We start from the raw sequence: 288,358 nt of genomic DNA on the forward strand, positions 1-288,358 counted from the left end.
CCCCATTCAGAGAAGCAATTCCCCCCTTTAAATATAGTCTCCCTCCTTTTGCCATGCACCCAGGCTGAGAAGCTGCAGTTCTACCAGTCAGACTGGCACCACTATGTAGAAAATCTAATGTTTCCTGAAACTGTGCCAGCAGTTGAGGCCGTCAGAGTTGATGTTCCTAGATTGGTGTATGATGGCTCCTCAGTCAAAGACCTTCAACAAGACTTCAAGCAACTTTGTGGGCACAATGGCTGTCTGGAATACATCATAATACACCTGCCTTGGGCAAGATTAGATGTGTTCAGCACATAGCACAAAATGGAGATCACACTACAAAATGGAGGTTTGCAATACAAACTAGAAGTCACAATTTGGTGTGAACATATCCCACTCTGTCACACTTGCCACTCCACCATTTTTCAGATGAGACATGAAATTGAAGAGCTGATTACTAGTAGTCACTAAAGACTCCATGGAACTTTTCACAAGTTTAGAGAGTTTTATCACTAATGTCCTGTCAAATTTCTAATCAAGATTATTACATTGTTCCTTCCTAAATTCCCTGGACAATTTGGATTTGACAGTCTTTTGTTCACTTTGTGTCCTAAACTGTTGTGCATTTTTAAACAGCTTGCATTTCACTGCATTTAAGTCATGCATGAAGTAATTCCTGTAAATTATAAAGCTTTTTAGGTCATTTCTTCCCAAAAAGCATATGTACATGTATGCTATTTTAGGTCTATGGATGAGTGTAAAAGGGCAGACCTGCCCTGTAGCATACACCTGCTGGCCAAGCATGACTTTATGGAGGTCCTGCCTCATGTTACTCTGTCCAGGGCTCCTTAAATAAACTCCACCAATACAGAGTCCTCAAAACATTCCCCTTCTGAGTTTTTAATTTATTTTATATACAGATCACAAGTAATCCTGGGGCTTCTCCTTTCTGCCCAGAAGAGAATCCCCCCCCCCCCTTGCCACTTCCCAGCCCTTCCACCTGGAGTCTTTTCCCATGGTGTCTCATCTCAATTCTGGGGCTTCTCCCCTTTTCCCCCAGAGAGGATCCAAGTCTTTCAGCTTCACCTTGGTTCTTCTCTGCCTTTGGCAGGTTACTTCCAGCCCTACCTGGCTGGAGTCCTTTGGTCCCTGCAGTAAGTCTCCACAGCTTCACTCTGCTCCTGCTCTCCCTCCCACCACTTCCTCTTCTCATTTCCCTCTTCATAATACTCAGGGTACCCTTCCTAAAGTCCAGCTGGGCAGCAGGTAATCAGTCACTGGTGCACTGGGCTCTTAAAGGGGCCAGTCACCCTGTGACAATGAGCAGGTATAAAAAAAGAAAAAAGGTATCTACAGATAAATGGAAGACAGTTTGCAAATTTTATACTCTAGGAACGGCAGTATGTAAATGTTGCCTCTCTTTACTAAATCTTATTTTATTTATTTGTCTAGATATTTATAACAGTCACAGTCAGTTTTACCAACTGACACTCGCTGAGGTTGGAGCAAAAGCTTAACTACCCAATATCTTTAAGTAAATTTGTCCAGAAGAAACATTTATTAAATTGAATTGGGTAGCAAAGGAATTAGCCTGTAGTGAAACTAATTAAATAGCATAAGCTTAATTTTACTGTACTAGCTACAGAGATGATATCATTGACATAGGATGAGGGACCCACCTTGTAATACCCTCAAAGAACTAAGTGGAGCACGTCTCTCACTAAATCAAAACCAAAGAACAGATTGGAAAAGGATTTGAGACCATGATTTTTGCTGAGGACTGAGATAAAATAACCAGTAATTCTCTTCTCTTACCTGTCATGGACGATAACCACACTGGATTCCATATGTATCTTATTTCATTCCCGGCACAAATGGGACCTTTCTGTGTCCCCACCATGGCATTCCCAGTCTTCATGAAAACATTCTGAACTTAAAAGTGAACGGCCAAAGATTTCCTCAATTTGGAGGAGCCATAGTCTAAGATTTCAACATCAATGTCCTTCAAAGTGTAAGAGACTACTGGGCTATCTAGAATGACCCTGGAAGTAAAGGGGTTTGATGAGACGTTCAGGAAATCTGTGAATAAAAACATATAGCCCTAATCCAGATAGAGCTCTCAGAACTATCAGATTTTAAACTGGAATATGGGTGAACTAGTGATGGGTAAAACTCTAATCTTATTTGCCTAGGACTCTGTAATTCTCAATGGATTGTGGTCAGATCCACTTTAGACAGAATAGCTCAAAGGGTTTTGTTACTCTCATTGCAAATGGGAGCGATGAGAGAGACACATATTAATTATCTAGTTTTACATTATTTCACTGACTAAGGCCCTGCTCCTGCATACACTGAATAACTTTATGCACATGAGCAATTTTCCAGGGACTACTCAGCTGAGTAAATTTACACACATAATTAAGTGATTGCGGGGCTGAGATCTTCAGTAGCTCATGTAATAATCATTGAATTTCTATAGTTATAAAAACTAGCATGTGTGTGCATAATGGCCCCAACAGTAATAATGACAGACCAGTTATCGGAGGTAAATTTTTATGTTGCTCCAGTGACTTCAGTGAAGTTTTGCTAATTTCCCCCAGTTCAGGATCTGGCCTAAGGCCCACTGATACTCAATTATCTAGAGAATAGAGGTCAGTTTATTCATCACATTTGGTTAAAAAAAGAAATGAAGATTTGAATGGAGAGATCTTACTGGACTCAAATGAACTGAAATGACAGATTGGTGTGTTGAGAAACTGATCAGTTTTTCATTGTATTTGAAATGAAGACATATTTACATCCTATGTGACCATGTCAATTACTCGAGGGTGAATATCTGGTTTGACATGGTTCAGGCATAACATAAATTCAGACCTGTGCCAAAATAGAAACAAAAATAAGGGTTGATTTTTTTTTTTTTTTTTTTTAAAGAGAGAGTAGTTTTCAAATCTTTTTGATAGAAGACTTTGCAAGTGTTCTGAGAATGGCGCTGTAATGTGCAAGTATTAAAGAAGAAGCAACAGGAAGAAGGCTGAAGTCGGAAATGTTCCTGAAGAGAGTGAAGAATGAAATTATGAAAAGATGTGACCTGAATAGCATGGCAGGAAGAGAGCTCAGTAAAAGAAATGGCAACTTTTTAAAAGCCTACAAATGGGTTTTTAAGAGTAGTAGGTGACATACCTTTTGTAAAATTGTAAGTTTAAAATGAAGTAGCTGGATATAATAGGACTTGTTATAAGATTAACCCAAGGGCATCTTTTTTCATTTCACTCAGTGGATAGTCTCATCTTGGCCCCTGCTTTTCACATGTCACAATTAATGATTCCTGAAGACAGCCTGGTTGTCAGCTAAACCATATACGTTATATGTGGCATTAGAGATAAAACTCAGGTTCTTCTGCTCTAAATATACAGGCCTACTGCACTACTTGTGCTAAAGGGGAATCTTCTTCAGCTACTAGTAGTATTAAGGCTTAGACTGAGGAGCACAGCAAAGTAATTTTATTTTTGCAGGGAAGGGGTAGACATTCAGTTATAAAAATCAAATCAGTGTTTCTATTCAATAGTCATTGTACTGATTTCCTGGACATGGCTGGTGCAGCACCTCACACATGGGATAAATCAGAGAGAGGCTGCAGAGAAATACCTTCAAATATTAATATTTAAAAAGCAGAAGTCTGATACTGCTGCCATTTTTCTTCTGTCTCCCTCCCCTTCTCTCCTCTGCTTCTATCATTTCCCTCCCTTTATGTTTTCCTATTTATTTATTTTTTCTTCTTTCACTATGGCTCTGCTGATCTTTCCTGGGAAAAACTTTCCTCCACACTGGAGCAGCTTCTGATTTACGCTTTTATTTGTTTTTTTTTTTTCTCTTCCCCATCTCTCCTTGCATTCTTTACACTTCCCTTTGCTTTGCCTGCTCATTCCTTCTGTTAATATCTCTCTGCCTTCCTCCCTTACTCCTGCCAGTTCTATCCAGATCACTACTGCTTGCCACCAGTCTTTAGGAGTTCAACACACTGCTCAGATCTGAATGTCTCCAAGGCTCCCTGCTCTAGCTAATAACCACAGGGTGACTCCAATCATCAAGCACCACTTGAATTTGGAAACACCATTAACTGTAAAACAGCTGCCTTTAAAATATTTCCAATCTTCCCTAGTACAGGGAATATCTAGGGCATACTGTGTATTCTTTGGCCTGGTCTACCAGAATACCAATTTGGGTTAGGGGTGTGATTTTTTTTTAAAATCCTGTAGTTAGAATCATAGAACCATGGGGTTAAAAGGGACTGCAAGGGTCATCTAGTCTAACCCCCTGCCAAGATGCAGGATTTGTTGAGTCTGAACCATCCAAGACAGATGGCTATCCAGCATCTTTTTGAAAACCTCCAATGAAGGAGCTTCTATAACTTCCCTTAGGCAACCTGGTCCATTGTCCTACTGTGCTTACAGTTAGGAAGCTTTTCCTGAGATTTAATCTAAATACCACTACAGCTCCTTGTGTGGACATCTATAGACACCTTTACATATAGAGCACCTTTTCCATATGGGAAGGGGAATAGGCTGTACCAATATAGGGCATTTTTATATTGGTATAACTATGTCCACACTAGGGGTGTTGGACCATTTTAATTATACCAGTTAAAGCGGTACAACTATCGTGGCCAGAAAAGACCTTAGATATTTTAGATATTTATATAGCTTCTAAGGGTGACCTCTGTAACTGAATTTATTCCTCAGAATGATGCATAGTATTTTCATATATCTTTGTAAAAGACATCAGGATTATTTATTTGTTGAATAGATTATTGCTGGAAGTATTAATACATTTCTCCCCTAGGTTTCTAGTTTTGATGGCAGTAGTTAATGACTTGGTAACAGCATCTGTTTACATATATTTTTCCAGTTTAAAAAAAAAATCTTCCATTATTTTTAAGGGACAGACATAACAGGGAATATATGACTTATGTTCTAGACACAGACTGTTTTTCTGCCATTTGTAGTTGATTCTAAACATAAATTGCTTTTAAATCCCATATTCTGATCACTTTCAGCACTGTCATTAAGACCTCCCAGCTCTACTTGTGTGTGTTTGGATATAAATTTCTTTGTTATGTACAGTAGAAAAGTTCTAAATAACTTGTTCTAAAATCTGTCAATATGAAAACCAATATAGAATCCTAGAGTATTATTCCTGCTCTCTTCCAACGGGAGCTCTGTGGAAATCCAGAAACTGTTTTATCGTCTGCTATCCTTTAGGTACCAGTAAGATTTCCTATCTGATTAGGACGTAGACTCAACTGTTATCACAGGACTGCGAGCTGTTGGGATTCACTCACTTATCTGTTCTGTTTGCTGACAAGGCAGAAGTACTGGGATGTGAACTGAAAGATACACCATTTAATTTCCTTGTGCTAGACAACTGAAGAGTTCAGGTTACACAAACTTCATTTTCTGACACAATAGGTTAGAACTTGTTTCACTGATTTCTTTGGCTACTGACTACTATTTATGGAAATGCACCCATTCTTACTGGTACCATGACTCATCCAACCCCCATTTGTATGCATATTACCATAATCTAGTTTTTGACAAAAGGGATTGTCTCCATTTTACTTGTTTCTACAGTGCCTAAAACAGTGGGGCAGTGATCCCTGATTGGGGCCTCTAAGCACTACTAAAATAGCCATAATTTATCTAAGGTGGCCCCTGTTAGGGTAATTGAGCACCTCACAATCTTTAATACATTAGCCTCATAACAGCCCTATGAAATATTATCCTCATTTTACAGATGGGAACTGAGTCAGAGGGACTTGACAGAGGGTACCCAGGAAGCAGGGAACTGAACCCAGCTCGCTAAAGTCCTAAGCCAGGACCCTAATGACTATCCCATCCTTCTTCTCTTATAATACAGAAAGTATGTATGCTCAAATAAAGGAGTATGTTATGCAGGCACGCCAAATTGTGACACAATGGTTACAAACCATTCTTTTATTCTATTAATTTGCATGTGCAGTTTGTAAGTCAGACTCCAGGTCTGGTTTAACAAATACATGATGCAATAACAGTTGGTGGTTGAATGATTCCTAACCTTACTGTTACTTACAAAATAGCCATTTACTCCAAAATCAGCATTACAATTCCTTATGTAATAAAGAAGCCATTTTTTTTCTGCTTCTCAGTCCTTCCACAAGGACTTTGTTCATTCTACTGAATGGAATGTGTCAGATCTGCTCTACTTTATGTGATCATGTTGCCTTTTACTGGCAGCTTCAGCTTATACAGGATGTAGGCACAAATTCTGCTCACTTTACTGCTACAAGCAGTTCTACTGACTTCAGTGGGACTATTTGGGTGGGTAAGGTAATTTGACCTATAAGCCCTAACAGAGTACAACTATACAAGCTACACTAGCAATATTGCTAATGCAAGAAAGTCATTGATGGCTGCAGCCTATGTTGTGTCCATTTGCCCCATGGATGCACAAGAAGGCTAAGGGAAGTTGAAATCTTTGTGCTCCCCAGAGCAGAGAATTCATTTTTTCATCACAATCCTTGAGCACAAGGCACCTCAAAGCGGTGGTAAGAAAGATGGTACAGCCATGGCCCTATGCCATGTATGCACCAGAACTAGTCAGCCATGCAATGGAACATGCTGCACCCCCTGACTAGATCTAGCAGTGGACATGTTCATCCCATCCAATGGGAGTCCCAGGAAGTACTATGCATCTTGTACACTAAGATTGAATAATAACCAAAGAAAAAATACAGTCATCTAACCGCCATAAAATTTGTCTTTCAAACCTAATTACTGAAGTAATGAACCATTGTTACTTCATAAAATGTCACTGATTATCTAATTATTAATACTTAGGGATGTGTCTGAGTATAACATTAATCAAAACCTAATACAAAGTATATAGTTTTTAAAAAATCAAATACTTTCACATATCTTTTTACAATAAAAGTTATATTTCCCGTTCACTCTGCTTTCATTTCCATTTTTTATTTCACTAGCACTGTACCAGTATTATTTGGCACTGAAATATCAAAGTAAGAATACATTGAAAGACAAATAGACTATGGTCCAAATTCATCCTTGCTATGAATTCACTAGATGAATTCAGACCATTACATTTATAGGGCCACATTCACAGATTCATAAATTCCAAGGTCAGCAGGAATCATTGTGATCTAATCTGACTTCCAATATAGCATGGGTCAAAATAGTTCCCCAAAATAATTCCTAGAGCATCTTTTTTAGAAAAACATCCAATCTTCAGTTAAAAATTGTCAGTGATGAAGAATCCACCACAACCCTTGGTAAATTGTTCCAATGATTAATTACTCCCATCATTAAAAACTTACATCCTATTTCCAGTCTGAATTTGTCTACCTTCAACTTCCAGCCATTGGACTGTGTTATACCTTCCTCTGCTAGACTGAAGAACCCATTGTTAAATATTTATTCCCCATATAGGGATTTACAGACTGTGATCAAGTCACCCCTTAACCTTCTCTTTGTTAAGCTAAATAGATGGAGCTCGAGTCTAATCACTGTGTATCCTTTCTGCCAGATGGAGTCAGCAACAAGGGCCAGGTTCAATATCTAGGGGTTCCTCTTAATACAAAACAGAACTGGCTCAAGCCCCTTCCCAGTAATCAGGGAAAACTAAACACCACCCTGAGCACCTCTAAGAGGCAATACTGCAAGTGCTGAGTCTGTGTATAACAAAAGAAAATGTAATAACAAGGGAAAGGGAACCCAGCATTAATTGGGGGAAAACACCACAACCACAATTTTAAAATATTACACCCACCCCACATTATCTCAGACAGTGTCCTTTGCCTCAGTTTCCCGCTTTGAGGTGTGAAAGTCTAATGAACCAATATCCCTTCAACACACCACTCACTCCCTGTCCCCCTCTGCTGCAGCCCACTCACCTTTGGTTGTCCTGGTGAGTGAGGACTCTGAGTTTGGAATGGTGCATTCATGTGGGTTCACCTCCCACCCCCGGTCTGTTGCAACTGACTCATTGCTGCTGCTATCTCTCCCACTGTTGCTGTTATCTCTGCCCACTGCCAGCTGCTCACTGCCACCTCTGTTGCTGTTGTCTCTGCTGCTCAACTCTGTCACTTATCACGTCTGCTGCTTGCCACTCACTGGCACTTCAGTGGTGTTACATGCTGAGCATCCACCACTTGGCCAAGCTCTAAGTGATTTCAGCTCTTAATGATTTCACTGGTTAGTAGGGACCTCTCAGCTGTTGCCTCTTTGTTGTCTTCTAATGCAACACTATCCCCACACCTACTCATCTGTAATGTCAGCTCTAGTAATCACTGAGCGGAAACAAGGGCTCTCAGTTCAGTCCAATCAGCTCTGTCTATAAACACTGGAGAAGGGAGGATCAAATGGTGTCTAGAACTCTTTAGACAGCATCCATCCCATCAGTAGCAACACCTGTTCCAACTCCCCCTCCTCTTATTTTCACTAGAAATTGGCATCCCTATGGACCCCTGTATGCCTGGTGTGATCAAGTCATGAATACTTGTGTTTAAGTTACCATTATTTTTTTCTTCACTGATGAGTTGCTCTTTATCTGTCAAGACAAGATGTAATATAGAATTCCCCTGTGCTGGCTCCAACACTTTTTGAGTTAGGAAATTGTCATCTATAATATTTAGAAATTCCAGAGCTGTTTTAGAACTGGCAGCATGACACCTGCAGCATATGCCATTCACATTGAAGTCCCCCATGATCACAAACTTATTTTTTCCCCCTACACTCTACATATAGGTGTGTTAGGAGCCAGTCATCCTGTTCCCTAGTGTGATTTGGTGGTCTGTAGCAGACACCAACCAATATTGTGCTCTGTCTGTTAGGACACTGATCCATAAGCACTGAAGATCATTTTCTTCCAAATTGTTAGTGAATCAGAAATAGGTAGTGCCATTTTTGACAGAGTGCCCCTTCCCCTCTGCCTACTCGATCCTTCCTAAATACATTTAACTATTGATTTTAACATTCCAGTCATGGGAATCATCCAAACAGGTTTCAGTAAAACCAATTAGATCAAATTTATTCCCATAAATGAGCAATTCCAATTCCTCTTGTTTGTTATCCTGGCGGCTAGCACTAGCCTATGAACTAAAGAATTTCTTCTCTTCATGTCCTTTGGTTCCTTGATTAATTTTATTCTCAACATCTCAGTTTTGTGCTGAGTGCTCATATCTGTCCCCCAACCCCGTTTTGCTTTTAGTTTAAGACCCTCCTGATTACTCTAGTCCTAAATCTAAGTAGCGTGACAGACCCAGACCAGTGGGGTACAGGAGTCTGGTAGAGGACAAATATACTGGTCACTGGATGAGTAGTTTTCTGTTCCCTGAGTGACCAGAGAAGGGGCTGCATTAGAGTAGTCAGGAACCTGCTAGAACCAGTTAAGGGAGGCAGGCTAATTAGGACACCTGGAGCCAATTAAGAAGAAGCTGCTAGAATCAATTAAGGCAGGCTAATCAGGGCACCTGGGTTTTAAAAGGAGCTCACTTCAGTTTGGGGTGCAAGTGTGAGGAGTTGGGAGCAAGAGGTGTGAGTTGCTGGAGGACTGAGGAGCACAAGTGTTATCAGACACCAGGAGGAAGGTCCTGTGGTGAGAATAAGGAAGTTGTTTGGAGGAGGCCATGGGGATGTAGCCCAAGGAGTTGTAACTGTTGTGCAGCTGTTACAGGAAGCATTATAGACAGCTGCAGTCCATAGGGCCCTGGGCTGGAACCTGGAGTAGAGGGCAGGCATGGGTTCCCTCCAAACCTCCCAATTGATCTGGACTGTGGGATCTTCCAGAGGGGAAGGTCTCTGGGATGTTCCCCAACCTACATGGTGAATCTCTGAGGCAAGAAAATCCACCAATAAGCGCAGGACCCACCAAGATACCAGGAACTTTGTCACAGTAGATGTAATTTACATCTTCTTCCAGTCCTCTTAATATGCAAGTTACACCTAGTTAGGATCCTTTAGACTCAGATCCACTTATAAATGTATAACTTGCATCACCACTGCATTCGTTCTACAGAATATCATTCAGCCCAAAGTACATTAGATATGGCTATATTAGGGTCACATCTGCTGCCATTTAAATGCCACCCATTCTGCTTTACTAACAAACAACAGCACAACCTGTTATTGTGCCAGTAAGCAACTAACCAGTCTCAGGCAGGAAATGAAGAAGAATAAAAAAGATTTAACTGCAAGGAAAATTTAGGTAGGCAGAATGTAACTACACAAACAAGGACACAGCCAGGTGCTCATATTGCTTTTAAACACACCCTTTGAAAGGAAGCCATGGGATCCTTAAGAGCTTAGAGTCTCTGGAACACTGGACTTTCACACAACAAAATTCCTTCTTTCACTATACTGCCCTGGGTTTTCTTTGGAAGTTTTCCATTCAGACACTGACTGGACCCAACCTCACTTGTATGGTCTGTGACAGTTGTATAAACTACAGTTAACTGGTCATGAAACAACCATTTTCCTTCCAAAATAATTGTTGTTAATAAGTATATGCAGAGTAGCTTGGATGAATAATTCTCAGTCTGGTTTAAACAGTTTGCTTCAGCTACACTCTTTACTATTTATTAGCATTGTAACATGATAGGCTAAATTGCACGATGCTGTTTCTAATCCCTGATTGGACGACAAACATTTTAATAGAACAACCAATCAAGTGCAACTCATTTCTGATACAAATTTTTGGAAGAATAATAATTTGTGCTAAAATTAAAATTTGGGGATTTGCAAATATTTTCACAACTGCCCAACAGTCTTCCAAATATTCATGAATAATAATGGAGTGGTACCCCATTATCCACTCAGCACTTTTATTTTATGATGGTAGTATCAAATAATTTAATTATTCAGTCAGATCTACTTTTGAATATGTTTCAAAAAACCATGTAATTACTTTGGGCCAGATTCTGCTGCCCTTACTAAGTCTCTCTCATGCTGAGTAGTTCCTAGTAGTGCCAATGGGGATTAGGCACATTTGAGGATCTGGTCCTTACTTTCCAAGTAATCCCATTGATTTCAATAAGCTACTAGTCAGTGCAATTAAGGGTGGCAGAGGTTGGCCCTTTATTTTTAACTAATTGCTAATAATTAATGGCCAGACTGTGCATTGATGCACAAACCTGAGCAAGGTATAAATGGCACCTCCCCCACAGTAGCCCCAGGAGGCATTGTATATGAGGGACACCCCTTTGAGGCCCATTTCGTTTCCTGTTTTTGTCTAGCTCCATGGGGTATTAATTTGCTGTTGGCCTGCACAGCCACAAATTACAACATTCCCTGCAGCAGCCTAGCTGCACGCGGCAGCCTGAGGATCAGAAGCAAGATTCCACTCACTGCTAGCCCATCCCTGACCATTGCTCCCGGGAAAGCGAGAATGAGTGAAGAGGAATCAGAGGGCATACAGTGCGCACTTATTTCTGTATGCCTAGACCAGCATCTGGTAGCCTGTGCAGAGTTATAAAGGGAATCCTCACCTCTCCCTACACATTGGGCAGGCATATAGTCCAAGTCAGGATCTAGCTCTAAAAGCCAAAATCAGTCAGGCAAAAAGAATTTAGTCTCTCTTGGAATAAACTGATATTTATGATATTCTATACAGTTTTGCAAATTATTTTCTTGTTAGTTTTCAGCATGATCGCTCTACAGATTTGCTTTATCACTTAATGAGTGTAAATAGCCATCTAGCACAATAATAGTAAAAGTCAAGATACAGAAATACCATAGAACTAATGAACAGAAGCATCATGTCTCAGACACCTCTCTTCAGACTTTTTAGTTAACTGCAATACTGCACAATTTATGCTGAAAGGGTTAGAAGAATCTATTAAAAAAATTAACCACCGTTAAAAGGTTCACCCGACACTTATCAGATGAACAGAATATGGCATTTTTGAATGAATTTATTCTGGGCGACATAAGAAATTGTATCAATTAAAATGTAATGAACACAAAAGCTGCACTTATCTGTTATGTTCCCAGTGATTCCTTGCCAGGTATAGTATGTAACCCAAGATGAAATGGGAATTACTCAGTTTCTAGACTACAGCCTACAACTTCTTTTTATCTATACTACATGCATCACCACAGCATCCATGAGTTGTTTGCTTCTCTCCCCTTTTTCCCCACACACAGAAAGATGTTTTTCACCCCATAATTATTTATTTTGTTGTCATGGGGAAACTGGTAAAGAGGCAGGTCTTCCTTTGACCAAAGGCAGTCTTCTCCTCATAGAAGGAAGTTCCTGAACACATGCTCCATCAAGAAGGCTCTTTCTCCCATTTCCACTAGATTCACTCATTGGAGATAGTTTTGATTTTTCCTGAGCACTAGAAATGTCATGGTCACAGAGGGCCAGCTGGTTCTTGAAATAGCCCAGGTTTAACCCATTAAGCTCAATAGGATCAATGGGCAACGAAGATCAAGACCTTACATTTAATCTGGAACTTGATAGGGAGTCATTGAAATTATCAGAACACCTACAACATATACTTACAACAACCTGTGTTGTTCCGGTGGACTGCTCTGTATTGCACCATCTGGAGATATTTCTTTGATTGTAGTTTCATTCTCAGGTTGGAATGCATAGATCATTATGACCAAGTCTATATTAGTCAGGTTGGGACATAGCCTTCCAGAGAGAATACATGGAAGAAGGCATTCTTGTAGACATTGCTATTGAGTATCCAGTACCTGTGAGAAGTCTAAAAGGAGAACAGAGGCTATGTACTATTTTAGAGCGAGGGTGATTATATAGTGTGTGTTAGCGCTTCACATTTTCCTCTTTTCCCACCGGAATCACCACTATTATGGCTGGATTTAGTTTCAGGCGGTTGTTCTTCATCCATGTGCTGATTTCTTCAGGCACTAGGATAGCTGGGAAATGGTTCTATTTGTATTTGATGTGAAGAAGATGTAAAGTGTAGTACTGTCTCTGCATTGCGGGCACCCAAGACCATAATGTCTTACACAGAGCCGGCTCCAGCTTTTTTGCCGCCCCAAGCAGCGGGGAAAAAAAACACACACACACAAAAAAACAGCCGATCGGTGGCACTTTGACGGCAGCTCAATTGCACCTCTTCATTCTTCGGCAGCAATTCAGCAGCGGGTCCTTCACTCCCTCTCTTCCTCTTCGGCAGCCCTTCGGCAGCAGCTCAGAGGAAGAGAGGGACTGAGGGACCCGCCGCCAAATTGCTGCCGAAAACCCAGACGTGCCACCCCTTTCTATTGGCCACCCCAAACACCTGCTTCCTTCACTGGTGCCTGTAGCTGGTCCTCGTCTTACAAACTGCCCCCAGTGGATTATCCTATATATTTACTATGATGGAAAAGGAAATGGAGCCTTGTGAAATTCCACAGTTGAGAGCTCTGAAAGTGGAGCTGCAATCCAATTGCTGCAATTGTTCAGTATCAAAGAACAAGTTTACAACTGAACATTGACTTATACAGCTTTGAAACTTTACTAAGCAGAAGAAAAATGCTGCTTTTAACCATCTTAATTTATCTGAAACAAGCACAGAAACAGTTTCCTTACCTTGTCAAATCTTCTTTTATTAAACTATCCTTTTATTTTTTAGTAATTTACATTTAACACAGTATTGTACTCTATTTGCTTTTTGTTGTTGTCATCTAGGTGGCTGCCTGATTGCATACTTCCAGTTCCAAATGAGGTGTGTGGTTGTTGACTGGTCCATTTGTAACTCTGGTTTTCATAGCTCTGAGGTTCTACTCTATGTTGTAACAGCATTGGTCCCATTACAGATCTCTGGGAGACCTCACTATTTACCATTCTCCATTCTGAAAACTGACCACTTATTTCTTCCCTTTGTTTCCAGTCGTTTAACCAGTTACTGATCAAGGAGAGGGCCTTCCTTCTTATCTCCTGACTGGCATCACTACCTCTAGGTCTGGCTTGTGAGTGAGGGTTAGGCTCACCACAGCATAGTGACTTTCATCTCTACTAAATCTATGAGACAACCCAGCTGGATTTCATGATTATTAGTACCTTACCCTGTAGAGACGTCCAGTGACATTAAGCACGGCTGTACAAAACTCAGCCATTTCACTTCACAAGGTTTCATTTCATTCAATATTTGTAGAATTGCACCTCTCAACTTTTGCTTTGAGTTCTAGGTTCAAATTAACCCTAAACTTGTTTGAAGTAGATGAATTTCTCCTGGCTTCACACTGAAACCATAACACAATCATGGAGCCCTGCTCGAGAGCCCTAAAGGTTGGAGTTTCAAGTTTATAGCAAATCGAACTAGGTGAATTCCTAATGTTTCTGTTTCCACTGTACAGTTACATGGATGAAGCATGCACAGGTTTTGTGGGGGAAAGGGCCAATCCAACATCCCTAATTGGGGTAAAGTTACAGGGCTGCAATACAGACCTCCTCTTGTAATTGCTGTTCCAGCCAGTGAGCTCAACAGCCAAATCCCCTCTCCATGCTAGTTGCACAGGTTAATCCCAGATAGCATTGGCCCCTCCTGTCCCCTGCACCAGCATTGCCCTCTACATTGGACGATGTGGGGCTGACATGGAAAACTCCAGTGTGGTGTGCAGAAGGTGACAAAGCCATGTGATTGCTCCATCTGCTGCCTCCCATATAGCCCACCTCCTGCCCAGCGTAGGCACAGAGAACTTTGCATGAGCCCTCTGTGCTTGGGTGAAATCTGTTTGTGAACATTTCACACAACCTTCTTCCATAGTCTTCCTACATAATAAACAAATATTATAGATGCTAATCACGGACATTTATTTACATTCCTGATCATTTTTTTTCCTCTTTGTATACTGGGTTTCACTTCTAGGAACAACACTTTATCTGTCAATCTAATTAGCTGATGGTATGTTTTCTGCAGTAATACTGCTTAGGAAGCAGGCTGTTTAAGGAATTAATGTAAAATGCCAGATATCAAATGTTCAGAGGAAGGTCAATAATTCAAATATCTGACCTCTAACCATCCTGTAGTACCCAAATATTTCCAGATATTTTTTAAGAAGTATTTTACTTTTATCTTACCAGGATATATATTTATATCAGTGTTTTAACATCGTTAGGAAACATGAGGAAGATTCAGAGCATGGTGCTGGTGCTAGAACTAGAGCCTGCAGTTTGGTGGCCAAATGTCTTGCCTGCCTCACACCACATAGTTACTAGAATCAGGCTGTTTCTCTTGCCAGCTAGCTAGTAGCATGCTCAGTGTATGGCTTCTTCATTATTCTGGACATAGCTAATACATAGGGTTAACTGTGTTTACAGTTGAATAGTCTGAGCTGCTATATTTGAACCAGGAGGTTGTTTCCAGGTCCTGGGCATCGAGTGAGAAGTTTGGAGATAGAAGGGGCAGGACACGCAGGCCTAGGGGATTGTGGGATAGTGTTGGCAGACCCTCCACACACAAGCCTGACGATCAAGGCTTCAGCTGCGTCCATCTTGCAAAATGAATGGGCTTGGACCTGCACCACATGAGTCAGAAGACTTTGTGCTTGGACGGTCAGTGGGTCAACAGCACAGGAGCCCCAGCGAAGGGAACAATAGTATATAGGACTCTTGAACAGACTCCTTACAACCAGGAATGCACACCTCAGTTCAGTTCCAGCACCCAACCAATTCTGAGTTTGGGTACAGTTATGGTGGCTCACAAAGTGTCACTAGAGGAATTCAGGGTAGAAAGCTTATGCAAACAAAGCCCTCTCTGTAGCTGTATTTCACCTGGTTCATCAACAGAGGAGGGCAGAGAGTTCTCATAGACTTTAAGGTCAAAAGGGACCATTAGGATCATCTGGTCTGACCTCCTGCATGATGCAGGCCACAAAGCCGTCTCTACCCTTTCCCTTGACTCTGCTGTTGAAGTCCCCAAATCCTGTGGTTTAGAGACTTCAATTAGCAGAGACTCCTCCAGCTAGCGATCCCTGCCCCATGCTGCGGAGGAAGGCGAAAAACCTCCAGGGCCTCTGCCAATCTACCCTGGAGGAAAATTCCTTCCCGACCCCAAATATGGCAATCAGTAAAACTCCGAGCACGTAGGCAAGATTCTCCAGCCTGACCCTCATTAGCCATTATACTATTTACCTGCCATGGCACGCTGTTCCTTTGACTAAAATCATGTTATCCCATTAAACCATTCCCTCCATAAACTTATCTAGCTTAATCTTAAAACCAGACAGGTCCTTCGCCCCCACCGTTTCCCTTGGAAGGCTGTTCCAATATTTCACCCCTCTGACAGTCAGAAACCTTCGTCTAATTTCAAGCCTAAACTTCCCCACGGCCAGTTTATATCCATTCGTTCTCGTGTCCACATTAGTACTGAGCTGGAATAATTCCTCTCCCTCCCTGGTATTTATCCCTCTGATATATTTAAAGAGAGCAATCATATCCCCCCTCAGCCTTCGTTTGGTCAGGCTAAACAACCCGAGCTCCTCGAGTCTCCTTTCATACCACATGTTTTCCATTCCTCTGATCATCCTAGTGGCCCTTCTCTGTACCCGTTCCAGTTTGAGTTCATCTTTTTTAAACATGGGAGACCAGAACTGCACACAGTACTCCAAATGAGGTCTCACCAGTGCCTTGTACAACGGAAGCAGCACCTCCTTATCCCTACTAGATATACCTCGCCTAATGCATCCCAAGACCGCATTGGCTTTTTTCACCGCCATGTCACATTGTCGACTCATAGTCATCCTGCAGTCTACAAGGACCCCGAGATCTTTCTCCTCCTCCGTTAGTTCTAACCGATGCGTCCCCAGCTTGTAACTAAAATTGTTGTTAGTCATCCCTAAATGCATCACCTTACACTTTTCACTAATAAATTTCATCCTATTTCTGTTACTCCAATTCACAAGGTCATTCAAGTCTCCCTGCAGAATATCCCAATCCTCCTCCAAATTGGCAATACCTCCCAGCTTTGTGTCATCCGCAAACTTTATCAGCCCACTCCTACAATTGGTTCCGAGGTCAGTAATAAATAGATTAAATAAAATGGGTCCCAAAACCGAACCTTGAGGAACTCCACTGGTGACCTCCCTCCAACTGACAGTTCACCCTTCAATACGACCCGCTGCAGTCTCCCCATTAACCAGTTCCTTATCCACCTCTGGATTTTCATATCGCTCCCCATCTTTTCCAGTTTAACCAATAATTCCTCGTGCGGTACAGTATCAAACGCTTTACTGAAATCAAGGTATATTAGGTCCACCGCATTTCCCTTATCTAATAAGTCCGTTACTTTCTCAAAGAAGGAGATCAGATTGGTTTGGCACGATCTGCCTTTGGTAAAAGTTCCTTACCCTTAGGAGCTTCTGTCCATCTGGAATTCTGGGGAACTAGTTAAGGCAGGTGAAGCTGTTCTTCCCCCTATTTACCAACAGATGGGAGCAGAGAGCACCTTACCCTCGAGAGCATCAAGCCATTTATTCAATTTTTTCCCTTTTTGACACATCAAAGCTCTCAAGGTGCAGAGCAACTGCTAAAATTACACACATTTATCAAAACCCTTTTTTAAAAAAAATGGCAAGAGACAACAGACCTCCTGAAAAGAAATCTCAGCCTTAAGCAAGTTCCAGAGTCCCAGACTAATCTCCACTGTTATGTTAAAATGTGTCAATATTTGTATTGGGGCAGAACTTGCTCATGTCAGCTAATGATAGGAAATATCTCTAATAAATGAACAGCTGAAATAAACAGCAGGACAAATCTTTCTACCTTGTACTACCAGGTACTAACAGAAAGGATTTGAAGATCTAGCCAGAAACTCATCACTATACAGAACACACACACACACACACACACACACACACCCTGAAAGAAGAGACAGAAACTTGGTAAAAAGTTCCACTTTCCTCAGCTTATTACTACTATTTCATGGCACTTCCACATGATAAAATAAGAAATGATAGGCACACTATAGCAGGTACATCCATTTCCAGAGGCATCACACCTCATTATTCTTACTGCAGAGGTGGTTTCTGAAACAAATGATATCATGTTAAATATTATCTCCAGCCAGCCAGGCATGCACTTTGTGATCTCTAATCAATGTTGCTGAGTAAAAGCAACTGGAAAATGCTTTCCAAAAATTGCAAGTATTTTGCAGCACAGCTCATACAGGATGATCATTTCTTAGTGTTTCATTTATGTCCGCTAAGGCATATTCATGAAACAAATCAATGACTACTTTGCAGTTAAATTATTATAGAAACAATTTTCCTGATAAGGGAAGATACATTTAAGAAGTGTCCTATTTCCTGGTAAAGATAAATATCACTTTGTAATAAATGACACTTTGACACTACAGAAAAATTCAGCTGCTGAAATAAATTACCATTGGAAATAACATGCTGGGTACAAAGCACTGATGTGAAATTTGAATATCAAGACTTAGGCACTTATCCTGCAAGGAGTTCTGTACAGAACCCTGTGCCTTCGTGGAGCACACTGAGGCCCAGGGATCCACCCACAGTTCTTCCATGATCGTGGAGCTGGAAAAATGTAACAGTAGAAAAGAATAAGCACATGTAAGTTACAGAGAGAAAGGAGAGCTGTGTCACAGCAATCAAATATTTTGGAGAAACGTGTCTCTGAATTTGTTCAACAAACAATTTAGTTTTGGAAGATTTTGTGCCACCTGAAATGTAGCAATTCTGCCAAGTTTCAAGACTGGTGCACTTTTTTGAAGAAGATGTTGAAAATAAACCTTTCCTGCTCCACATACCCAAACTACTACAGCGGCTAGTTACTCCATTAGCTAGTGTGGTAGAGATCTGTACTATGAATCTAAAGGTTCAAACCATGCTGATGAACCAAGTTGAGGGTCAACAACATGGTTTCACAGATTAGAATTTCTGTTTTGTTTTGTTTGTTGTCTTAATTAGGAATTACATACTATAAACCTCCAATAACGTAACATTAAGGTTGAATTGTCAAACGCTCAAAAGTTAAGAAATGCCATAATTAAATCCTTACCTCTGTCACAGAGTTCCTGTAAGAAGCTGGGCAAGCCACTTAAACCAAACTATTCACAGGTGACCATTAATTACGTGTTCCTTATTTTCTGGGTGCCCAATATGAGACGTGTGGGGCCAGATTTACAGAAGTGCTGAGTGCTTACAACGGCAACTGAAATCAATTGGGGCTGTGTTTCAAATGTATAAAAATGCTAGGTACGCAGGAAAATCAGGTCCCCTAGATACCTCAAGTTAGACACCCAATGTTAGTGGACACTTTTGATGATTTTAATCTTAGTCCCTCTGTGCCTCAATTCACCAGGGTATAGTGAAGATAAATGTCTGTGGAGCAGTCAGATACAGTGACGAAAGCACCATAGAAATGCCCAGGAGGAAATAATTAATTTTGTGTTTGGTTCAGGTTTTGAATGGTGTGCAGTAAATAACACTCAAGGCCCACACCTTGAGTAAAAGAGGATAAAAATAAATATTAAGGCAGGAGTCCTAGGAAAAAATTAGTATGTGAACATGCAATTAAAGACTCATAATTCTGGCATTTCCAAACTTCTGAGTGCTTTACTTTGGGACCTAAACATTATTTTTAATGTAGGTTTTTGGATGTAGCAGATATATATTTATTGCACACATATGCATGCTCACACGCACGCACACACCTCAGACTGTGAGTCAACCATTCAATGAACAAGCAGATCAGGCCCCAGAAATTTTCACTGGGCACTGAGGTACACAAATGCCAGGAGGTCTGCAGGATTGAGAACGAGATTTCTAACAGCTTCTTGGCACCTCTGCAACTTGCTGGCAACACCCTCGGGCCCATAGGTAACACTGTTGACACCACCTCCATAAGGGGAGATTCTGTTAGATACTATCCCAGTTACCTCACCCAGTTTGTGCTTACTGCGGTTTCTATGGTTTTCTAACATGAGAGGCACACTTGGTCCTATATTTTCTGGGCTCACTACTGGTTCTGCAGCAGTATTTATCTGGAAATCACAATTTCAGAGCTGTGCTGACATCACTGATGAAGCAGGTGCACTGCACAAGCAAATGTGCTTTGGCAAGATAAAGTGTTATTTCAGCTGAAGTTGAGGTCCTGAAACAAAATCAGTTATGTTAATTCCAATTTAACTGCGGGGAGGAGGGGAATCAACAAAGTTTGTCAAATGGAAAATTATTTGCAATCTTCTCGTAGAGTATTACATACAGGAAAATATTACTGAGGTCTTCACTCCATTGTTGCCTCAGGATGGAATTTAGTGAAAGACCTAAGGACTAAGTAAGGCCTCAACTTTTCAACCCACCAACATTGCTTTATAATACTGCATAAATGATATGACAGCAACAGGTGATTAATTAAAGAGAGAGTATTGTGCATTGGAGAAAGCAATATATATTGGCCTGGATCCTTCACTCCAAAGGATTTGAACCTCAGGTTGAATTCCTAATGACTCCTCGTCTTGTTTAATTCACAGATAACATGGCTTCTGAACTAGCTGATCCCTACTTCCCATCTTTTAAAGGGAGAGAAAAAAGGTCTACATTTGTTAACCGATTTCAGCAACGTGATTATATGACCAGATTTTCAAAAAACAGAAGCCCATATGTTTACATGCATACCATTACTGAATACACCATTACTGGACTTGTTCTTACCACTGGGGTATTTGCCTTTACCAATTGGACACACCGTGAGCATGTCTGTCATTCTTTGCCTAAACTGTTTACCCAGCCAATATGCTTCAACTGCTGTTTGTCATGCTGATCATACTCATGTCACCCTTACCTCATGATTCCAACATCAGTTTATTGAATACACGTCCTGTCTCTCATCTTATTCTTAGATGGCAATCAATTTGGGGGCAGGGACCATCTTTTGTGATATATAGGTACAGTGCCTAACACACTATGGCTGGTGCCTTATGGCACTACTGCAGTACAAATAATAAATAACAACAATACATTGCTTGGAAAGCCTGCCCATAATATTCTTTTCTCCAGTTGTCTTACGCAGCCTTTAGCAAATATTTACAATTAGCCACATAAAAATTGGATTTATAAATTCAGAGGTGATATTTGATGGTGTCTATTGCATATCAGTACTTCAGATCAGTGTAAGCAACTGTGTGTTCGTGCAAATTGATGTAAGGGATTGTCTTAGGGTTGCCAACTTTGTAATATATAAAAACCGGACACTCCAGCAGGAGTGCCGGAACCTCCCCTGCCCTGCCCCTTTCTCCTGAGACCCTGCCCCTGCCCCACCTTGTGCTCCCCAGTCCCCACCCCTGTCCCTAGGCCTCACCCCTGCCCTGCCTCTTCTCCGAGGCCCCACTCCTGCCCCTTCCTCCAGAGGCCCCACCTCCCATTAGCTCCTCTTTACCCCTCCCCTCATCACTCACTGCTCTTCCCCTCTCCATCCCAGCCCTGCGTAGGTCGGGAGGGACTCGCATGCAGAGCTAGGGCTGGAAGCTGCAGCCACCCAATGCAGGTAGGAGGCAGCCCCAGCTGAGTAGGGGCTAGCAAGGGTGATGACTCAGTGCCTCCCCAACCTGCAATAACTGGACTGTGGGTGTCTGGTTGAAAAGGGCTTTTTGACTTGATTTTGCAGTCGAAAACCGGGCACCTGGCAACTCTAGAGTGTCTACACATAAAAGTTATTCTGGAACAAGGTAGGGTATGAACTGAAAGTGGAATAGCTATTCCTGAATAGTTCCAAGTGTGAACACCTTATTCTGAAATAAGACTGCCTTTGTTGATTTCACTTAATCCACTTCCACAAATTAAATAAATTCAGAAAGAGGCACTCCAATTCTGGAATAAGAGTGCCCACATATGGAGTTATTCTGGAATAGCTATTCCCAATTCCATGTGTTGACAAGAACCTTAATCTGAACCTGATATTCTCTTACAAACCAGCCACAATCATACTGTTCTGCCCCCGTGGGGGGTAAATTAAACAATCTTATGCTCTTACCCCATTTATGTCACTATTTAATATGGGCCAAAAAATAGTGTGGTTGAGAAGGTAGAGTTCAACAAAATCCTAACACATTCAATATTGGAGAGGCACAAAGCAGCTAGGGAGCCATGAATCTGGCTCCCTATACTTACAAGGTATAATACTGTGGATAAAATATCTTCAGGACAGCAGAGAAACATTATCAGTTTTGAAAATAATCATGTGCTTAAAAAGAGCAATTCATCCATAGAGTATCATATATGATAATGGCTGCTTTAACAATCCCTCAGTGAGAGTGTATGGTGGGTTGCCCTGCAAAATAAGTCAGTGTAAAAGACAGTGAGGTCATTAACTCTTTGCACTGACAAATATATTTGTAATTCCAGTATGCTTAGTAGACTTTCTGTATTGCTTTCCTGCACTGCTATTCACATAACTTACTCTGTTAATGAAATGAATGGTTTTTTGAACTGTGAGACTAGTGATATAGAATAATTTTAAAGAAGAGCACGAGTAATAGGTTTGGATCTCTGGTTGTAGCATCCACCTGCAAAATCTGCATTCTGTGCTACAGAGAGAAAAATGCAGTATTTTATAATTTGGGTAGATTATACAAGCAACTCCGATGTTGGGTGCACATTGCATTCTTTTACTTTAGAAAGACCTGATAGAATTACAGTTTGTATGAAGCAGAAATCAAGAAGAAATCTTTGCATATTTATTGGCACCATTTTCAGAACATCAAAACTATGTAAAGTAAGACTACACATTTTTTTAGTGATTGCTTTTCATCTGAGAATCTATAAATTCCAATGACTACGTACACAGTACAATACACATTACTAAAGGCCAATCCTGCACCCATAGAAACAAACTGAACTGTGTCATTTACTTCCAGGGGAACAACATCAAGTCTTAAATACCCAGATGGAAAGTCTTTTGTTAGCTTTGGATTGCTAGACTGCTGTCCACCCAAGGTAAACTGTGAAAACCAGGGAAATAAACAAATGAGTCATTCATTATCCCTCTACACTCATCTGTACTTCTCAAATCACCTCACTTCTCATGGCCCATATATTTCCATCTTTCTCTTACACAACCAAATTGCAGCCATGTCTACTAAAATATTTTTTATTAGTAATATATTCATATGTTTTGCTTATTAGTACAGGATTTTATAATTTGTGCATGTGAATATCATTCCAGATAATAACTGCAGTAGATGAATAATGATTCCTATGAGCCATCTGTCTGATAGAATGGGCTTGGGCATGGTATTTAGTGCAGAGGTAGCTACTGTCTAAATATATGGAATTATTTCTTTATCGAAAAGAATAAAAGCTCGGGAATCTGGACCCAACTTCGTTGTCTCTTTTCACCAGCAAATCTCAGCACTCAGAATTGCAGGCCAATTTCTTAAAAGAAAACAGCACTGCTCACAGGCAGTGCTTTTATTTTGCTTCATATCATATTCTCAGTATCTCCCCTAATCTGAAAGCACACTTTCAGTACACTTGTGACTACAAACAAGTTATCCTCTGCTTGGCTGAGGCGATATTCCTGAGAACTTGATTTTTTATGGTTGGCCACTTGTGTTGTGCACTCCTTGGCTCTCACAAGCTGAGATGCTGCACTTTCCTTGGGAAGGGGGCAGTCAAGGAAAACTCATGTTGCTGCATAAAATGCTCTTGTTGATTCAGTGGGACAGACTCTTCCCTCTGTAATAGGAATAAGCCAACATGGCACTAAGGGGCACTCCACTGTTCGATGTGCTGTTGAATTTGGGAAAATACATCATCATAAGCTACTTTTGTGGTCATTAAACATCCTGTTATGAATGCATAGGGGGTGCTATAGTTTTATCTAGGGGAACATGATCACCAGGGGTGCTATTGTGAGTACCCGTGAGGAGTTGTCTACAGAGGAAGGGATTTGCGCAAGGTTCACTTCAGCTTCCTCCTTGCTAGCAGGCAGTTCATCTGTACTTTTTCTGTTTTGGACAAAACAAAAGAGTTCATTGTTGCTGTTGACTGTGGGTGATTATGGGGTCCTCACTACACAAATACAACAGATCCCATGGTTTTTTTTGTTGTTGCAAAAGTAAGGGTGGTGACCTGGCCAAATTATGCTTATTTACATTTCCCCAGTAAATGTTCTGGATGCAGTATTCTTCATTTCACAATTTTACAGCAGCTGAGCACCTGGCTTATTAATGTACTTCAATTTCCCAGCTGTCAAATAAAAGGAAAATCATGTATGTTTTTTATATTTCTTGTATCAATAAGTGTTTGAACTGAGTGTAGGGCTCAAGAAAGATGCGGCACTAGCAGTCTTGAGGGCTAAAGCCCTCCATTAGTTGACATAATAGGTTTGTCATAAGCAGCAGCAATCCAAATTGTGCACCTGCCTCCTGTCAACCCTGACCATAAAATAAGATTCATAGATTCTAGGACTGGAAGAGACCTCGAGAGGTCATCGAGTCCAGTCCCCTGCCCTCATGGCAGGACCAAATACTGTCTAGACCATCCCTGATAGACATTTATCTAACCTACTCTTAAATATGATCTGAAGTACTAAGATGGAGATTCCACAACCTCCCTAGGCAATTTATTCCAGTGTTTAACCACCTTGACAGTTAGGAACTTTTTCCTAATGTCCAACCTAAACCTCCCTTGCTGCAGTTTAAGCCCATTGCTTCTTGTTCTATCCTTGGAGGCTAAGGTGAACAAGTTTTCTCCCTCCTCCTTATGACACCCTTTTAGATACCTGAAAACTACTATCATGTCCCCTCTCAATCTTCTCTTTTCCAAACTAAACAAACCCAATTCGTTCAGCCTTCCTTTATAGGTCATGTTCTCAAGACCTTTAATCATTCTTGTTGCTCTTCTCTGGACTCTCTCCAATTTCTCCACATCTTTCTTGAAATGCGGTGCCCAGAACTGCACACAATACTCCAGTTGAGGCCTAACCAGTGCAGAGTGGAGCGGAAGAATGACTTCTTGTGTCTTGCTCACAACACACCTGTTAATGCATCCCAGAATCACATTTGATTTTTTTGCAACAGCATCACACTGTTGACTCATATTTAGCTTGTGGTCAACTATAACCCCTAGATTCCTTTCTGCCATACTCCTTCCTAGACAGTCTCTTCCCATTCTTTATGTGTGAAACTGATTGTTCCTTCCTAAGTGGAGCACTTTGCATTTGTCTTTGTTAAATTTCATCCTGTTTACCTCAGACCATTTCTCCAATTTGTCCAGATCATTTTGAATTATGACCCTGTCCTCCAAAGCAGTTGCAATCCCTCCCAGTTTGGTATCATCTGCAAACTTAATAAGCGTACTTTCTATGCCAATATCTAAGTCATTAATGAAGATATTGAACAGAGCTGGTCCCAAAACAGAACCCTGTGGGACTCCATTTGTTATGCCTTTCCAGCAGGATTGGGAACCATTAATAACAACTGAGTATGGTTATCCAGCCAGTTATGCACCCACCTGATAGTAGCCCCATCTAAATTGTATTTGCCTAGTTTATCGATAAGAATATCATGCGAGACCGTATCAAATGCCTTACTAAAGTCTAGGTATAGCACATCCACGGCTTCTCCCTTATCCACAAGGCTTGTTATCCTATCAAAGAAAGCTATCAGATTGGTTTGACATGATTTGTTCTTTACAAATCCATGCTGGCTATTCCCTATCACCTTACCATCTTCCAAGTGTTTGCAGATGATTTCCTTAATTACTTGCTCCATTATCTTCCCTGGCACAGAAGTTAAACTAACTGGTCTGTAGTTTCCTGGGTTGTTTTTATTTCCCTTTTTATAGAGGGGCACTATATTTGCCCTTTTCCAATCTTATGGAATCTCTCCCGTCTCCCATGAGTTTTAATTGTCCTTGGTGTCTCCCCACCCAGCCCTGGGCAACAGTAGTGCCACCCCCAGGCAGTGACAGCCCATTGGCACCAACCATCACCATCACCTAGCGACAGCCCATTATGTAATTGCAAATGTATACATACTATTAAAGCATTTAATGTTTTTAAATAATGTATTTAGTGTATTTTCAAATTACTAAAAATTAATTTTTGAATGTATTTCACTGGTTATTTTTTACATTTCTAAATACATGTTACTATAGTATTGCAACTTTTTTTATGGAAGGGGCCCCCGAAATTGCTTTGCCCCAGGCCCCCTGAATCCTCTGGGTGGCCTTGCTCAAGGACAATTGGCAACAATTTATGTTAGTACCAGTTGTATTCATGACAGGTTTGTGGCACACTAGGAATTTTTTTTCCTTTTTAAATTTTGGAAAATATTGTAGCATCAGGCATACCCAAGTGAAAGAGGCAAAAATCACATGGTCTTAAAAATTCAGTAATTATTTGATGCAAAGTTTGAAATAGCAGTTGACTCTGAATAAGTCTTCTGAATATCATCAAATCCCCTATCACTGAAAATCAAGAATAGGAATATTCTGGTATGGATAAAAGGCAGGTGTAAGTATTTCAAAAATGGGGGGAACGAATTAATAAATAAATATTCAGGTGGGACAAAATTTAAATACCTAAATGCTCCAGATTTACATTAAAACCTGGGTCTTCATAGTTCATTACTTCAGTGTGATTCAGCTAAAATGACCTATAAAAAACCCTTAAACATTTTTAGTTAATTTCTAATGCTATTCCTTATTCCCTACACAAATATTAATCCACTCTGATTGTTCTTAAATCTCTGAATAAATACAGATACCTTTAATCCTGCATATATAGCTGAATTTCACATTTTTTGAAGAATGACAACACAATGAATCCTGCTCCTAATTAAAATTAACACAATTAAAAATAGAACAAAATGAATACATGTTTTAGAAAGTGATGATATACTCTGGATAAACATACTCATCACAAGTCTTACACAGCCAGCTGTTCCAGAAGCCTCTTGTGTCACATCTTCACTGCAGAGTTAACTCAAGCTCTTACTCGGTGTTGCTCCTAATGTCCCTTCTGGTCACATACAAAAACCTCTCATCTGAGTTCAGTGGTGCTTTCAACCCAGACTAATCCAGCCTGTATGGGGCTGCAGGCTAAAGCTCATTTACTTCTTTCACCGAGGTGGCTAATACATCGCACTTTGCAGCGAGCGCACAGACTAAACCAATCCAATGCTCAAAGTCCTCGAATGCCTTCCCACAACTCCATCTATGTGCCCAGAAGGACAGATAAGTTGTCCCATAATTCATTGGGAAAGAATCAGAGCAGCTCAGCTTACCACAGCACAAAGAACACAGACTATGCCCCGAGAAGTTTTAGCATCACACATGGGTAAGAGCAGCACCAGTGAGGACAGTAACTTGGGTATGGCTATGCATTGTGGCTGCTCCACCTGGGCTAGGCAAATAAAGATGGTCAGGCCCTGGTGCTAAGCACCTGAGTTAACTCAGTAGTAAAGATATCCCAGTGCCAAGAAATTCAGGATAGGTGATAACTGGTGAACCACTTTTGTAAACCATTCATGTGATGACACAATTATTACAGTGTAATAGTGAAAGGTGCAAATGGTTTGCCTCTGAGCAGTCACTGAAGCATAAGCACCACTGAAATACCTCACAGAGGGAGTTAAAGAAGCCATGAAGACATCACACCCAGAGAGTCATTAAGAGGTAGTGTGTGGTTTAAAGCCTGCTCATTTTAAATCGATTATAAATCTATTAAAATCGTTCTGATGTTCCTTTGGCTTGGTCTACAATGAAAATGTAGGTTGAGATAGCGTGTGAAAAATCCACAATGCTGAGTGCTATAGCTATGCCAACCTAAACCCTGGCATAGATGCAGCTAGCTCAATGGAAGAATGATTCCGTCGATCTCGTGCCATCACTCGGGGAAGTGGAGTTCCTACAGTGATGGAAAAACCCCTCTGTTGCTGGAGTCTGAGTCTGCATTACCAGCTTACAGTGGTATAGCTACAGTGCTGAAGCTATGCCACTGTAGTGCCCTAGTGTAAACATGGCCTTTGTATTGCAGAGCAGCTGCACAAAAGGAAGCTGGATGCGCTGGCTCAATTTTCCAGCCTATGCGGTCTCCAAAAGCAGCCTTGGATTAGGGGTTTCCCTGAAGAAAAGTGCAGGGGCTGACAAGGAAAAGGGGCACAGAGTTTGTTAAGCATTGAAACTATTGTGGGGTGCTGTTGAAAAACCTGGGACACAACTGGGGAACCATTGAAAGACTTACCAGAAACAGACAGGAGTGGAGGAGCTTTGTCGCTGCCCTAAATGCCAGAGGCGTAATGGGAACATGATAATGATGATGAGAAGCAGTAGCACCCTACTAGGCAGCATATCCCTGCAGAGCCCCCAACTGGGCTATAGAGCCCCCAGAATTCTCACTTACACCATCAAAACCCCCTTTTCCTGCTTCTGTTCTTCAATTTCAAAGGACGGTGTTACTAAGCCCTTCTCCTTTACTCTCTCCCATCCCAAACCAAATGCCTTGAGCAGCTTCAGAGGTGGAGTTCTGTGTTGATGCTGCTTAGATTCTTTAGGTGCATCTCTTTGCAGTCAAATTGGCCCTGTAGCACTTGACTACTGCATCCAGATATGAACCATACTCATATACAGATGCAACATTTGAGTTGCATCAATAGGCTCAATAGAATATTTGGTCAGCTATGCGGTCAAGGATGCAAGCCCATGGCTGGATCACCCTCATGTGGAAACACCTGTCCAAGGGAGATTTTGGGGAGGAAATCTACACAAGGATCCTCTGAAGAGTTCCTTCCTGATCCAGCCAGACAGACAGACTGAAAGCTGTTTTCACTGCATTGCAAGAAATAAGAAGAGCAGAAATAGAGGGTTGTAAAGCGAGGCAATAAACTGACTTTTTAGTGGATTCCATCACACATTAGTGTATACGGGAGTGAGGTAGCAGATGATCTAGCCAAAATTGGAAGATCGACAGCTCAGATTGGAATGACAATAGTTGATGTATTAACATCCTATCATGGGAAATATCAGCTGAAATAAATAGACAAAAGGTTAAAGATCTTTTTATATCAAAGCTTCTCAGAAAACAACATCCACTATCACAAGACCATGAATGGGACACACTGCAGAAATGAAAATCAATAGAGATAGACTCAGATATATCCACTGGGCAAGATGTGTGGGAAGCAGTCACCTCCCCATGCTTTTGAATGTAGCATTGTAAGGAAAGTGAAGTTTTTCAGATTGGACCCCTTATATCATGCCCTTACAAAAGACCCTGTACAGGTTGCTGAATTCACTCTCAAACTTTATGGCCTCGTATGATTATCATAGGACAAAACAACAGCAGCAGCATCCTTTGGAATGGGGTTGGGGCAGGGCCCATGTCCTTAAAGAATAGTCCATGAGGCTCACTCCCATACCAGGTGAATCCCAAGAGATCTGTGGGATTCCAGAGTCACCTATGCGTAGGGCCCAGGTGCCCTCCCCCTAATTGATATAGATCTGGTCTTTAAAAATTTTCCAATATTTTGACAACCTTGTTTAATACTGTACCTTGGGTTTTTACTTTTTACTAATGCCAGCTTGCTAATGGAAATAATACAAGCCTTATGGTTTTTGCTGGTCAGTGTTTAGAGCATTAAAGGACTATCAATCACCCAAGTTTTCTTAAGACCAGCTTTTAAAAAAAGAAAATAGCCAACACTGGCACAGTATTTCCACCCATATAATGTTATGTTTGCATCCAAATTTGTGGTTGCTTTACAAGTCCCATCCATAAACTATTACATCTTTCACTGAAAATGATGTGGCAAGGATCAACATGTTCTAGGCCAGGGGTCGGCAACCTTTCAAAAGTGGTGTGCCGAGTCTTCATTTATTCACTCTAATTTAAGGTTCACATGCCAGTAATACATTTTAACATTTTTAGAAGGTCTCTTTCTATAAGTCTATAATATATAACTAAACTATTGTTGTATGTAAAGTAAATAAGGTTTTTAAAATGTTTAAGAAGCTTCATTTAAAATTAAATTAAAATGCAGAGTCCCTTGGACTGGTGGCCAGGACCCGGGCAGTGTGAGTGCCACTAACAATCAGCTTACGTGCCGCCTTTGGCACGCGTGCCATAGGTTGCCTACCCCTGTTCTAGGGGCTTTGGGAACCCAGTCTTCCAAGATTAGAGGCAGCGATTAAACAACAAATGGAGTTTATGATAAACCAAAGTAACTATCATGATGATAAAAATTTATAGTTTAAGATATTTGGTGAAAAGGACATTCAAAGGAGAGGAATGAATGGAAAAGGATTATTGTCACTTAAACACTACCTCACTGTGATATAAAAAAGCATAAAAAAGGTTTTGCTTCCAGGGAATGAATGCCCAACTGGAAAACAAGCTATCTTGTAAAATTTTAAGAGCTTTTAATTACATAGGACAAGAGGAGATATTTTTTCCCCCTCTGGATTTACAGCTTCCAGATGTTTTGTGCCCATAGCGGTACAGCCATCAACACTAGCCAACAGTCTGATTTGCCACCAAAACAACACTCTGTTTCAACATGAGAACTGGACTGAATATGGAAAAGTTTGCTCTGGAAAGGTTTCCAGGAGATTTTGTTTTAAAGGGGAATTTGATTATAAAAAGATGTCAGGCTGACATTGTGACAAGTCTAAATCCTTGCCTGGTGGCAGCACTGTCTAGCAGTCAGAGTGGAAGTCAGGACTCTCAGGCTCTATTCCCACACTTTCCCATTGAGTCACTGTGTGACTTTGAGCAAATGATTTGGTTTCTTTGTACCTCCGTTTACCCATTTGTATGACTCATGAGTTAGACTTTCCAGCCACAACCCCATCTGTACCTTACTTGTCCTATAGCAAAAAAACAGAAAACTCAAACTTACAGTGAACAAAAAAATAAGGTATCTTTAATAATCAATATGTTACTCACCCACTCTCTCTGGATTATACAATATGCATAACTGACCTTTTTAAAGTATTTACTTTCCCTTAAAATAAGTTATTTGTTATTGTCAGATTTCTTTAAAGATACAGGAATTTTTAAAGTCCTTTTTACCCCAATATCTTTTCGTTCTTGGTTCAACCTGCATATATCAAGATTATCCTATGCCACACCAAAACAAAAGGCAGTTATTGAAGATGAGTTAAAGCAACACTATAAAGCTCAAAGAGAAAAAAACAGGCTGGGAGTTGCAGTCAACCATGCCTCCCAGGAAATGGTTAATACACTCATTTCACTTTCCTACAGCTTGTCTGTGGATCATAATTTTAGGGAACAGTATAATTAAATAGAGAACACAGGAAGCGTCTGTCACCAGCTTTGAAACACTGTAGTGTATCATACCAGAGAGTCATCGGAGTAAAATCTTCACCCTGAGCTTTATATTTCAACAAAATAAAGGTGAATTGGTTCTGTTATCATACATTTCAGTTACCATTAGTAATTATTGTTAACATGTGGTATTTTCATTTATTTTGATCATTCCCTATGTCATATCCCCTATCCCATATAAGACATAAATATCTGGTCTATAGACAGTGGGTTAAATTTCAGAAGTATCTAAGTGATTTAGGAGTAGAGCTATGCAAATAATAGATTTTTCAGTTTGCTGGCAATTCAAAAAAATTGGGGTTTAACCAACAACAATATTTTTAAAAAATTTGGCAAATCAAAAAGTCAAAAGCGATTAGTTTGGGTTGAATGAAACATTTTGATCAACCCAAAATAAAATGCTTCATTTAGATTTTGAGCATGTTTTAATTATTTATTTTTAAAATTAAATTAAAGGAAATTTCAAAATGAGAAGTCATTTCAAATTAAAAAAATGAAACTTTTTATTCAAAAAATGCTGAAATTAAACATTTCAAATTTTTGGAATTTAAGTTTTTATCCAACTGAAACAATTCACCAAAATCAACATATATCCATGAAATGTTTCAGTGTCACCAAATCTGCATTTTTCATCAACAAAATTTTCAGTAAAAAATTTTTGCCCACCTCTAATTATGCTCATAATTATAATTGAAAGTCAATGGAACTTAGGCTTCTGTGTGCCAAAGTCACTTTTGAAAAATAGGAGTTAGGCCTTTTGAAAAATTTACCCATTTTCTCTAAGTGTGTTCTCTTAATCATAACATTAATGAAGAGATTTATATAGAAAAAAATCTGACTGACCAGGGGAGATACTGTTCTAACTTTCGGCAGTGAGCATCCAGTGTCACCACCTGATGTAAATGGTGTTACCCTGGATATATGCAGATTTAATTGAGGTAAGATTGTGGACGCTTGTCTCTAGAACATACTTCCCTCATCCTGCAAACTGCCTGCATTTTTACTACATCGTAAACAAATAGAAAGGGAAAAAAAGTAATGGTAGAGGTGGTTAGCAACCAGAATTTCCATTCTGTGTGAAATCAAAATCAAAACATTCTTGCAAAACTGCATGTTCCGATGGAAAACTGTTCTGTGGGAATTTTTTTGACCAGCTCTAAGTAACAATGTGATTTCATATAAAAAAAAAATGAAACCCTCTTTGCATTTCAAATCTCTCCTAAGGACCCACTGCTGCTCTTCCCTGTTTTCATCTAGTTCCCCTCCTATTGTCATCTTGAAGTCCATAGAAAAGGAGCCCTGTTCCAACAGGCCTAAAGGAAGCTGTAGCATTGGAGAGAGGCTGCAGGGGTTAGGACTGGGGAATGGGGATCAGGAAGTATCTTCCTGAGGGCCTTCTGAGAGCTGTGGGATACAAGAATCCCCCAATTGACCTTAGCTGGCTCATTGGGGATCCCTTTCCCACCTATGAACTTTTAAACTGTTTGGGGCCTGAGTCACCAGAAGTTTTTTATTTGTCAATAAAACTAATTTAGTTTGTCAGGGAGAAGCCCGAAGAGCCCAGCAAGGCTCTGGGTACACTTCCAAATGAGCCTAACTAGGCTTTTGAGCCATATGCCTCCAAGGCTCACAGAGGGGACTATGAGCTTTACAGGGGAAGTCAATGAACCATGTTTGGTGGTGCACAGGGGCCTTGATGAGCATCCTAAGGCTTTTGGGGAAGTCCTGATAAACCAGCTACAACTTGCAATATGGGAGCCTCGGTGTTCTTTTAGGTTTAACCTTAATTTGGAATTTCCTGTTCTAATATTTGATTTTTATTTTAACTATCATTCTCCTAGAGATAACACTTTAGAGAGGAAGCAGCATGGTCCATGGATAGGGTACTGACCTGGGAATCAGGAGACCTATGTTCTATTTCCAGCTCAACTCCTGGGTAATTTGGGCAAGTCACTTCACCTCTGTTTCTGCTCCCACCATTTCTTTGTCTTTTCTCTTTAGATTTTAAGACCTTTGGAGCAGAAAGTGACTCTTCATATGCATTTGTACAAAGGGATCCCAATCTTGCTGCTGTAATAAATATAATACAATATAATTAGTTCTTCAAAAATGACATGGATTCAAAACATTGATAAGCTACTGCAATCTTAACCTCACCTTAAAGGTTTTTTGGTGTAGTAATAACTTAAATAAATTATACGATGCTATAGGGGCATCAACCAGAGTTGGCAACATATGGGACTTGAAAGAAGTTTAGGAAATTTTAGAAGCAGCAAAGTACTTTAGTAGCAGTTAGCTTTTCAACATCTTGGATCAGAGAATCTGCAGTGGTTTGAGCATTGGCCTGCTAAATCCAGGGTTGTGAGTTCAACCCTTGAGGGGGCCACTTAGGGATCTGGGGCAAAATCAGTACTTGGTCCTGCTAGTGGAGGCAGGGGGCTGGACTCGATGACCTTTCAAGGTCCCTTCCAGTTCTAGGAGATAGGATATCTCCATTAATTTATTATAATTTATAAAGTTGGTAAAAATGTTGACAGAAAGGCTGGAAAGGCTGTCATTGAGTTCATCTCATAACACTAGTTCCAAATTATCCTCAACACTAACTCTATACTGAATATGCCTTTTAATAGTCTGAAGTCATATCCCCTTTGGTTGTGATCTTATCAGCTCTCACAATAAAATGCAGATGCAAACCTTGAAAGGGTGTCACTTCAAAGATCATTCCTACTGAGTTCACAGCAAGTCTATTATTAATTATTATTATTATTATATATTTGTATTGCTGTAGCACCTAGGGGGCATAATAATAGACAGGGCTGGCTCTAGGATTTTTGCCGCCCCAAGCAAAAACAATTTTGGTGCTCCCCCCCTTTTTTCTTACCCCACCCCTGGCCCCGCCTCAACTCCGCCCCTTCCCCAAATCCCCAGCCCTGCCTCCTCCCCCCAGGCTCTCAAGCCTAGGAGGGAGGGAGGGGGAGGGAGGGAGAAGCAGTGCATGCGCTGCGGCCACTCGGGGTCTCCCCCTCCCTCCCAGGCTCTCAAACCTGGGGGGGGGGAGATCCCGAGCGGCCGTGGCGCGCGAAACAGCTGTTTCGCGGGCCGTGGCCGCTCGGGATCTCCCCCTCCCTCCAGTTTGAGAGCCTGGAAGGGAGGGCGAGCAGTGGCGCGCGAGCGGCAGCAGCGGAGGTGAGTTAGGGCGGCCGGGGCACATTTTTAGGGGCGGCATGGCCGGCGCCAGAATGCTGCCCCTAAAAATGTGCAGCCCCAAGCACCAGCTTGTTTTGCTGGTGCCTAGAGCCGGCCCTGATAATAGACTATGACCACATAGAGCTAAATGCTGTACAAACACAGAACAGACAGATGGTCCCTGCGCCAAGAGGCTTAAAAAACTGGCTTTAGATAGTGCCGGGTGTGCACAAGAGGTCACACCATTTGTGCCATTCATAGAATTGCAATGGGGTAATCCGTAGAGTGAAATTTGAGGGAAAATGGCTGGTGAAGAGAAGGTGCATGGGAAGTTAGAATAGCCAATAAAAGTTGTCTCAACAAACAGAAGCCTTGCAGAAAGACTGGTCCTACCCCATGGTCCTTAGCTGCTGAATTTAGCATCTGCTCTGCAGGGGATAATATAGGAAACTTGGTATTTGAAAATAAATCACAAAAGAAAATTGATTTTTACCAGAAAAAAAACAAACACTGACAATAGAAAATCAATGCTCAACTACTAGAAAACATTTGGAGCCCATCATGAGGTTGAAAATGGGGCTGGGGGAGCTGAAATTTACTGGATGTTGACAAAAATAAAGGGGCGGGGGCTTTTTTTGCTAATTTATTTTCCTGTTTTTCTATCAGCCTTAAAAATAATATTACCTTTGTTCAAAATTTTATGAGGGAAAAAAGTGACACTTGTTTCCCCAGACAACCCATAACTGTATGTGTATACAAAAACCCTGCTGGCAAACCAAATCATGAGGGAAACTTGGCTATTATTGTATAATTTTGTTTTAATTTCAGAGGAAAGGAAACGGACTTAAAGCTGCCCAAAGGCCACACAGACATCAAGCATAGTACAAACACTACTAGATTTACTTCTTCCAAGATTTTAGGAACAAACTAGCAAAGAGGAGACAGAAGTTTGGCAAAGTTAAGTCCCTGGCAAGTTGCGGCACAAAATATGCTTTATTGTATCTAGCCAAACAGTACGTTTTCAGGAACAATGAAATAATTATCCTCAGTTTCCCAGAAGAAAATGAAGATTTTAGTAGCTTTGCAGGCCATACATTTAAAAATTGTTCTAAAGGAACCTTCTAAAAATGCTTCCAAATAATTGAGGCACATGCCCATCTCTCATCAAGACTCTACATTTCTAGGACCTCGATTAAGCTCTGTGTTCCTACCCAGCAAAGCATTTCAGTACCTGCTCGACCTTAAGTACACATGTAAAGCTTATTCACTTAAGTATATCCTTACTGCCTGGCTCAGTTGGGGCCTATCAGATTAGACAAATTATTAACTGGCTTGTACAATGTCAACAGTTTCATTTCCCAAACAATAGACCCTTATGCCACTGCACAGAGACCCATCAACGTCAGAAGAGTCTGCTCAAGCAGAGCTGATTTCAGGATTGGGATCTTAGATCGTAAACCCTTCAGAACAGGGACTGTGAATGTGGACAGCCCTTAGCACATTGTGGGCCCTACACAAATGCAGATAATAAAAATATTAAACTTTTATACTATATCTTATTTCCTGATTTCTCCTCCCACCCCCTGAAATTTCTCTCTGTCTCTCATTTTTGCAGGGAACAGTTAATTTCCATCACTGTTATTCACTTCATAGGCACTTAAGTAACATTTCAGTACCAATAGATTCTCTGTACCACAGTATTTAAAACTTCTGCTATTTCACTTTTACAATTCCATGCACTTCCTTTCCTTATTTTTCTCTTCTATTAGATATTCTCCTCAATTCAGCTTCCCACCGAGAAACGATTCCAGGCAGAATTACAAACAGAATTTTTAGCCCCAGGAACACTGAGCTCACTTCCATGGTTGGCTCAACAATGCCTCATTATTTTTCTAAAATTCCTTAGGTACTGTTGTTTAGAAAACACTGTGAAGTAGGTTGCATTTAAAAATACAGAGCCAGCTGTAAATGCAAATTATCCAATTCCTCCAGCTCCTACCACCAGGCTCCAACCATTCCTGGAGTAGAAGGTTTATTTATCTACATATTGAAATCATTTTAAAAACAGGTTTCGTGGGTTTTTTTGTTTGTTTATTTGATGACTGTGACCTGGCCACACCCACAGGTAACAGGCAAAACAAAAAACTAGAGGAGGGGAGAAAAAAAAATCTATATACTATGTCTTGCCCCCTGAAGGCACACTCCTCTCTGCACAGTGTTTTTCCTCTCTAGCCCAGTGCACAGAGCAATTGGGACCAACATCTTCCTTGGCCTGTTCCCAGACATGGAACATTTTAGAAGCTGTGGGGGATTATTTTTAAAGAAAAACATTAATGTGAAATATTAATAAATAAAGGATTGTGGGTTCAAACACATGCTTCTTGTCATATAAACAAGCTGTTACATGATCACAGTTCAAAACAATAATGTTTCATCATCTGTAATATAGGCCTAAGGAACTTCTGAGACACTGGGAGATAGATATACTCTACCTACCTATAGGTCTGTCAATTTATTACTTTATTTTAGTGCCTAACAACATGGTACCTCAATGCTACACAAAATTAAGAAGAATAAAATCCCATAATGCAAAGTAGTTTCTCTCCATTCTTCCAAGGAAGAGTGGTAGAAAGTGTGACTGTGCAGTAATATTGTGGTATAGTATATAGCAGCCATCCACATGGGGTCTGATCAAAAGCCATATAAGCCAATGAGAGTCTTTCCGTGACTTCAATGGGCTTTGGGTCAGGTCCTAAATCAGAATTTCAGAAAAATGTCTTGTGATGTTTGAAACCATTTGTGTATGTTCTTTTAGAAGTTCTAACCACCCAAGAAAGGAACAAAGTTACAATGCCTAAGTTACAATACCCAGAAGCTCTAATAATTGTTTGAAATATATATTAAAGAAATGGGTATCATCCACATTAGGCCGGTGCACATTGTGGTGAAATGAGCTTTTTACTTGTATTTGGCCTATGATCACCCTCCCTCCAGTAACATTGTTCATTGTATCAAATCAGAGATTCTCCTTCTGCAGGCTCCTTCTTGAAAGACAGCCGCTCACAGAGTCATCTTCCTTTCAAACACCCCAGTCCTTCCATTGTTTAGCTCTCAAACAACTTCATTCTATGGGCCACCAGGAATGATTCCATGGACTTTACTCTGAAAAGCAGTGTTTGAAATAATGGGTTGCATTACACTTACTTCTTATGCTGTTGCAACCCAATGGATAGCATGTGTTTCAGGTCCCCACCTTGGTGCCTGATACACAGAGGTTATGAGTTTGTTATAGTACCTGCAAGGGAGCTTTAGTTCAAGCTTGAGCAGTTCATGCTTTTAACAGTGGAATCCCCTAGTTCAGTCTCTGGTGTGTCAGCCAAGCTGGCAGCCATCACACCCTAATTAGCACCATGTGTTATATCCTACCCTCCATGGTAAAACACACTAGAGAAAAACAAATGTTTCCATGAAAGGAGAGGTCTCTGGGGACAACGGAGGGGTCACCTGGTGCAGCTTCCATGCTCTGAAGACCGATCCATGGAGGAAGAAAGTTCTATCCTCATAGTGTGCTGCCCCTACACAGTGTTGTCTCATCTTCCTTTCTCCTCTGGCAACATCTCTCTCTTAGGAAGAGGTGTTCTCACATCATTACCCTTCATGTAAATCCAAATGCAGGTTCCCCATGAGAAAGTACAGCAGAGGGAGGTTGCAAGAATTGAAAGTGGACACAACTCCCCCTTAAGAGACACCTTGTAATGGGGCCTACCTGCAGTGTGCTGCTGACTTCAAAATGTCTCACCAGAGCTGTGTGTGCATTGAGAATCAAGGGCTATGAGAATAATACAACAGGTGCCTCAAGGTAGAATTTGGCCCAGCTAGTGAAAAGTCCCTTGATTTCATAAGCTCTAAGTTTGCTCACAACATTTTAAAGAGAAAAATCACCCTACTTTAAAAAAAAACAAAAAACTAAACAACCAAATATTAAAGTTCAAACCACTACTGTGTCCCACACACAAGATGCTGACCTAAATTACCATGTTGGGTTTTACTGCTGAAGAGTTTGGCGTCAGCTGTTTTGTTGAGCGCTTTTGTTAAGACAGCCATTTACAGCTCTTCATACTAGTAAATCTTCAAAAATTTGAACTCACCTCTAGCTGACTAAGAATGTAGACTCAGACTATTATCACCTGTTAGTTTTAATTTTGATCTTTGTAGTTGTCTGTGTAAAACTGAAATCACCATGTGCACAGCTAATACAGGGTTATAATATGCTGAATCAGCAGTAGGAGAAGTGACAGGAGGTATTATTTAAAAATATTGCGGACTTTACAGAGGACCCAGAAAGTCTATAGGAGTTAGGGATGCTTAGCACCTCATGGGATGGTGTCCATCAGGCAAAATTCCCACAGATATCAATGGGAGACTTGCCTGAGTGAGGACGGAAGGAATTTGCCCAGTGGCTAATGTGATTTTTTTTAACAGAAGTAAATTAGTAAATATGCTAAGGAATCCAAACTAAATTATTATCTGAGCCTTTTGAATGTTTTTATTTCTAATGGAACAAAATGTAACAAGGTTTTTGCACATGCCATTGCTGGGCTTTTGTGCTTTATTTATTATTATTATTATTATTATTTATTTCTATTGTATTCTAAAAGCTAACAATCTAAATATAAAACAAGAAATGACCTGTGGCTACAGACAGACAGATGGAGGAGCACAAGGAAATAATATTGGTCAGATTCCATGCTTATTCCAACCTCAGCAGGGTGCAGGTTAGGGTGTCACAGGGAGCAGAAACTGGCACCATGTGATTACTCTGCAGTATGGGATTTAATTAGCTGAAAAAGGAAAAAACGAAAGAAGGTTAGCTGCTGAGATGTCTCCTTATAGTTTTCATGGGAGGCAATGTTAACTTTGTTCAGTTCTTTAAAAGTTTCCAAAACATCTTTTATCTGAATTATTGCTGTGGACCAACTTCTAGGCTCATTGAAATCTATGGGAGTTTTGGATCCTGTAAGAAATGCTATTTCTGAATACCACATTTTGACTAGCTTGTTTCCTACAGCCTACATCAATAATTACCTGACAATAATAAACAGCTCTGTACAAATCAAGATTTAATGTATTTTGGATGTGACTTTGAATTAGGGAGCTGAGATTTGCTTGTACTCACATATAGGTGCTTATATACTGAAATAGGGGGCCTGCATCTCACAAAACAAGACAGCTCCAGGATCCAGACAGATATCACTGGAAGCCAGGGCCATCTTTAGCATCTCGTAATCCCACTCACCCTTCCACCAGTCACACTATCCAGATACCCCTTTAAGGAGATGGATTCAACAGCATGGAAGATTCAACAGCCTGTAGGAGAAAGGTGAGTATGCTAATGCTGAATAAGTTAGCATTATCTTACTCCCATGAAGTTCCATGCAGCAAGTGGGAGGTGATGCTGGCACACCCCTAACGTGATTCCTTCTCACATATGAATCCTTAAACCCCACAGAAGGGTATCAGTGAGATTGGTAGAAAAGGAGAATGATGCCATAGAAGTAGATCACTTTCTATGATCAAGATCTGATGAAGCCCTACACCCTCCGTTTGTGGAAACTGAAGTTACAATGTGAGGCCTCATAGCATTCACCACAACCAGATTACAGCTAAACTGTAAGACAGTAGACCCTTCTGAGATGTTAGCAGCTAAAATCTCAGCAGATTCCATCCTCTCATAGTTCCTAATGCTGACAAGTCGGTGCATGCACCAGCTCCACCGAGCAACTGAGTATAATCCATCCCCTCACAACTCATGTGTTCTTGGACTGTGCATGTGCCATCCCTCAGAAAAACTAAGTATGCTCTCTCCAGCTCAATGCTAAAAGGATGAATTTGGACTTTCTCTGTAATAGTTGTTCCTGGCCAGGGTGGGACCAGGCACCAGAAATCAGAGCAGGATACACTCAAAGATCCCTTTGCTGGCAGCTTGGAGAAGGAAGTAATCTGTTCAAATGCAGAGGGGACAAACCCTGTGCAGGAGATGGGACAAGAAGTTTGGTGAGTCTGGGACAGGATGGTGGGTTGAGAAAGAAACTGACTGGCAAGGCAAAGAGACTGGCACTTGAGGCGGGAGCAGGGAGAGGAAAGGCTGGAACTGTTTGGTTAAAGAGAGTGGGATCAGAAGCCAGGGGTGGGGGATTTGATCCAGGAAGGGAAACAGTGTTGGTGGTGGACTTGGAGCCACTTGACTGGTGGGGAACACAGACTGGAAGAAGAGATGGGGAGTTGAGGGGGAGAGAAGGGAGACAGATCTGACAAGAAGGAGAACTGGGACTGACTGGCAAAAGAGAGTGGGGAGGTTGTGGCAAGCAGCCAGGAAGGGTGTGCGGGGGGAAGGAAATTGATACTGGATGAGAAGACCTGGGAAGAAGACAAGGACTGGAAGCTAGTGGGTCATGGGGAAGGAAGAGACAAACCTGACAAGAATCCTAAAAGGGGAAACTGGAGCTGACTGGGCAAGGAGACTGAGGAAAAGAAGTTGGAGAGCGAACTGGGGTTGGCTGGGAAAGGAGACTGGGACTGGAATTGGAAGGTTGAAGAGTACAGAGTGGGATTGGATAGGCAAGGAGAATGGGCCAAGGAGCCATAGGTGGGGAAGAGAGACAGGTCAGGGACAGGACCAGGGGCAGATTGGGCAAACAGGACAGAAGGGGTCTATCTGGGGGGAGGGGCATGAATAAGCAGAAATGACCGTACCATTAGAGTACACCCCGCTCCAGAGTCTGGAATGGAAGCGGGGATGCGTCTAAGTTTCATGCTTCTTTCGGTGGCATGTACCAGTGTAGCCCCCCACCCCCTGAGCACATATATAAATAGCAATGGAGATAGTGAGACACTGCTTAGGCGAGTAGAGTAAAGACATGCCTGAAGGTTGTGGGTATGTACTCAAGCACATACTCTACATGACTCTCTATTTACCTAAACTGTGTCTCCCTGTCTACGCTGCTATTTTTAGCTGGAAAAGTCTCCGACAGCGGGGAAAGGCTTTGTCCTGTCCCTGATTCAAGGAAAGATCCCAGCAACAGGGAAAGGCTGGCAGAGCCGCCCCCTTGCTCATAGAGCCATTCCCCTGCTGTAGGGAAAGACTCTGGCAGCGGGAAAGTCTCAACCTTGCTGCAGGGGAAGGATCCAGCAGTGGGGAGCTGCTGAAGTCTTTCACCACTGTCTGGCCTCTGCCAGAGCCTTTTGCTGATGCTTATAACTGCACACCTCAGTGTGGACATGGTGTGCTTTTCACAGAAGTGTCTAGTATATAGACACACAATATACACCGCCAAAAGTGGTGTGCAATTCCTGAGTCTCACCATTCTTCTGCTGTCAGCAAATATCAGTCAAACCTACTGACAAAGAGTCTCATATTCCTCTTCAGTGCTAGTCCACATAGAGGACAATAGCCTACTACTGCTATCAGTTAGTCCATTCACTTAAATGGCAGAAGTCTGTATGGTGGAGCTGGCACACGATGGAATTTGTTTTTTCACTTTGCTTTTTTTTTAAAAAACTAGAAAATTACACACAAAAACTACATTAAAAGGAACATAATTAAGGTTGTGGAATTAAGCACTCAAAATTTGGGAAACTTAATTCAGGCATTTCCTATCTGTAATGAGGTAATACTGCTCCCTCCCTACATGGGGGTGTTCTAAAGATCAAAGAATTAATTGTGAAGCACTCAGTGACTAGAAAGATGAGCCCCTTAATAAAATCCATGAGGAAAATTAGTTCTGTCTTCGGGTGAGTAAATAAGGCCTGGGCCACAAGTTGAGCAATGAGGAGAAAATATATTGAATAGCTGTTCATTAAGTGAGCACCATCCATCCCGTGCATTGAATGAAGCAGGGGTTTTGTGGAAAAATAATGTGATAATTGAAGATCAGATCATAATGCATATGCACAAAGAGGCCAAATGAATGTTACACAGGCAACCTTAATTCTGGCATGTCCTAATTTTTGAGGGTATTTGTGTGTGTGTGTGTGATATATCTTTATATATTGTTTTCGATAAATTATGACCGAGGAACAAGATTGTAGCTGGCTGACCATTCAAAAGGCAGTTTCATTAACCAAAAAGTTTTTTCAGATGTGTTTCAGGAAGTATGTCCAACCTCAGATATGAAGCTTAAATTAGAAACAGTGCACTTAAGCATAAAATATTGGTGTCCCTATGGTCACAGGTATGTAACATTTTACATTATATTTTATATTATGTATTTACAGTACAATATGTTGTTGTTTTTTTTAAAAAACTGGGCTATTTTATTTTTGTCTGAATTGCTTTTGATTAATCCTGTGAAACTGGTCAAGACCGATGTAACCACTTTGGATTGTGCTCTCGTTTCTGGATAAATTGCCACAAGTCCAGTGTGCAAATACTGTCAATTTATATGGTTTATTTAGCAATTAAAGCTCTTAAGATTAAAACTTCTGAAAAGAAATCACAGTTATTCGTACTACATAGTGTTATATGTGTTTAATAAGATGGCCAGCGTAGCTACACAAACCTATGATGTTTAAGGTGACTTAAAGGATGTTAAGAAATAAAATGTACTTTGAACTTTTAAAACTTCTTTCTGAGGACTGAAAGTCAAGACATTTGAAAATATCTAATCAGGCTAAAATGTGTGCCCTTGTCTCAAAAACACATAAAAAACCCCAAGAAGAATTTAAAAGTGGACTAGCACATAGAAGCAGGTATTAAACCATTTAGACTGGTTGGAGCCCCAGAGTGGGAAACTATTTGTATGCACATGCCAATAACCATTTGATCTTTGGGAATTGGTGTGCAGGGGGACTTTATGGGAAGGAACTGCAAAGGCTGGAAAGGGAATATACATATATTGCAAAGCAGGGAGGATGAGAGCTTGAAAGGTAGAGAGGACCTGAAGGTAGAAAGCAGTTGGAATTGCTGATATAATTTTTGTCTTTTCTTCTGGTTGTTGCCCCATTATCTCAGTCTTACTGGTAAAGTGTTTCAACCAGCCCACCCTCATATATGCCCTAGTCTTCATTAGGCACTGGATAAATTGTCTCACCAAATCAGATGGATTGGAAGAGACAGAAATATAGATCTAGTTTTCATCAGCATAGTAAAGGCACTGCAGCCAATATTCTGCACTGATCCTCTTAGCACTGAACAGGAGTGTGACAGAATATAACCCTGCAACACGGCACCTGCTTCTGAGAGAAAATCTGGGGCTAATGAGCAATTAATTGCTTGATGCTTCTCTCCAGGATCGCGCTGCATGTACTTGAAATGATCATTAAACTTTTACAGTTTCTATTTTCCCCAGTATCTAAGGTGTTGTCCCACTGCCTTCTTATTAAAATAAGCCAAGTGTGGTTTTGATTTTCACCAATCCTAGTCTGGGCAAAGATGGCACTTTTAGTCATTAACAGTGAGTTAGAGTCTACGGCAGCGGTTCTTAAACTGTGGGTCGCGAGTTTCTTTTAATGGGGTCTCCTGGGCTGGTGTTAGACTCCCTGCTGCCAGGGGCGGAAGCTGAAGACTGTGCCCCGCTGCCAGGGACTGAAGCCAACACATGAGCAACTTGGCCCCCCGTGGAATGGGGCCACGGGCAATTGCCCTGCTTACAACCCCCTAATGCCAGCCCTGATTCTAGACTCTAGAATCCAGAGTAATACAGGACACGGGGGTTGTGTAGTAATTTGTGTTGTCAGAAGTAGGTCACAGTGCAATGAAGTTTGAGAACCCCTGATCTATGGGACTAGTCCAAACTTCCTTCATGTGAATGGGAGTTTCCATTGAGTTCAATGGGCTTGCCTAAGTCCGAACTGTCAGCACACAAACACATATTCCCCTGTGCACAGTGTCTATGCCATTTAATAACATGAATTAGGTAGGGATGATCATATAACATACAAGGGGTTAACCCATAAATGACTTGTACTGTAATATATCAAACCTAATAATCAGAAAGGCATGTTTCGCTCATGCAAGGTATATTCTGTTTTGTATTATTCTTGGTTCGCAAACATATGGGTCACATTTTCAAACATTTTCCAGACCTAGCTGAATTAAAATAAAATATCATTATTATTATTATTGCTGTTCACCCAGCTCTAAGATTTCCTTTCTTAATCAGTATTAGAAACTTTCATCTGATTCAAGTCAGATTTCCTGGCAGCAAACTGTGCCGATCGCAAGTGCAGCCTCTCTAAGAATCCCATTGTTGAGTTAATTGGTTTGATATCAGTGGTATCTTGGTAAGCTTCCAGTTAAAATTATGGCTTTTGTGTTTGAGTAGATTTTTGTATCTCACATAGTTTTGAGCACTTTTGAGGAGTATGCCAGCTCTAATGCCATTAGGTAATTTTAAAATATGCATGTACTATGTGTGCAATACTTTGTGTGTTCATAATAACTATGAAATACATTCCTTAATTTATGTAATCATAAATAAATTAAGGATAGTGCATACTGTTCTCACATACCAGAAATTAAGCATCAAAGACTCACACTGTGACCTTTGGAAAAAAATATCTGAAAATGTATCATCTAACGGAGAATACCTCTCTAGATTGTAAGGGTGGTTCTGATCTCACTTCCACTGGTGTCAATTAGAATTCGAATTGACACCAGTATACCAGACATCAGGATTTGACCCTAGATAACCTATTTTTTAAAAAAATCCATCATGCTATTGGATAGAATATGCACGAAAACACTGTTTGCCCTTATGCTGCCTGTGCTAGCTCTGTAGAAGCACTTCATGCATATAATTGCCAGAGCTGTGTTGACCTCATAACAGATGCTGAGGAACAAACAAAAATCTAAACTGAGACAAAATAAATAAATTCCAAAGTTCATTAGGATTGATGTTTGTCAACGTAGGGAAATAAATGCTACTTTTTGGCTTCCAAGGGGGTATTACAAATAATAGGAGTGAAAAAAATATAAATAATCAAACTATCCGTGGAAATACACTTCATAAAAAGTCAACCTTCTAAATGTAACACTGTAATGCTAAAGACCATCTATTATCCACTCAATGAACAGATCATGTATATAGATGACTCCCTTTGGCGTTAACTGGAATAGTTGGTAAAACGTATGTCCGCCATACAAAACCTGAATAGTAACAGCACAGGGGATGGCGGATGGAGTAGTTTTCACAGAGTATAACAGACTGGCGATCTGAGCAGTAGTACATAGGGCCTGTAGTGCATGAAAAAATGCAATTCACGAATACACTGGACATGGCCCTGCCTTTTCCTCATCCCACTCACCCTTTTGTACTACCACAAAGCAGACCAACATGGAGCTAATATGTACTACAGACAGGAGATGTCTCAACCTGCTCCTACGTCCATATTTTACTACATAGTTTACTGTATTTCGGCCCTTTCACAGCTCTGGAAAGGGAGGCCAGGATTTCACTCCATGTGCCAAATAAGGTTAAGTTTATTCTATAGTTCAGTTTATCTCCACCCCATAGTGGACTGTGTTATAAAAATGGTCTTATCATATTTAACTTTCTGTTGAATTTATCTAGTACTCACATACTAAAATAATTAAGTTGTTAGAAATTTGGATTTGTGATTTTGACATTTCATTCAGTGTTGCTGTATGACGTGTGAGTAATTTCCCTGTATTGTCATGACTAGTAACTGAATTGAGCATTATAAAGAAAGATAAGAGGTGTGGAAATGAAAGGTAAATAAAAAATACATTTGAACATGGGAGCTTTAGCTCTTTATCCCAAAATTAAAGAGAATAATTAAAAGCTGCAAGGACTCAATCTTAAATGACATCCTCTCAAAATAGAAAAAACTAGTATGCGATCCAGTTGTGGAGCCTTAAAATCCCCCTGTCTGGCAGTGAGTAATATTGATTCCCTGTTGAAATGATATTCCCCTCTTCAGAATAGCTTGAATTTTATGGCAGTACTGATCAGCTTAATAAAATCCAAGTAAGACTTACGCGGGTCCCATTGCTGCAGGGACATTTTCCTCTTAAAATTTACTTTGGAGATATTAAGAGCTGAATCCTACAAGGTGCTGAGCAATTCCTGTGAAGAAATGAGTGCTCTCAATTCTTGTTACTTTAAATGGGAGCTTAGCACGTTGCAAGATCAAGCCATATAGTTAATATACATTGCTTCGAGATGCAGACTGCTTAGAGGAATTTTAATACTGTACTAGCAAGGCTCCACAGATTTACACAACTGTTGAATGTACAGTAGAACCTCAGAATTATGAACTCCTCTGGAATGGAGGTTGTTTGTAACTCCGAAATGTTTGTAACACTGAACAAAACATTATGGTTGTTCTTCCAAAAGTTTACAACTGGACATTGACTTAATACAGCTTTGAAACTTTACTATGCAGAAGAAAAATGGTGCTTTTAACCATCTTAATTTATCTGAAACAAGCACAGAAACAGTTTCCTTACCTTGTCAAATTTTTTTAAACTTTCCCTTTGTTTTTTTTTTTTAGTAGTTTACATTTAACACAGTACTGTACAGTATTTGCTTTTTTTTGTCTTTGCTAATTGATTGTGTACTTCCAGTTCCAAATGAGGTGTGTGGTTGACTGGTCAGTTCGTAACTCTGGTGTTCGTAACTCTGAGGTTCTACTGTATCAGCTACTTATTTTAAGAACTTGTCTTCACTACCATGCTACATCAGAGCCACTGCATTGACGCAGAGGCACTGACATAGCGCGGCTGATGAGGATGTGCTACGTTAACAAGACAACACTCTCCCTTTGACGTAATTACTTCACCTCAAAAAGAGGTGAAAGCTATGTCAACAGGAGAGTGATGCAGACACTGCTTTAAGTGGATGTAACTTATGTCAGTGACGGGAGTGATTTTTTCACACCCCGAGCAACGTAAGTTACATCAACTTAAGCGATAGTGTAGACAAGCCTTAAGATACTTGACTACCTATTGTGCTATATTCATTTCACTTACTGGAGACTTCTATATGCAATGTATATCTGTGTGTAGTCACATCACATTCATCAGTGTGTATTTATTCCCCATGCTGGAGAACATGCATGTTACATATTGGTGTAGGGGGGAAATCAGTAGCCAGACCAACATCCTAAAAAGATTCTTTATACAAAATAAAGAGAGTCTTGGCAATTGTTACTTGTTTGGCATTCTGTGCACATTCTCATATCAACACAGGAAACTGTTCCTTTGAATGGAAAGTTCCCTTTGGCTTTAGACGGGAGATAAACATCCGTGCTCATACCTTTAGATTTGTCAGCAGTTTCTGACACAGCTGAACATGTGGGGTTACTGATTCAGCTGAGCCTTAGCAGGAGTGGAGAGACTGACACTTAGGTGATGCTAATACTTCCTTTCAGAAAGATTCACAGAAGAATGAATGCTTTTCTGCCTCATGAGCACTCTTTTTGGAGCCCTTCAAGGATTCCCCATCCTTGTCAACATTTATACGAGACTTCTGGTTCTACTAGTCTTGTATACTATAAATACTCAAGGGATGCCGCAGGTTACGTCATCTTCACACTGAACACTTACTCAGTGCCCCAGTGAAATCAGCAACTGGCTGAAACTACATTGAGGCAAGTTGGAGCTAATGTTGGAGAGTAGGAGATATGCTTTGAAGAACTGACCTATACCACATCACTTTCATTCAAAGGCATCTACTCTCTGATCACAGTCTTGGGACCACTCTGGGCTCTTCATTGCTTTTGGATAGTCAAATGGTTCTAGTAGCCAAAAATACAACCATCTTTGGCGGGGCAGGAGGCTTCACCCCTTCCACTCCAATGCAGATATGGCCACCTGTGCATCATCTCAAGAATCAATGACTGGAATGCTCTATACCTATTTGAGAATGCTATTATGGAGATCCAGATGGTACAAGATGCAGGACCTGTCATTTAGCTAACACAGGGCAATGAGAAGTCATCACCCAGTGTTCCTCTCTTCACTGCCCCCCTAGCCCAATGCAAGATCCAATTTAAGGCCCTAATCTTAATCTTCAAACCATTTGGGCCCAGCTATGCAAACTTTACACAAGCCAATGAGGAAAAGCCAAACAAGGTGAATAATAGTGACACAGCTCAGTTCTGAATTCACTGGGCTTGACTATCTCAGAAACCATCCCTCTGTCCACGAACTTGACCTAGCACAACAGTTCCCTTCCACAGAAGCACGAGAGTTCATCGTGCCTCGGGTGTGTCACAAGTACAAGGGACTTCTTAGCAACTACCTAACAGTTATGGAACCCTCTTCTGCAAAATGTTAGAACACTCTCACATCTGACCACTTTTGGAACAAATTGTGAGACTCATCTCTTCATGTTAGCATTCCCACAACTTCCCAGGAATGGTAAGAAGGAGGGGCAGGAGGAGGATGGAGAAAAGGAAGAAAAAAATCAGTATCTATTTACTTGGGCAAGGAAGAAAATACAGTCTTCATACTTAGGGCCCCTAACTAAAGCCCATTGAAGTCAATGGCAAAATTCCCACTGACTTCAATGACTTTTGGTTCAGGCCTCAATTTTTTTTTATTTTTTTTTTTGTAATTACAATTCTGTCCAGATACCACAGTGATGGGCATGATTTTCTATGTCACACACATTGCACTATGTATAATATGACTTCCAACTAGTTACATGAAATAACTACAATAAAGCACCTGTTTGAGAGCCATAAATAGGGCTGGCTGACAATTATGGTTTTGATTAAATTAATTTTTAGCAAAGTATTTGCTAGCCATGGACAATTTTGATTTTTCATAAAAAAAATGAATACCTCAATACCAAAAACTTCATTTTTGGGGGCCAAAACCATTAATATTTCAATTTAGAAATGCACTCATGGTGACATATGCCCTCATTCTCCTCTATTCTAATCTATATAGATTTTACAGTGTTCATCAGCGTAATATCGGAGTGTCTTCCCGTAGTGCATTAACCAGCGTGACTACACAATCTGTCACATATTGTTTGTTCTCTTGTCCTCACCCACAAGAAGCATGTGCAGTGAAGAGTGTTCTTTTGGTAGAGTTTTGTTTTGTTTTTTTATATCTATACCTGTTCCTGTTGTTTATATTGGAGAAGGCAATGCAGTGGCATTACCCAACTGGACTGCATATCTTCTATGACAGGGGTGGGCAAACTATGGCCCGGGCCCACATCTGGCCTTTCAGATGTTTTAATCTAGCCCTCGAGCTCCCGCTGGGGTGCAGGGTCCAGGGCTTGCCCCACTCCACGTGTGCCATGGCTTCCAGAAGCAGCGGCATGTCCCCGCTCCAGCTCCTACGTGTAGGGGCAGCCAGGGGGCTCCGCATGTTGCCCCCACCCCAAGTGCTGCCCCCGCAGCTCCATTGGCCGGGAACTGTGGCCAATGGGAGCTACAGGAACAGTGCCTGTGGACGGGGCAACATGCAGAGCAGCCTGGCCGTACCTCCACGTAGGAGCCAAAGGGGGGACATGCCGCTGCTTCCGGGAGCTGTTTGAGGTAAGTGCCGCCTGGAGACTGCACCTCTGGCCCCCTCCCGAGCCCCAACCCCCAGCCCTGATCCCCCTTCCACCCTCTGAACCCCTCATCCCCAACCCCACCCCAGAGCCCACATCCCCATCTGGAGCCCCCACCCCACCCACCCTAACCCGCTGCTCCAGCCCAGAGCCTCCTCCTGCACCCTGAACTCCTCATTTCTGGCCCCACCCCAGAGTCTGCACCCCCAGCTGGAGCCCTCACCCCTTCCTACACCCCAACCCCCAATTTTGTGAGCATTCATGAATGCCCACCATACAATTTCCATACCCACATGTGGCCCTTGGGCCAAAAAGTTTGCTCACCCCTGTTCTATGAGGTACTGTAGCCAGGGACTCTCATGATGAACTGCCTTCTCTCCCCAAAAAGCCCAAATTTTCTATGGAAAAAATTTTTTTTCAAGCAGCTCTGGATAAAAACAATATCTGTTTTTCCCCTATATTGGTTTTAAAACATCTGTGAAGATAAGGCAAAATATTTCCTAGTTAAGCACATGCAGACAAATTCTCCTCTCACACACTGCTAGAGAAATCTATTGAGATCCCATGTCACTTGAGAGCAGAATTAATTCATTTTTCCCCCAGTGTAGTCATTTCTTTTGAGAACAAAGTGATTAAAATATTTAGACATATCTTAAAACAATTCTATAAAGCCTTTGATCAGGCAGAGAAGGTAGGAGAAAGTTTAAGTTCAGCGGATAATCATTTTTTTTTCTTAAACTGAAAAAGATATCTGGCAAAAGAAGTTCATCCCTTTCATGCTAAGACTTATAGCTGCTCTTTGAACAGCAGACACTGGCGTAGAATCGTTAAATGCAACACAAAGGAGGTAAGAGCTCTGTGCTTACTTTTCTCTCTATTCAAGGGAGACTCAGAGAAGGGAAATAATGGGTATTCACTGGTCAAAGCTCATACTGCTGATTGGTGGCTGGGCCTGTGGCAACACTTTACAGGAAATCAGACAACATTCTCCAAAGGAGATTTCTCAGTATTGCTTATACTGAAGAAATAACACTGAAACCCATTCAGCTCTGTAAAGCATCTAGCAATGGTGCACAGAATTTGCTTCATAGGAAACAGCATCTCAGCGCTTTGCTGCGTCAGATCACACACATCTTAAGGTAAACCTAAATGAATAACACTTGCTTCTGCCTAAACTCACTTGCTTTTGAACAAGCTTCTACTCCAAACATGCATTTTAAACATGGGAATGATTTATGGTACCTGGCCTGTTCCTTCCCTGACAAACTTCTCATGCCATTTGAGGCAAAAAAGATTGTACGGTGTGTAAATGCTAGCTGTGCTTAGTCTGCCATAGTCAAAAACCGCCAGGCTTCAGCATTTTAAAATCATTCTCAGTCCCTTCTTCAACTGGACAATCAATGTAACCACTTCCAATCAATTGAAATATTAGACCGTTTTTGTTAAGTTCTCTGCGTATGTCGTTTTTCATTGCTAATTTATATTTCTTTGCAAAGCGATGTGTTAAAAGAGGACTGTATTGTAAAGTTAAATTGAGCTACCCCACATAAGGATTTTATTAAATCAACAAACGGCTTTACTTAAAAATGTTGGTGGGAGGCTCCTATCAGTTATATAGTAATATATTCATATTGTTAATACGTTGCTTCTGGTTGCATTGCTAGCAAGTGGAAGAATTAAATGAACATGTTACTAAAATAAATTAAGCATTGTGCTAATTATGCCAGAAACAAATTAGAAACAGATCGGGTTCATTTCAGTCAGAGAAACAAGTTCTACAGCTTGTCTCTCCTGCATGTGACTATTTTCTGTTGTTGTGAGAAGAAATTTCTACACCATGTGGCAATTGATAGTGGAAAAAACATATATATTCTATCTAAAAGTAATCCTTCTCCTACTACATACTACCATCTGTGACTTGATACGGTAGAACTTTCCTATATGAGATATAAAAGGGCAATAGTGGCTGGGTCAAATACTATGCTGACTTATATTCAATGCACCTTGATCGGACTCAAGGCCTGTGAAAGATTTTCTGTGTCAGGCATATAGTACTGCTTAATACAACTTCCAACTCTTTTCATTAAAAAAATATATATGCCAGGCAATGGAGCTGAATGGGTCCATATAAAATTTTACCCACTGCCTCTACGCTGTTGTCAACTCTAATTAATAGTCAGGCTGCTTTTAGGCATGTTATTTTAGTTGTTACTGTGGGCTCTGATGTTAAAAACAGGGTTGAAGATAGTTATTTGAAGGCAACTGAGGGACAGATTATTTAGTCTGTCCGTGGCCAGACTTCTCATTGAGGTCACTGGGAGTGGGTATGAATAAGGATTCCTTGAGGATTTGGCACTGCTGTGTACTGGAGTTGCAAGAGAGTGGTTTATCTGGCAAAGAGTAAGGATATTTGAGATTATCCCTCCAATCAAATTTCAAGGGCATTAAAACAAAGATTAAAAATTAACATGCATATCGGTGGGAAATGTGCTCACCAAGCTGTACAATGCAACACCTGTGCCTGCGCTTTAATAGAGCAGTTCAATCCATGGAGACTGCAGGTCCAAGTGTAATGCTCCATCTTGATCCAGGCAGCCAGACAACTGAGGGAAAATTCATTATGCTTCAGGTTTGAAATTTTCTTGAGCTGCCACTCCACATTATAGAGGAGAGCCACTACTAGCTGCTCCATTTTATGTAATGTAGTTATTAGTTCAGGCTGGTCAAAGGAAAGGGAGAATAATTGAACATTTTTGCAACTTTTCCCCCATTGTTTTTTTAATTTGAAATGTCAAAGTATCTAGCTTTGAAAAAAATTTGATTAGTTCTGCTTTGAGTTCCTGGCAAGTTGCTAATTGCAACTCGGCTGGTATATTTGGACAGTGCTTTAGAGGCTGGCTATAGGTGTTTCCCCACCAATACATAAAAGTGAGCTGTGGCCCAATTCCTGACCATTCCCTAGTGACACTTCAGTTCACTTTTTCAAAATTGTTTACACAGTTTAATTTAAAGATCCATACGTCACTCAAGGAGAATAAGATTTTGCTGATTATTAAGATGTGCAGGGTCGCTTCAGGGCAGGGTCTCTCTCTCTCACTATGTGTTTATACAGCACCTAGCACAATGGGACTTCTCTTGGTTGAGGCTCCTAACGCTACTGCAATAGTAATAATAAGAGCAATTATTATTGCAGTGTTTTTTATTAAAGAAGGTTTTTCTCTGTCTTATTGGAGGCTTATCCTGCTTTTCAGCTCCAGTTGAATGTGGTGCTCTACTGTTGTGACTCCTGTTCATTCCCATAGGATCAACATCTTAGGAAATGAAATTTCAGCTAGGTGACTCATCCCTAAAACAATAAGGGAGAAGAAACCAACTAGAAATTAGATTCCAGGCTCGAATCACAACAGTGCAATAAAACCATCTTTGGATTTATCTAGTACTCAGAAAACAAGAAGGTGTGCAAGGACAAGGACAAAAGTTGTAATAATTTTTTTTTCTTTTGAAAAATTTCCTGACAAAGCATTTTTCCAACACTGGATCTTTCCATTTTCATTAACATAAGCAAGCTGAATAGCTATCTACACTGTTGTCTTCCTTGTAATCTGTCCTCTTCGTTCTCTTTCTCTCTAGCAAGCAAAGGTGGGCAGGGCTACTTGGTGCAGCGGGTTATTCCACTAGATTGAGAACCAAAATTGTAAATTTAGATCAAGTCACTAGTAAAAATCATCCAATGGTCTCTTCCTAGTTCCTAACAGATGTGTCTCCACATTACAAAATCACTAGCTAAAGGACAACAAGTCAAATTATTTCTTCTATGTAGTTTCAAAAGACATCACCATAGTTTCTAAGCATCTGCTATGATGCAGCAAAAGGTAGGAGTCTGAACTCAGTGGGACTGGAATGCCATAAGTGTGGTTTATTAGAGCACTGGGGAATTTTGCATCATGCCAGTTCTCCACTATAGGCCAATTCTTGCTTGGCTTATTCTCATGAGTAATTCTTTTAACTTCAGCGGCACCATTTCTACGAATAAGTTGAGTATGCAGCCAAATCCTATCTCAGCTCAGTTCCACTTAATTATCTGTTCAGCTCTCACTCTCATTCTCATTGGAGTTCTACTGGGTTTCCATATCTTTCTCCCTTTCTCATCTATCATATCCCATACTACCAAACACCAAGCATTCAAATTCAGGACCCTCCCTCCCCAAAAATCATGAGATTTGGGGGTCCTTTGATTTCTCCTCTGCCTTTTGAGCTTTTACAGTTCACATTTTCAAGTAATTTTTCTGCAACCATGAGGTCTAGAAACAGAAAAGAAAGGAAATGAATTCATGTAATTACATGGCTCCAGAAGCTGCAGCTTTAAGAACACCTAATACCATGAGACATGTGATAAGTCAGAGTTTGCAAAACTATATGTCTATATGACAGGTTTCAGAGTAGCAGCCGTGTTAATCTGTATCCGCAAAATGAACAGGAGTACTTGTGGCACCTTAGAGACTAACAAATTTATTAGAGCATAAGCTTTCGTGGGCTACTGCCCACTTCTTCGGATGCATATAGAGTGGAACATATATTGAGGATATATATATATACACACATACAGAGAGCATGAACAGGTGGGAGTTGTCTTACCAACTCTGAGAGGCCAATTAAGTAAGAGGAAAAAAAACTTCTGAAGTGATAATCAAGCTAGCCCAGTACAGACAGCTCTAAGATATAACCGCATATGCATCAGAGATCTACAACCTATCCTGAAAGATGATCCTTTACTCTCACAGATCTTGGGAGACAGACCTGTCCTCGCTTACAGACAACCCCCCAACCTAAAGCAAATACTCACCAGCAACCACACATCATTGAACAAAAACACTGACCCAGGAACCTATCCTTGTAACAAAGCCCGATGCCAACTCTAGCCTAATATCTATTCAAGTGACATCATCATAGGACCTAATCACATCAGCCATACCATCAGGGGCTCGTTCACCTGCACATCTATCAATGGGATATATGTCATCATGTGCCAGCAATGCCCCTCTGCCATGTACATTGGCCAAACCGGACAGTTTCTAAGCAAAAGAATTAATGGACACAAATCTGACATCAGGAATCATAATACTCAAAAACCAGTGGGAGAACACTTTAACTTGTCTGGCCATTCAATGACAGACCTGCGGGTGGCTATTTTACAACAGAAAAACTTCAAAAACAGACTCCAATGAGAGACTGCTGAGCTGGAATTGATATGCAAACTAGATACAATCAACTCAGGATTGAATAAGGACTGGGAATGGCTGAGCCATTACAAACATTGAATCTATCTCCCCTTGTAAGTATTCTCACACTTCTTATCAAACTGTCTGTACTGGGCTAGCTTGATTATCACTTCAAAAGTTTTTTTTCTCTTACTTAATTGGCCTCTCAGAGTTGGTAAGACAACTCCCACCTGTTCATGCTCTCTGTATGTGTGTATATATATATCTCCTCAATATATGTTCCACTCTATATGCATCCGAAGAAGTGGGCAGTAGCCCACGAAAGCTTATGCTCTAATAAATTTGTTAGTCTCTAAGGTGCCACAAGTACTCCTGTTCTTTATATGTGTATATGTTGCCTATACAGTATGAGTTCCTCCATCCTTTCTGTTATCCCTTTAATATTCTCAGCATCAGATGAATAGTGAAAACAAATCTTTCACAGAAGAACTATAGGCCTACATTTTTAAAAGTGACTAATGATTTTGGGCCCCTCGTATGTGACTTGATGGGGCCTGATTTTCAGAAAATGCTGAGCAGCTGCCCTCTCAAAATCAGGCCCCTTTAAGGTGTTTCAAATTGAGACACCAAAAAACAATTTTTTTTTGAAAATGTAGATCTTGCTGAATTATTATTAGAGAGAAACTGACACCTCATGAGGAAATTTTGAAAAACATTTCATTTATACATAAATATGTTGGTATATTATATATTTCCTGGGTTAATTCTTCTTCATTCTGTCTTCATTATAAGAGATGTATATGAAACCATGATCTTTCATAATTAAAGGTTCATCTGCTCCTGATGCACCTCCAATGAATCACAAGCCACAGCCAACTAGTTGTGCTGTCACAAACAGATGGCTGTGACTTCAGGTGAGGAATAATAATAATGCTTTAAATCAATCAAGAACTGTACAAACATTAACTAAATTAATCTGCACACAGCAAGAGTGGGTGGATTTTACAGAATCAAAACTCTTGTTTCCATACGAATATCAATGGGCTATAATTAAAATTAGGAAAAGAAAAGTATATGAACAATTTTCTCTTTGAATAGAAAGCTTAGTAATTTTTTATGGGGCGGTACCAGAATGTCTTCAATGCAGATTTAAAATGAAAAGGTCAAGAAATTGTACAATAAAGGCAGACAACTCAGAGATAGCCCATAAATATGTACACGACTGACAGATTCCTCCTCCTACTCATTCATGACTCTGCCCATTGGCCCCATAGCATAAACAATGCAGTATCACGCATATGCAATATGTCTCTAACTGTATGAAGAAGTGAGGCATGTTTCTTGTGGAAACTTAAAGGGGTTATGTAGCCAAAGGATAGCAATACCCAATATCCATTCAGGTACTTCTGTGGCCTTATTGTTGTCACAACCTGGGATGCAGACTGTCAGGTCTAGTGGTTGGTGCAGGAGCCAGGAAGTCAGTAGGAAAGCAGGGCTGGAGCAGACTGGGCATGACAGGAGGAAGGCCGAGAACAAGGCAGGCACTGGAAATATTCCACCTGTGGGCATGTACATTGAGAAGTCAGAGATCAGTTATTGCTGTTGGGCTAAGAGCAGGCTACACCTCAGTTGTGCTACTCAGCTGGCTGGAGGTTGTGCAGGCCCAGCTGCAAATCCTCATTCCTGACAATCCTAATCCAAAAATTTAACTCTGACTCATGTTATATAGTGCGTGGAAGTCCATGATAGAAAACAAGCATACTTTGAGGAGGGAAATGGAGAAGAATAGGGATGCTTTGTAACGGGAAGAGGAATGTCATTCCAGGCATTAGGAGAAAGTTATGTTCATGGCATACACACAGAGAAGTCAGATAAAAACAAATACTCTTGATGGAAGATTGCAACATAACACTATTTTTTAGAATTCAGAATGATAACACCCAAGAACCCCCAAAACAGAGACACACCCAGCAGACTGCTCCCCAACACAGAGAGGCACAACTCACCCCAACTTACCACAGACTGACTTTTTCCCAGAATGACTCTGATTGCATACTTCCTTACACAGGCACCCAGCATGGCAGCAGGATCAGGAAACCATGCACTCTTACAGCGCTTACTTGCAATTTCAACAGAGTCCTCAATACACCACAGTGAAAAGAGTGAAAAAAAGCCATGAAGGAGACAATGGGAGGAGGAAAGACTGAGTGCAGTGCAGACATGGAGTGATTAGAGATGAGAACCGGCAAGGGTAGAGTTCCTCAGAGCTTTAAAGATATTCTGTGGAAAGAGACAGTGAGCTACCCCAAATTAGACTTCTGTACTCCTCCCCGACGAGGGGAGTAGCTCTAAAATCAACTTTGCTGGGTCGAATTTGGGGTAGTGCGGACGTAAATCGACGGTATTGGCCTCCAGGAGCTATCCCAGAGTGCTCCATTGTGACCGCTCTGGAGAGCACTTTGAACTCCGATGCACTAGCCAGGTACACAGGAAAAGCCCCAGGAACTTTTGAATTTCATTTCCTGTTTGGTCAGCATGGCGAGCTCAGCAGCACAGGTGACCATGCTCCCCAGAATCGTAGAGCATAGAATGTTTCTACGCTCCCCCTATAATCTCCGTCTCGGAGGTTATCGCAGATTGGAAGGCGAAAAAAAACCCACTCGCGATGACATGTTTTCCAAGCTCATGCAGTCCTCCCGCACTGATAGGGCAGAGGGGAGTAGCTCTAAAATCAACTTTGCTGGGTCGAATTTGATAGGGCAGAGCTTAATGCATGGAGGCATTCAGTGGCAGAGGCCAGGAAAGAATTAAATGAGCGCAAAGAACGGAGGCAGGACGCGATGCTGAGGCTAATAGGGGGGCAAACGGACATGATGAAGTGTCTGTTGGAGCTGCAGGAAAGCCAACAAGAGCACATCCTCTGCATCCACTGTATAACCGCCTCCCCTCCTCCCCATGTTCCATAGCCTTCTCACCCAAGAATGCGGGGGGGAGGGAGCCAGGAGGCTCCGGGCACCCAGCCACTCCACTCTAGAGGATAGCCCAAGCAACAGAAGGCTGTCATTCAAACAGTTTGATTTTTAGTGTGGCTACAATAAGCAATGTGGCCTTGTCCTTCCCTCCTCCCCCACCTGCGACAATGTTTTTGCCCCATCAGGCATTGGGAGCTTAACCCAGAATTCCAATGGGCGGCAAAGACTGTGGGATAGCTACCCACAGTGCACCGCTCTGTAAGTCAGTGCTAGCCACGGTAGTGAGGACATACTCCGCCGACTTAATGTGCTTAGTGTGGACACACGCAATCGACTGTATAAAATCGATTTCTAAAAATTGACGTCTATAAAATCGACCTAATTTCATAGTGTAGACATACCCTGAGAGCCATCAGCATAAAGGAGATTGCAGTTTAAAAGCTGACAGACAACTTCCAAGTGGTTTTTAGAATCAGCAAGTTTAACAGCCAAAAATGCAGCCAGTATTTGGAGCCAAATGTAAATAAATAATAATAATAATAATAATAAAATAAAAGAGCCTCCCCTTTATGAATGAGCAACTTCATAGACACATACACCTGCACGTGTTGTTTGGCAGCAACTGTACCTCTGTACAGTTTTGAAAGATACTTATAAACTTCAAACACAGTTGATAAGATTTACACCTCTTCCCCGCTTACCAAAAATCCATGTGGACCCATAGGGAATTGTACATGTGATTCCCATCACCTGTGTACACAGATGGTAATGCTAGCACAGTATGTACATTGGTGCTAAGCTGCAAAAGCACAAATGGAGAACTTATTAAGGCCACTTTTGAAAACGTGGCCCTTAATGTCCACCTGCTGCTCCCTGCAGTAATGATTAAAACATCCCAGAAACAGATGCTCCCTGAAAAACAAAACAATTCCTTCTGCTTTAAAAATAACTACATTTTGAATTAAGTCCCGGTCCAGTTTAATGAAAAGCTTTATTCTAGCATCATGCTGAATCAGGCCCAGTGCTGCAGCCCTTTCTTACACTAAACTCCCACTGATTTCAATGGGAGTTCTGCTCACAAGAGAGCTGTAGGATTGGTTCCTTGATCAAGTTAAAACAACATGCAATTGTAATATGTCAGCTAACATGTTATTTTTAAAGACCTAGATAAATAATTTCCTCATGTTCACACTGCAATCTCTCTTCACAGGCTGACCTGAAGATTTTGTATTAAACGGGTACCAAGAATCATGAATAGAGAGTAAGTACTGTAATGTTACATTTTCATCCTGCCATTGTCATTGCATTCATTATTTCATGGTACTAACTGCGTCAGGTAAGGAGACTTGGGATCTCCCTAGAAGAGCTTACAATCAAAGGCCCCCTTCCTGCAAACCCTTAAGCATGTGAGTAAGGCTATGGCCACATCTACACTACCCGCCGGATCGGCGGGTAGTAATCGATCCCTGAATCAACACCCGTACTCCACCTCAGAAGGGAGAGTAAGCGGAGTCGACGGGGGAGCTGTGGCGGTTGACTTGCCGCTGTGAGGACGGCCAGGTAAGTTGAACTAAGATACTTGGACTTCAGCTATACAAGTTTCTGCGCCACAAGTTATACCACTTTTATAAAAATGCTGGAATTAAACCCCTGTTGTGTGCCCACACTGTGCTCCTTGTGATGCTGGAGCGCATCCACATTAGCAGCTCTTGCATTGACACAGAGAGCTGTGCATTGTGGTAGCTATCCCACTGTGCAACTGGCCACCAGGTGTTTTGGGAACAGTTTGCAATGCCTCATGGGGCAGGCACAGCGTCACATGATGCAGGTTTCCCCAATTTCATTGTTCCCTGGGCATCCTACTACATTGCCAGCTTTTCAACTGAAGTGGGGGTGGAGAGAGAGGGAGTGGGTGTGTGTGTGTGGAGGGGTGGGAAGAGAGACAGTGTGTTATGGGGGACAGAGAGTGTGTCAGCACGCTGTCTTGTAAGTTCAGACAGCGGCAGGAAGCAGCCAGTCCTGAGGCGGGGGAGGGGGAAATCCCGCCATCAGCCCTCGCCTCCCTGCCTGGGCTCTCTGCACAGCAATCTCTCTCTCTCCCTCCCTCTCTCTCTCACACACACACCTGCCTCTGTGTTCAACAGCACAAGCATTCCACATTAATGGTTTGCTTTGTGTCCCAGAGCAGATCAGCACAGCACACAAGGACTGTCAGAAACGGTGCTTTGAAAGGGGAGGGGTGCATGTCTCCAGGGCAGTCGAGTTCAAAACAATGAGCAGAGTGGTCACTTGAGGCATTGTGGGACAGCTCCGGAGGCCAATTACAGCGCAGAAAGCAATCAAGTGTCTATAGAGCACTGGAGCCTCTGCGCAAATAGCCTCACGACTCTCGTCGAGGTGGTTTTTTTGCAGCACTGCAACTGAGGAGTTTCTGCGCACAAAGTGGCTTGGCAGTGTGTGCTCGGCTGCAGTTTGAGTGCAAAAAGCTGCTTTACTGCACAGAAACTTGCCAGTGTAGACAAGCCCTCAGTGTCCTCAGTAGAACATGTGTTACAGGACTAGAGCCTAATGAAACAACAAAGCAGTACGGCGTAGTTAGGGGAAGAGAAACGCCAGGGCTACAATAGTAAGATTATGTGGTTATTCAGCAAAGACACGTGTGCATCGTGGTGAAGAAGGATTTTTTTTTTTTTACATAAATAAATGTCTTTGACTCACTTTTCGTGGGAATCATAATAGAAGGCAATGGCTCCATGGACTAGCTGAGGAAGAGTGTTCCATGAACAGGGGATGAAGTGGAAAAAAGCTTAAGTATTTGCAGGACCAGTCCTTAAGAGAAGAGCTTGCTTTTCTGCTGACTGCTGCTCTCACCCTACTGCTTAGACATGTGGGGGGAGAAGCTCCACCCTCACATGATTCTGGAGATGGAGGCCACTGCGGATCTAGAGCCAATCAAGTGGGAAATGGGTGGGGAGGACCCAGCCCGGACTGCTCTTGCAGTCACTGCTACTTTCTCTCTGCCTCCTGGGGGGTCTGGAGGAAGCCAGAATTATATATTCTCCATTCTATTCTTCCTGCCCCTGCAATCGCTCATCCTAATGTTTGTGTTGTCTTTATTCCATCTGTGTAGTGATAATAAAGTGATTGTACATCAGCATCACTCCCCTTTTCTTACTTTATTGGAAGAGATAGATTGTTTCTGTAGCCAAAGCTTGCAAAGTAATTAATAGTTTTATTTTGGTTGGTAGGTTTATTCCCCCCACTAACAAAGAACTTTTTAAATAGTAAAAATCTCCTGTAAACGAGTAGCATTCATGGTAGTCCTACATTTCCAGTTTTCTCCAAACTCTCATTCACTTCAGCAGGAGGCTCTTTGTGAACAAAAAGTGCTGGATTTATCCCTGTAAGATTACTTCTCTTTACAAATCATCCCAGCTTTTATTTATTGTGTGGGATGCTACTGGGCTCTAAAGTCCAAAATAAATTTTGCCATATGCTTTCTAAAACATTATACAAAATGCATGAAATGATAATTGTATGAAAGTATACAAAACAATATTTTTCTCATTGTAAATTTATGACCTGATCTAATTTCCATTGATATTGATGACAAAACTTCCACTGCCTCAGAAAAAGGGATTGTTTGTATAGTTCTTTCTACTTATCCAGCAGACTTCCTGGTCTCGTTGTGCCATTCTGTGATGTTGCATTATTGACTTTATGTAATTCATGATAGGCACTCAGGTACCATGGTGATGAGCATGATACAAAGAGGAAGACAGCTATAATGTGAACACTTGAAACAAATATGTTAGATAAAAGCAATTGAAATCTGAAGTTTATAATTAGGGGATGTTTTTGCTTAGGAAAAAACAGTTTTGGTCTGAATCTTTGTTAGTAGTAGTATTTATTTGTATTATGGTAGCATGTAAAGGCCCTAACCCAGGTCAGGGTGCCATTGTGCTAGGCACCGTGCACATACATAGCAGGATACAGTCTCTCCCGATGAGCTTACACTCTAAATAGACAAGATAGACAAAGAGTCGGAGGGAAAACAGAGGCATAAGTGATTTGCCCAAGGTCATAGCGCAAATCAGTGACAGAGCCAGAAATAGAAACCCAAGTCTCCTGAGTGCTAATCCACTGATCTGCACTGCCTCTTGTGTTTGTTTTTCATTTGGGGAAGGGAAAGGTTAAACATGCTTAGAGAATTGTTTTCACTCTGCATTGGGGTACCAATAACACACACTGGTGCACAGCTCTAAAAATATAACAAACTGAAGCCAGCTGTAAACTCAATTTTGCACCAACAAACTTAAAAAAAAATCTTGACAACATGTCTCTACTCTCAGCTGAGACACCTAGGCCCTGGTTTTCAGCAGTCCTGAGTACACCTTTCTTCTTAATGGAGGTGGCTCAATTAGGACACCCAAAATTAGCAGAGAATCTGGAAATAGGAGTTATGATCATAGAATCATAGAATATTAGGGTTGGAAGGGACCTCAGGAGGTCATCTAGTCCAACCCCTTGCTCAAAGCAGGACCAATCCCCAACTAAATCATCCCAGACAGGGCTTTTTGTCAAGCCTGACTTTCAAAACCTCTAACGAAGGAGATTCCACCACCTCCCTAGGTAACCCATTCCAGTGCTTCACCACCCTCCTAGTGAAAAAGTTTTTCCTAATATCCAACCTAAACCTCCCCCACTGCAACTTGAGACCATTACTCCTTGTTCTGTCATCTGGTACCACTGAGAACAGTCTAGATCCATCCTCTTCGGAAACCCCTTTCAGGTAGTTGAAGGCTGCTATCAAATCCCCCCTCACTCTTCTCTTCTGCAGACTAAATAACCCCATTTCCCTCAGCCTTTCTTCGTAAGTCATGTGCCCTAGCCCCCTACTTATTTTCATTGCCCTTTGATGGACTCTTTCCAATTTGTCCACATCCTTCTTGTAGTGTGGGACCCAAAACTGGACACAGTACTCCAGATGTGGCCTCACCAGTGCCAAATAGAGGGAAATAATCACTTACCTCAATCAGCTGGAAATGCTTCTACTAATACAGCCCAATATGCCATTAGCCTTCTTGGCAACGAGGGCACACTGTTGACTCATATCCAGCTTCTCGGCCATTGTAATCCCCAGGTCCTTTTCTGCAGAATTACCACTTAGCCAGTCGGTCCCTAGCCTGTAGCAGTGCATGGGATTCTTCCGTCCTAAGTGCAGGACTCTGCATTTGTCCTTGTTGAACCTCATCAGATTTCTTTTGGCCCAATCCTCCAATTTGTCTAGGTCACTCTGAACCCTATCCCTACGCTCCAACGTATCTACCTCTCCCCCCAGCGTAGTGTCATTTGCGAACTTGCTGAGGGTGCAATTAGTCCCATCATCCAGATCATTAATAAAGATGTTGAACAAAACCGGCCCCAGGACCGACCCCTGGAGCACTCCGCTTGATACCGGCTGCATTAAGGGCAGTATGAACAGAGGGATGAAGGGAAAAGTGGGAGAAGGAAGCACCACTAGGAGGGTGGTGAAGCACTGGAATGGGTTACCTAGGGAGGTGGTGGAATCTCCATCCTTAGAGGTTTTTAAGGCCCGGCTTGACAAAGCCTTGGCTGGGATGATTTAGTTGGGATTGGTCCTGCTTTGAGCAGGGGATTGAACTAGATGACCTCCTGGGGTCTCTTCCAACCCTGATATATTTAATGACTTCCCATCTCCCCTGGTGCATCCATGTGTTGGGAGCATTACAGACACCAAGACACGCCTACACACTGTTGCTGTTCTAGAAAGAAAAACTGCTGCTACTACAAGCCTATAAATGTTGTTTTAAAGCTTTTGAATGTTTTTCAGTATATTCTATGGGTATATTGTTTGTGTGTAGGGCCTAACTCTTTTACACTGAGGCAGTGTAAAGGGGTGAAAATGTACATTCATTCACTATGAGGCACTTTTACGCTACCAGAGTGGGCTGGGTGGGGGGAGGGGTTAATTCACCGACGGTAGCAGCAACCAACCATTGGCTAGTTTGCTTGAAGATTTGAGTTAAACTTCAAAGGGAACACCCCATAGCCAACTCCTCCTACCCAGGAAACACCAAACTCCCACTTATTGAATTCATGGCTTCCTGGTTCTCCTGGTATTCACTGGGGAAGTGAAGGAAGCCAAATAATTCAGGGCAGGGTTGTCTTTTTGTTAGTTGTTTGTGCAGCCTACTGGTGGGTGTGTTACAGTAACACATTCACCAGAGGCAGTGAGTCTGTTACAGCCCCAGTTAGGGAGCCCTGGTTTTAGTTCAAACTATAGCACCTGATGCTTTTCACTCGAGAGCAGAGCTGAGGAAATAGTGGAGCTTTCTGTTCAGGGGCCACACAGAAAAATAAAATTAAAAATAGTCCAGTTCAATTGCATATTTTTTGCATATTTTTGTCAAATTCAAAAATGGAAAAAATGGTTACAAATTAACCAAAATGTTTCGAGTTAGCCTGAAATTAATTTTTTCCCCACAAGTTTTAAAGCTGTTTTGGGTGGTTTTGCCCATTGTGTGTTTAAATACAATAAAGGCCAAATTTAATATCAAAATATCATTTAGAATTGAAAAGTTGAAACAAAGTGTTTCTAAATGAAACAGTTAAAATGAAGCCTGTTGAAATGGTCAAAATGACCATTTTTGACTCTTTTGAAATTTCTTTTAGCCAACTGAAACAATTTGTCAAATTTGACCTAAATTTGGCAAACAGTTTGGACCCTGAAAAAAAAAGAAAAAAAAGGACCACCCAACACTGCTCTGGGGATTCCTTGATCCAAATCACAGTATGCCAGTCATCCCATTTGTTCCTAGCACAGTGGGACTGGTGCCTCTGAGTACCACTAGAGTACAAATAATAACCACCTGAAGAAAGAAGGTTTTCTGCGGAAAAGCTCAGCTTGTATTTCACCAAACTTTTGTAAGCAGGGGCTAAAGTTCACAATCCCACTGAATTTCTTGACCAAATATTCCATGCAAATGGATTTGATGTTTAGTGCAAATATTTTGCAGATCTCTCAAGTTAGCTTCAATTTAATTTGGGTGCATTACCATTACTACAACATTTGCATTGTGTAATTTTTATTTAATAGTATAAACTTGCAAGCTTTTATTTTATTTTTGTTTTGGAACTTTAAAACTAAAATGCACCAAGAACACCCAGCAAAATTCACATCAGATGCCTCACATAGATTGTGTGTGTGTGTGTGTGTGTGTGTGTGTGTGTGTGTGTGTAACAGAAACATGTATGCCAGGAGGTACCTTTGAATTTTCATTGAATTCTGTAGTACATGAGGAAAAAAATGATTAATAATAGGCATTTACTGGTCCACTCTGTCTGAAAAGTGATCCTCTTTACTGTTGATATTTTTCATGGGGAAAAGAGATGTTGCCAATTCTCATGGTGTAATCCTAGCTTAATCAAAAGGATACAAAATATTCATTTTCTGAGCTATCACTAAAATAAAATCCCTACTCTAGACAGTAAGATCTGCTCAGGTCACTGTACCTAAGGGCATAATGAGGGGAAAATATGATTTCAGGAAGTTGCGAAAAGCTGTCAAGACCTATGCTAGGGTATGGGTAGGCTTGGCAGAATTCTTTTTTCTTTCTTTAAATAGTCTCTGCGAATAATATTGAAGTTTAATTTTAAGCTTTTTGTTTGTTTCTATCAATTTAAATTTTCACAGTTGTGCAAAATTGTGGGTTTTAAGCATTTTTCTACCTTTGTTGATTTTAAATTTTCATAGTTTTAGGAAATTATGGGGATATCAGACAACTATTTAGTGACAGTAGACATTGTGATTCAAAAAGTTAAAACTTTCGAACCATTAAACATCACATGTCAAAATATACAAAGTAAATATCTTTAAATTAAACTCTAATAAGTTCTCATGAAGCATTTTTCTTACTTTGCCTATTGATTATTTCAATTATCATTGATGGAAAGATTTTTTCGACGGTTTGTGCATATACTGTGAAATCAACATTTACCGATTAAAATCTAATCTTTCCGAGACTAGTTATGGGGTGTATAAGCAGCTATTGGTCTGTGTGTTTCTGATAAAATCTCAGTTCTGCTTAACTAGCAATGTCTGAGGTTGACAGTTCCCTGGTTGATCCTACACTTGTATTTTTCTAATTTTGCTTTTCAGTAAAAATTCTCATTTCTGAATATTTCTGCACCTCAAATATTAAATTGGGGCCATTATGCACACACATGCTAGTTTTTATAACTATAGAAATTCAATGATTATTACATGAGCTACTGAAGATCTCAGCCCTGCAATCACGTAATTATGTGTGTAAATTTACTCAGCTGAGTAGTCCCTGGAAAATTGCTCATGTGCATAAAGTTATTCAGTGTATGCAGGAGCAGGGCCTTAGTCAGTGAAATAATGTAAAACTAGATAATTAATATGTGTCTCTCTCATCGCTCCCATTTGCAATGAGAGTAACAAAACCCTTTGAGCTATTCTGTCTAAAGTGGATCTGACCACAATCCATTGAGAATGAGCTTGTTTGATCTAGCAATAGTTTTCCTGTTTGGTTTTGCTTACAGGACATAGTATGAAAATTAAAAAAAACATCCTCTTCATTGTTGAATTAATATTTAAGGGGAAGATCTTGAAAAAACACAAATGAGAGTTAGGCACCAAATTTAAATTGACTTTTAATGAGTGCTAAGTGTGTGGCTGCCCCTTTTGCCTTTGAAAATCTTCCCTCTCCCACCTTCTGGCCTTCAAACAACGCCCCCAAACTCAATCAGCAGCAAACTCCCCATGGAGCAGGACACACCAACCCAAAGTGGCACCAGACCCCATCAGAACAACACATGCAAAACCTGCAGACATCCCCCACAACACACCTTTCAAGATCTATAGGTCTTACACATGCCTATCACAACATGTGGCATACCTCATCCAGTGCACTAAATGCCTCAATAAAAGCTATGTGAGTGAAGCCAGACAACTACTATGCTCTCAAATGAATTCACACAGAAAAATGATAAAAGACAAAACACCACATCACCTAAGGGTGAACACTTTTCACAAATTGTTCACTCTATATCTGACCTATCAGTCCTCATCCTGCACAACACCACTTTCAAAAGACAAACCTGGGACTGGGAGCTTAAATTTGTAATTTTGCTAGACACTAAAAATCATGGTCTTAATATAGACACTGTTGTAATAAGCCATACATCTAATCTGTAAACCACTACACCCCCCCTTTTTTTGTCCTATGACTACAGGGGTGTTAACAGGGCACCACACCATGAATGGTCCATTAGAATATGTGCTAGCTACTTATGGCAAACTATCTGTTTCATCTTGTATTTACCTGTGACACTTTTGAGTACCTTTCCCAGAGCTTAGGAACAGCTCTGTATAGCTCGAAAGCTTGTCGGTTGCACCAGCAGAATTTGGTCCAATAAAAGATATTCCCTCACCCACCTTGTCTCCCTTAAAGTGGTAAATCAATGCAAAAATAGTAATAACAATTAATAAAATCCTGTTTGCACCTTTTACTAATCTATTATTATGTATAAATATGGACTCCACTTTTTTAAAAACAAGTGTATAGGTTTTTTCTTTTCCTGTTTGTGTTTGATTTTAGAACTGTCAGGCTCTGGCTGCTCTCTGTATGTTCGAGGACTTGGGCAATATTTGAAAGCTTGGAATGGGCCATCACGAGACTGAAACCCAAGTTCCATCTTTCCTAGTTCTCATTTGTGTGGGGTGGGAATGTTGAGTCTATGACTCTAATCCTGCAATTAATAGAGTGTAGGCAGAGTGGTGCAGAACTCCGGTCAAGTCAGTGGGACTCCATGCGGGCCCAGCAGTCAGTTGTAGAACTGGGAACTAAGGTATGTAGGCACCTAGTGGGATTTTCAAAAGTCAGTGAGTATTAGGCATGTAGATACTTTTTAAAATCCCACTAGGCACCTAAACCTTTAAAAATCTGCCCCTAAGTGACTCAGAAGTCTAAGGCCATGTCTGCACTATGGTGGCTACAATGGCACTGCAGCTACACCATAGTAATACAGACGCTTCCTACAGAGACAGAGGAGATTTTTCAATCATTGTAGGTAATCCATCTCTCCAAGCAAGAGTAGCTGGATTGATGGAAGAATTCTTCCACTGACCTAACTGTGTCTACACTGGGTTTTAGATTCATAGATTCCAAAGCCAGAAGGGACTGTTGTGATAATCTAGTCTGACTTCCTCTAAAACACAGGCAATAGAACTTCCTAAACAAATTCCTCGAGTATATCTTTTAGAAAAACATCCAATCTTGGTATAAAAATTGTTAATCATGGAGAATCCACCACAACCCTTGGTAAATTGTTCCAGAGGTCAATTACTTTCACCATGTTGGCATAGCTCCGTTGCCCTGATTACGATAGCTATGTCAATCTTACTTGTAAGTTCATTCCCTCTGAAGCATCTGTCAGTGGCCGCTGTCAGAGATAGGATACAGAGTTAGATACACTATTGGTCTGACCCAGTATGACCATTCTTATGTTCTTAAGTGTAGACCAGGCCTAAGTCTGATTGATTTTCAATCAGACTTACGTGCCTAAGTCAGCTTTGAAAATGAGAATTAAACTCTTAAATCACTTAGGCCTTGCAATGCTGAATGGAGCCATACCTAAATTACCTTTTAGAATTGGGGACTAAATAGCATAAAATTCAATATTCCCTCCCACCCTCTACCAAAAATATTGTTAATGTCCCTGTAAACGTTGCTAGAATCAGCCCTCCAGCACAAAGATTGGAGGCAGAACCTGCTATTCTTGACATTTCTAACATAAAATTGAAAACCAAACATAAAAAATATTATAGGCTTCTTTTTACACCATAAAAGAGATCAAAGAGACCATCCAATCTTTTCAATTTACCTTTCAGTATTATGACACTTGCTGGGTGTAGTGTAGAAATGTGGTCGATACACAGTTCCCACAATAGTACATTTTGCTTTTTTTTTTTTTTTTTCTGTTCCATTTTGTAATAAAGTTGACCATGGGAAAACAGGGACATGGATCAGAATTGTAGCCAATAGCTTGCCAGTGTCCCTATAACACCCAACAAATATAATATTTCTTGTAAAAAATGCATTCCAAATGAACAAAAAGCCCTTGAAGTAATACACACCTAAAACCTCCAGTGTCAGACAAAATCAGCACTTTCCATTTCAGCTACAGCCCCAGCTGTGACTTCTCCTTTTGAAGTACTCATAGGTGGGGCCTCTCTGAGAAGAGAGAGCCCTGATGTTTTAAAATGCAGGCCCTGATCCATGCACTCACTCCTTGCTCAGGCAAAACTCACAATGAATGGGACTCAGCATTTGCACACTAGGGTGATGGATGAAATACTTAAAACAGATTAGATTAAAGATAGCTTTGATTGAGAAAGGAGCTGAGAATTAGACCACAGTCTTTAATTCTAATTGTCACCCAACTACAAACAGTTTTAAAACCTGCATTTTAAAGCCCCTAGTTTCCCATTGTTGTGAGAGCTGATCCTTGGGCATGTCAAAGGCAGAAAATGCTGCAGCATTACCTGTCTTTGAAGTACATACAGGGGTAATTCATAGGAATGAGAAAACGGACTTTAAGTCGACTTTCAGCTAAGCTACTAGTAGATTTAGAGCCTGTGTTTAAAAACAGCAGGCTTCTCTGTCTGCAGAAAGGAGTTTCAACCCCAGCTGTGAGTACTTCAAAGGCAGAGATGCCACCGTTGGGACTGGAGATGGAATTGGAAATACAGGCTTCCGCATACACTGGAGGTTTTAGGATCCAGAGACTTCCATTTTACCTCAGTTACAGAAAAGTACATATTTTAAATCAATTAGAAACCATTTCCAACTTTCATATCCAGGTTTACAAACAAGTTTTGGGTGGGGAATACAGCTACACTTTACATTATTTTTAAGGGAATTAATCCATTACATTTTTCAAAAACATTTACATTTATACAGGGTGTCAGCAAAATTTATGTTGCTCAAGGATATGAATATTCCACCCTCCTGAGCAACATAAGTGGTAGTGTGCACAGCGCTACGTTGGTGGGAAGCTTCTCCCGTCGACATAGCTATCGCGACTCATTGGGGGTGGTTTAATGAAGCCAACGGGAGAGCTCTCTCCTGTCAGTATAGAGCGGCTACATGAGAGAACGTACATTGGCACAGCTGTATCGGTACAGTGTAGACATAGCCTTAATGTGTGTTTGTAGACTGCCTAGCACAGTTAGAACCACTGTAATATTTAGGAATTTCATCTACCACTATGTATCCAGTACAGTGGTCACTGAAAAAGTCAGCTCTTACCAACACTTAGCATACAGTGCTATCGGAGATGTAGCGGTATTTCCCTAACTTTGGACAGGAAATAAACCATACCAGCTCATAAATTACAGTATGGTAACTGGAGGGGAATGTTGGGCCAACATTGTGTCTTTAAGCCACTGCTTGCAATCTGGGGAAGTGTGTGAAGGAGTTCTTCACCATCAGCTGCTCCTAGAGGAACTGCACTCAAGGGAGAATCAGGATGACATAGTGATCAGCAACACTGGAAAAACATAGAAGCAATGGGCAAGCATGACCTGAGTGGCCTTTGCTATAGATTTTTCCAGGATGCAGTATGCAAGGCATAAGGAGTAGGGGAATGACTTGCTCTGGATCTGTTATTTTCAGGGGCCCCTGAGCCCAAAGAATGAGACACAAGACTTACCTTTAAAACAAGGAAGTATTTTTTATTTTTCTTGCATCCTGAACTTTTTGGAGAAGAAAAAGCCACCACTAATTATCTAGCTCCACACTTAAGAGTCCCTTCTTATTTATGAATGTACTTGGTCAACATTTTTGATTTTTAAAAAAAGCTTGTATCAAAAATGGTCTTCGTTTATTAAAAATGAAATTTGTGAACATTTTTAAAATTCTCTTATTTTGATGAAATACTTTCAGGTTCCCCCTCCCCACATTCTCCTCTTTCCACAGCATCCCCTCCCACCCCCTAGTTCTCTGTAAATGCGCTCTATTGCAGACTAATTTTTATTTTATTACTCATTGTCAAGGAAGCATTGAGGACAGTTTCAAACTCACTATGAATCTGTTCTTTCATACTTAGCCTTCACTTCCTATTTCCTCCCCTTCTCCAGTGGAGCAGCAATAGCTCTTCTTACTAGTTGTCTGTGGTTTCCAGCCTTATGTTTTGTTGCCTGGCCAGCCTGGAATTGCTGTCAGTTAAGCTGCTCCATTCAACAGATATTCAAGAGTATCTCTGATTTCATGATGGAGTAAAACATCTCATCTACAGCTGTGAAGCTCTGTCGGTCCTTTTAACAAGTGCAAAATAATCTCTTTGGGGGCATTATCTGCTTGCCCTCTTTCTTACTGTGTCTTGTGCCATAATAGAGAACTATGGAGTAAATATAATACAGTAATTAACTTCAGTGGCTCCACTGATATTATTAACAATGCAAGGGTAGCTCAAGTGACTTATGAATAGCAGCAGGGCTCCAAGAGTGAAAAACAGCCACTCCACAGCTATCTGTTATTATTTAAAGTATGTCAAATTTCTGGTTAATTTTGAAAGTTTTAATATAAAACATCACCATGAGTCATTTGCCAGTGCTCTCCTGGAAGTGGACGAATGGGGGAGTAGGGGGGGCAATGATGATGTTCTGACACTAAAGCGTTAGGTTTTATTTAACTTTGACATGGCAGAGATGTGCTTACAATGCTGATTGACAGGCTATTTTCCCCATCTGACATCCGTTTTGATCTAACTCTCTGTGTGGTGTAACTGATATACAACTAGTGTGACATTAGCAGCCACTTGGGAGGAATGGTGAAAATATAGTTCCATGATAATATTCTTCTCTACAGTCTGGGTGGTAGAACTTCTGCTGCTGTGAGCTGTCAGAGCTCCATTAAGGTCAATGGAGCTACAACAATTTAGAGGGGCAGATTCTCAGCTGGTATGTCTGATATGCACGCACACACCTTCCGTGACTGCACCCCAGTAACGTCCACTGGCCCCTAAACATTCTTACTAACATTTAAAAAAAAATGGGTGCCGATAGTTAGACTCCTGAACCCAGATCCACAAAGGGACTTAGGTGCTGCAACACCTAATGTGTAGGCACTCTGCCACCTTATGGAATTTAGGTGCCTAGGCTCCATAAACAATGCTCGAGGAGAGATAGGTGGCTAAAAAGGGGATCCATAAAAGCCACCATGATCACTTAGGAGCTGCCTAAGTTAGTAGATGCCAAGGAAGACACCTCCCTTATAACCTTTAGCTCAGTTGTTAAGGAATTCATCCAGGATGTGGGAGATCCTGGTTCAGTTTGCCTGCTAAGGAGAAGGGATTTGAACAGGTATTTCCTACCTCTTAGCCCCCTGATCACTAGACTATCTAGTTATTCACTCTCTTCAGTTCAATGCATATTCAAATTATTTATACAAAATGGAATAGCTTGAACAGGAAAAATTGAGGGAAACCCACATCAGAATATCCCAATCTCTTGTTGAAGGCATGCTATTTTTATAAGTAATTAAACATGCATTGGGACAAAGAGCTCACTAGAAAGATTATACAGCTCAGTGGTTAGGGCACTCACTTGAGCATAGCTGTTCAAATCCTGTCTCTTCAGCAGGCAGAGTTGGAAATTGAACCAGCAACTCCTACAACCTAGGTGAGTGCTCTAGGCTAAAGGAGATCACCCTCTCCCTACCCCACCCTCCCAGTTTAGTGTGGAATTAGGCATGCTCAGAGCATACCTACTGGATCAGGCCCCCTAGAGAAGATGAATGAGAGAACACCTATCTCTACCTGGTTTGAGGATTGCAACCACACACCTGCCCTGACGCAGTAGTGCACTTGCCCAGAGGCAGAAATTTCAGCACCTAGGGAACTTTTACAGCAAAAACCTAGGCACTGAGTGAGTTGAGGCAGCTACAGGGGTCGGCAGTAGCCGAGCAAGGATTTTGTGGAGCTCAATGGCACATGAATCTAGGACTTTAGGCCCCTAAATCCCTTTGGACTCTGGGCCCTCAATCCATAATTAAACACTTAAATATATGGCCTGATTTTCAAGGGTTCTGAGCACTCAGCAACAACTATTGACTTCAGCAAGAGCAGAGCTGGAGCTCTATCCCTAGATAAGAGAGCCACAGCAGGCATCAGCTCTTGACTTTTTAATTTTAATCTCTATTTCCTGATTTTTGTAATGCTTTATCTAACCATCTTACCATTGCCTTATTGCTAGTTTCATTGCCTGGACAATCTATAAGTGAAAAATGTGATAAAATATAAATAGGTCACACTAAGGAGTTAATGAAGGTTATAAATGACGGCTTTGTGGACCTGAACAGGCTATGGATCAAATCAGTAGGAGCCGTTTCATTGTCTTCAGTAGACTTTGGCTCAGGCCGCCTCAGGAGGAGAGATGTTTTGGGGAGCCAGGCTCTTGCTGAGCTTGGATAGATATTGAAAGGAGACCCACCGAGGATCACGGAGCAAGCTTCTTAGTATGAATCATGTTGTTTGTGGAACTGTTGGGTTTTCCAAGTGTTGTGTATGATGCTAAAAAGACTAAAAGAGTCTTTAAAACACAGCCTTTGTTATTTTATGGCCCTGCTTGGAGACCTGGCCACCCTGGCTAACATGAAAAGAGATGCTGATCTCAGATTGTGCAGAAGTTCACCTAATTGGTACCACTGTTTCCAACCTCAGCAAAGGCGGCTTGGAGACAGTATTGCCCATTTCACCTGTCGAGGCAGCGCCGCTGGAATCATTTTGAGGCACACTGGCAGGGGGATGTAGTGAAGCTTGCACTAGCGGTGCTGCTTCTGCTGGAACTTTGCTGCGGATAAGTAGAGAACGTCTGTATCCCATATAGTCAGTAAAGCTCCTTTTAAAGCACCCTTTTTCAACCCCTTGAACTGACCATAAAGGAGTGATCATGCAAGAACTAATACAAGCAAATGCTGCTTCTTTCACTCCCAGGCTTCTTTGTTCTCACTCAGATTCTCTCATTTAGGGGAAAGCTTGGTCCAATGATTAGGGCACTAGCTTGGGACTCAGAAGACTCAGATTTAATTCCCTGCTCTGCGCAGATTTCCCGTGTGACCTCCAGTAAGTCATTAAGGGTATGTCTACACTGCTTTTTAAAACCTGTAGTAGCAAGTCTCAGAACTGGGTCAACAGACGCTGGCTCGCAGGGTTCTGAAAACAGCTGTGTAGACATTTTGGCTTGGGCTCTCAAGCCCTCTGTTGTCCCTGGGCTTCAGAGTCAAGACTGAGCCCAAATGTCTATACTGCTGTTTTTAGCACCATAGCCCAAGCTGAACGAGCCAGTCTGTAGACCTGGGCTCTGAAACTCGCTGCTTTTAAAACAAAGTGTAAACGTGCCCTGAGTCTCTGTGCCTCAGGTCCCCATTTGTAAAATGGGGATAATAGTACCTCCTAGTGGTGTTGTGAGGACCAATACATTAACGATTGTGAGGTGCTCAAATACTACAATAAGTGGGGGGGGGGCATAGAAGTACCTAAGATAGCTATAGTCCAGGTTTTTAAAAAATTATTTTAAGTCAGTTTTTAATTCATATTAATTACATGCAAAAATGGGCCAGACCATCAGCTGGTGTAAATTGGTACAGCTCCATTAAAAAGTCGGTGAAGCTTTTTTAGTTCACACCAGCTGAGGAGCTGCCATTTTCTCTTGGTGCCTTATTTAATTTTTAAAACAAGTTATACAACCTCCTCTTCTCCCCTCCTTCATCCCAGCATGTTTCAATTGCCAAAGTTTGCCTTTCTCCTGTGCTGTGCTACCACACACTAGGAGCAGGATCTGCCTTCCAGAAATAATCCTGTCCTTGCACTTTATTACAAGCCAGAAATCAGCAAGGAAGTGCAGGCTCTGTGCTGGAGCGATGAATCAAAAATATAACTGTCTAAATCTACATTCAGTGACATCATCATCAGAGAAATGTATGAGACTCTCTGCAGCCCTGTGCTTCTAATATGATATTTCTAGGCTTCCATCGCTGTCAGAAGGAAAAAATCTCTTGGGTTATCATTGGCATCCTGACAGCAGAAATTGTTTTACTGATGTACACGAATACAAATGTGAAGCCAGCAGCATGAGCCTGGGTGATTTTGTTAACAGAAAACATCTCATTTAAAAAAAGATAATGCACAAGTTGCAAGAGAAGCATAAATCAGGATGAAGAAGATACGGTGCTCATTGGATAGCTTCTCTGAATTGATGATCAAGAAGGAAAAATATGTCTGCCCATTATATCCCCATTCCCACTCTCTCTCTCTCTCCTGTTCTATTAAAGAAGATAAGGAGGTCAAAAGGTCTTCTTTTAGATCTCTGCACATTATTGGGTGAGCTCCTCAGCTGGTGTAAAATCAATGAAGCACCACTTGTAAATCTGACAGAATTACATTTATTTGCACGAGCTGAAGATCTGACCATTGTGTTTATTTTTCTGCATTTGATTCTACTTGTATTCATTGGACTGTCTGCCCAGGTATGTGTTTCCCTTTTTGCATATTTCAAACCTACTTAGATATAGATTTTGTCCATCCCTTACTCCTGTCTGAAGGGTCAGGGTTTAGTCCAGTATATGTAGTGCTGTGCCTTCTGCTTCACTTGGATAAAAAAAAAATATGTTGCTATTTGGAGAGTTTTGTCTTTGTTCTTAATGTTTTGTTTTTGTCCTTAATGTGGCTTATAGTGCATAATTGCAGATATCATACCATTATAAAAATAAACTACATTATTGCACAGTAATAGTCTTAACAACAGAACCATTATTGTAAGCTACAATGTTTGAAACCATTATTGTAGAATATGGTAGTATAAGGGAAATCTTGGTATTCTGCAGTTATGCATATGTAAACATAAATATTACATCACTAGGAGCTTGATCCAAAGTCTTTCCACTGACCTCAATGGGCTTCAGATCATCCCCTAGATTAGGGCTGACCATGGCAATTGATTTATCCGGGATCGATATATCGCGTCTCGTTAAGACGCGATATATCGATCCCCGAACGCACTCACCGTTGACTCCGGAACTCCACCAGAGTGAGCGGCAGTAGCGCAGTCGATGGGGGAGCTGCGGCCGTCAATCCCGCGCTGTGTGGACCCCAGGTAATTCGATCCAAGATACTTCGACTTCAGCTACAGCATAGCTGAAGTTGCGTATCTTGGATCCATCCCTCCCCCCCCCCCATCAGTGTAGACCAGCCCTTAGAGTAACTCTGCTAAACCTTATTAAGATTCTGAGCATATCAGATGGGAACGAGATGTTTCCAGGAGGCTGAAGGGACTCAGTCTGAGCTGCAAGCTTGTGCAGTTAAAGTACTAGGCCATCTCTCCAACCAGTCTGTCCCCTATGTGCTTACTAAACACTACAGGATATGCTTCATATGCCCTCCTAAGAATTGTTTGGCTACCAGTCTGGATGATGCCATATGCTAAATGTAAATGCAGAAACAAAGAAATACTCAGAGATCAATGAAGCAGCACAGGCCACAAGAAAGTAATTTGCTGGTGTGGAGCCAGCCAGCCTCCCTACCAGTTTCGTTTCCTAGCCCCGTGTACCAATATTAGACCACAGACAAAAGCATGATTTGGAAAACCATCCAACACCACAGACATCCCACATATACCAATCACAATACACCTGAGCTAAAAAAATTATGCTGATTCACTGTGAACATTTGCAGTGTGTTCAATTACCCTCAGAATTGTTCATTTTTTGCCTGTGGTTCTGCGGTCGAGCGGGGTCATCAAGGCTAGATCTAGCCTGTGGAATTCATTCTCTCAAGCGACAGGAACAACTTCACTACTTTCATGTCAAAATGCAAAACTCTTTGATTTAACTTTCCCTCAATAAGCTCTTCATATAAAGTCTAACTACACTGCAATCATGGGGTGCAACTGAAGCTCATATAGGCGTCCCCAAGCTAGCTTTAATATATACCTAGCTCAGGTACTGGAGCAGTGAATCCATGACAGCACGGGCTTCAGGGCAGGACATACCAGCCCACCCAGAACCCTGGGTAATTTCTCAGAGGCTAGCTTGTGCTGCCAAAGCTTCACTGATCTGCTACTCGAGTTAGCTAAATTAAAGTAGCCATAGACACCCAATAGACATATATAAAGTCTGCTAACTTTTCAAATTTACTTCTACCAGCAATGGGATGGAGAGTGAAAGAGCTTGGTATCGTTAGTACTATTTTAACACTTGGGAGGCACTCAGTTTCTACTATGATGCCGGTCATATTAATACCTAGGCAAATGCCAGCATTTTCAAATTTGGAAGCCTGTAGGCCCCTAAATTTGATTCAAGCACCAAACTAAAGGTACCTATGTTTCAAGATTCTAGCCTAAGTGACGAGATCTTTACACATGAATGTATATATAAATAAAATGCATAGATATTTCAACATATAGTGTAAAAAGCAACAGAGGGTCCCATGGCACCTTTAAGACTAGCAGAAGTATTGGAGCATAAGCTTTTGTGGGTGAATGCCCACTTCATCAGACACAAGACATATAGTGAAGTGTCTCCCTCCCAAAAATGGGAACTTTGTTATATTCTTACATTTCAAAATGAGATTTATGGATATTATATTGCAATGCCAGAGCCCCATGTTAAACTTGCAAGTCATTAGAAAATTGTTACATTCCAGCCCTGCATCTGTAGTAACTGCTATTTTTACTCCTCACCTATCTCTATATAAGATGTTCTCTCTGTGTAAGAATTTGTGAACTTAAGAATTTGAAAACTATGTATTCTATGTATTCAAAATACATCCACCTGAATCAATAAATAGTCTTTTCATCTCAGGGTAATTGTGAGTGTTGGTTTTGGGGGAAATTTTTCCAGAGACTCCAGTCATTATATAAAAATGGAAGTACTCAAAATAGAAAAGAAATTGAAATATATTTTTGAACATTGTAACACAAGAGGAAAACACATGACTGAGGCATAATTGTTTTTTAGAAAGAATGTTTTTCAAGGGTTTTTTTTTTAAATGATTACTATTCTTAGCTCTAATTTGGTATGAAAAGACTCCTTCGCAAATGTGATATAGTGAAGTGAAATCATCATACTTGGCTCAGGCATTTGCATCTATGAACACAGATACAGGATGAAAAAATTAAGTCACTGTATACCTTTCCCAACAGTTTAGCATTATTTTTCTGAGTTGCTGATATTAAGCATAAAGGCATATGAAGCCCTATGGCATTGTATGTAGGGTGAATAAAAGTTGAGTGCTCTAGTGTCTGTTTTCCCCCCCTAGATTCATTTGATCTGTTCTGTTTTGGGCAGAACTATTTACAGAGTGAAGCATATCACCTGCCTTGCCTCTTGCCCACCTTTGGGACACTACACGTGTCTGCAGGAAATAGGGAAAAAGTATCCCTTGTCCTCCTTTGAGGACAGAGACTGGAGTACTACCTAGCCTTTTTGCAGGGCATACAAATAGACAGAGACTGAGGCTTTGCCATCCTTCCCACAAACTGAGCAACTCCATCAGGGCCTAGTAAAATCTGACTCTGGGATTCCAGAGCTAAGAAGCCCGCAAACTCTTCCACATGTGACTACCCCTCCAGCTCCTTCATATGAATAAGGACTTGGAGGTTTCCATCCAAGATGTCAAACTAGAGTAGGCACAATGCTAAGCAAACCAGCTTTAAATGCTGACAAAAAGTCACTAAAAGCAGCTTGTTCAGGAACTACTCAGCACAAGTCAGGAAGCCATAACATTTGTGAGATAAAAGCAAAATAGAAAGGAAGTTAAAATATGTTTTTGAACATTACAACACAAGGAGAAAATATATGACAAGGGAGAATTGTTTTTAGAAGGAATGTTTTCCCAGGGACTAATAGTGAATGTGATATGAAAGCTGCTGCAATATCATAAAGAACAAAAACCTATCCAGCTTCTAGTCTCACTTCAATTCTTCATTCCAGATCAAGCTCTCTACCAGTCAGTTCTGGAGGAGTCTGAGAAGCTGGACAGAGGCTAGGAAGTAGGAACAATAGCACTGACTCAAGATCACAGTAGTTCATAGAGAAGGGCTATTAACATTTGCTATGAGCTGGCTAGCCCTTTGAGGTGAGCTGGGCTTAGCCATACCTATGACTTAGCAGCTGTCCCTCAGCCTCACTGATGAACTGACAACAGAAGAGCTAAATGGTGACCTCTCTTAGCTGTGATGGGGCTTAATTAGAAACTGACCCCAGCTGTGGTGGTGAAGGAGGGTAAATACTATTTAAATAGAACTCCAGTGGAGTGGGACAGAGAGCCATAGATCACTCATGCTAACCTGCTAGAAAGCATAGACCACCAACACCACCCTACAGCTGCATGCTAACCCGACAGAACTGAAATAAAATTGAAGTGTTACAGCCCATAGGAAACTAGACTATCATGTGGCACAGGCAGAGAATAGGAGAGACTAAGGTCCACCAGGGCCAGAGTCCCTTCCCCCTATTGCAGGGAAATGATTAAGTGAGATATATCCAGATAATTCAGGCAAATGAGCTGCATCCGCACACACTGGAGGAAGGTAGAAAAAAAACAGGTCACTGACAATCTGATGAGGGGGAAAATCCTTCCTGGTGTCACATATGGCAATCAGTTAGACCCTGAGCAGGTGAGCAAGAACCAGCCAACCAAGCACCTGAGAGAATGTTCAGTGCCACCTCAGAGCCCTGACGTACCCCGGCCAATGTCCTAGCTCTACCTGTGGCCATCCCTGATGCTTCAGTGGAAGGAGATTAAAAAAACCCTCCCAGAATACATGGTGAGAGAAATCTCTTTCTGACCCCTAGAGGCTGAAACCCTGAACAATGGGCTTCAGGAACATATGACATAAATTGGAAGTGAGCCCCTACCCCCTTCCATCACAAACAACCCTGTTACACAACTGCACTCAAAAAATTTTCCAGCTCTCTCTTCAAACTAATTAAGTTGTTTGTCCCCACAACTCCTACTGGGAGGCTGTTCCAGAACCTCACTCCTTTGATGGTTAGAAACCTTCCAGTTTCCAGCTTGAATTTGTTCATGCCCAGTTTATACCTATTTGTTCTTGTGCCAGCATTCTCCTTTAGCTTAAATAGCTCTTCACCCTCTCTAGTATTTACTCCCCTAGTTTATTTCTAGTGAGCAATCATATCCCATCTCAGTCTTCTTTTTGTTAGATTAAACAAACCAAACTCTTCCAGTCTCCTCTCATAAGATAAGTCCTCCATTCACCTGATCATCCATCTTCTCTGCTCCTGTTCCAGTTTACATTCATCTCTCTTGAACTTGGGTGACCAGAATGGTATCCAGTATTCCAAGTAAGATCTTACCAATGCCTTGTAAAAAGTTATTAATACTTCTCTATCTCTGCTGGAAATGCCTTGCCTGATACATCTAGGATCACATTTGCCTTTTTCACAGCCACATCACATTGATGGCTCATAGCTATCCTGTGACTCGCCAACACACCTAGGTCTCTCTCCTGCTATGTCACTTCCAACTGATGAGCCCCCCGCTTATAGCAGAAATTCTTAGTATTAGATCTTAAGTGTATGACCTTGCATTTTGTACTATTGAATTTCATCCCGTTTCTGTGACTCCAGTCTTCAAGGTCATCCAGAGCTTCCTGTTTAATGTTCTGATTCTTCTCTGTATTGACAATGCTTCCCAACTTAGTATCATCAGCAAGTTTCATGCTACTTTTTGTGCCCAGGTCTATTGAATAAGATTGGCCCAAGTCTGATCTTTGAGGAACTCCACTAGTAGATCTCCCTCCAGTCCAATAGTTTCCTTTCAGCACAACCTGTTGCCTTTTCTCCTTGACCTTACCACCTTACAATGCTTCCCCATCTTCTCTAATTTAACTAATAAATTCCCATGTGGCATTATGTAAAATGCTTTACTAAAGTCCAACTATGTTAGATCTATTGCATTTCCTTTATCTAAAAAATCAATTATTTTCTCAAAGAAGGAATTGGGTTAGTCTGGCACTATGTATCTTTGATATATTCATGTTGCATTGCATCCCCTTTACCATTTACCTCTATGAATTTAGTTATTCTTTCCTTCACAATTTGTTCTAAAACCTTACATACTACTGAGGTCAGACTAGCAGGTCTGTAATTGCCTGGATCACTTTTTTTCCTTTCTTAAATATAGGTATTATATTAGTGAGTCTTCCATCATATGTTACTACCCCTGAAGAGCTAGGGAGAGTTCTCTCTGTCTCTGGGAAGGGCCTGCAGGAAGGTCCAGTAGTTTGTGAGTGGCTGTGACCAGAAAGCAAAGTTACAGGATCAGAGTTAACTCCTGTTGTGGGACCCTAGAACGGAGAGGAACCTCGAGTTAGAGCTAGAGCTGTGAGGACCAGCGCATTAGAAGCCCATGAGGGGTGGAAGACTAGTTTAAGTAGCACTTAGACTCCCAGCATGGAGAAGCCTGGGGGGGTTAATACTCTAACAAGGGGGAAGAATTGAAGTCTAGCCCCGGAGGGGTGAAAAGGCCTTTTGTTTAGAGTCAAGCCCAGGAGAGGTGAAAGACCTTTGGTAAAGCTAATGTCCGGAAGAGCACTGAACTGTTGTGTGACATGGCCAGAGGGCTGAGACACAGATGATTAGTGTGGGAGTTCGGGGAAGAGACCGGCTGGAAGTGGTCACTGTGGCTGAGGAAGTGGCCACCAGAGGCTGTGCAGGAGGCACAGTCCCCTGCAATGCTGTGTTCAGGCAGGAGGAAGCACCCTAGTGGTGAGGACATGCATTAACAATGTTATAGGTACGTCAACAGGACAACAACAATATTGGACTAAATTCAGCGCTGGCATAGAAAGTGAGCAATTCCCATTGACTTCGGTGGTGTGGGGCAGGGCTGAATTTGGTCCACTCTTTCTTTTAATTGCGGTTGTGTCTACTATCCACATTCCCCTCCTAATCCTCCCTCTCTTACACACAAACAAATATTTTGCTTCTAGCTACTTGGGCAGAAAACCTGCAAAGTATGTATGTGCGATAGCTGTACTTCATTTTGTACCCCTGCTGATCCTTCTGCAGAATCCATGACTTAGGGTGAGTTTAGCAGAGATCCACTGCAGAGACAGAGTTCATATCACAGTTAATAAGTATTTATATTTCTCTCCACTGTTCTCCTAAGCTCCTTTCTCTATGCTGTGCCTGTAACAGAACTGCTATTGTAGATAAGAAAACACTTGGCACAAACACAGTTATAGGAGTAATAACTACACGTTCGACAAACCCCTAACCTGCATTTTTTTTCAAGCATATCTAGTTATCTTTCAGGTTCCTAACGTTCATGCTGCTCCTCACAAAAAGGGTTCAGTCAGCAAGCCACTGCTTCAAACTTTGCTGGTAATAACAATGCCAAGTATTTGAGTACATTTGTGAAAGTTGTTGGGTGTCACAGGATGGCTTGGATTGAGGGTGTAATATAGGTTGCTAAATATAAATTGGTACACAACATAAAATTAATGGAGAAATTTGGCAATGCCCTGCACTGTGTGTAATGAATTCCTGTGCAAACGGAGTTACACAAGGAGGAGGCAAACACAACCTGGTGGTCCACGAGAGAGCACAGACTGCATCACTGAAAAGCATGACAGAGCATGCAATGCATGTTCTCCCCTCTTGAGGTACACAATGCTCTCCCTGAGAAAGTTTTGATCCACATGCATCTAGATAATAGTACACAGTCTGGCCTCACCTGGCCAGAAACACTTCCTTGCTGGCTGCACAAGTTTGATCTGTGCTGACAGAAGAGGTCTGGAAGGGAAACTGACAGTTCTTTATACTGCCAAATGCCAAATTCCTTCCAAAAGTTTCAAAGTGCAGCACTGTATCACTTTTAGAAAAAGAAATATAATATAATCTGTGTTTAGCATCAGCAGGTTTTTTTTTAAAGGGCTAGTTTCAGTAAGTATTTGGAAATAAGAAGAAAGGCTAAGTAAAATATTTCCATGTTTTACAGGATGACAAACGTGCCTTATCATAGTTCTGTGCTTTTCTTCAGCCACAGGGATATTTTTTTTAGTCTCTTCATCCAGTGCCAAATAGCCAGACTTGGATTCACTGCAGCAATTCCAATTAGAAGATTAGGCTATAATATAGATATAAGTACGTAATGTGTATCTTAATTGTCAGTTTTGAATGCCTGTATTGTCAGAGGACTAGAGGAGCAGGATTCATACCACATATACTAGGGGATTTGTTTCCCTGATAGAAGCAGCTTTAATTTCTTCTAACCTTTTGTGTTCTGAGTGTAAAAATAGTGCTTGTATGTTTGCAGATGGTTAATGCTATTCAGCACCAGGGTACTCTCTCAAAAAATGCTAAGGAAATGTCCCTATTTGGCACTTCTGAAATCTTCATTTAACCAACACGGTGGTTACGTTTTGTTATATTTATGTTCTTGTGGGCTTATTACAGGGGTGGGCAAACTACGGCTAGGGGGATGCATCTGGCCCTTCAGACATTTAAATCTGGCCCTCGAGCTCCCGCCGGGGAGCAGGGTCTGGGGCTTGCCCCACTCCAGCGATCCAGTCGGGGAGCAGGGTCGGGGGCTTGCCCCGCTCTGCACGTACTGTGGCTCTGCGCAGCTCCTGGAAGCAGTGGCATGTCCTCCTCTAGCTCCTACACGTAGGGACAACTAAGGAGCTCTGCACGCTGCCCCCGCCCCAAGTGCCGCCTCCCACAGCTCCCATTGGCCAGGAACCACAGCCAATGGGAGCTGCAAGGGCAGTGCCTATGGACGGGGCAGCGTGCAGAGCTGCCTGGCTGTGCCTCCATATAGGAGCTGGAAGGGGTCATGCCGCTGCTTCTGGGAGCTGCTTGAGGTAAGCACCGCCCAGAGCCTGCACCCCGACCTCCTCCCACACCCCATCCCCTGCCCCAGCCCTGATCCCCCTCCTGCCCTCTGAACCCCTTGGTCCCAGCCCGGAGCACCCTCCTGCACCCCAAACCCTCATTCCCAGCCCTACCCCAGAGCCTGCACCCCCAGCTAGAGCCCTTCCCCTCCCCGCACCCAACCCTCTGCCCCAGCCTGGAGCCCCAGCCCCCACACTGAACTCATTTCTGGACCCACCACAGAGCCTGCACCCCCAGCCGGAGCCCTCACCCTCTCACCCCCTCCTGCACCCCAAACCCCAATTTCGTGAGCATTCATGGCCCGCCATACAATTTCCAGATCCAGATGTGGCCCTTGGGCCAAAAAGTTTGCCTACCCCTGGGTTATTTTATTTGATCTTGGGATAACTGGTGAGTTTGTTTATTTGTGTGTGTCCTTTTAAAATGTTATCAAGGACATCCAGGGTACAGCTACGCTGTAAAAAAAGAAGCACAAGCTTGCGTCAACTGACTCAAACTTGTGCTATAGGGTTAAAAGGCGCAGTGTAGACATTTGGGCTTAGAGCAGTGTAGACATTTGGGCTCGATCTGCAGCCTGGTCTCTGAAACAACAGTGAGGGGGGACAGTCTTGGAATCCAGGTTACAACTGAAGCCCAAATGTCTATGTTGCTATTTTTAGTTCTGTAGCGTGAGTCGGGGTGAGCGGAGCTGCATTTTTATTTTTATTTTTTTTGCGCTGTAGACGTACCCCAACACAGTTTAATTGTAGTGTACTAACAATTTAAATAAGCAAATATATATTGATCACCATTTTAAAATTTTTGCCAATGATCAGTTACATAAATCTGCTCAGTAGGTGTTAATAAGAGAAGCTGTTCCAAATGTTTATTTAGTTTTTTGGGGATTTTTTAAAAAGACATTTAAAAAAGGAAATAAATATTAACAAATTATCAGTCTTGATACCAACATTCACCTAAGTTAAAAACAAAACACGGCTCTGTATGGATGCTGGAGTCTGCCCAGGTGGAACCACTGGCAGTTTGATGGCCTCAGTATTCTAATTGTATTTTATTTGTTTACCTGAGCATCAGTTTTATTCAATGTTATCTACTACTCACAACACTGAATAAAACGTTGTCTTCTGTATATTTTTTCCACTGAGCATCCTATTACTGATGTACAGTGGGAAAGGGGCTTTTTGGACTAAAAATAATATAGGCTCCAATTCAGCAAAACATTTAAGCGCATGGGATAAAACTTTTCAAAAGCACCTAAGTGACTTAGGAACCTAAGTCTCATTTTTTTTTTAAAAGAGATAGTTAGCAGTTAGGTTCTCCATGCCCATATCCTCAGAAGTATTAAGATCCCTAATTCCCATTTAGGTAGACACCTGAATACATTTGAGGATGTGGGCCTAAAGGCCTATGTGGCCCATCAGTGAGTGTGTATTAGAGAAAATATGAGTTGTTATGAGATATGAGTCTCGAGCTACAGAGTCTTGGCTCTTTAACTCAAGCTGTAGCATCCAGTGCTTTTAGCTCTGAAGGTCCCTGATTCAATTTTTAGTGCGTTAGCCAAGATAGTAGCCATCATACCACCTCATTTTTGAAAGAGAGACTTCGGTGCATCTGAGAATTTTACCTATGATTAACTTTAAGTATGTCCCATTTACTTAAACTCCACTGATTTCAGTTTTGCTTCATCAGAGTCATAATGCCTGTGACCGATACCTTTGCTGACCAGAATGCTAGTACTAAGCTACAGTGTTTGAGAAAAAAGATTTTATCAGAAAAGGAAATGAGCAACACAATGCTCGCTAAACCACAATATAACAAAATTACCTTGTGATTTCTAAGCCGCTAAAGTTTTAATCACACTTCTGCGCACACCACGTGTAACATTTTTAACCACAGTTCAGGATCTAAGCTAGTTATTTTACTAGTGCCTTAATAGTGAAATGAATTAACAATTGCCCTGGTAAACACTTATACTGAACATAATTTTGAGTTATGGAGTAGGATAAGCGGCACTGAGATATGAAATAGGATCCTTTGGTCACATCTAGCACTATTGTTCAGCTGTAAAGTTTAAAACAGACATTTTCCCTGCAGAAATAATGGCCTAGTGTTTCTTTTGAGACAGTGTTTCTGTCAAGGAACCTGATCCTGCAGGCATTACTCACATGAGTAATTCTCATCCTATGATTAGTCCCATTGATTTTTTGGGAGTGTAACTACATAATGCACAGGTTCCCACAGCCTAAATGTATTCCATGGTCCACTTCTTTCCTGCTGACCTACTTTTTTGTCATTGTGCTCATCCTATCTGTTAGGTGTATCTGTTTGTTTTCTCTTGTCCTTTATTTAGATTGTTAGCTCCTTGGACAAGAATGGCTTTTCTTATGTACTTATGCCTAGCACATTGGGGCCCTGGTTTATGATTGGGGCCCCTAGTTGCTGCTGCACTATAAATAATACTAATAATGTTCAACCAACCTGAAAGTGCCTGTGAACATTTTGGGCCAGACTGTGAAATGTACAATTTCTTGTGACTAAAGATTATTCACAGGAATAACTGTTGCATTATCAGTGGAAATTAGCAATCTAATGAAAAAAGCAAATAGCCAGTATTGGACTCATTTAAAGTGCTGCAGTTGGATGTGAAAATATTGAATGGGATACTACCAGTTTTTCTGTGTGTCACTGTTCACACGTGGGACAAATTTATGGAGAGTGAAGAGCTAGGAGAAATGAATATGAATCTCTTTAACTCTTTTTAGGCTGTGCATTGATCCTGTTATTGCTTAGAACCATATTCTGATATCCTCACTCAGGGTAAGTTGCACTTTACACCGATGTAGTGCCATTGAAGTCAATGGAACTGTGTGAAGTAAGATACCCCTGAATTTGAGTAAGTGTACCAGAATATGACCCTGAGTGTCATGATTCTTGGCAAATTTCAGATTTTGGAACAGAAACTTTTATATATCCATTTCATCATGAATTAATCATAATCTATTATAATAGAATCCATCATGCTGAATTCAGCTGGCATTAGTGTAAATGTCAAATGTATTTCTGTAGGTGTTTCACTGCATTTTGCCAGCAATTAAACATCAGTCAATGGACACTTAAAATTAATGCTACCCTACATTTCCTCCTCCTTAATATCTTTGATGGCCATAAATAATGTGACTTGAATTATGAATTGAAATGGGCATCATGGTACTTTGTGTCAATGAAGGGCACGGTCACAGATATGAAATTAAGATTTCCGAACATGCTCTAGCTAGAGAATGAATATCATTGATTGCAAAGGCTGGAAAATGCTACCATTAACTTAAAAGCCACATACTCCCTTCTGTAACAAAGCAGAATGGGTGCTAAATGGCATGGAAAACTCCCCATCATGCAGAAGGAGGGAGCAGTGCCTCTGTTGCACGAATCAGAGACCACAGCAAAACCCTGCATAAGAAAGCTGCATTGTTGGGCTCTGTGGATCTGGAGTGAGCAAGCCAGAAATTGAGCTAGAGAAAACTGCTCACCAGGGAATTGTCACCCTTGAAATCTATGGGGATTATGGAGTGAGATAGTTGTAAGACCCTTTTCCTGCAAATACGTAAGTGCATGATTAACTTTAAGCATGGGAGTAGTCTTTAGAAATTAAGCTTGCAGGAGTTTACAGGATTAAGTCATAGATCAGTATTATTTTACCTGGGTTTCTCTGCCTTCTAGAAGAAACCCCACTCCAAAGGGGTCTCAGAAGCAACTGCAAGTGGACAGGGCATGGCACGGAAGCACAGCTATGTTGCCATGAAGGCAGCAATTGGGGCAGGAGCTTCATGTATGCCCTACTGTTCAGCAAGTGTCCCACTGTCCATAAGAACAGCCATACCAGGTCAAACCAAAGGTCCATCTAGCCCCATGTGCTGAGTTCTGATAGTGGCCAGTGCCAGCTGCTTCAGGGGGAATGAACAGAACCGGGCAATTTTGAGTGATCCATCCCCTGTTTTCCAGTCACAGCTTCTGGCATGGAGTTTGTGGCTGGACAGCCATAGGTTTTGGTAGCTTAATTCCCTTTCCTTTCCACAAAAAGTTAATGCATCCCCACTCTAATGGAATAATGTCACTGGGAGTTGGAATTCAAAGTTTCCTGTCACCAATGGGTTTTTCCTCCCCCTTCCTTTTTGCATCAGGAACAATTTGGTTCTAAATTGTTAAAAACAAGAACCGGCAAAGCCAAATCCTCCCATTAGGGGTAAGGGGGAAAAGACATGTGGGGGGAGAAATATCATTCAGCTATATATATAGTTTCCCAGATTTGAAAAACTTCTAAGCTACCTGGGCCTCATTTTGCTCCCATGAAAGCTTGTTTCCAACTTATTACTATTTTCTAATTAAGTTATTTTCTACTGAACCAGAGTCAACAGGAAAACTATAGTAGAACGACCAATAGATCTGAAAAACAGGAAACTAACTTTGCCAATGAATAGGTAAGTATTTTTTTATTTTTAAAGCACTGATAAATGTACTATTTATACTATTTAAATACTATAAAATGTATTATTGATGTACAGCTGCTTCAAACGCTGGCCAGCTAAAGGTCAGATGAATCCAGTGTGGTTTGAAGAGAGCTCACTAAACAGGAAACCACTCAGCTTCATTTTTTGTTCGGTAGCTGCTACAAGAGATAAGACAAAAAAGAGCAGAAGATATAGGACAGCTCTAAGTACAGGGGGGAGTTTGGAGCCCAAAGATTTAGAGCTGATATTTTGCTAACCCTGAGTGTTTCCTAGAGTAGCTGCTCAGATATTAGGGTGATTGGCTGTGTGTAAATTTATTCCTAATCCTGGCTACATCTATATTCAAAAACATAGTTATTTTCCTGTTTTTTAATAGTTGGTAGGTGTTCAAATACCACAATGATGGATCCATATAAGTACTGGGACAGGTAAATAGATCTGAGGTACAAAGGGTGAGGAGGGATGAGGGTGACAGACAGAGCCATCATTCCAACAATGAAGGGAGAGATCCGTGCATATGGATCCTCTGTGCTCACATCTTGGTGGTTCATTGGGGTGCATGCTAAGACACTGGATCAGTACAGATTCAGAAGGCAGGGTACCATCTACTGAATCACTAATACAGGACTTATACTATTTACCTACAAGGCTTAATTAATTTGTATTTGTAAAATGCTTTTAGATTCTTGCATAGGAAAGATGGGGTCCTATGTAACTACAACATATTTCTGGCAATAGAACCAAGACAGATAAAGAGGCCCCAAAATCATCAAATTTCCTACAGTTACCAAAAATGTTTTCTCACTTAAATGATTAGCAGTTCCCTCATTCTGTTATGCTAATCCTTCAATGAGGTTTTGATAAACTTGCTAATATTTTGGTGAATGCATTTGTTCTCTTTTACTTATTTAGATCTTGGCCAAACATGAAGGCAGCAAGTAAACTGGAGTTAAACCACAGAGGTAAAAGACTATGTTACTATTTATACCATGTTTCTTCTCAATAATATTTTTCGTTCTGTTTTCTTTTTACCATGCTTATTACCATTGGTGTCATCAATAGTTTGCGATATGCAAAGAATATAGAATCAGAACCCGGGTGTGTTGATCTATTGTAAGAAATATACACAACTCAGATGTCAACTAATGAATGAGGCCAAAAGCTACCAGCACACAAGAAGACGACTGATTTTGTGGCCTCATGCATTAAAAAGTTCTACATCACAATAAGTTATCCTGCTGCATATAAAATGGAGATTTAAAACAACAAACATTGAATTGTTAATGAAATGGTTCATTGCTTCTAAAAACCATGGGAGGAAAGAATGTATAAAGCTTTTTTTAAAAAGTGCCTTTTTATCTATATCTATCTTGCCCCATTTAGGCTCCCATCCTGCAATGAGATCTGCTAGCACAGACCTCTGTTCCTGTGCCGAGTTTCATGGGCACAGATGTCTGTACCATCAGATCTGATTTAAATGATCAAAACAGTTGATCGCTTCCAAAACAATTGGGGGTTTAACCTTTTGCAAAACAAAAAATCAATTTTAATTTAGAAAAAAAAGTAAACATCTCCTATTTATAAGGTCCTAATCCTAATTATAAGATGCTCTCTAGACCTCATTAGTAAAGCAGTTAAGCACATGTTTAACATTAAGCATGTATTCAAGTCACATTGACTTTGTGTGTAAAATTTTGGCTCCACTATAATCAGTGGGGGGAAATTCCCACTGACATCCATGGGCCCAGGATTTCACCCCATAACTTTAATGGAACATGCTTAATGTAAAGAATGTTTGTCTGTGCTTTGCTGAATCAAGGGCTCTATTAAACACGTGTGCTGGATGTAAAGCCAGTACCCTACATTTATTGTACAAAATGTGCATCTTACCACGTGTTACACATTCACACATAAAGGACTGTTTGCTAAAATGGGTACATCCACCACCCCCTTACTTTTTACTTTAAATTAGCATCACAGGGCTTTTTTAAATAGAAGATGTTATGGGGTGTATAAATCCAGCACTTGGTCTGAAGGGGTTAAAGAGCAACTCGGGGCCCAGCTGACCTTGCCCAGCTGCAGCTGCAGAGCGTGTTCCAGATGGAGGTAGAGCTTAAAAGGAATCCAGACAGCTCTGGGAAAGAGGAGCCTACTGTTGGCCTCAGACAGGCTAAAGGTATAGTTAGTGTATTTTTTTCATTACCTTTTGCTACAGACTGCAAAGCTTGGATTATAGAGAAAGGGGTAGGAAGTGGCCCAGGGAGGGTAGCCTTAAGGTGCTCTTGGGTGCCAGACCTTGGTAACTGTCACAGGACCCAGGTTCCCCTATTAAGAAGAAAGTGATCCCCGGGTTCCCCGTATTAAGAAGGAAGTGACCTCCTAACCACTAGGTGATGTTTCCAAAAAGCACCAATAGGAAATAGGTTTTGTGGTGAAAATAACCAACTCAGATAAAATAAAACCAACCTGTCCGGTGGTTTCGGTGACATGTGTTTTCTTTTGATTCACTTCCAAGTGGACAAGTGGCCACATCACAGCAAAACCTCACTACAGCTGGCACTTACTGGCATCTTATAGAATCATAGAATATCAGAGTTGGAAGGGACCTCAAGAGGTCATCTAGTCCAACCCCCTGCTCAAAGCAGGACCAATTCCCGGCTAAATCATCCCAGCCAGGGCTTTGTCAAGCTGGGCCTTAAAAACCTCCAAGGAAGGAGACTCCACCACCTCCCTAGGTAATGCATTCCAGTGTTTCACCAACCTCCTAGTGAAATAGTTTTTCCTGATATCCAACCTGGACCTCCCCCACTGCAACTTGAAACCATTGCTCCTTGTTCTGTCATCTGCCACCACTGAGAACAGCCGAGCTCCATCCTCTTTGGAACCCCCCCTTCAGGTAGTTGAAGGCTGCTATCAAATCCCCCCTCATTCTTCTCTTCTGGAGACTAAACAATCCCAGTTCCCTCAGCCTCTCCTCATAAGTCATGTGCTCCAGACCCCTAATAATTTTTGTTGCCCTCCGCTGGACTCTTTCCAATTTTTCCACATCCTTCTTGTAGTGTGGGGACCAAAACTGGACACAGTATTCCAGATGAGGCCTCACCAATATCGAATAAAGGGGAACGATCACGTTCCTCGATATTCCTGCCCCCTCCCCCTAGTCTCGGAAGAGAGGCCAGCCTATTCTCCTGCTCATCCCTTGAATTGAACCCACATAATTTTTGAGGATCCTGCAGGTCCTCACTAAGGCCTAAAACAGAGATGCCTAAATACATGAGATGGGCATTTTTCATGATATTTCCAGGCAAACTAGAAACTGCCTTTGAGAGCCTTACCCTTGAAAAATTTCCAACCCAATTTTGTACATCTGAAGGTTGGGCTGTTTTTAAAACACAACTTCCTGTCTGATGTCACTATTAGAAACATAATGAAATCACTGACCTTTCAAATACCTTCTTGTACTGAAGTCCATGGGTGCAGATTCAGACCCTGTGAACTCCTATTTTAATTAGTGTGACTACAGAATCAAAGTTGTCCCTGCTTTCTCATTTAAAGTAAAAAGGCAATTTTGATACTCGGTACTAATGTGCAATATAGTAACGCGTGGCACTTTGGTCTGCATCAATGTTTCTCATCCAGTGGGTCAGAACCTCCGTGGGAGATCACCACGTGTTGAAAATTTTATTCTAATCTAAAGCAAAGAAAATCTCGTGCCCCAAAATTCCTGCAGCCCCCTACACTTCAGCTGTTTTCTGTCAACCTTTTGAAATACACACACATAATTATATGAGCTTATTGTTATCATTGGTACACATTTACTTGTATAGTAAATGTAAGGGAGCTGTGAAAATGTTTTGACTTTGAATAAGGGGTCACCAACCTGAAAATGCTGAGAAACGCTGAGTCTACACCAACTATAAGTCTTCAGTTTCCAATGAAAATAACAGTGATAAGAAGAGGTCAATTTGATTATAGACTCTTTGGCACAAAGACTGTCTCCTACATGTGCTTGTACAACAGCACAATGGGGCCCTGATCAGACTGAGACCTGAGGGTATGAGCACATTACAAATAATAAAGAAATGAATACCATCCTGAAAAGTGTTGAGAGCCCTCAATTAGCATGCACCTTTCAAATGGTGCTCAGTGTTTTGCAAGATCAGGCCCCAATACACATTGTGTCGGTTATGTTACATTACTGTATATAAGGTTTGTCACTACTATAGAAAAGGTATTGACCTGAAAGTCCATCATATCGATAAACTAGGCAAATACAAATTAGATGGGGCTACTATAAGGTGGGTGCATAACTGGCTGGATAACCGTACTCAGAGAGTTGTTATTAATGGTTCCCAATCCTGCTGGAAAGGCGTAACGAGTGGGGTACCGCAGGGGTCTGTTTTGGGACCGGCTCTGTTCAATATCTTCATCAACGACTTAGATATTGGCATAGAAAGTACGCTTATTAAGTTTGCGGATGATACCAAACTGGGAGGGATTGCAACTACTCTGGAGGACAGGGTCATAATTCAAAATGATCTGGACAAATTGGAGAAATGGTCTGAGTTAAACAGGATGAAGTTTACCAAAGACAAATGCAAAGTGCTCCACTTAGGAAGGAAAAATCAATTTCACACATACAGAATGGGAAAAGACAGTCTAGGAAGGAGTACGGCAGAAAGGGATCTAGGGGTTATAGTGGACCACAAGCTAAATATGAGTCAACAGTGTGATGCTGTAGCAAAAAAAGCAAACATGATTCTGGGATGCATTAACAGGTGTGTTGTGAGCAAGACACGAGAAGTCATTCTTCCGCTCTACTCTGCTCTGGTTAGGCCTCAGCTGGAGTATTGTGTCCAGTTCTGGGCGCCGCATTTTAAAAAAGATGTGGAGAAATTGGAAACGGTCCAAAGAAGAGCAACAAGAATGATTAAAGGTCTTGAGAACATGACCTATGAAGGAAGACTGAAAGAACTGGGTTTGTTTAGTTTGGAAAAGAGAAGACTGAGAGGGGACATGATAGCAGTTTTCAGGTATCTAAAAGGGTGTCATAAGGAGGAGGGAGAGAACTTGTTCACCTTAGCCTCTAAGGATAGAACCAGAAACAATGGGTTTAAACTGCAGCAAGGGAGGTCTAGGTTGGACATTAGGAAAAAGTTCCTAACTGTCAGGGTGGTTAAACACTGGAACAAATTGCCTAGGGAGGTTGTGGAATCTCCGTCTCTGGAGATATTTAAGAGTAGGTTAGATAAATGTCTATTAGGGATGGTCTAGGCAGTATTTGGTCCTGCCATGCGGGCAGGGGACTGGACTCGATGACCTCTCGAGGTCCCTTCCAGTCCTATAATCTATGAATCTATGACATAAGAGGAAGATTCTGCCTCCCGTACTGGCTGGTTTGCATTACTCAGTCAGCAGAAAGGAGCTGGACAAATAACTTAACCAGAAACTGAGGGTTCTCCTTGCGTAAAGGGAATCCCTAGATAGAACAGTGCCAGCACTGTGGCTCTGTGACCATCCTCAACACCCTTTGTCAGAAGAGGTGTTCCCAGAAGAAAGGAGGTATGGCTGGGATGCCTCTGAGCTCCAGTGATCTCTGACTCAGACTCATGGACATTAAAGGCCAGATGGGACCATCATGATCATCTAGTTGGACCTCCTCCACATTAGAGGCCACAGAACCTCACCCACTTTACTATAATGGCTTGGAGCTCTGGGCATACAGGTGTAAATTTAAGTTACTGATGTCTTTGTGCTGCTCTAATTTATGCTGGGAACGACGCCACCTCTGCATGGTCCTGTTCCAAATTCCACTTGATTACACTAGAGAATGTGGCCAATAATATTGGATCTATGTGACTCATTTTCCTGTCATGTTGAGGATGTTTAATTTGGAACTCAAGGACTATAGAGTCATTTTTATAACTTGAAACAGAAAACCAAAGAATGAAACTTTAAAGCACTGGTTTGTTTTCATCATTATTTTTTGTAGGGCCTGATTCTCCTCTCACTTACACTGGTGTAAATCAGGAGTAACTTCAGTGAAGTCAATGGAGCTATAGTAGTAAATTGGTGTAAGTGAGCGAAGAGTCAGGCCCATAGTTTGCAGGAGTCTGTTTCTCCTCCCCCATGGATGACTATATGAACAGAGATAACAGTAGTACAGGTACAGTACAAATGAACATTTAATGCCATCTGCTGGGCCATGCAAAATTGTGCAATATTTTGTTGCTGGGATCATGTATTGCATTTAACTTACAGAAGAACAATGATGCATAAAAGAGTGTGTTTCTTTTGTTTTGTTTTTTTGGTTAGGGTCAGTTAGAATGACCAAAGGATCTACACAACACAATATATATCAAATGGGAGCATGCATAGGTAAACAAGCTATATGCAAAAATCAAAACTATATTGACTTCTTTGATTATATTGCCCCTTTCCAGGTGGGTGGGCTGGCTGCTGAAAATTTGAAACTCTGGTCACATAGGAGAGGAAGGCTACTCCCAATCGTTAAGCCTAGGACTCAGGAGTCCTAGAGGCAATTCTCTGCTTTTCCCCAGACTTCCTGTGTGACCTTGGGCAAGTCAGTCTCTCTGTGACCCAGTCTCCCAGGTAATGGGAATTATGCTTCTTCCTTACCTCACAAGAGTGTAATACACTAAAGACTGTGAGGATAGCTGGTTGGGAATTTTTCAATTATTTTTTTTTCCCACCAAACAATACTGATTTGTTGAAACTGAAACGGTTGTGAAATGGAGTCCTTTTTAATGAAATTCCCAGCTTGAAAAAAAAAATGATGAGATAAGTTCTAAAAGTATCAAAACATTTTATCTTGACATTTTCAAAAAGAAAAATTCAATTTTTCTGATTTGAAATTATGTTTACTTTAGAATTTAAGCCAGAGTATAAAGAGGTTAAAAAAGAAAAAAAAAAAGTTGAAATCAAAATGAAACACTTCAAAATTATAAAAATGAAACATTTTGATTGCCCAGAACCAAACAAATTGGGGTTTTTTTTCAGTTCACAAATAGTTGAGATTTTAACTTTTTGTCCTGATTTGAGACAGGAAGAAATTTTGAGCTCCCAAAAATATCCATGGGACAGGAAAACTGTTTTCTTCTAAGCTCTAACTGTGAGGTGCTCAGATGCTGTGGTGATGGGGACCATAAAACTATTTACAATATTTTTATTTATTTATTATTTAGGCACCTAGCTTTAGGCACCCATTTGAGAAAAACTTGGCTTTGATAGCCTGTGTGCAGATGAAATAAGGGTGGGTCTGAGGTTCCATAAGACTCTTTCCTTACTAATGTATCTACTCAGGGGCAGGGGCAGCCAGCATTTTTCACTATGTGAGCTATGTGAATATTTTCAGTATATTATACAGTTAACTAAGTTCTGTTCCCTTTAATAAAATGCTAAATAATGTATCACTCTTCTATATAGAATATATAATACTTGCTGTAATCTTTCTGACCACTTTATTTAGAAGGCAAGAGCAGAAATATTCCTGGAAAAACATCTAATTTTGTAAGTATTTTTTGCCATTCCTTTCGAAAATTTTGCTTTACTTTCACTTGGACTTGAAATTTAAGATTGTCGCCTGCTGTAGTGCTGTTGTGGGAAGACCATCCTTTCTGTCTGAGCATATGGAATATAGAGTGGGATTTTGAAAAGTGCTTAGTGTTGGCATAACTCTGCTCCTAGTGGAATCAATGAGAGCTTTAAATTGACTTCAGTGGGAGCAGGATTAGGCCAATGCTTGTTTTTGAAAATACCAGGAATAGGGTTCATTTTCTGCATATAGCTATGTTCTGTTTGAACTACAGTATCATTGTATTTAGAATAATCATTCAGTATCAAATCTACAAAAGTATAAGATGCATCTGTTCTCTAGTGTGTAATTTTGTATTAAAATAAACATGGAAAATGGCTATTTCCAGATAGGCTTGGAACTTCTGAAGCTGACAGGAGCAGACTACTCAGCAGCCAATTGCTTATCTATGGCCTGATTCTGTGTCACTTGTGTACCTCAAAAATCACTCTAAAGTCAATAGAAGTTGGTGTAAACAAGAATGGCAAGACCATGTGCTATAAATTGGACAATTAGTACCTAAGTAGTGCCAACAGAAGAGCTGGACAAATAAAAACATTGCAGTGAACTTTCATTCAAATTTGAAAGCTGATTGCAATTCTACCATTCAGTAGAATTCATGACCCAGCCTTGTTTGCTTGGACACAGAAGATTTGCTAGTGCAAGCACTCAGGACTCAAATACTTAAATAGTTATTAACCAAAAGTGACTTTTGAATATTATATTTTTATTTTAAAATTTGCAATTTGTGATGAGCTGGTTAATTACATAAATCACTGATGTTCAGATTCACAGAGTCCAAGGCCAGAAATGTTCTGCCATTAAGCAATACCCTTGGCGATAATATTAGTTCTAGTCCCTAGCTTGATGATTTATGTAACTGAACAGCATAGCACAAATGACACATTGAAAATATTACAGTGAAATGTAAAATTTTTAAAATGAGCTTTGCTGGTTAAGTTACACTCTGTGTGACATTTTCAAAAGTCTAAGTGATTTAGGAACCAGATTACCATTTCCAAAGTGACTTAGGCACTTAGGGGAGATTTTCAAAGGCACAAATGATTCTCAGCAAAAGTTGATGGAAATTAGACTCCTAACTGCTATTTGAAAATCTCCCTCTTAGGAGCCTGAGTCCCACTAACTTTCAAATTAAAGTCACTTTCATGTTTGTATGCAGCCTTAGTTACATTCTAAACTGCAAACAGAAACTTTGCTGTACCAGTGTACCATGTGCAACCTTTCATCTTCATCCCTTCAACAGCTGAACAAAACTCCCAGTTCACAGTCTGCAGGCATGAAATGGCCTGAGTCAGCCCAACTCCATCAAAGTCAGTTGGTCACTGAAGTCAGTAAAGCCATCTGAGTCAATGGAGTTGCATTCACTTTGGCCAAGCCTGAAGTGAGCCCTGCAGCTACGGGTTCATTGTGTTACCTGAATTTCTTTCTTTTACCTAGGATAAACATTTTGCAAAAGAGGGTGAGGATGAATCAGAACATTCACACGATGTACCTGATGAAGAACGGTATCCCTATCATACTGTAAAAACTTCCAGCTTGGAGGCAATGCATGCTCTGAAAATTTTGCCTGCCAAACCTATAAAAGAATCTGAGTATGCAGGTAAGTTACTTCTGTGCTAAAACAGAACGGAGTCCTTGGACTAAGTGGGGAAAGCAAGGACCAGATTGTGCTCAGTCTGGTTATTTTTAAAAATGTTTAGACCAAGTGCTCCACTGGGTGAAAGACATAGAAAGAAAAATATGTGATTGCCAGGATAATCAATTTGGATATGACTGAAACATTATTTTAAGGGCACCTACCGCATCCTTCAGGAATGGGCATTTTGTTTTTAAATAAATTTCCCAAGGATTGTCTGTAGGAAAATTCAGTATTTTAATCAAGTCAGTGATTTATTTTACAGAAGACCCTATTCAAGTCTCATTTTATTTTAGCGCTTACATATAATACATTATTTGACACAAGCCACTGTTAAATTTTGGGGTACAGAAAGGTGGTCCCTATAGGTTATACTAGTTAGCCCTAATAACTACTTTCTAGAGATTTTAAACCCCGGCAAAAAACAGAGAGCCATAGGCAGAAATATCTGAATAAATATGTACATACAATGCACCCAACAAATTGCAAATTAATTAATTAAATTTAATTTTCAAATTTTTTTAAATAAATTCCACAGCAGCAACTGGGAGAGGTTTGTATAAATTAAGGGCCTGATTCAATTCCCACTGAAGCCAAAGCTTTTCCATTGTTTTCAATAGGATTTAGATTGGGCCCTAATCAAATTACTGAGCTCATTTTTCCTTAGATTCCTCAGCGTGTATGAACACAGTATGGGTTCAAGTCAGGGAGAGGCTATGCTGAGTTCTAAAAACTTATTTCCAGGCTTTATTTGGAAACTGAAGTAGCAGCACTCAAATGCTTGATTAAATCTATTTTTTCCCCCCCTGCTTGCCAATGGGAACATTTCTGTTAGGAACTCTATGGTAAGCATCCTCTGGTGCTTATCTAAGAACACCCTAGAGTACAGTTACTGCCTGGGGAAAACAATGCAAATTCTGACTGATGGATCCAAAGAAAAGCATATTAAACAAATAGACAGCTATTTTTAGTTTATTTATGACCTGTAGCTGTCACATACCAGAAAAGAATCTGAAAATGCATTTCAGAAAGACAAACTTTTGTGTTCATGTCCCATTCTGCAATCTTTTATAGGAAATAAAAATATGCACTTAAAGTTAATGACCCAGAAAATGTACTGACTCAGAAAAGCATGCTTATGTACATGGATGTGTATCAACATGTAGGCACATTTTAGACAAGCATAAATGTGTGTATTAGAAACAAATGTAGATATTGGGAAGAATTCCTGTTATACCTTCTGAATGAATAACTGTCTGGTGGGGAGAGTGTTTCTAACCATCTTTTATTATTATTATTGTTCTATTGCAGAGGTTTTTAAGAAAATAGGCCAACCTTGCCCTCTCCTGAGGTAGAATCTGGAGGGCAGTGGCAGCTCCAGGCACCAGCATTCCAAGTGCGGGCCTGGGGCGGCAAGCTGCGGGGGGCACCCTGCCGATCCCTGCGAGGGCGGCAGTCAGGCAGCCTTCGGTGGCATGCCTGCGGGAGGTCTGCCGGTCCCATGGATTCGGCGGCAATTCGGCAGTGGGTATGCCGAATCCATGAGACCGGGAACCTCCCGCAGGCATGCCGCCAAAGGCAGCCTGCCTGCCGTGCTTGGGTTGGCAAAAAAGCTAGAACCGCCCCTGCTGGAGGGGTAACAGAGTGGGACTTGACAAAGACATCCTGGTAGAATTCCTCCCAAATGGCAGAGATGGAGCTTGCCCTCTTTTCCTGAAAGAGTTGGCCTATAAACTCCATAGATCTCTCAGGATTTGCAGGGGGCCTGGGCTATCTTGGAGGCTTTTTTCAACCAATACCAGCTCTGTGCTAGAGAGGCACCATGATCACTCCCTGGCAGTGGAGTTGGGCTTGCAGGGACTCTGCTGGCCACTGTTATGTAGCCCAGGGAACCTCCACTTTCAGGAGGACTTCCCCAATGTGGAGGTTGCGTAACAGGAACGATATAGTCTGGTGATTTATCACCTTTCCCAGGTAATTTTTGGGGAGCCACAGGGGAATTATGTGCATCCCCCACAACCCTGATCACACCCAACTTGGACTGTCCATTCCCTGCTTAGTACTGCCCCTCTCACCCTGCATAGATCCCCAGTGAAGATTCCTCTGTAGAGTCCTAGAAAGTGGGGTGTAGAGCTGCAGAGGTAGCTGACACCCTTCTTCAATATAGGATGGGTCAGATCCATGCCTGGAGGGGCCACCTCCATGTGCCGAAATCACGTGAGTATGATTGGGACTAATTGCATGAGTAAGATGAGCAGGGAAAACTGACGGGTTTGCACATCCTTTGTTGTTTCTGAGCCAGCCACTAACGTCTCCATTGTTAGATCCTCTCATGTCCTTTGCTGATGTTTCAAATGACTGTTCCACTGAATTCAGTGAAATGCCTTAGACATAGCTTAGACATTTGGCAGCTTTAAAGGTACTGCCAAATATACTTGGGGCACTCAGCCACCATGAAGTGGTTAACAAATATTATTCCACAGCTGTGCATGGTACACTACCAGTGATGTTTTGGAATGATAAGGTAGTAGTGCTATATAAATGAATATGTGACTTGACTAAGATTGACCTGAACATATCCCACTTATCAAAAGCACACTAACATTAAATTACTTATGTAATGTTCATAGCATCATAGAAGATTAGAGTTGGAAGAGATCTCAAGCGATCATCTACTCCAACTCCCTGCTCAAAGCAGGACCAACCCCAACTAAATCATCCCAGCCAGGGCTTTGTCAAGCTGGGCCTTAAAAACCTCTAAGTCTGGAGATTCCACCACCTCCCTAGGTAACCCATTCCAGTGCTTCACCACCCTCCCAGTGAAATAGTTTTTCCTAATATCCAACCTAGACCTCCCCCACTGCAACTTGAGACCGTTGCACCTTGTTCTGTCATCTGCCACCACTGAGAGCAGCCTCGCTCCATCCTCTTTGGAACTCCCCTTCAGGTAGTTGAAGGCTGCAATCAAATCCCCCCCTAATGTTGATTTTTAAAAAGGGCTCCAGAGGCAATCCTGGCAAGCCAGTGAATCTAACTTCGGTACCAGCAAAATTGGTAGAAACTATAATAAAGAATAGAATTGTCACACACATAGATATATGTGATTTGTTAGGTAAGAACCAACCTGGCTTTTGTAAAGGGAAATCATGCTTCACCATTCTATTAACAATAACACAAAATGTGGAAATGGCAGAAGTGCTCATTGACTTTTTTGTTTCAATTTTCACCAAAAAGTTTAGTAGCAATTGGACATCTAACTTAATGAATGCCAGTGAAAATGAGGTAGGATTAGAGGCTAAAATAGGGAAAGAACAAGTTAAAAATTACATAAACAACTTACATGTTTTCAAGTCAGCAGTGCCTGATGAAATACATCCAAGAATACTCAAAGAGCTGAGTAAGGAGATATCTGAATCATTAGCGATTATCTTCTAAAAGTCATGGAAGACAGGTAAGATTCCAGAAAACTGGGAAAGAGCAAATATAGTGCCAATCTATAAAAAATGGGAATAAGAACAACCCAGGGAATTACAGACCAGTCAGCTTAACTTCTGTACCTGGAAAGATAATGGAGCAAATAATTAAGCAATCAATTTGCAAACATCTAGACGATAATAAGGTGATAAGTAACAGTCAGCATGGATTTTTCAAGAACAAAATATGTTAAACCAACCTGATAGCTTTCTTTGACAGGGTAACAAGTCTTGTGAATAGGGGGAAGATGTAGATGTGGTATATCTTGACTAGCTGGAGCTACTGTAAGGTGGGTGCATAACTGGTTGGAAAACCGTTCCTAGAGAGTAGTTATCACTGATTCACAGTCATGCTGGAAGGACATAGTGAGTGGGTCCTATTCTATTCAACGTCTTCATCAATGCTACAGATAATGGCATAGAGTACACTTATAAAGTTTGCGGATGATACCAAGTTGGGAGGGGCTGCAAGTGGTTTGGAGGATAGGATTAAAATTCAAAATGATCTGGATAAACTGGAGAAATGATCAGACATAAATGGGATGAAATTCAATAAGGACAAATGCAAAGTGCTCCACTTAGGAAGGAACAATCAGTTGCACACATACAAAATGGGAAACTACTGCCTAGGAAGAAGTACTGTGAAAAGGGATCTGGGGGTCATAATGGATAACAAGTTAAATATGAGTTAACAGTCTAACACTGTTACCAAAAAAGTGAATATCATTCTGGGGTGTATTAGCAGGAGTGTTGTAAGCAAGACACAAGAAGTAATTCTTCCGCTCTACTCCACGTTGATTACGCCTCAACTGGAGTACTGTGTCCAGTCCACATTTCAGGAAGATGTAGACAAATTGGAGAAAGTCCAGAGAAGAGCAACAAAAATGATTAAAGGTCTAGAAAACATAACCTATGAAGGAAGACTGAAAAAATTGGGTTTGTTTAGTCTGGAGAAGAAAAGACCAAGAGGGGACATGATAAAAGTTTTCACGTACATAAAAGGTTGTTACAAGGAGGAGGAAGAAAAATTGTTCTCCTTAACCTCGGAGGATAGGAAAGAAGCAGTGAGATTAAATTGCAGCAAGAGCAGTTTAGGTTGGACATTAGAATAAACCTCCTAACTGTCAGGGTGGTTAAGCACTGGAATAAAATGCCTAGGAGGGTTGTGAAATCTCCATCATTGAAGATTTTTAAGAGCAAGTTAGACAAACATCTGTCAGGGATGGTCTAGATAATACTTAATCCTGCCTTGAGTGCAGGGTCTGGACTAGAAGACCTCTTAAGGTCCCTTCCAGTCCTATGATTCTATAATTCTATTATTAGGATTATTTGAGGGAGTCAACTAGTGAATGGATAAGGGTGATCCAGTCAATAGCGGCCTAGAGTAGACGTGATAAATTGACCCCCGCTGGATTGATCGCTGCCCGCCAATCCGGCAGGTAAAGTAGACATACCTTTAGTCACATGCTTCCACTGTCCACTTTCCTTACCCAGCAGTCTCCCCTCAGAGTTCTTTGGTCCTGCTTCCATCTGCAAGTCTGAGCTTTTCCCTTCAGCCTCCTCATGTCTTTGCTGCATCATGTGCTCGAACCCCCTTCTAAACTCAACCAGAGTTTCCACCTGTATCTCCAATCCTTGGATCTTTTCTTCCTTTAGCTCTATCAGGTGGCACTTCATGCAGCTGAAACTCTTTTCAGGACCCCATCCAGGATCAGGTACATACTGCAGCTTCCATATCCAGTCATCTTCATTCTGTCTTCCACTGCTTGGGTCACTACCACTGCTGCCTCCGTATCTGTCATAGCCTTTCCACCTAAATCCTGTTAATCCAGGAAACACAAACCAAACCAAAACACCACCACCCACAGCAAAACAAACCCCCAACGAGCACCACAACACTGCCAGAACACCACACACTCCCTTCACTAGCCTGTCTGTTCCTCTGCCTGGTTCTCCTAGTCTTCCCCCAGAACTCCCCTTACAAACTCCCACTTAAACTCCCCTGTTTACAGCTTTGTTTGCTGACACCTAATCAAAGAAGCTCCGCCCACCAATCAGGGCTCAGCTTCTCTCCCAGCACACTGCTCCTACCAGCCTCTACAAATGCCTTCTCCTCCAACAGAACTCCCACTCGAACTCTCCTGTTTACAGCTCTGTTTGCTGGCTACTGTGCCACTGTAGCTGTCTGTGATATGGAAAAGGGATAAAAAAATAATACAATGTCATAATGCCACACCTTGAACACTATGTCCATTTCTGGTAACCCCATCTCAAAAAGTATATAGCAATACTGGAAAACGTTAAGAGAAGGGCAACAAAGATGATCAAGGGTATGGAATGGCTTCCATGCAAGGAAAGACTAAAAAGATTAGGGCTTTTCAGCTCAGAAAAGAGATGCCTCAGAGGGAATATGATAGAGGTCTGTAAAATCATGAATAGTGTGGAAAAGATGAATAGAGAAATGTTATTACCCTTTCACACAATACAAAAACCAGAGGTCACCTGATGTAATTAATAGGCAGTTGATTTAATACAAATGAGAAAGTACTTTTTCACACAATGCACAACTAACATATGGAACTCATTGCCATGGGATGTTGTGATGGCCAAAAGTTCATAAAGGAACTTGATAAATTCATGGAGAATAGGTCTAGCAATGGCTATTAGCCAAGGTGGTCAGGGCCACATCCCCAACCTCAGGGCAACCTTAAACCTCTGACTACCAGAAGCCAGTTGTGGAAGACAGGTGGATCACTCTATAAATGTCCTGTTTTGTACACTCTCCCTGAAGCTCTGGTATGGGCCACTGTCAGACACAGGATGTTGGACAAGTCGGACCATGGTTTGTTCCAGGATGGCAGCTCTTATATACTCTATTTTTTCCCTTTGTCACAGATCAACGGTATTTAGGAGATTCAGCTACTACTCCCATTTCTAGAAACACTAAATCCTCTATCATCACCCAGCCAAAGTCCTCTGACTCCCCTCGAGACTTAGGTGTAAGTAAAGATCATACACAAATATAATTCCTTCTTTTTCTGTATCACTTAATGCTGTGCAAAGCCATGGGAGTTGCATGGCTAAATCCTTGGACACCTTTTTGAATCAGTACGATTCAGTGTTAAGACCCATATTTTAGTCTGGGCTTTTCATTCACTTTGCCACATGTAATATTGCTCTCATTGTTTCTGTAACTTGTTGTGCTGAATGGAGATGTGTCAGCCATATTAATGTCATGTCTAGAAGAGATTTCTAGGAGATAATAACAATTATGGAATAGATTAAAGCCTAGATTAGTGGCTTTTAATTGTTAACTATTTTATGGTATGAAGATGCCAAGTGTGTATAATGGTGGAGGAAATATATGTGGAGAAATCCACTAACTGGCTAATCATCCTGCTGTGTCAGGAACAGCAGAATTTTATCAGCTATACTTCCATGATTACTGACCAATATCACAGCTAAACATTTTATATTATTTACAGCAATGCAGATATGTTTCAGAGGAGAGCAGAGTCCCAGATGTTAAAGGTACAATAAAAAAAGCTTGTTTTGCAACTAAATTATGAAATGCCATTTTCTTATTGGCTGTATATATGGGGAAGAACTATATAAGTCAGGGAAAAAAGAATAAAAGGCCTATATGTTTCAAAATATCAGTCACTTTAAAAATTCATCATATTACAATTGAGAATCCAGCTTCATATCAGTAACAACACTGAAGTAATCACTTTCAAGAGGGGACATGTTGTGGCATTTAGCTCTCCATTCCTCAGGGACAGGCCACCCCTGTGTAAAAATCAGATTTTTCTCTCTCTCTCTCTCCCCCCCCCCAGTTATAAAGAAGAAATAGGAGAGGGGAAATATAATATATAGAGAGAAGTGGCAAGTCTGCTACATTTAGCTTTTGAGCAATTAAAGAGTGCACTGGAGTCATACCCGATGTCAGATGGAGCAAATAGGAACAGAATCGGGTTCTTTGCCTAGCCAACTGCATCCATTCCACTACATACTCTGATAATTTTCTTTTAATTATAATGTCACCAGGAGTGGCTGCTATTAAAAACTCAGCCTTTTTCAGTATTTACCACACACCGGTGTCTGAGGATATTGGAGTGTTCCCCCAGTTTAGAATGTAATAGCTGTGCTAACGGTGTGGCAACCCTGGGCAAATGTTGATTTCTTCAATGGCTTCCAGTTTAACACTAATTCTATCTGCATTTTATTTCAAAATCCCATAATTTAGAGATACTTGTAAATGCATCCTCCAATGATTTATTTCCTATAGGGTAATTGTATATTATAATTAAGGTTACATTTTAGTCACGGGTATTTTTAGTAAAAGTCATGAACAGGTCACGGGCAGACATGACTATATATCCCTGACTAAAATTTGGGCTGGGGGTGCTCAGGGGGCAATCCAGGGGTGCTGGGGGGGGCAGATGGTGCGGCCTGGGATCCCCGTTGGCGCTGGGGGGAGGTGGCGGCAGCATGCGGCTTGGGATCCCTGCTGGTGCGGTGGGGGAGGGCGGGTGGCAGCTTGCAGCTTAGACCCCTGCTGGCGCTGTGGGGGGTGGGTGGAGGGGCTTGCAGGCTCCCTACCCAGCTCCGTGCAGCTCCCCAGAAGTGGCCAGCATGCCCCTGTAGCTCCTAGCAGGAGGGAAGGCCGGGAGGCTCCACGCGCTGCCTCGGCCATGAGCTGTGGGGATGATGCCTGCAAGCAGGGGGGCAGCATGCAGAGCCCCTTGGCCCCTCTGCCTAGGAGATGCAGGGACATGCCACTGCTACCAGGGAGCCCCTGCCCCAAGGTAAGCGCTGCTCAGCACCCCAATCCCCTGCCCCAGCCCTGACCCCCTCCCACACCCAAACTGCTGCTGCTGGCCCAGGGGCTGCTGGAGTGTTTGGGCAGTCCCTGAGTCAGCTGCACCAGCCGCTGCAAAAGTCACTGAGGTCACGGAAAGTCACAGAATCCCAGACTTCTGTGACCTCCATGACAGACACGCAGCCTTAATTAGGATCAGACACTTGTGTCACTTTGCCTAAATTTAAGGAAATGGCCAGCTTTTAATCCTTTAATTTACAGTTTTACTCTATCACTATATTAAAGTTATATTTAATTTGTTTAAAATAAAAAAATATTTCCAAATAAATTTATTGTGGCTTTATTGAGACTAAGTCAGCTCTTGAAGGATTAAATCATCTTTTTCAAGCTAAATCTTTTTTTATTTCTTTAAAAAGTACAAATCTATTAACAGTGTTAGTGCTGATAATTACACAAAGACCATCTACAATTTGCCATTCCACGAATAAAAATAAAGTCTAGCTTGATCATTTTCTATATTTCGTGCATAGGCCAAGTTTTAGACAGTAGTATGTATGAGCAGCTGTGGAGACACAATGCAAAGAATTCATCAATGCTGAAACAAAACGTATTTTTCCCTCTTTTAGGTCCTGCTGTAAAACGAAGCATGAAGCCAAACATACTTCTTACTGAAATCACAAGTAAGCCAGCAGTATACTAAATAAAGTTTGCAAAAGAGAAAAGAAAAAAAGTTTAACTACCCTTTAAGAGCAAACACTGATGTAGCTCAAGCGAAAACCAAATGAATGCAATGACCCAGAACTTGTCTGTGGGCCTGATCCAAAACTAATTGAAGTTGATTGAAGTCAGTGGGAGTCTTTCTGTCAGCTTTGGAACAGCCCTCACTTTCCTCCAATTGCCACAATGATTTAGGACCTAATTCCTCAAAGTACTTAAATATGTGTCTACCTTTAAATATGTGCAGGTTGTTGTAGCTGTGTTGGTCCTAGGATATGGGAAACAAAGTAGATGAGGTAGTATCTTTTATTGGGCCAACTTCTGTTGGTGAAAGGTACAAACTTTTAAGCCATGCCACACAGTCAAATGAGAAACGTGCAGTGGGACTGTCACAGACTGATTTCATACTTTAAAGAGCCCTCATCTTTCAACCCTGATTTGGGGATCAAAGGAAGATTTAAAAATTCTCTGGCTTAATTAGATGTATTTTGCCCTAGGGAGGGCATGCTTGATAGCTCTATGGCAAGACTTTGGTTGTACATTGGGCCATGCAATCTAATGACAAACATGCAATGGCAATACCATAGAGTGATTTTATACATTAAAGTGCCTTCATCCTTCATCTCTGACTTGGGTATCAAAAGAAATCTATAAACTCTACAGGAAATGTTGAAAGCAAACTGAAATAGGTGAGGTTTGATTTATTGGTTTATATATTTGCAAGTTTTGTAGTGGTGTGAAACCTCCTTATTTTGTAGCCAAAAATTTCCTCCTCTTCTCATTTATTATTACTGCGGAACTGTGGCAGCATGATCTTCACTGTACCCTCTTGTGGCAGTGCAGCTGAGGCTCTACCTCTGATTCCCCAAATTCACATTCTTCCCTTATTTTAAGGGTCTGTCAAAATGCCTGTGTTCTCCACCATTTGAGATAAGCTCACTGTCTTGGAGCACCCCTTATGGTGAGACCTGAAGTTGCAGCCACTCTGCCTCTCTCACATCCTTGGAGTTTCTGTGGTCTGGTGTGGTGACTTGGCCCTCCGGCCAGGTCACACTGAAGTCCCACCCCTTCTGGAGTATGCAGAGTCCAAACCAAATTCAAAGGAGCAAACCCTTCCACCTGCTTGGGCTCAGTCCGGAGCAGACTCTTCACCCCTTTCTCCAGAGGCAGCAAAAGTGGGAGCTGTGGGGGGCAGAAGGGGCTAGTGCCCCCACAGTGGAAATATTGTGGGGGCTCAGGTCCCATGTAAACTAATGCATGTGTGGGAGTGGTGGAGATGTGACCACAGGGGTGCCCAGGATCGGGATGAAGAGCAGGTAGGAACTGCTAGGACCCCTCTTTCCAGCCTGAAGCCAGTTGCCCCTGCCATCAAGTCTCAGCAGATCCCCTCACTCTCCCTCTGTCCCCCACATTCACAGAGAGCTTCCACTCCCAGGCTCTGCAGAGCTCCATCCCAGGGCTTTCTTCCTGTATCCCAGCTTCTGTCAGGCTGCTGACCCTCAAGGCTTTCACTGTGGGGTCTTTTCCCTTGTCTGGTTCTCTCCAGACTGGGTTCTTTCCCTCATCTACTCTAGGCCATCTGTCTGGAGGAGATTGTCTTTCTCCCAGGCCTACTTCAGGAGTCTCCCTTACCCCTGCTGCCCTCTCACTTCCAGGCCAGCCCCAGGTGGTAAGATACCATCTGCAGCTCCTCTGTGGTTCTTTTCCCAGCAAGAAGAAACACCAAACCACTTTTCTCTGCAGCCTCCTTTCTAACTCTCCTGTCTTCTCTCTTTTAAGTTCCTCTCCTTCCCACCTGACTCTGTCTTCTCTAAGTGTACCAGCTGTTCATTAAAAAGACCCTTTCAGACAAACTTCCCAGATCAGCCCCAGCCAATTGTCTGGGGTGTGGACCAGCCCCACCCCCTTAAAGGCCAAGTCACCCCATGACTGAAAACCAAAAGTGTACTAGAAGTTTTTAAACTACAAATAGCCCTTTCTAGCTGGGGGAGCAATACACTTGGATTGGTCTCTAAGAAGTGAAAGAAACTTTTCTCTTAGAATGGTGAGGAAAAATGCCCAACCAGAGGATGGTCCACTATTTCCTCCAGTTTCCACTGCTGTGTAGGTACCTGGCCCTCTCAAAACTGTAGTCAATGGACTTTGGATCAGGTGGGCAAACATATTATCTTGTAACTATAGACCTGATTCAGCAAAAACACTTAAGCATATTCTTAACGTTACGTACATGTGGAAGTGCTAAGCTAAACTGAGCCCTGAATGAAGAAATATTATTGAATCATAAATAACATTCAGTTGATTATACAAAGCCTACCTGGGAGGTAGGACTGGGCTAAAAGCTATAAGATGGACTCCTCCTCTGGTCATTTGGTGTGGAGATAAGCACCTAAGCCACCTGACTCTGGGATGGGGGTTCCCAGTAGTGGATCTCTAGCATAGATAGGCACCTTCCTGCAATCTGGACTTGGAGGCATATCTCTGAGAGTGGGGCAGGGCTTAGCATATACCCCTCTTATCGGCATCATCTCCATTGGCTACTTTAGGCAGCTCCCCACCTAGCATGATGGCTTTTGTGAATTCTAAGGCACCTATTTCTCTCTATTCATTGTATAGGGAGCCTAGGAACCTAGCCCAGGCTTTGTGGGTACAGGCATTTTTGAAACCCCCCCAGGTTCCTATCTGCATCTTTAGGAACTTACTGTTAAAAATATGCCCCCCCCCCCCGGCCTAAATTCCATGATATTTAGGGTCCTAAGTCTCTTAAGCACTTTGAAAATTTTAACCCAGATTTGCAAAAAAAAGGTTATGTATTTAGCTGATGCTTCCATGAGATATGAGATGATGACACAAAATAAGGCTAGGGTGGACTGATTGGGGCTAAAGCTGGTGTCTTAACACATATTTGTAAAGCACTTTCTAAACTTATGGAGCCTATATCAGACTCTTCATTATTATTTTAAATTAACAATAGTAACTGCACAGCTATAGAAACTATCTTCTCAACATTCATATTCCTGCTGGATGCTATTAAACCAATGAACCACAAGATGGCATAAGGGATTTATCTGCACAAACAAACTTGCAAAATTCCTTTGTCAGTTTCATTTAGAACTGTTAAATATTTAAGCTATAATTACTTCAGTTCCGAATAATTTGTTACGGTTCACTGCTTGCAGGATAAGTTAACATCTATTATGTTTCATTTTTGTTTAGTTATGTTGTTGGTTCATGGAACTTTAAGGAGACAAAGTAGAGGTTTATTTTTAAAAAGCAGATAAACTACAACAGCAAGAGTAAAATACAGTGATTTAAATGCTTGAAGAATACTTGATTAAAGAATGAAGAAAATGTAATCAGTCATATTACACGCAAAAAGCTAATAATGAAAACAGGATTTGACTTCATAGTTTTATTTACAGAAGTCAGCAAGTACAGGGAAGAACTAGTAGGGGAAGCAAAAGTGGATGGGAACCTGGGAGGCAGTGACCATGAGATGGTCGAGTTCAGGATCCTGACACAAGGAAGAAAGGAGAGCAGCAGAATACGGACCCTGGACTTCAGAAAAGCAGACTTTGACTCCCTCAGGGAACAGATGGGCAGGATCCCCTGGGAAAACAACATGAAGGGCAAAGGGGTCCAGGAGAGCTGGCTGTATTTTAAAGAATCCTTATTGAGGTTGCAGGAACAAACCATCCCGATGTGTAGAAAGAATAGTAAATATGGCAGGCGACCAGCTTGGCTAAACAGTGAAATCCTTGCTGATCTTAAATGCAAAAAAGAGGCTTATAAGAAGTGGAAGATTGGACAAATGACCAGGGAGGAGTATAAAAATATTGCTCAGGCGTGCAGGAGTGAAATCAGGAAGGCCAAATCACACTTGGAGTTGCAGTTAGCAAGAGATGTTAAGAGTAACAAGAAGGGTTTCTTCAGGTATGTTAGCAACAAGAAGAAAATCAAGGAAAGTGTGGGCCCCTTACTGAATGAGGGAGGCAACCTAGTGACAGAGGATGTGGAAAAAGCTAATGTACTCAATGATTTTTTTGCCTCTGTCTTCACGCACAAGGTCAGCTCCCAGATTGCTGCACTGGGCAGTACAGCATGGGGAGAAGGTGACCAACCCTCTGTGGAGAAAGAAGTGGTTCGGGACTATTTAGAAAAACTGGACGTGCACAAGTCCATGGGGCCGGATGCGCTGCATCCGAGGGTGCTAAAAGAGTTGGCGGGTGAGATTGCAGAGCCATTAGCCATTATTTTTGAAAACTCATGGCGATCGGGGGAGGTCCCAGATGACTGGAAAAAGGCTAATGTAGTGCCCATCTTTAAAAAAGGGAAGAAGGAGGATCCGGGGAACTACAGGCCAGTCAGCCTCACCTCAGTCCCTGGAAAAATCATGGAGCAGGTCCTCAAGGAATCAATTATGAAACATTTAGAGGAGAGGAAAGTGATCAGGAACAGTCAGCATGGATTCACGAAGGGGAAGTCGTGCCTGACTAACCTAATTGCCTTCTATGATGAGATAACTGGCTCTGTGGATGAGGGGAAAGCAGTGGATGTGTTATTTCTTGACTTTAGCAAAGCTTTTGATACGGTCTCCCACAGTATTCTTGCCACCAAGTTAAAGAAGTATGGGCTGGATGAATGGACTGTAAAGTGGATAGAAAGCTGGCTAGATCGTCGGGCTCAACGGGTAGTGATCAATGGCTCCATGTCTAGTTGGCAGCCGGTTTCAAGTGGAGTGCCCCAAGGGTCGGTCCTGGGGCCGGTTTTGTTTAATATCTTTATTAATGATCTGGAGGATGGTGTGGACTGCACTCTCAGCAAGTTTGCAGATGACACTAAACTAGGAGGCGTGGTAGATACACTAGAGGGTAGGGATCGGATACAGAGGGACCTAGACAAATTAGAGGATTGGGCAGAAAAAAACCTGATGAGGTTCAACAAGGACAAGTGCAGAGTCTTGCACTTAGGACGGAAGAATCCCATGCACTGCTACAGACTAGGGACCGAATGGCTAGGTAGCAGTTCTGCTGAAAAGGACCTAGGGGTCACAGTGGACGAGAAGCTGGATATGAGTCAACAGTGTGCTCTTGTTGCCAAGAAGGCTAACGGCATTTTGGGCTGTATAAGTAGGGGCATTGCCAGCAGATCGAGGAACGTGATCGTTCCCCTTTATTCGACATTGGTGAGGCCTCATCTGGAATACTGTGTCCAGTTTTGGTCCCCACACTACAAGAAGGATGTGGAAAAATTGGAAAGAGTCCAGCGGAGGGCAACAAAAATGATTAGGGGTCTGGAGCACATGACTTATGAGGAGAGGCTGAGAGAACTGGGATTGTTTAGTCTCCAGAAGAGAAGAATGAGGGGGGATTTGATAGCAGCCTTCAACTACCTGAAGGGGGGTTCCAAAGAGGATGGAGCTCGGCTGTTCTCAGTGGTGGCAGATGACAGAACAAGGAGCAATGGTCTCAAGTTGCAGTGGGGGAGGTCCAGGTTGGATATCAGGAAAAACTATTTCACTAGGAGGGTGGTGAAACACTGGAATGCGTTACCTAGGGAGGTGGTAGAGTCTCCTTCCTTGGAGGTTTTTAAGGCCTGGCTTGACAAAGCCCTGGCTGGGATGATTTAGCTGGGAATTGGTCCTGCTTTGAGCAGGGGGTTGGACTAGATGACCTCTTGAGGTCCCTTCCAACTCTGATATTCTATGATTCTATGATTCACTAGGGTAACAGAGTCTTATGGAAAAGTCAGAATTAACATGTAAATTAGCAAAACAAAATGAATGCAGGACAACTTGATAACTATAACAAAAATATAATCTATGAACTGTTTTAGAAATGTCAATATCAATGCCAAATATTTTATATAACGGCTGTGTAGTTAAATCAAATTTCAGTCCCAGTGTCACACCAACTTTTGTGAAAAAAATGACCCAATTTTATATGAGCTCTTACTTCTGCAACTGAAAATGTGAGATGACAAAAATAAAGTTTTTTCCTCTTCTTAACCATAACTGTTCCTTAGTTAGCACATAGAATAAACAGCTGTTTGTGAGTGATGTTAGAGAGAATTGGTCTAGACCCAAACATAAAGAGGAATAATGTCCCAGCTTTTGTTATTGTCATGGCAATTACCTATGTTTGCTCCTGTACGACGACTGGTCAGACTAATTCTCATCTTATATGGAGATAAGCATAAATGATTGAGAATGGGAAATCCATTCAGAGTTGTGCATCTATGATCCTTTGCTACCCAAAAAGTGCAATGCAAAGGAGAAAGAATGAAATCCATTCCACCCTCAGGATTTGGGGTCCAGGGCCGCCCCGGGGGGGGGGAGCAAGTGGGGCAATTTGCCCCAGGGACCCTCACGAGAATATAGTATTCTATAGTATTGCAACTTTTTTTTACAGAAGGGGCCCCCAAAATTGCTTTGCCCCAGGCCCCCTGAATCCTCTGGGCGGCCCTGTTGGGGTCTGTGAATGTCAAGTGCAAAGCAGCTGGTGTGTGCAATCCATCCTCATCCAGGGCCAGATGGTGAGACTACTGGGTAGTCCCCAGCAATTGCTATTCCAGCCTTCTGTTAGATTGTGAATTTGACTTTATGCCCACACAGGGAGTAAGAGCCACCCCTTACATCTCTGTGCATTACCTAGAGCTTGGGTCTGGGTGCTGTGCCCCCTACTTACTCCCTCAAACTTGGAATACAGGGACAGAACTAGGAATATTGTCGTTTGCTGCTGATGCAGGTCAGCAACAAATTATTAAGCTCCTGGAGCAAGGGTGGGAACTGTACTTTAGAGGGGCAGTTCTAAGTGCCTTCAAGGGGTATTCCTATACTAATGCATTTTACAGCTTCAGGATTGTGTCTAAAGACACAATCTAGCTCCTATCTCTTGCTCATAGTGTTGAACAAACAAACTACAGGCTTAATTCTTAAGTACATGGGCAGCACTCTATTAACATTTATTTTAATCATCTCTATATTTAGGAGAAAAAGAAAAAGTAATTGGATCACAGGTATGGATAATTTCTCTCATTAATGACAATTTCATTGCAAGTCTTTTTTATTGAAAAAATATTAACAATATTAGGGGCTTGATTTTGAAAAGTAGGGTCCATTTTTGCAGGCACCACTTTGTGCACCCCAAATAATTATACCCACAAATGTTTTTTAGATTTCTGAACCTGGAAGTCTGATTGCTGCACCTGTAAACCATGCCCTTGTAGATCCAACTGCACCTGCAAATCATGCCCACAGACATCTAGTCATGTGCTTGAACTATTTCTGACACCATAGCATTAGCCCTTGCAATTAACAGCAGGTTCACTTATTTGTGCTCACAAAAAATGGAAGCTGAGTTGGAAGTCTTTTTAAAAATCAGACCCTTTGTCATAGCTAGATATGTCTGTGTGTTACGCAGAAATAAAGGCTTAACGAGTTTTGTGCTTGTGAAGCCTAAACATTCTTCAGTTTCCAGCCTCCTTTTGTAAATAAAAAAAGAGTTCCATGTGCTTATGTTTCCTCTCTCTTTCAGAACCCTTTGCCCCCTCCAAGGTAAGTATGCTAAGATAGAACATGCATGCATTTCCTAAATAGCTTTTGGGGGGATGGTTAAGTAGAGTCTTGATAAGAAAACTAGTGCACAAGCCCACCCCAATTAGTCATGTCAATAAGATGTTTGAAAGTGAATTTACAGGTTATCGTTTAATTAGTACTATTGGGACATTCCTACATTCTAAAACTAAGTTGGGTGCTAGGCAGAACAAAGGATTAAGCTCAGAAGCTTTGTATCTAGGGCCCAGTCCTGCATCACTGAAATCAATGGGACATTTGCCATTGACTTGAATGTGAGACGTATAAGGCCCGTAGTCAGGAAACCTGGGGTCTGATCCAGCTCCCACTGAACTCAATGGAAAGATTCCTATTGACTTCCATGATTGCTGGATGAAGCCCCAGGGTTCTGTTCAATAGAACAATATTACATTTTAATGCCTGTTAACATTTTCCTTATATTAATTTCCTTCATATACTACAGACCTAAATCCTGCTCTTGTGGAACTTCAATGGGAATTTTGTCATTTACTTTCATGAGAAATGGATTGGGCTCTACTCTGCTAATATAAAACAATTTTTTTATCTTGTTATACAAAATCAATTATTTTCCCTTGTTGGTCCTTTTGTTTTCATCTAAGATTAACAATCATCATAAATAAAATATAATTTTGAAAGGACTGCCAAGCTAATTTTACTACACATATAGTGAATGCCATTAAAATTGTAAATAGCTTTGCAAACCATTAGTATTGCTGCAGTATTCATAATATTCCCTAAATTAAATATAGGGAATACAACAAATACTACAGTAAAAATATATACTGGTAAACTCAGAGTTGTAGAAATGTAGTGATTTCAGTATTCAGCGCTGTTTAAATATTAGTATATTTGTTATTGTTTGTGCTGTGGTAGTGTTCATCATGGACTGGGACCTCATTGTGCTAGGCCCTGTACTGTGTCCTGTGCATGTAATGGTAGTATTGCATCTAGAGGTCCTGCCTAAGATCAGGGCCCTACTGAGCTAAGCATTGTCCAAATATATAATAAGAGATACTTCTAATAAAATTCCAGTGCTCTACATGTGCAACCTGCAATTACTAGACTGTTTTGTGTCCTCTTTACATCCTAATAGTTCTTCAAATTCCACTTTTGACTTTAGGCCTCTTAAGACACTTCCAAAGAAATATCAGCCACTTCCCCCAGAACCAGAGAGAAGCAGCCAGCTGTCTCACACAAGGAACATATTTAGTCAGGCTCACACCTTTCCAATGTCAGCAAAGAACACCAGGTAATGGTTACCAAGCATGTTTGTTTATTTTCTGTTCACCTTGCCAAGGACAAATTTTTGCGTCTCAGATACATTGTGTAAGAAAGCCCTGAAAGTTTGAAATAGATCAAAATATGAAATCTGGACCCCTGACTGCATTAAAGAAAATGCCATTCCTTTAACAGCCATGAATTAATTTTATATATGAGTAGCTTGTATTACCTTAATCTGATACTAACACTAAAACAAAGTAACAGAGCCAGTTAGAAAAATGGGTGGAATTTTCATGAAAATTCTTGTGAAAATTTTGTCCCACTTCTTTCACTGAAATTTTGAAACTGTCCAGCCATCTCTAAGTAAAATAATTGTATTTGTTTAGAATAGATAGTGGACACAGTGGTATGCATGCAAAGAGAAAGAGAGAAAAACACAATCCCTGCCCCAAGGATCCTACTGTGTAGAGAGTAGTTCAGTCACATTTCCAGTCACTTCTTGGCAGTCCTGCTGAATAGGGTGACCATATACCCCGTTTTGGCTGGGACAGTCCCCTTTTTAAGCCCTGTCCTGACTTTTTTTTTTTTTTTCCTTTCTTCAAAAGGAGGCATTTGTCCCATTTGCTCTTGCTGACTTGGTCAGTTAGCAAGAGCAAATGGGACAAATGTCCACTTTTGTCAAAAAAGTGGTGTGCAGTATGGAGGAATGTGTTGGGGGAGGGGAGAAGGCGAGCGGAGATGCCAGGCCATGCAGGGAAGAGGCAGAGCTGGGAGAAGGCAGCATTCCAGCATGCGCGGGGCAGCAGGGTTCCAGCCGCTGGGGCAAAAGCCTCCTGAGGGGGCCCCTGCAGGGTTCCAGTGATAGGCAACAGCTCCCTGTGCGGGAGGGGTGCAGGGTTCCAGCGACAGGCAACACCCTCGTGGGTGCAGGGGGGCTTAGGCAAGCGGCTGTGGGTGTCCCATTTTCTCTTTGAGAAATATGGTCACCATACCACTGAACCTTCCAATAATAGTGCCAACTATGTTTAGTTTCAAGGGAACACAGAGTGCCAGCTCATTTTACAAAGGCACCATGGCCCCGACCCAGCAGTCCATCCCTTTTCAACAAAATACTTAAGCTTAAAATCAATGGAACTTAATCGTGTGCCTAACATTAATACTTAAGTGCTTTGCTTCATAAAAATGAACTTAAAGAACATGCTTGTCTTTTTCTAAATGGTACCTAGATGTCTAGGTGATTTTAATGGGAGTTAGGCAGCTAGATGCTTTGGAAAATTCTACGAGGCACTTATCTGCATCTTTAGGTGCATAAATACATTCAAAAATCTGGCCATAAATCTGTTTTTAAAATGGGACTTAGGCTTTGCCCATCAAAAAAAATTCATATGTAATCAAAAACAGATTTAAGCTCTTCAGTGACAAAAGGGTAGGAAATCAATTCAGTTTTTGCACCTAGTCCAACTAGTACATTAACTTTTATTTATTTCATATAAGAAAGCTTGTAGAGCCACTCCCCCTCCCACCTATACATGACAGGTCACCTCTTCGGCGGGTACATCATCCACTGACGTCAAAAGGAGCTATTCCATTTTGCACCAGCTGTAGCTCTGGAACAAAGAGCCAAAAGGCTGAACTTTAAGCTCATGCATAAATCCATTTCTATTCAGCAAAGCACTTCACTAGTACATTGACTTCAATAGGAGTTAATTGCTTTGCTGAATCAGGGCCTTGATGCCTGTTGTCCACTTCTCTGTACTTGTTTGTATCTTGGGTTCCCCTTCTGCGGGAGTCAACCTAAGTTAGTCAACGTAGCTTAGGTTGACTTACCGTGGTGTCTACACTGCACTGCGTCAACAGAAGATGCTCTCCCGTCGACTTACCTTACTCTTCTCATTCTGCTGGAGTACCAGAGTCAACCGGAGAGCGCTCTGCCATCGATTTAGCGGGTCTTCATTAGACCTGCTAAATCGACACCCACTGCATCAATTGCAGCAGCGCTAATCTACCGATAGTGTAGACATGGCCTCTATCTCTTCTCCTACTCCATTCATTCCACGTATCTTGAGCATTTCATGTTTTAAATGATTTTCATTCTTTAGGGAACATAAATTTACAGTTGAAATAAAAGTTAGTGATGTTTTTTGATAGGGTGAGAAAACTGTTTAGAATAAGTATACAGATCTCCACCATCACACGCACATACGTGCTCCCAAAATATAAACATCTCAAAAGGACGTTTCATTTCCATGATTAATTCCATTTATGTTACAGTTTTTATGGAAAACCATAACTTTTTTCTCCAATGAATTTATGTGGAAAATAACCAGCTTCTTAATTTATATAGCAGTAATAAACTCCTTACCATACCATGGGCGATTAATTTTACTTTGATAATATTAAAGTATTTAAGTACTTGGAATTTTTATTTTACAATAATGAAATGTTTTGCATTTATTTATTTATTTTCTAGACACCTATCTGTTAAGGAGTTAAATGAAGTAAGTAGTAATCTTTGTATAAATTATCAACATAGAAAGTAAATTAAGACTACTACTACATTTTGTCTTTAAGCCACTGCTCTGTCAATGACAGATCAGTGTAAAATTACTTGCTTAAATGAGATTTGTACACATGGTTTAAAGTTATCTTCCTGAGCATTTAGATAAGAATGTGTCTCATAAATGAAAACTGCTGTAGAGGTCTATGAAGGTTCAGCAGTACATACACATAAAATTAGTAATTTTATTGCAGAAAAATATAAATTGTGCCCTTGTTCGACATATATTCTGAAAGACAGAAAACTGAAAACACAAGGATAATGGAGCTTGAAATAATAGGAAATTGCATTAATAAATGTTATAAAAATCAATAATAAGTAATAACTTCTCTATAGTTGTGGGGTTTTTTAACCATCCTATAGAATTTAATAAAAAACATAATATCTACAATTCTATAAAATTCTATGGATGGTTCAAATCCATATAGAAAAGTTATTATTGTCTACTAAATCATATAGGTTTTTACAGTAATTTCTATATTATACGATTACATTTCTATAACATTACATTTTATAGGATTTTTCTTTAATGTATTTTATGGTGTTTATTCTTCAAAACGTTCAATTATCCTATGACTGGCAAACCTGATACCTGTGTAATAATGGTCTTTTTTAAAATGGGGAAATGAGGGACAATTGCAGCCCATACTGCCATGGGAGTGTTTGTGGACTTTGGATGCTTGCTGCTACTCTGATGTACTAACAGTGCCCATTGCCAAAGAATCACATCTGTCTTGGATTTCCCCACTATCCCATTCATCAAATAAACTTCCTTATTAAACGTCTCAGATAAGAATGATGTAATTTGAAGGCTTGATTGTTCAACCATAAACTTTTTATAATAATTTGAGGTAGAAATTGGGCTAGAAATGATCAAGAATACAAATTGTGGGAAGAGAGCTGAAATTTTCTAGTTCCAACCAAGGCAAAAATACCTTGAGAATATCCTCTGTCTAGGGTTTTGTTATTTCATCCTCTACTACCTGTACACAACAAGAGGGTGAGCAGATGAGATAAATACATAAATAATAATAAACTTCCAGAAAGATCACCTTCGGGGCAAATGATCATTTTTTATGTTATCCATATGGAGTTCACTCAACCTCAATTATCTATAGGATTAATTTTTAAAAGTAGCTAATATATTTTTATGGACTCCACATTTGCTGAATTATTACAAAACAGGTTACAATACAGTTACTTATTACAGCAGTTTACTGATGTCTAACATTCAGAACTGACATGTTGGCAAGAAAGAAAAAGATGTTAATATTTTTTGCTCTGGCTTTTCTTTGATATTTTGACTCATTACAGAAATTAGTAATGAATATATTAACAACAACAAATGGGAACACATTCCAGTAATTAACCTACTCTACTTGCACCCTTGACAGCCACACTAATATTGTTACAATAATATTCATATGTAAGTTTAAAAAGCAGAGGCCAAGTCTACACTATAGATCTATATAAGTATGTCGCTCGGGGGTGTGAAAAATCTATACCCCTAAGCAACTTAGTTATACTGACCTAACTCCCAGTGTAGACAGCGCTATGTCAACGGGAGAGCTTCTCCTATCAACATAGCTACCGCCTCTTGGGGAGGTTGATTAACTACACCAACAGTGAAGTAGCATCTTCACTAACCACTACAGTGACACAGCTGCACTGGTGTAAACTGTAGTGCTGTAAATGAAGACAAGCCCAGATTTTCAGGACAAATGTTGAGTGTCGCACAATATGAAAAGAAGAGATTTCAAATTAGATTACACTGTATTAATATAGCCCCTATGGCACAGATAGCGTGACTATAAACCCTAATCCATTTATGAGCAATGAGAAAATGTAGTTAAGAAGTAATTTTTAATTAAGATTCAAAGTGTAAGGTGTATACTGATTGTAGAGTGTTTTATCTTTTCTTTACTATTAATTTATGTTACTGACTTCAATGGAATTACTCCAGGGATGAATTTGATCCATTATGTTTATTATAGTAATTATTATTGTTTCAATTTTTGTACCATAGTATGTCCTGGTCAATACTGTTCATACAATACATTTTGAATGAAATGGCATTCTATTTCAGTGCTTGATTTAACGGAAGATTAATTATGGAAACACCTGGCTAAGTGCTACTCTCAGTTACACAGGTGCAACATGACTGACTTCGTAAAGGTTGTAATGTTGTTACTGTGAGCAGAATTTGATCCACTGTTTCAGTGAGCTCATTACCGGGACAAACTATGCTTTTAGTTATACCACTATATAAATTCAAAGTTCAGTGATTTCAGTGGAATTAAGATCAAAATTTAGCTTGTGTTTATATCAAAGTAAACCTGTCATTTATATATATACACATTCATATCCATATATGGATACAGCCATCATGCCAATTTTTAAATCATGATTTTCTAAGATCTGCTCTAGTTCAAACAGGAATCCAGGGAAGTTCTATGGCCTTTGTTATGCAGGAGATCAGACTAGATGATCACAATTGTCCATTATGACCTTGTAATCAATGAATCTATGAGTATGTTGTTCATCACATAAGATATATATAGAGGGTAAATTCTACTAGTTACTAATACTAAGGGCCTAATCCAGCTCTATTGAAGTCAATGGGAAGACTCCCAGTTATTTTAATGGACTTTGGATCACTGCCCACTGAGGATGATTTGAAATATTACTCCTTATCTTGCTCTTAGTCAAGAAATGGCAAAATTCCCCCAATCACTTCACTGAATAAAGATCATTGGACCAAATTCATGGTTGGTGTGTCTCTAATGTAGCTGCATGCATCTGACTCACCAAGTATTATATTTGGCCCAAGTGAGGTATGCTAAATCACATCTGTACTGTGGTAACAAGAAGATGGAGCAAACAAATATAAAAAATAGTATATTATTGTCACTGAAAGCTTCCAATATTCACTATCTATTTTATCATTCTATATAGGCACTTGGAAAAGGAAGAGGTTAGTACTTAACTGTATATTGCAGATTCCCTGTGTTTTCCTTCTTATTGTAAGAGCAACATATTCTGGGCCAAATCTTCAGATAGGGTAAATTGGTGTCATCTTTTGAGTTCAGTGCTGGTCTACAGCAGCCGAGGGTCTGGTCTTAAATTCCCATTACTTCTTTTAGAATGAAAGTGATGGCCAAAATTTCATAGTGGAGGATGCATAAAAGTAGAGTATTAAACTACAGCCTTCATGTATACAACTACTGAGAAGAGAGAGGTTTAGAATACCTGCATAGTGATGAAAAGCTTATCTGGAGAAGGACTCTAAAATGGAACTAACAAAATCTTTCCGTGTAACAACAGTATCACACTTATCTCTCATGTCAAATCTAATTTAAGGCTTAGATTTCTGAAGGGGAGCCACAGGCCAGATTTTCAAAGACATTTAGATACCTAAAGATGTAGATGGGCACACATAGTGAGATTTACAGAAGCGACTAGGCAGCTAATTTCCATTGATTTCAGTGGGAGTTAGGTTTTTAATAATCACACTAATGGTCTATCTGTCTCTCTAGGCCCCTATATACCTTTAAAAGTTTGCCTCCAAGTGCCCAACTTGTATTGAATTCTAATGGATTTGGGTGCCCCTCTCTTTTAGGGGGCTTTGAAATTCCTACCTGAAAAGCATAAATACTTCAAAGTAACAAGAAGATACATTGTTCGTTCCCTGCAATTTATTCCTCCATATGACAGAGTTCCTTACTTTTTGGGGGGCCTGATTCTGTTCCCTTTGAGGTCAATGGCATAATTCTCATTGACTTAAACAACAGCATTGGTCCCATTAACATGAGGATTAATTCCACCCATCTGTTAAAGGGAGAGAATGATATTTTGTATTCTTCTAGGGAGCATTCTGCATTACTTACCTTTACATTACTCAATGTTTGCTATCAGGAAAGCTTATGATGTTACCTTGTAAACTATAGGCCATTCAGCCCTGGAATAAATTATTCCCATTGATGACAATAGTTTAGCCCATTTATGTCAGGGATGAATTTGGCCCATTAGCTTTTTTACTGAATCACTTTCTCGTATGCCTGAATATAGATTAATTTCCTTCCTTTCATTACTGTGATTAGATGCATTCTTATTTGTATTTAGTGCTGTGCAATTTACATGTGAGAAGGAATAATATGTTCTTATTTATGAAATTCCAGATATCAGCAGGGAAGTTGAATTAGCTTTCCAAACAAGACAGCAAAAACCAAAATATCATCCTGCATCCAGGTAGGAATATAGGAATCACATGAGCTTGTACTAGATGCTTCAGAAGAAATCAAAACCCCTGCACCTGGAAAACTGTGCAGTACCATACCACAGAGGCATGATTACTTTCTAATACCATTCAGTAATTATACCCTGAAACATGACAGGTGGTCATTGTAATTTCATTCAAGCTGTTGTAACTACAGATGCTCTTCCTATTTATAGTCTTACTGCATTCAGTGCTTCAATAATATCTTATGGCAGTGAGTTCCATATATTACATAAAGAAGAAATTTTCTTGTATATTCTTTGTATTTTGTTCCCTGTTCCTTTCATTGGGAGGTCTCTTGTTCTTCTTAATAATAAGGAACATCTTTTTGGACTTCTCTAGACCAGTCACTGTTATATAGATCTGTTATAATTTTTCGGTCTTTTCCCCATTCTAACCCCCATAAGCCTTTTCAACCTCTCTTTGAATACCACTCACACCCCCTTTCTCAGTTATTTTTGAAACATAAAAAGGCAGGGTAGGGAAATTTGAAATATATAATGATTTAACTTTTGTCCTTCGAAAGATACCATACTTGCATTTTGTACTGACCAACTGTTAATGGGTCACAAAACAGATCCTATTTTTCATTTCAACTACTTGAGGAGGAAGGTATTACAAAGTATGAGTAAGTGCGGCAGAACATAGCCCCTAATTGTTTGTGACTAGATTCTTGGTTTATGGAACCAGTGGTCCTGTAATTTGCAATTATTCAGGCAAGGTCCTTTCAAATTAAAGAATGTCAAAGACATACAGGTCCTGATCCAATGCCAACTGAAGTCAATAGAAAAACTCCCATTGCATTGGAACCAGCCCATAGATTTCACAGATACTAGCAAATACCAGGCTTTATTCAACTAAGGAGTCTTCCAAGCAGCGAATACATATTGGTGACTGGTAACTGCTGATAGTGTGGGGGCATGACAGGCCACCCATCACCACCATCAACTTCCTGGTGACTGCCAAGGCACCATCCAGCAACACCCTCTTCACCAAGATGCCCCCTGACCATGGCACCCTGGGCGGTTGCACACGTTGCCCACCCTTAAGGCCGGCTTTTGCAGGACCATCCTTAGGAAGAATGGCGCCTTGGGCAAACTTGTATTTTGGCGCCCTGGTCCCCACTGCTTCTCCTGGCCCCTGATACCTTCCCCCGGACCTCCACCCCTCCGCATTGCCTCTGGCCCCTGATGCCTCTCCCAGTCCCCCAATCCCCTCTGGCCCCCCACTGCCTCCCCGGACTTCCCACCCACACTCCCATCACCTCCCTGGACTCCCCACCCACTCATGACCATCACCCTGCCCCTGCTGCCACCCCTGGATCCTGCTTCCTCCCCCCCCATTGCTCCAACTGACTCCCCAAGCTCCCTTCTGCACACCCCAGGATAGTCCAGATACGTACTCGAGCAGGTAAGTGCGGCTGCCTGCCAGCAAGGAAGGGATGGGACTCAGCAGGCTTCTCTGCACCCCCTCTGGCAGAGAGCTGTGCTGCCAGCCCAGTCTCACTTCCCTGCTCTGGGTGCCACCTAGTGCTCAGTGGGAGCACTCACTGCTGGTACCTTTCCCAGGCATGTCCCTTCAGCTCTGCTCAGCCCAACTCCCACCCTGGCAGAAATCCAGGGCGGGGGGGGGCACATGTAATCTCCCCTGTCTTCCAATTCCAATGCTATGCAGGTACTGCAAGCTCAATACACATTAGCTTATGATGTCAATAGTGACATTTGAGATTTCTGGCTAAAATTCAGGATACAAATGAGTAAAACCATTTTAAGCCAAAAATCCCATGGGAAACCTTGACTAGTGCACAAATGTTGGTTTAAGGAAATGTTCCTGTTCAGAGATGCATGCTGTGGTTCCCTAAAATACAATCATGAAGAGGTATGTGAGTCCATAATGTTTTTTCCCCTGTATTACAGAGGTATTCCTCCCTCAATGATGCCATGGAGGTTGTTTACATTAGGATTGAATTTGGCATAGTGACTTTACCTGCCAAAAATTCAAGCTTAACATGATTTCTGAAAAATCAAGCTGTGGCTTTCTTTTGCTTGATACAGAGTCACCCTTGTGACCTGTGTGAATCCAAGTGAAACTTGATTGAGTTGCACTTTGTATTTGAGATCATTCAAACCTAAAACTGAGAGCAAAAGTCAGGGAATGTGAATCCATAAGAAGCAAAAACTGATGGAAAGGTTTTATGAACCACTGCAAACTGAGATAACCACCTATCACATATAGAGTGGAGAGCAACAAAAATGACTAAAGGTCTAGAAAACATGACCTATGAGAAAAGATTAAAAATATGCATTTCTTTAGAGAAGAGAAGACTGAAGAAGTATATGATAACACTCTTCAAATGTGTAAAAAGTTGTAAAGAGGAGGGTGATAAACTGTTCTCCTTATCTGCTGAGGACAGGACAAGTAGTAATGGGCTTAAATTGCAGCAAGGAAGATTTAGGCAAGACATGGGGAAAAACTCCCTAACTGTAAGGATAATTAAAGCACCAGAACAAGTTACCTATGTGTCAGGGATGGTCTAGATCAGTGGTTCTCAACCCATAGACCATTTTTGGCCCAATCAGCACAAAGCTGAGGCCCATGTGACATTTTCAGGACCATACAGGTAGTATATATATTGCGTGGATGCAGCCCACATAACAGAGAGAGAGCTGTATATGTGGCCCACAATGGTAAATAGGTTGAGAACTACTTGTCTAGATAATACTTAGTCCTTCCTCAGTGCAGGGGATAGGACTAGATGACCTTCCAGTCTGGCATTTCTATGATTCTATATTACCACCAAATTTAGGACATGATCTAAAGAGATTACCATTAAACAGGCTTTGAATGCGGCCCTGTTATCTACCAATTACAGTGCAGAGTTGTTCCCTCTAGTATAGTTTTTATTGCTTTAGCCAATCTGTTTTTTATAAAAAAATTCTGAAGCGATGAGTCTTCTGCTTTTCTAATAAATGGTATTTACTTGTGAGCAGTCTCTGACTCTAATATATTTATACAGCATACTGTGACCCGGGTCCCAATGGGGGCCAGCTATGATCACTCAGTTAGCGTGAACTGTAAAGAATGGGGCAGACAATCCCCCAAAAGCTGGTGAATATTCCAATACTTAGATTTACCAAGGCAGCATAAAACAGCTTCTTTATTACCTTACTGATTACTCAAAAGTCCAATAACACAGTCCCTTAAAGTGATCTAGCCTCAGGCCTCCATCCAGGTACCTAAGGCAAATATGATGAAGATTCCTGATCATCTTATTTCATCATATAAAAGAAAAGGTTCTACCAATCCCAAAGGATCAGACACATTACCTCCCAGGTTAATGAATGTTTCAGATCTTACCCAAATACAAGCTACAGCCAAATCTTATTAACTAAACTAAAATTTATTAAAAAACAAAAGAGAGTATGGTTAAAAGATCAATATACATACAGACATGAGTTCAATTCTTAAGATTCAGATTCATAGCAGAGATGAAGAACTTTGCAGTTGCAAAGAGTTCTTTTAGAAATAGTTCATAGGTTATAGTCCAATGTCCAAATACCATATTCAGGGCGTACCAGCACAACTGGGACCTCAGTCTTGCGCCTCAAACTTCCCCTGATGAAGCCTAAGCAGATCTGAGATGACAGAATCAGGACCCAAGGACCTTTTATACAATTTCATGCCCTCTTTGACAAGTTGGGAGTTCCTCTGGGAACAAAAGGCAATGAGGATGACTTTGAAGGAGGTCCACCATTGGTACTTAGCTACAGAATTAACATAAGGCAATTTGCTTGTTCCTCCACCATTCACAGATTATTTGCTATACATTTCAAAGAGAGATGAATACAGAGATATCCCGTGTTTACAATTCATTTAAATGTTAGGCTATTCTTTTGATCTCTGAATTATCAGAATATAGCATAGAGAGGGACTGTTGATTACATTGTTCACCCAACTCATATATATGTAAATACACAAAAACATTATCTCCCCACATGTCTTTTGAGGGTTGTTTATTTGCAGGATGTTTAACCCTTTTTAGCCATGCATCACAATAAAAAAAATTCTGATGCGATGAGTCTTCCACTTTTCTAATACATGGTATTTATTTGTGAGCAGTCTCTGTCTCTAATATATCTATAAAATCATTGTCAAGAACAAATCATGTCAAACCAACCTAATAGCTTTCTTTGACAGGGTAACAAGACATGTGGAAGGGGGGAAGCAGAAGATGTGATATATCTCAATTTTAGTAAGGCTTTTGATACTGTCTCACATGACCATCTCATAAACAAATTAGGGAAATATAATGTAGATGGAGCTAATATAAGGTGGGTACGTACCCGGTTGGAAAAACATTCCCAGAGAGTAATCATCAATGATCCACAGTCAAGCACCAAGGGCATATAGAATGGCATCTGGCAGGGATTGGTCTGGATCTGGTTCAGTTCAATATCTAGATAAAAATGGTTTAGATAATGGCAGAGAAGAGTACACTTAGGGTATGTCTACACTACGAAATTAGGTCGAATTTATAGAAGTCGATTTTTAGGAAGCGATTTTATACAGTCAATTGTGTGTGTCCCCACTAAGTGCATTAAATCAGCGGAGTACCGTGGCTAGCGTCGACTTTCGGAGCGTTGCACTGTGGGTAGTTATCCCACAGTTCCCGCAGTCTCCGCTGCCCATTGGAAGTCTGAGTTGAGTTCCCAATGCCTGATGGGGCAAAAACATTGTCGCGGGTGATTTTGGGTACATGTCGTCAGTCGCCCCTCCCTCCGTGAAAGCAAAGGCAGACAATCGTTTCGCGCCTTTTTTCCGTGCAGATGCCATACTGCTTTCAGCAGACGGTGCAGTAGGACTGCTAACCGTCATCATCCAACCACCGCTTCCACTGCAACTCTGCTCTCCTGGTGCCATGAATCCACCTCGCAGGTCCTCTCGTCATTCTTTATAAATATCTATTCTTGTGGCATCCTGTCGTCATCCACCGCTTCCACTGCAACTCGGCTCTCCTGCTGACGCCATACCACAGCAAGCATGGAGCCCGCTCAGCTCACCTTGTGTTGTGAGCATTGTAAACACCTCGCGCATTATCCTGCAGTATGTGCAGAACCAGAACCTGCAAAAGCAGGTCAGGAGGCGACAACAGCGCAATCACGATAGTGATGAGGACATGGACACCAACTTCTCTCAAAGCACGGGCCTTGGCAATTTGGACATCATGGTGGTAATGGGGGAGGTTCATGCTGTGGAACACTGATTCTGGGCCCAGGAAACAAGCACAGACTGTTGGGACCACATAGTGTTGCGGGTCTGGGATGATTCCCAGTGGCTGCGAAACTTTCGCATGCGTAAGGGCACTTTCATGGAACTTTGTGACTTGCTTTCCCCTGCCCTGACGTGCAAGGATACCAAGATGACAGCAGCCTTCACAGTTGAGAAGCGAGTGGCGATAGCCCTCTGGAAGCTTGCAATGCCAGACAGCTACTGGTCAGTCAGGAATCAATTTGGAGTGGGTAAATCTACTTTGGGGCTGCTGTGATCCAAGCAGCCAATGCAATCACTGAGCTTCTGCTATCAAGGGTAGTGACTCTGGGAAATGTGCAGGCCATAGTGAATGGCTTTGCTGCAATGGGATTCCCTAACTGTGGTGGGGCGATAGACGGAACACATATTCCTATCTTGGGCCCGGACCACCTTGGCAGCCAGTACATAAACCACAAGGGGTACTTTTCAATGGTGCTGCAAGCACTGGTGGATCACAAAGGATGTTTCACCGACATCAACGTGGGATGGCCGGGAAAGATACATGACACTTGCATCTTCAGGAACTCTGGTCTGTTTGAACAGCTGCAGGAAGGGACTTACTTCCCAGACCAGAAAATAACTGTTGAGGACGTTGAAATGCCTATAGTTATCCTTGGGGACCCAGCCTACCCCTTAATGTCATGGCTCATGAAGCCATACACAGGCATCCTGGACAGTAGTAAGAAGCTGTTCAACTATAGGCTGAGCAAGTGCGGAATGGTGGTAGAATGTGCATTTGGATATTTAAAAGTGCGCTGGTGCAGTTTACTGACTCGGTTAGACTCAGTGAAACCAATATTCCAATTGTTATTGCCGCTTGCTGTGTGCTCCACAATATCTGTGAGAGTAAGGGGGAGATGTTTATAGTGGGGTGGGAGGTTGAAATCGGCTGGCCACTGATTACGCACAGCCAGACTCCAGGGCAATTAGAAGAGCACAGCAGGGTGCGCTGCGCATCAGAGAAGCTTTGAAAACCAGTTTCATGACTGGCCTGGCTACGGTGTGACAGTTTTGTTTGTTTCTCCTTGATGAAAACCTGCCCCCTTGTTTCACTCTACTTCCCTGTAAGCCAACCACCCTCCCCCCTTCGATCACTGCTTGCAGAGGCAATAAAGTCATTATTGTTTCAAAATCATGCACTCTTTATTAATTCATAACACAAATAGGGGGATAACTGCCAAGGTAGCCCGGGAGGGGTAGGGGAGGAAGGAAGCACCGGGTGGGGTGGTGGATGAGGGGAGGAGGAAAGGACAAGGCCACACTGCACTTCAAAACTTATTGAATGCCAGCCTTCTGTTGCTTGGGCAGTCCTCTGGGGTGGAGTGGTTGGGTGCCCCCCACATTCTTCGGTGTCTGTATGAGGAGGCTATGGAACTTGGGGAGGAGGGCGGGCGGTTACACAGGGGCAGCAGCAGTGGTCTGTGCTCCTGCTGCCTTTGCTGCAGCTCCACCACATGCCAGAGCATATCACTTTGATCCCCCAGTAGCCTCAGCATTGCATTCTGCCTCCTCTCATCGCACTGCTGCCATCTCTCATCTTGCTCCCACCACCTCTCATCTCGTTAGTCCCTCCCATCCTCACGTTCATTTTCTGCTTTCCTGGACTCTGACATTGTTTGCCTCCAGGCATTCTGCTGAGCTCTTTCAGTGCGGGAGGACTGCATGAGCTCAGAGAACATTTCATCGCGCGTGTGCTTTTTTCACCTTCTTATCTGCGCTAGCCTCTGGGACAGAGATGATAGGGGGAGTATTGAAACATTTGCAGCTGCGGGAGGAAAAAAAGGGAGAGTAGTATTTAAAAAGACACATTTTAGAGAACAATGAATAGACTCTTTCACAGTGAACCAAGCTGTTAACATTACATAGCACATGTGCTTTCGGTACAAGGTCGCATTTTGCCTCTTATGTTGCGGGCCTGCCAGTTTGGTGTGAGAGATCACACTCACAGGGCCAGGCAACAGAATTCGGCTTGCAGGCAGCCATGGTAAGCCACAGTCTTTCAGCTTCTTCAACCTTCATAACATGTGGGAATGGTTTCAAACAGCAGCACCCTCCTTTCCCATACCAAGCACCCGTTGGGTTGGCCATTTAAAACGAGGGGCTGTACTGGCCATGAATGCATCCCAAGTCTTCAGAGCAAATTAATCATTAAACACGCTTACTTTTAAACCATGCATTATATTTACAAAGGTATACTCACCAGAGGTACCTTTTCCAGCTTCATAGTCCGTGAGTCCGCCTTGGGAGGGTTGGGAGGGTATTGGCTCCAGGGTGATAAACAGTTCCTAGCTATTGGGGAGAATGGTTTCTCCGCTTGTGTGCTGTGCACTATCCTCCTTCACCTCCTAATCTTCCTTGTCCCCAAAATCCTCATCCCTGTTGCATGAGACTCCCCCTTGCAGATGTCCACGGACAGGGGTGGGGTCGTTGTTGGAGACCCGCCTAGAATTGTATGCAGCTCATCATAGAAGCGGCATGTCTGGGGCTCTGACCCGGAGTGGCCATTTGCCTCTTTGTTTTTTTGGTAGGCTTGCCTGAGCTCCTTAATTTTCATGCGGCACTGCTGTGGGTCCCTGTTGTAGCCTCTGTCCATCACGCCCTTGGAGATTTTTTCAAATATTTTGGCATTTCATCTTTTGGAATGGAGTTCTGATAGCATGCATTCATCTCCCCAAACAGCGATCAGATCCAGTACCTCCCGTTCAGTCCATGCTGGAGCTCTTTTGCGATTCTGGGACTGCATGGTCATCTGTGCTGCATGGTCACCACGCTGGCTAAACAGGAAATTAAATTCAAAAGTTCCAGGGGCTTTTGTTGTGTACCTGACTGGTGCATCTGAGTTGAAAGTGCTGTCCAGAGCAGTCACAATGGAGCACTCTGGGATAGTTCCCAGAGTCTAATACCATCAAATTCTGTCCACACTACCCCAAATTCGACCCAACGATGTTGATTTCAGCCTAATCCCCTCGTCAGAAAGGAGTACAGAAATCGATTTTAAGAGCCCTTTAAGTCGACAAAAATGGCTTAGTTGTGTGGATGGGTGCAGGGTTAAATCAAACTAACGCTGCTAAATTCGACCTAAACTCGTAGTGTAGACCAGGATTTAGAAAGTTTGTGGATGATACCAAGCTGGGAGAGGTTGCTCGTGCTTTGGAGGATAGGATTAAAACTCAAAATCATCTGGACAAACTGGGGAAATGGTCTGAAGTAAATAGGAAGAAATTCAATAAGGACACATGCAAAGTACTCCATTTAGGAAGGAACAATCAATTGCGCATACACAAAATGGGAAATGACTGCATAGGAAGGAGTACTACAGAAAGAGGCCTGAGGGTTATAGTGGATCAAAAACTAAATATGAGTCCACACTGTAAAACTGTTACCAAAAAAGTGAACATAATTCTGGGATGTATCGGGAGTGCTGTAAGCAAGACACAAGAAGTAATTCTTCCACTCTACTCTACACTGATAAAGCCTCAACTGAAATATTGTGTCCAGGTTTGGGAGCCACATTTCAGAAAAGATGCGGACAAATTGGAGAAAGACCAGAAAAGAGCAACAAAAATTATTAAAGTCTAGAAAACATAACTTATGAGGGAAGATTGAAAAAATTGGTTTTGTTTAGTCTGGAGAAGAAAAGATTGAGGGGGGGACATAACAGTTTTCAAATACAAAGGTTGTTGCAAGGAGGAGGGTGAAAATTGTTCTAGTTAACCTCAGAGGATAGGACAAGATGCAATGGGCTTAAATTGCAGCAAGGGAGGTTTAGGTTAGTCATTCGGAAAAACTTTCTAACTCTCACGGTAGTCAGGTACTGGAATAAATTGCCTAGGGAGTCTCCCTCATAAAAGATTTTTAGGAATAGGTTAGACAAACCCTTGTCAGGAATAGTTCTGCCTTGCATGCAGGGGACTGGACTAGGGGGGAGGGATAGCTCAGTGGTTTGAGCATTAGCCTGATAAACCCAGAGTTGTGAGTTCAGCCCTTGAGGGGGCCACTTAGGGATCTGGGGCAAAATCAGTATTTGGTCCCGCTAGTGAAGGCAGGGGGCTGGACTCTATGACCTTTCAAGGTCCCTTCCAGTTCTAGGAGATAGGATGTCTCCACTGATTTATTTAGATGATCTACTGAGGTCCCTTCCAGTCCTATGATTCTATGACTGTGGTTCCTATGCACCAACCTTTAACACTATTTCCCTTTGTAGTCATTAGAGCTCAAACTTATACATTTTTTCATGCTACATTCATCTCACACTTTCCTTGTCTTCATTCTTAATGTTTAACAGATTATTTTGATACAAATTCATCCCTGATGGAACTCAATGGCATTTAGACTTTCCATATTTTTGTCTTTGCATATATGCAATATCACAATCAATAACAGAGTGAGTATTTGCACTTACTTAACATTATTTACTACTTTCTCCTAGCTCCCCTTGTATGCTGAGTAGTAAAAGTTTTCAAGGCTCAGGTAAGAATCCTAAGATTCCATACAAAAAAACCCTGTAAAATAGGAATGGATAAGTCCTAATGTCACAAATATATGTGCAAATACTTCTATGATGAACTAGAAAATAGTTGTATTATTTTTGATTAATACAATGTATGCCTGTGTGTTTGTTGATGATGAGTTACTTGCTATGGAGTTAGATCAAAAAGGGTTATTAAAGTAAAACAGTGACACACATACGAGTCCTTGGGGAAACAGTAGGGAACCTGTTTAATTGGGAATTCCCCCCTACATGGCTTTATCCAGGTGAAAAAAAAAGCTTACTCTTTCCCACACTAAGCTCAGGACAAAGGAGATGCTAAAACATTACATGGCTCTGGGCCTACAAAAAGGAGAAAGTGTGGATAAGATAACTCAGGCCTGGGCTACACTAGTGGGGGGGTTCGAACTAAGATACGCAACTTCAGCTACGCTTTTCATGTAGCTGAAGTCGGAGTATCTTAGTTCGACTTACCTGGCCGTCCTCATGGCGGCGAGTCGACTGCCGCGGCTCCCCCGTCAACTCTGCTTATTCCTCCTGCCGAGGTGGAGTACGGGCATCGATTTGCGGATCGATTTATCGCGTCCAGACGAGACGCGGTAAATCGATCCCCGATACATCGAACACTACCCGCCGATCTGGCAGGTAGTATAAACGTACCCTCAGGTACCCCAGGGAACATCAGTGAGAGATGACAGTCATACAAGGCAACACACAAAGACAGAGAGTGTGATGAAAGCAGTACAGTCTGCTTCTCCCAGCCACAGATGGGGGTTAGCTGGGCTGAAGGGAACTTACAGATGCTTTTAAAGAAAGATTAAAGTGTAGGCAAGGGGAAATACATAAAACCGCAAAGATACAAACACCAGAGTTACGGACTGACCAGTCAACCGGACACCCATGTGAAACCGGAAGTAACCAATCAGGCATCAACAGAGATTTAAGGAAAAAAAAAAAAAAAAGCAAGTACTGTACTGTGCCTATATTGCATCTTAAAGGTAGGCACATCTGGACTGCCTGCCCCCCGATGGGGCAGCCACTTACAGCAAAACGCTGGGGCAGCCAGCCAAGGCAGCCAGAGACAACAGAGCCGGAGCAGTGCTGGGGTCTGTGCAGCTTTCACCCCTTTCCCCTCCCCCACCGGGAGGGGGATGTGATCTTTTTACCCCCTCTTCCCCCCCCCCGGCCAGGAGTGGGGGACACTGTTTACACCTATCCATCCACCCCTGCCCAGAGGGGGACAAGCTTGCAAACTCATGCAGGGCTGAGTAAATTGCTCAGCTGCTGCTGAATCCTGGCCTGGAGTGTCAGCTGCTGGAACTGGAGCCCGAACTGCCTTTGTTCAGCTAACATGGCTGGGGAACAGGGAGGCCCAGAGTTCCAGTCTAAGTGGTGGACTGAGGGGTACACCCAAGAGGGATAAAGAGTGGTCTAATGTGTGGCTGGCCCAGTAACTGACAGCTTTGTTCAGTTCTATTCATTTTGTCTGCATCTTTCTGGTTCTGATTACCAGCAGTGAATGCATCATTCAAGAGCAGTCTCCTCAGAGTCACACACACACAGAAATACTCATCTCTCCAATCAGAAAATGAGGTTTCTTCATATGCTGCTAAAAGCAGCACTGGCCTTTTTACTGCCAAATCACACTACAAACATGTCAAACCTGCTGTCCACTATCACCCTTGGATAATCTGTGTTGGTAAAATGAAGACCAATTTTTATGTGACCCCAAAATTTTACCCCTAAGTATTGGTTAGTACGTATTGTTGTTTACAGTAATGTTCCCATAATACCACACACACTAAAAAACACAAAAACCCTCTACTAACCAACCTTAGCACAGGAAAGGAAGAAAGAACAAAATCTCTTTCTTTCAACCGTAGAAAAGCAGTCAGATATTATGGCGATCGGAGCCATATATTTATCTAATTAGGCAGCTAGCTAGAATGTGAGCAGGGTTATTGTTATCACCTACTCTCCAGGGTTGGTTATAAAACAATGAGCCCCCTACTGTCTTAAGCAGAAGACTTTACTATCAGTTTGTAATTAGTTGAATGTAGACAAGATGTCTTTCAGGCACAAACACCTGCTAAAGGGAATATCTTCTTGTATTGCCTCTATATGTACAGGTTGATGTATGAACAGTCTTTGTGTTAACGTATAAGAACCAGAAGATAGATTACTTATAAATAAGAATGGAGTGGCTTTAATTTTTTTTTTGTTTTTTGTTTTTTTTATTAACAGAGCTTTTTATTGCATTAATATTGCACCAGGCAAACAAGCTTTTGTTATCAGATTTCTCAAGTTAGGCAGGGTAGGGCTCAGTCAGTTCTTGTGTTTTGCAGGAAGTGGGCCTGGTGATGAATGCTTCAGCTTATCTCTACCCAGCTACTAAAACCTTTATCTTCTCCCTTGACTACTTTTGCAAATGCATTGATGTATTGCCAACACAAAAATCTGAGTCACATTGAATTTAGGGGCTGCATAAGATAAAGTTACTATAAAAATAAACATCACCAGAAAAAAATTCAATGATTTCATGTATTTTATTAGATCTGTGGTCAAATTTTCAGAAGTGCTAAGTGACTTAGGCTCTTAAGTTCCATTTCCAACAGACCTAAGAGCCAAGTTTTTAAAGGTATTTACGTATCTAAAGATGCAGACAAGCATCTATGCGAATTTTCAAAAACTCCCAAATAATTAACTCTCATTAATTTCTCTAGGTGCCTGAATACCTTTAAAAATCTGGACCTTAGTGGGATTTTCAAAAAGCACCTAACTAAGTAGGTTAGGCACCAAACTCCTATGGAAAATGTCAATTTGGTTGAAATTTTCCAGGTGTTAATAAAAAAAAAACTTTTTTCAAGGATTTTGGAAGGCATTTTTGGGTCAAAAACCAAACTTTTCTTGTAGGAAAATAAAAAATTAAACAAAAAATTTTAAAAACAATTATTTTTAATAGCAGCTCTAATTATTATATTTAAATCAATCAAAATCTCCATTTAAAAAAAAAATACCAAGACTGCAACAGAATTTCCAGGCTGCTGCACTACAGTTCCACACAAAGCAGGAGACTTTACAGCAATAAATTCAATATAGTGCATACGAAATCTTGCATATAGGGCTGTCTCTCCCCCCCCCCCCGAAAGCAGCAACTAGTTCTGTACCTGCAATCAACTGTGAATGCAAATGATAGAGCTTTGGTATCTAGTGACCTGATTTGCAGCTGCAAACTGGATATGTAGACATAGCACAATTTGACACACACAATTGATTGCAGACACAAAATTATAGGCCTGGTTCCAGACCTTTTAAACATTTGGCTCACAGCCTTCATTTAGGAACTGATCCAATGCCCAGTGTAGACAATAGGAGACTTCCGACTGACTTCAATAGGCATTGTTTCATGTCTTTAAAAATAAATTTTATACTGTTAGAAGCCAGAATGTGGTACATACCTGCACAAAAAAATGCATTAATTTTAAACACATGAAAACTATTACTTTTCTGTCAAATAACTTGTTTTCAAGATTGGGTGTCTTCATTATTCCAGCATGCAATATGGTCAGAACAGTAATAAACTGATAGTGCAAGAAAGATAGATAAAATATAATGAAATACAGCTTGGGTAAACAGAGCAGGCCCATGTAATAGACCCCAGAAAGAAAAGATGGAATATCTAGATAATCACATTTTTCTTTTCCTGCCTTATAATCATTTATTGTACCCCTTTCCACATTTCATTTTTCAAAACAAACAAAATATTCTGTTACATAAATGACATGCTCATGATATGCTTTTAAATATTGTTACAATAATCCAGTTTTATTCCAATATTATCTGTACATTAACTATTGTCTGACTAGCAAAAATTAGAAATGTATGACTGCTTTTCACACCTTCCAGGTGTGCGACAAGTAGCAGACGTCACTTCTCTGAACTCAGACTACAGGGCCAGAGCCAAAGCTCATAGACTTAATTGGGAAGACCCATGTTAAGTAGAGCAGCAGAGATCCTGAACATTTAGAGATTCCTGTGGATAGGTGGACAGAAGTGGTATCCCCAAATGGTGGGATTGTGAATGGCTCTAATGTACCCCAGACCAAGCATTGCTAAGGCTACAAACATAGATCCATGGAAGTATAAAATGTGGTAAAAGGTTTTGTTACCCTTATAGCACATAGATATGTGACGGGTTGGATCACAGAAACCCCCTTGGGAGCTGCCACCCAATGTGCAAAGACTACCCCTGCTTCTGTTTTCCCTGCCAGCTCAGGACTCCAGCACCCTGTCTTGCTGAGCCAGACACTCCTGTCTGGCTTCAGACACAGATCCAGGGTCTGAATCACCTGTCCCAAAGCTGCAAGTTTACCTGAAAACAGCTCGCAGTAGTGCGCTTGTCTTTAGCACTCAGATGCCCAACTCCCAATGGGGTCTAAACCCAGATAAATCCGTTTTACCCTGCATAAAGCTTATGCAGGGCAAACTCATAAATTGTTCGCCCTCTATAACACTGATAGAGAGATATGCACAGTTGTTTGCTCCCCCAGGTATTAATACATACTCTGAGTGAATTACTAAATAGAAAGTGATTTTATTAAATAGAGACAGTAGGATTTAAGTGGTTCAAAGTAGTAACAGACAGAACAAAGTAAGTCACCAAGCAAAATAAAATAAAATGCGCAAATCTATGCCTAATCAAACTGAATACAGATAATTTCCTCACCAGTTCCAGAGTGCTCCCTTTTACAGGCTAAGCTCCTTTTAGCCTGGGTCCAGCAATCACTCGCACCCCCTGTAGTTACTGTCCTTTGTTTCAGTCTCCTTCAAGTATCCTGGGGGGGGTGGAGAGGCTCCTTCTTTAGCCAGCTGAAGACAAAATGGAGGGGTCTCCCACAGGTTTAAGTAGACTCTCTCTTGTGGGTGGAGACCTCCCTCCTATGCAAAGCCCAGCTCCAAGATGGAGTTTTGGAGTCACCTGGGCAAGTCACATGCCCCTGCGTGACTCAGACTTTGCAGGCCAACGCCATTGTCCACATGGCATCTTGCATGTCTCCAGGAAGACTTCTCATGTGGATTGGAGCATTCCAAGATGCATTGTTCCCTAAGTGTCTCCTGATCAGGTACTTAACCTGGCAAATTCCTTCCTAAAGAAGCTGACCAAATGCCTCACAAAGCTTACTTAGAAATCAGGCAAGCATACAGCCCATATTCTTAACCTTGAGTAGAAAATGATATATATGTACAAATAGGATGAATAGATATAGTAGACCATAACCCTTACGGAGATATGTTACATGGCACAGGCAGCACAAAACATATTCCAGTTATGTCATACGTACATTTATAAGCACCCCCTCCCCATAAAGCCTTATGGGGTACACTGTCACAAGATAGTCATAAATATGTTCTGCTAAAGCACTATTTTGATCCTGGGGCCCTTAGAACTTATGTTGTAAATAAGTAGTACATACTTAATATTTGCAAGTGACTTTCATTGTGCGGGAACGTTGAGTGAAGTAAAAAGGAATCCTTGGAAAATGCCATTGGGCCTGATTCTGAAATCAGTGGAGTTATAGCCGTATCACCCAGATCAGAATCAGGCCCCTTTATTTTTAAATGTGATCACAAAACTGCATTTTCAAATAAGAAACACTACACTTTAAGGTATTTTCAGTAAGGCACATATGCTGGCAAAATGACATGATGGTTGAAGTACAGAACAACATGGTTTTTCTCCCATTAATTTGTGTTTACAGGATCCAGATTAAACATACAAAACTGTTCAATTGAGAGGTCACCATCTCCAGGAAAGCACAAGCCTTCTGAATGTAGATCACAAGGTATATATGTAAACCTGCCAACACCGCATCTTACGAAGCCTGTTGAAAAGGTAAACAACCCTCTGATACATTAAAGAGTCAATTTCTTACCAAAGAGATATAGTTGTAGTAGTATATATTATTTGTATTACCATGGTGCCCCAGTTATAGACCATGGCCCTATTGTGCTGGTTGCTGTACAAACACACAGCACAAAGATTTCAACACTGTATATTCTGTATGTGTACACACTGACACATTCACAATAGTTGTATACTAACTCTAGCTAGGCACCTAAGTGGCCTGGAAACTGTGGGTGCTTGGTGTAATGCTGCTTGCAGTGACTCATAAGCATGAATACCAACCTCAGGGCAGACTGTTAAGAATCGGGGAACAACCTGCAGATTGGTTGTGAATTCTATACTTAGATTTCACCAATCAATAATCGAAGTATAAACTCCACAGGTGTTATAATAGCCTAAATATGGAGTCACAGAGAGTCCCTTCAGGTACTCAAATCTATCTTGCCACCCAGGTGAGCATACCTTTGAAACAGGTGGCTTACACCAAGAATCACAGCAATATTCAGGTTAGTCCTGTCACCGTATCTCCATGGGTCACAACTGAGAATACCAAATTCAGGACAAACTGTTGAGAAACAGAGCAGACACACCTCAAAATTGGTTGTTATTCATCCATAAGACATACCAGACCAGCAACAAAAGTAAACTTCTGTTTCACCACACTGGCTAACAAGAAGTCAGAAAATCAGTCTATCTATTCAGTATATTTTCATTGGCTTTTGCTTCTGAAAACTGTACTTCATTTCTATATACTATACATAACATCTCAAATTTCAGGATTTAAATAAATATGACTGGTATACTGGAGAATTTGATCGTCAGAAAGCAGAAGAGGCTTTGTTACAGGAGAACACCGTGAGTATCACTAATCTTTAAAGCAATGGGTTTAACTCTCTGAGAAAAACAAGGTTTTATTATGTAGCATTCTAGTTTGGTACAGTGTATATGAACAGGGTTAGCAACCTTTTTTTTTTAAAATCACTTCTGACTTTTCATTGTACAGCTCTTAATTATATTTATTTCAGAAGCTGTAATTTATACACTATCAGTGAAACAAACATATATGGCCAAATTCTTTGCTTTTTTACATCCCAGGCAACATTAAAGGGAGTTGCGCGGTTCCTCGGGGCTGCATTGGGCCTACTTTTATGGGATTTTTAATATAGGGACACTCATAAAAATACACATACACATCTTGCAGTTTTGTAGAATATTAATGTGCTTAAATGCTTTGCTGGGTCAGGACTAAGGAAAGAATAATATCATAGTACACTGCCATATTTTCCCCTGGATTATATATGCTCATTTTAGCAACATTATTTATTTCTAATCAAACCAACATTTTCCTTTAAATATAACAGTACTAGAAGTGTGCTGCTATCAGGGCAAGCTTTATGGGTAGAGCCCTGTATACATACAAAATTTAGATTCGCATCCGTCCGTGGTCTGCAAACATGCATCCATTGATATCCGCAGATTCACAAGGCTCTACTTATGGCCCCTGGTCTGGTAGGGCCCCAATTTTGAGTGATGTCCCTAGTTAATTTGTATCACACATGAGGCTTCTGATTATTGGTTGCTCCTCAGAGGAGGCACTTCTGACATGTTTTGACGGACTAAGGACCAAGAATTAGAAGTGGCAATGTGGAAAGGGAGGGGAGAGAAGCTAAGAAAGGGGATGTAAGCTGATGGACTCAATCACTGGCATAGGAAAGACAATCAGCAGTGCTCAGATCTGTTCACAGTCGTCGTCTCAGAGCTCTGTTCATTGTTCAACAAAAGGAAACATGAAGCGACAACATAAAGTAACAAAACCAGTCTCCAACCAGCCCCAAAGCCTACTGGCCTTCAGCAACTTTTTGGTCAGAACCTCCACTCAGATCGTGTAGGTCCACCTTGCTGTCCCCAGCTGCTATTCCAGGAGTCTTCTCTCAGACCTCTTCTGATCCCAGGCTCCCACATGGAGCTCAGGCCCTCATTTATATTCCTTAGCTGGAAGTCATCAGACCCAGTCCCTTGATGCTGCCCAGCTAGGTTGGATGATTCCCATTATCTGCCTTCCAGGCTCCTTGGTAGAACAGGGCTGTCTGCTCCCCAGCCTCCCTGACCCATAAAAGGACAGACCATCCTGTTACACAGACCTAATATCAAGAGTAAACAGTAATGATTTGTTTGCTGAAGTTCTTTGCTATGGGATTGAGTTCCCTGCCATTAGCTTGGTTGCTCTCCTCCACCCACTCCTGCATCTGCATAGTCTTAAAACTCGCAAGTTAAGGTCAATATTATGCAAGGTTTCTCAAATAGTAAATGTAGCTCCATCCTCTCTTACATGATCCCTACTGCTAGAACCTCTCTTTAACCAAGCCAAAACATGACAGACTGAAAAAATAAACACACTAAATTAATCATAACCTGGAACCAAAAGCAGGAATTGAAATCATTGCCATAAAACTAAAAGACAAAGGCACTAATATACATGACATAAATCTCTGCACATGGATGTACTATAATTAAAAACAGGCTTTCTAGGAATAAATACAGCAATACTCTTAAAAAATGAGTACTGTTGCCAAAAAAAAAAAAAAAAAATCTTTCATCTAGTGTCCCACAAAACACACTCCTGAAAGGAGTTACAGGGTTAAGCTCCAGCAGCAGGAAATTTATAGTTGCCAGGGTCTTGCAAGACACTATGCATTGCCATATTTCCTGTTGATTGTCACGGCTTCTCCAGCAGACACAGATCTGGAGACCAAGAATACAACTGTAGGCCTTGTATGAACAAGAAAGAAAACAGAAGTGAGGAAAAAGAGGTTAACAATGGACAAAGCATGAATTCACAAGTGGCCTTGTAAACAACATGTAGTTAGATGTAAAAAAATTATCTAAATAAATAAAAAAATAATTTTAAAAAGGAATGTGTGATAAGTTTGCAACTGCAGCTTTGTTTAGTAGTGTATTTTGTAGCTTGTGGACAGTTTAGAATTTATGTAGTATGCACATGTTAGTCTATATATAAAATTAATGTATTATGTGGTTTCAGAGTTGTGGTAAATCCCTATACCCACCCCACTGCATTTGAGCTCGATCGTCTCAGAGTAATTTTGCTGTATGTCACTGATGTGTCTTTAAAATTGACAAGTCCAGATTCGAGCTCATTTATTGGGAACAGAACGGAAAAGGTCTCAGAGAAAAGTCCAAACACAACCAGCACAGTCCGTTGAATTATGTCTTAACTATTTGTGCTTAACAATCTGTTCCCCTTTGTATTTAGTTATGACTCAAAGTTAGTTTCCCAGACCTGAAGAGCTCTGTGAAAGCTTGTCTTTCACCAACAGAAGTTGGTTCAGTAAAAGTTCTCTCACTCACCTTTTTTCTCCAACAGGGCTAGATTACAGCAGCATCAGTACTGTGCTATTGCTTGTTAAATAAATAATTTATCCTGAAACTAAGTTCTCTGTAAACGGTGTGACCATGCAGCAGCCTATTTAGCACCATGCAGGCACTCACGCAACCCACACGGCCTGGACCTGCCCTGGCAAGGGCACCCCTCCCCTGGCCCCAACCCAGCCCCAGACCTGCCACAGCTGGGGTAGGGGCAGTCCAAACCCAGCAGCCGCCCAGACCTGCCGCAGCTGGGGCGCCCTTCCCTCGGCCCCAACTTAGCCCTGGACCTGCCACGGCCGAGGGAGGAGCGCCCCTCCTCTGGCCCAAACCCAGCCCCAGCCGTGACCTACCACAGCCAGGGCACCTATCCCACGCCCCAGCCCCGGACCTGCCGTGATGGGGAGAGGAACCTCTCCCCCAACCCAGCCCAGCCCAGCTACTGCTATTGCTACTGCTGCTGCCGCGGGGAGCGAGAGTTGCGGGGAGCCCTCTCTCCCTACCATAGCCCCAGAGCACCCTCCTGTACTCCAAACCCCTCATCTCTGGCCTGGCCCCACTCCAGAGCCCACACCCCAACCCTCTGCCCCAGCCCTGAGCCCCTCATCCCCAGCCCAACCTCAGAGCCCAACCCCCAGTCAGAGCCCTCACACCCCTGGCAGCCCAACCCTGTGCCCCGCTCTGAGCCCCCTCCCACACTCGGCTTCATCCCCACCACATGAATTTTGTTATGTTCACCAATAGGAAGGTGATGTGTCACACATCACCTTCCTATTGGTGAACATAACAAAATTCATTCTGCATGCGTGGGAAAAATTAGAGGGAACACTGTCCTGAAACCAGCCTCATTTATCATTTAAATATTGCAGACAGGTTTCCTGTTAAATCGGTGACTGAAGGAATCTGCAATATTATTTCAGGCCATTTTATGCATAATATTTTTAACCCAAGGTAAGTGGAAGACATTCTGTTTCCCAGAGGGCTCAACTTTTCCCCAAAGAACTCTCAATCAGCATGAAGCAGCGTACAAGAGCTGAAGGCCCCTTGCATTGGCATATTTGCCAGCACTAAACTGTACTGGCCATCCTCACTGTCATAAACATACAGCTAAGGGTAGCATAACATCCCTATTTACCCAGTAAGGGCTTAATTCCTCTTTTACCTGTAAAGGGTTAAGAAGCTCAGGTAACCTAGCTGACACCTGACCAAAAAAAACCAATAAGGGGACAAGATACTTTCAAATCTGGGCAGGGAGGGAAAAAGGCTTTGTCTGTCTGTTCTGTGTGCTTGCCGGAGACATATCAAGAAAGCAAGCAATCCAACTCCATTAGTATTAGTAAGTACTAGCGAAGGAATGCGTTAGCTTACTTTTATTTTGGCTTGTAATTTCCTTTGTAGGAGGAGGAAGGTTTATCCCTGGTTTTGTAACTTTAAGGTTTTGCCTACAGGGGAGATCCTCTATGTTCCTGAATCTTTTGTTATTCTGTAAAGTACTTACCATCCTGATTTTACAGAGGTGATTCCTTTACCTTTTCTTTAATTAAAATTCTTCTTTTAAGAACCTGATTGATTTTTCATTGTTTTAAGATCCAAGGGTTTGGGTCTGTGTACACCTGTACCAATTGGTGAGGGGATTATTCTCAAGCCTGCCCAGGAAAAGGGCTGTAGAGGCTTGCAGGGATATTTGGGGAAGGTAGGGCTCCAAGTGGCCCTCCCTAAATGTTTGTTTAAATAACTTGATGGTGGCAGCGTTACTTAATCCAAGGTATAAGAAAAAAGCTTAGGGGGTCTTCATGCGGGTCCCCACATCTGTACCCTAAAGTTCAGAGGAGGGAGGGAACCCGGACACTCACAATGGATGGTTTGGAAAGCAAAAGAGGGAGATCTTTTGTTTTTTCATACAGGTGAGTGGTATAAAGGAAAAGCAGCTAACAAAAGCATGCTATTTGTCACAACCTGACTGTGGGAGATATCTCACCAGAACATGGCTTTCCAATACTGTAAATTGGATCACGGTCAAAACTTCTTTGTATTAGGGAGGTATAACTTCAGCAAGGAGTGGCTGCATTGGTGGATTGTATTTATGTGGATGTGTTTCAGACTTCAATATAAAAAGGACATCATTCAGAGTTGAGTACTTGCTCCTGCTATTGTGAGAGGGACAGGCACACCCTCCTTTCTGTCATTGGAAAGTCAATAGATGTTGGGCACCTAACTCCTTTAACCACTTGTGAAAATCCCACCCAATATTCATCCTAAGGCTGTGTCTACGCTGCCACTTTCAGCACTAAAACTTTTGTCGTTCAGGGTGTGAAACCCCCCCCCCCCCCGAGTGACAAACGTTTTAGTACTGAAAAGTGCCAGTATAGACAGAAAGAACAGGAGTACTTGTGGCACCTTAGAGACTAACAAATTTGTTAGAGCATAAACTTTCATGGGCTACAGCCCACTCCTTCGGATGCATATAGAATGGAACATATATTGAGGAGATATATATATACACACACACACACACACACACACGTGAGAGCATGAACAGGTGGGAGTTGTCTTACCAACTCTGAGAGGCCAATTAAGTAAGGAAAAAAAACTTTTGAAGTGATAATCAAGATAGTCCAGTACAGACAGTTTGATAAAAAGGGTGAGAACACTTACAAGGGGAGAAAGATTCAATGTTTGTAATGGCTCAGCCATTCCCAGTCCTTATTCAATCCTAAATTGATTGTATCTAGTTTGCATATCAATTCCAGCTCAGCAGTCTCTCGTTGGAGTCTGTTTTTGAAGTTTTTCTGTTCTAAAAGAGCCACCCGCAGGTCTGTCATATAGTATAGAATTGGGGCCTACACAATTTTCTTACTGTATAATTCTATAATAAAATTAAGTCTGATATATGAAAAATTCAGTGCTATCTCTTTAAAATGTGCAAATACAATACTATATGAAAAATCAAATTTTGAATATGCTTCCTTCTAGATCCATAAAATTAAATTAAAATAAATTAAGAGGTTCAACGCAACATATAGAATTTATGGTAATATCATAGGTTCCATTACAGATAGTCCACGTAATTTCTTTACTTTACATCCAGGTGTAATTGAGGCGCATGAACCAAAACTTTATTTTTAGATGCAATACCCTTGGTATGATACTCCCACTGCCTTACATTATCATCTTACTCTTCTTTCTTCACATACAATATTTTCTTCTTGGTATCAATTTTTCCAGCATTTTAATATGAAAAAGGTACTTCCACTTTAAAAATTCTAGAATATTGCAATATACATTGCCCTATAATTCTCATTATTGTATATAGAGATTCAATAAGTATACTACGTAGATGTAATTCACTACTTAAATCTAAGAACTTTATTAATTAAAAAAATCTTCTTTATGTTATAGTCAGAAGACACCTTGTTTACAAATATAGTATGTTTCAAAATCTATTTTGATTACAATATTCTATTATATAGTTCACACATTAAATAATCTTGTAGAATTTACTCAAAACTCCTGGGCTGTTTATGTAAACACATTAATGGAATTTACAGGTATAACTAATGTTATAATTTGTCATGCAGGATGAGACATTCTTGGTCAGAGATTGTTCAACAAAATCAAGTGCTGAACCATATGTTTTGGTCATATATTACGGAAACAAGGTATACAATATTAAAATACGTTTTCTGGAAGACAGCCAGCAATATGCATTGGGAACAGGGCTCAGAGGAGATGATGTGAGTGAAATACCATCTGATATTCTACTTTATTGTTTACCTGTTGCACTTAACAGCTCTAAATACTATAGGGGATTAATTAGGTAATTAGTGTTGTTCCCCAGGGGTCTGTTCTGGGACCAGTCCTATTCAACATATTCATAAATGATCTGGAGAAAGGGGTAAACAGTGAGGTGGCAAAATTTGCAGATGATAGAAAACTACTCAAGATAGTTAAGTCCCAGACAGACTGCATAGAGCTACAAAAGGATCTCTCAAAACTGGGTGACTGGGCAACAAAATGGCAGATGAAATTCAATGCTGATAAATGCAAAGTAATGCGCATTGGAAAACATAATCCCAACTATACATATAAAATGATGGGGTCTAAGTCATCCGTTACCACTGAAGAAAAATCTTGGAGTCATTGTGGATAGTTCTCTGAAAACATCCACTCAATGTGCAGCAAACAGAACATTGGGAATCATTAAGAATGGGCTAGATAATAGACAGAAAATATCATATTGCCTCTATAAAATCTATGGTACACCCACATCTTGAATACTGCATCTCAAAAACATGTATTGGAATTGGAAAAAGTTCAGAAAAGGGCAACAAAAGTGATTAGGGATATGAAACAGCTTCCATATGAGGAGAGATTAATAAGACTGGGACTTTTCAGCTTTGAAGATATGACTAAGGGGGGACATAATAGAGGTCTATAAAATCATGACTGGAGAAAGTAAATAAGGAAGTGTTATTTACTCCTTCTCATAACAGAAGAACTAGGAGTCACCAAAAGAAATTAAAAGACAGCAGATTTAAAACAACATAGGAAAGTATTTCTTCACACAACGCAGTGTCAACCTGTGGAAATCCTTGCCTGAGGATGTTGTGAAAGCCAAGGCTATAACAGGGTTAAAAAAAGAACTAAAGTTAATGGAGGATAGGTCCATCAGTGGCTATTAGCTAGGATAGGCAGGGATGGTGTCCCTAGTCTCTGTTTGCCAGAAGCTGGGAATGGGTGATAGGATGGATCTGTGATGGATTAGATCACAAAAACCTCCTTAGGAAGGGCCAACTGATGTGCCAAGACTACCCCTGCTCCTGCTTTCCCTGCCAGCTCGGGACCCCAACACCCTGCCTTGCTGAGCCAAACACAACCGTCTGCTCCAACACAGATCCAGGGTCTGAATTACTTGCCCCAAAGCTGCAGACTTAACTGAAAGCAGCTTACAGAAGTGTTCTTGCCTTTAACACTCAGATGTCCGACTCCCAATGGGGTCTAAACCTAATTAAATCAGTTTTACCCTGTATAAAGCTTATACAGAGTAAACTCATAAATTGTTTACCCTCTATAACACTGATAAAGAGATATGCACAGCTGTTTGCCGCCCCCCCCCCCAAAGTATTAATACATACTCTGGGTTAATAAGTAAAAAGTGATTTTAATAAATACAGAAAGTAGGATAAGTGGTTACAAGTAGTAACAGACCGAACAAAGTGAATCACCAAGCAAAATAAAATAAAACATGCAAATCTAAGCCTAATACAACTGAGTACAGATAATATCTCACCCTGAAAAATGTTTCAATAAGTCTCTTTCACTGACTGGATGCCTTCCTAGTCTGGGCACAATCCTTTCCCCTGGTACAGCCCTTGTTCCAGCTCAGGTGGTAGCTAGGGGATTCCTCATGATGGCTCTCTCTTTAATCTGTTCCACCCACTTATATATCTTTTGCATAAGGCGGGAATCCTTTGTCCCTCTGGGTCCCCCCAATGGAAAAGCACCAGGTTAAAGATGGATTCCACTTCAGGTGACATGATCACATGTCACTAAGACTTCATTACCCACTTGCCAGCACACACTTTTACAGGTAAAACCGAGCCATCTGCAATCAATTGTCTTGGTTAATGGGAGTCATCAAGATTCCAAACCACCATTAATACACCACACTTTGCATAATTACAATAGACCCTCAGAGTTATATTTCATATTTCTAGGTTCAGATACAAGAGTGGTACATTTATAGAAATAGGATGATCACACTCCGTAGATTACAAGCTTTGTAATGATACCTTATAAGAGACCTTTTGCATGAAGCATATTCCAGTTAGATTAGCATATTTTCATAAAATCATATAGAGTGCAAGGTCACAGGAGCACTTGATTACCTGTTCTGTTTATTCCCTCTGGGGCACCTGACAGAAGACAGGATACTGGGCTAGATGGACCTTTGTCTGACCCAGTATGGCCATTCTTATGTTCTTATACAATACCTAGCATAAAGACTACTAACTTGTCAGGTGTTTCATTAAAAGTTTCACTTCAAATCTTTTCATTTCAAATAATAACTGCTTGAAATGCTGACAAATAAGTCACAGGAGTAATTTAGGGCCTAATCTTGCATGCTCAAATTCCCATTTTAAACCATCAGGAATTTTGCCCAAGTAAGAACAGTTCTGGCCTATATATAGTTTCATCCATGTGGTTCCAAATGACATGTACAATTTTTTTTAAATAATTTTCGCTATTTTTTCAGCTTTTACTTTATGCATCTGACAGCACTTTTGAGGCCTGAGTTCCAATGTCAGATTCCCTTCAGTGGATGCAGGTTTAGCAATGAGGAAGGGACCCCAGCTCAGGCACAATGAGTTAGACTTGGAAGTAGAAGGTTAGAATACCTTAATAATCACAGTGTAGATTCCAGCCGGCACTCAGCTCTTAAAGGGACCATCCACACCAAGAATATAGATGTTCCGTCCCTCAGATTCAAAAGGTTCATCACCAAGGTGTTGCTGGAGCCCCCTTGTCTTGGTTGTGAGGCACTCTAAAAGTGCTGACTCTTTCAGATCTGAACTTCTAGCTCTTTTCCTGGGACCACAGTGTGGTCCAGGGGAACAGTGGTGATGGTTCTTCCCTCTCCCTGAAAGAGATATTCAAGCTTGTATGATTCTTCAACTGTTGAGGCTTCCTGGAACCTCATGGAACTAAGGACTCCTTGCATATGGCCTGTGATTTGTCTCAGCTCTCATAAGGGAGAAGGGCCTGGCCTTCACTTGGCACGGCGGCCAGACTTTGCCTAAGTTTTTAAAGCCTCTTCTGTCAAAAAAAGAACACTTATATTCACTCCTTATGAATATTTATGTGAAATCAGTAAACTGAGCATCACATTTTTGGATGACCCTCTTCCAAGCACCACCACCCAGCCAAAGTGGAGGCTGGTAAATGACATCTTGCCTTTCACAAGATACACACTTGAGACTTTTTTAATGGATTCAGACAAAATAAAAAGGCTCCAAAACAGGAGACAGAACTCTCATAAAAAATGGAATGAAACTGGCAGTACAGAGCACTATTACACAATGGTACAGAGTGCTACCAAGTTTCAGACATTTTAGCGCATTGGAAAAGAAAGACCTATATGATCTTACAAATGTAAACAACTTTGAGGAAAAAAAATCTTACAATGATTTCATAGAAGTGGGAAGGTAGACATACCAACTTTGTCATCTCAGGTGATGGACGGACCCAAAAGTCAGAATTTATAAGTAGGTTCTAATCTGTGCACAGAGGGAACATGCCCATCCTAGACTGTGGATCTGCACCAAAAGTACTCATATTACAATGCTGTTCCATTTTCAAAAATAAGTATTTTAATAGTCTCTCAGTTCTTATCACCATAGTGTACAAGACTGGTTGGTTTTAACAAAGTAAATCTATAACTATTAGAAATGGCTTAAATCTTCCATTTTAATGTTGGCTTTATATAATTGTTTTTTTAAGTTTTAAAAAAACAAAACTTTCCCAGAAACCAACAATGGAGATTGACTAAAGTCTCCTATTGACCAGAATTTCTCTGCAGCATTGGGAAGCCCCAGAGACAAGACACTCCCAAGAGAAGCATTTCTTTCTATCACACCAGCACCTGCCTTTGGGAAGTGGGGAGGGAACTGATGCACTGAACTGGGGTAGGGGTGCAGGTACAGCATGTACTGTTCATCAGAGCTGCCTCTGCATTTCAGATGGAGTAAGCAGGATTCCAAAGTTGCTCTTTCTTGTTTATTCTCTTCTCAGTTTGTCTCAAAGCGGTTAAAACATTTATAAGGCTTCAACAATTAGAGTAAAATTGCAATCTGTAATTTCCCTGTCTGCTTAAATGCTTTTCAAATGTATTTAGTACAGATTAATATGTTGTTAAGATTAAGAGAATTCCATCTTTGCATGTGGGAGACAGAAAAAAAATAGATGCAGACCTAATATTCAAAATCTGTACTTTGCCATCCTCTCTCCAATTTCGCATCTTCACTTCTTTAAAGGATAACTCTCTTCTGATGGAAATTTTCTGCAGCATGCTTTCACTTTTGGATTAATTTATTTTACCTATTTTTTTAAACTCAATTAATTTAATCTAGCAGTTTTTTTCCATCCCAAATACTGGTTTTGAGCTTTCATATTCAGATTGTTATTTATTAACTAATGTAAATTTCATCATCTATGTTATTTTTCATACTTTTCCTTGGGAAGTTTTCCGAGAAGAAATTGATTCCACTTAAGCATCTATCCAAGGACAGCATTAGGCCTTACATCTCTTTATGAAAAAGAACTGTATTGACTACAGTTTGGATTTATCCTAGAAAACTGTTACCTCTCTCTTAGCAGCACGGTGACCAACACCATGTGTCTAAAACCTCATGCAGTTAAATTGGTACAAAGCCATAATGCAATGAATACAAGCAAAAGAGAAAACCAACCAAATTTAAAATCATAACTTTGTTGGTGTCTTTTGCTGGCAATTAAGCCACAGCTGTACACATTTACATACATAATTTGTATATTAAATTGAGCTCACCTGAGGGCCCAATTGTACAATGAGCCAAGCATCTTCTGGGAGTTACTACTAAGCACTCTCAAATCTCATTAAAGTTAATGAGGGTGGGAGATGCTCAGCTCCTCACAAGATATTCCCAACTGGTTAGTTAAAAAAAAAAGTAGAATGTTTTTATCTTACTTTCCTCATAACAGCTGGGAGGTAAATGCTATTAAAACCATGAGCTCAATATATTCACTGAAAGACATCAATTTCAGGAAGGACAAGGAAGCATATTATACAACAGTTAAAGTATCCTGCACTGAATGTCAGTTTATTTTCTTTTTAGTTTTTTGCATACTTCAGTAAATAATAGATTAGGAACGTGTGAGTGAGTGAGTTTTTATATATACACCGGACCCTGGTTAGAATGCGCATCTATATAGTGCGAATTCTCATATAACAGTCGCAACCATGGATCCCAAATTTAATTACTTTAATTGAAATTCATTTTAATGCGGTCTCTGCTATAACGCGGTCCCCACGTTAACGCGGCAACATGCATGGATCCCAAATCCCGCATTCTAGAGAGGGTCCAAAGTATATAAATAAAATAAAATCAGTAGTTTAATCCCTTATGGGCAATGCCACACTTTAAAAAACACACACGTTGCTGTTGGCTGGATTTTAGGTTACATTCCAAGGGTTTAAAATCCTCTGCCCCTAAAAAAGAAAGCTACTGTGTCCCAATGTAATATTAAGCAGGGAAGACTACTGGAGGCGCAAAGGGGATGAAATGGGGTGGGAGTGTGTGGGGGGCGAGAGGTAGGGAGAGGTGTTATTTCTTATATGTGGTATTGCTTTGGTTCTTCTTACCTGTTTCATATCAGAAGATAAGGATTTTCAGCATTTCTCTGTTCAATTGTTTATTGTTTTTCAGAAGTTTGATTCAGTGCAAGAAATCATAGACTTCTACACATGTGTTCCCATTACACTTATTGATGGAAAGGATAAGTCTGGAGTCCAGAGAGAACAATGTTACCTAACACACCCTTTTAAGTGGAACAGAAGATGCTTCTTACCCTAAGTGATTTCAACTGTTTGTATAAATGTAAAAATAAGAACACCTTAATATTTAAAATCTGTGTAGAAATTAGGAGATTAGACTTGAGTTCAACAAGAATTAGAACTCTTCATAGAAGTTTCTCATGAATACAATGAAATGTGATTTCTCTCATATGAGACTAGATCAAACTGTACTCTGCTGTGCATGAAAAAAATTCATACAATTATGAAATATACAAAAGTGAAACTTCAAATAGAGGGTGTTGCTGCATGTACAAATAAATGTCGCAGTACAACTGCACAAAAAAGGTATGAACAGCAGCTAACTTCTAAGCAATATTTTCTTGCTGATAACTGATAAATTGTTTGATCTCTTATATTAACAAAACCTCTCTGTTACTAGGACCACAAAATAAATCCATGAAACAAAACAATGTAATATATTAGAATTGCATTACAAAATATTCCTGCATTTAAACTCAGAAAAGTTGCATCTAACTTGGCACTTATTGTTTAGCCATTTCTCTACTGCTGCAGACTATAGGCAGGTTTTAAACAAACAATCGAATCGCCTGCTCAGTAGGGGACCAATCCAATATTCATGAAATCAATTATAGTCTTTCAACAGACTTCAACCACCACTGGCTCAGACTTTAGGGCTGGCCTCCATGAGATAAATCTTACTACTAGGGATGACTAACAGTAATTATTCTTTAGCTCAAGCAACAGAGGCTTGTGTTTCATTCCCAATTCTTCAAACCCTTATGGAGGTAAGATTACTCACGCAATTAGTCCCATTGAATTCATATCCTATGGGAAACTTGAGAGGAAATCATAGTCAGAGGCACTAGAGCATAATTCTGGCCTCTTTAAAAATACACAGACTAAAAAGTTTGTACAAAAAGAATTTCTCTTACGTAATATATAGTATATATTTACATCATTTGAGATCTGTAAGGTTTCTGTAGTTTAAATTCAGCTTGAATGTATAGGGCAAACTTTGCTTCTGTTCCTCAAACCATCAGTGGGTCTCTCAAGCATGTTTCCCACCAGATTGGTTAGATGATTAAAATATAATAGAAAACAGAATCAGTCACGGGTCCTTTAACAAATCAGGAACAAGAAAGAGTATCTTGTCCGGCAGGATGCGGGGGAAAAAATTGTTATAGAGCCCAAATAGGGTATTCCAACCCCTGTTCTAATTTCTACTGGGCTCATCAAGGTGCAGATCTGCCTTGAGAATCAGAAAGCCATACCCAACTCCCAGACAGCCTCTCCTGGAGCATACTCTGTCAAATGAAGCTCAGCACAGGAGAGAATCTGGGTCACACTCTTTATCTTAAGACACAAAACTATTAAAATTCCATAAGGAAAACTAACTGAAGACAATACTACATCAAAAAACAAAAATGAGACACCCCCATCTGGGCAGAGTTTGGATGTCCTTGGCAAGAGAAAGAGGCATGAGATCTGCTGTCTAATTTTTATAGCCACCATACAATTCAATTTACTAAAAATGTTCATGTTAATATAAAAACACTTATATTTTGTAAATTTAATACAGGGAGAACAGTGTCATGTAGATTAACAATTAGGTTTACGAAGACTCTTCTTTGTTTACTAAAATAGGCAAAGAAAAACGCTACTAAACCCATCTACAATCTGATTATAATCCGGCACGCAGCACAATTTTTAAGAATACAAAGTTGATTAAAGATATTCATATTTTGCCAATGACATCTCTTAAACAAATAGAGGATTCAAAAATATTTCCTTAATAGCTTCTACAGAAACTAGAGTAGGTTCAAACATCTGCCTGGGCTGATGAGCGTAAGTGAGGAAGAATTTGGCCAGAAGTGGTTTTTCATATGTTAGCAGTTTCAATATTTATTATACTCTGATATGACAGAATTTAGAAATGGAAACTATTTTCACAATTTAAAATTAAAACAACATTATGTTTGGCTTCAAAGAACACAGTGAAAATCTCTACTGTCCCTATCTAAAAAAATATAAATTCCCATTTCAAAATAAGAACTGTCATTTAATTACTTGAAAAAAGAGATAATACAAAATGTATTCCATTGAACAGTTTAGCCTCACTACAATACAAAAAGTTGCAAAGTAATACAAGATCTCCCTTCTGAGAGCACCAAATATCTGAAGATTTTAATATTGTATTGCAAAATGGTCTAACAAAAAAGATCTCACCAATTCCTCATGTTTTTGTAAATTAGACCTAAGTCTCAAGATGTGCTTTTTAGTTTCAAAGTATTTACATTTCAATAGAGATATAGTACATATCTTATCAAAACCATGTTTAATTTTCTAGAGTATAAAAAAAAACAAAAAAATATTCCCAGACTAATAGGTTGTTTGGGGGGGGGGGGGGGCGGAAGGGAGCGGGAAATGTTGTATTGGTTTTTTTTTGTTATTTTTTTTTTTTTAACAAAATGTGTTTTTCCACTGTTAACAATTAGGAACTACAAGCATTTATACAAAGTTCAAATGTATAATATATCTCCAGCATTAAATTAATTATTTTTTTACCTGTAGAAATGTGACTGCAAATATGTGCTCAATTCATCACTTGCTGTACATGAAATTTTAAAAAATAAAATGGTTTACAATTTGCGACAAGATAACCAAGAAAATTCTTAACTTCACTATCATCCATCCTCCATCCCCACTAAAAACTCACCTTCATTCAGCAAGGCACTTAGCACATGAATCATCCTATTGACTTAACTGAGTAGTCACACAACAATCAATGGGAGTATGCACATGCCTAATTAGGCATGTGCTTATTATTATTATTGGTAAGTAGCTTGCTGAATTCAGGCTTACATGTGTAGATTCTAACATGCAAATTCTTCAAATTTAGGATGTCTAAACAAAGATTCTACTGAAAATGTGGATAGGTACTGGCAATGTAGAGTTCTGCATCATACTTTCTCTTTTTTCAAAGCAGCAGTTTGTTTCTCCAGCTAGTTCGTCTTATCTATGCACTAGCTGCTAGGCTGGCTTGGGTCCTAGTTAAAGATTCTATCTTGAACGTGTACGTTTCTAATGGGATTACACATAGCACTGATCATTACGCCCTACAGCATGCGCTGGTGTGGTCAGGTCCTAACTCATTAAAGCACAATCCATCAGAATCACATCATGCCAGCTAGTAAAGAAGCCAGGCCTCATTTCAAGCACTCTAAGTTGAGCTCCTGCTTGCTTGCACAGTAAGTAGCCACCTGTGTCCTCTTCCCACTTCAGACCTGTGTGGCACAAGACACAACTTGGCCCCTGACTGTACAACACAGAATTAAGCTTTCATTGCCATTCCACATAATGGGTCTGATTCTGATCTCACCAATTCCTCATTTACACTGGTGTAGCTCCACTAAAGTCAGTTGAGTTACATCTGTTCCATAAAATTGGAGTTTGATCAGATTCAGCACCAGTTTCTTCCTCTGACATTTTTTTTTAAATTTGCTACTAAATTATGATGAACATTTTTTTATTCACAGAGGGGTCAAAGATGCTCTTCATTAGACTTATGCCTGATCTCTGAACCACTAAGCTGTAGTAGTAAAATCAGACTGAATTCAATTAATTTCACACAGGTCATATAGCTGGATATATTTTAAATCCCTATTGACCCTGCAACATAACATTACTGCAAATAGTGTCCTATTGAAGAGAATTACACCTTGAATGTTTCAGAGCAAATCATTTCCAGGTCTCCTTCAAAAAAGCAAGGGATAGCCGTAACACTTATTTCAGACATCGGAGTGCTATGTAGTGTTTAGTGCTCAAGACTGGCTTCTCATACAGTTTGTAATCCCTATTACCACTCTCCCACCTGCTAAATATAAAAATCCTCCAGTAAAATATTTACTTCTGTCTCCCTTTCCAAACAAATTAATGGCACTCGTGTTAAAATAAGTGCAGTAAACTGACAGTTTCTCACTTGTGGCTCTCTAGAGGAAGAGAAAGAACATCCCAGCCTTTGGTTGCTTCTATCAAATGTCTCTGTCCATGACTTATCCACTCTTCCTGGTCTACATATATCCTTCCACAAAACCAACACTTAAACATACACTGCAGTGTTTTAGCTGGTGACGTTTCCACAACCCGGTAGTTGTTTTTATGGGTCTTTTTTAGCTTCATTTTTAAAAAGTTCTGCTTTTTCATTTGGCTTGTTGTTTCCAAGTTCTGAAATGTAAGCCGTTTATTATACTGTTTCACACCAAGACAACTACTCGTTCTTTCTGATAAAACGACTTTCACAATATTGCCTTTATACTTGTTGACAATTTTCATTATATTAATTACCTCTGCTGAATCAACATCAGGATGATTTAACACAACTACAGGCTGGTTACGACGAGGACATTTTATCAACTGATGTTCTCTAAGAGGTACAAGCCTAAGACGTCTTGCTGTCAAAAGAGGCATCGCCTCAGAAATGCCATTGGTTTCTGAGTGAATTCTTGTTTTCTTCTTAGACAAATAATCCCTGGAATTTGCTGGTTTTACCTTATTTTTAGGTACAAGTTGATCCTTTGAAGTAAGTTTGCTCTGCTTATTTAGCTCATCACTTTTTTGATGCAGTAGTACACAATTTTGTTTGCTATTACTTTTTGTATTAGCCTCTCTTTTTGGTCTGTGCCTAAGTGACATATTTTGATTTCTGGACTGCTCATTAAGTTCAATCTCATTGGGCAAAGGTAAGTTACTGCTTAGTTTCTCAGAAATGCTGAAAGGAACTGGTCGTGGTAGAAACATTTCATTGCAACACAGCGTAGCAGATGTCATTTTGTTATCTCCTGCTTCTTTTGTGTTCTCACTCTTAGTGACATTCAGGACCCTCAGCACTGTCCCTTTTGGAATGAACACTGGAGTAGCAATGTGAGTGTTTTTAGTCATTCTACTTTTAGTTTTTGTTGTAGCTGACCGCGATTGTGGTTGTTGTTTATTACACAGTTCATTACCAATCCCACCATTCTGCGGTGTTTGAAGAGAAGATGCAAATTGTTCCAATTCAGTAACAGGGACATTTTTTTCAGAGTTTGCTAAAGTTTCCTGAGGCAAAGGCATCTTCTTATTAGAAGCACAACATCTAACAGGCATAGGTGAAGCAGCCAATGTAGATTTCACATTACACTCAGCAGCAGACATCAACTGAGCAATCTTTCTACACAGCATTGTTGTTGACTTTTTATTGCATGCAGTATTATCCCACTTGATTCCCTCTGGGATGTTTTCAGCCCCAGAGCTAAGGGAAAATACAGATGAAATGACAGGACCCTCAGGAGGGCTGTCCTTATTTTCTACATTCTGCAATTCTAAAGCTTCTAATAGATTATTTTGACAATCAGAGTGCTCTGTGTTTAATTTACTTAAGCCAACACTTGATTCCTCTAAAGATGCACTTTTATTTAAACAGAACTCTCCCCCTCCTGGAGAAGTTTTCAAAGATTCTTTAACCAAACAGGTATCAAATAAATGTGTTTCCAGAGAGCTAATGATGTGGCTCCTGCATTCTTTGTCATCACCATTTAAAGGCAATATGTCCTTTTCTCCAAGGGCAAGAGATGAAGAGGAACTGTTGCTCTTCTGAGCCGCCTGCAACAAAACAGTTTGGGATCTATCACCTTCAGAGAAAGCAGCATATGCACATGTGGACATGTCCAGAGTCTCTTTAGAACAGTATAAATCATTTTTTGCATATTTTTCCTTATTTGAGGATTTAGGGCAACTTATTCTTGATTTATCCTGCCTAGGTACATTTGAGTTACAGTCTGAAGTATGAGAATTGGAGGAATTAAGACATTCAGAGTTCTTGTGGTATTTATTATCTGAAGCAAAAACGTTACTAATACTAGATACATTTACAGTTGCTTCGGTGGTTAATTCATTTTGAGCAACAGAAGTTATTCTTTTTCCTTTCTTTGTTTGTTCTGCACCTTGATTTCTCAGTTCTTCTTCTTCTTCGCAGTTTATAGGTTTATTACTGGTTTCTTTCAGAGGAATAAGTTTAAGAACCAACTGTTGTGTGCCATTCACTATTTTTATGTCTAATAACTGAGCTAAGCAGTTAGAAGGAACTACAAGTTCTGAAGGTGCAATCACTGTTAATGGCATTCCAGGCTGTATGGGCTCTTTTTTTGGAGAATAAACTTCAACTTCCACATTTTGGTTCTCATATATGTTTACTTCAGCTGATTCCAATACAGTTTTATCTCGGACTGATGCTGTACCTAGGCTACATTCTATATCGCCAGACAAACAAACTGTTTTGCTCATTTCATCTTGGATTTTGCTGCAAATTGTACTTGATGATAAATCTGAAGGTTCATTCTGAAGAGGAACTTTTTGATCACACTTCTGCTTTTCAGAAAACAAAGTGCTTCTCTTTGGTAAGCAAGATCTCTTTTGCTCTTGTTTTGTAGCCATATTCATTGGCCCCTTCTCAGTAACTGTTTCATGTACTCTTCTGGTATGCTTAACTATATAATCATGTCTAACAGCACCATATTCACAGTATTCACACTGATATGGAAAAGTTCCAGTGTGTTTCACCAAATGCCGTTGGAATTCTCCTTTGGTGTAGGATACATAGTTACAGTGGGAGCAAACAAACTTAATCTCCTCATGTTGAACTACATGCTTTTTATACTGCAAAGGATCCTTTGTTGAAAATCGACATTTATCGCAGTAATATTTGTCTGGTTGAAAGTTTTTTACTTTAAATGTTTTTTGAGGTTTACTTAGGGATGGTTTTTCTTGATTTTCTAAATCTATGGCAGTGGCACTGTCAGCTACAAAATGGAAAGTTGGTGGCGTATTCAGACTACAGCTGCTGCAAATGAAGTTTTTGTCTTCAGTCTGCCTGGGTTTGTTATGCTTTTGTAATTCATGCACTGGAAGTTTTTGCACACTTCTGCACTTTATACAAAGGACCAATGACAACTTATCCTCAGCTTCAGCCACTTGATAGACACAATTCTGGCCTTCAGTCCCTTTTGGTTGATTTGCTTCATCCTCATTGGCTTGCTTTGGAGATGTAGTCAAAGAATTATTTATGTCATTAACTTGGCTTGTATACAGTTTTGGTAAAATTTCCCTCATTTTCTTTAGCTGCATTTCAAAACAAGTGGCTCTTTGCTGGTTTAGTCAAATACAACAGCAATGGACACAAACAATTTTCATAGTGACAGTCTCTCAAATGTGTTGCTTAGCTATCATTCGGAGAGTATGCATTTTATCTTTATGAGTAAGTGTTGCTTCAAGCTCTGAAACCATAAAATTCTATTTTCAGTTCTCTACAGGATTCTCTCAACTTGCAGCACTAAAAAAATAAAAGCAAAAGACTGGGTCAGTTATTGAAAAAAAACACTGAAAAATTGTTACTTGGTAAGTAAATATTTGCAGTATAATAAAAATAGCTGACTGCTGAAATACAGTTTGCAAATCTGTTTCTCTGCTTTATTAGGCATATTGTACGTACAACCATTAAAGTGTATTCAATGTATTCTTTCACAGGTGCTTACATCCTGCAGCTGTAATCTGCATTATATAAAATTCACACAATACAGTGTTCTATGGTATTTTCTCCTCACTATGTATTTTTAAGAATTCTTTAAAACTAATGAAATTTGACATAAGGTTACTGAAGCAGACAGAAACCTCTCTATCATTTGAGAACAAAAGCCAAATCATCATATGGACACTAGAATACACTTCCACGTCTTGTTTATGCTGAGGACTAAGAAGAGGTAGATCTAAAATTTTCTGCCCTTATAAAGACTATTGAGATAGATTTGAATGAGTATTTTTTATCCATCAAGATCACATTCCTAATTACCATGAGTTAGCTTAAAAATCCCCTTGGCTTAGACAATTTGGAAATACTTGAAATATGCAATCTCACTAAAGCAAGGTGCTCTTCTTAGTCGGTGCCAATGTTTCTGATCAAAATAAATTTGGATAATCATAAAAAAGCATGTAGCTTAGTTTGCCAATCCGAACACTAATAAGGACAAACCAATTTATTTGATGTACAAATGTTTTTTTTATTATTTGTACTGCAGTGCTGCACAAAGATCCAAGTCAGAACCAAATTCTCATTGTGCTAGTTACTGCACAGGTAGAGCCCTGCACGGATACAAAGGCATATCCACGGATATAAATCAATATCCATGAAACTGCAGGGCTCTCACAGGAACCACAGCAGCAAAAGAGGAGAACATGGGGCTGCCACTCCCAGGAGCCAGCGCCCTGCTCTGGCAGCTCCTCCAGAGCAGCTGTACCACCCCCAGCCCTGCTCCCGTCCCTTCCACTCAGCTGTCTGCACCTCCTGTCTGGGGACACGTGTGCCACTTGAACACAAGAGTGCGAGCAGGGACAGCTGCCGGTGAGCCTGGTGCCCACATCAGTGGGTGGGGCTGGGGGCAGTACAGCCGTGCTGGAGTACCTGCCAGCACAGAGCACTGACTCCTGGGAACAGCGGCCCCATGTTCTGCTCCTTTCACCACTACGGTTCCCAGGAGAGCCCTGTGGTTCTGTGGATAGTGATTTATATCCATGGCTGTCCACATCCGCGGGTACAAATTTGTATCCACGCTGGGCTCTGTGCATAGGCACACAATCCCTGCCCTAAAAAGATTAAATCTAATTTGAATACACAAGATGCAACAACACACACACACACAAACAAACAGTGGACACAAGATGGAGGACAATGGCAAACCATGCACTATTAGCCTATACAAAATGTATTTCACAACCTGATAGTTCCAAAATTCTTTGAACAACAACAAAGAGCAATGGAGGTTTTTTCCTGTGGTTTTTAAACGTCATGTAAATAGAATCTGATCCTCAGCTGTTGCCTAGATTGTGAGAACGTTGATATGTTAAAAAATAAAAAAAGTTTGTTCTTTAAAGCATGCACAAAACTAAATAAAGATTAATGATATAGACTCTCCTTCTGTGTAGCGCCTACCCAAGCATCAACATGTAAAATGAATTCGCATCTTCCCTGTACAAGCATTTCTATATATGTAGATGCCATTGCATAATGCGTATCTAGGCACTGAGACATTTCTAGATGACGTTGCATAGCAACATATCCATCAGGAGTCACCCTCTCCCCTCCCTTTGCTTTCTTATAGGTAGCGACAGTTTGGGCGATTGCCCCAAATGCATGATGTTGGGATTAGTTAGTAATATCATACGAAGGCAATGCCCACGTGAAAGAGGACACTTTTACACTATGATGTAAGTCTTCATGTCAGCCTGAACTTCGGTGGGAATGAGTTCCAGAGATCTTCCCTGTGAATGCACTGCTGTGAGCTCATTTGATCTTGAATCTGTATTCCATCAATTAATGTTCTTAGGAAAGGGATTGGGATTAATTCTCAGAGAGATCTTGGTTTTAAGTGCATCCAGGGCTTTGAAGTACCACCTCAATTTTTATGAAAAATCAAATGGCAGCCAATGTAATTGATAGTACTGTGTTATGTACTTTTATTGGTTCACTCCACTTAGCAGATTAGGTGGTATGTGCTGAATAAAATTGTAGTTTGCCGATAGCCTTTTGGATGAAGCCAAATTGTAGTAATGCAGTTTTATGTGGCAATAACTGTAGCTAAATCCACATCTGGAAGCAGTGACAGACTCCTGTGCAGCCAAAGGTTGGCTGCTGTTGAGCCATCTGGACGTCTATGAGTAGGTTTTATGACTCCAATGCTTTGACCATATTGACAATTGGAGGGTATATGCCCTTATTAGAGAACTAGATGAAAATTCCTATTTGTCCCACCCAGGTTTGTCTCTCTTCATACTGGTATCACCTCCGTCTCATCGAGGTTGAAGATGAGCAAGCCACTTTCCATCCAAGTCTTTATTTCCTTTGGACGTAAATATGGCAGGCCTACTGATGTGTTTCAGGTGACGAAGATGATACAGAGCTTTACTTGATGTTTATAATGCTGTTAAATTTAAAACACATTTTCTTCAAAATTTAAGTGTTGCATCTACACAATTGTTCTGATGTTGTCTGCAGCATTGAAATCTTAATGAAACTGTATGTCAAAAGCAAGGATAAAATTAACATAAAAGTGTTCTCATTGACAATCCTAAGCATTTTTTAAAAAACTATGTGGAATCATCCACAGACAATATAATTGCACCCAACCAAATAGGGAAACAAAACCTTCTGGCTTCAGCTGCCAATTACTTGATCACACACACACACACAAAAAAAGAATTAAAAGCTCAAGTGTTTTCTTACGCTATTAAAAAAACCAGCAAGGCAAATTCCACAAAATATGGAAAAATGAACAAAAGTATATCAAAGAGGCAGGCCTTAGCAGAACACAAGAGATTTTGAAGTTTGCTTGAAACAAAACTATTTTAAGAAAGTTTTGATTTAATAGACATGCAACTGGGCTATCCAGTTTAAAAGCAGAAAGTTTTATACACTAGAAACTAAACTGGGATATTTTCGAAAGTTGACTGTCCCTATTGAGTTCTTTGAACTGAATAGGCCTTACATTTAGAAGAAATCCTATATTTAAGCATATGGCAAATCCCATGTTCAGATTAGATTTGTATTAGGATCAAGAGAATGAATATAAACAGAAACATTCAGATAGCGTTCTGTGAGAAAAAAAGATTAAACAGCAATCTGATGTCTTAATGACATGCCCTATTTGCTTTGCCAAGTCCCACCACTGGTTGTTCTTGAGTGCTGAATGTCCAATCTGGAAGGTTTTGGTGTGAAGGGTTCCATTTTGTCATTGTGTGGGATAGAATGAATGAAAACAAGAGAAATATAGATGTTTTACTAAGATGTGAGAATATTCCAGAACACAGTTACCGTGAATTGTGCAAATCCACACAGTCTCAGGAGGCAACATACTGCCCATTTACCACCAGCGTGACAAAGTTTATAGAAAAACTGGACACTTTGTAGCTTACCTTTATACTCTTCAAAGTATTCAGAGAGATACAATGCAGACAGTTAACTAAAGGAAACAGTTTCTTCAAAGTGCAGCACAACCCAAACGAGCACAGAAAAGTACAGATGACTATACAATCCAAAGGTAACATTTTGAACCTCTGCTCGTGTCCAGCAGCAGCCAATATAACAAACAATATATTTAAATATATAAAGAATGGAAGAGAAAAGAATACTGAAAATGTTATAACGTTGTAATATAAATCTCCTGGAATACTGTTTTCAGTTCTAACAGTTATCTTCGAAAGATGTAGAAAAGTATTAATAAATTTTAAAAAGAAACAATATTGTACTAAAAAGCAAGTGAGTCACCAAATTATGCCAATGGAACTTTCTTTGGCAGAAATAATGGTGTAGAAGATATTTTGTTTCCAAATGAACTTCTAGCCATGTAGCACAACACTTAATGTATTATGTGGAGTTCAAAGTTCTTCTCTCTTTAAAAATAAATAGAAATATCAATACCAGATTTTTTTTAAAAAGCAAAAACCATGCACCAGTTTTTAAAGCTTGCCTTTATTATAAAATATACAATTATTTTATATTATTTCACATCTTGCCCTCATGTAAAAAAAAATCTCCATTTGAATTATATGCAGAACAATTTATTGGTACCTCCTACAAAGTGAATTATACAAAATATTAAGTTAAAAAGAAACTGTGGATATTTTTAAAGCATAGCTTAAATGTATTTTGTCCCAGGAAAACAAGAAGAATGTATTGTAAATGCACTGCACAGTATTCTAAGGCCTTGGCTACACTTACCAGCTAGTTCGACGGCTGGAAATCGAAGTTCTGGGTTCGACTTATCGCGTCTAGTCTGGACGCGATAAGTCGAACCCGGAAGTGCTTGCCGTCGACTGCGGTACTCCAGCTCGGCGAGAGGAGTACCGCGGAGTCGACGGGGGAGCCTGCCTGCCGCGTGTGGACCAAGGTAAGTTCGAACTAAGGTACTTCGACTTCAGCTACGTTATTCACGTAGCTGAAGTTGCGTACCTTAGTTCGAATTGGGGGGGGTAGTGTAGACCAAGCCTAGGACCGCACTCCTGTACTGAGAACTACAGAGGTCTACCCACATCATTCAGTGAAGGACCAGGGCCCTCAATTTACTTATATACAAAATGCTGCTCTCAACCTCAAGCAGAAAACTACAGAGTAGTCCTGTTGCAGTAACCTGACACACACACCCTGAGATGCTAAATATTTACTGCATCTATAGTTACCTTTGTAAAATGTACTCAAGAGATAGTCACTTGTTTATGATTAGATGTATAATTGCCAGCCTTTAAAATTAAATATCAGTGTTTTCTGTTGCACACATTTATGCTCATTTAAAAAAATCCTTCAATATTCTAAACTTGGTTAGCCAGGGTTTAGTATTATATTATTCTATACTTACAGGGCAAATAAGAATACACTAATGAGGCACAGCATTGAAGAAAACATAGAACCAAATGGTGAAGCGTATCCTATTTAAAAAGTATGTATCTCTTAGACCCGGATCCTGGAAACATTTTACTACCATGAGTAGTCCCACTGATAGTCTTCTTAGTAACAGCATGGAAATTTGCTATTGAAAATATACTGCAAGACATTTAGCCAAATCTGAGATAATGCAGGATTATTCCCTACGGCATATTAATTATAAATCACTATTTGTGTTTAAATCCTTTGAGGAAATATATTCATTCTACTACTGTCTTATGGGAGTTTCTTTTGAAACAAATTACAGATAGAAAAGATTTCATTTAGATCATCTATTCCAGCTCTTCCCCTACAGTATTTCATTGTTAATTTGTATATTTAGTAATTAATACTAAACTTTCCTCAGTAGCAGAACCACTAACCAAAGTTCCTATTCAGCAGCAAGACAAAAGACCCTGCGAGTGCAGCAGCCAGTTGTAATCTTGGGGCAACAGAGTAAGTGTCGATGGAAGTCTGAAGGGCTCTACAAAAGCCTAACCCCATGACCACACACAAAATTGTTGACCAGCCAGAAGTTGCACCAATGTGGACTGTGCGCCCAAGGAAATGCATCCAAGTAACAATGTTACTGGGAACCGACTAAAGCAGACAGCCTGCTCCCTCTCTGCACTTTGCAAGGCTCAAAGCAGGGTCCCTGATCCCTTCCTTGGGGAAAGGAGACATTTCTCACAGTCTGTAACTACAAAATGAAAGGGGGGTCGGAGAGGGGAGATTTTTTCCCCACTAATCCCGGCAATGCTCCGACCAGCCCAGGGAGGGCAGCACAGTCAGCCCAGAGTGCGGCAGCAGCAGGTCCTACCGCTCCCCCAGCCGAAGAGTGCAGCCCCCGCCTGTACCGCAGCTAGGGGGACCCCATTCCACCGCCCCGTGAGGAGGGGGAAGAGGCCCACGGAACTAGGGGAGCTGGAACAACAGGATAAGGGGCTGCAGCGCCAGGTCCCGCTACTGGAGACTCCTCCCACGGCGGGATGGGGAGGGCGCAGTCTCCCCCCATGGCGGGATGGGGAGGGTGTCCCCTTGGGGCCTAGTCGAGGGGCTGCCTCCCCCCGGGGAGAGAAGGGGGGTTAGGACAGCCCCCGGTTCGGGTTACAAAGAGGGGAGCGGGGGACCCCGAACACCCACAGCTCCGCCAGCAACTCATACGACCCCCTCCTCCCTGCCGCGAGAGGCCAGCAGCGACCCCCATCCCCGCCTACGCCCTGCGGGGGAGCGGCAGCGCCCCGCTGCCAGGTACTTACCCTCCGTGGGTGAGCCTGCGCCCCCCACGCGCGCTCGCAGCGCCCCGCCCGCCGACTCGGCTCCACGCCCTGCGCGAGTGCAGCAGCCAGCGAGCGTACGGCGGAACTGACCTCAGCTCCCCGCCAGCCGCCGCGCCGCCCCATTGGCCAGCGCCGCCGCCCCGCCCGCGGGAGAGTAGAGCTCTACAGAGCCGCCGGGAGCGGGGTGGGCAGCGGCGGCGGAGGGCCTTATTGGAAAGCGGGCGGGCGCATGGTTGCCAGTGCCACGTGGAGCTGCCCAGGGCCCGATCTGATGCACCTTATGAGCCTCCTCCCCTACGGGCGGCGCAAGGGCCAGCTCCATGGGGCCGCTGGGCATCGCGGAGCTCTGCTAGGGCGCGGGGCCGCCAGGCGAGGCTCATCCCCGGCGGTGGGGCTTGGCAATAGTGTGTTCCAGAGAGTCTACAGTGTTTCCTTCGCATGGGCTGGTAACATGGTGGCTTTCGAGGTCGCGGCGCCTATTTGATACAGGGAGGGGCATACTAGGGATGAAAACAATCTGTTGCAAAAGGCGGTTCACTGTAGCTTCCCTGGGGAGTAAAGAGAATTCTTTAAACAAAGGAACATTGTGGCAGAATACTGGGTTCAGGTAAAGTCGGTCAGGGAAATTGTGCGAATTCATAAAATATAGCAAATGTAAAATCCGTGAGATGTTAATTTCTTCTACAAACTCACAAACGGAAGTTTAGTTTGGTATTGCCCCCTTTTAGTGTTTCTTTTTCCTGTGATTCTTTGAGAGATACATTTGTTTATAAATATACATTTGCAAAGCAGTGGGCACTTCACTGTCATTTTAAAAAAATTAGGTACGTTACTGTCCTTTACTTCTAAAATAAACAATTAACATTTAAAAATAATTCATCTTATGAGGGGAAGATGTAGTAAGCATGACAAACTATCTAGAGATGTTCTACTGTATGAAAGCACAATGGCATGCAACATGAATACATTCAAAAATGTACAGCTGAATCAGCAGTTAAGTGGATTAAAGCAAATCTATATATATCACAAAAATACTTGCAAAAGGAACAGCATAAATGGAAATATGAATATGCAGGAGAAATATCTGCATAAACTTTATTCTCTCATGTTTGTATGTAGTCTTACATTTTCATTTGTTAAAATTTTAACTATATAATAATTTTGCCTCAGATAATGAGCATTCCCAGAAATAGATTCTTGCCAAAATCGAAGACTGTCACATCAGAAAAAGCTGTTAGTAATAGCATGAGGAAAGGTTATTTTATTCCAAGGTGATCATATTACAGTAGTATGTTATTGCAATTGCTTTTTGAAATACCTCATTATGCTCCCATTGAAGTCACTGCCATTGACTCATGCATAACACTTATCAACATGTATTTCAATGGGACTACGCAGTAGGGTGATGAGCAGGATTTGCTCTTTAATTAGAGTTCAATAACAGGATGATGTATGCTTTTACTTTTTATTTGTAGTGGAAACTGTCAAAATAGCTATTCTTATATGTTACTCTCAGGTGTTTTCCAACCAAATCTAAATTTCATTTAAAGGGACACTGTGAAAATTGGCACCAAAATGTGGATTTTACAAAACTGCAACACATTTTCTCCCGCAAAACATTACAACTCTGGTAAGATATGAAATTGGGTATCTCACTACTCTATTTCAAGACTAAGCCAATTTTTACTTGGGCTACATGGTCCTTTTCCAGATTTTTCACCTTATAATAGAGTCTGTCACTACATAAACTCACATCAATGGTGCAAGTAGATTTTTACTATTACTGGTATGGTACCGACCCCGCTTGCCCTCACAAACAATGTTCCATGACTAGAGCCCTGCACAGATACATAGGAATGGTTATACTGGGTCAGACCAAAGGTCCATCTAGCCCAGTATCCTGTCTACCGACAGTGGCCAATGCCAGGTGCCCCAGAGAGAATGAATAGAACAGATAATCATTAAGTGATCCAACCCCATCGCCCATTTCCAACTTCTGGAAAACAGAGGCTAGGGACACCATTCATCCCCATCCTGGCTAATTGCCATTGATGGACCTATCCTCCATGAATTTATCTAGTTCTTTTTTGAATTTTACAAATTTATACCTGCGGATGTGGATATTCATGGATAGAAATTTGTATACACTGAACTACCGATTTCTATCCAAGGATATCTGCATCCACGGATATAAATTTGTGTCTTTGCAGGGCTCTACAATTCATTCTTGAAAATGTGTCTTTCCAGTATGGTGTACTGGCAATAAATGTCTTAATGGTACAGCGTACCTGACCATACTGGCTTACTTGCACCATTGGCTCACATACACCTGATCAAGGTTATAGTCAATTTAGAAAATATCTATTTTGGTTGAATGGGTTCTATGACTGGGACTCATACGGAGTTGTATTTTGTGAGGGGCAAAGTGTCCTTCAGTTCCCATTGACTTCCTTGGAAACCAAGGGCTTAGCAGGATCCAGATATACACACTGACTCTGCTGGGCTCCCTTAGATTTGATTCAGATGCTTGCTGGACTTTTTAGCTCTAAAAGCGAGAGAGGGAGGAGAGAAGAGAATGGTGCTACCCTTGCACCTGCTACCTACTGGCAGTACCAAAATGAGGGGCTGCCCTCCCTGATCTTACATCCTTTTGTTACCCCAAAAACAGAATTTAGATACCCCCTAGAATATCTCACCTATTACCCCCTTCCAGGCTTACCAAGGCTTCCCTCAAAACAGCCCACCTGTTCACCAATCTGTTCTCCTAAGGTAGTGTTTCCCAAACTTGACGCCGCTTGTGTAGGGAAAGCCCCTGGTGGGCCGGGCCAGTTTGTTTACCTGCCCCGTCCGCAGGTCCGGCCGATCGCGGCTCCCACTGGCCACGGTTCGCTGCTCCAGGCCAATGGGAGCTGCTGGAAGTGGCGGCCAATATGTTCCTCAGCCCATGCCACCTTCTAATGGTCAGTTCTATTTTTAGACTTGTGATCGTTATTTGACCTGCTGACTTGTTGTTTACCACCTTTTCCCCACCAATTTGGTTTTCCTGTCAGTTCCATAGTAGTGACCTGCAGCTTCCATGTAATGAGTGACTCCTGCTGATTCAAAATGGAAGCCAGGGATACAAAATGGAGTCTGGGGACTGTAAAATGGAGTTTCTCTGGTATCATTTTGATGTGAAATGGTTAACAATGTTGATATATAATCATCACAAGAATTGCCATTGATGATGTCATAGGGTACATATGCTGCTGCTTTTTTTGTTTGTTTTTTCACTGTGAACCTCACAGCCTGGCTGAGGATCGCAGGGCTTGTGCTATAGGGCTAACAGTGTAGATGCTTGGGCTTGGGTTGGAGCCTGGGCTCTGAGACATGGCGGATGGGTATCTCAGAGCACAGGCTCCAGCTGGAGCAGGAATGTCTACACTGCTGTTTTTAGCCCCATAGCGTTAGCCCCCTGAGCCTGAGGTAGTTAACCCAGACTCTGGCATTTGCTGCCATGGTTTGGTTTTGTTTTTTGCAGTGTAAATGTGCCCACAGAGGCAGATCAGTGGGGGTGCAGTTCACAACTCTCAGAGGTATTGTTTCAATTTTTTTTGCAAACATCACTGCATTGATTACACTTGGTTGACAGTTTCAAGGTTTTCTTCACAACCAGAAGGGTTAGACATGTTTTTTTAATCAAAACCTGAGAGTCTGGCACACAAGCTAGCAGTAGTTCACATAATTAAAGCCCTCTTAGTCATACAAATGATGAAAATATTAAATTAATCTAGATAAATCTGATATGATGCAAAATGAAAAAATCATGTTTCATACAACAGAAAGGGAGTCATTTATCTGATATTAAAATAGTGATTAAACGTGTATCTTTACCCTGGGGTCTATTCTTGCCTGGATATGCATATCTGACTCACAGTGGAATTAATGAGACAACTGTCTATGTCAGAGGCAGTATAGTCCACTTAGTATTTAAATAAAATCAAACTAAACTCAGGAATGTTGAAATTAAAATGGGCACTGTAATAGAAAGTTTGGAGCACAGCTGGGTGGGGTTTTTTTGCAATATTTATTCACTGAAAAATGTAGTTTCAGTCAACCCAAAACTATTCACAAGTTCATGCTAAGTTCGCCAAATAGTTTTTGTTGAACTGAAATATTTCAGTAATGTCAAAACAGTCCATTTTGGCATTGCTGAAACATTTTGAGTTTTTGGGATGGGGTCACAAAATGTCTGGAAGAGGAGCCCTTCTTATACTTTTTAGTGCCCAATGGTTAGAGTACTCAGCTGTGATGTAAGAGACAGAGGTTCAGTCTCCCCCTTTATCTGCTGTGGAGAAAGGATTTGAACTTTTGTCTCCCACATTACAGAAGAGTCACTGGGCTTTTGGATATTCTAGTGTGGGGCTGTTTCAGTCTTTCCAGTGGAAGGTGTTCCACCACCATGTATAAATAATTAAATAGTCATTGCAGCAGGGACTTGGACAGGAGGTCAAACGAGCTGATATGATGATCCCTTCTGGTCTTAAACTCGATGACATCCTGGATACATCCCCTAGCTTCCAGGCTATAGAATCAGTCTACTTTTTTCTCTGGTCCAATGGCTATTCAGTTATTTACCCAACTCTAGTTTGGAGGTCATTTTGTGTCTTTCTTGCTACCTTCCAGCTGCATCCAATCCAGCTCTTTTCCACCTTCCTGTAAGATTTTGGTGCCTAGTTATCCCTGTTTCTCTAATGCTTCTGTGTGATTTCAACCTTCAGATGAAGAAATCACAGTCAGCTGCCTCCCAGTTCCTGTTTCTCACATCCTTCTTTGGTCTCCAGCTCTGGATTTCTTTGGACCATCAGAGAGAAAAACTATTATTTGCAGTGATTTCCATGATATATCATTCTCTCTAACTATCTCCTCCATCATTGCCTATGTTCCTTCCATGATTTCCATCTATCAGTCTGATGCTATCAACCCGTTTGTTCCTTCCCTGGTTCCCCTTCACTCTTTTGACTCTATGGTTACCACCATCCGCCCTGCCCTTTCCACACTTTGCTATTTTGTTCCTTTCATTTATTGCTCTGTTAGTCTATTGTTGCTCTTCTGTGCACCAAATTTTAGAGATGGCATTTTCCTCACCTTTGTTGTCTCCACTCCTGCTCTCCTCTATCACTCTTTCCTGAGCTCCTCTAGAAGAAGTCTGGTGACATTGCTACCTTCCTCCAATTTAAGTTTGTCCTCTTCCTTCAGCTGTGCTATGCTCATGGTTGAGCAATCTTATTTCCCTTCTCTTGTGTCTCTAATCCTTAACAAGTCTTCACTACCACTGTCTCTCTGCTTAAATACTCATTCTCCTTTCTGTGTCCAGGATCTGACCAATTTATTTAAATACAAAACTGATGAGATGCAGAGGAGCTCTCATTATCTTCTGATTTTGTTCCTTTTTAACCTGCTATCCTACTCTGAGGACACTAAATGCCTACATTATGGGATTATAACCTATTTTTGTTAGTTTTTATGAGTATTTGGCTGCAAACATATTTTTTTATCAACCATTTAATTTGCATTGTTAGAAATTTTTCTCATCCATCAGTTTTTGCTTCTATGTATATTTTACAGAAAATTAGACACCTTATATATAATATAATAATAAATTATAAGCAGTTCCATAAACATTTTGGATAAGAGCTAACAAACAAATAAACATACAATAACCACATTAACATTGCCAATAGGTCACTGAGTGACCCCTTAGTCTGATGTTCAGATAATCAGTTCATTTTGATTACAAACTTTGGTCACTCCACACCATTAATGAGTTTGACTGCGTTTTGTGTAGTGTGTAACAAACAGGTAGTAATATGGAAGTATTCCTAATTCAGTGCAGCATAACACAGTTTTCAGAAGTAAAACCACTTTGGTTAGGCTAGTGGTCATTTGTGAGTACTTTGACCATCGAGATTACTAATTAATGCAAACATAACTTTCTTTACTGTTACCCACCCCACTCCCATTTGCCTGTTTACAGGCCATCTCAGCGGTCCAGAGAGGCCCGGGGCACTTCCAACTTTTGCAGCCCCTAGCCATAATAAAAATTAAAAATGATGACACATGAAAACAAAATAAGACACCAAAAAAGAGTGAGACATAATTTGAATATTTTTTTGTTTAACAAATGCTTTTCTAGCCTTTTTCTGTGCAAATGCACTAATTATTGAGGAAAAATCTAACTTTCGTGCAATGTCACAGTTGATATTAAGCATGGCGAGTGAAGGTGCGTTCACTTGAAGCCACTGATGCAGGCAAACTGACAAAAATACACAGTGCAATTGTGATATTAGGAAACACCCCAGAGAATCCAAGTTCGAGTATTTCTTGAAGCAATTCCTTTGGCTTGCAATCCAATTTAAAGTTTGTAAAATATATTCATTTGAGGAAGATGACCTCATCACTGAGCTCTTTTGAGATTTCTTTGTTGTACTTTGCTGAAATTCTTCTATCTGAAGAAGTGAGGTTCTTACCCACGAAAGCTTATGCTCCCAATACTTCTGTTAGTCTTAAATGTGCCACAGGACCCTCTGTTGCTTTTTGCTGAAATTGTTCAGCTGCAGAAAGTAGATCTTCATTGCTCAGTCTGTTGAACTGCCAAAGAAACCCCAAAAGGGTACAAATTAGTTGCAGTGTCTCAAATTGATGTGTAAGACCTGATTGAATAGAGTCAATGATGACAAGGAAGACATTGACCCTATAAGGCTGCTCGGCATCGGATTCAGTAGGTAAGTTGCGATGGGTAGAGAACTCAGATGAAATGCTAATATTCTGTGCTACTAATATTCTGTTGAATATCGTTGATAAGACTTTCAATGTTATCCCTCTCAACATCAAGTGTAGCATTGCGTGCTTCAGTTACCAGATTAGTTTGGTGGATCATTGTAAGTAGCTTCATCCACAAAGATGACATCAGACTGCATTGAAATTTGGACTGTTTCTGAATAGACAAGTTCAGTTCAACCCTGTGCAGTGAGATTGAGAGATTCAAGCTCATTTAAAGTTTTTCTCAGTGAATTCAAATGCTGTGCAACTGGTTGAACACCATCAATCCATGCAGACCATCTACTTTTGGACATCCCATGCAGTGAAACAGGAAGATATTCCTTCAGAATTTTCCACCTTTGTGGACTGCTACTGAAGAGATTGTACATTTGCTGAACAGTTCCAAAGTAAGTAATTTCTCCTTACGTGATTCAGCATAGTCAACACCTACAAGGTTTAGTGTGTGGTTTCCACAGCTGGAGAAAATACAGTTTGAATTATGCTCAAGCACAACTGCTTGTACACCTTTGTACTTCCCAGCCATATTAGATCCATTGTCATAGGCTTGACCAATGCAGACTTGAAAATCTAACTTAAAACCTTCTAGAATTGCTAGTACTCGAGCAGCAATTTCTTTTCCAGTTTTTCTTGTGAAATTATCAAACAAAATAAACCTTTCTTCAATTGAAAATGTTGAGCTGTCTACAATCTTAGCATATCGAATAACCATAGTAGTCTGTTCCTTGTGAGAACATCAACAATGATTGAAAAACACTTGTCATTTCAAATCTCATCAAGAATTGTTGTTTATACGAATGTCCCACATAGGTCAATATACTCGTTTTGTATGCGTGTGGAGAGATAATGGACTTGCATGCGCTTTTGACTCTGTTGCGATTCTGGAACATGTTTAACATGGGCTGATAAAAGTGGGTCATATTTGCAGAGGAACTTAACCATGCCTAAAAAATTTCCATTTGCATGATCACCAATACGTTGACTGGAACCAAAGAAGGCCAATCCCCACTCAGAAAGAAAAAGGATGACATTCAGGATGCGCTCAAGAAGTTTTTTCCAGTGATTAGTTTTTGTAGAGAGTTCAGTCAAGAGTAAATTCTCAACTGAAATTTCAGCTGATGCTGCCCCACTGGCTGATTTCCAAGCAACATAGTTTTCTTTGTGTGATGTTGAACTTTCATGTGATGGTATTCGCTCTTTCAACTTCCTCCAACCTCTGTTGATGCTCCATCCTGATTGATCAGAGAGAACTGATGCATTTGCAGCACTTTTCTTCAAAATGAAGCAGGATGCACAGTACAGGGATTGTTTTTCCATACTCCAGCGTAACCAGTCTCTTGTGCAAGTCTGACCATTTGGAAGAGTTTTTGTCAGCAGACGAATAGGGAAAGCATGATTATCAGCATCTTGTGGAATATTACTTGGAATTTCAAAACAACTAATTTGAAGAAAAGATTGCATTTGGGCAGCACTGCTCTTGTCAATAATTCCAATGTCAGTCACAGTCAAACCTGTAGTACTCATTCATTGTTCTTGCTGCGTAAAATCTACATCTTCCTGTTGAGTTTCTTGATTGTACAAAAGATCTTCTGCTGCATCTGTTACTGTTGGCACATCTCCTTTTTGATTACTGTCCTCATGTTCAGGTATTGGCAATGAAATATCACCTGTTGCAGTTGTGGAGTTTTCACTATCTGTAGCATTGTTTGTTGGGTAAGGTGCGTTTTCCAGAGGTTTGAGAAATGAAGTTATTGGCTTTGAGCTCGTAGCTGCTGCTACACTCAGTTGTTTTCGCTGTCTCTTGCTTGCACCACTTTCAGATCTCCTCTTCATAGTGATCTATCTGGTCAATATGTAGCCTATCCACACTTGAAATATTCTGCTGTAAATAAGTAGCTTATCTACAGTTGAAATCTTCTACTGTAACATGTATACAAATGCTGAATGGTACAAAAATGCTGAAAAGACTTAAAATGAAGGAATACTAATTAAGAACACAAAATGAAACAGTCAGACAGGTTATCATCCTTATCACTGAATCGAAACTCAAGCACACAAGGTATAATATAAGAGGCTGAAGACAAAGGGAGGACATATATATATAGTTAACACAGACACGGATATAGACAGAGGGATAATGTCCAAAAATTTCAAATGTGTGTCCTCACGAAAGTCACTGTACATGATTGTCCTCACAGATTTTCACCTTGAATCTGGGCCTATAGACTACAAAAACCTCTGATGATGGCCAAGCTACCAAGCTAGGGACCAACCAATCAAGCAGTCACTTCTTTTAGCTACCATATGAAGATAATAATGAGGAATTTTCTCACATAAATAATTCCTTAGTCAACTAGACATAAAACTATAAAGACACTAAAATGTAACAATTCTCTATCTTTCAACACGCACTTGATCCAGCACCAGCTACTAGTAGTGGTTTGTTTATATAATCAGCTGACCTGAGAGGACACGTTCATCACGGTCTAATCTTGTACCATCAGAACCGATATATTTTTATTAATATTTATGAACATTCAGCTCTTTAATATAACAAAATCTATATCCGTTAACAAAAAAAGTATATCTTTTACCAAATCACATCTCTTATTTGCTTAAATTTGCAGCTCTACGCTGAAATAATATGTCAATCAAAATCCTAGTGAGGTAAGTCAAAGCCTAATGAGTTAAATAGAAAGGAGCATAAACACTGCCAAATTAAATGTAAAAATGTAATAAGAAAAACCAAAGAGGAGTTTGAAGAACAGCTAGCCAAAAACTCAAAAAGTAATAACAAAATGTTTTTTAAGTACATCAGAAGCAGGAAGCCTGCTAAACAACCAGTGGGGCCCCTCGATGATTGAGATACAAAAGTAGCACTTAAAGACGATAAAGTCATTGCGGAGAAACTAAACAAATTATTTGCTTCAGTCTTCACGGCTAAGGATGTTAGGGAGATTCCCAAACCTGAGCCGACTTTTGTAGGTGACAAATCTGAGGAACTGTCACAGATTGAAGTGTCACTAGAAGAGGTTTTGGAATTAATTGATAAACTTAACATTAACAAGTCACTGGGACCAGATGGCATTCACCCAAGAGTTCTGAAAGAACTCAAATATGAAATTGCGGAACTATTAACTAGGGTTTGTAATCTGTCCTTTAAATCGGCTTCTGTACCCAACAACTGGAAGATAGCTAATGTAACACCAATATTTAAAAAGGGCTCTAGAGGTGATCCCGGCAATTACAGACCGGTAAGTCTAACGTCGGTACCGGGCAAATTAGTCGAAACAATAGTAAAGAATAAAATTGTCAGACACATAGAAGAACATAAATTGTTGGGCAAAAGTCAGCATGGTTTCTGTAAAGGGAAATCGTGTCTTACTAATCTATTAGAGTTCTTTGAAGGGGTCAACAAACATGTGGACAAGGGGGATCCAGTGGACATAGTGTATTTAGATTTCCAGAAAGCCTTTGACAAGGTCCCTCACCAAAGCCTCTTACGTAAATAAATCATGGGATAAAAGGGAAGGTCCTTTCATGGATTGAGAACTGGTTAAAAGACCAGGAACAAAGGGTAGGAATTAATGGTAAATTCTCAGAATGGAGAGGGGTAACTAATAGTGTTCCCCAAGGGTCAGTCCTAGGACCAATCCTATTCAACTTATTCATAAATGATCTGGAGAAAGGGGTAAAAAGTGAGGTGGGAAAGTTTGCAGATGATACTAAATTGCTCAAGATAGTTAAGACCAAGCAGACTGTGAAGAACTTCAAAAAGATCTCACAAAACTAAGTGATTGGGCAACAAAATGGCAAATGAAATTTAATGTGGATAAATGTAAAGTAATGCACATTGGAAAAAATAACCCCAACTATACATACAAGATGATGGGGGCTAATTTAGCTACAACAAATCAGGAAAAAGATCTTGGAGTCATCGTGGATAGTTCTCTGAAGATGTCCACGCAGTGTGCAGAGGCGGTCAAAAAAGAAACAGGATGTTAGGAATCATTAAAAAGGGGATAGAGAATAAGACGGAGAATATATTATTGCCCTTATATAAATCGATGGTATGCCCACATCTTGAATATTGCGTACAGATGTGGTCTCCTCATCTCAAAAAAGATATACTGGCACTAGAAAAGGTTCAGAAAAGGGCAACTAAAATGGTAAGAGGCTAGGACTTTTCAGCTTGGAAAAGAGGAGACTAAGGGGGGATATGATAGAGGTATATAAAATCATGAGTGTTGTGGAGAAAGTGAATAAGGAAAAGTTATTTACTTATTCCCATAATACAAGAACTAGGAGTCACCAATTGAAATTAATAGGCAGCAGATTTAAAACAAACAAAAGGAAGTTCTTCTTCACACAGCGCACAGTCAACTTGTGGAACTCCTTACCTGAGGAGGTTGTGAAGGCTAGGACTATAACAGCATTTAAAAGAGAACTGATAAATTCACGGAGGTTAAGTCCATTAATGGCTATTAGCCAGGATGGGTAAGGAATAGTGTCCCTAACCTCTGTTTGTCAGAGGGTGGAGACAGATGGCAGGATAGAGATCACTTGATCATTACCTGTTAGGTTCACTCCCTCGGGCACCTGGCATTGGCCACTGTCGGTAGACAAGATACTGGGCTAGATGGACCTTTGGTTTGACCCAGTACGGCCGTTCTTATGTTCTTATGTCACATTTTGGTCCGATAGAGATGCAAATAAAAACAAGTTGTGAAACTTTTCAAATGCCAAAAAATTAACAAGTGTCTAAATTTGAGGCTCCCTTTGAACGTGAGGCCCAGGCCAAATGGCCTTCCTGGCCCCCCCTCTGATTGGCCCTGCCTGTTTATATACACCTCTACCCCGATATAACATGAATTCGGATATAATGCGGTAAAGCAGTGCTCCGGGGGGTGGGGGGCGCACTCAGATGGATCAAAGCAAAGTTCGATATAATACGGTTTCACCTGTAACACGGTAAGATTTTTTGGCTATCCCCAAGATAGCATTATATTGAGGAAGAGATGTACCTGCTTCTTCTTGTCATAATCCTAGACTGTGAGCTCTCAAGAGAGAGGCTGTTTTTGTTCTACCTAATACAGTGGGAGCTGATCCCTGATTGGGGTCTCTGTGTACTATTGTAATATGAATACTAAACAAGAAGAAGAAGAAACAAAAAAAGCTCCTCAATACATAGATCTGAGACTGAGGCATTTCTATTACAAGATAGCTCTCCTCTGAGAGAGGCTTACATCATTCTGTGCAAATTATTTCCTCTGATCAGTGTAGAATAACAGTTTGATACGGTCCTAAAAAGGTTAGTTTCCTTTTGCTATCAGTATTGAAGACTGTTCAGTTATGACAGATATTTCCCCCTTTTTTAATTTTAACAAAAACGATGAAACAAATTGTTTATTATTGTGTATTTTATAGAACAATTTACCATCTATATCCCTAACATCTGTATGGTGTTTAAAAATGAAATTTGAGTTGATTTGTTTTAGGTTGAATGATGGATTTATCTTCCTGTTTTTTAGACATCTTCCAGTGGATGTCCTGATTTTCCTAAAATGAAATAGCAAAATGAAATGAAAATGGCAAAAACTTGACTGCTTATTTTGTCTTTTAAACCCTTCCCCATTCCCTCTCATTATCTTATTCATTTATTTTATAGATAGTGTAGGAGGGTGGTCACCTGCTCCGGCCCTGAAGGGGTTGCCCCAGGGAGCCAGAAGATGAGGCTGATTGGGGAAGCAGTCACAGCTGGGGCCACGCCCCAATCAGGCCACAGCTGGCCCTATAAAAGCTGTGGGTTAGGCACTCAGGCAGTCTCTCTCTAGTTGTGGAGAGAGATGGGCCTGGCTGCTGGGAGCTCAGCAGGGTACCTAGAGTGAAGCAGGGCTGGGGAAGGGCCAGGGGAGCCCCAGGCTGGAAAACCCCCAGCCTGCAGGCCTTGCTGGGTTTGCAGAGGTGCAGCTCAGGGGTAGGCAAAGGCAGTAGGTCCAACCCCCCCTTGCTGATGATGAGTGGTATACACTGCAGTCTGCCCCAGTGAGTGGGGGCTACATGGTGACTGGCAGTAGCCACTGAGGTGAGGTGGGGGTAGAGGGTTGGGGGTTCCCTGGGGAGGGGAGACCCAGACACTGTGGGAGTACTACGGTGGGCAGATCCCTGACGAAAGGGGCACCGGGGTCTGGGAGGGACATGGGGGGCCAGCAGCAAGTGGGACATTGGCCAGCAGAGGGTGCTCCGGAGCTGGAGAGCTATTTCCCAGGATGACCAGCAGGAGGTGCCATGCTGGTGAGTCGCCGCATTGCTACAGGTAGCATCTGAGTTGTGCTTGGAATATTACCAAAAAAATAAGCAGACATCCTGCCCCACCCTCACCAGTGGAGGAAATGGGAGTTTTGCCATTTACTTCAGTGGAGCCAGGATTTCACCCATGGGCTCTGTCTAGAACAGCTAATACAGCAAAAACAGGGAGAGTAGGAGTAGGAAAGATTTTTATTTGACTCTTTTGTGTTTATGCACACTAGCAAAGAGTAGAAGAGTGCAACCCAGCTAGAAGGGCTCAAACATCCAAAAGTAGGGTGTGGCACTTGATGTGTCCCCCACCCTTACCGTGCCACCTGGAACTAGGGTACCACTGAGCCTGCTTGGGCTCCCTTTCACACTGTGTTGCTGTGATAAGATGCCAAGCTCTCAGCTTGCTCTTTCACCAGCATATAAACAGATAGAGACACACCCAGCTGCAGCTTCAGACACAGATACTGAGAGCAGCTCTTCATGAGAAGGCTCAGCTAAGGCACCTCCCAGTTGCTAAGGCACGCACCCCTCTCTGGAGAGTGAACCCAAAATTATGCTGTCCTGCGGTGTACATGGAAATGTAGAGCATTAGCTCATAAAATTTGTCCCATCCCTCAATGTGGAGAGAGAGATATACACAGCTTTCTGCCCCAAGTTAGGATTTCCACACACACTGGTTTAGACAAAACAAGTTTATTAACTACAAAAGATAGATTTTAAGGGATTATAAGTGATAGCTAACAGATCAAAGCAGATTACCTAGCAAATAAACAAAACCACAATCTGAGCTTAACACACTAGATAGGTAGAATATAAATTAGTAAATTCTCACCTGAGTGATAAACAGGCTGGCAGATTCTTAAGGCACAAGTTGCCTTGGCTTTCCTAGGTTTTCATACACAGGCTAAAATCCCGCTAGCCTGGGACCATCACTTCCCACAGTTCATTCCTTGCCCCTCAGGTGTTTCCAGGTGTGTTGTTGTAGGGAAACTGAGGTCCCATCATGATGTCATTGTCCCCTTTTTATATTTTCTTCCCACTTGCTGGAAAGCTTTTATTGTGACCTGGGTCAAACAGTTCCCATTGTGTAGTGCTATCTCTGAGAGGTTTCTATTGTACACAGTTCCTGGGGTAATCCTTGTGCTTCTGTGCATTTCCTCAATAAGCCATTAACATTGTTTGGTCTTTTTATTGTTATATCTGAAAGGCTGGTTGTGGGTGTTTTCAACCTCACAACATGTTTCAGTAACCTATACATAGCCAAATTTCATAACTTCGCATACGACGATAGCACATACAATCCAACCAGATGTTAATATTTAGTAGATCAAGACTTTTAGAGTGATACCTCACAAGGCATACTTTGTACAAAACATATCCTAATTACATGACAGTGGTGAATATTGGGGTGCCAGGGTGTCATAGCACTTACTAGGCATTCTTAGTAATTGTTCTGATGCTATACAAAAAGCTTTTGTTAAAACAAGCAGTCTTATATGTTCCAATCAGAGCAAGAGGGAGCTTAAAAACATAAGAGTTAAATTTTTAAGCCATGTCTACACTATCACTTACATCAGCAAAATGGATGTCACTCAAGGGTATGAAAAAATACACCTCTGAGTGACACAACTTTTGCCAGCATAAATGGTAGTGTGCACAGGGTTATGTCAGTGGGAATGCTTCTCCTGCTGACATAACTACCACTGCTCATTGGAGCAGTTAATTATGTTGATGGGAGAGCTATCTCCCATTGGCATGGAGTGGCTACACAAGAGCTCTTACAGCAGCACAGCTGCATCGGTACAGCTGGGCTGCTGTAAGGTCTCTAGTGTAGACATAGCCCTAGTAGACTCAGTGGCTGATGGATGCAGGTCAAAGAGATGTGTCTGCTGTCAAAGTTTGTCCCAATACCTGTACTATGTTGGATACAGGTGGGTATTAAATCGGCTTTTACTTATTAGGGAAACCCTCAGAGTAGACTTTGGTCCAGATGGTCCACTGTGGACTATTTTATGGTTCTAGAGAGGAAGCTGAGTAGAAAATATTTGTCACCCTTCAGGTTCAGAGTTTACAGAATTTACGTTTAGCTACTAGATAGATGTTTTAAATTTGAGTACAGAATAGAAGCAGAGCTCAGTGAGGTGAGAGTTTGTAGATTATCTGATTTCTCTGGAATCATGGGGGAAGAATAGTACCCTACAGAGAGCCTTATAGAGATCTAGGGAATAGATATTTTTATATGCTGAGCTCAATACCTTTACCACTGGGGATATGGGCTACAGCTATCCTATCTCACCAAGAGACCAATCAACTAACCCAACCCAAGAACTGGGATTCTGCTAGCTGGAAGGAAGCCTAGACATTTTTTTGCTGACCAGACTGAAGGTTTGGAAGAGAAAGAAGTGATGCTCCGGTTCTTCTCAGGGTCTGAAGAAATGTAAGTGGCACACTCTACATTTGAAGGTCAACCTCTAGAGACTGAGAAATAATCTCTGAAAGTTAAAGGGATAGAATGTGCTAAATTACAGAAGTATAAATGTTATATTGAAACATATGTAACAGCAGCGAAGTGGTAGAGGTCTACATAAGGAACTATTTAATAGCTTTTGTTTAAAGTTATTCAGAAGTGTTTAAATAAATTTTACAATTTTTATTTTTTGTATTAAATGTTTGTAAACTAAGCAATTATGTGATGATCTCTTTGAAGCTGTTATTAATACCTGCATTTAGAGTTTTGAATACAATAGCTTGTGGTGGAACTCTGTGTATGCTTTCTGAAAAAATAGAATTATTGGCCTGTGCTTCAACAAAGAGTTAAATTCAGGTTAAGGAAAGGAGAGTGTGATATTGGTTGTACATAACTTACCCCCTCACCCTGTTACTGAAAGGACACCTAAATAAACATGAAGTGCTGCTGCTACTACTACTCTACTACTAATCAAAGGGATTGATCCTGCACATGTCAGTAAATTTATTATATATCAGTAACTTTATTCATCTGAGGAACTCCAATAGGACCATTCATTTCAATAAATGTTGACAAGATCAAGGCCTTTATGAAGGCAAGAAATGACAAGATATCTGCTGGATATGATTTGTGAAGGTGTATATATGGAATGATGCATGGCTTTTGTTCCCTTCCACATTCCACACTGCATGTAAAGTTGTGTATGGAATGAGGCAAAGCCTGAAGGAGCTCTTGCTCATTCCATCTATCCACTGTGTGCATTCACTGCTCAGAATTGTGCACTTCAAGAGGCAGGATTCCACAGCAATGAAATATTGTTGTGGAATCTTTCACAAATGTTTTCTCCCAACTGTTTATCAAACACATTAATTAACAAAAAATCTAACACTTCAGAGCTTTAATGGACTGTACACAAATAATTTCCTCCTTGATCACTTTTATCTTCCTTGGTATTTGGGATGTCATAATGCATAGATTTACCTAATGTGAATTTCTATTGTTTTGAGAAAATAATAAAAAACCTTCCTTTCAAGTCTTCTGTATTCATCATAAAGAAAAAAGGGTCACAAATCTGATTTATTTTCTTAATTTGCATGTTCCCTTTAACAACATATTTAATTATCTTTAATAAAGAAGATTTAGTTTGATTCAGATTCTTATACCTTACAGAAGGCTCCATGATTACTTGAATTTTTAAGGTTAAAAGAAGTCTTTATTTCATACCTTTATTAATTATAGAGATGGCAAAAAAATGCACAAAATATTTTTCCTACTTTGCTGGTCACCTTTAAAATAAAATTTAACCCTAGCCTCCCCCCTACTTGATATTTTGCCCACGAGTTTATTGTCATTTAATAATTTCCTGTCCCCCTCAGAGTGTGCTTACACAAGCCAAATGACTTAATATTTCAAGTCTTTGAGACACACAGTATCCATTGCTGTACAGTAACTCCTCACTTAACATTGCAAAAAATGTTCCTGAAAAATGTGACTTTAAGCGAAACAATGTTAAGCGAATCCAATTTCCCCATAAGAATTAATGTAAATGGGGGGGATAAGGTTCCAAGGGGGAAATTTTTTTTGCCAGACAAGACTGTGTGTGTGTGTGTAACACATACAAGTTTTAAACAAACAATACTGTACATAGCAATGATGATTGTGAAGCTTGGTTGAGGTGGTGAACTCAGAGGGTGGGATATTTTCCAGGGGATGCATTACTGCTAAATGATGAACTAGCAATTGGCTGAACCCCCAAGGGTTAACTCATTGTTGTTAATGTAGCCTCACACTCTACAGGGCAGCACGAATGGAGGGAGAGGAGACAGCATGGCAGAGAGAGACAGAGACATACACAGTGTGTGTGTGAGAGAGAGAGATGCGGATTTCCCCTTTAAGTACACTGACCCTACTCTTAAGTACACTACCTTGTCAAGTTAATCAGCAAGCTGAGATGCAGCTGCTGCCAGGAAGCTCCCTCTGTCCTGAGTCCTGTTGTGTGTCCCCCCACTCTATGCAGATGGGGTAAGCGGGGGGCAGGAGCAGGGGGAGAGGGACACCCTTACATTAGCCCCCATCTCATCCCGCACAGCAAGCATGAGGCTCCTGGGAGCAGCTCTAAGGCAGAGGGGGGAAGGACAGCTGAACTGCCAGCAATTGCTAGCCTGCTGGGCGGCTGCTGCAGAGGGAACTTAGGGGAGTGGGGAGCTCATGGGGGGGCTGCCGGTCCACCCTGGTTCCAAGCCTCCACCAGCTAGCTGCAACGGGCTGCTCTTCCTGCAAGCAGTGGACAAAGCAGGCAGCTGCCAAATGACGTTATAAGGGAGCATTGCACAACTTTAAACAAACATGTTCCCTAATTGATCAGCCATGAAACAACGTTAACCGGGACGACTTTAAGTGAGGAGTTACTGTACTAAACTTCCAATATATTACTTCTGTAGTGCTCCCTTGGAGCCTGCAAACCATACATGGGAAAGGATGAAAACAGAGTTAAGATATATCCTGTTAGTCGTCAGCTTAGTGTACGTGCACTGTGCCTCAGGTGGTATGTGACCAGGATTCATTATTGAATGTGGTCCACTGATTTGATCATTAGCTTGCCCAGCCCAGGCCAGGTACTGATGGGGGCATGACATGAATGCTGATCCATGCCCCCTGATAGTCAAAGTATAAGGCATTGGTTTCTGTATAAAACTCTGTGTCATATTCCTCTCTCTTGTCATATGAGCCTATGGGACACATCTGTACCTTGTGCATTCATGCAAATGCAGTTCCAGCCAAGATAGTCCCATGAAACCTATTCTAGGAGTGTTAGCTATTTTCAGAAGTTATTAAGCAAAGAAACAAAAACAAGCAAGGAAAGCAAATCAGAACTGTTCGTTTGTAACTTACCAATAATTCAGCAGTAGAAGAACACTTTCTTTCCTGGCAATGTTACTTGGTTCAGTGCCAGCACCCACCCACAGTTATATAACTAAGTCAGTGGAACCCAGGCACTTTGCAGTTGTGCCTGTCACTGTACACTGCAGTCATTTTTCATTTAACTGATCTATATCATTTTTCTTTAGTCAATCTTTTCACTGCAGCCTTCTTTTAAAAATTAGCCAGGTCATGCATAAGTTTGAAACTATGTCTCTGAACAGAGCTAGCTGGGCACTGGCATAGCGTGCTGTGGTTCTCTCCCAATATCTCCGCTGAAGCAATTCCAGTGTGTATACATAAATAAATAAGCATTGGACTAAAGACATGAACTTGGAGCTCTCCCTTTCCTACTGAGGGCATTCATCACTAGGCTATAGCATCATGGTCAGGCTCACTCTCTGGCCCAATGACTATTCAATTATTTTTGTACAAAGTGGAACAGCTTCAACAAGAGAAAGTGACCAAAAAAAGGACCCAAATTAGGCTGACCTATAGCCCGGGGTTGGGGTAGTCTCTGGCAATGTAAGTGATCCAAGTTTAAATCCCTGAGTCGATGACTATTTGTGTATACAGAGTGAAATAGTTTCAGGAGAAAAGATTGAGATCCCTTCCTCCCTTCCCTCAACATACACACCAGAGTATCCCATAGTGTGGTGACTACAGCACTCTCCTGCAATTTGTGAGACCCCCATTAAAATCCCTGTTCCACATCAGACAGAACTAAGTCTGGGTCTCCCGCATCTTATGTGAGTTCCCTAACCAGTAGGTTAAAGGTTATAAGGGAGGCTCCTGCTTCTCATTTGTGAATTGTTCCTAAGTCCTGGTTGTATTTTTAATTTTATTTATTTTACCAAAACTATTTGGTAAATTTATATCAAATTCACAAATAGTTTTGGGTCAACCAAAATTGTATTTTTCAGGGAATAAACTATATGTCTGATTTTTTTTTTTAAACCCAGCTCCATTTTTAATAATGACAAGGAAAGTCAGTGTACGAGAGCTTTGTTAATAAAAGCACCATATTCCAGCATATGTTCTGCACAGCTCTGAAATTATTTTTTTTTAAGTAATAAAAATTAAATGCACAACCTTAACTCAGACCTGAAGTACTCAGCTCTTGAAGCATGTAAATCTGGCTTTGAGACATGCCAGTTTAAAATAAATACAGATAATAGATAAGATTAAATGGTGTTTTGAAGAGGTCGCAAATACGTTTGGGGTTTTTTTAAGCAAAAGCAGAAGTTTGTTTCTTGAGAATGTGTGAAATGGTGCAAAAAAGTGTAGAAAACTGTATGGATGTTTAAAGCATATGAAGATACTTCAGAGGCTGAGAAATCATTGTCAGAATGTATATACTTAGAAAAATTATATGGTGATAATTAAAGTAGTTTATGTTGATTTTGAAAAACTGGAAGCATGGACTGAGTGACATTGGTTTGTACTGGAAGAGAAAAAGTTGTGATTGTGTGTGCGTGTGTGTGTGTTGTGCAATTGCAAAGTTGGCAGTATGTGGATAGGTCGGATTCTTAACATTACCTTAAATAATGACTTCCTAGACTTTTAGGCCCCAGTCCTGCAAACACACATTTGCTTAACTCTGTGCACATGAGTAACCCGTTGACTTCAAAGTTAATCATGTGTTCAAATGGTTGTAGAATCAGAGCCTTACACCCAGATCCACAAGAGTATTTAGGCTCCAGCCTTCAGAGATTTGAATGGAAGTGATAATTCTAGGTCTTATTGATTATGTTGAATGGAAATATGCTTGAGCAACCTTAATTTTAAATTAACAGCTTCTTTTGTGGGAGCTACATAAAAACTGATTGCCTCTTAGAATATCTAAAATGTATTTTAGAGGGAGTGATTTGGTTTTTCTAGGCATTATTAGTCTTATAATTATCACTGGAAAATGCATAAAATTATAGAAAGGATTTTGGTTTTAACTGAAATACCAATTAATTGGCTTCTAGCTGATAATGGATGCAGTTAATCTTTTGAGTTATGCCTAATGATCTTATTTGGCTTTTTGAAGACAATCTGATGTCTCAATAGGCACATTTAGAGATATTTTTAGTTGCAGTAAATTATTTTTAAAAATAATGAGGCTAGCAACAAGGACATCTCTAGTCAAATCATGTGATTCCAAGATGAGAACATGTTTCCTGTCAGTTGCAAGTTGATATGTCTTTCAAGGAAAACAGTCTTCCATCTTCAGCCTAGAATTATCCATCTGATATCAAAAGAAGCCACATCAATAATCAGAGTTCAAGGACAATCAAAGAAATTAGAGTTGAGAAAGTCCTAGGCCCTGATCTTGCAAATACTTATGTATGTGCTTAACTTTATACACTGAGTACTCTCACTGAAATCAATGGGACTGCTCAGAGTGCATAAAATTAAGCATATGCATCACTTTTTGCAGAATCAGGGGCCATCTGGGTTAAATGAACAATCCTTCTACTACAAGTGCGGGATTGTTCCCCATATTTCCCACTCCCTAATGACATTAGCAATGAGGCTTCCACTCTGTCACATGAAACTATTCCACTGTTGAATAGTATTCACCATTAGAATTCCCCTTCCCTTTCATTAGTGTTCCCAATTAGAATTGGTTCATTTCACTTTTCCTTCCACTGCTTAATTTCATGGACCTCCCTTCAGCTATTTGTAAACTTTATTGGCTTCTTAGTACTGCCCCCATTTTAATAAGGACACAACCCTCCAATTCTCTCATTTTTTGATTTTTTTTCCTGTACTATCTTTTCTTGGTTATTTTCCAACTTATTAACTGTTCAATTAAACTAACAACTCCAGTTCAAAAAAGATTCATTTTTAAAGCAAATATCTTTAAAGCAGTCTTCACTTCAATCCTACATTCTATTCTGCCTCGCTTTTGCTAAAAGCTTGCCCTGAGTTAAAATCATGCATTGATTCTAATGAGAGTTTCCAGTGCTAGGCACCTCTGAAAATCAGGCCATCTTCATTTAGTTCACAAATGTGGATTTAGGAGCTTAACTTTAGCCCTGAAGCTTTGCACATTTTGGTCTTCTTGTAGAGACAGAGGCACAAACCTTGTCTTTATCATTTGAAATCTTTCCCTGAAAAAAGAAGACTTATGTGCCAGAGTTCTGGAATAGTATCTACTCTATAATCAGGTTTGTCTAAGCTATTGCCATTTTTGTCTACTAAGCTCTCTGGACTAGATTTTTAGGCATTTAGAGATTTACAAGCAGCCTCCAACTAAATTTCAAAGTATTTTTTTTTAAATCAGCCTTCAAGTGGTAAACCTCATGCTCAATGTGAATTGCTGAGAATAGCTGACTTGTGTGGTATACATTTCTACATTTTGTCTTACCTGGTGGATCACAGCTAACCTACCCAGTGTATTTAGCTTGTATTACAGTTTTTTATTTATAATTGAGATATTTCCTTATACTGAATTAGAAAAATCATAAGGACTAAATTCAGCCCAGTGTCCACAAAATCACAGAGGGTTTGAATATAATTGTCAGGTGATCAAACATAAGCTATTGGATTTGTGACTAAATTCTTCTTGTATTTAAAAGAGGGTTCTCTCATATGAAATCTTCATTCAGAGCTCCAAGCACTTGATTCAAAAGCCACTGAAGCTCATAGTCTTTCCATTGATTCTCAATGGGCTTTGGATCATTCCCCAAATGAACATGTTCTATATATCTCCATACATAATCAATATATCCATGTAATGTTATAGGCCTAGCGTGGATGAAGTGTGCTTGACGTGAGATCCGTGTTGACAACCAAAGCAAGAATTTGAGATTTTAAGCAGTCAAGAGCAGTTTGTGAAAAATAACTTTGTTATGAGAAAGATATAGAAATACCAGATAAGGAAATAACATTGGGGGCATTGCCATGACAATGTACCTGTTGCAATATATCTGCTGCAGTTGTAAACAAGAACTGGGAAAAGAGGAACATCTTGGGCCTAGGACTGCTTCGGAACATCTTGGGTTTTGGCAGTTTGCCCAGACCTGTCTCTTTGAAATTGCCGAGACACTTGATGAACGTGTTTTACAAGCCACTCCGTCACATCAATACACTCGCACTTTGGAGTCGTTCGTGGACCCAGAGCCCTGTTTGGATTAAGAAGTGGTAATGCTGCCTCCCTGCATCTTGTGATTGGACTGAAAGTCGACCGGTCATTGGGACTTCAATTCTGATCTTTAGACTTTAGAGTATGCTAGGGTTATGAATGTGGAGTGAGTGGTTTATTTTGTAAGCAATAAAGAGTATTTGTGGATTATATACCAACACTGTGTCTGGTATCTGCCTCATCCCCTATCTCGTAGGGAGACTCCTGCTGTGGGTCTAGCAAACAGGGAAGCAATCATTTAAAACTGACCTAGGTAATTATCTTAATCAGTAAGCTGAGTTATTTATGGAAGCTGCTTGTGAGACAGATGCAGCTGCAGTTCAAAGAACTCTCATTTAATCTCATCACTACACTGGATATATTGCTGATGCAATGGCAAGCCAGTAAAGACAGCTTTAAGAGACAAGCTTGAAACAATATCCAGCAACACAAAGCTTGTTTAATTGCTCCATCTCTAAAATGGGAAAATATCTGCTACAAACTGGAAGCATTAGATTTATTCCATTCTTTATACAGCCACAATGCTGTTTACTCACCGGCAAGTAAGTTTTGGGCATTTTTGATTATAGAGGTTACTATGTCACTGCCTAGAAGTGGGTAAACTGTTAAATACTGATTTAATCACAGTGCCTTAAGCAATGTGCTTAGAAAAGAGTCAGATTTTCATTATACCAAGGACTATATTCATTTCATTTAATCTGATCATTCTAGGCCTTACCCAAGGCAGAAAGATTCATCTGCATAAGGAGTGAAACAATCTCACATTACACTGTGTCCACACCCGAGTTTCACTACTTTTGAACAAAAGAACTCAAAGTCTGCAAGTAAATGTCAAACTATCCAATATGTGCACAGCTGAAACCTTAATTTCCTGCCATGGAGGCAGAAGTTTCAATGAACTCAGCCCAGGTTCACAAATCTGGACAGTGTTTACACCAGCTGAGGAGCTACTCCTGAAAGCGTCAGAGGTCCCTTGAAGTCATTAAACTTATGACAATTTATACCAATTAAGAATCTGCTTGTCAGGCCTGAAATATAACCTAAAACTAAAGCAAGTAAATTTCACCTGCGGACAATTATCTTTTACATTAGCAAGTTGTATGCTATATTTGGTTTTAGGTTCACTACATGATTTTCTGTCTATGCTGTCTTTGTGTCCCCAGCACTATAGTATCCAAAATGTTTTTAACTCAGAAAATAGATTCTACCACATCAGTGGTCACATTTGTTAACAAAAACAGGAACTGCTAACCAGTCATTTGCATAATCCGTTACTACATAATTTTGCCCTTAAAATTTAGCACAAGACTTTTTGTTAATGGAAATTTTGAAAAACCCTGAATGTTATTTGAAGTGTAATGTTTTGCTATTGTAGCTACTGTCACATGGTTTGCAGTAGTATGTAAAAGGGGATTCAACTAGATTGCTGGATTTGGCCATTGTATATCTGGATGGATGCAATTTAGACTTGCTGATGCAGGACAAACCTTCTGTACAAGACACACACACACACAAGAACCATTTCCTCTGAATTGTGGCAAAAACAGGAAGAGGAAAACCTGAGTTAATAAAAAGCAAAATTAGTTCTGCTTCAGCTATACAATAAGACTACATTCATACTAATCTGAGATATTGATGAACTATTAAACAAACTGAAAAATATGCTAGATTGGTCTAACTGCTATAAATATAAACTGAGCTGTTGCTACTGGAGGTGTGTGAATGGTTCATAAAGAAACTAAAGCCAATTCAAAAGCCCAGAGTTCTGTATATTTGTTACGTGAACCTTAGCCCGCATTCAGACAAACATTCTGGAACTGGGCTGATAGGGTATTAAGGATAGGACAGTGCAGACACTACCACCTGGAAGGGAAGTACCACTCCTACTTTTACTGTTTCCTCTCCCAATCCCATCCCTGTCCACTAGGGCTTCAAAGGATGCTGGAAGACTGCTTCCCCTAGCAGGGTCTTCAGGTATGGACCAACATCATCCAGTTCATAATGGGTCCTCTGTGTTGGGGACAGGATTTGATTATCACTGCAGAAGGCATCAGGAACTGGGAAAATATTTCTGCTGCAGCATCTACTAAATTGATACAATGGTACACCATTAGTATGAGAAGGAAAGTGATGTCTTTGTATTACAGTAGAATTTATATGCCCCAAATGAGATTGTGCTACATATACACGTAGTAATAGACAGTCCCTGCCCTGAAGAGCTTACATTCTAAATACACAAGACAGATAAGGAGAAGACTGGTGAGTGATAGAATATAAGAACTGGGTTTGGGGCTTTGAGTTCCTCCATAGTGAGGGATCTGGGTGTTGAATGAAAACAAAAAACACAATATGGATGATTTGTTCCCTGTCAGGTGCCAGTACAAATTATATAAAAATTAAAGACATCAGATATTCAAAGAACTACTAGGAATTTCTCATTTATTATATTCCAAATAGGAAACAAACACTGGTGAAGGTTAGACTTGGTATACTTATAGATCACTTCAGGGACCTGGCAGAAGTGAAATTGGGCAACATAGGTGAGCTCAGGTCATCAGTACCAAGTAAAAGTGAAGAAAGCAAAACACTGATACATAGTTCTTCACACATGATGAATTGTACGTGAACTCGAAGCTATTAAGCAAGTCATGCATTTTATTTAAAAAAAATACTGGAGACCAAATAATGCAGGAGCAGCTGATGTAGACAGAAAGGTTTTGGATTGTTTTGTGTGATGAGAACCTATTTGGATTAAATAAGTCTCTGCATATACAGAAGAGATACTAACTTGTTATATGCAAAACAAGCAAGATTTTAAATTAAGTAGTAGGAGAGAAGAAAAGAGCTTTTGTTTAATTAGAATATTCAGGTGTGTACTTCCAAGGCAGTAGATGGCGTTGATCTGAACCAAAAGATGAAAATTAAGAATATCCTTGGGTTATGATACAACAATGAAAAATACAGGGGAAAGCAACAATATGCAAGAGCTGAGAGAATAGCAAGGGAGGAAAATTACAGAACCACCTCCCAAAGTACCTGGACTTGGAGAATATGTTTAGCTGTGTTGTCTGTCCAAAATAGATATTCACTGTAGCTACAGCTTTATGATCCAGAAAAGCCATCTTGGATATACTTATTGACAGAGAATGTGAGAATAATATGGAAGCTTAAAATTAGTGACAATGTGCTACTTTAATTCAGCATAGGAAGGAACCGTATCACAGAATGCAGATGTTCAAGCAGATTTTAGGAAAGCAAGTTGGGGAATTAAGAAATCTAGCAAGTATGGTGTAAAATCTTGCTGCAAATCTTTTTAAATGCAGCAGTAGTTAATCAGAAAGTTTAAGGGAGAAACCTTATTTTTTAGATTCTTCAATGAAAAATTGAAAACCTGTAATGATACTGTATTGCTACCAAACGAAGGAACTAGCTCTTTTGGTTGGAATTTGCTGAAATTCTACCCATCTGTGAACTAAACTAGGCTCAGGGATCTTGTGGTTTTAAAATTTATTCTTCAAAATAGATAACACTTCTCTTTATTTCTTCCAATAACTGAATTAAACTCCCCTTATCCCAATAATTCATTGCAGGCTATTTTTGTAGTATTGTCTGTCCCTACCACATCATGCTGTTTTTACAGAAAAAAAAACACTTATGTTGTGCTTCTTTAGTGATGACCTGACGCCATACCACCTTGTGCAATATAAGCCAGAAAGATTTCACAAATTAAGATGGGATGGGTTAGGCCAGGTCAATACTTACAGGGAAGATCTCAAATGAACAACTTGTTGCTGCAGAAAGTGAAGTTGGTTCTTCTGTCCTTGTCACTACTGAACAATGCCTCAGCGTCATGAGAGAGAACACTTTGCTGATGTCTTTTAAAGGAGACAAAACTGAGTTGACCACCTTTAATTGAAAATCCCACTGGGCTTTTCATAATAATATCTTAACAGCTGATGTTTCAGGTCAAATTCCATCGCAGGCAGTTGCATTCTGCCAGCCTAAAGTCTTGTGTAGTGTTACTGTGGACTGTCAAACAACCACTGTATTGCTTCTTAGAGGCGGCTGTATTTCGTAGTGAGTGAAGTGATCTCTCCTTCACAGACGTGCTGTGAGGTCTTCATGTAGTGTTTGGCTTGGCATATAGTGCTCTGTTAATGGAAGATTCCATAAAAATGCAACATAATGTTCTTCTGAGTATGTGTCAGTGTGGATTCCACTGTCGATGGACAAGTCCCTCATGCTTGCAAGACTGAATTGATTTTTTTTTTTTTATTATTAGCAGTGTCCATCAGGGCCTCACGTTTGCCCTGTGCCCTCTCATGCTCCCATATGAGCACATAAAGGACAGGGCAGACACAACCCTCCCTCAATTCTTACTACCTGTGGCAGCAAGTCAGAATTTAGCTGCTGTCCAACCCACTAGATCTTAGCTCAGGTTAAACACCTTCGAAAATCATCAGAACCCTTATTTTTTTAATTTAGTCACCTTATTCTGTTCTAGTGCTTTTTGGATCAACTATAGCAGATCACTCCTCCCTGTACAGACCCACCCGCAGAAAGACTTAGAAATGATGCACTCTGAATCTGCAGGTATGAAACCTTGTCCTTCCTGTGATAGACTAATTTCTTTAAAAGATGGGCACAGATGATGAGTGTTCTGCTTGGGAGAATCCCATCTCTCATACAAGCTCGATCTGCCTCTTCTTCACTGAGAGGACCCACAAGCCAAAGATGAAAGACTGAAGCTCAACCTTCTGGAGCAATCATGAAAGTGGAACTGGATCCAGAAGAACTGAGCTCAAAGATCTTTCTTATAGTCAAGCCCACATCCTCCAGTGCTCCATCCAGAAGGCAGATGACTTAAACTCTGTGGAGAAAATGGCACTTGAAAAAAAATGACTATGTTCCCTAGGGATCCACACTCCTCCACCCTACTGAAAAGTGCATCACTCAAACCATCATATCAGCAGAGGCAGCACACATTGTCTCACCGTAGACAGACTGACTACCAGAATAAGAAATGCCCAACATACAATAGAGGGTGACAACCTTCCTCAGCATTGCCCCACAGTCTGTCCTATTGACACATCAGCAGATTTGACAGGATGATCAAGAGCCGCACTCAAACCAGTCCACAGAGTGATATTCAGAAGCTGCCTCACCCCATTTCTCTGGACATGGGCTCCTGTGACAGACACATGAGTGTCTGAGATCACCGCTCATGCTATCCCATCCAATTCTGCTCTTTACTCCTTAAACATCCCCCTTACCCATCCCTTTTCAGGGACCCTGCTCACTTGAACCTTTTGCAAACAAAAAAGGCCTCATTACTTGATCTAAGAGCCAAAGAGGAGGTCCTTTGGGAAAACAGAAAGAGGATTCTACTCCCCATAATTCCTTATTCCAAAGGAAGGTGGTCTCCATCCTATTAGAGACCTGAGGAGACTCAAATTCATACACCACCTCAGGTTCAGGAAGATAATGCTTGCCTCCATCATTCCAGATCCAGACTGGCTTGCATCTCTTGACTTGCAGGATGCATACTTCCACATAGCCATCCACCAGGCTCACAGGAAGTACCTCAGGTTCACAATGGGGCCTGACCATCATCAATTCAGGGTTCTACCCATCTGACTCTCCACGGCACTAAAAATATTCACCCCATTCCTGGCTGTAGTAGCGGTACATCTGAGGAAACAAGGAATCTACATCTACCCATATGTAGGCAACCGGCTGACCATAGGCAGGTCTCAATGAGATCAAAATAACTTTCGATCATATCCTTTCCCTATTTTCTCATTTGGGACCCTTAGTGAACTCTACTTGACTCCAATTTGCCAAAAGGTTTTTCTGCCACAGGACAGATTCCAGACCCCTCAGTTGGTAGTACATGACATACAGATAAGACTGGCAACAACAATGTGTATGTGTCTGGGGCTCCTAGGCTACCTGCCTGCATATACGTATGTGATGCTGCTTGCCAGACTTCACCTGCGGCTTTATAAGCTTTATACAGGGTAAACTCAAATTGTTCGCCCTCTATAACACAGAGAGATATGCACAGCTCTTTGCCCCCCCCCCCCAGGTATTTATTAATTAAAAAGTTCTTATTAAATACAAAAAGTAGGATTTAAATGGTTCCAAATGATGACAGACAGAACAAAGTGAATTCCCAAGCAAAATAAAATAAAACACACAAGTCTATGCCTAATACAGTAAGAAAACTGAATACAGATAAAACCTCACCCTCAAAGGTGTTCCAGTAAGCTTCCTTTTACAGACTAGTCTCCTTCTAGTCAGGGTCCAGCAATCACTCACACTCCCTGTAGTTACTGTCCTTTGTCCCAGTTTCTTTCAGGTATCCTTTGGGGAGGAGAGGCTCTCTCTTCAGCCAGCTGAAGACAAAATGGAGGGATCTCCCAGGGGGTTAAATAGACTCTCTCTTGTGGGTGGACATCCCTCCCTCCCCCTGTGTAGAATCCGAGCTACAAGATGGAGTTTTGGAGTCACGTGGGCAAGTCACATGTCCATGCATGACTCAGAACTTACCAGTAGCAGCCACTGTTTACATGCTACCTTGAACATCCTCAAGTGTTCTTATGTGGATTGGAGCCTTCCAAGATCCATTGTCCGTTAAGGTTTCTTGATTGGGCATTTAACTGGAAAATTCCTTTCTAAAGAAGCTGCCCAAATGCCTTACTAAGGATACTTAAAATCAAACAAGTATACAGCCAATATTCATAACTTCAAATACAAAAATGACACATATATACAAATAGGATGAATATATTCAGTAGATCATAACCTTTGCAGAGATGTTACATGGCATATGTAGCATAAAACATTCTAGTTATGTCATATATTCATAAGCATATTTCCATAATGAGTTATGGGGTGCAATGTCACAAGATAGATGCTTGTGCTCACTGCTTTTAGAGAAATTTGGGATGAAATGTGACTATGAGATGGTTTGGATACAAAGCATGGCTGCTCACTGCCCTGCTATTAGATTATCTACATTTCTGAATTAAACAATACATATTAGGGGCTGATTCACAATGATTTTTCCCCTTTAGCAACTAAATTGTGCTGTAATGTATGAAGAATTAACTATATAATTCATGTTCCTTTACAAAGAATGGTTAGTTACCCCACAGTAACTATGATTCTTTGAGATGTAGTCACTGTGGATCCTTCTCAAAGTGTGCCTGTACCTCATGCATGAGAGACTGCCTGCAACCATCCCCCAGTTCCTTGCAATTGGAAGCCTGTGGAGCTGAGGACTCTGAAAAAGCAGGAATGGAGGATGAGTTGTGGGATCCACACTGACTACATCATCTTTAAGATCAACAGCTACTGTAGGGTAAGTAACCAATCTTTCTTGTTCAATTATGTGTCAGTGTGTGGATCCCATTGTAGGTGACTGGCAAGCTGTGCCCTTCTCAGGAGGGGAGTCTTGGCTTCATAAGTTAATCAGAGATTGAAACACAGCTCTTCTGAAAATGGCATCTGCTCCGACAGCTATGTCGGATGTATAACAAAGATCTGTGGGCTGATCCCCATGACTGCCTTACAGATCTCAGAGATTGGCTCTAGACTCCGCCAAATTGCAAGCTGCTTATAGAATCATAGAATATCAGGGTTGGAAGGGACCTCAGGAGGTCTTCTAGTCCGACGCCCTGCTCAAAGCAGCTAAATCATCCCAGCCAGGGCTTTGTCAAGACTGACCTTAATAACCTCTAAGGAAGGAGATTCCATCACCTCCCTAGGTAACCCATTCCAGTGCTTCACCACCCTCCTAGTGAAAAAGTTTTTCCTAATATCCAACCTAAACCTCCCCCACTGCAACTTGAGACCACTGCTCCTTGTTCTGTCATCTGCCACCACTGAGAACAGTCTAGATCCATCCTCTTTGGAACCCCTTTCAGGTAGTTGAAAGCAGCTATAAAATCCCCTCTCATTCTTCTCTTCTGCAGACTAAACAATCCCAGTTCTCTCAGCCTCTCCTCATAAGTCATGTGCTCCAGCCCCCTAATAATTTTTGTTGCCTTCCGCTGGACTCTTTCCAATTTTTCCACATCCTTCTTGTAGTGTGGGGCCCAAGTTTGCAAGTTAAATGAGCTCAGATGGATCAGTCATGACTCAAGATCACCCCACTCTGAACTGCTTCTCAGATTTCTTGCCACTACTTTGCTAAAATACAATTATACTTAATTAAATTCTGAAAATATGCAACAGGGCTGCTCTATTACCATTGGTTTATTTATAAAAATATATATATATTTCTGTAATTTATTACAGCCATTAAGAATTAATCCCGAGGAGAAACCAACACAATTCCATAAGAAAGTTCTTCAAATATGACAGTATAAAAAGAATCTGTCAAGTTGCAGAACTAGAGTGATATTTAATCATGTCAAGGAATCATGTCACCAACTTGGAAAGGCATTTTCAAATACACGACCCTGAGGAGTATGCTGCACTTTCTTCAGAAAAAAATAACCACAACATGCATGCAGTCCTGATTAACCTACAAACAAGGAGACTGCTACAACACAGGTGTAGTGAGGGGATGTGGCCTTCCTCCCAGACAGATGGGAGGACAGCTGGGACTGTTCCCTGGTTGGCAGAGCCAGGACACCCATGCCCACCCACCGGAAGCAGAGGGGCAGGACAGGAACCAGAAATGTAAAAGGGGGGGCCCTCCAGCTCAGTTGGAGAAGAGCCGCCGGAGGAGAAGGACGTCTCCCACCTGCTGCTGGAGCTTGTACCGGATGGTGGCTGCTATAGCACCAGAGATCCGGAAGGACTGCTGGAGCTGCTGGTCCCTGGAGACGCTAAAGAGCTGTTGGGGCTGCCACTAGCTGTTTACCCTAGTGAGATGAAGTGCAGCCCCAGGACCCAGGTACTCCCTGAATGAGAGTGTAGGAAGTAGCCCAAAGAAGCCAAATATAGTTTGGCTGCATTGCATTTGGCCAGCATGTTGCAGCCAGATTCCCCTCTGACTCAGTGGCAGACCAGTCCGCCATTGTTAGGGCCCTGGGCTGCGACCCAGTGAGTTGGGTGGTTCCGGGTACCCCTACCCCTGTCACCTCCCCTCTCCCCCCACCCTCCCGGGGGTGGCAGGCTCCCTACTCTAGGCCAAGAAGCCTGCATTTGTCAGTGGTCCACCACAGCCAGGACCTCCTGTTTGCTGCCCCACCCTGCTGGAGGGCTTGGGCTTATAGAATGTGCTGCTCTGTCCTGACTACAGGCCAGAGTGCACTCACCATTTGGGGCCCCGCTGTGCCTGAGGGCCTGGGTTACTGACTGTGCTACTCTGCTGAGTGACAGAGGCCCTGGTGCTAATTCCCCCCCCGAGCCTTCCTCCTAGAAGGACCAGGAGGGACAGGCACAAGAAGTTACTTTGGACTCCATGTTCATAACTAAGACAATTACATTAACAATTGATGAAACTACCTTACTGGATGCTTGCCTAGAATTAGTCACTGTAAATGGAAGGCTTCAGAATTTCACAAAACTGTTGATCTTGTTCTGGAAGGCCTGGGGATGAAACTTACACTGGATGCTAAAAACGTATGAGGCAAACATAGCAGCCACCATTCAGGAAGGGATCAAAAAAGAAATCAAGACTAATTTAATTGAAAGTGGATTGTGCCACATGATTTGGCTGATTTCTATAGGTATTAATATTCAATATATTATTGCAGGACACATTGCTCTTTGGACTCTAGCAAAGAAACACTCTTGAATATTTAAAATCAATGATTCTTAAAGTTGTTGGCATCTAAACAAGCAATCCAAGGCATATATATTGTATCACAATGCATAATGCAGCAAACAGTGAAAGGAGAGAAGTTAACAGCTGAGGACCAGAAAACTGAAGAAGCAGAACAAAAAAGATTCAGCATGAGGGGAAAACAATTTACTCTGGGAATGATGATCAAGAAGACTGTGGACCAAGATCAAAATTATCTGATTCATATGGTTGAAGAAGCTGGATATAGTATATCTGCTGAGGCCATGGGTGTAATATTAAAGGGAGTTCACTGTTGTGCCCATGCACTGCAACTTGCAGGTGAAGACTCTACAATCTGACATGAAACGGATATATCTATAAAAAAAACACTGAGAAACCAAATGATATTGGTAGTCATTAGAAAATTAAAATACCCAATCTTAGATTGTCTTACCAGATAGCATTCATCTTATGACATGCTTGAGCAACTCTTGGAGCTCCGAGATTTCTGCCAGGACATGCCCACTTCAAACCATAAGCTTCAACTAACAAAGCAGAATGGAGTGCCATAGAAGGCATCACAATTTCACTGAAGCCTGCTAAAGTGAAACAATATCCTGGCCATGGGTGGTGATTGAGGTGCTTGGTTAAAATGCCCACTGGAAACAAATCTCTTTTTACTGAATCCTTCTGTCTTCAATGAAAAAGTATGAAAAAAAAATCTGTTTGAAAATACCACTATTCTCTCCTCCACACCCCGGCTTAACCAGGAGATCTTCAATATTCAAAAATCAAAGAGGAGTCACACAAAAAGTGGAAACTAGGATAAATTACAGATTATGAATATAAACAAAAAACACGTTTGACAAAATTAAAAAGGCTAAGGCACAAAACAAGATCAATCTAGCTAGAGTCATAAAGGGTAAAAAGAAAACATTCTACAAATACATTAGAAACAAGCAGAAGACCAAGGACAGGGTAGGCCTGTTACTCACTGAGGGGGGAAAAATAATAACAGAAAATGTGGAAATGGCAGAGGTGCTTAATGAGTTGCTTGTTTTGGTTTTCACCGAGAAGATTGGTGGTGATTGGATATCTAACATAGTTAATGCCAACCCCCCTTTCCACCCTGTTGTGTGCTGCTCCTTCCCCTGGGTGAGTTACTCAGAGGTCAAGTTTCCGTCTCTATAACGGTCCTGGGGACATCCTCCTTTGCAAAGGGCCACAGGTCAGTAGTGGGGATAGTTGACCTACAGTGAGTGGGCTCCAGTTAGCCTGGCAGCTCTTCTATTCCTTTGGATAGCAGGTGAGGTGTTCCTTCCAAAGAGGCCTGCAGCCAGCTACCTCAGGATCAGAAGGGGGTTTCCAGAAATCTTGTTGATCAGGCACAGATGTTAAATAACAGCCCACTGCCATTTGGTATCCAATAATGGAAATATTAAGGGGAAAATGGATTCCTTTCTGTTTTGTTGTTTTGCTGCTCTGAGCGGGAGGTCTAGCAAAGCCTTCCTGCAGCTGCTTGAGGCAGACTGAACTGGTGAAGGCTTCAAGGGTGTGGCCATTCCCAGCCTGCTGTGATTGACACATCTGGTAGCTGTCTCCAAGGAGCTGCAAGCTTGTGTGAGATCCATTGTAATGGATCTGTGGAAGAATTGATCTCCTTTGTGCAAAACTAATGAAGTTTAATATTCAGTGGTTTGAGAGGCTATATGGAATCAATGTTCTGTACCATGAGTACCTTTGTTTGAGAGAAGTGTGCCTAATCTTGACTGAAAAAAAGTGTGTGTGTCTTTACAATAGTGAGTGTTTAATGGCAAGGCACCCTTTATCTTCTAGAGGATATAGGACAGAGACTAGAAAATAAGTAAATAACAAAGATGGCATCCCCTGTAGAAAATTGTACCTCAGTGTTTTGGCAGGCTGTCCCCAAATGCCTTTTTTAATATGGGGTAGAAGCTCCTGCATGACATTACACTGATAAACTGTTTCAATTATGCAAAGTTAATTACCTCAGCCTTATTTAACTATACATTCTTTTATAGAAATTTAAAATGGAGATAATTGTTCATATCCAACTATAAAACTCAGCTCATTTTTTAAAGACAATATGCCTAAAACTATATCCAGAAATTGGGACATATTTATTTTAGAGAACTCTTGAGGAACAGGCTATGCATGACTAAGCTCAGGAACTCTGAGTTTATAGTATATATGTATACATTAAAATCTGCTCTAATATTATTTCCAGTTATTCTTACACTAAATTCACAGCCAACACAATGCTGAAAAACAAACTACATGCTTGGAATATTAAAGGGTTTAAGAAAAGCAGTATGGCTCTGGACTCAAAAGAGTTGTGTCCTATTCCAGCTCTGTTACTGGCCTGCTGCATGGCCTTGGCAAGTCACTTCCCTATCAAGGACACATGAAATTAAAGATTGGGTAAATCAGGTGCTGGCAGAACAGCATGTAACTTGTAGGAAGGATACTTGTCATAATAAACAAGACCTTTTAATGGGGAACTATAAATGTTTGTACAGAGGCAGTGTTCATAGGTGAAGTACAAGGCCAGCTAATTACTCTGTGTGATGGGGTGTGACTCACCACTGCAGCACCTCCTGCTGGCTGTCTTGGGAATTAGCTCTGCACCCTCTTCTGGTGGTGTCTTGCCTGTCATCACCTCTGCTCCTGGACCCATGTCACCCCAAGGACCATGGCATCCTTTTCAGGGCACAGTTCTCTGGCTGTGTCACACTGGGTTCTCCCCCTTTCCAGGGAAACTGCAGTCAACTGTCCAGCCAATTCCTTCAGTGGCAGCCACAGCCAATTGTCTGGCTACTTCCTCAGTGGTGAGGAAGGGGCGGGACCTGGGCCCACCCACTACTCTGTGTCCCATCCCTGGAACCCTGTACATAGCAGCCACGTGCTGCGTCCCCTCCAACATCTCTGTACCTTTCCCTGGGCCATTTCCCCATGGCTCCCAGCACCTTCTTTGCCCTTACCTCAGGACTTCAGCCTGCCTTAGCAGCTAGCCAGGAGTTCTCTCTAGCTTCCCTGGTTCCTGCTAGCAGCACTGCTGGCACTCCTTCCTCCTGCCAGGAGTCTGACCTTCCCTCCTCAAGCTCCACACAGCTACTGAACCCTGCTCTGCCCTGCAGCCCTTCTTATATGAGCCTGCCAGGCCATGATTGGTTACTCCTCTCAGCCCCTTTCTAATTGGCTGCCTCTGGCGCAGCCTCCCTACAGCTGCTTTTAACTCCTTTTCTGCCAGTGAGGGGCAGTTGCCCCATCACACTTTGCATTAATACATGTCCCCATGTGAAGATGAAGGCTTCACAAATATAGTAAATATAGGTAAGAGTCATATTATATGTGCTGGAGATTTAGCTATCATTTAGACAATGCAATTGTAAGTAGAGTCAGGATGAGCTCTACCCTGACATCTGGTGGTGAATTATGGCGAGTGTGGAAAAGAACTCCAGGGGCTGATCTTGTTTGCATAGGCACACCCACTCGCCTGGCATGAAACCACAGCAACTCAAAGTGGTTACTTTGGCTGGTGTGGGATCCCCAGTTTCTCTGTTATTGGGGCAGGAAGAATAAAGTTTTGTCACCCTGATTCTGTGAATCAAGGCCAGTGGAACTGTTGTATGACAGAAGGACTGAGTGAGTCATTCACCATTACCTAAGTAGCATTTGCTTGTCAAGGGGCATGGGTTACAAAACCCAGTGAATAGAGAGAGGATGGGGACAGGTATCTGTACCTGATGGTATGGCCCCCTCCCTGAGGGGGGTTGAAACACCAATTGCACTACCTCCTCTCTCCACTGTTGAATGTCAGAGCTAACTTTGATTCCCTTAGGAGTCTAGTTACAGACTGCTGAGCTGAGTTCACTTTGGGCCAATAGTGCACCAGCACTGGGGCTCCCCTACTACTAGCTGAAATCACTAAAGAGCTGAAATCACTAAGAGCTGAAGCTATTTAAGAGCTGAGATCACTGAGGTTGTGTTAACTAGTGGGGGAGCCTGAAGCTATATTGCTAAGCTAACTTAGCTTAGCGGGGGTGAGCGGAGCGGCTCACAGGTCGGTGAGCGGAGCGGCTGGAGGAGCAGCTAGCAGAGCAGAGCCTTGTGGGAGCGGCCCAAGGGACGGCTGGAGCGGAGCGGAGCGGCTCACAGGTCGGGGAGCGGAGCGGAGCGGCGCGGCTCATAGGTCAGTGAGCGGAGCAGAGCGGAGCAGCTGCCAGAGCAGTTCGTGGGACGGCAGGAGTGGGACTGCGGGTGGAGTGGAGCAGTTCGTGATGAAGGCTGCGGTGGAACCCCACGGAGAAGCAGCCGGTTGGCCTTGGATCACGTAAGGTGCCCCTTAACACCCTGCTCCCCCCCCCCTTTGAACTCTGGGGCTGCACTGATCATGGACAGAGACTTTGGGGGGTTGTTGGACTTTTGGGACTTTGGTGATTCTTGGGTCGCTGGTTTCAAGAACCAACGGGAGAGGACACGGCCCAATTTGCTGGGGTGGGTCTTCGCTCATGGTTTGGTCTAAGAACTCTAGTTGTGGTGTTTTTCCAATTTAATGTTGATGTTGTTTACCTCATGTTATTAAACATTTTCTGTTACACTCAGAGTCCGTGCTTGCGAGAGGGGAAGTATTGCCTCTTAGAGGTGCCCAGGGGGTGGTATGTAATTGTCCCAGGTCACTGGGTGGGGGCTCGAGCCGGTTTTGCATTGTGTTATTGAAACGGAACCCCTAGATACAGAACCCGACCCTTGTTGCTGCCAACTTCGATGGGCAGAAGGGTTACACAATGAACAGACTCCCATTCAAATAAAGCAAAAGATTTGGAATGGAAAGATCTCTGGAGACATTTGCCTCTATTATAAGAGATACACATTTCACTACCACATGTCAAATATTGATTAAAAGTATTTAATTTCCTCCACGCATCTGTGGGTGTCTTTCAAAATGTAATTCAGCTACAGATAGGAAGTATCACGATTTCAGATCACACTTCAATACATATAGAGGTATCATGGTGTATCTCCTGTGCATGCAACACATGCATTGCATGCCTGAAAATTCACAGAAAATGTTTTTTTCTACAAAAATAAGAAAGCCCTGCATGTAATGAATCTGTTCACATAAGATGTCTTCTTGTTTTGCTGGCAAAGCATGCAATGCTCCAAGTTGTATCACATTGCCTAGGCAACATGACTCTGCAGGCAGCTGATTTCCTGACTGACTGTGCATTGGAAAAAGTAGCTAAGGCATACAAATGAAGAACTGAATCATCTGTGATAGAACAGAGCTAACGGCATGACCTCTTCATCAGGATGGAATGTTTAGTGCAAATATGGTCACTAAATCATTTAGTGCAAGAAACTATTCAACAACAAAAAATAAGAAATAAAAGGACAAAACCAAAATTGGAATTAGAGAGTACTGCTTACTGAAAAGCAGGAAAAGAGTTGAAATGGTATTTCAGTGAAGCATTGTGGTGTACCAACGTGAATGGAACTGCGGGTGTGCAGAAACAAGCAAGCTATACTGTTGGCCCTGTCTACTTTTTATTAAATGAAAAGAAGATGTGGAATAAGGCAAGATACAGTGACCTAAATAACCTATACAACGCCTGCAGACATCCTGAAACTAGCTGGCAAAACCTAGCAACCTGTACGCAGTTATGAACATTTGGACAAGCTCCCACTGATCTTCAGTTAGATGAGCAATGCAGAATTGCTGTGAGGCAACACAATGAAAAAAATTGTCAGAATCGGGCTATTTTGCAAAGATTAATTCTTGTTGTATGTCATCTTGGAGAACAAGAGCTGGGCATAACTCCCTGAATCAGGGCAATTATGGAGAAACCTTAGAATTAGTGAGTTCAATGCTTTATTTAAGCAGCATTTGTAAATTTCTAATGCTTTTTCTGAACATTGAACAGAATTCAGAATGACCTTGTGGAAGCAGTAAGAAATGCCCAACTTAATGCCATTGCCAAATAAATTGAGAAAGTACCATTTGTTGCTATTTTACTTGATAAAACTTCAGCTATTGCCAATAAGTCTTAGCTTTCGACTGTACTGCATTATGTGACCAAGAATGGCGATGCTACAGAATGCTTTGTTGGTTTTACTGAAGTTAGTAACAGTTTAACTACAGCTGACCTTTGCCAGAAGGTCAGCTGTAATGATGTGCCAGAAGTTTAAATCTGGTGATAAATTAGTAGCTCAGACATATGATGGTACAGCAATAATGTCAGGTGATGTAAGTAGGCTTCAGAAATGTGTTTGTGAAAAGTTCCTTGTGCAATTTTTGTTCATCGCTGTGCTCATGTTTTAAATCTTGTCCTCAGTTTTGCAGCAAACAGTATCAGGGAATGTAAGATTTTCTTCAAAAATGTAGAAGGAATATCTGCATTTCTCTCTCAATCTCCAAGTGGGCCTAACTTCTTCAAAACATAGTTGTACAGAGACTGCCTTCTGTTTGCACCACAAAGTGGAATTTTCATTCAAGTCTTCTACAAATTGTTAAGCAGAACAGAAAAGCTCTGATCAAACTTTTCAAGTGTTGCACAAAATCCAGCAGACTGGAATGCTGTCTTTTTTCTCAGTCAAGGGTTTTCTGCCCATGCTTGATGATTTTCAGTTTTTGTTTCTTCTTTGTCTCTGCAACAAAATCCTTGAATTAACAGAAGTGGTGTTTGACATTCTTGAAAGCAGGATGTACGACACTGGGTTTTGTATTCAGCAGATATTGAGACATTAGAGAAAATTTACCAAAAGCGACAAACTTTTGATGAGTTTTGGAAAGAGGTGTCAGAGCTAGGTACATATGAATCTTGGGGAAAAGAGCAAGGGAAGGCAAAACAACACATAACGTGTCTCTTCTTTGAGTTTAGTGACAATATCAGTGAATAGCTATCAGTATGATTTGGGAGTGGAGAAAAACTTAAATTTGTCCATATGCTGAATCCAAAAAGATTCAAGGAGCTCCAGACATATTTTCGTGTTGATGTTCTTGAATCTCTGATAGGGTCTTATCTGAATATGTTTTTACATTAGCTGGTTGCGTCCCAAACGGTGTGAGCTCTGTACAGCTCAGAACAGCTGCAAGGGAAAGGTTCGTTTGAACAGTATGAAACTATTTATATGCTGGATTTACATACTTGCTTCTCTAAGGTCAACAAGTTGGCTGCGTTAATTCTATTTCTACTCTTCAGCCACAGTGGCAAGGTCTTTTTCAACTTTAACGTGCATTAAGACATTCACATGAAACGCCCAGGGAGCTGAACACCTGTCCAACTTGGCTTTACCTAATATCAAAAAGGAACTGATTAGGTATCTGCTTAGCTTATCAGATTTCTATGACTTGGTCACCGAGGAGTTTCTCAAAAAAGATAGAAGGATGGATTTTCAATTTCAGTAGAAAGATTAGGTAATCACATATTTGTATATTCTCAGCTATCACTACATTTGACTATTAGTATTTGCCAAAATGAATGCATTAAGTTTATTAATTGCTATGTGTGTATTAGAAAAACATCTTTTTATCTCTCAGCTAAAAAGTTTTTGCATGACTTACTAAAAAAAATATCATGGCACACCATTGGAAGGTATAGACAGGAATTCAGGTCTTCAAACTAGCCAATGGAGATTTAATAATGTGCTTTGCCATCATAAAAGCATGTAACTATTAAAAAGGAAACAGTAAGTGTATATTTATAAACTAAATACAGAGATTCAATCCCCCCAGTCAGTGCTTTGGAAGACAATGAAACTAGTGCTTCAGGGATATGTAGTTTCCTATTCAGCTTAGCATGAGAAAAAGAAAAGATCAAAACAAACTGATTTAGATATTTTGTACACACAGAGAAACAGAAAATGTTATTTTTTTAAAAATTAAGCAAAATATTTTGAGTGGGGAAATAAACTGGGGGAAATGTTGGCTACATTTATTTAAAGAGATCAAAATCTACAACATATATTAAAAGCTTAACGATATCCATGACAGTCAATTAATTATGAAATATATAGACATAGAAGAAAAATTCCAAGTATATTATGAAGAATCTTTTACTAGTGAAAATAGATTAAAGTGACCCACAAGCTGATTAGACAATCACCCAAATTACTTAAAGTTACTAAATAAATTAGGGTTTTTAAGGAAATTCTATTAGAAAGGTATAGAACATGAAATAGAAAAGTTATTAAATAATGAAGGAAGGAAAGGCCCCTTAACCAGATGGCCTGACCAAGAAGTTGTGTAGGAGCTCCAAGAAAAGAACTCATTTATTAAATATAATTTTTTTTAAATTACCTCTTTTCTTAAAATGAATGTAAAATGATAAGTACACCAAATCTAAAGAAATATTCACAACTATGTTTTTTATCAATAGCAGTTGTCACAGGGAGATTAACTACTTTAAAGGAAATGAATCACTGTGACAGAGTAGGGCTTCCCAGCTGGGCTTGATGAGGGACACCTGATACTAATGAAAGGAAGGAAAAGAAGCTACTGGGTGGGGGGGAATGGAGAAGGGAAAATCTCTCTGCAGGCCCTGGCTCTGGGAGCAGAGAGGCACAGGCAGGAGCATAGGATGGGCTGGAGAAGAAGACTGTAGACTCCTGAATGGGACCCTGGGTCTAGGGATGAAATGTGAATGGAAGTGACTTGATATAATTGGGAGAAGGCCCAACTATAAATGAGAGAAACAGCCTGTAAACCAAGGGAGTCTTAGCAGATTGATTATAGCTAAGGCTAAGATTTTGTCATGGTTATTTTTAGTAAAAGTCACAGACAGGCCACAGGCAATAAACAAAAATTCACAGAAGCCATGACCAGTCTATGACTTTTGCTGCTGTGGCTCCATTGTTTCCCTTGCCACCATGGTGACTGGGAGCTGTAGGGTTTCCCCTCCTCCCCCCTGCAAGGCTGTCCCCAGTTGCTGGAACCCTGAGGATGCTGTTGCCTATAGCTGGAAACCTGCGGGGGGACTCTTAGGAAGCTGTCACCTGTCGCTGGAACCCTGCCAGGGCCCCATTGGCTGCCAGCTCCAGTCCTGCAGACCCAATGGCTGAAGCAGAAAATGTCACTGAGGTCTCAGGAAGTCACAGCTTCCGTGACCTAATATATGGAGATATACCTATCTCAGAGAGCTGGAAAGGACCCTGAAAGGTCATCAAATCCAGCCGCCTGCCTTCACTAGGAGGACCAAGTACTGATTTTGCCCCAGATCCCTAAGTGGCCCTCTCAAGGATTAAACTCACAACCCTGGGTTTAGCAGGCCAATGCTCAAACCACTGAGCTAATCGTCCCCCACCTCTGTGATATAAACGTAGCTTTAATTATAGTACAACCCTTGAATGAAGACAGGAACTTTGGGGTGAAAAGCAGGTAAAGGACTACCTGATGTAGCTGAACTTGCTTTCTTTTACCATTGGACAATAAAGTGACAGCCTGAGGAAAAGTCATCCAGCAGGACTTAAGGTGTGGTGTCTGTTCTACTAGGGTGGGAGGCAGGATGGACTGGTAACAAGAGGGGGAACTGAGATCCAGAACACTTGAAGTGTTGTGACCGGCCAGGAGGAGACATTCAGTGATAACAAACCTGTGACAGCAAATTTTTTAATAATGTAGAATCAAAAATACTGTGAGTTTAACCAGAGGATTCAAAAGCATATTATCTACTGTAATGAACAAAGATCAGGTTGGGAGATTGTTTAATAGAATCAAATCTCTAATAAAAATAGATTAGTATTATAGTCTTCATAGCTATAGAAAAAAGCATTTGATTGTGTAGAGTGGCATATTTCATCATATGCACAGTAGTATTTTCAAGGGATTATATGATGTCAATAAGGAGAAGTCACTATTTCCTAGACACAAATCAAACACTCCACACTAGTTTGATGTTGAAGTAGACAGACCACAGTACAAAAGTCTCACTGATACCAACAGTACAGAGTCACCATGCCTCCACAAGAGGTAATAAATTACTCATCCATGGCACCTGTAATTTCCCCAAATACAGCCAATGATTATAGTAACCTGTTGTCAATTGTTACCATGAGGAACATCACAGGAATAACAATGAAAATAGAAATCCTATTCCACACAAATTTGAGTCTGTCTGGCTACTTAATAATCACAGTTTACTAGTCTGTTCTTGTAATGGTTGTGACTTTGCACTCCATATAATTTTATGAAAATATGCTAATAAGTATGAATATAATGTAACTGGAATATGCTTCGTAGTAAGGTATTATTACAAAGCTTATAATCTACTGAGTGTAGGCCATTAATGGTGGTTTGGAATCTTGATGGCTCCCATCAACTAGTGTATGGGGAGATTTTGGCAAAGCAGTAAAGTGCCTGAAACCACTACTGCTTATTGCTAAAAGAAGCCAAGTTATCAGGCCGTAAAGTGGCCATGCAGCAGGCTTAGCTTAACCAAGACAGGAGGAGAGGGGGGTTTGGGTGCCATAGAAAGGGCAGCTTGACCCTGCGTCCTTCCTGATAAGAATTGTGTTGAAGTTGCTGATACATGCATTTTAGAAGAGCAGGATGTTCCCTCAGGAATGTCTGTTAGAACCTCAAGGCTGCAAACTCTGGGAAAAATCCACACCTGGTTAATCAATAATCAGAAGGAAACCTCTTGCTAGACCATTGAAACTGCTTGCTTAACAGGTTTTCTTTAAGGGACATGTCATTGTATTATAAATAAGGGGGAAAAGTTTGAGGTGGGGGCTCTTCAAGTCTGGACTCTCTCCCTCTGGATGCATCTTGTGTTCCCCACTGGCAGCCGCTGTGCCACTCAAGAGCAACACTCAGCTTTGGTAATTATTGAGGGTTGGGGGAGTTTTACTAACCTGTTGTGGACATGTGTAAGTGCTTGAGACTAAGTAAAGTTTAGCTTTAAGTGAAAGCACTCTTGTGTTGTCCTGTTTGTGCCAGCCATCTATCGGTTGGATGGCCGTGTCTCCCCTGATTTATTTCCTGACACCACCTCGCACAGAGTAAAAGTTACCAAGAGCTCTGGGTTGAAAGAACCCTGGGTAACACTAGGACAATTGACTATAGATGGCTGTGTTTACTTGCAAGCCTTCCTGTGAGTCAGGCTGGGAAGAATGAAGGCTTGGGGGGGGGTCTCACAGGACATGTGACCATGTCACCTGGTGTTGGAATCCATCTTAAACCTGGGATTTTTCCATTTAGAAGGAGGGGTGGGACCCCAAAGAGACAAAAAAATCCTGCTTTATGCCAAAGCTATATAAGGGGGACAGTCATGAGAAATTTCCTAGCTACCACCTGAGCTGGAACAAGGACTGTACGAGGGGAAAGGATTGGGCCCAGATTAGGAAGGCATCCAGTCTGTGAAAGAAGTGTATTGAAACATCTCTGAGGGTGAGATTTTATCTGGATTCAGCTTCTTACTGTATTAGGCTTAGATTTGCGTGTTTTATTTTATTTTGCTTGGTAATTCACTTTGCTCTGTCTGTTATTACTTGGAACCACTTACATCCTACTTTTTATATTTAATAAAATCACTTTTTACTTATTAATTAACCCAGCGTAAGTATTAATACCTGGGTGGGCAAACAGCTGTGCATATCTCTCTATCAGTGTTATGGATGGCGAACAATTTATGAGTTTACCCTGTATAAGCTTTATACAGGGTAAAACGGATTTATTTGGGGTTTGGACCCCACTGGGAGCTGGGTATCTGAGTGCTGGAGACAGGACGACTTCTTGAGTTGTTTTCAGTTAAGCCTGCAGCTTGTGGGGGACAAGGTTCAGACTTGGATCTGTATTTGCAGCAGGCAAGCATGTCTGGCTCAAACAAAGCAAGGACTGAAGTCCCAAGCTGGCAGGGAAAATGGGCTCAGAGGTAGTCTAGGCACATCAGGTGGTAGTCCCAAAGGGGTTTCTGTGATTCAACCCATCACAATGGTGTCTATATAAAACTTACAGTCCTTGGCCTTGGATCTTTCTAGATGGACTGCTCTAGCAAAAACCAGAAGAGTACTTATGTAGCCAGGAGCCTCTGCCACATTTTGGCTGTAGAGTCCACCAAGGAAACATCCAAGATGACAACCATGCAGGGCCGGCTCTAGGCACCAGCAAACCAAGCACCTGCTTGGGGCAGCACATTTTCAGGGGCAGCATTCCGGCCATTGTTTTTTGTTTTTGTTTTTTGTTTTTTTTGCTGAGGGTGGCAAAAGCCTAGAGCCAGCAGCAGCGCAGGGGGGGGCGCCCTGGGACCGCTGTGGTTTGTGTCGGGGAGCAGCGCCCGCACCTTGTGGCTGGGTTGAGCGGGCTCCGAGCATGGGACACTCGGGCTGTGGGCCACCGGGTGGGGGGAGCTGCCTGCAGGTGCCACAGGGCGACCGCCCCCCAGCGCCGCAGCCGGGGCTGGGTGAAGCGGCCCGAGCCGCCTAGGGACTGCGGCAGGGCAGCCAGGAGCAGCAGCAGCAGCGGGGCCATAGTGGGGACCGGTGTCTGGGGCGCTGCCATGTGGGGCCTGCGTCCCGCTCTCCGGGGCTCTGCTCCCTCTGGGGCTACCCTGCCCCAACTCCTCAGTCCCCTGCCAGGGCAGTCCCCCAGCTCTGCCCTCCTGGATCCCGGCCGCTCCTGGAGGAAGGAGCCCTGGCCGGAAGGGCCCTGGGCTGAGGCACGGCCTGGGAGCCCCGCTGCTTACTCCAACCCTGCCAGCGCCGGACTGGCTGGAGGCGAGGGGGGAGTGGGTGGAGTCAGCACTGGTGGGCGGGAGCCCAGAGCTGGGGAGGCAGGGGTGTGTGGGGGGCAGCCAAAATTTGTTTTGCTTGGGGTGGCAAAAAACCTAGAGCCGGCCCTGCAACCATGACTTACTATCTGTTACTTCAGGCATTTGTTTGGTTGTCAGTTTTTTTCTTTTCTCCGAACCCATCAGCCCTTGTGCAAGTCATCACTGCTAAGGAATCATATAGGTGTGCTGAGCACACAATCATGTAAATGTGGTAGCATATTTCTGTGCAAATGCCCTGTGAAAAGTGCTCATTATTCCACAAGTCATAATTGGAACGTGTGTAAAACAAGTTTCCTCTTAAGTTTGCTCCCTGACCACAGACCACTAATGAGAAGGAATGATACAAGATCACTCCGAAGGTCATAATGCTCTTAGTTTCTCTTGCACAATGACCGTCTTCCTACTAATATGGAATAAAATGAGCAATGAACATGATAATATATCACTGCCTCTGAAATTATTAGGATATTTATATTCTTCTTTGAGTAATTGTTCCTATAGATGTTCCAAGTGTGTGAACACCCCTTGCTCCTCTGATTGGAGATTTTTGGTAGCAGTGTGCACATGGTCTGCATCTGGGCTCTGAATACACTCTTTTAATTTGAGGCTTTCTTGATTTACTCACAATTTTGTGTATTTGGGGGGCGCTCCCCCCACCCTCCCATCCTTTCGCATTCAAGGCTCACCACCACCCCCTACTGTTTTTAATTTTTGTACAGTATGCCCAAACCCCCAAGTTTTAAACTCTGCCATACCTTCACAAGATCTGTTTCCCTAAGCGATGGTCATTCCAGATGTCTCCATCCACTGTCTGGAGAACACACATATCCTATTAAAGTACAAGATCTGCATCAGATTCAGAAGCAGACAGAGGAAACTGAGGGAAGATAAGGGTAAGTTTCTCCTGATGGTTTGTTTGATGAGTCCTTTCTTCGACTCAGGGCTTGACTACCTGTCCTGTACAATAGGGTCAGTCAGCCCATCATCTTCAACTTCCATGACTCTAACTCCATCAGATAAGAACTACAGGGCAGCTCCAGAGACTAGCTTAAGACCTCAAAAAAGAAGAGACCTAAGTCTCCAGTTAAGGAGGTGTCACTGTGCCTCTGGGTTACAGCTGAGGATACCAGTTTCAGGACAAACTGCTGAGAAATAGGGTCGCTCACTCCAAACTGGTGGTTATTCTATTATTAGATATCCCAAGCCAGAAACAAAAGTAAACTTCTGTCTCATCACATGGTTAACATGAAGTACAAACTGCAATCTCCTTAGGCATCCCAGCCCTTGTTTCACCACCCAGACACTAGACTTTATGGTGAGTGATTATTTAAAACCAATTTCATCAAACAAAGGGTCCCTCTAATCCCAAGAGATCAGCCACATAGCAAGCTAAATATATTACCCAGGTATTATTCAGTAATCACACTGTTGCCAATCCTTTAGAATCTAATACCTAAAGATTTATTTATAAGAGAAAAGGAGAGAGTTAAAATGGCCAAAGAAATCATATACTGTCGCGAGGTAGATACACCCCATCAAGGGGTGTCTGGTCACATACGGTCAGCAGGGAGTTTATGCCCCAACTGCTCAAGTCTATGATGGCCTAACCCACAAATGAGAGAGTGCGACCTATTGGTCAGAATCCTTGGGCTACCCTTCCTCTCAGGGACGAGTGACCTAGTAGTCACGGTAGATTGGGCCACCACCCAGGGTCTCAGGCCCTCAAACAGGGTAGAGCAACAAACAAACAGTTGGGAGGATGGGGGGAGGCTCAGGCCCGCAGGCAGGGCGGAGGAGCAAACAAACAGTCTGGGTAATCTAGCATTCTGACTCTGGTACACTGTAGACAACCACAAGCCTCTAGACCTAAGGGGGGAAGCTGCCACCCTGGTGTGGGGATTGCCAGCAGGGGTTAGGGGGACCTAGGCCCACCACTGGGTCCCAGCCCAGGGCCTTAGCAGTGGCAGGGGGGTCCCGCCACTGGGTCAGCAGGGATCCCACCAAAACAGGCTGATGGGTCTCTTGGTGCTACAACTGGACCAGTACCTATTTCCCCAGGGCCACTTTGTACCCGGTCTCCCAGTACATGGGTCTCTGGGTTTGTCTGCTGGTGAAATCTGCAGTCACTCAGTCCCTTCCCAGGTCTCTGCTGGCCATCCGGTGTCCACCTGGGATTTGGCATGCTTGGCCTCTGTGAACTGGGGCTTTGCAGCTCTGTGGAGGGAGCTCGCAATACACGTCCACCCTCTTTGGCGGTCCAGCCCACCTGAGCTGGGCTGCTTCCCTTTATACCCTGTCTCCAGGGTGAGCATGCCCAGCAGGGATGGAGAGGCATTGCTTCCCCAGTCTGCTAGTGCACACTTAATCTTTGAAAGGCCAGTGAGGGGTTGATACACCCTGTCACATATACATACAATCATTTCAAAGTTTTTGCATCAGGTTTGTAGCAGTTTGAATAAACTGCTGGCCCGTAAAGTCTCTGGTAACTTCCAAAAGACTAGAAGGTCCTCACTCCATTGGTTTGAATGCCCCCTTCAGTGTAAGTGTAAGTCCAGAGTCCAGAGATCAGAGCAGCAAAGAGGCAAAATGGAGATGCTTCCAGGGTCTTTTATACCTTTTCCCATGTGGCAGGACTATTCTCAGGCCTAGTTTGTGGGAAATTACATGCACAAGAGGGAGTCCAGGGTCACATGAGTAAATCACATGTCCTTGCATGCTTTGATGACTCATAGGAGCAGCCATTACCCATATTTTGGCTAAGGCGTCCACAGGAAGGCTCAATGGGTGGGAACAAGCTTCTTCTATGGCCTATTGTGACAGCTAAGTGTTCTTTGATGGACCATCAACTTGAATGGTCCATTCACAATGTGCTGGGCAGACTGGATGTAAATTACCTTGTGGGTGTTACACCCAGGAGCAAGTATCAGGGGGTAGCCGTGTTAGTCTGTATCTACAAAAACAACAAGGAGTCTGGTGGCACCCGCAAACACATTTGAAATACTGGTACATAGTAAATATTCATAACTTTAGATACAAAGATGATACATGCATACAAATATGATAATCATATTCAGCAAATCATAACATTTCCTTACATTACATACTTTGCATAAGATTTATTGCAGTTGTCTAACAGTGGCAATATTAATGATATAAATGGTCAAGGGAGGGAGAGATAGCTCAGTGGTTTGAGCATTGGCCTGCTAAACCCAGTGTTGTGAGTTCAATCCTTGAGGGGGGGCCAATTAGGGGCAAATATCTGTCTGGGGATTAGCCCTGCTTTGAGCAGGGGGGTGGACTAGATGACCTCTTGAGGTCCCTTCTAACCCTGATATTCTATATTTCAATCAGGGGAAAATCACCTCAGATGCCTTCCACTTTTTGGAGTGGGTACAGTCAAGACTCTTAGACCCACCAGTACTGAGTTTCCTGTGCTGACCAAGAAAACTTACTATGCTTCCTGCACCAGAAAATCTCTTGACATGCATTCCCATCCAGCACCAATAGCATCACCCAGTTCAAAACCAGCCAGTCACTACCATCTCAAAGAGGTCAGTGCCAGCACCAGATCCCCTGGTACCCACTCCACTCCACCAGCAGAACACAACCCTCTAATTCTTCCCATGCATATGCAGAATGAATTTTGTTACGTGCACCAATATTGAGGTAATGTGTGGTGGGGGTGGTGCTGAGGGGTTCAGAGTGTGGGAGAGGGCTCAGGGCTGGGGCAGAGGCTTGGGGTGCTGGGGGAGAGGGGGCTCCAGCTGGGGGTGCGGGCTCTGGAGTGGGGCCAGGGATGAGGGGTTTGAGGTTCAGGCTGTCCCAGGTCCACGGCAAGGAGAGAGGACTCCCCCCAGCCCTCTCTCCCGCAGCAACACCTGGGCTGGAGGGAGAGGCGCCTCTCCCCACCATGGCAGCTCCAGGGCTGGGGCCATGGGAGAGGCACCTCTCACCAGCCACAGCAGCTCCGGGGCTGGGGGAGAGCACCTCTCCCTGCAGCAGCCCTGAGTACCTGCATGGCCCTTGATAGGCTGCTGCGCGGCCATGACACTGTGCAGCTTAGAGGGAACTTAGATAGGGGACATTCTGGTGAGCCTGGCTTGCCATCCTTGGCACCACTGACTATAACATCTAAATCAGTTCTCCAGCATCCCACATCCGAACAGATGGCACCAGGTTCCTGTTATCAAGGGACCTCCGGTCTCCAAGGAACCTGAATCCCCCTGTTAATGGGTATCAAAATAAATCTCTTCACTGGCCAATGCACTCACCAGTACTGGAAAGATCAACTCCCTCTTGGATACAGGGGTAACATCTCTTCAGACTTGAACAGCTCCACTCAGAGGTCTAGTTCCTATCCCCTCATATCCTCAACACCTGAGATCTACTCAGAAAGAGGGTCTTTAGGAACCAAACATATGAGTCCTTCGGCAGATTCATATTCTATGTATCCTTGGGGTTCAATGCCCTTCCCCTATGCCCCACCTCAACTGCCCTTTTGGAACCCCTGGGCCACATATGGGGACCAGTGCAACAAGGCACCTTCACACAGGAGAGACTATCAGAGAGGTAGCCATCTATTTCTCAGGACCCTCCCTCCCTCTCCACCTCATCAGGAATCTGCTCAGAGACAAGAAGTGAGGACTGACAAAGAGGCAACACCATCCACTAACAAGTCCTCTTCCTCATAGTGTAGCCATTTATTTATTTAAAATGAATTTTATAATGTTGTATTATACCACAAGGGGTTCAGCTCTGGTGGCTACAGTTTCAAGCTTAACAGAGTGAAAGTCACCTCTGCTACTTGCTTCAGATTTAGAGTCTCTAAGAACACATAAAGACCAAGGGTACGTCTTCACTTACCGGAGGGTCCGGCAGTAAGCAATCGATGTTCTGGGATCGATTTATCGCATCTGGTTAAGACGTGATAAATCGATCCCGGATCAATCCCGGAAGTGCTCGCCGTCGACGCCGGTACTCCAGCTCGGCGAGAGGAATACGCGGCATTGACGGGGGAGCCTCCCTGTCTGGACCCGCGGTAAGTTCGGACTAAGGTACTTCGAATTCAGCTACGTTATTAACGTAGCTGAATTTGCGTACCTTAGTCCGAAGTGGGGGCTTAGTGGGGACCAGGCCCAAGGGTAGTGACCACACATACATTCACAAGTACAAGGTCTTGTCATTTTACAAGTTTTATTAAAGTTACAATTACCAAAGGCAGGAAGAGGAAGAGGGGCACCCCCTGCAGCAAAATACAATGCAAATGATGAGCCTCCAAAGGGAGGTGATCCGCATCCGGCATTTGATCCCTGCATGGCCAGCCTTTTTTTTCTGATGATTTGGGCAAATTATTTTGGGGAGGCTTAGCCTCCCTAAGCTTCTTATACACACTTCCCATGCTGGTGATGGACTTTCCTACTTCACCATTGGAAAAGCCTCCAAAGAGGGGTGTTTGTGTTGGGTGTGCTCCTACACACTGAGGTGCATTTTGAACCACATATCCACAGAGGAATTTTGCAAGTGACTGCTTGTTGGATGCCATATTTAGAAACTTTTTCCATGGATACACAGGGAAATCACCAATCAAGTGGTATTTCTTGCACCCAACCTTATATCCTGTCTGGTGTTGTCTTTAAGCAGTTTTATAGTGTTGTCATATTTGTCAAAGACATCAATTACAGAATTAGCTTGGTCAAATCCTTTGAGGACCTGTCTCAAGTACTCAGCAGTCAATTCAAAGAATGTGTGGAATTTGTCTCTAGACATCATTTCCATGACAGCCAAGACATCTCTGATGTACACTATGGCTTCTTTGTTGCATGCTCTTAGCTCATAGATTCTTTTAGCTTGATCTTCCATCTGATGCCCTACTTCAGTATTGTCTGTTCTTCTCATTGTTCAACCAGCATAGAAATGGGGGGATACAGGCACAGGTCCTATTGGATGACTAAAAAGAGTTGCCATTGAAACTTCATCTCTGCATCTTGCAAATGTCAGGAAAAGAATCGGTGGGAAAGAATTTCTGGGATGATAGCTGCTATTATTGCCCTTTCCTTGCCAAACTTAAATTTGGTCTTCTTGGTCATGTCAGTAAATGCTTGGATGCCAGATTTCTTGACTGGACTAAAGACATGACATGTGTCATCAGAATGAAGTGCACCTCTTAAAAATCTCTCTGTTTGTTCTTCACCAACATCTGCTACCTTCAGTAGAGACTCTTGTATTTCTGATGATGTTACATGTATTCCAGTAAATAAGCTGATAAGCAGCTCTCAGGGCCAACGCCAGGTTTTTTGCCACCCCAAGCAAAGAATAAAGCCGGAGTGCTGCTGCCTAAGCAAAACAAAAACAAAACGGAGTGCCACCGCCGAAGCAAAAAACACCAAACAAAAAAAACGCCCCTTGAAAAGAGCTGCACCCAAAGAGCCAGAATGCCGCCCCTTGAGAAGTGCTGCCCCAAGCACATGCTTGGAACACTGGTGCCTAGAGCAGGCCCTGGCAGCTCTGGATGTGATTCAAAGTCAAATGAGCTTGTCATATTGTTGATGCCATGGTTGGTAAGAACTGTAACATGCTCTTCATCACTTTTCAGTGAAGAAGCAAAGACTCGTTTGTGGACTTTGTCTTCACTACTTCTTGTTAGGACACTTCTTTCTTTCATAGCTTTTGCATATTCATCAGGACATGTCTTGTGATGCTCCATCTGGCAAGGGCAGGCTTCTTTCTGGTCAGTCCTACAATCCCTCTGCTGCCCTTTGAGTCCTTGATGACAGTTTTCTTGTTCCCATGTCACTCCAAATTTCCCTGAAAGAACCAGGATTCTGATGCACAACAAATTCCTCAGATTCAAATGCACTGTGTACTTCTTCAGGGAAATTTAATATAGAATGTAGATTGGCATCCACCTGGCATAACTGGGCCTGTTTGCAGTAAAGAAGCATAGAACCATGGCATGCTATGAATGTAAGTGAAGTTTCCAATTACCCTCTCATTCTACATGGACATTTAGAAGTAGTAGCTGCATAACCTGGAGAAAATGACCCCAGAACTTGAATGCAAGAGACTGAGTGTCACGGTATCTGGCATAGTTCACAACTGAAAGAGCCAATCTCAGAAAACAGGGCAGACACCCCCTACTGGTGATATATTCTATAACTAGACTTCAAACCAACAACAATTGTGCACATTAGTCTTACCATGGAGCCACAGACAGTCTCCTTAAGTTATCCAGCACATCTTGCCATCCAGAAAAGCTGGACTAAGTATGAAAGGTTAGTAAAACCAAAAATCACCACTCATTAGGTCACTCTTGCTCTCATACCAAAGACAACACTGAAGCCAATCGATCTAGTAAACTAGCTAAAGATTTATTAGCAAAGAAAAAGAAATGAGAGTTACTGAGAAGTTAAAGCAGGTAAAATACATTACAAGTGAATCAGAATTTGTAAATCCAAATGATTAGCAGAGGTGTAGTAATCTGCTGGTTTTCCATAAGTCTCTGAGGGTTACCACAAATAGTTTTGGGGAATCTCTGTCTTACATCTGGAAGACCCCCTGAAAGTGTCCAAACAGCTCAGAGATACAGAATCGCTCCCAGGGTTAATTTTTATAGCTGGTTTTCCAGGAAAGCAATCTGTCAAGTGCTCCCATCACAGCACAAGCTCTCCCTTTGTTGACTAAACGCAGACAAAAGTTTGTGGATTTTCCATTGTTGAACACAATGTTTGAAGTTAACATTTACATATATAAAACATATATAACATATATAAAAACATTTACAGTTCCAAGGCTGTGATCCCATTTGATGGGCAATTATACGTAATGCCTTTAGTTATAGCCAATCTTTCATTAGTTTCATGAGCAATATGATAGCTGGAAACAATCCTTAATTAGTTTTCATGCAGTTTACACATCAAATATCTCCTCATCTTAGCACTAATTAGGGCTGTCAAGTGATTAAAAAAATTAATCACAATTAATCATGCTGTCAAACAACAATAGAATACCATTGATTTTAAATATTTGTGGATGTTTACTATATTTTCAAATATATTAATTTCAACTACAACACAGAATACTAAGTGTACAGTGCTCACTTTATATTTAGTTTTGATTACAAATATTTGCACTGTAAAAAACAAAAAAAATGTATTTTTCAATTCACCTCATGCAAGTACTGTAGTGCAATCTCTTTATCATAAAAGTTGAACTTACAAATGTAGAATTATGTACAAAAAAAACTGCATTCAAAAATAGAACAATATAAAACTTTAGAGCCTACAAGTCCACTCTGTCCTACTTCTTGGTCAGCCAATTGCTCAGACAAACAAGGGTGGTTACAATTTGCAGGAAATAATGCTCATAGACTCATAGACTTTAAGGTCAGAAGGGACCATTATGATCATCTGGTCTGACCCCCTGCATGCTGCAGGCCACAAAACCGTCCCTACCCCTTCCCTGGACTCTGCTGTTGAAGTCCCCAATCCTGTTTTAGGTGGCTTCAATCGGCAGAAACCCTCCTGCTAGAGATCCCTGCCCCATGCTGCGGAGGAAGGCGAAAAACCTCCAGGGGCTCAGCCAATCTGCCCTGGAGGAAAATTCCTTCCCGACCCCAAATATGGCGATCAGTAAGACCCCGAGCATATAGGCAAGAGTCTCCAGCCTGACCCCTGTCAGCCATTGTACAATTTACCTACCATTGCTTGGTTTTCCTCGACTACTATGTTTTACCATTAAACCATTCCCTCCATAAATTTATCTAACTTAATCTTAAAACCAGACAGGTCCGTCGCCCCCACCGTTTCCCTCGGAAGGCCGTTCCAATATTTCACCCCTCTGACGGTCAGAAACCTTCGTCTAATTTCAAGCCTGAACTTCCCCACGGCCAGTTTATATCCATTCGTTCTCGTATCCACATTAGTACTTAGCTGGAATAGTTCTTCTCCCTCCCTCGTATTAATCCCTCTAATATATTTAAAGATAGCAATCATATCCCCCCTCAGCCTTCGCTTTGTCAGACTAAACAACCCAAGCTCCTCTAGTCTCTTTTCATACGACAGGTTTTCCATTCCTCTGATCATCCTAGTGGCCCTTCTCTGCACCCGTTCCAGTTTGAGTTCATCTTTTTTAAACATGGGAGACCAGAACTGCACACAGTACTCCAAATGAGGTCTTTGGGGAGAAGGTTGGGAGATGCACAGTTAATCTCCACGCCAGATTCCAGTATGGAAAAGGTGAGTAAAATGAGAGGAGACATAGCCGGGGAGATGAGATCGGACGTAGGAAGGACAGGGGGGACGGACGCAAGGAGGCCCGCAACTTATAGTGCAACTAATGGGAGACAGGCTAAACGACATACATTAGGGTGTTTATACACCAATGCCAGAAGCCTAGGTAATAAAATGGAGGAATTGGAGCTCTTGGTCCAAGAGCTGAAACCAGATATCGTAGGAATAACAGAAACGTGGTGGAATGGCAGTCACGACTGGAACGCAGGTATGGAGGGGTATGCGCTGTTTAGGAAAGACCGGTACAAAGGTAAAGGTGGGGGGGTGGCATTGTATGTCAATAGTGAAATAACCTGTAAAGAAATAATAGTTGATGGATTAGATAACACAGAGTCCGTCTGGGCAATACTCACACTGGGTAATAGGACTACTAGAGCCTCTCCGGGGATAGTGCTTGGAGTGTGCTATAGACCGCCGGGATCGACCCAGGATATGGATAAGGAACTATTTAATGTGTTTAGAGAAGTAATTACTAATAGAAACTGTGTAATTATGGGGGACTTTAACTTCCCGGATATAGATTGGGGCACAAACGCTAGTAGTAATAATAGGGCTCAGATGTTCCTAGATGTGCTTGCTGATCAATTCCTTCATCAAGTGGTAGCTGAACCGACGAGGGGGGAGGCCATTTTAGATTTGATTCTGGTAACTAGTGAGGACCTCGTTGAGGAAGTGGTAGTGGGGGACAATTTGGGCTCCAGTGATCATGAGCTAATTCGGTTTAAAATACATGGGAGGAGTAACAGAATTAAGTCAAAGACTAGGGTTTATAATTTTAAAAAGGCCAATTTTAACAAATTAAGGGGACTGGTAAGGGAAGTGGATTGGGTAAACGTATTAATGGATCTAAAGGCAGAAGAAGCCTGGGATTACTTCAAGTTAAAGATGCATGAGCTGTCGGAGGCCTGCATTCCAAAAAAGGGAAAAAGATTACAAAGCAGGAGATTTAGACCGAGCTGGATGAGCGACCGACTCAAAGGGGCGATTAGGAAAAAACAGAAAGCGTACAAAGAGTGGAAGAGGGGAGGGATTAGTAAAGAAACTTACCTTAGCGAAGTCAGAGAATGTAGAAATAGAGTGAGAAAGGCCAAAGGCCGAGTAGAGTTGGACCTAGCGAGGGGAATTAAAAGCAATAGTAAGAGGTTTTACAGCCACATAAATAAGAAGAAAGCAAAGAAAGAAGAAGTGGGACCGCTGAAGACTATTGCCGGAGAAGAGATTAAAGACAATCTAGGCATGGCGCAATATCTCAATGAATATTTTGCATCGGTGTTCAATGAGGCCAATGAAGGCATTAGGGATACTAGCACCACTACAGAGGGGCATTCAGGATGGGGGATTACCGTATCCGAGGTAGAAACAAAACTTGAATGCCTTAATGGGGCTAAGTCGGGAGGACCGGACGATCTTCATCCGAGAATATTGAAGGAATTGGCGCGGGAAATAGCAGGCCCGTTAGCGATAATATTTAATGAATCTGTAAACTCGGGGGTGGTCCCGTTAGACTGGAGAATAGCTAATGTAGTTCCTATTTTCAAGAAAGGGAAAAAAAGTGATCCGGGTAACTACAGGCCTGTTAGTTTAACATCCGTAGTGTGCAAGGTGTTAGAGAAAATTCTGAAAGAGAAACTAGTTGAGGACCTGGAGGTTAGTGGCAATTGCGATAAATTACAACATGGTTTTACGAAGGGCTGCCTGTTTCTTGTTTGCAATGTCACCTGAAAGTGAGAACAGGCATTCGCATGGCACTGTTGTAGCTGGTGTTGCAAGGTATTTACGTGCCAGATATTCTAAACATTCCTATGCCCCTTCATGCTTCAGCCACCATTCAGGAGGACATGCTTCCATGCTGATGATGGGTTTTGCTTGATAACAATCCAAAGCAGTGTGGACCGATGTGTTCATTTTCATCATCTGAGTCAGATACCACCAGCAGAAGGTTCATTTTCTTTTTTGGTGGTTTGGGTTCTGTAGTTTCGCACCAGAGTGTTGCTCTTTTAAGACTTCTAAATGCATGCTCCACACCTCGTCCCTCTCAGATTTTGGCAGGCACTTCAGATTCTTAAACCTTGGGTCGAGTGCTGTAGCTATTTTTAGAAATCTCATTTAGAAATGGTACCTTCTTTGCATTTTGTCAAATCTGCTGTGAAAGTGTTCTTAAAATGAACGTGTGCTGGATCATCATCCGAGACTGCTATTACATGAAATATATGCAGAATGAGGGTAAAACAGAGCAGGAGACATACAATTCTCTCCCCAAGGAGTACAGTCACAAATTTAATTGATGCATTATTTTTTTTAACGAGCATCAACAGCATGGAAGCATGTAATATGGAATGGTGACGGAAGCATGGAAGGGGCATACAAATGTTTAGCATATATGGCATGTAAATATCTTGCAACGCCGGCTACAAAAGTGCCAGGCGAACAGTATCTCCCGTCAACGTAAACAAACTTGTTTGTCTTAGCGATTGGCAGAATAAGAAGTAGGATTGAGTGGACTTGTAGGCTCTAAAGTTTTACCCTGTTTTGTTTTTGAGTGCAGTTATGTAACCAAAAAAAATCTGCATTTGTAAATTACACTTTCATGATAAAGAGATTGCACTTCAGTACTTGTATGAGATGAATTGAAAAATACTATTTCTTTTATCATTTTTACAGTGCATATATTTGTAATAAATAATAATAATATAAAGTGAGCACTGTGCACTTTGTATTCTGTATTGTAATTGAAATCTATATTGAAAATGTAGAAAAACATCCAAAAATATTTAATAAATTTCAATTGGTATTCTATTGTTATAAGTGTGAATAGTCAAGATTAATTTTTTTTAACAACGATTAATTTTTTTGAGTTAATCGCGTGAGTTAACTGCAATTAATTGACAACCCTAGCACTAATACATACTATTAATCTAAGGCTAACTAAGTACAAGGATAGCAATCACAGGAAATGGTTAGGCAAATCAGTACCATTACATTGCTTTGAACTATTCTAACATACAAGTGAATTGGTACAAGTAGTGAGGCGGTCACCCCGCTCCGGCCCTGAAGGGGTTAAAATCAGCCCTGGGAAAGGGCTGCCCCAGGGAGCCAATAGGAAAAGGCTGGGAGGCAACCAATCAGGGCCAGGCTGGGCCCTATAAAAGAACTGCAGGGCCAGAAGGCAGGGGAGTCTCACTCTAGCCCTGGAGTGGGAAGGGCTAGCTGCCTGAAGGAGCAAGGGTACCTGAGGCTGAGCAGTGCTGGGGAAGGGCAAAGGAGCTGGAGGGCTCCAGCCTGGCAATTCCTTGGTTAAGGCCTAAGATGATACTGGGGCTGTAGAGGGGCAGCCCGGGGTAGGCAGAGGCAGCTGGTCCAACCCCCTTGCCAATGATGAGGGGCCATTACAGACTGCAGTTTGCCCCAGTGAGAGGGGGCTAGAGGACGACTGGCAGTAGCCACTGAGGCAAGGTGGGTGTAGAAGGTTGGGGGTTCCCCTGGGAGGGGAGACCCAGAATGTGGGTACTGCTGAGGTAGAACACTGGGGTCTGGGAGGGACACGGGGCCTAAGGCAGGTGAGACACGGGCCAGCAGAGGGCGCTCCAGGCTGGACAAGAGCTAATTCCCGAGGCAACCAGCAGGAGGTGCTGCGCCGCTGAGTCATCATTTCACTACATTAACATGTCTTTGAGATTCACAACCAAATGAATTGTTCTGAGACTCTGACCTGAGCTGGCCTGTCAGCATGACACTTAGTATACCCTCCCCCATGTCTGAAATGTCTCCATTTGTGGTAGCATATGCTGAATTACAGCATCATCAAGCTCTTTAATGACATGTAAGGAGTTGATGTCCTCAGACTCAAACACTTTTTGCATGTCAGTCAACATTTGCCAGACAAATGCTGGAACTACAAGAGTACCTCCTCCTTGCTTAGGCCATTTAACAAATAAATAACAGAACACTCAGGTCCTCAAATGAAGCCACACAGAGCGTGGGTGAACTGCTTACTACCAAGCATTTGATCTGGAGTACAAGCTGCATGACCATCAAAATCAACAAGAAGATCTAGCAATCCTGTGTCTCCCCAAAATTTCCCAATATATGAAACAAAACAGCACAGGGTGTAGAAACCACCCCAGAGAATCACATTGCTACTAAATTCATTTGGGAGAGTCCGTTTCACTTGCTGGGAAACAGCATAGAGCGGCTGCTACATGGTCTGAATAGCATGTTTCTGCCCTAGAGTTGCTGACATTTCAGCACAGCAGTACAGAGCAGAGCACAGCAGTACAGAGCAGAGCACAGTAGACTGTGGCCATTTCAGCTGGTTTGGCATCCACAATAGGTGCATATGTAACTGCTATGTAGGTGCTCTTCTTTGTCACAAGCTTATGATTGAAACCCGTCCAAAATGGAGTCATCTGCATGTGAACAATACCAAGATCATGTGATATTAGTAGGTAGTGGTCCTAAAAAAAACCAAGAGAGATCTCAGACAATGTTCATTTGTAGATGCCAAGTGTTTATTTTCTCAAGTACGTTTTCATATCAAGTTGGTTCTGGATGTGTTTTAGGTTCTTCAAGCACTTCACGCTGCATAAGAGACTTATTGCCTGAGTAGAGTAAGTGACTTTTCTTTCCCATGCTTCAGTGATATTTCCTGTGATGCTGGACTATCTGCGGACTGTTCTTGAAATACCACTGTGACGGGTTCGGTCACAGAGATCCCCTTGGGACTGTTACCTGATGTGCTGAAATTATCTTTGAGCCCTGCCAGCTTGGGACTTCCAGAACCCTGCCTTGTTGAGCCAGACATGCTAGCCTACTGCAACACAGATCCAGGGTCCGGACCATGCCCCCAAAGCTGCAGCTTTAAGTGAAAACAGCTTAGCGGGTTACCTAACTCCTGCATCCAGACACCCAGCTCCCAATGGGATCCAAACCCCAAATAAGTCTGTTTTACTCTGTATAAAGCTTATACAGGGTAAACTCATAAATTGTCCACCCTCTATAACACTGATAGAGAGATATGCACAGCTGTCTGCTCCCCAGGCATTAATCACTTACTCTGGGTTCATTAATAAACAAAAAGTGATTTTATTAAGTATAAAAAGTAGGATTTAAGTGGTTTCAAGTAATAACAGACAGAACAAAGTAAGTTACCAAGCAAAATAAAGCAAAAACACACAAGTCTAAGCCTAATACATTAAGAAACTGATTACAGGTAATATCTCACCCTCAGAGATGTTCCAATAAGCTTCTTTCACAGACTAGACTTCTTCCTAGTCTGGGCCCAGTCCTTTCCCCGGTACAGTCCTTGTTAGTTCCAGCAAACATCTTAGGTGGTAACTAGAGGTTTTCTCATGACTGGCTGCCCCTTTATTCTGCTCCACCCCCTTTTACAGCTTTGGCACAAGGCGGGAATCTTTTGTCTCTCTGGGTCCCCACCCCTTCTTCTAAATGGAAAAGTACCAGATTTAAGATGGATTCCAGTAGCAGGTGACATGATCACATGTCCTGTGAGACCCCAGCCTCCATTCTTCCTGTGCTGGCCCACACGTGCACAGGAAGGTTTGCAAGTAAACAGAGCCATTTACAGTTCACGGATTCTGAAGCACCCTTAATGGCTTCCCCTTAATATGTTTACATCACTAATACAAGTTTATATCTTATTCTCCTAACTACAGGCATAGAAATAATACATGCAAACAAATAGAATGAACACACTCAGTAGATTATAAGCTTTGTAATGATACCTTACAGGAGACCTTTTTCATAAAGCATATTCCAGTTATATCATATTCACATTCATAAGCATATTTTCATAAAGCATATGGAGTGCAATGTCACAACCACTCTAGCCAGAAAGGTTTTCTTTCCATCAGTGGTCTCTGTGTTGATGTCTACATTATCCTCTCCTTTGTGGATGAGATTTCCACCAGCACAAAGTGGTATAATTCCATTCGGAATGAACACACCTCCCTGGAGTCATCTAATTCACTTTTTGCAGCAGTAGTGCTGAACCGCCTCAGTTCATCATAATTGATGCAGAATCAATGAAGGTGTTGTATGCCAATTAAACTGTGGGACCCAAATTCATGGTGTAGCTGTGCAGCAAGGTTCATGTGCACTGGTGTGAAAATTTTGGAATTTTTAAATACTATGCACTCTGCAGCTGAGAGGCACCTTCTAGGAATGTCTTCTGAAGGATGATAACTCATTGCTGGTTGAATTATATGCCTCTTTCAACCAAAGGACAAACTCCAGCACCAACTGGGGCACAAAAGTAGCTGACCTCTGTAAACTACAATTACCTGGCTTGGGGTCATATTCTGAGGCTTTCTTTTTTGGCTATTTCAGACTGAAGGATTGAAGCGGCATTATAAAAGACCATTTGTTTATTTGAAAGATGTTCACCAGGGTCAGTTGCCTGAAGAACATCCACATAACATGTGCATGACTTAATCCTGCTTCAGATTACTAGCAGCTTGGATAGCATCAGCTAACGTTATTGTGCTGCATAGAATAATGGTAGACTTGCCTTGTCCACGCTGTGCATGGAATGAAGTTGCAGAACCATAGTGTTTTTCTAATCTTGCCTGCAATTTGCTACTGGAATAGCTTGCAGTTTCTATATCTGAGGGAAGTAGGGCTTTTTATCTTGGACAGGATAAAATGCTTCTTGTTGTACATAAGATCACAGTCTAACTCTTCAATCAGCTGATAAAATGCAATATCATAATGTGTCTGTATTGTTGTAGTATAACTAGATGGTTTTGTTTTAAGATTTGTTTTATTCAAATAGGAAAAAAGATACTTTGAGTGACAAACTGCGTTCTTAGAAATTAAGTCTTTTACAGATAATATGCGCAACATGTCATCATCTCCTCTGTGAAGTGACTTCTCCCTTAGATTGGTTGCTCTCTCAAATGTTTCTAATTTATGAAGTCTCTTGCCTTTGTGTGTTTTTCTCAAGCAAACAATGCAACAGGACCAATCACTATAGGTGGCTATAGAAGCAGGTGAACGTGATGCTTTCTGATTCAGCATCTGTTTTCTTTCCTGAGTTCAATACAGATCTGACATGTGCCAAATTAGACTTTGTTGTGTATTTATGAAAGCAACCCCTGTGATAGCATATTGGTTGCACATCATCAAAACTAGAAAACTCATCCAGTAGCTGCCAGTAGAATTCATCTCTCCTGCCTTCTGCTGCCAGCATTACCAAATTCTGTCCAGCATTGGTGGCTTTTGACAGTTTTGCATTCTTTAGATTTTCGTGACAAATAACACATTTTTCAAAGTTTATGGAGAGTCTCTTTTCTCTTTGGTGTAGCTTTTGGAGGCTTGTATCCTCCATGTTTTCATGTGCTAGAACTTCCCTGTAGAGGTTGTCAGGTTCTGGGCTGCAATCCAGACCAGTGAGGAGTTGTGTTACTACATGCCCTGTAATCCTAAATGCTTCAAAAGGCTCTGCTGCAGTAGTTCTCTTGTCTGGACACTCCCTGCCAGCATACAAGCCTGGGTTAAGCAGCTCTGATTCAGCAATTCTAATTCCAGCAGCCTCCACAAACTACAAGTGCACTCATTTTATTGAATATTTGCCTCAGGAACAAAGGGATCAGATGGTCCAGGAACTCATCACTAAAAAACAACTAGTTGCTAAGGCCTCATTACAGGCTTCTGGGACGCAGCAGACCTGGCCTCCTGATTTATTGCAGCAGCCACAGTGAGGATCACAAGTCCTAGTAACAGTCCTCTGGAATTCATAGATCCTCCACTGCATTCTGGACTATCTTCTGCTTGAGGGCCACAAGCTCTTCACCACCACCATGGATGAATCCCTCCACTCCTGAAAGGCTTCCAGAGTGACTTTTCAATCTTTCGGAATCTGTACTCCTGCAACTAAAAGAAGTTACAGCAGATCACAAACAGCCCACAGTTCCCACCCAGCCCAGTTCCCAACATATCACAGGGCTGAAGAACCACATAAGAAAAGACCTAGATTCCAAAGGAAGAGACCATCAACTTCTACATCTGTGACTACCCAGGCATCAACCTCCACTAAGTGGCCATTTTAATATGTCAGATGAGAGCTACAAATCACTCTGCCACTTGAATCTTATGCTCTTTCACCTTTCTACTTCCCAGCACCTGGGGACTGTCTTTCCTCAAACACTCATGGGAATAATTGCTACAGATGGATGGGTGCTAGAAGTCATCACATCAGACTACACCATTCATTTCAGTTCCATCCCTCTCCATCACCCATCTCTCTTCAGGGACCCATTTCACGAAGATCTCTTAGATCAAGAAGGAGAATCTCTCCTGCAACTGAGTGCTGTGGAAGCAGTTCCTTCTTACATAGGGCAAGGGCTCCACTCCAGATACTTTCTAGTATCCAAGAAGAAAGGGGGGATTGTGATGGGATGTACCAGGCCCTTTGAGGTCCTCTGGAAGGCCCAACTGTCCTACTATACCCTGCCCCAGAAAAAAGGACAGTAGAGCTGGGTCCTCCAAACTGCCTAGAAAGGCTGCAGGGTAGGCAGCCAATCAGAGCCCTGCAGGCTCTTTTAAAAGGAGTTGCAGGGCCTGGACAGCTCAGATGCTGGCTGAAGTCAGAGAAAGATGTATGGTGTTCCTGGCTGGTTGACGAAGCTTCAGCAGCTGGACAGAGCAGTTGCTGGCTGGGACCAGGAAGGCTGAGAGACTCCATTGGCAAAGAGGCTGGGAAGAAACCCTGCTCAAGTAGGGATAAGACCGTGAAGATCTCCAGGCACAGAGGCCTGGGAGAGAGAGCCATGACAAAAAGGGCCGGAGACTGTTATAACCTCTCTCGGTGAAGAGGTCTGAGAGAATGAACCCTGAGAGAACAGGGCGGAGATTGTTACAGACTCTCTAGACAAGGAGGCCTGGACAGGCCCTGATTAAACAGGGAACAGGCCAAAGACCCAAGAAGCTGATGGGACAGAGTGGGAAGCATCCCAGGGAATGCAACAAATAGACATTAGTGAAGGAAGCAGCATGTGGCTGCTAGTTGTAGAGTTCCTGGGTTGGGACCCGGAGTAGTGGGAGGGCCTGGGTCCCCCCACCAGTCACAGGCAGAGTGGCCAAAGGCCAAGGAGGTGACAAGTTTTGTTTGGAACCCGAGAAGAAGGAGACAAGTTTCATTTGGAACTTGAGAAAGGGACTAGTGCTTAAACAAGCCCAGAGACGAGACTGAGGATCTTGGGGAGGGCCGAAGGTTTGTTGGACTGTGTTACCTCAGAAGGGGTTGTTTTGTTTGTTTCACATACAGACTATGGGCGACTCAGCTGAAGGGCTGAATCACTGAAGACCTACTGCAAAGCAGAGAGTGCAGGCATGCACCCAGCCAGGAGGAGATGCTCACGAGAGGCAAGTGGCCACACCATTACAGGGATGAAGACCAATCTTGGACCTCAAAACACTGAACACATTTATTCAGACACAGAGGTTCAGGATGGTAATCTAAGCAGCAATAATACCATCTCTAGATCCAGAGAACTGGTTTGTGGTCCTCAACCTCCATAATGCATACTTTCATGTAGCAATTTATCAGCTCTCAAATGCTTTCTACAGTTTGTGATCAGCCACAAACATTATCAGTATTGGATACTTCAGCCCTTTGACTGCTGCACAAAGGTTCTGTTGGTGGTGGTGTCGCAATTCCATAACGAGCAGGTCATTTTTCTACCTGTCTTCTTCCCAGAACCCCACAAGACCTCCGAGGAACATCAGCTTCATATGTTGGATGTTGGGTGGGCCCTCGCCTTTTATAGTGAAAGAACTAAGCCCTTTCACAAGTCCACGCAACTCTTTATAGCAGTAGAAGAAAGATTGAGAGGGCTTCCTGTGCCACCCCAAAGAATCTCATTCTGGATAACCACCTGTATCTGAGCTTGCTACAAGCAGGTGAATGTTCCACCTCCCAGCCATCATGACCGCTCATTCCACAGGAGCCCAGGCTTCATCAGCAGTATTCCTTGAGCAGGTACCGATTCAGGATATCTGCAGGGCTGCAACCTGATCGTCAGTGCATACCTTCACATCCCACTACACCATCATCCAACAGGCCCAAGATGACACCAGTTTCGGAAGAGCAGTATTATAGTCAGCATATCCATGAACTCCGAGTCCTCCTCCGAGAGTACTGCTTGTGAGTCACCTAGCATGGAATGGACATGAGCAAGCACTCAAAGAAGAAAAAAGGATTACTAACTTTTCATAACTATTGTTCTTCGAGATGTGTTGCTCATGTCCATTCCATGACCCATCCTCCTACCCCTCTATTGGCGTTACCGGCAAGAAGGAACTGAGAGGGTGCGGGGCCATCAGCACCCCTTATACTGATATATATGTGTGCGACTCCAGAGGGCACTAGAGTCGGCCCTACAGATACCATGAAGGGGAAAATCTCTGGCAACAGTGCACATGGCATGTACACAGCTAACATGGAATGGACTTCAGCAACACATCTCAAAGAACAACAGTTACAAAAGGTTAATAACCATTTTTTAAGATTGCTGTCAGTGTTCTGATCACCATGTGCAGTGTCCTATCACTTATGCCATTCCAACTGTATGACATTACGGTATTGGGTACTTTGACCTGTATACCTATGCCAAGGGATTTATGTTTATGTTTTAATTTAAGTTTAGATTAATTGTATTAGAAACGATCGGTTACACTAAATAAAGAAAACACTTTGTTTTGGAAAAGTACTGCCTGGGTGTCAATCCTTTGAGCGGAAGGCTATATCCATGTTCTCCCAGGGGTGAACAGTTCTAGTCTGTTCTGAGGAGTTTCATGAAGGAAGATGCTTGGTAAATACTGGCAATTTCTCTAAGGCAGACCCCCTCCTTTCACCTTGCAGGAATAGATGAATAGATAACAATCTGGAAACCCAGAAGTAAGCAACAGAAAACCTACTCTGGGATCCCAGAGTCTTGCTCTAGGGGTAACTGTACCATCTTTGGGGAGTGTGTTTATATCACAACTTGTGTTGGGATGTTCTGGTACTGCTCCTCTGTAATGTGTTTACATGAATACCTAGTACTTCTTAGGAATGTCTGTGTTTTAGCAACGCCAGCTGTATTCTTGCCAAGTTCATGTACCGGACAGTTAACTTGTAAGCAGGCTTTTGTTTTATAGCAGAACATGACTTTTGCTCATGGCCTGATGTTTGCTGACTTTAGTTCAGCCTTTAGGCCTTTTACCAGGCCCCATGCTTCAGGCTCTCTCTTTCTACTGCATTACCCCAAAAGAGTATTTAGAATATAATCTTGAAAATGCTGGAATCCTACCAAGTTCAAGACATTTATGGAAACTCTATTTGCCAAGAGTATATGAAAATCATGTAAACAAAATTAAAGAACAGCTGAAGTCTTGTAACAGGATTAGCATTGACATTGGAGAGATCTTATGATTTGTGTCAATCTCCAGAAGTCCTTGAACAGCTGAACATCTTAAAGAAATATGCACCTCCTATCATGCATGCCTTGACAAAATATGATGAATCTGTGATACTTTAACATAGTGTGACCACCGACATGTATGATCTCATAATGTGGGCAAATAACAGTGTTGACGAATGTGAGTATGCGATGAGCAGAGAAGCACGCCTTAACCACACTGAAAAAAATGAAACATACACGCAGTGCAACTCTGCTTCCAGATTTGTCAACTTGCAGTAGCATTTTTCAATTTGACCCAAATCAAGTGGGTATTTAACCCAAATCCAGCAAAATATGTCATCATATCTGAGAAAGAAGTGTACTAGGCCAGTGGTCTCCAAAGTGGATGCGCAAGAGGCTCTTTGGGGGTGCACAGCAGGAGGAGCGCTTTTTTTTTGCTTCGTCAGGCGCCTTTTTTTTTTTTGCTTCGGCGCGGCAGGGGGTGCGTGCTCAAAAAATTTTTACTGATAGGGGTGCGCGATCAAAAAGGTTTGGAGACCACTGTACTAGGCTATTCCACTTTTTGAAGATAACAATGTAGCACAGTGTGAACACCGTGCTTGTGTCAAAACAATTTATGAAATGCAATGCGAGAAAGTTTACCAATGTTGGAGAAACCTGAAAACAAGATTCCCACCATTTGTTGTAATTGTTGTCTGATGCTTGACAGTGCCAGTAAATAGTGTTGATGCAAAAGATCATTTTCTGAATCCAAAAATGTACTTTGGGATGACTGGTGCTCCATCAAGGCATCAAACCTTTCTTGCTACAACATTTTGTGCAATTGTAAACTTAATAATAATAATTGTTCTACACCAGAGGCTTGTCATTTTCTCTGATTCTGTATTTGAAAATGTGTCACTTCGTTTCACACCATTATTGTTCAGTTCACATTGTCATTGTTAAGACTATAATAATAATAATAATAAAGATGCATTTGCCCTTTTTCTGCATTTGTCGACAGACGAATGAGAAGGGATTTATGTATATTGTATTTAAAGAGATATAGTTGAATTTTCATACCCATGACTGTACATACCAGTTCCCTCTAAACCCGTGACTTTTACTAAATTTGCTGTGACTGCTCTGTGATCTTTGATAATAAAACTTGCTATGATTAATCTGCAAATCTAGTTATAATACTAAACTGCAGGCAATATTCTTGTGATATGTTCCAAGAATGGCACTATGCTCCAAGCACTGAAATTATTGATGTGGACACTGTGGCAAAATGAGGACAGACACGTGCATGAAGTTAAGCAGCAGGCCACAACTTTTATTAAACTTTAACAGAGGGGAGGGACACTATCCATGCCTCACCTATATTCTCCTATACCAGGCATTTAATTGGTTACAGTGCGAGGGTAAAGCCCGTAACTAGTGCAGGGGTTACAGGGCTCCTTACCATATAACCCATAGTGTTGGGTGGCTCTCCTCAGCTTACCTGCCAGGACTCAGCTGTCTCTGAATCCTAGCACCCCAACCCTCACTGAGGGTGAAGAAAAGTGGGGACCTCAGTTTGACCTCGGCCCGGGAAGGTCACAAGGTCTCACCCCATCACTTGAGCCTAAGGCTCATCACCAAATTCACAGATCTTTTATCTCTGAGAACTGTTCATTTTATTCTCTTAACCATACTGGAAACTGCCCACCGGGGGTGCCAGCGACTAGCTGGGTTGGTCCCCCACAAAACCACGCTGCCTAATATCACAATTCCTGCCCAATCCATTGCCTCATATTCTGTAGCCATATGTCAGCAGCTCCGTCTGACAAATAGATGTCTCTAAGTTGTATCACTGAACCCCCTTGTCCAGGAATATCTCTGTGACTTCTCTATTCACTTGCTTTCCAGCCTTGTCCATGCCTGGGTCTGCAGCTCCCGGCCAAACCCACCTTACGAGCATTACCAACCATACTAATGTCACTTCCAGCCATGGACGCTAACATCCTAATCAAGCTAACATCCCTGCGGATTCTGTCCCTTAAGTTAATTCCACTGGATGCAAACAGCTTCAGCCCTGAAGTCCAGGTGAGACCCAACTGCTGTCCTGCCTGGCCTCTTGTGGGCCCTATGCACTACAAACAGCCTGCAAATCCACATATTGCATGTGTTCTGTGTTGTTTCTGAAACAAACAAGCACATCGGGCTAGTTACATTTTGCTGTTCCCTGCCATTTTTTCCTTGGTGCTGATGTAAGTCCTGTAACACCTTGATTTCTAGCAACCTATTGCCTGCACCTGCTGTGGACCAAAACCCCCTGCAGGTGCTGATGTCACTGCCCCGATCCTGAAAGAATGAGTACCAAACTTTTTGGTGTTGAGACTGCAGAAGCATAGGGTTTTTCCCAATACCGTGCCAAATTGGTACCTTGTCAAGCAGCTGCCATCACCGTGTACAAACAGTGGTCCCAGCTGCAGGTCCCAGATTTTTAGTGATGCTCTTATTGACTTTACAGGGCACAAGAGCCTACCTGCACATTCCTTTAACACTACATAAACTCCCCCTAGGTTGAGATGGTGAAGTCAGAGGGTGGAAGAGGGTAGGATATTTCCCAGGGAATGCCTTACTGCTAAATGATGAACAAGCACTTGGCTGAGCCCTCAAGCGTTAACACATTGTTGTTAATGTAGCCTCACACTCTAGAAGGAGCACAAATGGAAGGAGGGGAGACAGCATGGCAGACAGAGACACACACCCTGTGTGTGACAGAGAGAAATGCACATTGCCCCTTTAAGTACGCTGACCTCACTCTAAGTACATTGCTTTTTAAGTAAATCAGCAAGTTGAGACACCAGCTGCTGCTAGCAAGCTCCCTCCGTCCTGAGCCCTGTCGTATGTCTCCCCCCACCTTTTCCCGAAGAAGATACCGATCTCACACATAACAGTCTCAAAGGATAGTCAGACAGCCCATGAAGAGAGGGGGACATGAAATATTTTCATCCAGAGGTGAGTCCCAGTCATACCAGGCCCATCGTCAGATTTGATGGGCATATTTAGAGTCCAGAATCAATTTTCTTTTGCTTTCCACCTGGATCCTTATCTGCCCTTTGGGAACCACCTGGCTCTCCTTCTTATCAGCCAGGTAACAGACAACATTAGACAAGTGGGTCCTGGATTTCATTAAAAAACAACGGCATCCAGCTGCACACCAGGGTGCCTCTAAACCCCACTTTTCCATCCCTCTGGGAAGATTCTTCTCATGAGCTGCTACTGTTGAAGCCATCAAAGGTTCCAAAGTCAGCACTAAGGAAAGGGGATTTTTACTCCAGGCACTCTCTCATCACAAAGAAGCTGGAGGGTCTCTGCCCCATCAGGGACCTGGGTAGTTAAACAGTTTCATTTTAAGATTCATACTGACATTGGGAAACATCTTCATTCTCTCTCCTTGAGATTGCCTCAGTGCTCTGGTTTCAAAAGGAATCAACTTCCACACAGCAATTTAGATTATCACACCACAAGAACCTCAGCTTTTCTGTGGGCAGCAGGCACAGCTGGTACGTGGTCCTGCCTTTTGACCAGTCAGTGACACCCAGAGTGTTCACCAAGTGCCTTGGCATAGCTGAAGGCCACTTGAGAAGACAAGATACCCATGTCTACTCTTACATGGATGACTGGTTAATCAAGGATAGGTTCAGTCAGATGCTGAAGATATCTGTATAGACAACATGCAACCCTCTTCAGCACTCTGGGGTTGCTGATCAACCAGGAAAACTCCACTCAGGTACCTCCCAGAAGATATTCATAGGGGCAATTCTGGACTCCATGCAGAGCTGAACCTTTCTTCCAGAAGACAGATTTGCAGCAATCTCCTGGGTGATTCCAACCTTACACCAAAGTTGTCACAGATTAGTAAAATAATTACTAAGAGTAAGGGGTCTGATAGCCCTGACATATGTGGATGAGGTCTACTCCTGCTCAGGATGAGACCCCTACAAAATGGGATTGCTTAAAATTACAGGCCCAATGTGGATGACCTTAGTCTTATATTTGGTGTCCCTGTGCATGTCCTCAGGCACCTCAACTGAGAGGCCTCCATAGAAAATACCTTGTGAGGAGTCTCCTTCATCTTACCTGCACCTTCAGCAATAGTGATCACAGATGCATCCAAACTGGGCAGAGGACTTTGCAACTGCCAGGAGTCCAGACTATACATAAATCTGGTGGGACTGAAAGTCACTCAGTGGGCTCTAAAATTCATCTTGCCACCAGTAAAGGGAAAAGTAGTAAAGGTACTAATTGACAACCCCACTGTGATATACTATATAAGCAAGCAAGGAGGGGCTCACTTCCACACCCTACATAGAGGAACAACCACCGTGTTGACTGGGTGCATAGAGCACTACACCTCTCCAGTAGCTCTGCATCTCATGGAAGACAATATACAAGCAAAGAGCCCACCCAGAAATGGTTCCTGAGGCAGTGTGCAGTGGATTTCACAGTCAACAAATGAGATCATCTGTCCCTTCCCCTCAGTAGATCTGTTCACCACCAAAACCAACACCAAATAAATTAGTTCTAGAGCAGGGACCATCTGAACTGGAGCACAGGGCTCCTTTATACCTTTTTTCCTATTGCATTAATGCTTTGCATGCTCAGAAAGATTAGACAGGACAAAGCTTAGGTGATTCATGGTAGCTCAATAGGCCAGATAGTTCTGGTACAGAGAGTTGCTGATGCTGACTAGTCAGTTTATGTTATGCCATCCAGCATTAAAAGATGGCCTCTCACAGAAGGAAGGGAAGATATTGCAATTTGATCCACAATCCTTGTGTCTGGCTGTCTGGGTTTTTGGACTCCCGCCACAAATGTCTTGTACTGCTCTCCTGAGATGCAGAATGTCCTCATACACTTGAGAAAAGACACCACTTTTAAATACATAGCTAACAAAAAGTAGTCACTAGGGTTTGCTTTAATCACATCTACATTGGATTATTTATTACACCTTAAAAACCCAGAACTTTCCATGGCATCTATCACAGAGCACTTGTGTGTAACTTGGTCTATCACGCTCCTGCGGCAAAGGAAGTCGCTATCTTTGGTGATCTGATGGTGTCCAGATTCCTGAATGGACTAACCAGTTGGTATCCACCAGTCAGTGCTAACATGAAACCAACTTAGCTTTGAACAGGTTGATGGGGAAAAGCTTTTAAACCTTTGGTAGAGTGTTCACCATGTCCCTTATCTATGAAAACAACCCTGTGTGGTGGCTTTTTCATCAGCAGTGGCTTGGCTGCAGTTCAGGTTCAACTCTAAGTGTCCAGCCACTAGTGGGGCGCAAACACAAACTTGGTCAATGCATTAAGCACGGACACACAAACCTTTAATTTTGCAGATTGTTAGATCTTTCATATTGGTCAGTACCAAGATATATGGAGATATACCTATCTCATAGAGCTGGAAGGGATCTTGAAAGATCACTGAGTCCAGTCCCCTGCCTTCACTGGCAGGACCAATTTTTGCCCCAGATCCCTAAATGGCCCCTTCAAGGATTGAGCTCACAACCCTGGGTTTAGTAGGCCAATGCTCAAACCACTGAGCTATCCCTGATACATTTCTCACCAGTCATATGTTCTTTGCATTATTCTTACATGTAGAAATATGAAGTCAGGATATGGCTAAGAAAGGTTAAAAGACTGGAGAAAACTGTAAATGTGAAATATGTCAAAGTTCTCAAAAAAGTTCTGATTTAGACCGTACACTCTTCAATGCAGGCAATCTTCACTTTGTGTGTCTTGCATGCCACTGATCTTACTGGCAGTACTTAATTAATAACTAGATATCCATCAGTGTGTATTATCCTAAAAATGAGATGAATGACACTGAGAAACAGTCATGGTTTCTAGGACAGTAGCCAGTGAAGAAAACAGTCACAGGTCTAGTCAAGCAATAAGTAATATTATACTGATATATTAGAAATCAGAGCACTACACATTGATAGAATGATATGCACTCTGATTCATAAAAATGACAAATATTAAATATACAGTGGCTTCCACTTACTGCATTTGAATTCCTCTCCATATCCACATGTGATGGCTGTATACACACCTATTACTAAAATTCATATTGGTGATAAACAAAGCAAGTGGAGGTAGTATTTTGTACAATTTGCTTAATTTTCATCAAACCAAGTGTTTTAGTATGTACACGGGTGAGGAACTGGTCCAGTGAAAACAGTTCTTGAGATCCACTGGAACATGAAAGTGGTGTTGCGAAATCACACTCTTTCATTTCAATTTGTGATGGTAAACTAAGAACTGCGTCTCCGTCTGTTGTGAGCATGATAAGAACAGGAGCAAACATTCAATGCATGCCTTGTATTAGATTGTCAGCATTTTAGTACTGTGTGACAGGCCAAATGTTGCAATCAGGATGAAAACAGATGGTGGCAATGTTAATGCTTTCCTAGATTGTAGAGTACAACTGGATATTGTACTCCAATTGTCACCGAGGAATACCATGTGTGTATATATCACACCATATTTCAATTGATTTACATGCAGTTGAAAAGAAAGATTTTACAAGTTGAGTTAAACCACTTTGTAGCTTTAATTGCAGATGAGACCACTATTTCTCTCCTAAGGGCCAGATTACTCATATCCAGAAGCTTATGTTGAGTGAGAACAGTGGTCAGGAAACATGGAAGGATTTCACTGAATTTAGAGGCATTTGAATAATGGGTCTTTTTATGGAACATTCAGATGAAAGCCTGAGAGAACAAGGGCATGATCAAAGCAGCATTATGAGTGCAAATTCAGTGAGGGCAAAGACTCTTATGCTAAAGATTATTCCTGATGTCTGAATATAGTTTGCAAAGCACAGCCTCACAGTTTTTCCACTTGTACTAATAAGGTAGTTACTAACATGTTTGATACAACCCTGTCAAAGGGTGACTGGCCCTTTTAAACGAAGTGGGACCACCCTCCTGATGACTAGGCAGTTGTGCCCAGCTGGGGCCTGATGAGGCGTGCAACACCACCTGGCTTTGAGCAAAAGCAGGGACTTGCAGAGAGGAAAGAGAAGGTTACAGCATGACCGCTTACAGTGGGCTGGGAAGGGAACCTAGAGAAAGGCTCTTTCCTGAGAAGCTGCATGAAAAACCTTCCAGGAGAAGATAGGATGGGGAGAGCAGAAGTCTTGAATTATGTCCAGCTGTAGAAAGCTGCATGAACACCTTACAGGGAGAAGGTAGGTCTGGGAAGGACAATAATAAAAATAGTTATCAGCTGTAAGAAGTAGCATAAATCTCCAAGGAGAAGGTAGGCCCAGGAGTGACAGAGACTTGCACTCTAAACAGCAGTGAGCCCCAAGAGGAGGCCAGGTAAAGAGCAATGGGAACATCATAAAAACCTTTCAGGAGAAGGTGGGCCAGGGAGGGCATTTATATGAACTCTAAAAGGCTATGATTATCACAGAATCGGAGGACATTAATTTGGGTTGTCTAGATGAGAGGAAATTGAGGACTGCACCCCAAGAAAAGACCAACAAAGGTCTACAGAGCCTAGTGCAGGAGAATGGGATTGATAAAATAAATAAAAAGACCAGCAACTGAGTTATTTAACATGCTACAAGGTGTCTGTTAGTTATTAAGGAACCAGCAGAGAAGGTAATCCCAGTGTGGGCAGAGGGACCATACAATACCTTAGCCAGCAGAGGGTGTACCAGGATGGCCATGGCCCCTTAAAAACCCTAAATACTGTATCAACCTTAAAATCTATAGTAAAATAGGACAAGGTTTTTCACTGTTATTTGTTAAACATCAACAATGAGTTTTGGCTCTATACAAGATTAAAAAAAACCAAACTAACACTTTTCGAAAAGATCTTACAGTCTGAATGATAGACACAAGGAAAATCAAAGGAGCAAGTCAAGCTCCAATTGGATCTTTTTATGAAATGCGGAGCAGGGAAGGTCATTCAGTGTGAATTAGTGCCCATGGGCTTTCTAGAAATACTCAGTCTTTAAAAGGGACTTGAGTGAGCAGATGGAGAGGTTCTGGCATAATCAGATTGGAAAGTCGTGCTATGTATATAAGGACAGCATGGAAAAAGATGTACAGGTGGAAATGGAAGAAACAGGTGGAAACAGGTGGGCAACAAGTCTGGCATCATTAGTGAAGCAAGGTGGGTGTTGCCCTAACTATCAAAAATACTTTGCAAAATTGGCAGTGGAAACATATAAAATAGTGTGACGAGCATAATTGCATAAATAGCATGATGAGTGTAGCGTGTGAGTTTATATAAAGGAATAAAACTGAAAAATTGGTTCTAAAAAGTATCTAAAATGTTTATCACTATTGATATTAATTATTTATAAATTATTATTATTTTATTATTTATTATTAAATGCAGAGTCTGGATGGATGCCAGGTCACAGCAGGGCAGATAAGCCAGAAGTTACATTCATGGTGTTTAAAACATATCATGGACAAGGGGGCATCAGTGGACAGACTCAATAGAAGAGAGATGTGGTGAGGAAGATCTCATCTTATTTTTGTCCCATTCATCCAAAATGCAACTCTTTTAGGAAATCAGTTGGCTGCAGAGAAGGAAGTTTCAGCAATTGAGGAAGGAGACAAGCATGGGGGCAAGTGTTTTACCCATCAGGACAGAGTGAAATACTGATTTTGATCCTTGGGAGAGAAGATGCAAGAAGATTTAGTCAGCGCCTAGATAGGGTGTGAGGGCTGACTGACTGTGATCCTGAGTGACAAGGTGGTAGTGTTGTGAATGGTCACGGAGAAAGGCAGCAGTGGAGAGGATTAAGGAGGAAAAATAAAAAGCTCAGCTTGTACTGCTGGTGAGTCATCCACCAAGGCATATCAGCAAAGGTCTGAAATGCAGGACTGGACAAAGGCCGGAAGGTATGGATTTGTGAGTCATCAGCATAGAGATAATACCTGAAACCATGTGAGTGGATGAGACTACCCAGAGATTAAGATGCAGAGGGAGAAAAGATCAAGCACAAATCCACAAGCACAAATCCACATACATCGTCTCTCTCAGCTCTATTCTCCAGCACTCATTTTCAGACGCTGGGACGATTTGACAATTTTCCACCGTGGGCTAGGAGGGTGCAGTGTCACAAAAGAAATCCTACTGCACACAAGCAAGTTACACTTCCCTGTGCTTCACATGAAATAGGAGCTTTCTGCAGTATGTGCCAGCCAGTACTTTTGCACATGTGGTTTGTGGTGCAGAGAACAGAGAGAGGAACAAAGCACAATAGCGACTCTTGTGAGCAGTCAGAAAGGAACTTAAAAGAGAAGGCAAAGAGGAAATGTGTACAAATGCAATTGAATTACTTGCGCATTGAGCAACAGAAACATGGCAGCAGAAACCCTGTTGGTTATTCTATTTGAATTATGCTTCCTGGGCAGTTGGACTCCTTTATTTCTTTCAGAGATTTCAACTATCAATCAAGCCTCTCCACCTCTTCTGCCAGAGCAAAAATGAACTTTTACTTGATGCATGTGTCAGGCTCACTGGGCCCTTTAAGCTGATTGATCAGCTTTTGACTCCCACCTCTCCCAACAACTGATTCTGATCACCTTGAGATCATGTGGCTCAACTTAGTTATCAGATCCAGCTAGAGGAGAGCTGGAGATTTCCATAAAGAGCTGGGTGAGTCCATTCGGAGATGAGACCCAGAGAACAAGAGGTAGGAAGAGCCCTTTCCCTGGGAAGAAGCCTGAAAGAAGGCTGAGAAGCAGACAGGGAAAAGGAGCAGACAGACTGATCCCAGTAGGGTGACCAGACGTCCCGATAAAATCGGGACTGTCCCGATATTTAGGCGTTTGTCCCGCGTCCTGACCGATGTTTGTCCCGATATTTCAAATTCTTTTCTTTTGCTCCATTGGCTGGACTCCCCCTCCCCCCCCCATGTGTCCCGATATTTTCTTCATCCCATCTGGTCACCCTAACTCCCAGGGTGAGCTGGAAGCGTGGCTGGAAACAGGAAACCTGATGAGCTGCAGCCAGCCTGAACCCCAAGGGAGAAATGTGCCAGCCCTGGGCCAGGAGGGTTGTTGGAGGCACAGGTGCCTGGGATTAGGGACTGGGAAACATTATAGCAGTTGAGGTGTACTCGTGAGGAAGAGTCGGCCTGCTGAGCCTGGCTGGGCTGAGGATTTGATTGGTTTCATATTTTTGGTTGGATTTTTGATAAAAGACCCTGAGGCCACTGAAGGGGTTGAACTTGGTGAAGTTGTCTGGCCAGAAGACCAGTTTGCTCGTACAGCTGGGGTAGGCCAAAGGACAGTGGAGAAAAACTAAGGCAAGTTGCTGAAGCAGTATATCCAGACACAAGGGTGTGTACTGGAGCAGCAACTTTGCCACAGTATGCATTTATCTTTATGTCTTCAGTAATAAATAGGAAAAAGTCTAATGTGGGGCATGTACCAATCTTAGATCTCAGACTTAGCTTCTTAAGACTTTAGAGAAAATCCTGCAGCTTCTTAGAACTGCAGTATCTCTGATCAACCACGTTTCTTTTTTTCTTACATTAGCTTCCTTCCATAAAATTTGCAGAAATGAATTTTGTGTGTGTTCAGCCTTTACTTCTCTAACTTTGACTTTCATACACATAGAATTTAAACTTTATAAAATCGTTGCCCTTAAAATCACGCCTTTTCTTCTTGCTGTGTAAGGAAATGGGAGACAGCACCGGAGTTTAGTTTGGCACACTGAAGTACACTGGCTTTCCCATGGAAAAGTTCTCTTATGCTTGTATGAGCTGAGAGAGATCAAAATGTTCCTAACTTCGGAGAAATCAATGTACATGGACTTGATCGCTGATGTAGCATGGTGCACAAAGCTTGGCTAATATATTCTGTCACCTCAGTGAACTGAACTAGAAAATGCAAGGTAAAAATGAGCATCTTCTCTGCAACACATAAACTGCACGAGTTTAGGTCTAAATTAGCCCACAGGTGTGAAAAGGTAGCAAAAGGAACAACAGAGATGTTCCCCTTGGCAAATGCAGCAAATCCTGCTGCCAGTATTTTGGTCAACGTCCTATCTGAGCATTTGGAAAGTCTGGAAGAAAATTTCAGTTGATATTTTTCTTCAATTAATAACGAAGATTTCGACTGGGTCTGAGATCTTTGGAGTTTCCCTGCATTGCAAAATGCTAAGAATAATGGCTCAAGGTCAGCTTGCTGAATTAAGGATGGACTGCACTTTGAAAATAAAGTTTGGTAATACATCATTGGACTCTTTCTGGTTGAAGGTGGGAGGCGAATATCCTGTAATCTCTGACCATGCTATCTCCATTCTGTTGCCCTTTTCAACAACATACCTGGGCAAGTTAAGTTTTCCAAGTTTGACTTACATCAAGAACAAACTAAGAGAACATCTGAGTTGGAGCAAGAGCTCAGAGTGGCACTGTCAACATTTCCTCCCAAGATTAAATTACTCTGCGCATCAAAACAAGCTCAGATGTCTCATTACAAGTTTTTTGTTATTTATTTATAATTTTTTTATATTATTTGTGGTCATTCATCACAGACTGTGAATCACAGGATGCAGCACCACTCTATTCATCGAGTTCAGGGCAGCATTTCGGAGTTCCATTCCGTGTTAAATAATGCTAGGCTTGGATCTCTGACTTGGAGTTTGGCATTTGATGTTGTTCACTTCCAAAGCCATATAAAAGGGGAAGGGCCTCAAAGATGAAAAGTTAATCCCATAAGTCTTGATACATAATAATATTGTTAGTTGATGTTTCTTGATTGGTACAACTTTTGTATTATTTGCTGTTCATCATGTAAAACAATTAATTTTTTTATTTGGCATCTTGTTCTTGTGAATGTGTGAGTCGACTGAAAATACTTGTCACCGTCTGTACAATAAAGTTACACAGAGATTGTGAATGGCAATGGTGGGAACAGCTTAAACAGAGTTCATTTGGAGAAAATATGGTGATTTGCCTCAAAATAATTAAAGGTCTCAAGGTATGTCGCAGCAGAGAAAAGGTTGGGAATCACTGCCCTAGAGCAGTGGTTCCCAAAATGGGGTTACCAGAGCCTTGGGGTCCACTGTGGGATATGCAGGGGTCCATCCTTTGAGCCAGATTACTGGAGTGGGGCCAGAATGTGATGGGATAGCATTCCAGCATTTTCGCTGCATGAAGTATGTCATTTTGTTCTCAAATTGCCTCCTTCACACACTGTGACCTCACACGCACCATGCATGAGAGGTCATGCTGGCAGGGCATTCCCATGCTGGCAAGGGCGGGAGAACCAGTATTTGAGTATTCAGTACTACACCACAAAATAATATTAGTTAAAATAAAAATAAAGATAATCTGACAAAAAAGGATAAGTAGTTAAAAAGTGGAAGCATTAATACAAATTTATCTACTATTGAAACAGAACGTGAAATCAATGAGGATCAAAGTGACAACAAAAGTGGTGAAACATAAATATACAGAATATGACAAAGCACAAAGAAGAACAGGAAGTATGATGAACTTTACATTAAATTTGGATTTCCCTGCGTCATACAGTTGCCACACTGTGGTTTATGTTACAATGTGCTTTCTAATGTGTTCAAAAAACCAGCTAAACTCCTCCACCATTTAGCTACAAAAGACGCTGTATAGAATTTTTTAAAACAAAAGCTGTGTGAATTGAAGACTGGAAAACAATTAGTTACAAAATTGCTAAGGCTGGAAAATCGCACACAATTGCTGAAAAACGGATTCTTCCCGCAACCAAGTTTATGGCAAACATAACTAGGAGAGAAGCAAGGAAAGCCATTAGAAATTATTCCCCTGGAGAACAACATGGTATCTAGCAGCATACCTGACATTGAGCGATAATGTGGAAAAACACCTGGTGTCTCTCGCTTGCAATTGAGTCGTATATTGCCTTGCAGGTCAATTACGCGACTGATGTTGATGGTGTGGCTAATCTTTTTTCATGTGTTTGGTATATTTTTGATGATTAGGTGGTTGAAGACTTGGTGAATTTTCGTTGTTTGCCCACACAACAACAAAAGATATTTTTTGAATTTTGAATACATTTTTTTTTTTTTACAGAAAACAATGTTCAGTTGGGAGCTTTGTGTTGGTCTGTATATTGATGGAACTTGAGCATTGGGTCGTGGTTTTCTAGCCCAATTGGGCTATTTATAACTGACAGTTGCTGGGTTTTTTTAGCAGTTGTGGGTTGAGGTATTTGGGGCTATTTTGCTGCCCTGCTGCCGCTGGCCGCACTGCTAGGGAGTCAGGAGGGAGCCTCCTGATCCGCCCCACTCCCTGCTGAGACGCCCCACGCTGCTTGTTTCACATGATGTCATCCCTCCCCCGAGAGATGTTTGCAGCATGTATGGAAGATGCTGCTGCTGCGCTGCCCTTTAGTCCCTCACCCGCACTGCCCTGCTCCGTTCTGCTGCCATCTGCTCTGCAGCTGTTGTGCTGCCCTTCCCCCACCCATGGAGCAGCAGTGGGAACTTCCTAATCTGCACAAAGCCTGGCGGGGATAGATGTCAGGGTCTCCCTCGCCCCCCACCCATCGTGTGCCTAGATGGGAAGAATGCACCCCTAAGAATGTCTGGGGTGCAGGTCAGGACAAGGCTTTGGGGCTGCTCAAGCTGAGAAGCACGTGCACCTCCCATTCGGGGAGGCTTGCCTCCTGTTCCACCCAGGGCCGGCTCTAGGATTTTTGCCGCCCAAAGCAAAAACAATTTTGGCCACCCCCACCCTCTTATTTAATTACCCCACCCCCGGCCCCGCCTCAACTCCGCCCCTTCCCCAAATCCCCAGCCCTGCCTCCTCCCCCCAGGCTCGCAAGCCTAGGAGGGAGGGAGGGGGAGAAGCAGCGCCGCACCGGGGCCACTCGGAGTCTCCCCCTCCCTCCCAGGTTTGAGAGCCTGGGAGGGAGGGCGAGTAGCGGCATGCAAATTAGCTGTTTCACGCGCCGTGGCAGCAGCAGCAGAGGTGAGCTAGGGCGGCCGGGGCACATTTTTAGGGGCGGCATTCTGGCGCCGGCCATGCCGCCCCTAAAAATGTGCCGCTCCAAGCACCAGCTTGTTTTGCTGGTGCCTAGAACGGGCCCTGGTTCCACCCTTTCCACCCGAGGCCCCACCCTTTCCACCTGAGGGCCTCCACTCCGCCCCTTCCATCTCCCCCCAACTCTCACCAGCTAGCCCACTGGCACAGCCCCAAAGCCCAGAGCAGCCCTCAACCCCAGCCAGCCCCTTAGCCCGGGCTGCCCAAAGGAGCTCTGAGCCCTGCTGCAGCCTAGTCCTGGGGCTGTGGTTGGGAGCATTAGCAGAGGTTTGGAAAGGCTTCACCTCCCCCAGCCTTCATTACCCGCTGCCCATGCTGGGAAGGGGGCTACTGCCCCCAGCACATTCAGGACAGGGATAATTATCCTTACAGCCAGCCCAGCTGGAAGTTTCAGGATGCAAGATCAGTGCTGCAGAATGACCACCTGTAATTTTTCCCTGCTGTGAAGAAACAAGTATGTGCTGTCATACTACAAATATTGTTGAAATTACACTTAAAACTTTCCCAATTTTTTTTTCCAACTCCCTAATTTTGTAGTGAATGGCAGTATCCCAGTGTGCCCATTTATTCTGCCATTTTGTCACACTTGTCTGTGAGAGTCTTTCCTTTTGCATACAATGGATTTTGGGTCAGGTTACCAGGTAGATCCATATAAGCTGTTACAGACAAACACTCATTCCTCTGTGAATGCCTTAATCTTACGAAAATCTCCCAAGGGTCAGTGCCGTATTATAGCCTAGGCCGACAAGGCCTAGACCTAGGGCGGCAAATTTTCAGGGGCGGAAGCTCCCCTCTGCACCCCGCCCCCCTGCTCCAGCTCACCTCCGCCTCCTCTGCAAGCTTGCCGCAGCATCCTGTTTCTCTCCCCTCCCAGCGCTTGTGCCGTGAAACAGCTGTTTCGCGGGGCAGGGAGGGAGGGGGAGGAAGGGGAACGCCACGCACTGGGGGAAGAGGCAGGCCTGGGGGCAGGGATTTGGGGAAGGGATCCAATAGGGAAAGGGAGGGGGCAGAGTTGGGGCGGGGACTTTGGGGAGGGGGTTGGAATGGGGGCAGGAAAGGGCGGAGTCGGGGCAGGGCCAGGGCGGCAATTATTTCCCGGTCTAGGGGCGGCAAAATTATTAATCCACCACTGCCAAGGGTTGCACTTTTCTAAGACCTTTTCCCCAGTATACCTTTTGAGTAGGGTTACCATTCGTCCGGATTCCCCCGGACATGTCCAGCTTTTTTCAGTTAAAAATAGCGTCCAGGGGGAATTTGTCAATGTCCGGATTTCGCCCCCATGCAGAGCATGCGCGGCTTACAGGGCAGCCGGTCGGATCGTGCCACTCACACGAGGCTCCGGCAGCCTGAGCCCTTCCTCCACTTCCCCGTCCGCTCCCCTGCAACTTGACACCACTCCCCTCCTCTCTCTCCCTCCCTCCCCTTCCCCCCTGCATTGGCAGATCGCCAGCCAGCCGTTTGCCTCGGGCCTCCGGCAGTCTGGAGCTCCGACCCTGCTCCCCTCCCCCGCTGTCAAGTGCGCCGCTCTGCACCACAGTAAGGGGGCCAGGGGGTCAGAGAAGTGGCAGGGAGGTTCTGCGGGGGGGGGTAGTCAAGAGACAGGGAGCAGGGGGAGGGTTGGATGGGTCAGGAGTTTGGGGGGGGCTGTCTGGGGGTTGGGGGTGTAAGGTTTTGGGCAGAGTACGGGGAGGGTCTTAGGGGGGGCAGTTAGGGGACAAGGCACAGGGAGGCTTAGGTAGGGGGTGGGGTTCTGGAGGGCAGTTAGGAGCAGGGGTCCCAGGAGGGGGCAGTCAGGGGACAGGGAGCAGAGGGGTTTAGATGGGTCGGGAGTTTTTTGGGGGGGCTGTCAGGGGGTGGGGAGTGGTTGGATAGGGCGTGGGAGTCCCAGGGGTCTGTCTGGGGGTGGGGGTGTAGATAAGGGTTGGGGCAGTCAGGGGACAGGTAGGGGGTAGAGTCCTAGGGGGCCAGTTAGGATGTGGGGAAGGTCTCAGGAGGGGGCAGTCAGGGGACAAGGAGCAGGGAGGCTTAGTGGGGCTTAGGGGGTGGAGTCCTGGGGGGCAGTTAGGGGCAGGGGTCCCAGGAGGGGGCAGTCAGGGGACAAGGCGTGGGGGGGAGGGGGGGGGGTTCTGAGGGGGCAGGAAGTGGGAGGGAGTGGAAGGGGCAGGGGCAGGGCTAGGGCAGGACGGGGACGGGGCTCCTCCCGTCCTCTTTTTTGATTGTTGAAATATGGTAACCCTACTTTTGAGGAGCTGCTGGTCCTTTATATGTGCAGATACAAGCAACTGCCACCCTCAAGCAGCCATTTTGCAGCTGTGTGTCTGCTGTGCTGTATGTCCTTCTCTTCCAGCTGGTAAGTAATCTTAGCTCCTGTTGTACTTACTCTTTAATATTTCTGAGGGTGGCAGAGTCTCACAAACTTGAGTACCATCTGTGAATTTCACTGAGGTGATGGTTACTCTATCAAATCCTTACAGCAACACACTAGAAACCTTCTTCCAACTTAATCCTTTGTATTTATCATAACTATTTGTATAAAGCGTCAGTGCACAGAAACCCAAGCCAATCTGAACAATTTGCAAGATTTGGCTGCCAAAATTTGTTCATTATAGATCCATGCTGCCACATGGTGCTGCTATCCATGGTGCCCCAGCACTCCTACTTCCAGCACCTATGATTTTTTTTATACAAAATTATAAAACCATAGGCTACTAAAAAGGTTCTAAAACCTTTTTTAAAGGCTACATATCCGACTGAAAATAGTCCTTAGATAAAGATTCCTGTGCCCGGGGTGAAAGTAACACATAAGATTTACTGGTATTGGGCCCAGCTCTAGCCCCTGGAAGGGACAGGGCCTCGGGCAGAAGCGGAGGGAGGTCAGTGGCCGGGAGCCCCAGGTCCTTTTAAATCGCCGGGCCCTGGAACAGCTGTCCGTTTTACCCCTCCCCCCACTCCATCGGTGGCGGGGGTGGAAAAGGGACAACGACATTAAAGCTCTGCCACAGCAGCGCTTTAACGTCGGCTGTGTACAGCTGGTACCGCCAGCCACTTCTTATCGGTACACCATACTGGCCCACTTTCAGCCCTGCCTGTGCAGCTACACCCCCAGAGCACTAGGACACTGAAAGTGAAATGAATTAAAAGTAGTAGAACTGATTTTTTTCATTGTCTACACTTAGAGAAATACAGAAAGTAAAGTGCATAAGTAGTTACCAACTATATTAAATTTTAAGAATTATTTAATTTGTAGTTGCCTAAGTCATTGTTGTCATTATTATCCACCTAGTCAGTCATGCATTGTGGCAAGTGAGCGAAGTACAGAAAGAAATACAACAAAGATTGGGAATGAGATAATCTCTTAAAACGATGGATAAGGAGTGTACCTGGGGACGAATCAAAAGCCATGTGTACATACGGGAAATGTGAATTACAAACACATCATAGCTATCTTGTTTGCACATAAGGAATATTGCCCCATTTTTGAATTCAAGAACCCTGTTTGACTCCAGAATAAAGTCAGTACATGTTGATAATTCATTGAAAACTGGCAAGCTTAAACTAGCCACTTACATGGCTTGTCACTCAAGTATTCTCTCCATAGACCAACTTGAACCTATAGTAGCTGAGCTGTCTAAGAAGGACATACGTTTGCACTGAACAAAATGCACAAAACTGGTAAAAAGTGTTCTTGGCCCTATGATGCAGCGCAAACTTATGACAGACATAAAAGATTCATCATATTTGCTTTTGATTGACAAAATAACTGATACAACAACCAGCAAACAGTTGTGTGTGGTTCTGAGGTACTACAGTAAGACACAAAAGCAAATTTTGTCAACGTTTGGTGGCATGATCACTTTACTGGGCAGAGATGCTGAATGCATCACACAGTAACATTTCTTAAAGAGAACAATAAGCAGATTCATAATTCCATCGGTCTAGCTACTGATGGCTGCAACACGATGTGTGGCAAAAAACCTCTTTGGTATCCACGTTCTGCAATCATCATCCAAACATTGTGTTTATCAAATGTGTGTGTCATTCTTTGCAACTTCATTCATTGAAAGCAATTACACTGTTTCCTCAAAATATTGATTATATGGTTTCACAAACATACAATTGATTTTTTCACAGCACTCTGCGCCAGAAATCATACCATCACCTCTATGTTACTATTAATGTCGGCGAAGCACTATTGAAGATACTGCATCTTTTCTGGCTTTCCATTTGTCTCTGTGTGAACAGGGTTCTTGATCAGTTCAACAAACTTTCAGATAGCCAAAGACAAAGAAGGAAACTGCAATGCCAAACTCCTTTATTATATATACAGTGATCCAGTGAACAAAATTTCCCTGATTTTTCTACATTCAATCCTTCAGGAAGCCTGTAGGATAAACCAAATCTTTCATTTGGAAAGTGTTAATACAGGAAAGCTGCTACAGGAATTGATGACATTCCACCACAGCCTGTTGATGAGAGTTGTAAAACCGTGTGTTTTTGAGAACTGGACTGCTTGATAAACTATGACATCACCTTTGAGTCAAATTACTTACCGCTTTGCGCAGTTGATTTTGGAGTTGCTTTTCAGCTGGAACTTTCAAAATACTCACCTGAATGCACCTCTGAACTCTGGGTTTTTGCTGACCAAGGACAGCAGCTGTGTGTGTGGGGGGGAGGGCAGGGTGCAGTGGAGAAAGAGGGGAGTGACATGTCTGTCAGTCTGAGGCAAAGGACAAGGTGAGAAACTGAGACAAAGGACACTGCCCAACATACTCTGGAATAGGTGTTTTCATATGGTCATATGCTTTCGAATCATGGTTGTGGTGTTTTCCCAAATTAAGCTGGGTTCCATTTCACTTTTTATTGAAAGAGCAACAGACACTAACAATGATTGGATAAAGGGGCAGTTGGAGATAAACATGGAGCTAACAAAACACATACCAATCATCATTCTGAACATTCTGACCGTTGGAGCAGGCACTGTGTCTTGCTGTCTGCCTAGGACATTGTGGATACTACTGTAATATGACTAAATCATAGTGGCATGATGGAATCCATGTCATTGTGGCATGGTAACCTCCACATGGCTATGACCATCTTTTGGTCTGTTTGATCAGTGCCTAGCACAGTGGGGTCCTGGACCATGACTTGAGCTCCTAGGCACTACAGTAACACAAATAATAAAATGATAATACTAGTAACGGTTGCTACCTAAGCTCCATTATCCTGCACAGGAATATGTTTTAAGGCCCTTGATGTATTCCCTGGTAGTGACAGGAAGTGAGGTCTACATAAAGTAGGTTTATCTGGGAAGAGCTGAGGGGCCACAGCCTGGTGAGAATTGTCTCAGTATGGTCTGCGGCTGAGTCTATACATAAACAACATAACAGGATGGTTTTGAGCTTGCCATTTGAGCTCTAAACACCAGATGTCGCTGTTGTTGCACATTCCTATAGGACAATTTCACTAACTTAATCCTATCAGGACTAGGGCCCTTCATTTTCAGTTTTTATTTTAATTTTTCCCAGGAATTTATCAGTGTTTATTACTACAACAACAAAAACAGGCGAAAATTGGTGGGAAAACTATTCATAATTTTTCTGGATAAATATCGGGGTTTATTTTGGTGGACGGAAAGACGGGGAAGAGTATCCAGTAGATTAATGCTTTGATGAACCGAATTCAATGTGGTTTGCTGCAGAAGTAAAACAGAATTTAACACACAATGCCACCTCTGAATTTTAAGAAACCAATATATCTCTAATCCCCAAATAAAACTTTTCATTTGAATAAACAGTTTACTGTTGTAGACTTAGAACTATTAGCCTATAAATGTTTACATTTAATAGCTGGGCCACACCATTTGCAGCGCATACCCTCAACTTCAACCTTTTCTCCTGTTTTTGTTTGTTTAAAGCTTTTGAATACTTCCTTGTGTTTTGAAACATATTCTGCTACAGATTTTTGTTTTCTGCCCATTTTAGTGTGTCAGATCTTTAAACCATTATCCACTAACAGCTTGAACTATGTACGTGATGGGCGTGAGAGTCATCATTACGTTCAGATGTGCACACACTTCAGAGTTTGCATGCATGCCTGTTTGTTTATTGTGTGTATCTTCTAAACTAATACATAGCCTTACTTCAGCAGGCAGCTTTGCATATACACAGACTAATGTATTTTCATAATACGTATATCTCAGGCAATGTATTATATTTTTCTAATAAAACAAATTTTTATACATTTGAATGATACAAAAATATGGTGAAAATCAGAAAAAAAAAACAAATACTTTTTGTAACACACGGGATTTTTTCAGTGAAAATCAGTTTAAACTGAAAACGAAGGGGCTTACACATGACAAATGGGCCTTATTGGGAGTGGTCAGTTATTTGGGGGTTAAAAGAATCCTGTGGGTTCCCCAGGAGATCCCATTGTTAAGTTGCCTGACAATATTTATATATGCCATTTTTCTTGTTGCAAGTCCAGACTAGCTGTTTTATGGAGCCTGCATCTAATACTACTGCTTAAGATTTGGCTTGGTGTATTCTGGGGGTATCTGAGACCTAGAAAGGGGTTTATTGACAAGGGGTAGAGATTGCCCCTGCTATTGGGAATTATCCAAGCCCTTTGGAGGGTCCCCAATCCCTGGCATGAATGACGTACCTACACAATCTTGGATCATGTGTACATATGTATATATGCAGCTTGCTAGCAACAGGCTGGGACAACCTCACAGTGCTAAATTTTTCCACTTCCTGTTGCTCAGGGGCCACTGGGCTGTACCTTGTACCCAAATGGGTTAGGCAGAATCCCAGTTAGCATTGACCAGGCCTTGTGCTTCTCTTTGGGGTTAGAGAAGCACTTTTTCAGACATCTGGAGTTTCACTGATTCCTGTTCAGCCCAGTGTACAAGGCAGTAGAATTCATGTCTCTTGTTACAGTGGGAAGAAAACTCTCCACACACACACACATTAGCTCAGCTGTAGCCAGGCACACTGGAGTAAACTAAAAGTAGCCTGGACCAAACCAAATGCTAGCACACGTAATGTAGGGAACAATCCTACATTTATAGGGAGATGAAGTGGACGATCCAGAAACATATGAATTGTTATACTGGATCAGACCAGTCGTCTATCTAGTCCAGTATCACATCACCAGCAGTGACCAGTATCAGATGCTTCATAGGGAAGTGCAAGAAATCCTGCAGTGGCAGTTATGGAAAAACCTGCATCCAGGAAATGGTACCTTTGAAACCACAAAAAGAGTTTGGACTATGGCCTGAAAATATATATATTTAGCTCTGGATATTCTTGTTATTCACAATAATGTCTAATCCTTACTTTGTATGCTTTTGCGGTTATTAAAAACATTGAAACCCAAGCTTTGACTAGTTACATTTTTGTACATTGCAAAGCAGTGAGACCTGCACTGCAATCCTGATGTGGAACTCCCCTTTGAAGAATGTTGTAGCAGCCAGACTTTCCAGGAAAGCGTCTGAACAAAAAAAGAGATTTAAGAACAAGCCCCATATGAAACCTTCCAAACTTTACCATCCTACTTATGCCCACTTCAGTTTATTTTTGTTCATATTCAAGCCATATGGTACATATTCCTAAGAAAGTCCTGAGTTGCTAATCTTCTCAGATTTCTGCTTAAAAGAGCTAATTTTGTAGAGTGAAAATCCACTTTCAGAAAAAATTTCCCCCTGAAAAGTAATTTCCTTTATTCCTTCCCACTTCCTTGTGATGTTGAATATACACAACAAATATACGTAAATTGCAATGCAGTTTTAGAATGTTATTTCTATTCCAATAAAGCCTAGAGGTCATGCTCATATTAATAGACAATTCTGAAAAAAATGTTATTTAAGTAATCTTGTTATATACATTACTAAAATACAAAGTTTTAAAACTATTCTTCAGAGCCTCTGTAGCTTATATAGGTCACTGTATTTTGGTGTTCATGTACTGAATTAGCACTATGATACAAGAAGTTGGAGTGTAGTTTGACATTTCATTGTCATATGTTTGAAGTTTATCTTCATACACTTGGTCATTTAAAGATATACCGAAGAATCTTCAGAATTGGCAATTTGGGTGCGTTTCTGGGGACTTACTAGACTGGTCTGAATTCAAATCCTAACTGTGCCACAAACTATTTGTGTGGCTGTGGGCAAATTGTTTAATCTCTGTGCAGGGCTGCCCAGAGGGGGGAAGCAAGTGGGGCAATTTGCCCCAGGCCCTGCAGGGCCCCCCACGAGAGTTTTTTGGGGCCCCTGGAGCGGGGTCCTTTACTCGCTCCGGGGGCCCCGGAAAACTCTTGCGGGGCCCGGGCCGTCTTCCGCGCTGGGTCTTCGGCGGCAATACGGCGGCGGGGGGTCCTTCCGCCCTGGGACCCGCCGCCAAAGTGCCGGATCTTCTGCAGCAATTCGGCGGTGGGGGCCTCCCGCCGCCGAAGACCCCAGGACCCCTGAATCCTCTGGGCGGCCCTGTCTCTGTGCCTGAGTCCTGCCCTGTAAAACAGGAATACTATTCTTATTTTTACTCACCTCATATTTGTCTTTTTAGACTGTACATTCTTTGGGGCACCGGAACTGCCTCTCACTATTTAGTTGTACCACATTTAGCACAATGGAATCCTGATCTCAGTTGGGACTTCTAGGCACTATTGTAATACAGATAAATAGATAACTATCATCATTTGAGCACTTAGTTAAATCTCTAGAAAACACAGAGATTTTTCAAAAGGTGAGGGAGAACAGTGCTGGAGTTTTGAAAATGTAGCCCTTGCTCTAGGAACCTGAGCAGCCACTGGGATTTTCACAAGTCATCTCTCACATGAGGGTTTCCCAGCTTTTGCTGTGCCTACTTGTAACAAAATCCCACATCATTCATAATCTACAGGGCTGGCTCCAGGCACCAGCCGAGCAAGCTTGGGCGGCAGCTTGTAGAAGGCTTGTAGGAGGCGGCATTCCGCCCAATCCTAGGGTGGCACGGCTGCTTTTTTTGTTGTTGTTGTTGTTGTTCCGCTCCGGCCGCTGTAGGGGCAGCGGCGTGGAGGACGGAAGCACCCTGCAGCAAGCCCGGCAGGGCAGCCTGCGTCCTTCCCTCCCAGCCAACCATAGTGTTGCGGAGCCCTCCCGGCAGGGGGCATGGCGGGAGGGGCCGCGTGGCAGCGCCCCACTGAAGCCCTGGCCTCCCCCGCCCTCCCCCCGTCCCCTCCCCCTCTCCCTGCTAGCCAGGGCACATCTGCAGCCGTTCTGGCCGCCGCGTTTTTTGGTTTTTTTTGCTTGGGGTGGCCAGAAAGCCAGAGCCGGCCCTGATAATCTATCAATCTTATCTCCATTTTCAAAGGCAATGTGCAAATATCAAGCATGGATTTTTCAATTGCAATAGTGGATATATACTAATTTCCTCCTTTTAATTGGTTACTTTAAAAAAAAAAACTGTGATATCTCCATTATACCTGTGCTAATTTAAAAAAAAAAAAGTTAATTCTTTCCTCAATTTGTGACAGAGCAGTCTGTTGGAACTATTTTGGCTACATGTCAAATTAGATCGTTAGTTATTGCTGGCATATTATTAATCTCCAAGTTTACTGCTTGAATCCTCATGTACATTTTTCTGAAATGAAATGGATCCTAAAAGGGAAGTAAAATCTCCTTAATTTTCTCCCTGTGGTGATTATACTGGTGATATCCACATCTGACTAAAGGAGGCAAAGTTTGTTCTATTAGCATTAATTCTGACAAATCCGAAACACCAGTAGTCTTATACATCCTTTGTTCATTTTGTAATGCAGAGTACATCCCCACCCCCAAATCAGTTTTGGAACCTGCACTCCTGCAACTTTTAACCATCTTTTAAAAAAAAAAAAATGAAGGACCTGTCAAGGTGCCTGTATCTTTAGTAGAAACAATTATCTAATGGAAATGATTAATTTCCCTAAAATCTATCTATGCTTATTATGACAGCTTCCCTTGTTCCTAACCAAGAGTTAGTAAGCACATTAGAGGGCTTGTTCTCCAACTTCGTCTGGCAAGGCATATGCCTGGGTATGCATCATAAGCAGTCCAATAAAGTAGTATGTTGGCTTGCATTTTCTTGTGTCAGTCTTTGCAATATTGCATGCAATTTATGTTTATAAGAGACTAAATGAGGCAGGAAAATACGTATCTACTCCCTTATGTATTGATGGGAGCTAGCTTCCTCAGATCTGGCCGATTCATGCTTTCCAAACAATTCACTCAAACATTTCCTCTGGGTCCAGGCATGCTTATGCAAAATGATGGATGAATCCTCAAAACCTTCCCACCCTTCAGACCCATATACAACTCCCTTCTGAGCCAGAGATTAGACATATGGCTATTGTCTGAGCAAAAAAAACTCCATTTACTTTTAAACTGCAGCATACCTTCAACCTATCATGTACTAATTCTATATATATTGGCATTCGCAAAACTAAAATGGAGTTACTCAAATTCCTTGTGGAAATATCAACTACACTAGGGAGGTAATTTCCCATTAAGAATTCAGCATATCCTGTTATCTCTGATAAAAGAGCTAGTAAGGCTTCTGAAGCAAGCTGTCTTGGAGAGTCCTAATCAAGGGTCAGAAGTCATATCTCCCCTCCTGTTTAACTTGTCAGTAGTTCCTCTCCCTCTGCGTGAAGTTATAATTTCTTTCTTGAACGTGGGACTTTGTATCAGTGTTCAACATAGCAGGGGTAACATATTTTGTAAGACTTGTGTAACTGTCAGCAGCAAAGACTAAATAAATATTTGTTAAATATACACAGAAGCATATATGTTGATCTGTTTTAGTGACTTCAGCATAGAATGAGAATTTCACAGCAGGAGTGTACTTTTTATAAGCTTCCCTTTCCTAGAGTTTCTCCAGGCCTTTATGGAGACTCAGCCACTCTGTTGTTTTTCTTCCTTCAGGGATGTGTTGTTCTAGTTAAGTAAAAGCTCCTTAAGTTTTGATATAAAAAAAATTATTTCAGAGGACTAAGACACTGCAGTGATACCCTGTGTTCTAAGTATATTTACGGTTGCCAACCCTCCCAGATTGGCCAAGAGTCTCCGGGAATTGGCCTCAATCTCCTAGTTGCTATTGAAAGCAATTAGCGGGATTTTAAAAGGCCAAAAGTCCGGTCCTCTGCGCAGCGGGGCTAAGGCAGGTTCCCTACCTGCCCTTGCTCCACACGGCTCCCAGAAGCAGCTGGCATGTCCTGTGGCCCCTAGGCACAGGGGCAATCAGGGAGGCTCTGCGCACTGCCCCCAGCGCTAGCTCTGCAGCTCCCATTGGCTAGGAACCGCAGCCAATGGGAGCTGCGGGGGCAGTGCCTGCAGGCAGGGGCAGTGCATAGAGCCACCTGGCTGCCCCTAAGCCTGGGAGCCGCATGGACATGCCGGTCGCTTCAGGGAGTCACCTGAGATAAGCACCGCTCGGCTAGAGCCCGCACCCCCTCCCACACCTCAGCCCTGAGTCTTCTCCTGCACCCAAACTCCTTCCCAGAGCCTGCACCCCACACCCCCTCCTGGATCCCAACCCCCTGCCCGAGGTTAGGCTGAAGCCCCCACACACTGCAAACCCCTTGGCCCCAGCCCAAAGCCCCACTCCCACCCCCACTCCACATCCCTGCCCCAGCCAGGTGAAAGTGAGTGAGGGTCGGGGGGAGAGCAAGCAACGGAGGAAGGGGAGATGGAGTGAGAAGGGGTGGGGCAGGAGCGTGGCCTCAGGGAAGGGACAGAGAAGGGGTGTTTGGGTTTGTGCGATTAGACAATTGGCAACCCTAAGTATATTGTTTCTTATGTGGGGAGAGAGAACAGTTTTGAGTATTAAAGCAACTATATAGTTGAATTACAGCTTCAGTGACTTTACAAGCCCTGAAAGAACCCACATGCCTACATTTAGTGATTAAATCATGTTACCTGGCTCTCCCTGCTCCAGCAAAATACATATTATGGAGTCCCAGGAAAGAATTCATATACACCCAAGGTACTAACATACCAGAACACAGTGCTTCACCATGAGGCATAAAAAGCATAAGGCATAAAAGAACACACCACCACATACATTAAAAATAAATAAAGCTTTAACAAACAAAACTATACCAGGAAAGAAGGAAAAAACAGACCCAGCTATTTAAAAGTATGCATGTGGGTATCATTGTGTATATTTATGCCCAAAATAGTTTTAAGAAGTCCCCCCAAATAACCCAAGTGTTTTTACAAGCATTAACTAAGTGTGGATGGAAATACTTAATAAGATTAACTCTGGATAGAACTGAACACTGTGACTTTGTCCTCACCCATAACTATTTCAGATTTGGGGACAATTTATACCTTCAAGTCAGTGGCACTGCTATGGGTACCCGCATGGCCCCACAGTATGCCAACATTTTTATGGCTAACTTAGAACAACGCTTCCTCCGCTCTCGTCCCCTAGCGCCCCTACTCTACTTGCGCTACGTTGATTCATAAATTCATAGATTCTAGGACTGGAAGGGACCTCGAGAGGTCATCGAGTCCAGTGCCCTGCCCACACGGCAGGACCAAATACTGTCTAGACCATCCCTGATAGACATTTATCTAACCTACTCTTAAATATCTCCAGAGATGGAGATTCCACAACCTCCCTAGGCAATTTATTCCAGTGTTTAACCACCCTGACAGTTAGGAACTTTTTCCTAATGTCCAACCTAGACCTCCCTTGCTGCAGTTTAAACCCATTGCTTCTTGTTCTAGCCTTAGAGGCTAAGGTGAACAAGTTTTTTCCCTCCTCCTTATGACACCCTTTTAAATACCTGAAAACTGCTATCATGTCCCCTCTCAGTCTTCTGACATAGTCCCCCCTCTCAGTCTTCTGACATAGTCATCATCTGGACCCATAGGAAGAAGGCCCTTGAGGAATTCCACCATGATTTTAACAATTTCCACCCCACCATCAACCTCAGCCTGGACCAGTCCACACAAAAGAGCCACTTCCTAGACATTACAGTGCTAATAAGCGATGGTCACATAACCACCACCCTATACCGGAAACCTACTGACCGCTATACTTACCTACATGTCTCCAGCTTGCATCCAGACCACATCACATGATCCATTGTCTACAGCCAAGCTCTAAGATACATCCACTTTTGCTCCGATCCCTCAGACAGAGACAAACACCTACAGGATCTCTATCAAGCGTTCTTAAAACTACAATACCCACCTGGTGAAGTGAAGAAACAGATTGACAGAGCCAGAAGGGTTCCCAGAAGTCTCCTACTACAGGACTGGCCCAACAAAGAAAGTAAGAGAACACCACTAGCCATCACCTACAGCTGATAGCAAACCATTGTTGCTACCACTGCTATATAATTGCAGCAAATCTTATATAAAATATAACTCATGGCCAGAAAGGGTTAAACAGCTTGCAGGCTGAATGACCCAAAGCTGACCTTTAAAGACATGTTAGAAATGTTAATTAGGGCCATTGCATGCTAAGTAGACTGAAATTTTGAAATGCAAACCTATGTTGGAAGTTAGAGGTAATATTAATTGTGTGTATCTTAGATGCTATCCATGTAATTGGACAGTTCCTGTCTGTCACTAACTATTAATTCAGAGATCAAGATGGAATATTAGCATTTAGATGAATCTTTGGTAAAATAATGTCATTGTCTATATGTCTCTTTGAAGTCTGTGATAGACTGCCCAATGGATAAATTGCCCTATGTTAATTTGTCTAACTAATTACTGGTGATGTTTAAGCAAAAGGCTACATCAAAGGCCATTGTTTACTAACCAGGACTGCATGGTCAAGTGGATGCTAGAACACTGTATAAAAAGACCCTTGGGTCCTGATTCTGCCATCTCAGATCTGCTTAAGCTTCATCAGGGGAAGTCTGAGTCGCAAGACTGAGGTTCCAGTTATACTGGTACGCCCTGAATATGATATTTGGACACTGGACTATGACCTATTAACTGAATACTAAAGAACTCTTTGCAACTAAAAAGCTTACCATCTCTGCTATGAATCTGAACCTCAATGGACTGAACTCATGTCTGTATGTATATTGATCTTTTAACCATATTCTCTTTCTCTGTTGTTTTTTTTAATAAATTTTAGTTTAGTTAATAAGAATTGGCTGTAGCGTGTATTTGGGTAAGATCTGAAACATTCATTAACCTGGGAGGTAATGTGTTCGATCCTTTGGGATTGGTAGAACCTTTTCTTTTATATGATGAAATAAGATTTTCAGAAATCATCCTATTTGCTTTAGGTACCTGGATGGAGACCTGAGGCTGGATCACTTTAAGGGAACTGTGTTGTTTGGACTTCTGAGTAACCAGTAAGGTAATAAAGAAGCTGTTTTATGCTGGCTTGGTAAATCTAAGTATTGGAATATCCACCAGCTTTTGGGGGATTGTCTGCCATATTCTTTGCATTTCACCCTAATTGAGTGACCACAGCTGCCCCCCACTGGGACACCGGTCACAGCATGTATTATTAAAATCAGCAGAATTTGTGCAACTGCACTGAGTATGCACAGCAATTAGTTCTGGTACATGGAAGACACACTGTAATAACAAAGGCTGTAAGCATAAACATCTACTATGATCACTGATTTCCTGCTTCTTCAACTGCTGTGAACAAGATATTAAAAATAGTCTGGCTAAAAACCATTAGGACGTCCTTTCAAATTACTATAAGATGTCTGCATGAAAATGACACACATGTAAAATAGGAAAACAAAAGAAGAATCAACAAATCTCAGGAATATGGGAAGACAAAAGCCCACTCACGCATTAACTAATGTCTTTTGTGTAGATCTGAATCTCTCTTTGCTTCCTACAGCGCCAGGAGGTCCTGAGGTCATTGATGGCTGGGCAGCTGCTCCATATTCCAGATTTTCTTATAAGAATGTATTTGATTTTGTTTAATTGTGTGCCCTTCAAAATTAATGTCACACACATACCTCAGTCTTTCCAAGGATGCTGCACCACCTGAGTTCCTACTACAGCTGAAATTTTTGCCAGCACTCCTAGCTCTCTTTTGATTCATTTGTCGCCGGTGCAAGAGGATGAAGAGGAAAGTAGTATGAGTAGCTGCATGTCAGCATGAGGATGGCAAAACGAGAGTGGGGAAAGAGACATTCTTCTAGGGCCATATCCAACTCCCATCAAAGTCAGCTGGAAGACTCATTGTTAATTTCAAGAGCAGGTGGAACAGTCCCTTAAGGAGGAAAAAACAGTTCTTAGAAACCTGGTTCCTGTTTTCAAAGAGTATGCTTACATTGCATCTGGGAGTGAGCTTCCCAGTCAGAGACCACAGACTTGTGCTCGAGGGGCTTGGGCTAGCACACTAAAAATATCTGTGTAGAGATTGTGGCTTAGGAGCTGAAGTCTGGAGGGAGGGGGTGGGCTTCAGAGCCCAAGCTCCAGCCCGAGTCACAAGGTCAAAGCACCATCTACACAGCTATCTTTAACATGCTAATACAAGCCCCTCTAATCTATGGATCCATGCTGGAGGTGGCGGGCTGGAGGGAGGGGAAGAGGTTGCTCCCACATGCAGCGTAGACATATCCAAACTGACTCAGTCATCTGATGCCCCACAGCATCCAGAGAAGAAAGGCCAGCACAGTGTTGGGTGACAGAACCTGCCTCTCTACAGGCATTTATAAAGCACTTACCACTGTATAGTATAAGGGTCAGATTGTGCCCCAGGGACACAACCCATAGTAAGGGATGACGTGTACCTGTGCAATCCCAGGAGTTTCCAAGCAAGCAATTGTGGTTCAGAGAGCCACAATTCCCACCTTGCTCTTCCTTGCTTCAGAGAGGTAGTAACTTGCTGCTGGCCTGAGTAAAAATTTAGCCCTAAGTTGTCAGCTACTGCTGATCTGTTTGCAAACCTTAGAATCCCCTCAACAGAAACTTGTGCCAGTGGGTTAGTAAAGCCTGTGCCCGGGAAGATCCATTGTCACCAGACAAACTTCCTTAAGATAAGTGGAATCACTTTGCTGGCAATGTGTCTTTCTCTGCCATACCAAAATCTGCCACTGGCCAGTAACTGTCCTGAGAACCTGAGTAGGCCTCCACTAGAGAGGGACTTCACATTCAGGTAGTTCTGGTAGGTATGGTACATGTCAAGACTGCAAGAAATCTGATTTTGGACTCTGAGGTCGAGTCTGAATCTGAATTGGTAGTGAGTGGGCCCTGCCACTTCCCTCCTTCAGGGGGACCAAAAGTTCTAAAAAGGAATCCTGGGCATTGATGTCCATATCTGAGAGCAAATCATGCCCATTTGCTGATCAAAACTTATGTCATTGTCCTGCATGGAGGAGCTTTGTATGTCAGTTGACCAGGCTTAGAACGACTTCCAATTTTGCCTATTAGAATGTACTTAACCAGTAAAACCTCATTGTTTCCACATAGTAACATTCAATAACGTTTTTAAAGGCTTCCTGCATATAGTGTACTGTATTAATTTGGGACTGATAAAATTTATGATTTATCATAGAGATGTTTCAATTTAGTATTGAGATACTCTAGATGATGGAGCTACTTCAAGCCTGTTTCTGGAATATCTGTGTGCTGAATGTACTGTTTGTCATACTGTTCAATGTTGAGCTTTTGAGGTCAATAGGTCTATGTGCAATCCCTATGATTTAAATAACATTCATTAACATTTTTAAAGGGCAGTGAGTATTTTAAAACACAAACTTAGAAGTTGGAGATTTTCATTTGACTTATTCCTAAATGGGTTCCAGAATATTTTCTTTAGACTCATCACAATTCCTTTGTATAAGTGACAGGATTTTATCCTATTTTCATATAGGAGACTATTTGAACAGTACAGTATATTTTCTAACAAAAATAAGGCATGGTACAGAAACTTACTCCAACTGCCCTAAATAATAGAATCATAGGACTGGAAGGGACCTCAAGAGGACATCTAGTCCAGTTCTCTGCATTCATGGCAGAACTAAGTATTATCTAGAGTACACCAGTGGTTCTTAACCTCTACTGCAGCCTGCACCCCTTTGGTTCTCAAAATATGTTCTTGCACCCCTTATCAAAAACCAAAATATGTTCTCGCACCCCTTACACCTAAATGTTTGTATATTACAGTAATCGTTTAAAAATGTAAAGTAGTTGTACTTATGTGCCTGTGCTTAATTTGTGTTTTTGATGATTTACCTTCTAAAAAAATCTGGCATGTCTGACACCCCCAGAAAGGGCATCTTGCACCCCTAGGGGGTGCGTGCACCCCAGGTTAAGAACTACTGCTCTAGACATCCCTGACAGGTGTTTGTCTAATCTGCTCTTAAAAATCTCCAATGAGGGAGTTTTCACAACGTCCCTAGGCAATTTATTCCAGTGCTTAACTACCCTGACAGTTAGGAAATTTTTCCGAATGGCCAACCTAAACCGCCCTTGCTGCAATTTAAGCTCATTGCTTTTTGTCCTATCCTCAGAGGTTAAGTAGAACAATTTTTCTCCCTTCTCCTTGTAACAACCTTTTATGTACTTGAAAACGGTTATCATGTCCCCTCTCAGTCTTCTCTTCTCCAGACTAAACAAAACCATTTTTTTCAATCTTCCCTCATAGGTCATTCTTTCTAGACCTTTAATCATTTTTGTTGCTCTTCTCTGGACTTTCTCCAATTTTTTCACATCTTTCCTGAAATGTAGCACCCAGAACTGGACACAATACTCCAGTTCAGGCCTAATCAGCGTGGAGTAGAGCAGAAGAATTACTTCTTGTGTCTTGCTTACAACACTCCTGCTAATATATCGCAGAATGATGTTTGCTTTTTTTTTTTCCCCACAACAGTGTTACACTGTTGACTCTCATTTAGCTTGTGGTCCACTATGACCCCCAGATCCCTTTCTGCAGTACTCCTTCCTTCCTGGCAGTCATTTCTCATTTTGTATGTGTGCAACTGATTGTTCCTTCCTAAGTGGAGTACTTTGCATTTGTCCTTATTGAATTTCATCCTATTTATTTCAGACCATTTCTCCAGTTTGTCCAGATCATTTTGAATTTTAATCCTATCCTCCAAAGCACTTGCAACCCCTTCCAGCTTGGTATTGTCTGCAAACTTTAAGTGTACGCTCTATGCCATTATCTAAATCACTGATGATGATATTGAACAGAACCGGACCCAGAACTGATCCCTGTGGGACCCCACTCATTATGCCCTTGCAGCATGACTGTGAACCACAGATAACTACTCTTTGGGAACCGTTTTCCAACTAGCTTTGCATCCATCTTATAGTAGCTCCATCTAGGTTGCATTTCCCTAGTTTGTTTATGAGAAGGTCATGCAAGACCCTATGAAAAGATTACTAAAGTCAAGATATAGATTTACTAAAGTCAAGATATACCACATCTACCACTTCCCCCCCATCCACAAGGCTTGTTACCCTGTCAAAGAAAGCTATCAGATTGGTTTGACACAATTTGTTCTTGACAAATCCATGCTGACTGTCACTTATCACCTTATTATCTTCCAAATGTTTGTAAACTGACTGCTTAATTATTTGCTCCATTATCTTTCTGGGTACTGAAGTTAAAGTGACTGTTCTGTAATTCCCTGGGTTGTCCTTATTTCCCTTTTTACAGATTGGCACTATATTTGCTCTTTTCCAGTCTTCCAGAATCTCTCCCGTCTTCCATGACTTTTCAAAGATAATCGCTAATAGCTCCGATATCTCCTCAGTCATTTCCTTGAGTATTCTACGATGTATTTCATCAGGCTCTGGTGACTTGAAGACATCTAATTTGTCTAAGTAATTTTTAACTTGTTCTTTCCCTATTTTAGCCTCTGATCCTACCACATTTGCACTGGCATTAACTATGTTAGACGTCCAATCACCATCAACCTTCTTGGTGAAAATCGAAACAAGGAAGTCATTAAACACCTCTGCCATTTCCACATTTTCTGTTATTATTCACCTCTACCCCCACCCATTGAGTAATGGGCCTACCCTGTCCTTGGTCTTCCTCTTGCTTATAATATATTTGTAGAATGTTTTCTTGTTACCCTTTATGTCCAAGTTTGATCTTTTTTATGCCTTGGCCTTTCTAATTTTCTCCCTACATGCTTGTGTTATTTGTTTGTATTCATCCTTTGTAATTTGACCTAGTTTCCACTTTTTGTAGGATTCTTTTATTTTTAGATCATTGAAGATCTCCTGGTTAAGCCAAGGTGGTCTCTTGTCATACTATCTTTCCTACTCAATGGGATAGTTTGCTCTTTTGCCCTTAATAATGTCTCTTTGAAAAACTGCCAACTGTCTTCAACTGTTTTTCCCCTGAGACTTGCTTCCAATGGGATCTTACCTACCAACTCCCTGAGTTAGCTAAACTCTGCCTTCTTGAAATCCATTGTCTTCATTTTGCTGTTCTCCCTCCTACCATTCCTTAGGATCATGAACTCCTCATTTCATGATCACTTTCACCCAAGCTGTCTTTCAGATTCTCAACCAGTTCCTCCCTATTTGTCAAAATCAAATCTAGAACAGCCTCTCCCCTAGTAGCTTTCTCCACCTTCTGAAATAAAAAATTGTCTCCAATACATTCTATTAACTTGTTGGATAATCTGTGCCCTGCTGTGTTATTTTCCAAACGGATGTCTGAGTAGTTGAAGTCCCCCATCACCACCAAGTCCTGTGCTTTGGATGATTTTGTTAGTTGTTTAAAAAAAGCCTCATCCACCTCTTCTTCCTGATTAGGTAGTCTGTAGTAGACTCCCTACCATGACATCACCCTTGTTTTTTAACCTTTTTATCCTTACCCAGAGACTTTCAAAAAGTCTGTCTCCTATTTCCATCTCAGCCTCTGTCCAAGTGTATACATTTTAATATATAAGGCAACATCTCCCTCCTTTTCCCCTGCCTGTCCTTCCTGAGCAAGCTGTACCCTTCTGTATTTCAGTCATGTGTATTATCCCAGCAAGTCTCTGTGATGCCAACTATGTCATAGTTGTGTTTATTTACTAGCATTTTGAGTTCTTCCTGCTTATTCCCCATACTTCTCGACATCTAAGATACTAATTTGATTCTCCCCCCCCCCCCGAAGTTTTGTCTTGTGGTTCACCCTCACAAAGACAATTTATGTATTCCAACAAAATTCTGGTGATCCAAAAGAGAGGCTGCATCCCCAGTAAGAGGACATACAAACATTAAAAAAGAAACATCATCCCATGACAGTTTAGATAATTTCTCTAATACTGTTAAGGTTCAGTGACAATCCTTTACATTTATAATACAACTTTGATCATTTGTAATAATAGACTGGGATATCGATGGCAGATGATTCAGTGTTGTAAACTACCTCAATAAGTGACAAACCATGAGTTTAATGTCACATCACAAATTTACTTTATTTTATGCTGACAAATGTAGTTTTAGCTTTAACTATTAAAAGATACATAATATAATAAGGAGGGGATTGTAAATGACTTATAAAAGGTCCCAGTACCATAGGATCTCACAGCACTCTGCTTCTCAATCTTCGCTGAAAAGTAAAACGAGTTTCAGATTTTTTTTTTTTTTTGAAAAAGCATTGGATTTGCAGATAATCAAAGTGAGAAATGGTGAGATACACTATACTCCTGGTAACAAGTGCTTACATTTAAAAAAAAAAAGTTTTAAGTGTTAAAAACAACTTCAATTATTACCATACATGTATGTGAATCAGAACTATGCGGGCCTATCCTCTTGTGTTAACAAAAATATAATAATTCTAAAGCACTCTAGATTAAAAGCTATAAAGTCTGCATTATGCAGATACACTATCCTCTACATAGTTAAGGTTGCAACCAGGTTCTATAATAAAGCACTGCATAATCTTCCTATAACTTTGGTTTGATAAATTGATTTGGCCTGAAAATTGCAAGATTAAATCTGAATGTGAAAAAGAATATTTCTGAAAAGTTTGCAACAAAAAATTTGCATCCCTAAACAAAGTCCTTAAAAACATAACCTTGATTTGATATTTTGACCAAATTTCAATATAGTTAAATCTCCTTGAAATATTTTTACATAGGTTGTAATCAAGCATATTAACTTTTGTGTGTGTGTATCATAGGAGTCTATCCTGCTCCCATTATGTTAATTGACTTTGATAGGAACAGAATTGGGGAATATACACATATAATGTGTGTGTGAATATGTTGTTCTCTATTGACTGGTTGCACCATAGGTAGAATGGTCCCTTTATAGCTGACAGCTAAGAGTTCTTCCTTTAGCTCAAGTGATAGAGGCCTACATTTTTGGCTCCACAAGACCAGGATTTCAGTCTTGGCTCTGCAGCTATGGTTTTTTGTATTGATGAAGAGGATATAGCCTCTCTGCAGGTAACAATAACCCCACTGAAAGGCTGTTCCTGCAAAATCTCTAGTGCTGCAAAGGGTAAGACACAGCAAAACAATTAAATTTTCTAGGCATCCATTCCATAACTGTCTTTTTTGTTACATCAGCAAGTGGGATTCTGAGCTGTCTCCTTATGGCCCTGATCCAAAGCCCATTGCAGTCTATTTTTCACCTCTTCCAGCTACTGTGGGAAGAATCTGATTCCATGTCTATTTTATGTGCAGTAGTGCAACACATATATTCACTTGCCCCTTGCACTGAATACAGATGTCCTCATGGATATGAAGAATGTGAAAGATATCTGTAAGTTTTGTGACTGTGTGTGTGTGTGTGTGGTTGTATGTGGCTTGCTAAAGGATAACCAAGGGTTAAGTCAGTTGTATGAAGTTTGGCATGTCTGCAGGAACCAATGTCAATGACTTTTAGATAGCCCAATTACAGATGCTTAACTGATGTACAGTCATCACGGTCTTTGAAGGTTTGTCTGTCAAAGCTGGCCACAACACCCCCTAGCCTGGGAGAGGAGAGGGGCCCTTCAGGTGAGGGACCCTAAGCAAAGCCCTCTAGAACTGGTAAAAGGGCCCTGATGAGGAGAGGCAGGGTCTGCAGAGAAGCAGCCTTTTCATCCAGTCCCAAGAAGCAGGGGTACCTAGGATAAGAAGTTAGTCCTCGCTGAAACAAACAAAATAATTAATTTTCTTTAAATGGGTGCTAAGCTGCTCCAGCTTTCATTCCCACCAGGCTAATACGCTTGTTGCTATGAAGCTCCAGTGTCACTTAATTCCTCTGGATAATGGTGACCAGACTCACTGATATTTAACCAACAAGCCTTCAATATTAGTCCTTTGTTCAAATAAGTAGAGTAGGACTGGTACCTCATTCCCCTACGCACTTTTGAAGACTCCACCATGGTCATTACTGTGATTCTAAAAGCAACAAAGCATGCAGCAGTTTCCTGGAGCAAGGGACCTTATTCACTCCCTCTTGGCTGCCTCCTAGGTTCTAGCTAATAAGTCTCCATGAAAGCCACCACCTATTGAGCTTTCTATATGCCATCTGTAGTAGAACACTTCAGAATCTTGTTGGGCAGCACCAGCAGGAAGGTATATATTCCCAAACTGCTGCCTTAAGGCTCCTAGTAACAGCTTCCTTCACTTCAGTCTGGTCTGATAGTCCGAATGATTGAGTTTCTTACTTCTCAATTTCCAACTAATATAGTACAGAACTTTCCAGAACCTTCCCTGTCTTGTAACATTATCTTTAATGGGATTTTAATTAAAGAAATGTAATTTCAGAAGAAGATAGTATTTAATGGCCACTCTTTCCCCTCTATTGGAGCACAACGCTACCTTTTTTTCTAGAAGGGGACATGTGGGCCCATTAGCAGGAAGGATGGTCTTGTACTTAAAATTCTAATCTAAGACTCCACCGATTTGATTTCAGTTCCCAGCTGTGCTACAGACTTCCTGTCTGATGGTGGGGAAGCCAATTAATCTTTCTGTGCCTCAGTTCTCCATATTTTTTTTAAAGGATATAATAATTCTGTAACTCACGTTGTGTTTTGAAGATAAATCCATAAACATCTGTCAGGCACTCAGACATTACTATGATGGGGCCACAAAACCTCCCTAGATAGATCAGCCCATTCTCTCTAACCACATAATTTATTGGTGGACAGAGCTCAATTCTTTCCTCCGCACTCTTACTGACTCGCATTGTGATCTTGCGCAAAATTACTTAAACTCTGTCTCCAATTTCCACATTTGTAAAATGGGGGTTGTAGCTTACATCACAAAAGTTGTCATGAGGTTTAGTTAATATTTGTGAATGGAGCTGAGATATCAATATATTACAACATGCTATAGAATCAGTAGACTAATGTATTCATCCCACAGTAACTCAAAGTTTAACTAAATTTGAGAGAATTACGTACAAGATGATAGGTTGGAGTAGGTGTACTTAGCCTCATTAACTCCTGTGTTCAGAGCAGCTGTGATCATGAATAACTTCCCAATAAAAGTGCAGATAATTTCTTCAGGAGAAAAAAGGTTCATTGGTAGACATTTACATTTAAATGCCTAATGTGGCATAGCATACATCATTACTTTCTGTATCATACTCTGTATCTGCTAAGGGCCTGATCAAACGCCTATTGAAGTCAATGGGAATCTTTCCATTGACTTCAGTGGGTTTTGGATCAGGCCCTAAATGTTAATGAAGCAACATTTTTGTAGCATATCTGATGAAAAGTAGGGAGGACCAGCTCACAAACCTTTCTGAGATGATTGGGCACTGCTAGTTACTGTATCAAGTAGGTCATTTCAAAACCAGCTACTCTAGTTTAAATGAAGCAACTAATAGTCAAGTGCTCAAGACTATTCTTCTACCTGAAATATTCATATGTCTACCCACGTTGACTTTTTGACCACTCAGGGTTTGTTAAAAAAGAACAGTTATGTCTGTTTCTCGTCAGTTTCTTTACAAATATTTAAATGGGGATGGTATCCCACTTGCCTTTAGCAATTAAAGGCTAAAAACAAAGACTCTTCAGGACACTCTTGATTCCTTCCCCCTCCCGCCCCAAACATTCATAAGTCTCAGGATGTCATCCCTTAGTTAAAGTAAAACCTCTTACAAGAGAGTTATCTTTTCTTTTAATTTTAAAAGCCTGGGCAGAAATGCAAAAAGAAATTGTGTCTAAAGGCATATAAATAAATTATAAATCAGATTGCAATATCAACCTAAAAATGCTCTTTTGTAGACAAGATGCACCTGTTATGAATTTTGGAAAAAATTACAAACTAGCTTTTGGCACAAAACTACGGGATCTAGTAGGGAATACCACAATAAATAGTGAACTCACAATTAAAGTAAATTAAGTAGGCTTTTCAAAGGCACTCAGCATTAACCTAAATCTCTTCCTAAACTCCCATTGACTTTGAAAACACATTTAAGATAATGCTGAGCTCTTTTGAAAACAGCATCCTAAATTTGTCCAGAATTACAATATATTAAATCAGAACTATGGAGCCAGAATCTTGGCTCTGTAAACTGGCATAGCTTCATTGTAGCCCATAATGATCTTTAGATCAACAAAGTAAAAATGTATTAAATAAGAAGATTAGCAGGGAGGAGGCCAATGCCATCCTAAAAAAATTGGAAAATAACTGTAGGAGCACTCTCCTGCCGACAAAGCTGCTGCCGCTCGTGGGGGGTGGAAATTTTTTTTTTTTATCGGCAGGAGAGCTTTCTCCTGCCAACAAACAGCAGCTACACTGTGTGCCTTTTAGTGGCACAGCTGTAACAGCACAGCCGTGTCGCTAAAACCTCGTAGTGTAGCCATAGCCTAAGCCTCTGTATAAGCTTGAAAGCTTTTGTCTCTTACCAGCATAAGTTGGTCCAATAAAAGATATTGCCTCTCCCCCCTTGTCTGTGAATTAGCATTTAGTCTTTTGGACCTCTTCTGTTAACACTGACAAGCTTTAAAAAATGTGACGTTCACATTTGAGTGAGCATATGAATATGTTTGGTGCTGATGTGTGAATTTGTGAAGGAAAAATGAATTACTTTATGAAAATGTTGAATTCATAAGGAAACACACTGGTGCACTGTGGCCTCTTTCTATAAAGCAAATTTATCTGACCTTGGGGGAATTATCCCCAGTACAAGGGTAAATCCTCCAGTGGCTCAGACGTTCCAAAGAGGCTCCTATGTCACCTCTTTTACTAATGCCAATATGGCAGATGAGGCAATCGCTGGCTATGATTTTGACTCTGCAGGGCTAAGAGTGGCCAGCATAAGTTAGAGCAGCCATCAGGTCAGACGTTGTTATTCATTTGTAAATCTCATGTATTTAAAAAAATGCAAGAAGCATATTCTCAAAAAGATAAGGGGACAGAAGCTGGAACAGGAACCAGTGTGTAAAAAAACAAACAAAAAAAAGTAAAATAGGAAGTGGAGCTAGGGCTGCTGCACCAAAAATATTGAACTAGAAGCCTTTGTAGAGGGTCTCACTCTCCTCTATACGGAACCCTCGGACATACCAGTGCACTATGAGGAAAGGGAACTGGCAAATTCAAAGGAAATCGAACATGTCACATTTTGCCCCAAGCCTGTTTAAAGCAGTGCCTTTCTAGTTATAGTTGCAGCAAATCAATAAGGGCCTCTGAATGACATGTCACATCCCATGTTCTTTCACAGGATGCCTGTGATCTCTCTTGCATGACAATTTTTCTTGACAGCTTATTCCACGCTATAATTTTTTGCATTTAAGTAGGGTCTTTCATGTGGTGATCTCACATACAGTCCCTTACAAGTGGTGTGTATCTCTATTATATAGTTAGTAGGGCTGTCAAGCAATTAAAAAAAGTAATCATGATTAATAGTGCGATTAATCGCACTGTTAAACAATAATAGAATACCATTTATTTAAATATTTTTAGATGTTTTCTACATTTTCAAATATATTGATTTCAATTACAACACAGAATACAAAGCGTACGGTGCTCACTTTATATTTATTTTTGAATACAAATATTGGCACTGTAATAAAACAAAAGAAATAGTATATTTCAATTCACTTAATACAAGTACTGTAGTCTAATCTCTTTATCATGAAAGTTGAATTTACAAATGTCGAATTATGTAAAAAAAAAAAAAAAAACTGCATTCAAAAATAAAACAATGTAAAACTTTAGAGCCTACCAGTCTACTCAGTCCTACTTCGGCCAATCGCTCAGACAAACAAGTTTGGTTTTGTTTGCAGGAGATAATGGTGTCCACTTCTTGTTTACAATGTCACCTGAAAGTGAGAACAGGCATTCGCATGGCACTGTTGTAACCAGCGTCGCAAGATATTTACGTGCCAGATGTGCTAAATATTCATATGTCCCTTCATGTTTCAACCACCATTCCAGAGGATATGCATCCATGCTGATGATGGGTTCTGCTCGATAACAATCCAAAGCAGAGCAGACCGATGTATGTTCATTTTAATCATCTGAGTTACATGCCACCAGCAGGTTGATTTTTTTTTTGGGTGGTTCGGGTTCTGTAGTTTCCGCATCGGAGTGTTGCTCTTTTAAGACTTCTGAAAGCACGCTCTACACCTCGTCCCTCTCAGATTTTGGACAGCACTTCAGATTCTTAAATCTTGGGTCAAGTGCTGTAGCTATTTTTAGAAATCTCACACTGGTACCTTCTTTGTGTTTTGTCAAATCTGCAGCGACAGCGTTCATAAATCAAACAATATGTGCTGGGTCATCATCTGAGACTGCTATAACATGAAATATATGGCAGAATGTGGGTAAAACAGAGCAGGGGACATACAATTCTCTCCCAAGAAGTTCAGTCACAAATTTAATTAATACACTATTTTTTTAACAAAGATCATCAGCATGGAAGCATGTCCTCCGGAATAGTGGCTGAAGCATGAAGGGGCATAGGAATGTTTAGAATATCTGGAACGTAAATACCTTGCAACACCGGCTACCAAAGTGCCATGCAAACACCTGTTCTCGCTTTCAGGTGACATTGTAAATAAGAAGCAGGCTTCAGTATCTCCCGTAAATGTAAACAAACTTGTTTGTCTTAGCGATTGGCTGAACAAGAAGTAGGACTGAGTGGACTTGTAGGCTCTGAAGTTTTACATTGTTTTGTTTTTGAGTGCAGTTATGTAACTACAAATGTAGATTTTTTGTTGTTATATAAGTTACGCTTTCACGATAAAGATTGCACTACAGTACTTGTACAAGGTGAATTGAAAAATACTATCTCTTTTATCATTTTTACAGTGCAAATATTTTTAATCAGTAATAATAAAGTAAACACTGTACACTTTGTATTCTGTGTTGTAATAGAAATCAATATATTTGAAAATGTGAAAAACATCCAAAAATATTTAATAAATCTCAATTGGTATTCTATTGTTTAACAGTGCAATTAATTGTGATTAATTTTTTTAATTGCAGTTAATTTTTTTGAGTTAATCGCGAGTTAACTGCGATTAATCGACAGCCTTAATAGTCAGTGTCATGAATAGAACCCGTGCTTCCTGACTCCCTGTCCACTGCTTTCATCACTAGACTAAACTACATCTTTGGAATAGATGTGCGTTATTTAACTCTCTTATTACCAGTTACTAAACCTAGATTTACTTGAGTCTCAAGGACCTGCTGTTTTCCCACTTACTAGTGGCAGTGGTCAGAAATGCTGGATATATAAAGTGAACCTCACTTCTTTGCTAAGCAAAGGTGCATGGCCTATGCACAACGTAAGCCTCCGAAACAGAGGTTATGTGAGATTTTAACAGATACATAGGCATTTTGCTGTCTCTCTGCACAGGGTGAATGTTACCCTTAGAAGATGACTGTATGATGAGGTATAGTTCATTTTACAGTATCATTTAACAAGGCATCTTAGAGGTATATGCATTTGGAAAGGCATTACTGGACTAAACATTCAGCTCCTAAAATACATCTATACAGAAGAAAAAAAGAGTGGCATTGAGTATCAGCCTGGGTCAATGGGCTCATGCTACAGGGCTAAAAACAGCAGTGTAGATGTTCAGACTTGGGCTGGAGCCTGGGCTCTGAGGCCTTCCCCCACGCCAAGTTTCAGAGCCCAAGCTGGAGTGTCTACGTGGCTATTTTTAGCTTATAGCATGAACCCTGGGAGCCTGACTCAGATGACATGGGCTCTGAGATTCACTACCATGGGGTTATTTTGTTAGACATACCCCTAGACACATTTCATGTGACTGAGCTAATTCCCTTAAAAAAAATAATTCCTGAAACTAACAGACAAATTCAATGAAACTATTTTATTTGTTGTTTGAATTTTCAGCCAAAATAATCTGGATTAAAGATATTTAAATTACAACAGAAGATCCTATTATAATACTTTTCCTTTTGTAATCTTTTTGCAGTGACGAAAGTGAAGACATTACCATCTAGAGTATATGCTGTGTGCCATAGTTACAATTCCTTCTGGAATTTCCCCTTTTTCACCGAGATATCATTTAACATACTACTAGCCTGTGTAACAAACTGATATACATACCAGTGAGAGCTGATATGCCTTTTCTCCAGTGCCAAGCCATTAATCCTGATACATACCATCATTAAGAGACATACTAAAGCCCTCAGTAACATAACTGTGCTTTCTTTTGGCTAAGTAATTCAAATGGCATTGCTCTCCATTCTGTGTTAACACTTTCTTGGTGTCATGTAAACAGCATGCCATTGCTACTACTAGCAAATGCCCATAATTTTTTTACTCTTTGACATGCTATCATACCCCCTCAAAAACCACTTTTCCTCCATCCCTACTTGCTATATACCCCAAAAGTAATTTAAATGGTAGTTATTTTACTTCCTATACATCCATGATGCCTTACATACCACTCAATAGATCTTTTGAAAAAACATGGTAAACCCAAGTCACTAAATAGTCATCTTAGACTGTAGGTTCCTCTAAATTCAGTTTACACACTTTGTAACGCCCCATGTATTTCTAACAGTGTTCATTTTGTTCAACCTTGAAAATATTGGCTTTTATCATACTTGAGTGCTGTGAAGCTAGTCAACTAAAATTGTTCCAAAAACTCTAGTGAGAGTTTGGACTGTTGTCATGTATGGAGGTTACCCTGTCTTCCCTTAGAAGTGTTAACAACATGGCCGTTAAAAATGTCCTAATGTAATTTTTTTACTCAGATTAATGGAACTAGCAACCATACTAAATTTCACTGCTTCATTCATTTCACTTTCATTTTTGATTTATCCTTCATCTCTACATCTATTTATGTACTATAACCCTCGTGAAGTAGAGAGCTTGACTTAATGCATTTTTGAGCTATGCAGGCCTGATCCAAAGACTGAGGCAAAGGAAAGATTCCAATTGACTACAATGAACTTTGGATCAGAGCCTATAAAATAAATAATATTATGACACTTGCAACTAAAGACTTGCATGATAGAAGTAAGAACTCTCTGGGTGGCTGCCCCCAGCATATTCATACTAGCATACCCTGCTGCTTCCGACCTAATCAGAGTGCCCTGTTTCTAGCCTATACAATCTGCTCAGTCTAGAAGAAGCCAAATATAGGCTTATGAATTATTTTGGTACAATATTTCTAATGGGAGATTACTTATTAACAATGGAGAATTACCCTTAGCAATACATCCCTGTGACACAGGGATCCCTTGATGCCAATTGGCAGAATACACAAGGGATGCATAGAGTTTTACAGAGATCCCCTGGGTCAGATATATGCACAGTAATTCACCAAAGGGTGGCATGTGTGGTCTCTACTAAGAGCCAGTGGCCCACTGGTCATCATAACTTGTACATACATTTTGAAATGATTATGTATCTTATGGTAAGGCAGGTCAACAGGAGATCCACTGTTCTTATGGTAAGGCAGGTCAACAGGAGGTCCACTGTGCATATAGGTCTACTTGCATGTGGAGTCAAAATGCTAATCAAGAGATTGTGAAATCTTCAAGAGAGGGAATGTACAGGAAAAAATAAAACAGCAGAATGGGATCCTGTTTATGAGAAAAGATTCTGGCTTGCTGGTGTGTATGTGGGGCAGAGGTACCCCCTGAATCTTTCACCAAGGAAGCAAGCTATCCGTTTGGCGTGTCTCATGAACAAAAGGTGACAGCTGAGTCTTGCCGTAAAATGCTACAAGGACTTTGGGAGTGAGCATTTGCTCTAAGACATGAAAGGAACTAGTTAAATAAATCTAGGGTTTAGAATGCAAGTTCATATATTTAATTCTCTGTTTCCAATATTTCATCTGAATCTCGTCTCTGTTAAATAAACTCTTGCTTGTTTTCACTGTAAACATATCTAAGTGCTGTGTTACGGAGACCTGTGATCTAGGCTGTAACTAGTAAAGCTGGGTGGTACTGTTCCTTTGGGAACAGCAAATCTATACTGCAAGTGTCCAGTGGAACAGCAGCTGGATGCTCCAGGGAAATGCTTGGAGGGCTCAAGGGTTGTGAGTGGCTATCACTATGCAGAAGGACACCAGAACAGGTGTAGGTAGAGCGGGGAGTGCTTGTGTTGCCCATGGCTGGTGGAGTCAGGGATCTGAACTCTGGCAGATAAGAACATAAGACTGGACCTAATAGATCAGACCAAAGGTCCATCTAGCCCAGTATCCTGCCTTCCGACAGTGGCCAGTGCCAGGTGCCCCAGAGGGAATGAACAGAACAGGTAAACATCAAGTGATCCATCCCCTGTTGCTCATCCCCAGCTTCTGGCAAACAGAAGCTAGGGACACCATTCCTGACCATCCTGGCTAATAGCCATTGACCCTATCCTCCATGAATTTATCTAGTTCTTTTTTGAACCCTGTTATGGTCTTGGCCTTCACAACATCCTCTGGCAAGGAATTCCACAGGTTGACTGTGCGCTGTGTGAAGAAATACTTCTTTTTATTTGTTTGATATAGATAAAGCTTCCTCAGACTAAGGGCCTATTGTAGCAAGGTGCCTCACGGGCCTGGGTACCCCCAGGAAGGTCACAATCACCCCACACAAAATAAAAATGTGTAACAAACTAATCAACCAAACAGGTTCTATGGGACACTTGCTATGGGAAAACTACAAGGGATAGGCCTTCAAAAACAGGTTAGAAACAGAATTACTGTATTTTCTGGCGTATAAGACTACCTTGTAACCCAGGAAAATCTTCTCAAAAGTCGGGGGTCGTCTTATACGCCGGGTGTCGTCTTATAGGGCGGGTGCTGAAACTTCCAAGCCGGACTGGAGAATCTGCGGTCACCGCATATGGTGGGGGGAGCTCAAAAACGGCCGCAGCTGCATCCCCGCCATATGCGGGGACCGTATGAAAGCAGCAAGGGCGGAGCAAGCTGCAGGCGTCCGGGACGCCCGGGGTAATGAAAAAAGAGAGAGAGCGGCGCTGTGCCCAGAAAAACACGCGGTAGCGCAAACACGCCTCTCACCCGTCTGGCCCGCCCTTGTATCCTATTACCTCCTTCTCTGCCTCTCAGATCTCGCTCCTGAGGACTGCAGTGAAGCGGCACAGGCACGCATGTGCGAGATCTGAGAGGCAGAGAAGGAGGTAATAGGATACAAGGGTGGGCCAGACGGGTGAAAGAGGCGTGTTTGCGCTACCGCTCTGATAGTCTTGGAGACAGGGAGGGCTGGGCAGGCAGGGAGAGCTGACCAATCCAAGCAGGCTTTGTATACAACAACCAGCCAATCGCCGGTAAGGTACATCGCTGTTGTATACTGGGTACCACATACCGTACAGCACCAGTATCTGTACCTGTTCATACAGTATAGCACCAGTACATACAGTACAGTATACAAATTTCCAACAGTCAAAACCCCATCATGGCTCCACCAGCAAGAAGAAAGAAATATGAAGCCAGTTTCAAACTTAAAGTTGTAAACTTTGCCATGGAACATAATAACTGCGCTGCTGCAAGACAATATGGAGTAACAGAAAAGATGGTTCGGGACTGGAAAGCAAATGAAAAAGCATTAAAGAGTATGCCAAGGGGTAAGTGTGCATTAAGAAGAGGCACCCCAAGTTGGCCAGAACTCGAAAAACATGTAGCAGACATGGTGAATGAGCATCGCCAAAACGGTTATATAGTGACACGAAATAAAATACGTTTGTTTGCACTTCAGTGGGCCAAATCTAACCCAGATCACAGCAACAGATTTAAGGCCACTGTATCCTGGTGTACTAGATTCATGGGAAGGCATAATATGGTACTGAGGCAAAAGACGAAAATTGCCCAAAAATTACCTGCAGATCTTGATAGCAAAGTAAATAGTTTCCATCTATACGTAATACAACAGCGCACTAAACATGGCTATGCGTTAAGTAGTATTGGAAATATGGATGAAACTCCAATTAATTTTGATATGGTTGGAAATAAAACTGTCCACCAAAAAGGTGAAAAAACAATTTTAATTAAAACAACAGGACATGAGAAGTCCAGTTTTACAGTGGTACTAGGATGCACAGCTGATGGCGCCAAACTGAGACCAATGATTATTTTTAAAAGAAAAACAATGCCGAAACTCAAGTTCCCTGTTAGTTGTTTTGTACATGTGAATGAAAAAGGCTGGATGGATGAAGAAGGGGTAAAGCTATGGCTTGATAATGTATGGAGCAGGCGACCAGGTGGACTTATTCAAAAATGTAGTCTACTGATGTGGGATATGTTCAGGGCTCATTTAACTCCCAGCACCAAGCAAAGGCTTGCAAGACTAAACACAGATGTGGCAGTTATTCCTGCAGGATTGACATCGTTGGTACAGCCACTGGATGTGTGCCTAAACAAGCCATTTAAAGATCGCATTCAAGAACAGTGGAATGAATGGATGGTTAGCGGCGAAAAGTCATTCACAAAAGGAGGAAACATGCGTGTTCCACAGTTGGATGTTTTGTGCAAGTTTGTCATAAAAGCCTGGAATGATATTGATGCAGAAACAGTAATCAAGTCTGTCAAGAAGTGTGGCATATCAAATTCATTAGATGGTATGGAGGACGACTACTTGTGGCAAGATGAAGAGGAAGCTGAAGCTGAGACCACACCATCTGATACGGAATTCGATCCATACAATGACTGCCTTACAAATGTATCACAAGATGTCATTGATGTACTTATGATATCAGATGACGAACAGGAGGATTTTGAAGGCTTTTAAAGGGAAACTGTCATGCCAGCAAAACCTGTAAAAATACCATAGCTTGCAGTTATGATGGGCGTTGCTAACTCGCCAGGGACTTGCCCGGCACTTGCTCTCTCTCTATTGTTTGTTATCTTCCTCCTATCATCATCCGTTCCAGTTTGGTTGACAGCTTAGAAAACAAACAGCATGGCAGCTCCCATGGGTTTATTGTCTTATCCTTCCTTTCAGCTTTAGAGTGAATTAGGAAAAGTTTAATCCACTTGCACTGTTTTATGTTTACATGTTTGATGACAAACAGCCTTATGTTTATAAGTGACAGTTTTCCTGCTAAGTACCTGCATGTCATAAGCATTTGAATTAAAATTACCATATTGAAATCAAATCTGATGTTTTTTTGTTTTTTATTTGGTGTGCGTTGGAAGAGGGGTAGTCTTATACGGCGAGTATATCCCAAACTCTATATTTTAACTGGAAAAGTTGGGGGTCGTCTTATACGCCCAGTCGTCTTATACGCCGGAAAATACGGTAATCTAATCTTATTCACGGAGCTTTGCTTTCTTTTGAGTGGGGTCATTCTGGAAGACTACTTGATTACTGAGTTTGGACCGTCATGGAAAACAATGGTTTCTAAAAAATCCAAGTACGTACTTCAGAATCAGATCCTCACTGGATGGAAAAGTGATAACATCCTGGATGTAATTCACTGCATCATTGGAGTTTCCTCTGTTGGATGAGTAAACCCCTTGTGTACAAACACTTTTGCTGCTTTACACAATGCAGGCTGGATGTGGCGTACTTTTGAATAAAATGCAGCTCTCTCTGTTTCAGAGCTCTTACTGAAGGTCTCTGGGGTAAAGGATGGCCTTGCTCACATATAACTTATCTCAACAACTCCCCAAAGGTGAGATGCAATATTCTATGACTCAAGTTTTGTCCTACTGCATTTTCTGGTGTAGCTTGCTTCTGTCTTAGTCTTGCCTATTAGGTCTCTCTCCGTACTGTAGAATTTCAGTGACGTTGTGCCCTCAAAAACTTATTGAATTCAACAGGTGTTGCAGTTACTCGTTACGTCTGGAAATCAGGTCACTTTCTTTAGGTGTCTAAATGTGGATTTAAGTGCATAACTCTAGTCTCCCAACTTTGACAACGTTTAGCTTTGGATTGCAATTACAAAAATCAAAACTTAAGAGTGCCACTGAGAGTACATTGAATTGTGTGGGAGGGTGTAGTGGGGCGGCTGCCACACTCCCTGAATTTGGGCTGCAGCAGGCCAGTGGGCCTGCGCAGACAGGGAGCCAATCAGGGAAGGCCTTATAGGGAGCCAATCAGGGCCAGGCTCAGCCCTATAAGAAGGCTGCTAAGGACAGGAGGAAGGTCTGTCTCCAGGGTGGGAGACTAGCACCCGGGACAGCGCAATGCTGGGCAGGCCCAGGGGAGCAGAAGGGAACTCCAGCCCAAAGTCTGTCAGGCTGCAGGCCCTGAAGGGAAGGGCCTAGCCGGTGCTAGGGGCCGAAGGGGAAGCGGCCCAGGGCTGTGGACAGACGGAGAGAGAGAAGGAGGGCAGGACAGCTGCCACGAGAGGGTCCCTGGGTTGGGACCCAGAGTAGTGGGCAGGCCTGGGTCCCCCCCCTTCCCCCCTTGCCTTGCACCCGGCCGACGGAGTGGCCATCTAGAGCTGCACCAACCCCCTGCCAAGAGGGGAGTGACTTTGAGGTTGCAGTTGGCCATATCGGCCAGGATGCAGAGAGGCAGCTGATTGATCCCCCCGGAAGGGGGCGAGGCTGGACTAAGGTGTACTGCCGGAGGGCAATGGCTCGAAGAGGACGCCGCGAGCTTGGGGAGCAACGCGGGTCCGGACACGCCAACCGAGGGCGAGATGACGGACAGGACACCACCAGGAGGGGGCACTCCACTGGACAGAGCTAATTCCCAAGACAACCAGTAGGAGGCACCAGATGGTGAGTCCCAACCCTGTCTCAGAGAGATACAGAATTGAGCAGACTTATAGTGAGAAGTGGGCAATACGTCACATGGTATTAAAAATTAATTTGGCTCTTACCAGTAACATCAGTGGTATGCTAGTAGGAGCAGAGGATTTGTCAGACACCGGTACAAAATGTGACACATGCTAATGGAATGTGTGGCACACTACCAGTAGCAAAGCCAATATGCAACAGAGCACCAGGATTCAAAATAAAATGCTGATGTCAAATAGCCTCCTATAAAGGATACTGCCTAGTCTACTACCTCAGAACACTCAAAGATATGCTAGTGACAGCTGGAGGCCAGCATGCCTTATAAGTGTGTGTATGTCTGGCTGTAATATTGGAATTTCTTTTTGAAAATAGTTAAGACCTGACATACACTACGCAATGTGTATTTCCATTTGTTTCTTCATACAATAGGATTATTACCAAATAGTGCAGCTTTTCTTATCAGGCCAGATCAAGAATAACCATTTAGAGTGGGGTAGAGTTTTTGCTTTATCTCATTATGAAGGTGTTTGGGCTACTGTAAGGATTAAACACCACACCCAGATCTTTCAGGCCCTTCCCTCAGGGCATGGTTTATTTAATTCCTGTTAAAAACAAATCAGAAAGTAACACCAGACCGTTATTTCCCTAGCAAACACAAACTGCAGAGACCCAGAGAGCTTTCAGTCTGCACCTCTTTCTACTCCAGGACCAAATACAGGAGCCAACCTCCCCCATACAGCTCTCATCCAATTGAGCTCTGTTAACGCTTCAGAGGCATCACCTGACCCCCTTCCCAGCTGAGTCTGATAACTGAAGAAGATTGGTCCCAGGCTCCAGGGCCCTTAAAGGACAGGCCACCCTGTATCAAAAGGGTACATACCTCTGGAGAGAACAAAAGTCTAGAGGTGTTTTGGAAGCTAGATATCTTTATTGGTGTTACAAACAACTATTTTAATACCACATCTACTTTGTAGTAGGCATGGAAACAATGCTAATGCTGGAAATCTGCAGCATAACAGTAAAAATAACCAATGTATAATCATAGAAGTATAGAACTGGAAAGATTAAATAATAACTAGACAATCCCAGACCCGTGTTTGTCTAACCTGTTCTTAAAAACCACCAATGATTCCACTATCTCCCTAGGCAATTTGTTCCAGTGCTTAACCACCCCGACAGGAAATTTTTCCTGATATCCAAGCTAAGCTACCCTTGCTAGAATTTATGCCCATTGCTTCTTGTCCTATCCTCAGAAGTTAACAAGAACAATTATTCACCTTCCTCCTTGTAACACCTTTGATGTACTTGAAAACTGTTATCATGTCCCTTCTCAATTTTCTCTTCTCCAGACTAAATAAACCCAGTTTTTTCAATCTTTCCTCAGAGGTCATGTTTTCTAGATCTTTAATAATTTTTGTTGCTGTCCTCTAGAGTAGACTTTCTCCGATTTGTACACATCTTTCCTGTAATGTGGTGCCCAGAACTGGACACTACTCCTTATTGAGGCCTTATCAGCATAGAGTAGAGCGGAAGAATTACTTCTTGTGTCTTGTTTATGTAACCCTTCTGCCCATCTAAGTTGGCAGCAACAAGGGCCGGGTTCTGTATCTAGGGGTCCCGTTTCAATAACGCAATGCAAAACCGGCTCAAGCCCCCACCCAGTGACCTGGGACAATTACATACCACCCCCTGGGCGCCTCTAAGAGGCAATACTTCCCCTCTCGCAAGCACAGAGTCTGAGTGTAACAGAAAATGTTTAATAACATGAGGTAAACGACATCAGCGTTAAATTGGAAAAACACCACAAACAGGCTTCATGAGCAAAAAACTCACCCCAGCAAATTGGGCTGTGTCCTTTCCCTTTGGTTCTTGAAACCAGCAACCCAAGGATCACCAAAGTCCCAAAAGTCCAACAACCCCCCAAAGTCTCTTGGGTCCAGCAACCCAAGGATCACCAAAGTCCCCAAAGTCCAACAACCCCCCAAAGTCTCTGTCCCTGGTCAGTGCAGCCCCAGAGTTCAAGCAGGGGGGGGGGGAGGCACGCAGGGTGTTAAGGGGCACCTTACGTGATCCAAGGCCGACCGGCTGCCTCTCCGTGGGGTTCCGCCGCAGCCTTCTCCACGAGCCGCTCCACTCCACCAGCTGTCCCATGAGCCGCTCCCGCCGTCCACGAACTGCTCTGGCAGCTGCTCCGCTCTGCTCACCGACCTGTGAGCCACTCAGCTCTGCTCCACTTTAGCCGTTCCTTGGGCCGCTCCCACAAGGCTCCGCTCTGCTCGCTGCTTCTCCAGCCGCTCCACCCTGCTCACCGACCTGTGAGTCGCTCAGCTCCGCTCCAACCGTCCCCATGAGGCTCCACTCTGCTAGCTGCTTTGCCAGCCGCTTAGCAATATAGCTTCAGGCTCCCCCACTAGTTAACACAGCCTCAGTGATCTCAGCTCTTTTGTGATTTCAGCTCATAGTAGGGGAGCCCCAGTGCTAGTGCACCATTGGCCCAAAGTGAATTCAGCTCAGCAGTCTGTAATTAGACTTCTAATGGAATCAAAGTTAGCTCTGACATTCAACAGTGGAGAGAGGAGATAGTGCAATTGGTGTTTCAACCCCTCGGGGAGGGGGCCATACCATCAGGTACAAATACCTGTCCCCATCCTCTCTCTATTCACTGGGTTTTGTAACCCATGCCCCTTGTCAAGCAAGTGCTACTTAGGTAATGGTGATGGACTCACTCAGTCCTTCTGTCATACAACAGGTTCACTGCCCTTGATTCACAGAATCAGGGTAACAAAACTTTATTCTTCCTGCCCCAATAACAAAGAAACTGGGGATCCCACACCAGCCAAAGTAACCACTTTGAGTTGCTGTTGTTTCATGCCAGGCGAGTGGGTGTGCCTGTGCAAACAAGATCAGCCCCTGGAGTTCTTTTCCACACTCGCCATAATTCACCACCAGATATCAGGGTAGAGCTCATCCTGACTCTGCTTATATCTACAACACTCCTGCTAATATACCCCAGAATGATGTTCACTTTTTTCCCAACAGTGTTACACTGTGGACTCATATTTAGCTTGTGATCTAGTATAACCCCCAGGCCCCTTTCCACTGTACTCCTTCCTAGGTAGTCATTTCCCATTTTGTATGTGTGCAATTGATTGTTCCTTCCTAAGTGAAGTATTTTGCATTTGTCTTTATTGAATTTCATCCTATTTACAGACCATTTCTCCAGTTTGTCCAAATTATTTGAATTTTAATCCTATCCCCCAAAGTACTTGCAGCCTCTCCCAGCTTGGTATTCGTCGCAAACTTTCTAAGTGTACTCTATGCCATTATCTAAATAATTTATGAAGATATTGAGTAGAACTGAACTCAGGTCGAATCCCTGTGGCCGGCTTTAGGCCAATTCAGCCGATTTGGCTGAATTGGGCCCCATGCTAAGAGGGCCCCGCGCCACAGCTCTCCACCCCGCCCCTAGCTCACTTCCCCCTCCTCCCCTTCCCTGAACGCTCCACCCCCTGCTCCTCCCCCTCCCCTGCTTCCCGCGAATCAGAGGTTCTGGAAGTCTGAAAAGAAGCAGGGCGGGCAGGCAGCACCAGGTAAGCTGGGGTGGTGGGGGACACGAGAAAGGCTCCAGGGAGGCACGGCCCAGTCCGGCCCCGGTTCTGGCCGAGCGTGCCGGCCCCAGCAGCTCCAGCCCAGCTCGGCTCCAGCCCCGGGCCCCACAGCGTGGCACAACTCAGGTCTGGCCCGGCCCCCGCGGAGCGGCTCAGGTCCAGCCTGGCCCGGCCCCCGCGGTGCGGCTCTGGCCCCCTGGCCCAGCCCCCATGGCTCGGCAACCCCGTCCGGAGCGCAGCTCAATTCCTGGGGGCAGGGCTTCCGGCAAGCCCTGCCCCCAGGAATTGGGCCCCGCTCTTGCTAAAGCCAGCCCTGAGCCCCACTTCTAGCTTGACTGTGAACCACTGATAACTATTCTCTGGGAACGGTTTTCCACCCAGTTATGCACCCACCTTATAGTAGCTCCATCTAGATCAGGGGTAGGCAACCTCTAGCACGCGCGCGAGCTGATTTTCAGTGACACTCACACTGCCCAGGTCCTGGTCACTGTCCGGGAGACTCTGCATTTTAATTTAATTTTAAATGAAGCTTCTTAAACATTTTAAAAACCTTATTTACTTTACATACAACAATAGTTTAGTTATATATTATAGACTTATAGAAAGAGACCTTCTAAAAACGTTAAAATGTATTACTGGCACCCAAAACCTTAAATTAGAGTGAATAAATGAAGACTCGGCACACCACTTCTGAAAGGTTGCCGACCCCTGATCTAGATTGTATTTCCCTAGTTTTGTTTATGAGACAGTCATACAAGACAACAATATCAAAAGCCTTACTAAAGTCAAGATATGCCACTTCCCCCCATCCACAAGTCTTGTTACACTGTCAAAGAAACATTCCCACATTCTATGGCAAATGTAACACATGACCCAAAATGCAACAAAACCCGTTTTTTTGTTGGTGGTTAGGAAGAGATGAATTGTAATGCTCAATATTATTGACAATTGTAGGCTGTCCTACATAATTTAGAGTAAGTTTGTCTGACCATTTGGACCACCACAGAAATAAGATGTGTTCCATAAGTCTGTTCCTATATGTTTTTTAAATAACACAGAGCAAGCAGACCAATGGTCTATGGTCCATTTAGTCTAATATCCTATTGGACACTGGTCAAACCTTGATACTTCAGAAAAAGGCATAAAACCTCCATACTACACCTAACTATATAATACTTGACTATGGGTAAATTTCTTCTGAACTCTAAAAGATGTTTTGCATATGCCTTGAATCATGAGAACTGAACGTTTATCTAGAGCAACAGCAGACACTATATTTATGCATATGTATTCTTTATGTCTAATCTTTATAACAGCTGAATCTTACTAAGGCATTTGCCTCAATATTATCCTGTGGCAGGGAATTCGAGGGGTCAATTATACAACACTCCTTTTATCATTTTAAAATAAATTGTCTTTTATTGACTGTTCCTTTGTTTTTATGAATTGTCCTATAATTCAATCTTAAATTCTAGAGGAATATAATTTATTTTCTCTTGTAGTCCTATGCATTTTAATCAAGTTGTATTTAAACTCCTTCCCATGCCTCTAATTACTGATGTCATATTTTTATGGACTATTATCTCTGCTAAATATCTTGATGTCCAAAACTGAATGCAGTGTTCCTGGTGAAAACATGCCCTTAATTTATATATGGTGTTATATTTTCTATATTATCCATATCCTTTCCTTTTCTTAATATAGCCTAGAGTCTTACAGAGGTCTTAATTAAGCTGCTGTTGACACTGATACCTAGATCTTTCGCCTGAGACGCTATAACTAATTTTGTTCCCATCAGTCTGTACTGCAGCTAGAACCTATCATTACATTAGTAATAGTACCAGCTAGAGCTGTGCACATTGATCCAAATATACAGAGAAGCGAGGCTTTATTTAAAAACAAAATGATTAAAGTGCTACACAATGTTTAGGTTTAGACATGGCAGATTGAAACTAAACACGTTGGTCAAGATCCTACCCTGTTTCCCCGAAAATAAGACAGTGTCTTATATTAATTTTTGCTCCCAAAGATGCGCTAGGTCTTATTTTCAGGGGATGTCTTATTTTTCAGAAATGAAAAATGCCTTATTATCGGTGGATGCCTTATTATCGGGGAGGTCTTATTATCGGGGGGATGCCTTATATTACAACGAGAGGCAAAACTGTAAGTAGGCCTTATTTTCGGAGGATGTCTTATTTTCGGGGAAACAGGGTAGCTCCAGACCAGTGACTGTTGCAGTTTGGCATGTACAAGGTGACCAACAATCTAGTTCTCAGCATAAAGTTTCAAGGCTGTTCTACTTTACACTGGCTATCTATGGCCCCCAAGGCCCATTTCAGCAGCCAGGAATAACACACAGAAGGGGGGATTCACCAGTTACACCACCTTTCACCTGACCATGCTGCCTGAGCCAGGGGCTAGGAGGGTGTTGGTATAGGCTCCACTCTTGTGGCTCAATGCCACCTGAACATTCTCTTAGTCAGGGAGAATCTGCAAGGCTTAAATCTGTCAGGTCCATTTCCCAATATTATTTATGGCCCCTTTGACCAGCTGACTTGTGCTCAGCAGTTGCAGAAAGGTAAGAATCTGGAGTGACATTCTGGTCTACTGACGTCAATGGATGTTTTGCCTTTGATTTCAGTGGAGCCAGGGTTTCACCATAGTCCCTGATCTTAGGCCTGATCTTCACTAGAAAATTAGGTTAGTTTAACTAGAGGTCAGGGGTGTGAAAAATCCCCAACCCTGAGCAGCATTGTTAAGCCGACCTAGGTCCCCATGTAGACAGCACTAGGTCGACAGAAGAATTCTTCTATCAGCTACCACCTCTTGGGAAGATGTATTACTGTCAAGGCTCCTTCCCCACTCTAAACTTTAGGGTAAAGATGTGGGGGCCTGCATGAAAACTTCCAAGCTTAACTACCAGCTTAGATCTGGTCCGCTGCCACCACTCCCAAATGGGCTAACTCCCTTCCCTGGGTAGCCTTGAGAGACTCTTCCACCAACTCCCTGGTGAACACAGATCCAACCCCTTGGATCTTAAAACAAGGAGAAATTAACCATCCCCCCTCCTTTCTCCCACCAACTCCTGGTGGATCCAGATCCAACCCCATTGGATCTAAAAACAAGGAAAAAATCAATCAGGTTCTTAAAAAGAAGGCTTTTAATTAAAGAAAAGGTAAAAATCATCTCTGTAAAATCAGAATGGGAAATAACTTTACAGGGTAATCAAACTTAAAGAGCCCACAGGAACCCCCTCTATCCTTAGGTTCAAAGTTACAGCAAACAGAGGTAAACACCCTAGCAAAAGGTACATTTACAAGTTGAGAAAACAAAGATAAAACTAACACGCCTTGCCTGGCTGTACTTACAAGTTTGAAATATGAGAGACTTGTTCAGAAAGATTTGGAGAGCATGGATTGATGTCTGGTCCCTCTTAGTCCCAAGAGCGAACTCCCCCAAAACAAAGAGCACAAACAAAAGCCTTCCCCCCCACCAAGATTTGAAAGTATCTTGTCACCTTATTGGTCCTTTGGGTCAGGTGTCCGCCAGGTTACCTGAGCTTCTTAACCCTTTACAGGTAAAAGGATTTTGGAGTCTCTGGCCAAGAGGGATTTTATAGTATTGTACACAGGAGGGCTGTTACCCTTCCCTTTATAGTTATGACAATTACCTATGCTGTTGGGAAAACCCCTCCTGTCTACAGTGAGTGATGCGCTACAGCAGCGCAGTTGCAACAGTGCAGCCGTGCTGCTATAGCACTTTAAATGTAGACCTATACTTAGTCTAACAAGTTTCATGTTGCCAAACCTCCTGTTTAATATTTGCATGAAGCCACTAGAGGAAACCTTTATATGTTTTAGACTCCAATATCACCCGTATGTTTACAATACTCAGCACTGTTCCTTTTCATGGAACCTAGATTCCACATTCCCAATGTGTCCCCTTGGAAGTCGATCAGAACAAGAGGCCAATGAATTTCAAGGCACAATGCAAGATATATATATTTTTTAATTTTTTGTTTAATGTTGTTGTATTTGCATTTAAAGTGTCTATCTTCCATTGTATTAGCCACTTTTGGAAATTAGTCATACGACTATCAGGTATTTGCAGTGTTGTAGCTGTGCTGGTCCCAGGCTATGAAAGAGACAAAGTAATATATTTTATTGGACCACTAGGTATTGTAAATTAGCCCCATTGTACAGTAAACTAATAAATCCCTTATATCAAACTTCCTACTCCATTTTTGTTTGTTTGCCTAGGGGCTGCTTTCCCCATTTAGGCCTCAAGAAATGGAGATAAACAGGCTGCAACATCACTCCCCGGGAGCCAAAATGCAGCACCAGGAGGCCTATTTGCTTATCACTCTTCCTAAGGAGCGCTGATCACCACTCTACCAAAACTTGTGTGCAACATTTTGTTAAGTGGTGTGGAGATGCAAAAAGACAGTGAACTACATTCTAAGGAACTGCTAATATGTTCCCAGGGCCCTATTGCTGACCTGCAAAATTATTACTACTTATTAAATAACTTGTATTATTATAAGAAGGGATTTTTCCACTATTATCAAACTCACAGTGGTTGGGGAGGGAAGGAAGGATCATGATAAAATCTGAATTTTATTCCCTATATATTTTAAAAATATTGCTATATAGTTACATAAGAACAGCCATACTGGGTCAGACCAAAGATCCATCTAGCTCAGTGTCCTGTCTTCCGATAGTGGCCAATGTCAGGTGCCCCAGAGGGAGTGAACAGAACAGGTAATCA

The 288,358-nt window shown here is 41.8% G+C and overlaps 2 protein-coding genes and 1 long non-coding RNA gene across 4 annotated transcripts; 1 reads left to right on the forward strand and 2 right to left on the reverse strand.

Moving 5' to 3' along the window:
- Positions 1-12,519: 12,519 nt before the first annotated feature.
- Positions 12,520-56,788, reverse strand: LOC117877744. 2 transcript variants are annotated; one of them, XR_004645808.1, is made up of 4 exons: positions 56,620-56,788; positions 33,188-33,366; positions 18,365-18,521; positions 12,520-12,742 (listed from the first exon to the last, which is right to left on the reverse strand). It is a non-coding gene; the product is annotated as an uncharacterized LOC117877744 (long non-coding RNA). The 2 variants fall into 2 exon arrangements; XR_004645807.1 differs by lacking the exon at positions 12,520-12,742 and adding an exon at positions 17,840-18,008.
- On the forward strand, positions 51,048-151,406 carry CLNK (cytokine dependent hematopoietic cell linker). The gene is made up of 20 exons (XM_034771180.1): positions 51,048-51,154; positions 59,417-59,467; positions 88,574-88,645; positions 89,588-89,637; positions 96,165-96,205; positions 97,728-97,890; positions 104,295-104,398; positions 104,885-104,930; positions 106,848-106,901; positions 113,924-113,952; positions 114,471-114,490; positions 115,650-115,778; positions 118,221-118,248; positions 121,263-121,281; positions 122,486-122,555; positions 132,323-132,363; positions 138,142-138,275; positions 139,065-139,142; positions 145,247-145,402; positions 151,133-151,406. The coding sequence occupies exons 2-20, from the start codon at positions 59,457-59,459 to the stop codon at positions 151,277-151,279; spliced, it is 1,392 nt and encodes a 463-aa protein (XP_034627071.1). The 5' UTR covers positions 51,048-51,154; positions 59,417-59,456; the 3' UTR covers positions 151,280-151,406.
- A 2,280-nt stretch (positions 151,407-153,686) lies between these two features.
- ZNF518B (zinc finger protein 518B) lies at positions 153,687-165,096 on the reverse strand. Its single transcript, XM_034771179.1, has 2 exons — positions 165,001-165,096; positions 153,687-158,605 (listed from the first exon to the last, which is right to left on the reverse strand). The coding sequence occupies exon 2, from the start codon at positions 158,398-158,400 to the stop codon at positions 155,218-155,220; it is 3,183 nt and encodes a 1,060-aa protein (XP_034627070.1). The 5' UTR covers positions 158,401-158,605; positions 165,001-165,096; the 3' UTR covers positions 153,687-155,217.
- Positions 165,097-288,358: the final 123,262 nt, after the last annotated feature.

The sequence above is a fragment of the Trachemys scripta genome, chromosome 5 (genome assembly GCF_013100865.1).
Source record: "Trachemys scripta elegans isolate TJP31775 chromosome 5, CAS_Tse_1.0, whole genome shotgun sequence".
NCBI classification, from domain to species: Eukaryota; Metazoa; Chordata; order Testudines; family Emydidae; genus Trachemys; species Trachemys scripta.

Excerpts from the sequence above, each read along its gene's own strand:
- CLNK (XM_034771180.1), top strand. Across the intron at positions 88,646-89,587 it reads CTAACTTTGCCAATGAATAG|ATCTTGGCCAAACATGAAGG; the intron begins GTAAGTATTTTT and ends TTACTTATTTAG. Across the intron at positions 96,206-97,727 it reads CTGGAAAAACATCTAATTTT|GATAAACATTTTGCAAAAGA; the intron begins GTAAGTATTTTT and ends TCTTTTACCTAG.
- ZNF518B (XM_034771179.1), bottom strand. The coding sequence starts at position 158,400 with ATGCAGCTAAAGAAAATGAGGGAAATTTTACCAAAACTGTATACAAGC.